The following is a 288,358-nucleotide window of genomic DNA, read 5'->3' as shown; positions in this document are numbered from 1 at the left end:
CAGGATGTTGAGTAAATACTTTTTTTTCAGACTGGGTATTGTGAAAGTCCTTAAAAATGTTCTTCACCTTGCTAAAAAGAAAATGTTTGCTTTTTTGTTGAGTGAATAACTGCGAATATCCTCCTTTAATATACTTTAATGGAATTTCACTAATAAGCTGATAAGTGGCAACTGCCAGGTGAAAATGGCTGATGTGTCTATATGCGCCGAGTTAATCAAGATGAATACATTTGATTATATAACACAAGTCGTGTTTCCTTTTACCGTCTCTTCGCTCTCACTTTATCTGCCTCTGTGCTGCTTTCTTCCTCTACAGCGTACGTCTTCCCACCGTCCTGTCAATCACGGCCCTGCTTCATCTCCTCACCGCACTGCTTCAGCACGTCCCCCACATTTCCATATCTGATCGGCTCTGTGTTCTTCCCCCCTCTTATCTCTGTCCATTCTGCTGCGTACAGATGTGTCGGCGGTGTCGAACCTGTGTTAAATAAGCCCCTGGGCTCAGCGGGACGCTTCTCTGGCGCCGGAAGAACAGATGTAATCCCCTCTCTGTTTGAATATGGCTTACAAAGTCAAAGCTTCCCTGCACACCTGCCTCACAGATAGCCACGTGCAAACAGCTCGAGCCGTGTTTGTTAACAGGGCAGCCCGCGCTTATCTCCTCGCGCACAAAGTGGACATGGGGCAATCGAACACTGCAGCCCACGGGGAAGGCATCCAGGTTGGTTGTAATTGTGAATCAAAAGCTCACATAAAGGAACAAGTCATTTAGATCTTATTACCATATTTGTTTTTTATGGCTCTTTCAGGACTTTTAAAGTCGGTGTAAAGGAAAAAGGCAAGAACATCGTTTCTGAAAACACGTGAAAAGACTTAGAACTATGTTTTACTGAGTTGTGGAGTCCATTTAACTGGTGTTTATGATTTCAGGAATTTTTGGGATCTTAAACATGACTCGGTGATGTAACAGAACCATGGTAAGCCCCATGAACCAACACACGAACGACACCACCTTCCCAACCCCCCACCCTCCTGAACGATCAGTTACACGTGTACCTTCAGTGACTCTCTCAGTCCAGTTCACTCCAGCTCACGTCGGTTCCAACAACCCGACAGAAGAAAAAAAAGACATCCTGTCACCGTCCTCTGACCCTGGTGGCTCAAACATGTTCGGACTTGTCCAATAGAGCTGCTAGATGGAGAATCTGTTTCAGGTCATTTTCAGGTAGAAGAGGTGTTTGGCTCTTGAGACAGTGGACGGTGGAGCAGACACGCTCCCACCATTTCAGAGCATGATTTTTCAGTATTTCTGTGGTGTGACAAACTCAGAACACATATTTATTGTTGGTTTACATGATCTTTAGCAGATTTCCTCTTCCACACTTGTTTATTTATTACATATTTTGTATTCGAACGCCGCCAAGGAGGATGAATGTCTGTTCCTCCATCTGACCGTTGCCATCCATCACTCTAGGATGTTTTTGTGGGCTTCGCTGACACTCTGTTTGTTTGTCTTCTCTCCCTCATTTCACAAAATTTAGGGCCCGAGTTTTTCTTTTTCCACAGACTGATGGTCCTGCATTTGCTCATTTTTGTTCCCCTGCAAACTCAAAATGGGACACTCAAAATTTCATGAACTCACTTTCTATCCAAATGTTTAGTTCTTAGCTGTGTTCACTGACCACCCGCAACCTTGGACATCCCATTTAAGAAGATGAAATAGTAATGACAACAAGAAACCAATAAATGAGAAGAAAAAGTTCGGCTTGAGTGCTGATCTTTGACTCTCAAGCCGTCTTTCGCCTCAAACAGAAGATGTCAGCTCTCTTTCCTACTGTGCATTTCCCATGATGCCAGGAAGACGTTTTTATAGTTTGCGGTAGTAGGGCTTCATAAAAACACCCCAAAATGAAATTCTCATTTTCTCTGAGATATTTGTGCTGACCTGGAGGTCTTTCGATTAGTGTGTGCATTTCTCGGAGCCCTCCTCTCAAACACATTTCCTAAGTCCCGCTGCCCTTTCTTTTTATAATCCGCATTTACTCTGCACTCACAGAAATATTAATATTTGATAGGGACCAGTTGGAGAAATGCAAGGATGGACTCTACACGTGCAATAGTAGGAATGCTCTCCTCTTGATCTCGCTCGAGAATAAATTGGACTTGGTGATGTTTGGAATATGCTTTGAGTGCTGAACCCCCAGCCAGGAGCTGTTCACAAGAGGATGGAGGAGGTTCACTGCCAGAGAAAGTGTAGAATGCCATCTGGCTGTCGGACTGAAGAGGGACGGTTACAGAGGAGGGGACAGGTGTTTCTTCTTAAGCACTAGTTATCCATTTATTGATATGACCTCTGTCTTTACAAGTCTGGTGTACAGGATTTACAGAGATTTATTAGCAGAATATGGCTCAAATAAAATATCATTTTCACGTATGTTTAATGTATGACAAAAATAAGAAATTTATGTTTTTGTTAGCTCAGAATGAGCCATTTACTATTAGCTATTTATTTACAGGAAACTGAAATGTGTTGTCACTATACCAATATTTCATCTTTGATAGTAGTACCAAGTTTAGTACCACAATACTTTATACCAGAAGATATTTGTGACTGAAACAATACTGATTCCATACCTATATAGTTAAGACACAGAATGTCCTGCAGGGACATGACCCTGGACCAAGTCCTCAGACTTCCAAACTGTAGAAAATAAATTTGCATTGCAATTTCATACATATGAGGGCAAATTGTTAATCTGTGGTTATATTTATTGGGTTAAATGCTGATATATAATGTTTTATATATCAGCACATTTTACCAACAGGACATTTACACTTCCATGTTACTCCAGCAACACATCACTTTTTTCTTTTTTTAATCAGGGGCATTATGTTCACTGTGGGCATTGTTGTCTTGCTAAATATAAAGTGGCAGTGTGCCTGTTTTACTATTTCCATTCTGTCTGTAGAGCCACTGAGGTTTAGAAGCAATGTGCAAAAGGAGGAAAACGAAGAAAGGCTGTCAGAAAATAACAGAAAGAAGCAGAGTCTTTGACATGAAATTCACTTCTCTAGAAGTACTGAATGTTGAAATTCTGAATTTTTTTAACAAAAAGGTATCAAAAAAGAACTGAAATTATGGTGCACTGTGCACCACTAGTTTCCACATTAGCCCAGAATGGGCAAACCAAAGACTGGGTCTAGAGAGAGCCTTTCATGTTTTTCAAGAGTTTCATGGACACCATAGGTTCTCCTGTCTGCGCTAAGGTGCTCACTGCTACATGCTATTAAATCCAGTGTGTAGGAACACAAGTCTCCCGCTTCCCCTCATACAAGCTGTGAATTATTCATAAAAATATGTATATATATACTATACATGGAGGAAGCAATCAAGTGCCTTAGCATCAGGATGGAATATGCTAAATTAGTTTAAGTTGTGCGCCATGCATCTAAATGTTTTGAAGGAGTACAGTGTCACGCATCAGCATGGGCTTCATCATGAATATTGTTAATGTGTTAAACTAGAGAAAAAAAAACATATAATATTCATCTGGGTGATGGAAGAACTGTAGACCATGTTTCTTTAGTTTCTATGAATTAAGCTTATTTGCATCAGTCAAATGGAAAGTTTCCTTTCCATTCATTTCATTTCATTCTGTTAGGCCTCCTGCTCTCTGTGAACACTCACACTGTGTTTTAATGCAGCTACATTCACAATGTGGTTGTTCTCATTAATATATTTTCCTGTCCCTGTTGTCAGATAACAGAACAAATATGAAATTTGATGGTGGCTCATAAATATGATGTTGACCAGCAGTCATTACCAGGCAGCTGAACTGCAGCTAAAATCATTATTTTATGATGACATCATCAAAGATAAACAAAAAATACAGACGCTGTGCTGAGATTGGCCATATTGACATTTATAGTGTCAGCAACACAAGGATGTTGTATTCATGTACAGCCTTTTAACTAAATGAGCTGCTGTATTTATGCTTGTGAAATAGTAAAAATATCAGCAAAACAACCCTTAACTTCATATGTGTGGTTTCTGAAGAAGAGACGCTGAACCAGAGCACTGTCGGACTGCAACACAGCCAGATGTGGACTATAAATGCCATGTCAAAAGTTTATTGTAAGCAGCACGCAGAACTTTCATTTTGAGCTGCTTCAACTTAAAAAAGGAAATTAACTGATTATTACATCAACTGTACTGAAGGATACTTAAGCAGCAGCCGTTCACTCACACTGACAAACATTACGAACAAATTTGATTTCTTTAAACATTTTCTCAGCTTGAAGAGTCAGTTTTTCATTTCATGTGAAGAACTTCCAGCTGCAGCTGCTCCTGTTAGTTACAGCATTGACACAAAGACAATATATGAAACTCTTCCCAGTGAATTTATTTAAGTTTAAGGGGAACAGAATTCAATTCTAACCTCCATTGTGGTTTTCAGTGTTTTCATTTTTGTGAAAACAAACCATGACTTATCTTAAAATGTTTTAGAGACATACAGTTTTCATTATGTAGCTTTTCTGCAAACTATAAAAAAGAAGGATCTCAGGAGAGTTTTAACTCTCACACAATGCATGCTGGGAGGTCTGCTAATATGCTGTGCTATTATTTTTTATTGAACAAGAAATCGACTACATGTCATATCAGCATAAAGACACTATGTTTTTTTTTTCATTCATTCCACTATAAAAGCTAAGTCCCCAATATATGTGTTGTTAAATCATCTTGAAGGTTATATCGGCTTTATAAATTATTGTATAATGAGCAAAAACATCAAAAATTGTTGAGGTAACATAAAAGGATTATGTCAATCTCACCAGGGAGGAGTGTGTCAAGTGAACATAAAGTTTAAATGTCATTTTGACAGTGCTGAACATTTGTGTGGGCACTACACTGAACTAATAAGTGGTGCTTGTCACTAACAATGATACTAATGTCAGTTTAACTGCAGCTGACATTATTTATGACGCTCTAGCAACAAATTGTCAAATGAAAAAAGAAAAACACTTTGTATTACGCACTGTGCATAACAACTGCCACTGACAGAGGGGTATCAGGTGCTTGGAAAAGTTTTTGGTTGTAAATGGGGGGACACATGGCACCTTGGTCGTGTGTGAGATTTCACAAGGAAGCATGTGTTTCATTATTTTTACTTTAATGACAAAGTAAAAACCCATTGACATTATGCTGCAACTTAGTGGGATATTTGCTAAGCCTTATGCAACTCACTGTTAGAGGGGCTGTGAAGAGATAAAAATTCTAATAGACCTACTTCATATGTATTTAATTGTCTCCTTTGATCATACTGCCTGCTATGAGCCGTCAATAGTGAGGAGAAATCTAAATTCCAGCAGGAGAAAGCTGAGAAAAACAGACAGGTAGAATAATGTAAAAATAATAAGCTGTTACTGCTGCTCCTTTTGTCTTGTGTTGCTGTGGTGCTGAAGGGACAGCTCCTATAAAGTGACTTCATAGACATCTTTTAATCTGCTTCAATATTCTTTACTGTCACTTAAGTTTTTTGTTCGTCTCAACTATTACTAAAGACAGAGCAAAGTTGCCTCATCTCTCTATAGATACTCAGTTTACATCTGTCTATTAGTTGTGTGTCTCTGTGTCGAAGTATCACTTCTAGCAACAGCAGGCCACTGTTTTCTGCAAACAAAGCTCTGACTAAACCCACTGTCTGCCCGGCACCAAACAGCTGACAAAAAAAGTGAACAAAGTGAAGAATTTAGCAGCTACAGAACCAGATTTTCTCAGGAGCTGATGGGGACCAAGCACAGATTGGACTTAAATTAATCAGGTGGACAGAGAAAAATGAAATAGACACAAACTGGCATGGGATGTGCACGGCCCAGGACAGTAGGACTGTTCACCCTGCTGTTGTCTGGCAAGAGATACAGAAGTATCTGCTGCAGCACCAACAGACTGAAGTGCAGCTTCTTCCCTCGGGCAACTTATTTGATCCTCAGCATCCCTCATTGCAAAATAGCCTGTTTTATATAATTATTTCTATGACTTTAGCTCAATTGTATATAATTATATAACTTCATAGGAATTAATTTTTTTGAGTAGCAAAAAGGGAACTACAACATAACCTATGTTGCTCCATATCTGCTAAATAGGAAACAGTTAACTAGCTCAACGTGTTAACTTTGAATGTTGTAACATGCCAGCGACGTGTTTAAAGCTTGTTTCTGCTGCAGGTAAAAACTATGACCTCAGACTTCTGTTTAAAACTAAGGAGTCAATTTTTGTCCTTAGTGTAGCCTGGGAAGCAATTGACCATAATATCTTAATCAGTCATCTTGAAAAGTTGAGTTGGTTGAACAAGCACCACAGGACGTACTTTTACGTTTATTGGATGTTCCCTTCTAAAAGTAGGCAATTTGCCAATGCAGATGAATTGGATATAAATATTATATGTAGAAGACAAAGTTGCCTGTGAGTTTGTCGATACAGTATGAAAGGTATCCATAGCACACATGTAAAGATTATACCAATTATTACATTCCTGAATACATTCTCTAAATATGCTAATAGTAGCAGAATGCTCAAGAATTAAACTACCATATATTCACTCTGTTTATGTTTGGGGCCTATTTAATATCTGTTTCTAGGGTAATCCTCTGTTAATTCATGTAAAAATGGATATTTATCACAATCTGATTATGCATTAAAACAGATTATCCTCAGTGAGACTTTACCATGGTGTGCAAACATTACTATACTGGAAACATTGCAGTGTTGGCAGCATAGATATGCTGTAGTGCACCAATGAACTGGAGTCCTGTCACAAAATCAATGGAAATTCAGCAGTGTTTCCCTTTAAGTTACACTGGTGATGTCATGTTGAAGTGGGCCCTACTGTAATGGGGAAAACCTGCCAAGTCATTTTAGAAAGCTACAGCTTTGAAAAGATTAAGAGGATTAAAAACAGAACACAGTTTTGTCCAAACAGCAAAGCTTCAAATTGACGACCCTGTTCCAACAGTGTTTGGACAATGTCCCCCAGGGCTAAAATCAGCTCTGCTGTCTCTCCTGCTGCAAACGAGCAGCACAGGCTTTTTACTTTTTCTCCCTCTCGTCTCCAAGCCGCTGCGCTTTGTTGTCGATCTGACTGAAAACGCAGCACCTTGCGGCTGTGTTTGTCACCCTGCGCTTAAAACCACAGCGCTCGCGTTTCACTCTCACACTGATTTTCCAGGACTTCAAGGCCTGAGCTAAGCAGATTTAATCAGAGTGGATATTAAGGCAGAGCATTTAGTGACTCCACTGCTTTATGAAGGCTGGTTCAGGATCCTCAGGGATATAACAGAAAGGCAAAAACGTCCCAGCTTTACATTTGACTGTCTCTCAGTACAAACGATGCATTTATTTGTCTGTATGAGCTTCATGCAGTTTTCATTTCTCACAGATGTGTCTGCACTTAACATGGCAGAGGCTTCATGGAACCCATCACCATAGTGACATGGCAGACGTTTTTCCTCATGTTGTTGCCATGACAACCTTTCAGACACAGAATACTTATTTAAGTGAGAAAAGCTTCCCCAGGATTACTGACTCTATTAGGGAGTTTTACTGTAAATGTCTGTACACACACACACACACACACACACACACACACACACACACACACACACACACACACACACACACACACACTTAAAGGTATAGTTTGGGTATTTGAAATGTGGTTGTATGAGATATTCATCCACTCTCTGTCTGTTATCTACAATAGATGCTGGTTGGCACACTCCCGGTTTGGAGAAGCAGCAGGAGAACTGGTGTTGGAAGCTACACATTGCACAGGGTCGGCAGCCAAATGTATTTTAGCCACATACATGAATCAATGTTAGTTCAAGTGTACAGTATAATTAGGATATTTCCATTGCTCTACATTGCTATCAGACAGACTTTTTCAATAAGAAACCACCATTACATAGTGTTCCCGTGACATGTGATCTATCCAGAGGTTGGTCATGTTGGTGGTACTGACCATAAAGCACACATTGTTGATGAGAAGAGTTCAAATGAACATTCCTCTCTTGTGGTATTTACAACCCCGTAAGTGGCAGTTCGAGATGACTTCCTGTGTCCTATGTTGTAATTACATATTCATAAGTTCAATTTGTAGGCAGCTATTGTTGCTCAAACTGGTTAATTTTGGTCAACCAACTAAAAGCTTGGTTAGTTTCTCATCATTAATTGACTTTGTTAATAAACCGGATTATTACATTTTAACATGTATGGCTCATATGTAAATATAAAAAACAAGGTATTTCAGTATTGTTGGGATAACAAATAGAGGGCAAAATTGTCAATATTCCAAGACGAGGGAGCCAGCTCATACAGCTCGTCACCTAGTTTGTCAAAATATTGTGTCCTTTCCTGTGGACTAAGTTCTTCTCTGCAAGTTCTAGCAACTTCTGCAAATTTATCTGAACCTTTCCATGGTTTGGAAATCCTGAAGTCGGCTTGAATTGAATATTCAGCATGTAATCCATTCTGTAGTTTACAGCCCAGTATCTCATGCATCCAGGTTACTGACCAAACCGTGACATTGGTGCAAACATTCTGTACACCAAATATTCTTCTCTCCAAAGCCACCAGACTCTACGGGCAAAAGATTAATTTTACCTTGCAGAATAAAGAAGTTGCTGGTCTACCGCAGCCACAATCGGTTGAGTTTGTGTTATTGTGCAACTTCAGTGAATCCAAACTAACATTTTAAAACACGAAAGCCATACAAAAATAACTAACTAACCAGTCGAGGCAGAGATGGACCAGCAACTTGTGTCTTTTTTTGCGAGGTAAAATAATGTTCCTGGCAGTGGAGTCTGCTCACTTTGGAAAGAGCGATATTTGGCTTTATAACACCTGTTACCTGCCACAAAAGGCTGTCTGGCTCCAATGTAGTGCAGCGGATATTTTGTAAATATAGCTTATACTTACAGTGATATTGATTTCTTTAAGTGGTTAAATGCCCTATTTGCTGCTGGCCCTGTCCACAGCTGTACATTACTTAGCTTCTTGCACCAGTACTCCCGTCACCTGTAGGTGATACACTGACAATGGAAAAACACCTCATACAACCCCACTTCAAAATATCCCAGCAATCCCTTTAATTACACTGATGGACGTACACAAGCAACCATGTGTACTGTACTTGACAGCTCCACACATGAAAACAAAGATTAATTCAACACATGCTTTTCATAGCACTCCAGCTTCATTAGGACTGCCTCCTCCCTTCTTCTCTCCTGCTCTTTCTCTTTCTGTACCTAAGAACTCCAATCTGCTGCCGTCCTCTGCGGCTAATTGAAGCGTTTGCGTTAAAAGACCTGGGGAAGGTTGTGAGGGCCCCTCTTTAATGAAGTCTGATCTCATTAAAAGATACAGCTGCCAATGCGAGCGCAGAGGAAAAACACGGCGGGACAAAGGAGGAGAGGCCAGCGAGAGCATCAGCAGGTTGTTCTCCACATAATGAAATGCCATTATTAACAATGCGCCAATCACGAGATTAATATGCGCGGAATGGGCATGAACATTCAGATCTGCATTCTTGAGAGCTCCTTTGCTGGTGCGCTCAAGATGGCTGCTGTCGAAGTTTTGATGTAAACAGAGCGGGCATGATGTGTGAATAACAAGCCTTCAGCATTTGTAATGTTGGCATAGGCGTGATGTGATGAGGGAATGTGCCCCCTCAGAAATGATGATATCCTTACATTGTCACTGTCAGTTATTAACTTGCAGTCATAACAGTAAGCTTTAGGAGCAGCACCGAGTGCTTAGGTGACTGTTTTTTGCCCAGAGCTTTGCCTCTCAGGCTACGTACAGTACAGACTGTCATATCTTGTCATTGGTGGAGGTTGTTGGGGTTGTACATGGCCTAATAGCAAAATCTGTAGACACTATTCAAGGCAGAGAAAGTTCTATATATAGAGATTGAAATGTAGATACCTCATTGGCGGCTGCTGTCTGTACCCGCTATGCGTCCACCCATCTGTCATATTGGGAGATGGAAGCCAACAATGCGTACTGATGCAGATTTCACTACAAAATCAACTGTAACTCGCCTCTGAACTGATTCTCATGAAATTTAGTTTGTTATAAATGTCAGAAATTGCTATGACCAACAACAAATGGACATTATTCTGAATTTCAGCTTTTGTGAGTTTCTCCAAAATTGTAGATTTCAATATCTGTTATGTTGTTATAACGCCATCTGGTTTGCTTGTTACTGAATTAATAATTAAAGCTCATCCATACATCCTGGGACAAATATGATAATCCCTGGACAACAATGTCACAAATATTGTAAATCTCAAAAAATATTTATTTATATATATATTCTGTATCCTGCTCAGTGGTCTTAACCGTTGATAAAGACGGGGAAGAAAACTAAATGAAAAGAATTCACTTTTACCAACTTGTTTTTACATGGTAACTATTTGAATATCACTTAGAGAAAGTTGTGAAAGAAAAAAGAAAGGAAAAAAGGAAAGGAAAAGAAAGGTGCTAAATAAGGAAAATAAATTTGTCTTCTTTTTCTGTTCATGCAGGATCCCCATTACTTATTACCACAGTAACAGCTATGCTTCCTAAGGTACTGTTACACTAAAATATTGTCTGAGTTAGCAACAGAAGTATAATCAGTTTTTGTATACAAAATATCATATGTAGCCTAAACTGATTTCTTTCAAAATAATTGCTGTCCTTCATTTCCTTTTAAAACAGATCTTACTGGAAATCAGAGTCAACTGTACTGGTAATGTTTTCCAGTTTGACATTGCTTTGTACATTACAGTTTTTTAGGCAGTGGTTTTAGGTAAAGGTAATGTGTATCATCCCATTAAGGCATCCCATAATAATGTCTATTGCTGGTGTGTGTTGGCTGTGAATATCAGTATGTAGGTTTTTGTCAGTGGTGGACAAAGTACTCAACCCCAGTACTTGAGTCAAAGTATAGATACTCCTGGTCAAATATTACTCAACTACAAGTGAAAGTTGCTCAGTCAAAATTTTACTTGAGTTAAAGTACTAGAGTACTTGGTTTTAAAAATAATTAAGTATTCAAAAGTACATGTTTTTAAAAACACTTAAGTATTCAAAAGTACAAATTACAAAGTACATTTTCTAATATCAATACATGCTGTATTGTTTTCATGATGCATTTACAGAAGCTTGTAACTTCCTGAAACCATCTGATGATGCACTGACCTGCTTGTAGAACCACTCTGCTACACAAAGACTATAGAAACACCTATAAAAACTTCAACATAGACATGCAATCAAAAACAAAAATTGTATTGTTATTCTATTGTAAATATCTGATGTAACTGTATTAAAATCACATCATAAAATTAGATTGAAGATAACTGTGAGGAGTTCTCCAAGTCTGTTAAATAACTGAGATTTCTTTCTGTCTTCAGAGGCAGTATATATACATGAATTATGCTGTATTTTTCACCCCGATAAAAACAATCCAACTTTAAAAGCTACCTGGAATAATGAATAATTATAATGACATCTTGAGATTTAAATGTATCTTTCTCCTGCCGTCACCATTACCGCTTTTTGTTTGAATGAAAGAGGGAGAGCTTGCTTGTTCTTGTTACAGAGAGCACCTGGACGTATTTCTGCTTTTACATCAATCCCATTTGAGAGGAGCTTCTGTGATTGGTTTCTTTCTGTGAGGAACACAGCATGTGACCAATTGCATTTTAGAAAAGAAAAAACAGCAACAGCTGACTTCAACGATGTGCTCAGTCAAAAAGTAACAACCTTCCTAGAAATGTAGTGGAGTCAAAAGTACAATATTTGTCTTTGAAATGTAGTGGAGTGAAAGTCAGAAGTTTCCAAAAAAACAAATACTCAAGTAAAGTACAGATACTCAAAAAATGGACTTAAGTACAGTACTCAAGTAAATGTACTTTGTTACTGTCCACCACTGGTTTTTGTAAGGCACAAATATTTATTTATTCTTATAGGTTGCCCATTTATGGATCAAGAAGTGTGATCTCATATGCTTGGACTTGAAAACTTTTTTTTCTTCCCATGTTGGACAGATATACATCAATCACTTTTGGCTGGTGGAAACTTGTTCAGCTATATTTGCTCAAGGTCAATGTGAAGTTAAAGCTACTAAAAGGAATTTTCAAGGGGTTATAAAACAGCATCAGTTTAATACTGATGCTTCTGTATGACCTGTATAAGCAAACAAGACCATGTGTAGGAAGATACGCTATTTTTATATTGTTATTCTTGATAGCTGGCACTGGGTCAGTTCTCTGTGACATCAGATGAAACAAGCCTGTGTACATTTTCTAGTCCAAAGTAACAGTGAGTAGAATGTCAGCCAGTTACAAGTAAGAATGAGTTTTATTTTAATAATTAGATTTTTGCTGTTACATTTTGTGGAAATGCTACCACAATCAACAGTAGTAGTTAAACGTAGTTTTAATTACTTGTGACAAAGATAATCTGAGACATTATCCAAAATAGCACCCCAACAAGCACAACTCAGAACTCAGCCTATAAATTCAATCAACAAATCAACCAAGAGGGATGGAAGAAAAAGAGAACAGAGGAACAAATAAGACAAAGAAAGCTTGACATGTGTACATTTTCCTGTCAGCTGGAACAGAAGTGAAGGTTTCCGTCTGGTGGCGGACGGGCCATGTGTTTTAAATCCTTCTTCCACATCTGTGACAAAGCCTGTCACCACCGACACTACCTCCCTATCCGTGTTTGACCAACCACTCGCACATTCCGTCCTTCACATGTCAACAGGCTGACACTTAATCCTAATTGGCTTCTACTGCTGCGAGGGTGTCTGGTCTCCCAGGAAGAAGTGTTTAAATTCTGCCTGTGAAACCTGAGCTCCCCCGCAGGGTCATTTCTCCTTGGGTGGGGAATCAAAAACTGACAAACACAAACAACAAGGGTCCCAGTTTTGGCCCAGGCCATCAGGCATCGCGCCTCTACGGCCGACACATCAAACAGGATGGCCTGTCTGTCTTGCTCCAGTTGGACCAGACCCCATTCCTGACAGGTCACGGGAGAAGCTTATTCCACTTCATCAACGCACCCTCATTCCAGCTTGTCAACACACGGAGTGACCAGGGAGCGGTTTGTGTTCCCACATAAATGCTCACACTCACAGAGTAAAGCTGTGTAAATACTAACAAGCTCACCTTATTCTTGATAATCTGTTGATAGTGATTATGACTGGCCTGGGAAATCCAGTAAGCCCCGGCTCTTTGACTGCCACGTGTTAAAAGGCAGTAGCATCAAATATCAAGAACATAAAACTGCTCAGTTTGTTTTCATCCGATTTCCTATACCTTCCTAAAAGTTGACAAAAAAAATGAATTTGGCCAGTATATCAGTTGATATGAGCTTATTGCAGAACAGCGGATTTATCATTATTAATTTTTTTATACTAACGAATGTCAATATCAGTATCAGTCTCATAAACCCAGTATCAGTTTTGCAATACTACCTATAGATCAATCCCCCTGTGTCATGCTCTCTAACAACACAGAACAGTAAGGGCCCTATCTTACACTGATCTAAAGTGCAAGTGAAACGCACACGGCACAGTGGATTTCATTTATTCAAGGTGTGACCAAATCCACCTTTGCCATCTTCGTCATCAAGTGACATTTTGCCCTGCCCCGCCCTTTGCACCAGCTCAAAACGGGATACGCCTATCTGGTGTGTCTAAATGCACTCATTAATTCACAGGCGAGTTTAGGCCGAACACGCAATAAACCAAACAGAAAGTCAGCTCTCATCACCTTTAAGAGGCAAAACAGCTTCATGTGTAAATCATTTATTTTACATTAACGCCTGCAAAAACCAATACAATAAATGAACCGCAAATGTCATGCAGATACGTAACTGGTAATGTTTTAACCTGAGGCACCTTGAAATTGCAGCTCTGCTGACTGAGGAGCATGGGAGAGAGATGGTGCAGTAGGGAGGGGAGGTGAACCGATCCAGTCTTGCCGTGAAGCTGCAAGACTGGATCGGTTCAGTCTTGCAGCTTCACGGCAAGACTGGATCGGTTCAGTCTTGCCGTGAAGCTGCCCGCCCACCTGAGCCAGCAGAACCAAGGATGAAGAAGGCCAGACCAGTGAAACCATTGCATAGTAACTTATAAATAACTTCCAAATTCCTCTTTATTGTAGGAAAAAGAAGTAAAACAATCAGAAAACATTCACAGGATTAGGGTTTACAAAATATATAATCAATAGCCTGAGATGCCTTGAGAAAAATAAGTACAATTTCAACAATATGAATCTGGAATAGCAGTGCATTTTATTGGAAAATTGGAAATGATGACTTCTCTGTGGTTTTCACACTTTGCGAAGTCATCCAGTGGGCCGGGTTGGACCATTTGGCGGGACAGTTTTGGCCTTGGCTGTGTGCTTTACACCCCTGCTCTAAGTGAAGACAGCATGTTTCTCACTGGAAATTATTCACTGGAATCAACTTCCATTTTGCCAGAAATACTATTAATACCTTTTATTAAATTCGTTCAAAGTTACAGGTCAGCATCCAGTTCCATATTAAATTCCCTCAAAGTCTTTACTACATACATTATACAAGTCTGGACAGACATGTATGGAAACTGCCACTTGACCTGTTGACATTCAACTACAAGGCAGTAATTCTAGTTTTTGATTGCTCTGCTGTTATTTATTTATTTTTTTTTGTAAAGTTATGGTTAAAAAAGTTCACTGTCTGGAAAACCTTGGTCTATCACCTTCGACTGTGTTTTTGCACAAAGCATCATCGGTGTAAGCACAGAGTCAGCCTCCCCACACCCTGCTGGAGTCTTGAATGTCGCGTCCTGGCAGCTCAGAACACAGTCTGCTCGTCAAATGCAACACCTTGATCCACGAAGTTGTGGTGGAACAGGTCTCTGTAAGATGTGGGCAAAAGAGTCTCTGATTTCCCGTTGCTTGGCCAGTCTCATTTTCATTTTCTGATCGGATGTTAGCCAGGAGCAGCCTTAAATCAAAGCTGGGTTCGCATAGCTTGGGGTGGTCACACGCACAGCAGAGCTTGGTCCATCTGATCTGGCTGGGTGGTTGAAAGATGCCATGTGCATTGTTGATCGTCTTAAGGTCGCTCTTCTTTAATCCAAACCCCAAACTTCCTTTTCCAATGCCTCTGTTGCGTATTTCTGTTATAGGTGATACATTCAGCACTAGAGCAGAAAAAAATAACACACCATTGACCCTGAATCATTAGCATATATTACAGTTCAACTAACCAAATAAACTGCATTGTGTCTTTAAACCACAACAACCTCAGACACAATGATGCAGCAGTCAGGGCATCGTTCCCAGTGTGATAGGACCTCTTTGTTTAACACCAGAGAAGAATAGCAAGTAAGTGGTACCACAGGAAGTGCTACTGACCTTGTGGCGGCCTACAATAATGTGGGAGCAAATTGCCATATATTACAGGTGGCAGCTGGTAATTTACAACTCACAGAAAAACAGTCTGGATCTGGACATGAGCAGGGGTTGTGTGGATTGCTATGGAGGACAAGATGTCTAACAGCATCCATAGAGCTGCTCAGTCTGTACCCAGGAGCTAACGCACTGTTATTATCGTCTGAATTGTCCAAATAATTATACTTCTTGTCTGTCAGGTTGGAGGAAGAATATCCTGTAAGTACTGTAGGCTTCAGTACAGTACTTCTGTTCTTATGTTTTTTCATCTTGCTTATCCGTAAGTCGTTAATCACCTAGCTTTGTATTCAAACAGTAATAATCTTACATAAGAGGCCCTATGTATATTATCTATCATGCATGATTTAAAGTGGACACTGCAAGTACATTTAGGGTGTGTCCAGTTCCACTTTTGCTAGTTAAATGGTTCATAATCTGGGTGTATGGTGCAAAGGGGTTTAGCCTCTTAATCATATGTTTTGGGTATAACATGAATTAAACCAATCACAGTGTCATCTACCTTTTCCTTTAAAAAGCATTGGTATATAAATGGCGGGTTAAGCTGGAAAGCAGAACAGGGACGCTCAAAGTCTACTTGTAGTGATATCTGAAAAGCAGTTAAAACCACAGGTACTGATAAATAGTGGATGGATGCCCAGTGAGTGAAAAAGGGGTGAATGTCTCCCCATTTAGAGAGATGCTGTGCGCATTTACATGCAAGGAACAGCAGCACAGACATTTAAGATGACTGAAAGCAGTCTGATCTGCTACAGTGCTCTAGATGCAGAGTGTATGTGCGTTCTGAACCCACCTATATAGGTGCATCTTACTATCTAAAAATGTGTCCTTTAAGTAGTGGAGTAACACTGCACCTGTGACTTTGTTGATCAATGGCACAAATTTCTTGAGGCTGCCTCAAGACAGCAATCCATCAACATGGTGCCTGACCACACCTCACTTTAAGACCAACATGCCAGTGGATGCACAGATGGGTGTAAGTAGATTTGCTGCTTCCACAGTGTTGGCACAAAAATGACAATTACGTCAGTTGGGAACTAGCAATGACAGCTGCGCTGTGTGCTGCCTTGCGTCAGGCATAAGATAGGGCCCATAGTGCATATTTCAGAGGGAGCGAGAGTAGAGATGTGAAAGTCCAGCCAACACATTCTCAATCCCAACTCATCAAATACAACAGCTTGCTGTATGGTTCCACACTTCAAACTATGCTGCTGAAGCCCTCTAGCATCAGTTTTGCACATGCGGGGTTCCACAGTCAAGTTAGCAATAATAAATGTGCAAAATCTGGGTAGACTTCCAAAATAAAGGCACAAAAACAACTTGGGCAGTCTCAGGTTTAGGTTTGTTTGACCCACCACCCTGCCTCCCTCTCAAAATGCAGACTTTCTCACTCTTTATACTATGTCACCTGACTTTAAGGGCATATTAAACACTAGATGGCTGCCTCTGGAAATCATGGTAGAGTGGTACCTACAGCGTCTCTGACACTTTGGGAGTGAGAACAGTCAAATGTTTTGTTGAGACCATTATGGACAACCACTGATAACCTTCATCCATTATGTGTTTTGGTTTAGTTTCTATCTGTCTGTTTGTTCATGTAAACAAAAAGAGACAGGTTCTCCATCACATTTGATCCGTCAGTGGAGGTGGCAATTCATTGCCATCTGTGCTAGTTATAAGTGACTGATTTAGTGATGGTGAATGTGTCAAAGTTTGTTTAATTTAGTTAGGTAATGAAGAGAAATCACATCTGTCTATTAAAAAATAATCTTAAGGCTCACTTGGTAGCTTTATCCAGAGCTTTCTGCATGCTCCGTTGTCATGGAGATGCCTGAGTTTTCACCTGTTATCACATGACCACATTTCCTTAGCTTATGTGATGATGATTAAGTGAGCTTTCTCCATGGCAACTGAGCAAACTCCATCCACTGATTAAAAGTATGAGATGCAGTGTGAACTGTCAGTTCAGATGTCATTTTTCCAATGTGTTGAGTACCAAAAATGCTGCTAAAACTCTGAGCCAACCTCAGGAAGTGGCCACACACAGATCTAAGGAACAGGATTCAAGATGCATCACAATATCAAACACGTTTGACCCAATAGGGACTCACTCCAGAGCCAGTTGCATCGCTTGGAAACAGTGGGGACTGACTGACCTTTTAGCAGAAAGGTGGAGACAAGGCCCCAGAACAGAAAGTAGTTCTGGTAGATTCTACTGCATAAAGAATGTACTTCCTGCAAAACCTGCTCTCAATAAGGCCTGTGGATTATCCTGAGTAACTGAGTCACGATATTTCAAAAGAGAAACTGGTTTTGAATTTTTCAAAGGTATTTTCTGGTGGTGACACAAGCAGAGTGCCATTTAGTTCCATTATATTGGAGAGAAGACAGACGTCAGCATGGCAATATCTCCAGCACTCTGCAACTCACACCAAAAAAAACCTAAATGGATAAATAGCACTACAGACCAGGGAAAAGTATTTATTTTTGTTTTTTTGTGTGAACTGTACCTTTGACATGCAGTGACCTTAACAAAAATATAAGCTTTCCCAAGGCAGAACTGTCACCTCACAACAGCCAATCATTTGTCAATCACATGGACAGATGATGAATAAGATCAAAGATTGGCTAAAACTCCCAAAAAGTCCTCCTCTGCACTTCAGACGACCCTCTGATGATGGCGACTGACAGTACAAGTCAGCACATTGACTCTCTCCCTAAAGGCTATTGTGAGCTGAGAGTGCCCACAGTGACAGTCCCTTAGATGTATTCACAGTGACAAGGACGAATTAAACATTTACCCTGATGGAGAAGTAATAAAAGCTGGTTGATGGGTGCCCGTAATGTAAGACACATCCAAGTATGTCTCAGACAGTGCTAAAAGAAAGCAACCATAAAAAGATCATAATGAGAGGAAGTGCAGGAACCAGCTGGGATCTTTGCCTGGATAAAGAGTTCAGAGAAAAAGTTCCATCCGCCCACCTTTGTAATTAGCTCACTTCTTAAGAGCCTGGCGTGCAACATCAAATCACCTGAGAACAGCAGTAGTTACAGTGCAAGACAACAGTATCCATTCAAGAAAATCTACCACTGATGAATAATGTAATGGCATGAATTATTAAATAATGTGTCCTGGTTTTGGGGGCATTTTGAAAGTGTGTTTCCTCACGTGGTGAAACCGCCTGAAGTCAGAATGACTTTCAAGCGCATCTAGAAGCTACTGGTGAGCACATACATGTGTCCTATGATTGTCTGCTCATCTATATTTTATTTCAATGACATTCAAATGTATTAGGCTAGTGCATTTCTGCTGATCTGTGCAAACTACAATGTAAAGGAAAGGACAGCTAAGGTAAGTAGAATGATGCTCACTATCAACTGACTCTCCCTTCTTTTCTCCATTCCACCGTACCATCTCTCACACTCTCTTTAGGGACTGTATGAAAATTATTATAAAAGGAGAGGTTAGAAAGAGGGGAGGAGTTGTACCTTTTCTTTTGGCTAAAGGGAGACTATCTGATAAAATAAAAAGGGCACCACCTGTACGTGGCAGGTCACCAGTGCGCCGAGGGTTAAGGCGAAACAGTTCAAATTCCTGGTTTGGAGATCTGTCCAATTGCATCCAGTCAGCTACTCAGGCGAAACTTAGATCAAATACAGATCAAGATTCTGCTTCTGCATTGCCTATTTCTCAGCTAAGATCTTTTTAAAAACATATTTTATTGAACTATTTAGCTGTAATACAAGAACGATTGTAACCAGCTGCAATTTTGTGCCTTGCTGTGATTGGCTGTAGGTCTGTCCAATTGTGTCTAGGGGCACATTTTGTCTTGGTGTTGCTAACACCCCTTAGAAATCGAAACTTATCTTCCAGGCTGAACTAAAATAAATACAAGCATAGAACCAGCAGGCAGTTAGCATAGCTTAGCATGGCTTAGTTTATTCTACACACTAAGACATGGAACAATTTGTGGTTTCATTTAGCGTTCCGTGCTTTAACATTTTCTTGGCAGGGCCTGTGACCCCCTGGACAGAACCAGCCTGACTTTTACATCTGCTTCCAGTCTGTATGCTAAGCTAAACTAAGCTAAGCATGTCTTAGAATAATAGTCTAACTAATTAATTTAATTAGGGTACATGTAAATTGATCTTCTCATCTTCCTTTTGGCAAGTCAATAAGCATATTTTCCAAAATGTCTGTTTCTAGTTCACTTAGTAGTTCATTTAGTAGTAGGTCTTTATTCAAAATGAGAATGACTTTAATATTAACCATCTTATTACATTTGACATAAATTTATCAACACTTAATCTCAGCTCTAATATGTATATATGTGCCTGTTGTAAAAATGATTTTTCCATTGAGACTGAGGTACACCATCTTCAATTTTTCATGCTTGGCCTCTTTTAGTTTGTGCTGACACAAGTGCCACTAAAACTGTATGATTATTTTGAGATATTGGGGGGGAGGGTGCTGCAGTCTTTCACAAATAAATAAAAGTCACAGAAAAGAAAATATTAATTATACCAGAGGGGGCCGTGCTGTTTTATGATTCAGCCACACCACGCATTTCCATCCAGCTGTTTTTATTAACGTTTTCAATTTGCGCATAAAAACAGCTGGATGGAAAAACAGCCAGTAGTCTAAATGTGATGAGACTGGGGGCCACAGAAGTGGAGCAGTGAATTGGGTCACCTTCTCCTTGCTGGTCCACCTCATGAGTAATTCAGATGAGCTGTGCTGCACACCGCAGACTGACAAGCAAACAGTAGAAATGTTCTCCTCCTCGCAAGACTTGGACACCCAAAATACATGCATTCAAACAGCGCTACTTTCCAAAGCACCATTATTTTGTTGCCTTCACCCGTGGATGACAAATTAGTATTCGGGCTGGGCTACATTTGGACTACATTTGTTGTTAGGGTGAAGCATCGCGTCCATACTAATTGAGCTGGAGAATGTTCAAGTTTCCTGAGTGGGCCTCAGAAAATGCTAAAAAATAAATGTGGTGAATGAGCCCTCAATATCTCCTAGGCACATTTGTACTGCTGTCGTCAAGGATATTATGGGGTGTCGGAGACAGCTCGTGTTTTGACACAGTTGCCAAACATGTTTTAAGGCGAACATCAAAGTGTTCTCTATAGCAACATGGTTAACTGTCACCAGCCTAATTAAAATGCTATGTTTGCTTTGGAGAGAGGAGTGCATATATCAACTGAAATCATTAAGAGCAAGAAAAATACTGAGGTGCCAAGCGGCTTTTTGTAATGGGCTCATATTTGTTCGGTCCCGCCATTTGAATGAGCTCAGCCAAAACAAACTCTCCAAGGCCAACTCTTTTCTCTTTACATCTTTTTAGTTTTTACTCAGGCTGCTGCAGCTGTAATGACATCAGATTACTCAGAGATGTCGAGCAGTGTGCAGTAGCAGGTGTGGTGTTCACATGTGAAATATGCAAAAGAAACATTGGAAAATGTAAAACTCGTTGAATGAATCAGTCTTTACCCATTAACTGAAATTGCTGCATTAAGTGTCTTAAAACGTTAGACATGTGTTTGTTATTTTGTTGAGTTATCTACTTTGATTATCCCAGATGTTTCCAAAAGTGGTCAAACCAGAGATATTCAAGGTAACGATGCATTTCCTGCTAGCTGAGCTAGCTAGTTGCTATAACTTCCAGGGAAACACAAGATATGTCAGAGAGTGAAAAAGGAAGTCTGCAAACATGACTTAATGTGACATGAACACAACAAGTAGTTCCAATCTGATTGGTCCCATTTAAAATGTGCTTAAATCAGCATTGACAGCTAACACACCGTGCTCATCACTAAAATATTACTCCACCATTTCCATGGTAACATTGTAACTGCCAGAGCTGGAGGAAACAAATACAATATTAATACAAAATGAAGTGGTTTATTGTTAATTTTGATTTAACAATAAATGTGATTTGTGAGAAAATCAGAGAGGGGAATTTTAAAAATGTTTTATTTGTGAAAATAAATCATGAACCATAGTGAGCCTGTTCATGACCTCCTATTAGAGGTGCAGACCGCCCTGTTAATACAGGTGCGGCCTCCCTTGTGAACAATAAGATGAAGAGAAAAGCTGGAGTAGTAACCTAGGTTTAATTAGAGGAGAAAGGAGTTCACTGATATGATTGTTTCCAGTTATTTGTCAGTGTCCACGTGTTTCCAGGGAAACAGAGGTAACACTAGCAAAAAGTTAGTTTTTTTTATTATGAAGGTGAATTGCCCCACAATGTCTAGACATTTCAAATACATCTGTCATTACATCCTCCTCCATCAACAGGATTTCTGCCTGAGTCAAGTTAATTAAACTGAAAATTTCTAGTATTTATTTCCAGAACAGAAGTTATGAACATGAGTTCAAGTTCCTCTTGAAGACTTTTGACTTGAAATGATGAGTGAATGTACTGTACACAGTTCAATCAACTCATTAAATGAAGTTGCTAAAGAAACATGATCCATGATCGATGTATTAGACTTCCCAGCATTATTTGAGTGGTAAAATTCTCTGATGACTTTTTTTTTTTATCATTTGAAGAAAACGATGGAAACTTATAAGTAATAAGTAAGTAATATAAGTAATAATGAACCATAATGAAAATTAGTATTGAATTCAGTACATGCCCCCTTACACTTAATATTTTAAACCTGTCCAAAATGTTTTCTCAAGTACATCTAAACTGATATCAAGTTTATTTGAACAGAAACGTTTGTTTGTTTTGAATCATTACAAAATGACCTCAACTTGTCTTTTCAAATTCAGTGATCCTAAAATCTTCAGGCAGCATGGACACTACCTTAAGTGAAAACAAATGGAGTGTTTTTTTGTCATAGACAGCATGATGTAAGCGCCTCAGTTTAATGTGCAATTGTCAGCTGTCTGAAACGTGGGTGATCTATATGAGGTAATGAAATTATTTTCAGGACATAGAATGAAAGTTGTCCACTTTATGTCAGTAATAAGTGTTAGTGTCTATTTGATAGTCGTTAAATCTCAATGATATCAACTCAAAAGTCAGACCATGGACCTGCAGCTAGAACCAAACGCTCACTTTCTTGTGAATGTCATTAGTCTGCCTTCCTTCCTTCCTTGATGTCCCCATTTTATCTTAATGGTGCTTGGCACACTGATACAGAGAGTGTGATTGGATTATTAGCCACAATTAAGGACAGGGTAGCAAATGGCTTTCAATGAGGCATTAACTATCAGAGGAGAGGAGACCGTCTGCGTGAGAAGACCATGTCATATCTCGGAGGGTGGCGACAGATGTGCCCGTCTGGAAAATGTCGACTTTAGCTTCTTGGATATACAGCACATGTCTCCGTATACACCTGGATGAACACACACACGTATTATACATACACACTGACAGTACATGCATATGCTGATGGCTGTAAACAGGCACACACACACTCAAGCTGTCACAGATCCAAGCGAGCGCTCCAAGATGGATGTTTAGGCTTTATGATTAATGCAGACTGCAGATGTCCACGCCAAGGCTTAGAGACTTTTAGAAAAAGACAAGAAAGATACAGTCTGCCTGTTTTTGCTCTTCTCTTGCATCATAACCTTTTATCCATCCCCTGTTTTTCTTCAGGACAACATTCATGATAGCTGTTCATTCGAACTGCATATATCTGATATACAGCACATGTCCAGAGTGACTTACGTGAAGAAATAAAATGTTCCAGGCCATTACCAAGCCAGCGGGCAACCAGAGTAACTTGATCATTAGGTTACACCCTCTATATGGGCTGCTGCAGACTCTTTTTATGGAGCATTAGGGAGGAAACATTCATGCTCTTAATGTATAGGAAGACACAATTGGTCTTTTACTTAAAATGAGAAATCATATTTCAAGGGGAGAATCGACTGCATAAATCCTTGCCAGTGGCGGATCAGACGCATGAAATGTACAAACTGTAAAGATGATCACATAATCATTGACTTTATGTCACACACACACACACACACACACACACACACAGACATGGAGCATGTGTCCTTTCTGCCAGCCTATATAGTATTGTATAACTGATTTACTGTATGTATGAGAGAGTAAATATCTGATGAGAATTTAATCTGCTAATAAAGACATAGTTTGGGAAACATGATTTCATGTAAATGTTTCTATCAAACTGCAGTTTGGTACACTGAGTTATAAGATGCATTAATTCATTCAATTTATCATGCGATTGCTTTCCTGTGTGTGTGTGTGAGTGAGTGCATGTGCGTGTACATGATCAGTGGACCTGCATTTTTTTCTGGAGCTAATCTCGAATGCTACTGGACCAATAAACCTAATTTGTTTTGTGCACATTCATGACTGTATGCTGAAGTACTTCTGTGATTCAGCATTTTGAAGAAAAATCTTCTTTATGGCCCTTTTTTTGTAGCTCCATGTTGGTGACAGACATGGCCACAGGCGTAGTGTTTTCTGGTCATACCATTATTGTGAAGGCAATATTTGAGGGACGCCTTGAGGATATTTCTTCAATTTCTTCAATTTCACTTGGACTTGGACTCAAGGATGAACTGACTAGACTTTGGTGGTTAGAGGTCAAAGGTCAAGGTCATGGTGACCTCATTTCCATCCCGTTCATGTTCTCATGATATGTCAGGAACGCTTGGAGGGAATTTCTTCACTCTTGCTACAAGCGTCCACTTGGACTCAAGGATGAACTGATTCAGTTTTGGTGGTCAAAGGTCAAAGGTCAAGGCGATCCCACTGAACACATTTCGGCCATAACTCAAGAAGTCATATGTTAATTTTGACAAGATCCACACAAATAGCATAAAATGATGAAGTGATGATATTTTTATTCAAAGGTCACCTTCAGCTCTCTATCAGTCTTCTGTACTCTAGACTTTTAATAAATTCCTTGAAAGTTACAGGTCAATATAGTGGTAAGTTCCATATTGACATCCCTTCAAAGTCTGGTTGGTGACACGCAACTCAAGCCAGTAACTGTATTTGTTGACTGCTCAGCTGACTACTCACTGTTCTTAACCGGTTGCTAGAGGCCACAAGTGATCAACAACCACATCAATTTAAACATCTTTTTTCAGCTAGAGACGTACGTATGTGGGAGTCATGGTAATGTTGGCAGAATTCTCCCTGCTGGTTGCTTCTGGCTGTTGTGCTGGCATTGCGGTAGGTACTTCATCTGTTGCCTTTTGGAGATTTGCACTCCACTAATGCACTCTTCTATTTATGTACTGTATATTGTATTTATTATTCATACCTACGCATATAGTTCACACATCAAATTCATAGATTTTTGAAGATACATGTGTGGTGAGTCATCACAGGTAAAGTTGAAATATTTTGGATTTGATTTCTTTTCTCCAGCGTTGTAGCATGTGGCAGTGTGAGGCAGAGACTCAGGCAGCTCCTCAAAATTTAAACACCTTATTGTGAAACACACAATGTGCTCTTTGTGCTGCAGGTGATGTTGAGAGGCAGATAGTGCCGCTGACACATGGATCCCGGCGAAGGTGATGGAAGTGAGTGACACCAGAGCGTTGTGTCCCCTGGGTGCAGTGGGTATGGGGAGTGATGTGCAGGGTGTGGGGGGGGCACTGAAAGCAACTGATTGACAGAATAAAAGGAGGATAAAAACAGAGACAGCATAAGGGTCCAAATACATTAGCAGCTACATTTGCATTTGACATTTCAGGCCTTCCACTGACGCACCTAGGACTAAAAATCATTGCAAACTAAGCTGCACAAGGCAAGATTTATATATTTTTTTAAAGAAATCCCATATTATCAGCCTAACCCACAAATGAATTGGTGCTGCGGCAGAAAAGAGTATCTCACAGCTCCTGACTGAGATGTCACAGATTCATCGTCTTTGCCAAAACTAATTTCAGAAGTCAGGAATCATTGTTGAAGGGAAATTTCTGTGCACAGGGAAAGTGACGCATGAAAGCTTAAGAGCAAAATACAAAACAGTCTTCCTAACAGCGACGAATGAATGCTCCATCCGTCCATCCAGAGAAAGATGGATGCACCAACAATCACACTACCTGCTGAGGAAGCTTTATTTTTCACTATGCCCACACTCTGCAACCACTAACAAGAAAAGATTTGAGTCCATGCAGCGTGCAGTTTGTGTCACAGTACATGAGTGCGGCTAATTAAATCCTTTAAACTTTCAGAAATGAAGTTATCTCTCGCTGACAGTCAGTGCCACCAAATTTGCCAAGTGCAGCCCTGAATCCCCCAACTGCCACAAAACAAGCAAGAGTGAGGAGGATGTTGCAGATCCTCTGCATTAATTTAATCTGCCTGGAGAACATGATGGAGTGGCTGTGAAGGATGCAGTGATAATTGGGAGTTTCATCAGGTTCATTGCTCTGGATCAATTCCTGCATTATTAGCCTGAGATTAATATTTACAATTGAATTGTAGATTTTATTTGAACGTGACTCATTGATTTTTATGAAAAAACTCCTTGAACTCTCAAACTAATGACATGATTTTTAATATAATAAACCCTACTTTTGATACTATTTATCATCTGTTTCTGTCTTTGAGCAAAAGCCACTCAGTGTATTTGCATTCTGAAATGAACTCTCTCTCATTTCACTTAATCACTGTGATTTATTGTTAATATATAGGACATTAGTGTTACCTGGCTTCTTTAGTCATCTTCTTTGGCACCGACATCCACTTGAACTCAAGGATGAACTGGTTAGATTTTGTTGGTCAATTGTCAAGATCACTGTGACCTCATGTCCGTCAAATTGTCATGAATACAATACCTCAAAAATGTCTTTTGGCACAAATGTCCATTCAAACACAAGGATGAACTGATTACACTTTGGAAGTAAAAGGTCAAGGAATGTCAATCTCATTCTTGTGAATGTGATATCTCAGCACTGTGACATCATAATCTTCAGCTCTCTATCAGTCCTCTGTACTCCTTTGTAAAAATAGTCTCTAATGGAAGACAGGATGTTTCTCTCTGGAAATGAATAATTATTAAAGTAAGGCAGGGTCTTTTTTAAGTAACTCTTGCACTCCTGAGGGTCACCATATGTATCCAGAAGAGCTTGTATTTTCTTCAGCCGTTGTTAAGAAACAAGCTAACAAAACTTGTTAGCTAGTGTTTAGGAGATTGTTTTGTCTCCAGCTAAGCCACGCCCACAAAATAATGACATAATGTTTACCACCAGAAATAGGGTATATTGAGCAGGATTGACACCGCACTTGCACCAAGCCTCAAAAATTATCCTTGAAGGTAATCTGTTCTAACGCAGCTCACTGGATGTGGCTCTAGTGATCCTTTTGATTTACCACCTTTTATCCTCACCATGTGCAAGTACAAAAATTATCCAGAGAGGAAAGAGCAGTCACTTTATTGTTTCTTTTCTGTAAACCGTGGAGTGACTTTTGTTCTGAGAGAGAGTAAGAGACAGATTGAACGTCTGTTGAGTTTTCTTTTCTCCTCCTGGCTCTTGGTTGTTCTCCAGCCGCGTGTTGGCAGGAGGATGTGGCAGGAACCATTAGGATGAGAAATGACAGTGAAGTCTGGGCCAACCTTCAGGGCTCACACAGAGGAGAGTCTTAACAACCACATGCACTCAAATGCCACACACATACACACACTCTGTGCAGAATACATGCATATGTACACATATACAACACCAACCAAACGTCGTGTCCTTCCTCTCTTCACCAACATTCTCACCGTGCTGGTGCTCTTCTGAAGCAACCCTCACTGTACCAACGGCAAGCGTATTCAGCCTTGAACAATTAAGAGAAAAGGTTGACCTTTATGTGTCTGGACTTCTATCTGCAGAGTCCGTGTGATCCAGAGAGAGCCAAGTCGTGCAGACAAAAGGAGAGAAGCACTTAGGGATAACAACCACAGCAGCCTTCTCACTTCACAGCTGTTTCACCACTGTGATGAATTATTTCCAGGCCACGGTGATTCACCATAAAGCAGACAATGAATCCACTCTGACAGCCCTCTTACATTCTGTGTACTGTAAGCCTTTATGCTGGCGACTGGAACTCCCGCACTCATTATGGAAATTGAAGGCATCATTGCAAATCAACGTTCAAATTGCAAATGGGTGCTCTGAAAAGAATCATTTGGAATCTGTGACTCAGGGTAAAAGTTAACTCAACATTACATCCTTTATGTTAGAGTCCATTTAAAGGTATAGAAAATATGTATGCGGCCAAAAATATCACATCAGCCCTCCGTATTTACTGGAATATGCATGTGTGGATGTCACAGATGAGCTGAGTTCATGTTAAATTCTCAGAAACCGACATTTTGTTCCAGACCAGTTGGCATAACATCATCAAATGGATGAAGGGTTTCTTAAGAACAGCTCGCAGAGACAGACAACCAACTGAGTTAATATCTATGCAGTCTTTTGCTACGCACTGCTGCCAAAGAGGATGCTGTGGCACATAATATACCCATCAAGACCTTCAAGTACAGCCCGACAGATATGTCGGTCAGCCAATATTGGCCTATCACAGCTATATTGGGTCTATATCGGTGTCAGCGTATACGTATGTTCACTAAGAGAACATAACACAGATTGTTTTTATGCTTCCACGGTGGTGACAGCCATGGCTGGGATGCCTTGAGAAAATTTCTTCAGACTTGCCACCAACATCCATTTGGACTTAAAGGGATAGTTCAACCAAAAATTAGAATTCAGTTATTATCTACTGACCCTCATGCCGATTGAGGGTCGGGTTTATTTAGTTTTGTTTTTTATTTTAAAACAGTGTTGCAGAATTTCCTAAACAAAGTAAATGAATGGTGACCAGTTTTCAAATGTAAAAAACAACTGTAATAAATAAATAAATAAATAATAAATAATAAAAAGTAAATAAAACAAAATGCCTCCGTACTGCTTGTCTGGCATAACCCAAGTCTCTTAAAGGCCTGACATGCTGTCGGTATTCTATCACAACACACACAGCCAGTTCAGACAGTGTGCAAGTATATGTGAACATGGCTCTAAGCTAAGGATCTACAGTGAAGATTCAGGCTAAAAACATGGTGTAATTATCATTTTTTTAAGTCATCTTGGCATGTTGGGGCTTTAGGAGACTGAGATACAGAGGCATTTTATGTTTTTATTCTGTTGTTTTTTACATGTGAAAACTGGTCACCATTCACTTCCATTGTTTATGAGATTCTGTAACACCATTTTCCTGTGAAACTAAACCCAACCTTTAATTGGCATAAGGGTGATAATGGCTGAATTTTCATTTTGGGTGAACTATCCCTTTAATGATGAACTGATTTGATTTTGATGGTCAAAGGTAAAAGATCAGGGTCACTGTAACCTCACAAAACACATTTTTGGCCATAACTAAAGATTTCATAAGCTAATGACAAAATTTCACACAAATGACTAATAGGATAAAATGATGAAGTGATGACATTTTATATCCAAAAAGTCAACAGTCAATGTCACTGTGGCATTGTAAAAAAAATAGTGTCCAAGTGAAGACAGCTTGGGAAAGCATGGGAAAATTGTTCACGAAAATCATACATGCCAATATAGTTATAACTTCAATTATGATTTTTTTTTCATATCGTTTCATAACAGGATAGATACGCAATAGACCAATACTGGATTTTTGAGGCTGATACCAATACTGATATTAGGGAGTACTGGACTCACTGTGATAGCTGTGATAAGCCAGTGTGAGTCCAGTGATATTGGCTGATTGATAGGCTCCATGGACCTCACCTGTCCCAATTTTAATATTTTATATCGAATGTGGAATTATGTATTGCCTGTATTGTTGTGCATGGTGTGTGTTTGCCCAGTCTGCCTCTGTCAGAGACAAATTTCCATTTTATGTGAATTTAATGGACAATAAAGTCATCTGAATCTGAATCTGATATCTGATCTTATTTATTGATATCAGAATTTTTTTACTCCCACCATTAGCCCCAAAAATCCAGTATTGGTTCTGCTTACAAGCACCGTCATTTTCTTCCTCAGAGTTAAGTCTCAACGCAGATACCAGAATCATGGTATCAGGGTACAGATGCATCCCAGCTCCCCTTTGAGAGAATGTGCTACCACTGGCCGTCTGACAGCATGGCGTGCAGGACTTTTGGCTTTCATAGTGAACTTTAAAGCTCACTCATCCTCACATCATGAAAAGGCCTCAGCCCAGAGGCAGAGCTTAGTCCTGCCCTGTCAGCCGTGATCGTGTAATGGCCTCTCCAAGGAGTCTCTGAAGGCCACAGGTGCAGGTAGAGGCAAAGGGTCTCCGGTAGTTCACCCCCCACACATGGTGCCGTGGTCCGTGGGACTCGGGGACACAGGATCAAAGGGCCTTGGCAGCTGTAGTTGAGGGACAGTACGAGGGTGTGATGGAGCTAGTTATGTTCCAGTGGCTCCGTGCCGACGTTGTCCAGGTGGAGTCACGCACCAGTTCACAAGGAGACACAGACACACACAACACTGTGCCACCACCTCTGCACGCTCAGGGTTCATCTGAATTTCATCATCTCACTCTTTCTACTGGAGACATAGATGGAAAAAGTGGGCACACTGCATTTGCATATTATGTATACACAGGATGACTCAAGGCAAATATCCAAGTTTTATTGAACTGCAGAGCGAACCACATGAAATAAGTTTGAACCACTGATGTGCAATACAGTCGTGTTGCTGCTCGAGAGAAGACAGCAAAGATTTATGGTTTCAGCAGAGTAACCTGAGTAAACTGGCACACAGTAAAATAAATGTTGTGAAATATTCATCATCTAACCAATCAGGTAATAACATAGACACTTCATCAAAAACATTTGCTAATATTTTTCCCAGCCTTTTATCTAGCTGGTACCCAAATATTCATTGAAGGGAGTGTGTTTTTGCAACAGGATGAAAACAGTCACATGGCAACAATTCAGCTGTTTGCAGCTAGAAAGAGCAGCAATGTGCAGAGAAGGGTTGGGGTAGACAGTGGTGGAAATTGGTGGGGCAAGGGGATGCTGTCGCCCAAAGTTGACAAAGTGTTGACATAAAGAAAGATTGAGATTAGCCAGCTAACTTGTATTGTTTATGTTAAGACAGGTAAAGCATGTTTGTGCAAGAAAATGTTTACATAATGTTATTCAATATATTCTTTTATCACAAACTCACAGACTATAACCAAGCCATAGCCATGCATGTTAAATGTTAGCTCAATTTTTGTCTTAATAAACTATTCTTAGCTTAATAAACAATATCTTAAAACACTGTAAAATATCTATCTGATCCATAAAGTGTTAGAAAAATTTGACCATCATTTCCCAAAGACCAAGGTGATGTCCTTAAAGGCCTTGTTTTGTCCACAACCCAAAGATATTCAGTTTACTGTCACAGAGGACTAAAGAAACACATAAATCAGAGAATTGACTTTTTTCCCTTTTCCAAAAATTAAATTCGAGGATTTCTCATACAATGATTTTGAGAAACAAATTTTTCCTCTGGGTGACGTGATCAACTCTTTCCAATTTACAGAGTTTCTGATGGACAGGTATCTTTACCTGTTGCTACAGTAGGAAAATGCTACTGCTAGTTAGCTGTGCTCTCCCCTGAGCTTGGGCAGAGTCAGCTACAGGGCTAACTGAGCTAACAAGCAGCTAAACGTCTAGTTGGTCTCTAGTGATTGATTAGTGAAAATCCAGAGAAAAGGGTTAAGTGTGAGGGCAATGTCAGACTGAATATGGAAATGGAGTGTAACAAGTTGACAGTTCAGTCTGATACCAGGCTAGCCTTCAGGGTAAAAGGGAAACACACACAGGAGAATTGTATTTTGTCTCATAAGAACAAATGATCTTTTCTGCTTAGATTTTTGAGGAAAAAAAAACCTACTTAAAAAAACTGTCCTAAAAGTCAGATTTGAACTTTTGTCTGAGCACAGTCACACATACATAGTCCTGGGATGATTAACGGACGAGACCCAACCTCCCATCCATCTTTCTCCCTGTTCTCTCTCTCCATGGCTCATCCGTGTCCTGTTGCCAACCTCTCCTCCCCTTGACCCCGTCTTGAGACCCTGTCCTCTTGTCTTTTCACAGTCCATAGACAGGAAGTCACAATGATTTATGACTTTGTATCTGTGTGAGTGTGTGTGCGTTGTGTATATGTTATAGACTTTTCACTATGACGATATGTGTCAGAGAATAACCCTTGTTGAGTTGCGGCTCCTTTCAAAACGCCTGCCTGACACCAACTGGAGCATAGAAACCTAAAAATGAAGTTTTCAGTGGTGCTTGTACTCAGCTGCACTTTCACTGCGGTGAAGTACTCCCCGGAGAAGTGCCGGATTGAGTCATCACAAACGAGATTCTCTTTGTCTCTCCTGGTGGGTTGGCTGTTGTTTCAGTTATTTTAGGGATGATGCATCGATATGTTTATTTCACCACATAAGTGCCATTGTGGAGTCTTAATTGACCCTGCTTCAATATCTGATAAGACAGTAAAGCAGACTATAGTCGAGCCTGTTTGCATTTTCAAAAAATTGTAATGGGTAAAAGCATATTTCAATCCAACCAACATGGCTTGATAGGGAAAAGGATTAGGGCCAAAGGTGGAGAATGTATAAGTTTAAGTAAGAATTTTTAACCTGGGAACCAAATAAATCTGTCAAGCTCATGTTTTCATGTGCTCTGGCACATCCATTTGCCCTTCAATTCAGATAGAATTCCACCGGCCTTGGATCCAGACAGACCAATCACAACCATTAATTTAATATAGGATGGGTCCTACACGATGTATGACAGAGGAGGTCCAGATTTGAAAAGTCACAAGTTTTGCTGGTCTGATAGTTGGTAGCCCTGTCCAGTTCCATCCAGTCAGCAGATCGGGTTAGCTTTCGGGTTAGGGTTAGGGTTAGGGTCAGGCTCCCAAAATTCAGATGACTAGGCAGTGTTGATCAAACAAGGACGAATATTCTGTTACTGCTTTGCCTATTTCTCCCCTAAAACATTCTCAGAAATATATTTTAGTGCACTGTTTAGCTGTAATATGAGAAAGATCACAAATAGGTGGCTACCATTCTGTGCCCTGCTTGAAAACAGACCAAGCACTGCTACATGTCATGTTTCATGCTCTGGTGGGTTGTTGGTCTATCCATTTGTGTCAAAAGGCATTTTGGCCTGCGCAAGTTGATAGTGCCCCTGAGAAACTGAAAATGAATTGATGGTTCCAGGCTAGCCTGGTGATGATAGGCTTCTTAAAACTTTAATATTTTCATCTGTGAATAAAAACTTGAAACCAGTTATTCTCATTTTTCCTCAGCCAAGACCTCTTACAATACACCAGGGACCAAAGTGAAGGGTGAATACTTTGTTTGCCACATTCCAGTGACCTATAACTGAAACTTATTAGCTGGTAACTGTTTTTAGCTTTAATGCAGTCTCAAATTTGATGTTTCTTCCCTTTAAACCTTTCCATAAGAACCTGAATATTTCTTTCCAGGACTCTTTTCGTACTCTCCACTTCTCTCTTCATCTCTCACTCATGGTCATGTGTAGAATGGAACTGCAGACCTGCAAAAGATCTCATGATCATTTTAATTCCAAGCACAATCTTTCTCTAACCCTAACCGAGTGTTTCCTGTCCCTAAACGTACCCAGCATCGTCACATAACCAAAAAAAAAAAAAGCTCTGTTCCGCATCATGAGATGTTGTTTCATGTATTGTTGTCTGGATCAAAACAGTAGACTTTTAGAATCATTGGGCTTACACACACTGAACATTTGTCATAAATCAGGAGAAACACTGGAGAACTGTGACCCCGGGAGAAAACCATGAAGGGGCAATGAATAACAGGACTCTCCAAGGACAATTGTAAGAGCTGACAAGCATCTATTGCATGTCTGTCCTTCCTGGTAGAAGGATCCTACTTCTGCTCTTCCTGTGGCTTTTTACCAATTTGACTTTACTTGATTGTTTTTTCCCCCGCATGCTCAAACATGTTTGAATTTTCAATAACAGACAGGATTGTGGGCCACATAGCCAGCCCTTCACAGTGACACTTTTCACTATCTTGGCACTAGCAAGTTGTTTTAGCTCCTAGTTGCACTCTCATGTTTTTATTTGGTAGACACTTTGGAATGAAAGAGACGTAAAAATGAGGTACGATCCAATCCACTGTAGATCAAAGAGAAGACACAGAGAGCAAGTGCTTCGACACAGCCTCACACAGATGCCATAAAGTTGCAGGTGCATGATGGAAGAGGTAAATGTACGGGAAACGAGTTTTTTTGTTGTTTTTTTCACTCTGGTCATAACTGTCTTTCACTTTATCTTGCTGTTTGTCTCAGAACTCTTTTTTTTTTCTTATGTCAATATAAAGAAATGACTTCTTTCCTGCATAAGAAAAACACATATGTCAAAGTGTGGGTCATTTTCCATATATAAAAGACAAATAACATAAATGAAAACAGCTGTCTCTCAATGTTTCTTCAACCTTTAGAGAGCCTGGGGGAGTAAGAAATCTCCTGTTACTTCATCTGTGGCATAGAAATTTCATTATTGTCAAACCTTATTAGACTTGATTTCCAGTGATGCTTAGCATCCATTTGTACTTCAGAATAATGTCATTTTTTAATATCCTTGCCGGGAAGCATAAGAAGAGAAAGTACAACGGTAAGTTAATTAAATTTGGAACATTCCTGATTTTAATCATTGACTTGAGAGGTAACAGAAAGGAGGGAAAAGCTAAACAGTGATTTTCTGCCCGTGCCCACCTAAATAGTGTGAGAGAAAACGCATGTATTTCATTTACTGGAAGGTCCTTCTTCCACAGGTTCAAAGGAAAAGCTGAGGCATTTTAAATTAGACATGGGGCCCTGTACTTCTTGACTAGTTTTATCAGTAATTACATTACTCATCTCTAAATCACACTCTCATCATGCTTAATCGAGCAAAAATTGGACACATAAGAAAAAATAATTAAGGTGCCCTTTTCCATCAAAGAACTTCATTTATAAATATGGGAGACATATTCAGAGATTCTTTCTTTTCTTCATGCTGAGAACACTGAGCACTGATCATTTCAAGCAATTTTGGACATTTTCCTTGCAAGGACACTCGCTGATTATACTCAAGACCTAACTTTTGTTGAGATGTAAGAGGCATTTTGGTGGCCATCCACAAGTACAGTCAAACTATTAAATAACATCAATTAAATATTAAAAAGTATTCTGTGATGTAGTTCTTTGATGGACATACTACGCACATTAGGACATTTCAACCTGAATTCACTCAATTTCAATTTTGAAGTCCTTACATTTTGTCCAATACCTTTTCACAAGCACTAGAGCAGAAATTTGTCTCAATCCAGTCTGATTCATGCAGGCCTGAGTCCATTTAATAGTGTTATTAATTAAGCAATAATTTAATACCTTGAATCTGACTTGTGTTAATGTTTCAATACCCCTGGAGGCTCAGCAGAGTCACAGACCTCTACTCCAGAGTGCACACTAAAGCCACATTCAGATTGAAGTAGCATTTGAGCAGAATGACAGTGTGTTCAGACTGCAGATAAGCTGTATGTGTATTGCATATGATGCCAGTGTAAATATGTTATTGCACACAAATAGGCACAAATTTACTGTGCGTCCATATGAAGGCAAGATGAATCTGTGTGAGCAGAAAATGTTTCAGTCACCTCTTTTTCCGAAGTCTCCACTTCATGAATGTAAGGACAAGAGAAAAACTGAGAGGAATGTAACAAAGAACTAGAGTCTGTGGTGACAAACGGATGGGGCATATGTTGCTAGCTAGCTACAGCTAATACAGCCATTTATAAATACAAACTGCAGTAGTCAGAGTCGTAAATAAATATCCAGAGTGTCCTCGCCAGAAAAATAGACATATAGGTCATCAGTACAGGAAACTTTTTACGACCCATGTTTCATTCATTCATTCATGCTTTTTCTGTAACTGCTTATTCTGTAAGGGTCGCAGGCTGCTGGAGTCTATCCCAGCTGACATTGGGCGAGAGGCGGGGTTCACCCTGGACAAGTCACCAGTTCATTGCAGGGTTGACACAAAGAGACAGACAACCACTCACACTCACATTCACACCTACGGGCAATTTAGAGTCACCAATTAACCTAGCATGCATGTCTTTGGACTGGAGGAAGCTGGAGAACCCAGAGAGAACCCACACAGACACGGGGAGAACATGCAAACTCCGCACAGAAAGGCCCTGCCCCAGCAGGGGGATCGAACTCAGGACCTTCTTTCTATGAGGTAGCAGTGCTAACCACTGCACCACCATGCCGCCCCGACCCATGTTTATATTGAGTATTAGGTGACGACCTCTAGTAGCCATAGTAATTATGACTTAAAGAGTTAAGTTACTTAAATTTTGTTATGTATTTCTGTCCTGTGACAGATGTAATGTAATTACTTCAACCCAAACTACCATCTTTAGCTCAGATTAATCAGGTTTGTTGCCTAAACCTCACCAAATTGCTGCCATCTCACAACTATAGGCGTGTTTAATGTCATGTGACATTCGAGGTCCGGTATGGTCATAGATGTAATTTTGGCAGTTAACCCTCTGTCCCTCTGGTATGAGGACGTGTAATGTCAAAGTTTCATTTTGGTTCAGACTGAACGTGCCTAAAGAATGGTAGGTGTTTAGGCTACAAGTTAGTACAAATAAATAATAGTCCTGCACACTGTCAACACTGAGTTAATTTGACGAAAAGTCTCTGACCAAAACTTCTTCAACCAAAACTGTTTTGTAAAAGTATTTGTAAAAATAACAATGCTAACAGTGAGCAGGAATTCAGCTTTTTCTTTTACATGATTTCATTTCTTACTCAGTTGTCTGTACACACTTGCTAAAAAGCTGACAGAAAATTGGAGTACATGTAAAAGGAGAAGTACAGCATGATTGTCATAAAAGCTATTCCATTTATTGTAACAAAACACAGGGACAACCAAAGAAAAAGGTACATTGATGTTTTAGACCTTTTAGAACAACAGAAAGGTGAACTGATTGTTTACTTGTGAACCATGGGCAAGCAGAATGGAGGAGAGAAAGGAGATAGTTGGATGACTTTATTCCATTTCTGAACATTTAGGCCCCAAAAGAAAAATAGTCAAGAAGAACCAAGTCTGCCACTCTGTTTTTGGCTGGATTTACTGGGAAACCATGTATTACTGGGTGAAGTGCTGATCCCTGGAGCTGAATATTTTATCCTCCTCTCCTTCACCACTTGGATCTTGCATTAAACTTTCCTCTTTCAAACAGATTCCCTTTGAACTTGGACGTCAAACCTTTCTCCCCATTCTAACATCATTGCACACACAACGTCCACATCCTACTTTAATCAGTAACTGAGATCACAGTTTCATTTGAAATGTGGTTAATGGACATTGATTACCTGTAAAGATGGTGAAGATGAAACTGGACATTGACTCATTGAAAAAGACCTGAGAGAAGTATTTTTGCTTTTTAGCTTTCTGTGTTTGTTTGGAAAAACATAACTGATACTTAATTTGATTTGATTTATTTGCAGTTTTGTTTGACTATTCTGTTTCTATGAAAAATGATATGGGTGCTGCAAAACCTCAAGAACAAAGTGAAGTTCAGATGTTTTGTGTACTCACCATATTAATAGGGGCTGGCAAATAACTTTGGCCCTGCAGCTGTGTAAGCAGGCCCCCCTGTTGAGAAACACTGAGGACGTTAAAAGAATGAATCGTGTTCATTATTCAAAATGCACCAGTGGCTACATTGCAATATGAGAGTAAAGGAAGGTTTTCAAAGTGGGTTTAACACCAGTATCATCCAGCCATACAGCATCTATACCTGCTCATCCTCTGATAGATCTATGACAGATCACACTGGGTGAGATGCATCCGCTAGCCCTGATCATAACAAGTCACCCTCTTTAATTAAATAAATAAATCTATAGCTAGTTATGGCAGAGATCAGGCGATGGGTTGTGTGTGTGACCAACAGGGCTGGGACTTGTCTACAGTACTGGACCCATCAGTCTAAATTATTTTTCTGTATATTCATCACTGTATGTTCAAGAACCTCACGTGGTTAAGTACTGATTTTGAATATTTGAAAAAGCTAAATAAAATCTGTATATGACCTAAACCGACTGCTGATTCCTCACTCCTCCCCTCCAGTTGGAGCCACAAGACAATGAATCAAAAATGAATGTCTCAGGTCTTTGTCAAGTCTCAAGTCTCTTATGTCTGTAGTGAGCAGACTATCATCTGCTGCATGTGATCTGGTCTACTACACTGCATAGTGACAGAGGAGAGTGGGGTAAGAGGAGCCACATTTAACATTAGGTTTGATATTAACTTACAAAGTGACTCACCTCTCCAGGTGTGTTTTCAGGTCCCAGATAAGTGTGATGTTGTCGATCCAGAATCCTTTATCCCGGCAGATGCAGGTGTTCCTTTTTTTTTGTTTGGGCTTTGTGTGAAGTTATTATGGCTAAATATGATGACGAATGGCACAGCAGTTGCAGGTGTGCCTGTCATGTGCTGCTGCGGCTTACAGTCATCTATGGTAAGATTACGCATGATAATAAGAGGAGGATCATTTCCTGAAGGTCAATGTGCTGAAAAATAAAATGAAGATTGTTCACGAGTCCTAAATCCCAAGTCCAAGTTGAGTCTCAAAACTCTGTGTAGTGCAACTTAAGTGTGACTTAAGTGTCTGAGTCACAGACTTGAGTCCCCATCTCTGTCAAAATTTGCTTATTCACAAGTCCAGCAGTCACAGAGCAACTTTGTGACTATCATGAACTTTGTCTGCCTGTCATTTGATGCTAGACAGAATATAGAGTTTTGTTTTTTTTTTACTTTTTTGCTGCCTGTGGTGTCAAAACAACACTGATGAGACAAAATAAACCAAACCCAAACCAAATAAAACCATATAAGTTAAAATGTGCTATAAAGCTCTAGACAACTCAGAGTAACTGCACTACAGTTGAGTGATAATTGTCTGTCAGAACAACACCTTTCATAATACACATAGTCATTTGATGCATTGTTAATATAACAATATTGAATGCAATTTTAAACAGGCTACTTTACACCTAGAGCTGCTTCAGTTTTCAATTAATTGATTATTAAGTTTATCACACACTATTTTGATAATCAATTAATCATTTCAAATCATTTTTTATGAAAAAAGGTTAAAAAAAACATCTTAAATGTGAATATATTCTGTTTTTTTACTCTGCTTTATACTGATTATCTTTCGGTTGTGGACAAAAGACATTTAAAGGACATCATCTTGGGTTCTGGGAAACACATCAACATTTTCTGATATTTTATGGAACAAACAACTAATCAATCAGTAAAGAAAACAGTCAACAGATTGATCAATAATGAAAATAATTGTTACAGGATGGGAAAATAGTGGGGCACACGTTTGGACCTTTTTTTCAACTGACAAGATTGTGACAGCATTAATTGATTGATTAATTGAGAAAACAATCAACAATGACAATAAACGTTGGTTGCAGCCCTATTTAAAGCACTCACACCACACATCTCCAATAGAGCTAAAGAGATCAACATATGTTTGTTTTCCATAGATTACCAATAAGAGGTGTCAAGCCTTGTCTGTGAAACAAGACTAGGACTCAGCAAACAATGTGTTTAGGATTGCCTGTCTGTAAATAAACCCAAGGACAAGAGCGCAACGCTGTTTCCATGGCAATAGGGAGCAAACTAAAGTCAGTCAGGAGACTGTTGGAGCACACTTCCTGGGCAGAGCGACAATTACAGTGGCTGTTAGAGCATCAAAGGCCATTATAGAACTGTCTGTGTAACCCTTGCAAGCAGAGGGGGGACTTACAGCAACTTTGCTCTTCGTTTCTCTTGAAGAAAAGGTGGTTAAGGTAGGAGGAAAAAGAAAACTGTTTCAATTTAACAGCTTTTCGCTTGTCTAATTGCCTTTCTTTTTACAAGCAGCATTAGTGTCTTTCATCTCACGAACACAGCCTCAACACCAGTTTTTTTTATCATCTTTTCTTTGTTTTGCTTTTAATTAGCAGACCCTCATCCTCATACACTGAGGTTGGAAGAGCACAGTAGTCTATTAATTCAACCCTGACATTAATTCTTCCCCTCGCCTCTGCCCTCAAAGCCACCGAATCCACTTCATTATTCACTTCTCACTTTGAGTAGCAGTGGGCACAGCATTGCTCCAAAGCCAGGCCACAAATGGTACAGTATCCTCTCTAAAAGATGGGGAGTCTGCTATATTCACATAAATTTATGTAACTTGGCTATCAAACCAATCTCAACTTCCCTCATTAAAATTTTTGTAACAGCGATCCTCTGTCACAATGAATTTTTTATGATCCGTGACTGTATTTTCAGATGTAGCCTCACATTTTATCTTCCCTGATTGTCTGGAGGCCCCTCACAGATTCCAATAACTGATGTAAAAGAGACCCCAGCAAGAGAAACAAAAGAGCAATTTGACTAGTCACCTCTCGGCCCCAGGACGACAGGTAATTTCGCAGAGTATTTGCCAGATAAACCTGTGTTGTTTTACGGGGCACATTATCAACAGACAGCCCAGTGCTGCAATCCTCTCTCTCTGTAAATTACATTCGCCGATCATTCCGTATCCTGTGTTCATCTGAGCAAGGTGAGGTTTCAGTTGTGATAGGGCCATGTATGAGCTGGCTTTCTTGCCTGAAGGCAGTCATCTTCTCAACTCTGTGTGCTTGTTAAAGTCCAACTGAAATCACATTTAATCATCCTTTTTGTAGCCAAAAAGAATGTAAACATGCTATTTTAAATGTATTCAAAGTTTATGATTGTTAAAAGGAAGAAAAAAGGTCTTTCAGATCAATTGCTGACCTCATGTGACTGATGGCACAGATATGCTTTTAAACAGTGCAGTTGTCAGGGGACCCATGTCCAGTTTGGGAACCACTGGAGTAGCCTATAGTTTTTACTTTTTATGTTTTTCATTCTACAGCTTTTTATCATGGCTCTGGCATTTAACTTTTCAAATGTAAAGACTAATTTTTTAAAGTAGTAAATGAACGCTTCTCAGTCGCATATGAGCAAACCGTTTTTTAATAGTCGATGTTGTTGGTTGTGTGTTTGCGCACGTTTGTGTTGAGGGGTCGGGGGTGGGGTGCTCACTAACTGGAAACCAACACTATAGTTGGACATATTGAGAAAAGTATTAGGAATGGATTTCAACGGTGACGCGGGCTTTTTGGACAGAGAGTAATTGACGTGCCTCATAATTCATTTTCAGCGAGAGGCAAACAGGCAGGTAGGGAGCAGGTGATCCCGTCAAAGTGTTGTGGTCAGAGTTGAACTTTCTTGAACTTTTTCCCATGCGACACACAACCACAATGGACAATAGGCTGATCTGTTTATGAGTTTCCTGACATCTATACTGACTATAACTGATATAAACATGAGTGCTTTGCATAGCAGTCATCAGGACGAGACTGGATATATATCAGGTGTGTATACCAGTGGCTCTGGGTGACAGTAGCGTATAGATGCCATTTCACTTTTTTTTGTTTTACATTGTCATTATCAACTAGTGGTTATGGTTGTACCGGCATATGCTTTGTCAGTGGGACTGAATTAAACCTACAGATGATGCTGTGGTAAAACTGTTTGAATTCTCAGAAACTGTGGACCTTCAGTCTGACACAGACATAGTTTCTCTCCACCTACAAACTCACATGAATAACTCTGACACATCTTTACATCTTGTACTTTCTTAAACTTCCCCATATGTCTCTGGAACGGCAGGAAGTGTACAGTAACTGACAGCTTGTCAGGTGTCTCCCTAGAGAGCAATTAGGTGATTGGGAACACCTGTGTCACCCAGGGGTTCATGGGGTATTTCAGAACATCTGAAATCTCTCTCTGCTTCTTCACAGGCACCACTCATTTGTCATTTAGTTGTCTTTATATTTTGTTTTGCACCGTACAGCACTTTGACCCACCATGTCCACATGTGCATCATGCACCACTGACTTACACACCCCATAACAGAGTTATTTTGGCCTTTCCATTTGGTTCATTTAATTAAATAAAACATATTTTGTTAAGCGTCAGCATGGTGTGTCTCCCATTTGTTGTAGCCATTTGAGACAGGTCATTACAACTGGGGGCTCGTCCGGTACTTTCGTTAACTTGATTGTTGATTAAGTTTGTTTGATTTGTTGGCAAATTTGTTTTTGTTTAAGAATATAAACAGTAGATAAGATACAGAAATGAACTGTAGTTGTAGTTCTGCTACTTCAAGCTTCATATATCTAATAACTAAACTATGACTATTACTATATCGGAGAACTTCTTAATTTTTCATGTGTGAAAAAACAGGATTTTCTGGTTATTAACATGTGAAGTTCTTGCATAATTGAACCTTTTGTATTAAGCCCCTGTATATTTCTGACCTGGTGTGATTACACACACATTTTCATGAGCCTGCAGAATGTTTAACTTGTGCAGGCTTTATGTTTGTGGCAATGGTGACACATGGTGGTCTCACTCTTGCAGCCACAGTCTGTCCCTGTTAACTGCAGCCTTTCATTGACACAAGCCGTGTAAAAGCATGCAGCCTGCCAGACATTCTGTGTCACCTGTGCTGCTCCCATTTGTCGATGCCTGCAGCCTCCTCTCAACATCACCATTACGATGAAACTCAGTTGTTTGCTGGCGAAACGAGTGATGAGTGAAAGAACTAGAGGAAACCGGGGAGGAGATGACGACAAGAAAAGTCCCAAGCCACATTCTCAATCAGCCCACCCTCCTCTGGGAACCGGCTTCTTGGAGACTTAGCTCTGCACATCTAGAGGCCCCAGACCCCGGCGCTGACGGATATCCAGGTGGTTGACCGTGAGGGAGGAAGGGCCCATTAGCAGATGGACGATGGACCCTGAAGGCGACAGGGTGAGTGTGAGACGCAGCACAGCTGAAGGGGGCAACAGGGGCTGTCATCATCACCATGACGGCCCAAAATGGACTCCCATCCCCATGCTAATTGCTGTGAAACCACAGGCAGAATGACAATGAAAACATGCTGATGACACTGCTGTTCCATTTTATACTGGGCTGTATTGAGTTACATTTCACAGTGTACTTTAATTAAGTTTATTTACATACATAACTAGGATTACCCCCCAAAGTTGTGTGCCTCCACACACCAGTCAAGTTGAAGTTTACATGCATGTGTGTCCAGATATAATACGTGCAGTGAAGTGTATCTTTTTACAAAATATAAGTTATCTCTATATTTACATTTATGATTCTAGAATATAATTCCCAGTGAGAAACATACTGACTTCACTTAGAGACTGTTTTCACAGAGGAGTACAGGGGACTGAGAGTTGAACATTATGATGTCACACTGAAGCTGACCTTGTTTTTTTTGGATATAAAATCATCATCATTTAATCATTTTGTCCTATTAGATATTTATGTGAAATTTTGTCATTATTAGTGTATGAATTCTTGAGTTATGGCCAATTTTATGAAGTCACTGTCGTCTAAATGAGTCCATCCTTGAGTCCGAGTGAACCTTTGAGCCAAATATGAAAGAAGTCCTTCAAAGTGTCCATGCAGTGGTTCGCCCTTTTGCATCACAGCAAGAAGGTTGTAGGTTTGAATTTTGGTTTGAACATTTGCCTTTCAGTGCGGCTTGTAAGATACTATGTGCAGTATGAACCAGATTACTAATACTGAGATGGATAAATACTAGGATAAATGCAGAGACTGAATGTGACTGAATGGTTTTATATGTCACAATAAATATTAACTTAATAGCATTAACAACAGTGGAGAGGATGGACCCGAAAACATAATGCCTCTGGCCATGACTGTTGCCAGTGTGAAGGCATATAAAAACCCCTTAAAGTATGGATTCTCCCTGAAGACACTGGCTCTCTATAGGCCTTCACGTTGAATTAGTAAGCAGTTTCATATCAGAAACATTAGGAAGCAAACTTAAGGTGGCATTTTCTTTTAGAAGGCATTTACAGTGCAATTTAAAGGAGCAGTATGTAGGATTTAGTGGCATCTAATGATGAGGTTGCAGATGGCAAATACCTCATCTCACTCTCCCTCTCCAAGCCTGTAGGAGAACCTAATGTAGCACTAAAACTCATGAAAAGCGAAAGGCTCTATCTAGCGCTAACTTTTGGTTTGTCAGTTCTGGGCTATTTACCAACATGGTGGAGCAACATGGTGGCCTCACTGGAAGAGGATCCACTTGCTCTTATTATATAAAGGGCTTACTCTAAGGTAACGAAAAAACAACAATTCATATTTTCAGGTGATTATACACTAATGAAAATGTACGGATTTAAAAATTCTGATATCGATACATTGGCTGATATTTTTTTGTAGAGTATAATATACAAAATAGGCACAGACACATATTTTTTTAATGGAGGAAGGATATTTTACATTTTAACAATAAATTTTGTCCAACAAAAATGATAAATTCTGATGAAAATGTATGTATATGTTAAGAGCTGCTTAAAGAACAGGACATGAAAGACATATGGAAGGAGTTACACTCACTTGATAGATGCTGTGCTTTTTTCCCCCCATACTCAATCTCTGTACTTAAGACTTGTTTACTTTTTATATTTAATTCAGATAGACAAAGGATTATGAAGTGTGACGCAGGGGTAAGGGATATTTCTGATCATAACGCTGCATTTAGACAGCAAACCCAAGGAGACTTTGGAGAGACTTAACACTAATCTTTTAAATGACCTTCAATGTCTGAAATATGTAAAGGGAGAATTTAAAGAATATATGACTCAAAATGACAATGGAGCACCACATTGTGGAGAGCTGCAAAAGACATTAGAGGGCATTAGAGGTAAACTCATCATGTGGCCAGCTCTGAAAAAAGGGGAAACAGAAACAATTCGGAGGATTTGACTTAAAAGTTGAAGTCTCTGCAGATTAAACTTGGAATATATTGACACCTAAGTTTTAAATCGGATCCTGGATACAAAGCAAACTTTAAATAACCTATATGAAAATCAAATAGAGAGGAGAGCTAAACTAATTACTCAGAATTTCTACAAGAATGATCCTAAATCGAAAAAACTGCTTACATGGAGAATTGGCAAACAACAGGCAGAGAGATTTGTGCATAAAGTGAAAGATGTATCATAAACTGGAATTAAAGGAAACAATGACATATTAGGCATACTGATTGGAAATACACAATACAAGACCTGTCTGTATGAAGATGACATTCTTGTGACACGTACCAATCCTAGTGTAAACTGCCCTAAATTATTGTCTCTGTCTCTGCAAAGGTGACAACAGTATAATACAAATACCTACAGATTTATCACAAAAATCATGGGAAACGTAAGTAAAATAGCAGTGATGGCACTGGATGTTCTATACCCTTCAAAATAAACTGATTTATATCATCCATAATTTGCACAGGTTCCCCAGTGTCAGTGTCATGCAGATGTCTGTCACCCGATTGAGTACAAATGTCTTCAGTAATTTATAAAAACAGATAGAGTCAGCAATCCATGTCCATTTTTTAAGTGTCAGATATTTGTTCCCCACATTGTTTTTTAGTAAACTGTGAAACCCATTTCTTTTTTCAGACAGACTAACACAGACACAGCTGGAACACTGCAGTGTAAGTGCTGTTTAGCAGTAACAGGTCACAGAGGCTTGACTCAATGTAAACATGTTTGACAGCAGCACCTCCCAATAGTAATGTGATACCAGCAACAAGGACCGTCCCCAAAGCCCCTAAATCCCCCCATGGAGAACGTCTTTTCGCACCTGCAGGCCATGAGCACCAACACTGTGGCCGCGATCCATCCACCCCTCTCCAAGGCCAAGGTCAACGATCTGAGGGGGCAGGGGAAGCCATCACTCAGCCCAGGTCAGGTCTTCTGGGATGGGGTAACTTTGGCTGCTCTACCCCCCCCGAAAGATGTTGGGCTCCTCCAGTCTGGCTAATGCTTTGAACACCTGCGCCTACTTTGGGGAGAGATGAGCTAGTTTTAGATTGTTTGGTGGTTTAGCCAATCGCAGGGATACTATGATGTGTCAGGCAATGTTTGCTACCAAGTCTTAGTGTGCACTATAACCAGCTTGGTAAAGCTTTACCTCCTGTCATTTAATGTCAAAAAAATCATTCAGACTACACCCTTAAAAGGCTACCATGTAGTGTTAATGTCTGTGGTTAAATTCTAGTTGAGAACCTTTGTGAACCTCTTTGAATTTGATACCTGCAACATGTTCCAAAAAATTGGGACAGGGGCAACAAAAGTCAAGGAAAGTTGTGAATTGCTGAAACACCTGTTTGGAATATTCCACATGTAAACAGATTAACTGGTCATGATTAGGAATGAAAAGGGCATCCTTGAAAGGCTCAGTCAATCACAAACACAGATCGGGTGAGATTCACTACAAAAACTGCTTTGGCAAACAATCCGAAAACAACAACAATCACACAGAATTAGGGGATTTCACCTTCTACCATCCATAATTTCATTAAACGATTCAGAGAATCCCGAGTAATCCCTGCCTGCACAGTTTGTTGCTCTACATACGCAATACTCATCTAAATATGCAAATTAAGACTCTACCAGACAAAGTGAAAACCAGATATCAACAACATCCAGACACGCTGCTGACTTCTCTGGGGATCTGAGGTCATCTGAGATGGACTGATGCAAAGTCCACATTTCAGGTTGTTTTTGGAAATCATCCTGTCCTCTGGGCTAAAGGGGAAAAGGACCATCCAGATTGTTACCAGCGCTCACTTCAAAAGCCAGCATCTGTGATGGTATGAGGGTGTTTGTGCCCATGGCATCATGGGTAATGGTCACATCTGTGAAGGCCCCATTTATGCTGAAATTTACATACAGGTTTTAGAGCAACATGCTGCCGTCCAGACGACGTCTTCTTCAGAGGTGTTCCTGCTTATTTTAGCAAGACACATTCTGTACATGTTACAACAGCGTGGCTTAATACTAAAAGAGTTCAAGTTCTTGACTGGTCTTCCTGCAGACATTATGAAGCACAAAATACACAAAAAAAGACTGTTGAGCACCTGGAGTTGTATATCAATCAAGAATGAGAAAGAATTTCACTTTCAACAATCAACGTTTAGTGTCCTCTGTTCCTAAATACTTAGTGTTGTGTTTGTACTGTATCACAGTGGTAAACCTGCCCCTGTCCCAACATGTTCAAATTCAGAATGAGTATATGTTTACAAGAATCAATGGCATTAATCAATTCAAACATTGGACATCTTGTTTTTGTACAACTGATAATTATTTTCATTTATGTTTTACACAGTGTCACATCTTTTCTGGAATTGGGGTTGTAAAATGAGGAATATAACTATCACAGTCTAATTTGAAAGAAACATTTTCTTTGTGTTTTGTTGCAACCGACTTGACCTTTTCTGCTTTGTAATCATGTGTATGTATTTAAAACAAAGCAGAGCCAGGACACGTCCAGGGGTTGTCCTGTGTTTGCTTTAAAACGAAGGATGGGTGGGTGGTGCTGCTGAAGTAGGTGTGGATGAGGGGCTCAATTTGGAAAATAAAATAAAATAATTCTGGGTGTTAGTCATCATGGCACAGTGTGGTCCTGGAGATACCTATGATAGCGTTTATATGTCTGTGGATGTCAGTGTGATCACAACCAAGATCTAATCATGAAAGGTGTGTAGTTGAGCTGCTGTGATCCCATCACATGATGTTGTCTAGTTTACTGTCACTTCCATTTGACTATTATAATGATGGCTCTTTTTTGAAAACTGTAGTACTTTTTGTTTAGTAATGTGCCTTGTCATATTTGTTTCAGAAAAACATTTTTATTTAAATAAAAAAGCTCAAAATTATTTCCTGAAACACAATTCAAGCCAAAGTATGCTTCACTGTATCTGAATACATAATTGACCAGCCACAACATTTGTTTTAGAAAACAACATATATTGACTCTGATGCAAGTGTTTTGTGTCATCTCAGATGGTTCTAGTAAAATGCATATATTTATATCCAAGCTAAGCCCTGCATCTAAATCTTAAGAGGTAAGAGGACGTTTTTACAGGACATTTTTTGAGATATAATCTTCCCTCACAAATTACCCCAGAGGTTGGTTGCCATGGGAATAAGATTAACTTATTTTCTTTTACCGTCAACATAAAGGGAAAACAAACAGTAAAAGACCCCTCATCAGATATGGCTCCCCAGCCTTGGGTTATGTTTCATTATCACCCAAGTGCTCAACAAAAGCTAAAAGAATCCAGAGGTCCCTCTATCGCACAAAGCAGACAGACAAAAAACATGCCAAACAACTTATTACAGATACAGAACAAACTGCACTTCATTTTGCCTCTAATTACACTAATGGAAGTCCCTTTGTAGGCCTTAGTGCTTCCAAACCGGGGAGCTAAAAGAGGATAGGCACTCTGCTAAAGGCCCCATTGTGCTGGGTAAGCCCCTGGCTTAGACGGAGAGGGAGACAGGACCAGCTGTAATTAGTTTAGCTCCCTCGCTGCTTCACATCTTGCCAGGAGAGGGCTTTGCCCAGTGAAAGGTGTCTCCACAGGGCTCTCTGGCTAAAATGAGGGTGGATCATCTACTAAGGGTCCTATGGAAGGGGTAGGAGATTCCTAACCTCCCATCTGACATGCTGTGACTAAATTGGGCAAAGGGGAGTCACACAATAAATGTGGTTAGATGAGTGAAGGGAGCTAATTATGAAGGTAGTAAGGGAGGATACTGAGGTATTCACTCAGCCACTGAGACCAACATCCTGCTTGTGTAACTCTTGAAATAAAGGTCAATAATCCGTTAAACAGAGACCTGGCTGGTTCAGGACTCTGTGTATGGTATTTGAAAATAATTCTTAGCATAATGAGCACAGAGGAACAGATGAATGGGATTAGCCACATCAGGACAATTCAGTGTCACACACATTTTCAATCAAGAATGGCGAGCAAAATCGCCTTTAAATACTTCAATGTGATTTTGGGAAGCATGTTACACACGTTGCATTATTCCATGAGGGATTTCCCCCTCATCTGGCGCTTAAATAGGCTAATACAAACCATAAACATATTTGCAATTACTGTTAACATTTACAGTGCTGACTGTAGTCCATGCAGAATGGACAAGCCAAAGGCATTCATGGAAAACGTAAAAAAAAAAATAATAATAAACAGTGCATATAATATAGAATATATAAAATCCAGCCACAGTTTTCCTGCAAAGGCTGGTATTTCCCAGTGTTTATCTTACCCAGAGTTGTTTTCCATATTCATCAAGACTTTTTCCCACTGAATGTTTTTGCACTGAAATGTCACAACAGGCAAGTCCTGTATGAAGTCCTTTGTGTTTCAAGTCGTAACGTAACAGTGAGTTTCCTGCCTTATTGCTTTACAAAGATACTTGCTCATTAAGTTAAGCATTAGATTACTAACTATTTTCATATTAGAGTCTTCTTACCATCATTTGTGCAATTTCAAAATGTTGCACAATGTTGGAAGTTGTTGTGGCTCCATCTGTAATTTTCAACCTCCGCGTTTGTTTCATGTTAATCACATAATTTTTATACACAAAATTATTACAAAATTGTCTTTGGTATAATTTGTTTTTCAATTGGAGCTCAGGAATGTAACAGTTATTTAGATTCTCTCCTGCAACTTGATTTGATGCTGTCAGATTGGTTCAAACAAAGTGGATCTACAGGTATTAAGTGTTGACTCACTGACAATGAATAGTGTTTATTTTGCTGATTTAGGAGCTGAAGGGAAATTAATTGATTTATGGAACTTGAAACTACAAAGGCTACTCTTGAAACCTTTGTGGTAACTTATTGGAAGCATTTTCAAGGTTCAGGTCCAAGTGAAGTGAAGAGTTATTGGCGTTACAGTCCTAGTCATTCTTGTTTTGGTCAAGTTGGGTTGAAAGTCATCCTAAGTCAAGTATATGTCATGTGACTTAAGTCCACTCCTCTGCTAGTTACCAAGGATCCCAAAAACTAGATTTGACTGTCGCCAACTATCATAAATCTTACCTTGCACATTGTAGCAGTTAATATCTATCTATCTTGGGTAGTGTTTGATATAGCTGCCTGTTACTGCCTGACTGCAGTCCATGCACAATGGACAAGGCAAAGACATTCATGGAAAATGTTTAAAAAAAAAAAAACAGTGCATATAATGTGGAATATATAAAATCCTGCCACAGTTTTCTTGGAAGGGCTGGTATTTCCCAATGTTTGTCTTAACCAGAGTTGTTTTCCATTTTCATTTAGATTTTTTTTTTCCCACTGTGGATGTTGTCTTTGGGAGGTGGGTCGTTCACACCTCAGTGAGCAGCCTCAATGGTTCCCAACCCAAAGTCGGCCATTTTTCCCAGCCCTTTGCCCTGTTTGAATGGATACCCTCTCCCCTCATTTACCCTCACCATGAAAGAAAAGGGCCTAAATAATCTCCCCTCGCTTTAATCAGGGCAGCTCAGGAGGATTGTACAGAACCAGGGAGTTCGTGCCTTTGTGCTGGCCTTGACCGTCTTGATTCCGTTGGCATTTTCTGGCAAGGTCCACCACCCGGGGCCTTTTTAATTTGCTCTCTATTGACTCTGTGTTAATTGGGTTGGGGAGAGATGCATCCAGATTTCAACCCCAAGTTTAGTCATCTTAAACCCTTTATTGTGTTTTTCACACATTTCACAAAAGATGCACAGCCTGCTGCGATGCAAGCAGTGTGAGGGAAGGGGAGGAGTGGGAGAATGAAAGTGGGGGGCAATTGGAAAAAAAGGAGGAGTTTTGATTCAGGGTTTGAACGGTATATTTGAGAAAGGGGGAGATAACAGCCAGTTGGATTTCTGAGCCGTTAATCAACACCGTCTTGCTTTTGGCAGTATTGTGATTGGGTGATCTCATAGGTTAACTGGGTCACAAGTAATTTATCTATCTACCTGACTCCATTTCCACTTGGTATTAAAGGTCCTCGGTGCAGATGTTATGGGGATTTATTGGCAAAATATGTCAGAAATGTAATATAATATTCATAAATATGTTTTTATTAGTCTGTAATCACCTTAAAATAAGAATTGCTGTCCTTTCCTTACCTAAGAATGAGCCCTAAGGGAGCAGGTCTGCTTCCACGGTGGCTGCCAATTTGCACTGCCATGTTTCTACAGTAGCCTAGAACAAAACTAAACACGATATGGCTGATCATGTTTTGCAGGAGTTTCACAGCCGCTGTAGGTTCTCCGACACACTTAAAAGGGATGGGTGAGTGAAACGAGGTGCTTGCAGTCTGCAAGCTCACCACTAGATGCCACTAAATCCTACACACTGGTCCTTAAACATGCAGTCTGTATCTGCATATTTCATCTGGATGAGCAAAATATGTTAATGAAAGGTGTAGCCTTAATGCACAGAGATACATTGCAATTGGAATGCAATCTGATTGCCTGTGGAGCTCTTCTGGATGTTGTTACCAATCAAAAAACTCCTGACAACCCCCTTCTCTGCAAATAAAACAATAAGTAGAGTCCATACAGCAACATTCTTTTGGGAGACCTCGCAGGAGCTGCAAGGACGTTCAAAATGTGGCTTATATAACTGACACAAGTAGCTGAGCTAGCACTAGTGTTAGCATGCTTCCCAGCTGGCTCTGATACATGAAGTGTCTTGCAGTGTGCCATAACGACCAGAATATTAGATGATCATGGTTATACGACATCCACCTGTTCCTACACCTATTTTGTACAAAATCAAAAACACTTCCAGACAAAAATATCAAGATATGTAGGGAAAGTTTCTCTGAGGTAGACCAAGCAGTTTTAGAATGACGTAGACTTCATCTTCAAAGCCTTTTTTCTTGTAGAAGTGAAACATGAAAAACTACTATAAAAGCACAATGTAAATCTTTCATTCCTGTAGCCCTTTGAAGTTTTCCAGTCTTTGACATCCTGTGACCCCAGTAATTCTTGTCTTCTTTACAGATGATTTGGTCCCCTGCCCTTTCTTGCAGTAACAACGCCATTTTGTTGGACTCACTTCCACTCTGCCAGAATTTATTTCCTCTGTGGTGGTAAAAAATATTGCATGTCAGAAACTCCTGTCCTCCAAACCGGGCTTGCTATGCTTATTCAGGGCTGGCTATGTTTTATTTTTCCAAATGTAGTATCTGACAAAAGTAATGTTTAAGGTAAAGTTAGCCTAGTTAGCAGAGGTGGTAATCCAACAGTCTTACTGTTTTACAAAATTACTTTGTTTGTAAGCTAACATTAGCTGAGCATTAGCCTGCTAACTATTTTCATATGAGCCTTGCTCCCGTTCTTTGTGCAACTTCATATCTCAAACAAAGCTGGAAGTTGTTGCACATTTTGCATACTGCAACTCGGTTTTTGTTGACCACCTCATAGTTTTTCTACATAAAATCTATCTATCTATCTATCTATCTATCTATCTATCTATCTATCTATTGTTTAGAATAATGCTTGCCATAGCTGTCTATTTGTGCCTTTGTCTCTCTGTAGGTGGTTGTGTAAGGTTATGGGGGGTTGGGGCTTGGGGGCTGACTGATACAAATGAAGTGTCCTGGTACGAGCACCAGGGTGTTTAAGTGTGTAATCATTTGTTGCTTCCCTGTAGACCCACTAGCCAGACGGGAAGAAGTCAACGCTAAAAGAATCATGAAATCCCAGCAATTCGAGAATGCACCCCAAGGAATCTCATTAAGGAGCTCCACACGTCGATGGCGCAGCTTCACACTGCTGTTTTTCTTACAGAGCAGGAGCAGTCCATGGAGGATTTAACTGGATAATGGTATTGGTTTCACATCAGCGCGGGAGCAGGAAGACCACAGTGGATAAGCTGGGAGGACAGCCTCTCTCCCTCTCTCTCTCTCTCCCCCGTCTCCCACTTCTTGACTGAGTAATTATTCCTTAAGCCCACCTACCCAGGCAACAAAAATAGAATTGATTTCCCATTATGTGCAGCATCACTCCTGCTGGGGAGGTCCTGTCAGGGTGACCAGGCAGTGAGCAGACATGTCTAACCTGAGAGCCTGGGACTGGCTGTGAACTGCTGCACAGGGCTATCAATGTGATCCTGTGCTTCATTTCCCAAAACAAAGCAGACACGCTGTTGTTACACCTTTTTGCCCCAGAACAGCCGCTTGACCACAGTCAGAAAAGGCAGAGAGGGAGGGAGCCAGCTCCACTCGACCGCACACTGCTGGCTTTATTGACTTCAAAGTGTGTGAGCTTTAAAAGGTCTGTGATACGATGTCAAAGTTACTATGGACTGGGATGGGGTCAAGTCAAAATTGTTTTCTCTTATGTCACAAGTAAGGATGATACCCAGCTGCTATTTCTTGAGTTGATATTATTAAGTTACATTAATATATTGGGACCTTTTGTGTTTCTTTTCCATGGGTCTGGTATAGCTAGCTTACACCAAACAATGAGCTGCAAAGTTGTATGTATTTCCAATGTGACTTCAGAACTGTGTTCCATCTTGTTACATGTGGCAGCAGTGGATACTTCTGTATCTCTTGCCAGATGGCAGCAGAGTGTACACTGTGACTGGGGTGGGTATTGTCTTTTAATAACCTTTGGGCTTTGTGCAGGCACCTTACCTCACTGATATCACTGATGCTTTATACCAAGGATCATCAACTCATGGCCCACAGGCCACATTCACCCCTCAAAAGTTTCCCATTCGGCATGTAGAAAGTATTGTGATATTTATATATTTGCAGTACTTTGAACTGAGTATATATGCTAAAAATTTGTCTGCATTAAGTCAATGCTCATGCAAACATTTCCTGCTGCTACAGCTTCACATTAGAAACATTTAATTGGCAAAAATAAGACTTTTAGCATTAAGTATGTACAGGGATGCAATGTGTTTGTCAGTAAATTTAGCTCTTCTGCTAATGTCACGGAGTAACAGCACTATCAGGAGCAGCCAGAGTGAGCTGTTAGATGAAGAGCTGGAGGCCGCACACCTCCAACTTCTCAGTATGATAACCAAGTCACTTTAACAGTTCACAGACTTATGCCGTGTATAGTGGAAAAACAGATCATGGTTGCTCATTATTCTCTGACTTCTTTATTAAAACCTCAACAGTTGCTGCCCTCAGAATTCTGTATTAAACCACATTTGCCGTTACCCCCAGTAACTACAGGCATCACATACACAATAATAGTGCAGCTCATTAATAGTGATCATGATGATGGTCAAAACTGGTTAAAGTTGATTCATATTTCCTGTTAGTCAGGACTGCTATTTGCACTCTTAAGTGAACTGTCTGTATAGCAGAGCTCTGAGAGCATTGTCTAGGTAAATATCTAGTTATTATTACTGGCCTAGATTTTTAGTGTTTGTCCATATAAAAATTACCTTAATTTTGTAAAAACTCAAGGCTTAGAGGCTAATTGGGCCTAAATAAATGTTATTTCTTTTATTTGAAAGCCCCACAGTGTTTCCTTTGAAAAACTGTGGGCCTTGGAGAAATGTAGTTGAAGATCTCTGCCGTATGCCCATGCTGCTCGATCAACGCCAAACCAAAGTCACATTTTGTGCTTACTGACTGGCTCAACTCATGCCTGTGGTAGCAGCTAGTATGAAAGCTGAATTTAAAAGTCTCAGTGCATTTGAAGCTTCTGGCATTCTTGTTTGCACTTTCAGATATCAGCCTTATTTCATGAAGATGTGTCACTAATGCAAACAGAAGATTTCCTGCCGTTGCCGCTTCACATTAAAGTTTTCCACAACCGAGTGTGAGGCTGTTATTGTTAAGGTGTTAAGGTATAGGAAATGTGATGGGATTGTCACTGGTTAGCAGTGCTTATGTTTGTGCTGCCACTTTTCCATAAAAATGGGTCATTACAGCAAGGCACGGGCATATTAACAGGCACTAGTAGGATTGCAGATCAGTGTTACATATTGCTGAGATGAAGAGTATAAACAGACACAGTTACAATAAGCTGTTACTTTAAAGGTTACAGGTAAAGACCTTTTACTTTGCTGAGGTGTAGTGGAAAACCATTAGTGCTGTTCCAGCTTGGCTTAAATGATCTCAGTTGGTCATGGCACAGCTCGATGAAAGTATTCCCACTCCAATGGAAAAATGACAAAATGTGTGCAAAGTTATCCACCATGTAATTGGCTGCCAAACAACCAATCTCATTTGGGATGTAGATAAACAACTTGTCACTGCTGTTGAAAAATGGAACTGAAAGGATGGAAACCATTGGGATGTATTGTGCTACTGCTGGTCGTCATTGTTTTTTTTGTTTTTTTTGTGCATTGCCGTCACTGCATTGCCATTACTGGCTTAGCCCAGTTGATGGAAATTACTGGAAAAAAATGTCTGGGACTCCCCACCAGTCAGTCAGAACTGAAGACGCCTTTGAGATGAAAGATTAAAAACATCTTCAAGCTGGACTTCTTGATTGATTTAATTTAATTTAAGACTTAAAGCTATGCATAATTAAAGCTTGGCTGCTTTGAGGGACAGGTGAGTGCCGTCACAGGTGGCCAGCTGCCAGGTAGCTGCTTCTATTGTCTACCTCAGCTCCACCCACGCTCCACCTCTACACATTTTTAGACTAAATGGTAGTTAAGCAGAGTGAGACACTGCCAAGGTGCCGACAGTCGCAGCCACCAGACTGAGCTTCACAATAATTTTTCAGATACCTACTGAGGCTCCATGAAAGGAGTGTGACTGGGGAGGGTTAGGGTAACAGTATAAGGGTGAGCTAATCAAACTGGCCTTCTGTAGGCCTTGGGTGGAGCTAGACAATGGTTTTGTAGTAAGAAGTGACTCCTAAGGCAGACTGATAAGATGTGGGTTTGGGATGAGCACCAAGACTTACACTCACATAACAATATTGTTGGCAGCATGTTGTTGAACACACACAAACACACACAAATATCTGGAGTTTGTAATCAATAACTCCCTGTTTTTCCAGCCTCTTATTATACAGATCATGGAAAAACTAAAGTTAAAACTTTTGTAGGAAAAAGTTGTTTTTTGTTTTTTTGTTTTTTTTTCCATTTGAAGAAATGAAAAACTCGCCCACATTTTTATTGGTTTATGATAATGGTGATGGCATTCACAAGCAATCCTCTTCTGAATACTGACACTGTTCAGACCCTGTTTACCATGATGCTCTGAGGATTATTACTGAAAGCACTGCCAGTACCCATCATTGTGCTCTGTGGAGTAGAGTTGGCTCGCTCTTACTGGCTACGCTTAGACTCGCTCAGGTCCACAGTCATCTACAAAGCTTTTCCCGGAGGTTTTTCCTATATTCAGATGAATCTATTCTTTATGATTTTGCATCATGCATTATGTGGCATCTGTGCATGTTATGGATATATGTCTTTTAACCTCAATTTTACATGTTCTGTTATCATCTTGGCCAGGACAGTTTTATTAAGTATCAGCAATGTGCTTTCCTCACTAAAGAAAAGCACATTGCTCATACTGTGTAAGATTTACAGGAATTTATTAGCAGAATAGATGACAGAAATGGAAAATAATGTTCATAAGTACATCTTTATTAAAGTAAAATGAGTGCCTGGGCTTTTATTATCTTAGAATGGTTGCTTTAAATACAGATTGCACAGGTGCATTTCCACCGTGTCTGGTATATTGCACTGCCATGTTTATGTTAAACTAGAATGGGTTACAAGTTTTGCAGGCGCTTGCAATATGATGACTGCAAGAGGCCACTAAATCGTACACACTGGTCCTTTAAGTGGATGCAGGCACTGCCAAGATGGCCACGCCTGAGCCACCACACTGAGAGCTTCACAGCGGCTCTTCAGAAACCTGTGGGTTACATCACCGACACTACGTCCACGTTTTATACAGTTTGTGGTTGGGAACTCATTTTACTGTGGATTAAAACACATTGTTGCTCTAGTGTGCATTCACAGCAGCAGGACAGTGTACGTGGGACTGAGTCAAAATAAGCTACAGTGTGTTTGTGCAGCCCAGTGTGGCTCAGAGATATGTTGAGAGAACAATGGAGCTCCATGACACAGAGGAATGAGGTTGTAATTCTTGGTTTTGTCTGTCCAATGTGTTTGTGTATGAAGCATCAACAGTACAAAAGCACAGTCCTCCTCCCTTCATCTGGCCCAAGTTTCATTTTCCTGACTGGACAGGTCAGGCTCAGCCTTAAGTCAGAACTGTAGCATGGTTCTCATCCATGCTCACCTCCTCACCTGCAGAGGTGGTCCGGGGTGGTGCATCCACCTGATCTGACTGGTACATGAAAGATACCGACTGCATTGCTCTGCTGCGCTTTAATGGAAATCCAATGCTTTCTTTCTGCAGTTCTCAGAAAGTGTATTTCTGCTATAGGTGTGTGTGTTTCAGCAATAACGACAAAAAGATAACAGTTTAAAAGACAAAGTTTGAAGTTTGAAGGAGTAACCAGCCACCCCATCTACATGAGCAGCTGTTGCCATAGCAATGTAGAATCTATTATTTTGGTAGTAAATTATACCAAACACTGGGGAAAATAGATTCTGTGTGTTGGTACTTCAAGCAGCTTTAAATAATTAAACATTTGTAACATCAAACTTTGCCATAATTTCAGTCAGTCGAATAAGACCTGTTTCTCTCAGTGTTCCCTCAGCTAAATTCTGCTTTCATCCCCTTTCACAGCCACACTGTCCTCCTAAGCAGGTGCCAATCACAGCAGGCTAACTCGCCCGGAGCCCCGAGCGGCTGGAACTCATTAGAAAAAGCTGGGCATGTTTTGGTGCCGGCACAGCCCGTATTCATCCAGAACCCAATGTGAGACATTCCTCGGGGCGGGGAGAGGTTAATCAACAGGGCAAAAACAATGAGCTCAGGTCCTGCAGGTAGGGAGGGGGAGGAGGAGGAGAAGGAGGAAGAGGAGGGCGGAGGATAGTTGGTGTCCGAGGGTGTGCGAAGGACGGCGCGGTGGGTCGACTGTGAAATGAGGAAATGCATCAGGAAATGCACAAGGACATCCAGAATGCTTCATATTTCTGTGTATGCAGCACATTTTTGTAATGCATAGAAAGTCACAGCATATTGGGTCTGTTATAGACATGTAAGTGGTTGAAATTCAACATCTGTTACACGTGAAAGGTCTTGTGTTCTACACTCTTTCACCCTATTTACAGTTGGTATTAAAATGTAATCTGTATTCATACATGCTATCTGAATAGGGAAAGCTTCATTTTGATGGAAGGTGTAAAGCGTCATGATCAGAATTTGATAAGATCTGCCTGACCTCACCTGGAGAAACAGGATCAGAGAAGCAGAGGATCCAGGCAGTTTTCAAAAACAAAATTTCAAAATTTCAAAAGGATCTTGTGCAGACTTGCGCTCATAAAAACAGACAAAGAAGAAAATATTTAACTACAAGGCCCACTTATCCATGGTAGAGTCACAAAAAAAACAAGAAAAGAGAAGCAAATCAATAAAAAGTAAATTTAAGTAAATATAACCAAGCGGGCAAAACACTCGCTGCTGAAGTGCTTTGGAAACACTGCTGGTGTGATTTTCAGCCTTGTGGAGGACGGATCATAACCATGGAGCTGCTGTGCTGTTCCCAGTTGAATTAACAAGTCCGGTAGATGTAAAGTCATTACAAGAAGGTTTAAACTCTATCCTTTTGATGGATCCTCCATAAAAATATTAAATAGCAACAAGTTACACGTATTACGTGACTTTTATTTAGGGATGAGGATATAGTGATATGATTATTTATTATCTGGTTTGCGTAGACCTGCTTTTATTACAGAACTGGTTTGATTTTACCTGATTTTATCATTTAACAGTTTTTTTTTTTTTTATTACCTTTCTCATTTTCAAGTTACTACTGTTGCACACTCAATATGTTTATGTTTATATGTGGTGTGGTTGGCAACAATGTTCTGCTATTTATGCAGCAGTTTGGAGTCCAAAACAAACTTCCCTGCAAGACAATAAGTATACCTTATGATATAGGCTGTTATTCAAATTTAGAGAGCAAGAAGGCTGGAAGAGACAGACCTTTAATTACAGATTATGCATCTATTCTGTGCTGTGAAAGCGCCAAAAGATGAGTTATTCACCAGAACTGCGTGAACAGTAAAGCAAGCAATAAAGCAATACTGGTGGGAAATGATGAATGATGTACAATAACAAATAACTGTTGTGCGACATTGTGTGCTGCACTCATCTGTGCAGCTGATCTGCTGTTAACAAGGCATATAATTTAGTTAGACACATAATGGCCTACATGCTGCTACTGCAACGCACCAGGACAAACTATTTATATGCAAAGAAAGTAATAACTTAATGTGTTACATTTGCCAGGGGACAAATAATTAAAGGAAAAATATGGAATATGTAGAGATGTTCTAAATCCTATACTGACCATAATATGTCATCAGAGATTAAGGAAACATGGTAATTGAAATTCTGGCTTCACAAAAATGCTTTGAAATTTCCATTCCAACACTGCCCACTTCATGTTCATTCACTTTACATGGAGCTAAAATTACAACAAAATGATGTGAAGTGTTTGCCGAATGAGTAAGTGTCAGTTTATGAGTTGTAAGAAATCATTAATAATCTTTTAGAAGGAGTAGATGTTTATAATGGTGAAATTGAGCAATATGTTAATGCAGTCTGGCAGGCAAAAGACAGACAGTGACTGAACTGTGTGTATTTTCAGAGCAGTGGGTTTTTGTTTTCAGGATAACAAGCTTAGCTTTACACTGACAGACAATCGACAGAGTTATAAACAGCCGATCAACTGACACGGCAGGGCTTGCTGTCACGTGTCAGCGTCAAATTATAATGATGTGTTCATCTTGCGCTCATGTAGGTTCACTGTACCCGCAACCTGCAGTAAACCTGCCTGAGCACCAAGTCTCAAACAACTCGATCAGATTGTTTATTATCCAGATACAGATCCCATTTTAATACCAGGTGTAAATGTTTGTCTTGCAGGACTACATGTTTAGAGCAACACTGTGCTTAAAGGGACAGTTTATACCTAATTTTCCACTTTGCTGCCGTGCTTTTTATCCAGCTAGATTTTTTTGGTGTGAGTTTCAGAGTTTTGGAAATATCAGCTGTAGAGATGTATTTCTTTCTACTAGGAAGAAACTTCAAAATGAGGTCTGTGGATTATCTTGAATAATGATCATGATTTTTGTAGGCAACTCTATGGCTGATATCTCCAAAATCCTGCAACTCGCACCAAAAAATCTAGATGGATAAATAGCATGAGATGGCCAGGGGAAAAATACATATTTTGGATTTTGGGGTATTCAGTCCTTTTAACAGTTCAGTGTGGAGCATTTAGTGGCTGGTGATGATTACATTGCAACCAACTGAATACTGATCGTCTCACCCTCCTCTTCTAAGTGCACAGGAGATAAATGCTTTTTTTGGGTTGTAATGAACAAACGAAAACATAATTGTGGATATTATATTCCATTTCTGCCATATTCAGACAATAAATCCTAGTGAATCTTACACATTAGACCTGTTGTTATTGGCTACTGAGTTACAATAGCATAAAACAGAAATGCATAGCTGTCTTTGCCTAGAAATCAATATATATTGAAGAAAATCAGAAATGAAATTGAGTGGAAAAATGTTTTAGGCTTTGGTGTTTTTGTAGACCATTTTTGCTTCACTTTTTCCATTCATGTAACATGGGAGCAGATCTAAAATATAATAGAGAGTGAATAGCTTGCACAGTTGGATATGTACAGCACGGCCCATTTTAACTGCTAATGGTGCAGGCCTAGCGTCGATTCAATGCCAGTCCAGCTGCAAGACTCGCTGCGGTTAGTCTTTTATGAGACGCTCAGTGGACAAGCCTTTGGCCCCAGCCCATACCAGGCTCACCACACGTCCCTAGCACCACCACACAAAAATATTGTCCAGAAAACACAGTTCTGAAAAAAAAAAAAAAAAAAAGATTGAAATGAGACAGCACGGACCGATGCAAATTTGTCCTGATGACTCGAGGGAAGATACTTCAGAGATATCGTTAGAACGTGAGCTGAGGAAATTAAAGATAAGTCAAATGTCAGAACAATCTTGCTCACACTTCACCCTCAAGGATTGTTGATAGCATCCACCTTCCTCTCTCTAGTCGTCTGCCTTCACCTGGTGCCACTTCTGCAGCTGCTGGACACACTCATTAGCATATCTGGTCATTTCCCCTCGTTAACATGCACCAGCCTTATTGGTTTGGGTCTCAGTTATCAGCCCGCAGCATATGCTGTGTAGGTGGTGGCAAAGAGTCTAGACAGATCCTATGGCAGCTCTATCTGCTGCCCTCTGAGATTTCCCTCTTATTTTGACTGCTTCACAACACAAGTTTATTCATCCCCTTCTATGTTTGATAACCCTCCCCTCCTGGGCCCTGTGCGTGTGTGTGAGTGTATGAAGGTGCCTGCATGTGTCTTAAAGGCTAATGATGCACGTTCTCCTCTGCAGGCATTAGTCATTCCTTGGCAAAAGTGTGCATGCGCGATGTCTGAACTACATTCACTTGTGTTCAGGGCTTCTTTTATCTCCCCTCTTGTAAGGCTGAATGAATGTGTGAAACTCTTGCTCCACCTGTACAATTCTATCTTTGTTGCTCTGTGGTTTCAAGTTAATTTGACTCAAGGATTTGTTTTGCATTAAACTCTCTTTGTCTGATTTTATGGCTCTGGTTTGACCTCTTTATTCTGCTTATCTATGGTACAGTCCAGGCAGATGCATACTTCTCCTTTTCTCTGTTTCTGATTCTTCCACAGTTTCAGTGTACTACAAGCTATTTTTCCAATTATAATTGACCTTTCGCCAGTTGTTACTGATGCAATCCCTGTTGGGGTTTCTAGACTGCAGTTCACAAAGATATTGGTGGTAGGCTTACCTTAAAATTTGTGATATTTTTTTAAGGAACTGGGCCCTTTCCTTCAAACAGAACCAGACAAATGTAGGCTTCTAAGTCTGAGTGACTGCTAATTTTACTGGCTGAAATGACAGTTTCTGGGAGAAGCTGACAGTTTTGGATAGCTAACTTAAACTTCATGAGTTGGTTGTTCATGCCCTACACTCATGACTGCAACCCCCGACACAGAAAGAACTTATTATTGGAGATTTCAAACAACAGTGACTTCAACAACGAGAGTCTTGCAAAATGGTGAACACAAAACAACCTACTGCTCAACATCAGCAAAACCAAGGAGATGATTGTTGATTTGACAAAGGAAGACAAAGACACACATACCTTCATTAATAGATGAGGGGAACCGTTTTGAACAATTTTAGGCTCCTAGGAATCAGCATCACAGATGCTTAAGAAGGCAAAACTTCCATGCCGGGTTTTTCTTAACTTCTACAGAGGAACATGAGAAAGCATCCTGACTAGAAACATCACAAACTGGCATGGGATGTGCGAGGCTCAGGGCAGGAGGACTCCGAAGTGGTCGATTAAAACCATCCAGAGCATCAGTGGTACCCATCTACTGACCATCTGAGAGATGAGAGATGAGCTGCCTGTGCAGAGTGCAAAGGATACTGAAAGACAACACCCACCCCATCCACAGCTTGTTCACCCTGCTGCCATCTGCCAAGAGATGCAGAAGTATCCACTGCTGTATCATCAGACTGAAGAGCAGCTTCTTCCCTCAGGCTGTGTGACTACTCCACCATGTAAAATAGTTTCTACTGTATATAATTTTCATATACGACATTGTTTCTGTGAGTAGCAACAAAGGGAACTACAGCTAAATCTTGTTATACGACCCTGTGTTGAATAATGATGAATAAAAGTTTACATCCCAACATAACTTGTACATGATAAAACAGTGAACTAATAATATGCTATCATGTGGACACTACCAATTTTTGGTTTGGAAGGGCAATAATAACACAGAACCATCAAGCCTTTTACAGCGCTGTGAACACTGCTTCGGCATGTTGGGAAATCCAAAGCTTGACAGGCCTGCTGTGCTGCTTGGGGAATGGTCAGTTAGCAAACCGTCAGTTATGTCCTTATAGTCTGTATTGACTGTTTTGGCCAGACATAAAATGAGACGTCCAAACAGGGACTCAGAGGTCATTTTCCCTTATGTTTAGAGGAATAGTTTCATCCAAAAGAAAAACTCTGTCACTCATTCTAATGTCAGTTGGCTCACTGTTGCATTGTAACCCCCTCATAAATCATGGAATTTAATAGACATCATTTTATAGCTAATAAATATGCGTCCAATGATAATTGGATTTCTCCAACAATTCATCTAGCATACGTCATTTTGTTGCCAAATGACCACCCTGCCCTGTGGGTTTCCATAGTGACCTCATTATGTGTTATATTTATTGATATGATTCTTTTCTGTAGTTAGTTCCCATAAAAACCTCAAAAGAGCTTTGACTAACACAGGAATCAATAGTTAATGACTGAATGACAGAATACTCCTTGGAAAGCATATGTCATAAAAATACCAGATGGTGCGTATAAGCTTTATAAACACTTGTGGTCACTTCCACATTCCCATTAATTTGTCAAAATATTGTCCTACAGCTAGTACAAGACTGATTGTTTTAATGCAAAGGGTTGATGGGATTTTACTTAGTTGAAGTATATGGCCACACATGTCTGTTCATCACACCCCTCCCTGGCCTCTAGGGGGGAGGAGTTGGACCTCACCCACCAGCAGCAGAGAAGTTACCAACGTGACATCAGATCTCACCTGCAGGGGCTCCATGATCTCAGCTGAAGCCAGATTTCAAATAGAGGGGACGGGTTGCCCAGACAGGCTGCTTGGACGTGGGCCAGCCGCGCAAGCTGTGAAAAGGTCCTGCGGCCTCCCTCACATTTCGCAAGCGCTACATTTGTTCTAGCTTCTCTTCACTTCCCCCGCCATCTGTGGTCTTAATGAAGCTGTCAAGAAGCTGTCATTCACTCATGAGTGGCTGTGCCTCACAGCACGATGGCTAACATTTAGCCAACAGGGAGTCAGCAAAGCCTTGAGCTGTGGCATAAAGTTCCAGAATTGCCGAGTAAACGACTTTCAAGACATCATCGCTTGTGAGCGACTTTTTACCTGTGATGATGATATAAGCTGGCTAAATTAAAGACCAAAGACAGGCTTTCGTTTGTACTCATTCTTGGGAGAATAAACTCTGAGGGTGTATCAACTGAATGAGTAATGACAAATCACAGCATGCCATAAAGGTTGGACCAGAGTGGGATGGTAGTTGTGAAGAACAAAAGAGAAAGTCTTACTGTTGGTGGCGGAGGAGTCATGGCAACGGCAGACCGCTGGGAAGTTGATGAATGACAGAAGGGATTTTGATTCTTGTTCACATGGTGTCACACATGGCTACAACGGAACCAGAGGCTTTGTGTTGCTCTGTGTGTCCACGCCCTCCTGTTTATTGACTGCCAATGTCTGTTGTTTTACAGGCAAAGTGGCTACTCCCTCCGTCTGAAGGTAGTTCACCAAAGACAGTCTAGAGCCAGTGAGCAGGGGAGGGTGTTGGATCTGGTTTTAATAGACATAAATTAGGTTTTTTTGGTGTTAAAACAACACATAACACATGTACTGAAATGTCATAACCTAAAATAAAACCATTATTTCACTGAGCAAACAAGATTATGCTGATTTTCCAGCTGAGTTTGACTGAAGTAGGATCTGATCTGACTTGAAATCAGTCCATAGAAAACCTGCCCAAACCAGATGTGCATTAGTTTTCTAACTATAGAGGAAGGAATCTCTGTCTGTCTATATGTATTTTTGTCCTACGATTTTATTGACACCTGTTCATCCGATCGATTTCACACTTGACAGGTGTATTACTGAGGGCCAAAGGAAGAGCGGTATCGAATTTGGTGCAATAAAGCCAGATGATGGTACTATAACAACAAACTTTACATCTTACCTGTAACTTTTGATCCAGAAATCCCAGACATGCAGTTTTTTTTTTTGTTTGTTTTGTTTTTTGTTTTTTAGGATTCTGTGGGTCGAGACTTATCTATTTATTTGCCTCCAGCTCAAGTCCAAATTTTTTGCTTAACTAATTTTTTTACATTTTTGCTTGCTTAACCAAGCTGGGAAAATCTGCTCAAATGCTAATAAAGCTGCATCTAACTACATTGACTGTCTCCGTTCTTGACAACGCCACAAGCAGCACTTTCAGGGGGCCGAGCAATCAGCCCACTCCAAAACGCCCATGCCTCGAACGGGCACTTCTCTAATGTTTTAAAAAAAGACCTGATCTGAAGTGTGGGGACAGTCAGTCCAAATCCAAAAGGACCAAATGATAATTAGATGCCATCCAAAATGCTGTCAATCAAAACACAGCCCATTTGGGTCTTGGGCAGTGTCTCGATTCCTTGGAAATACACGGTGTTGTGATTTGCAGTCCAAAGTGTGTGTCGTACAAGAGCCCCAGTTGAACGTGACAAAAAGTGGCAAGTTATATAATGCCTCCTGTATCATGAGTGAAAATTCACAACAGCCTGCATCGTATGTCTGTGCATGTCCTTGGAAAAAAAGCGAAAGTTTAATTACTGTTCTAATTCGGTTTTATCTCTCATGACCATAATTTCCACATTAATGTCATAATCACCCCCAGGCTGTAGCTGCTCTATGAGGAGGAAAAAGAAAAAATGACAAATAGATTTGGATACAAGTTCAATGTCTTTGAGGGGAGACTTTTAACCATGAGAGAGTGTTGCGGGTGTCGCTTTTTCCACAGGAGCTTGTTGGGATTGTGAGAGGTGGAGGGGTTGGAGGCTTTTTGCAAGTTCTGTGGTGCCAAATGGGGATGAGTAAGCAGTCCCAAGAGCCAGGGGTTGTTCTGGGCTATAAGGAGTGTGGCCACACTGACGTTAGCCAGCGCTCTCCTTTTATAGAGGAGAAGGGTAGCAGCGAGCCAAAAGTGGCAGAGTGAGCCAGCCAAAGCTAGCAGCACATCTTAGCGGCTGCGGCCCATTCTCATCCGCAGGCTGCTAAGCCTGGACAGACACCCGCAACCGCAGAGCTTGGAGTGGACCGCCGCTCAGTCCCTTTCATTTAGCCAATCACTCTTTCATTTCTCCAGCTCCAGCCTCTCTCTTTCACTCTCTACACATCTGTCTCTGTCAGTTTCTCCCTCCACCTTTGGCTCCCTCTCTATCTGTCTTTTTCCCTCGCGCTTTTTTTGGCTCCCCCACTTGTCAATCTGCTAAACCTATTAAGTATTACTAAGAGGGCAAAAATGTGGCGTAATGAAATAACATAGGGAATAACACCCTGTCGTGGTTGAAGATGAAACTGCTCTATTTATGAGCGCAGAACAAATAAACTAGCTTTGAGGGTGCGCCTGGACTGTGTCTGCCACAGAGCAGTGACAGGGCCCCAGAAAGCAGCACTTTGCTGTTCAATAAAGCTGGAGGGAAAATCCATTTTACTCCCATAACTGAGGTCTTTATGAACAAAGAACATTATGGTTGGATTTAGCTTAGCAATATTTCTGCCTACTGTGCCTGAGGCACTGATGTTTTTAGACTGAACATGTCCAGGGAAGACTTTTAGTCACAATGTGCAGCCGTGTAAACTTTGACAGCAAACTATTGATCGAGTTTTAGTCTGTCTTTCGACCAAAATACCATTTAGTTTTAGTCATAAATTGTATTTTAGTCAGTGTTTTAGTCTAATTTTAATCAACTAAATCTTCTATAGGTTTAGTCAATTAAGTTCCAGAGTAATGCATTACTTAATGTATTAATGTATTAATTTAATTAATTTTTATTCAAGAATAAAACTACAACAATAAAACAATAAACAATGACTAAAACACCAAGGACACAAAATGAATGGAAAAAACAAAGATTAAAGCTGTAAGACATAGTTTATAACACTACTCCCAAATAAAAATTCTATTTATAGATAGCAAGAGAGCTTGCCACTTAATGTCTGGGGGGCAATGAGTTACATAGTTTAGTGGCATGTACAACATTAAAAAACATATATATACACTTAGAAACATAATCCCTTTCACTCATCACTTATGACCCTGCAGAAGTGTGTGGTATTGGCCGTATCTGCAGAAGACCTGCCCTCTTCCTGTATTTCTCTTTATATCACTGTGCTCAGAACACTTTACCAACCCAAAAAGTCTGTATTTGAGGTCTGGAAATGAGATTCAACAATCAACTATCTTTCTGGTGCGTTTAAGAACAGCTCGGACAAATCCTACCGATTTTACCTTTAAGTATACTACATTTCTTCCAACATAAATTTGTCTTTTGTTACACATTTGTTCTAATTTGAGTGAAATGGTAAACTTGAAAAACAAAAACATTTGTTTGTGCTTATTATTACCTTTGCATGAATTTCAGGACTATTTGTCTGCAAATGTCACTTGATGTTTGTTGTTTTTTCTTGATGCCAACTGTGAAATTTATCCATGTCTGCTTCTCTCCTTCTGCCAGATGTTGATATCTCTGCACAGTTTAGGCATGCATCCTATTTGTCTAGAGCAGTAATATCCAATTTTGTGCATCTGATCTGCCTTCCATACAAAGAGATTGGATCTGTTCCCAGCTCATTCTTCTTAAATTACTTTTTATTTAGTTATCATCTTGTTTTTGTCAATGAAAAAGGTTTGTTGGCAAAAACTACAATGAAAATTATTAGTCAAAAAAATTTACCCTGAATGTCTGATCTCAAGTTTAACAATTTATTAGTTATACTCATTAGCATGTTTGAGCTGCTAAGAGCACACATAATGAACTACTGCCATTAAAGAAAATATGTATCCTCAAAGCCTTTGTTACTAAAAGAAAGCAATTGTGTACAGCACTTTTCATTTCCAGATTCCAGGTTTCCACATTTTGACAATGTGTAAATGTAATTAGATATTGGGCTTCCCTTATATTATATATAATATATTTTACATATATTAACATATTACATATATTAAAACAGAAACAGAAAACAATGATATGATGGAACAAACTGATTTACAAAGAATACACGCATTTAAAATATAATAAAAGTTATACCTCTGGGGTCTGTAGGATTAAGGATAAAAGCAGAAGTGCTCTATAGCATCAACAGTAAATTATGGGTTTTATTGTTAAAATCAAAGCCATCGCAGAGGCAAGGATGTCAGTTTCTCCACCATCAGAAAGCCTTCAGTGGACACGAATGCAGTGCAGCCAGAAGAAATGCTCCTGCTGTTCAGCTTTAAGCACTATCACTGCTGCTCTTTCCACCTGAAAGCAACACCAGCCATGTTTTCTGATGATTGTTGAAAGGCATGATAAGAATAACTGGAGATGTAGTATGAAGTATTGCTGCCATGGTGCCTGTGAACACTGGTGAAGAGCAGTGGTTATAACATAACAACATCCTTTATCACATACTGAGATAGATACTGACCTGCTCTTATGACATGACCCAAGCCTCTCACATAAGTCATGTCAACAAGACTGACAAGTGGTACTTGAGATAAGATTCTTTTGACAAAGTATTATTTCTAAGGTCAAGCATACAATAATCTTAATCTTACAAATGATCTTAATGGACACCTACACCAACCAATCATGAAGTAGTATGTCCACTGGATAAAGTATAAATTGTGTTTACCACATATTCGAAAGAAATACTTTTCTATTCTGGAATTGGATGAAAAGATTAATATCAAGCTCATGTCTGTGAGTTCAGTGTGAAGTCACAAAGTGTTTCGCCTAGCTTAACATGTGCTCAAGGCGCTTTTGATGACTATGCTAACATGCTGGTGATTAGCAGGTATGTTCAACAGCTTAGTTTAGTATGTCATTAAGCAACATTTTGTAATTAGCACTAAACACAAAATAGGTATTTAGTTATAGACTTAAGGACTGGACAAACTGAAATTTGCATCTCTAGATAAGAAATCTGATGATCATCAAAGTCACTATGAGTCATGTACAACAAATTTCATGGCAATCTATCCAAGTTTTTTGATATTTAAGATTGAACCAATATGGTGGCCAACCAAACTTGCTATCACTACAGTTATGTTACACACTAATGCTGCTAAGAACACACCAACACCTCTAAAGCTGTCATATTCAAACAATGTGTCAGTTTTATTAAACTACAGTCTACATGAACATAATTCTTAAAAAAAGACGATGTGTGTTTTTTATCCATCAGCCCAGAACTGATGTGCAGTATCTCCACCGGGAGCGCTGGAACCAGATACAGCCTGGTTTTGGTCTCACCAAAGTAGCCTATCAAATTTGACAACTTCACTGTGAGCACCACCAGCATGTAGCTAACTCCCCCCCCCCCCCCCCCAACTCTTTTTACATTTCTGTTAATGCAGAGGTTAAACAAGCAAGGTAAAACATGTTAATAGGTCTGTATTTCCAGTTTGGACAGGGTGAGACTAGCTGGTTCCCTTCCATCTCCCAGTCTTAAAGCTCCAATGAAACGGCTAGTGGAGTGCTTATTTCTTATGCATATTATAAGTTTCCTGTAAACACAGGCAGCTAGGGAGCATGCATCTGTAATATTAGTGGTCCATGGGTATTAAGGAGAATGGTTCTACTAGCTAACTCTTCCCAGACTGACAGCTCCCTGTGAACCATGCTTGCCAACCCTCCCGATTTTCCTGGAAGACTCCAGTTATTCATTGCCCTCTCCTGGTTTCTTCCGGGGGTCACAATTCTCCTGTATTTCTCCCGATCTATGACAAGCTTCTGGCACTGTTCGTCATGTGTGTAGGGCCTGTTTCCCCTGTTCAACAATACAGCTGCACCAAATGTTGTGAGACGACTGTATCCAGTCCTCCTCAATACATCCATGATTGCATCTCATCCTTCTCCATCTTTGTGAGTGAGAGACAGCCAGAGACAATGGACATTGCTAACAGAGATTAATACTTAACTTTCAGATGGCCTGGAAAGAAGAATTCCTGTGTTTTACAGAAATGTTTAAAGGAAAGGAGCAATTTTTTTTCTAAGAGCAGCTGAACTAACACAGGCATGCTCTTGTGTTTTCCAGCTATTAAGTGTCAGTTATTGGTTGAAAACACCCCAAAATGTGAACACTTCAAAATTTTAATCCCTTAAAAGTCACCAGAAGGAAGGAGACTTTTCTGGGGGAGGACCACTAGACCCCTCACTTTGATTGTTGAAATCCTCCCTATTTTTGAGGTTGCAAGGTTGACTGGAACCAAGACCATAACAGCCTTTTAAAAAAAAAGGAAGGCCAGTTTGATAACAGGGAACTGGCTCTAGTACTGAGATAATGGCAGTTAGTGGTTAGCAAAAACTAAAGCAATCTTTCCATCATGAAACTCCATAATTTACCTCCGTGCTCCCTGTTGGTCTCTAAGGCTGTATTCATTAAAAGGCTGCTGATCCCAGCACTGTTGTTTGCTAACGGCAGCTAACAGTTATGTTAAGCTACTTTAGCAACAAGTGAGCTAAAGCTATCCATCCAACAGGGATTGTAATTAAATGATGAGAGTTGAAGCTAAGCAGCAGGAGAACATCAGAGGGAAAACCCGGTATATTTTCTCCATAAAATATAATCCAATATCACCCAAACTGGTCAATAAAGTTATCCATTTTTTGTATAGTGAGGCCGGCCCCTTGAGTCACTCTGCTGAGGCACAAATTTAGCGTTCGTACCCAAGTGCAGGATGAGTCATCAACATTTTTTCAATTGTTTTCCAGGAAATCTCTAAAATACTATTAAGAATAACTGAGAATGACAAATAAACAAACTTTTTTGTCATTGCTGAGCCAGATACTGCCGTATAGGTGACGTATTGTGCAATGTGATATGAGATGTGTGATGAAATGTGATAAAGACACTTAAACATACATCCTCCCTCCAGCTCTGAACTTGACTCACAGACATACAGTCAATTCAGATCTTCTCACTTATTTTTGGAAGAAAGGCATGTATGTAAAATATCGAACTATTCCTTTACTATAACTCAGTCCTCCATCAGTTTACCTTCCACCCTTCCCTTTACCTTCCAGCTTCCTCTCTCCTGTCTGCATGGCACTGTCCCCGCCTGAGCTGTAGCTCAGTACGCCAGCACAGGGCTCAGGAGATAATGCTTATAGCTACAGGACAGATTTATTCCAACATGGCTGGTCGTGTACACGGCCAAAAGGATCCTCAGCACCTCCCGGAGCACCGCTGTCCTCTGGAGCGATGAGGACAAAGAGGGGGAGTGAAGCACCATGGGCCTCGGCAGCACCAAAGCGTGCACTCAGCGGCACAGCGCACCAGCTCCTTCTTTCTCATTATGCACCTCCCTCACTCTGACTGAGGATTCTCGCCCTCGATCGCTGTCTGTCTGTCTCACACACACACACACACACACACGCATACACACGCACACGATCATACACACACATACAGAGGTCAGTCATCCGTATAGATTACAACACCCACTGAGGGGGTTGAGGATGGGATCTTGCCTGATACTGAGCTCTCACTATTACACAGTTATTTTTGGAGTACCTTTGTTTGATCATCATCAGAATATACGCTTGTAATATTCTCCACTGCAGCCCACAGACAGGCTATAAGCTTGTCTGTTCACAACTACTGTACAGCTGACATGTGACATGCAGAATGTTTAGGACTAAACTATTATAATACAACTGATACAACTCAACAATGCCTGGAGTCCTTTTTGGTAACACTTTATAATAGCCATCATTAATAAATGGTAAATTGATAGTTAATTAAACTTCAGTTATTTCATTTTCACTTTCTGTTGAAACTCTTTCACCAGTACATTTGGGTTAAAGGCATAATATGCTACAATGTCATTTAAAAAAGAATAAAAAGCAAAAAAAAAAGCAACCTTCAGCCTCAGAAACAATTTACACTTATGACCCACTAGAAGTGTGTGGTAGTGGCTGTATCTGCATTATTTTTGCTGTGCTAGGGATGCCTTACTATCCCAAAATGTCAGTATTTGATATCCTGGGACTGAAACAATGACAGTAAATTATCTATCTGGTGCATTTACGAACAAATCCTCCTTTCTACCTTTAATTTTATAGCAAAATAGTTCTGAGTACGATGACATTTGTATTTTTATCATTTTTTTTAACATTCATTTCTACTACCTTGTAAAAAAGAAACAAGCCAGTAAATTACAGCAATATTCAAGGCTACATAGGAAATCTTATAATTATTTTATTTTATTATTTTTTTTTTTTTACCCAGAAACTTGCCTTTGGGTTTTTATCTCTTGTGGGTTAAGCGTAGGTGAAGTACAACTGTAGCTCTGCGGACAGATCTGAAACATCCCTCTTCAGGAAATAGGTCAGCATTAATCCCAGATCGTTACAACTGTTTTTGGCAGGCGAGCACAAATTGAGGTCAGAAAATTCTTGTGGCCACTGTATTTGAAAGACATTAACAGCGTTGTTTGACCTTGTCCTGTAGTTTGTGCTGCTGTCAGCTCATGGAATCAGCACGTTTTCTTTTTAAATGTTGTTTTTCAGGTGAGAAGCTGCTTTTGCTGCAACAGCTTCTCAAAAACAACTCATTGGCAGGTGGGCTGGTTTTGCATTGGCTCGAGTGCAGCTGTTGATTTGGATTTTACTTTTCAGAAATAATGCTAAGCTATCATTAAAATCAATTATGCGTGATGAAGGGTTTTTTTTTTCAAGCGGATTTTATTTTTATTCCACTTTTCTCTTGACCTTAAGGTTGGAGAGGCGCTTAAACCTCAGCCCGCCTCGGGCTCTGGAATTCAAAGTGTAATTTAAAACGTGACCAGGAAAAACAGAGCTGAGAACTGTGGAGATAAATAGTAGAGAAAAAAGAAATAATAAAAACTGGGATGAGGCTGAGTAACAAGCATTAGGTCTACCTCCCGTGTCTGGCATCTCCTGGGAACTCTTGCAGAGCAACAGATGGTAAACTCTGAATGACTCAGCCTCCAGCTCGTTCATCCACGGTCCTCTACTGTCACCTGCTGGCCGCACGCAGGAAGGATAACAATCAAAACCAAAGAGGAAAGTTGCCTTAACAGACTTCATTTGCCATCATGTGAGACGTTTAATGAAAACTACTATTACAAGGCATTCCTCCACCCTCAAACGGCTTCAGGAATGACTTAATGAATCAATTCAGTTCAATTACTGAAGTTTAGACACCCATTGTGAGTGATGATGAAGAGATCTACACACAGCCTCAGGCTCTAATGATAAACACATGTGAATCTTCCCACTATCTGGGCCAATTATAGACAGCAGACTCCAAACAATCTATCACGGCCGTGTAGAAAAATCACCCCCTTGATACAAAAGGAGGATGAAAAATGGCGTGGAATGTGAAGAGGTGAGAGCAGATGGATTATGAACTATAAATGTATAACAAATGAACCGAGCAGGGGGCTCAGGACTGCCAGACCCGCTCAATCAATCACTGCTCTAACAAGACAGTGGGCAGCGTGTCGTCGTTTGGAAGAGAAAGGCTCGCAGGCGGCAAATTCCACGCTCAGAGGAGAGTAGCAAACACAAACACTACGTGTAGTGTATAAAAAAGAGATGTAAGGGTGAGAACACCGCAGAAGTTGTCTCTCTGTGGGCTGTTTGTTGTGTGGCGTTGTGAGGTTATAACCTCGTTAGGAGCCAGACCTAAGACGTGTTTTATTTTTCCTGTCTCGTATCTCTCTTCATTGTTTTGTCTGTCTCCTCTGTCCTCTTTGTAGCTGTCCAAGTGGAATGTCAGTGATCAATGATGGTGCGTGTCCACGACTTTGGTCCAGACTGAAATTTGACTGAAACTTTGTTTCTACTGTTTTTATGTTTTTTTTGTTTTTTTGCATTATTGTCTATTCTCTATTTTTCTATTTATGCTGTTTTAACCGAGGGTACATGCCTTAATCTTTATTTATATTTTTAGTACTATGTGTATTGTTATGCACCAACATGCCAAGCAATTTCCTTGTGTGTGAAAACCTTTCTTTGTTTATAACTAACTGGCGGTATTACATCACTGTGATGAATCTTGTGTCTGTTGCAGCTCTCATGATCCAACTCTCCATTGTCCATTCAGGCGGCTTGTTATTGCTGCCACAAAACGTCAAATATCATAAGATTTACAACATTTAAGCAGGCTGCAGTTTTTAATGTTGAAAATAAAACTTAACTGTTCATGATCACTGTTTTATAACTGGTTTAAATGTGGAAATTAGGGTAGATCATCAGAATTTTGTATGATTTTTGACGTGCTTGACCTGAGCAATTACTTGACTTGCTTGATTCTCACCACAGTAACTTGGGACTTGATGGATGGTGACTTGCACATATGACTAACTCCTACCTCTAAAATGAACATAAATAACATATACATATTTTTACAACTTTGTTCTGTTCATCTTCATTTCAGCTGTGAAAATATATGCCAAATGCACAATTTATCTGCTGTTAATTGGTCGCTCTGCTTTATACATTTTTATTTATTTATGTATTTCAGCCTTTATTTAACCAGGTTGAGATCAATGATCTCTTTTACAAGAGTGATCTGGCCAAGATGGTAGCAACATACATACAGTAAAAATAACTGACAAACAAACAAAAAGAGTAACAACAATTAAAACTTGCTCATATAAAACACTTGCGCACAGACAGACGGATTTTTAGAGCTTTAAACTCGTCCAGAATTACTAGGTTTTGAAGTTGGAGTAAAATTAACATAAAAAATTAACATTAAAAAATGTCAGTCTCACAGGGGACGAGTGTTTTTTGTCAAGTTAACATAAAGTAATTTTCACAGTCCTAATCATTTGTGTGGGTGAACTGATGTTTAGTGCCAGCAGCAGACATTTTTGGTTCTGAGTGAAAGTCTTCATAACTTTTGAATTGATTTCCATGAAATCAGGTCCAGGCATTCAGGTGTCCTCACAGAATGAACTGTACTACTTTGGTTCTCCCCTGACGGTTCCTCCAGCTCAGTTCCTCAGGTCAAATGTATCCACTGCTTCAGTTTGACTTCGTCCTTAATAGTCTGTTTAGTGCTGCTGTGGGGAATAGAGGGATTGGAGGGCAGATGGGAGCGGCAGGATGTGGAATAAAAGGAAAGTCCGAGGGCATCTGGTGGACAGGTAGGTAATTACAACGAACAGGTGTGGAGAAGGAGGCGTTTAGCTGGAGGGAGGCACAGAGAAGCAGACGTGACACATTCAAAGGAAAACTATATTTTTAAAAGTTTTTGTGCAAAGCTGCATTTTCTGATAAGGTAGGTTCAGACTGAAAGCAATTTTATAAAAGGCACAATTGCTCACAGAGTCAACACAAATACTCGACCCAAATTGGCCATGAGCTGCATGAATTAAGGCAAAGACATGGCCAAATGAGTTGAAAATGTTTCACTTGAAGGGAAAACAAATTTCTACTCATTCAGCTGACTCCACTTCATAAATATACACTATAAAACTAAATACGTTAGCAGTACTCAAAAAAAAATTGTGCTACATGTACTCTATTACAAATTATGATGAGGAATGATCACAAATGAAATCAAATTTACTCATTAAGCCAATTCAAATATTTTGAGATTATAGTAACGTGCCCCTCTATTTGCAATACGTTAACATTACTGAATAATTTTAAGAAAAGTGTATGTTTTATGTTGAGTAATTTCAATTTATTAGTTTATTTATTTATTTATTTACTATCACTTTAATAGTTTTATGGTCTAACTCGACAATTCAGTACGACAACCTTTTCACGTTTTCAGCAAGAAAAAAAAAGAATAGCTTGACATTTCAATAATGTAATAAAAATAATGGTATGATGAATTAAAAGGATGAGATTGTCATGGAATATTGATGTCTAGCACAGAACCATGTCCTGTACTTAAGACAGTGGCTCAAATGCCATGCGGAACAATGAATTTAGTTACAAAAGAATAGGGCAATACTTCCCCCTGGAACCTGAATAAGGTTTTATTTTCTGTCTTTACCTTCCCTCACCTCTCGCTCTCTGAACACACCTCTCATCTAATCCTCTTTGCTCCTGCTGATAGACTTTCTTTTCTGCTTTTTTACTCAGTGTCCAAACACAGACAATGTCTTTTAGCCACTCAGTTTGGCCGTCGTCCTCCCGCATGTACCGCCACTCTGCCTCCTCATCATCCCCATAAAGATGACCTCATCGTCCAGCCAGGGCCCCCTGCCTCCCATCAGCACCACACAGACAGAGCTCAGGGGCCCCGGCGACTAGCAGGGGGTGAAGTGCCACATGCAGCCATGTCCAAAAAACACAATGTGAGTGCAGGCTGTGCTGTCAGAGTCCAGCGACTCACAATGAGCCAACAGCGTGTACGCTTGCCACGGTGAAGCCATGGGAGAGGGATGTCCCGTTGTCAGGGCCCGGAGACTTTCTTTAGGGCCAGAGGGAACAGAGGGAGGAGGACGAAGAGTAATGGCGATTTCAAGGACACCGCACCCCTCCTCGCCCCACCCTGCACCCAACTGTCCTCTCAAAGAGTCACAGAGGTGTGGAGGAGTGAACAATGAGCCTGTAAGCACAAGCACACACACAGACATAGAAACATTTTCTTTATTTTCTTTCTTTTTTGAAGCATGAATCCAGTACTTATGTTATTCACTTTTAAATTGGAAAATCTCAGAGAAGTGTTTTTTTGTTCCTGAACATGGAACAGCCATCTGGGACACCAAAAGTCATTAAAACCCAAACTATTACCTTTTTTATGAATTAACAGCTTTCTAAAGCCTGGCGACGCAATACAGAAACTGAATAGTTGACCTTTAAAAGATGATCAACTGTGCATGTACAGTATGTACTGTATCTGTCATGGCAAATGACAAATACATACTTCTCTATATGAAGCGAATATACGATGAATATTTTAGTGTCACTTCAATTTTTCCCAAAAGTTCTGTACTTGAAATGCAAACGCAGGATGAACAGAAGCAGTAAAACCTAATTTTAGCTTCAGTACCTCTAACCACTGTCTTTGCCTTATAAAACGGAAAGACTAAATTATTAAGAAGCCTGTTCCCTTTTTTCATTAAAGATTAGTTTTGATAACTTCAACCTTTAAAAAAAGTAGCATTAGAAGGCCAGTGTGTAGGATTTCCTCCTCCCGTCCGAGCGTGTAGAACAACCCACGATGGCTGCAAAACTGGTGAAACACATGAAGGGCCATATCTTATACATAGAAGGATATAAGAGAAAACTTTAAGTTACGTGCAGGTGATGAAAGCAAGTAAACATCTGTGTCAGCCCAGGACTACAAAACCATCTTATCAGTTCTTAAAGCCCACTTGAAAACATCAAACTTTCTCGTGTTTTTAGTGTCACTGTTTGTTATTTGTTCAAAAATAAAAACAGAATAATTTCCAGTAATTTTAACTCCCTCCCATTCAGAGTGAGAAGGTAACAGTGGGAACAGTGCCGTAACTTTAATGACATTATAACTGAATAGATTTGCAAAGTGAGAAGAGCAATTTCCAGTGTCCCTGATGACAGAATTACCATAGACCAGGGCCATTAAATTTCAATAGCTAGTGGTACAAAAAGGAAAATCCATGGGGGTTTATGCACCGCACAAAATACTTTGTAAGTTAAGGTCTGCAACTAGCTCTTACATTCAAACATTCAAATATGTATTCAGGAAAACTGTCAGAAAACTAGTTTGATTTGTAGTGCCACTTCACATTCTTTCATCAAATCAATGCATTTGTTGCACTTTTCACTTCTGGCAAAGTAAATTTATACTTGATTTGCTCTGGATTTGGTGATTTTCAAAGTCAACTTTGCATCTCTTTAGTGTTGAGAGAGACATTTTGAACCTTGTTGCTGGCTAAGCTAATGTGAGTTCCTCTGTGGCCTGCCAGCCCCAAGTGCAATGTGAGGTGTGACTAAGCGAATGGTAGGTGCAAAGCGAGTGTAATCCGCAGCACATATGTGCTTTGAAAAGACGTAACCAATACCATATTGGTTCAGATCATATAGTCTATGGTTCAGATGTCAAAATAGCTCATATGTACCTTAGTTTTATTCATTATATGACACACATGCCAGCCTGATTTGCAGGCAGCCAGTTGCAGGCCATAGAAAAATTCAAAAGGGCCGTATATGGTCGTTAGTTGAATAGACAACGTTACATGACTCATATTTGGAACACTTCTATGGCTTGGATCAGAACAAAAATATCATGGTTGAATTAAACTAAAACCCAACAGACCGAAAGATGAACAAATTCTTCAAAAAAACATCTGGTTCAGTGTAAAAAATCGGAGGTACAAGCCTGTGTGCATAAAAACTTTGTAGGAAAAGCTGATCTCAACTCCCAAGGTGAATTTTGACCAGATATGTCGAATCATTTAATATGAAGCAAAGATTACCTGCGTTAATTTTAGACGAACCCGGAGATGCTAATATACTGACATATTTACAGGTTTTTCGGATTCATCCTTGCAGCGCTCTCAGACGCTTCAGCAGTCTGTTTCAGCCAAATCAAGTGATTATTTTTCCAAAAGCATAAACATATGACTATTGAAGATAGAAATATGTGAGCCTGTGCTTTAACTTAGATCCCACTCAAATTTTTTTCATTCCTCACTAACAATGCTAATGTTATCTCTTCTCCTTCTATCTTTTTAAAAGATATTCAGTCATTAACATCTAAGTGACAATAAACCTATTAGAGTCTTTGTGTTAGGAAAGGAAAGGATGGGCGTCCCTGTAGCTCAGTTGGAGAAGCATACGCCCCATGTGCTGAAGATGGTTTGATTCCAACCTGTGTCCCTCTGCTGCGTGTCATCCCCTCTCTCTTACCTCTTTCCTGTCTTCACATGAATAAAGGCATGAAAAGCCCAAAATATAAACTTAAAAGAAAATGATGCACTTAAATTCAGACTGTCAAGGTCAGTACCCATACGGACAAAAACTGTGCACTGGCGACAGATCGAGCTAAAGCTAACTTGCACTTGAGCATTTGCAGACTTGCCTGGACATATGCACACGTCTACACGTGCACACGCGTCCCCCCCTCCCTCACAGCTTCCTCCTGGCTCAGCTTTTATGAGGAGAGCAGTGTGAAACTGACACAGCCATTATCTCTCTTGTAGCAGCCCCACCTCCTCCCCTCGTCCACCCTCCTACCCCGCCCTCCCCCCTGCCCATCTCTCACACAACAGGGACAGGAATTTCCTATCACAGTGAAAGGACTGCGGCCGCTTTGTCAAAGATTCTGGTTTAAGGTCACTGGTCGGGTTGTAGTCATGCAAATACCAGCATGGGTTCATAGCAGAACTGGTCTCGGATCGCTGGTTAGGCATGCTGTTCTGGGAGGCTTTGTGAATGTGACCTCCAGAGTCGACTAATTCTCTTGCTATTTTGCCAGTTTTTTTTTTTTTTTCTGTTGCTGTTCTTATTTTTAGATTTGTTATAATAAGATCTTGGATTTTCTGTCTCCATTAACCACAATACCTCATCCTCCCTCCATTCACTTTGGAGCCAAAGCTGACAATGACCTCCTATAGGTGAAAGAGCCATTATTTTTGGTTATGTGAAATGGAGCCCCGGGTTTCATTATTTTTATGTTCAGCTACTTATATTTTTGTCTGGGGTCAACCATGTATCTTCCTTAGACAATTGCAACCAAGTGGAAACCTTCCCGCCTGCGGTCGTGTCACCTCCCAAGGCTCCAGTGTTATAACTCAGAGAGCCTCCGCAGAGGGCCTTGCTTTGCTGCATCACCTTCATTAACCACCGTGCTGGAAGCTTCTCTGTCATCCCTGGTTCGATGGCTCGCCTCTCAACTCCGGCTTAGCTTCCCAAAGTTTATTTTTCCACTTATCTGTTGTGAGGACGGAGGGAGGCAGAGACGGCAGGAGAAAAAGGGGAGATACTAGGGGCTCGGCCTGGGTTTTTTAATCTGTTATTCTCCTGTATTGGCACGGGCGTCTCCAGCGTGGGGATTAAGAATCCAGACAGAGTGATGGAGCTCGGCGCTGACCCCGAGGGCGGCTAAGGACTGGAGGAGGAGAGGGGAGAAACAAAATAAATCATCTCTGTGGAATGAAAGGCAGAAATATGGAAATACAAAAGGAGGGTGGAGGAGTGTGTGTGTGTGTATGAGTATGCTTGGTTAAGTATACTACAGAAATGGTAGTGCACTGTAGTTGTGTTGGACCGACAGCTTTGTGGGGACCCAAATGCTACACCTCACAAGTTTAAAGGGCTGTTTGAGGGTTAAAACTCAGCTTTAGTGTTAGAGTTAAAATTAGGTTTAGTTTAGGGTTAGGCTAAAGATTAGGATAGGACTCTTAATTGTGATGGGTAGGGTTTGGGTAAGGGACTAGGGTTGGGTTTTAGTGGTATGGTCACACTCATGGAAGTAAAGGGGCTATAAAAGTTCCACTTGGAACTCTTTCAGAAGGTTCTACCTGGTACCTAACATAAAAGGTTATGCCTAGAACCATCTGTGAAAGGTTTAACCACGGACCCCTAATGAAAGAGAGCCCTCCACAGAAGAACTAACCTAAGGGTTCTATATATTCCAAGGGTGTTATCTAGAACCCACTCAGGTGGTTCTACCAAGAATCCTTTTATATTGCAAGGATTATCTGTAGAACCCACCCAGGAGCTTCTACCAAGAATCATTTTATTTTCCAAGGGTTTTATCTAGAACCTACCAAGGGGCTTCGCTCAAGAAACCTTTCGTATTCCAGTGGTTTTCATCTAGAACCCACAAAGGGAACCTATTATATTATGGCACAAAGAATGCTTGATGGAAAAGTTCTTCAAGGATTTTAACTATCCTTTTTTCCCCTTTTTATCCTTTTTAACTCTCCGCTTTCATCAAAAAGGGTTCCAACTGATGCCTTATTCTTACAAAAAAAAAAAACCTTGATGAACCCGTTCTTCAAAAAAAAAAAAAAAAGGTTGGTTTAGGGTAGAACCTCAGACCTTTAAGAAGAACCCATTGGAATCCTTATTTCTAAAAGTTCATAATTAGGTTAGGGTTAGGCACTTTTTTGTTATGAGTAGGGTTGGGGTAAGGGGCTAGGGGCACAAAAATAGTAAAACATGGAGGTGTGTGTGTCTGTGGGTGTGTGTGTGTGTGTGCCTATGTGTGTGAGACAGACATAGAAAAGTTATAGAGAGCAGAGCAAGTGAGGTGCTGGCAGTGGTAATGGTCTCGTTGAGGTGGGGAGCAGTCTAAATCGTGAAACATGACCCTAGAGGTTACCTCACAGAGTTGTACCATACAGCACTGCGCCGATAACCAGCCGAGGGTTGGCGTGTAGGAGTACCACTGTGCTTTCACACCTCATTTCCACATGGATGAATGCATCAGATGAATAAACAAGTTCAAGGTTTCGGGGATTCAGAGGAGATGCCACACTCTCCAGCATGTGGCTTACTGTGGTTTACACAGCAGCAGAGAGGGAGTGGTGTCCCCGTGGTTTTTAATTGGTCTTGGATGCATTTTCTGATGACCCATTCAGAAGAAGGTCAAGTTTGCGCATGTTGCTTCAAGTGTAATTTATTGTTGGAGCATGTGAAGGCAGACTTCATCTCCCCTTGACCTGTAATGAGCTGAAGCATCAACAAACTCTCTGAAATAAGCAGATTAGACGTTCTAGTTTCTATTAAACTGTCTCACCCTTAAAGGGACAGTTAATTACAAAAGCATATATATTTTTCTTCTGGCCTGCAGTGCTAATTATCCATCTAGATTTTTTTTTTTTTTGGTGTGAGTTGAAGAGTTTTGGAGATATTGGCCAGAGAGATGTTTAGGCTTGTAGTGCATTTGAAAAATTCATAACCAGTGTGTCTTTCCAAAGATCATGATCCAGTATGTCAAAATCATCCACAGACCTTATTGTGAGCAGTTTCGTGCAAAAACTACTCTCTTTCTGCTGTAGAATCAACCAGAACTACTTTAGAATCTGGTGGAACTACTTTCTTTTCTTTTAGAAAGAAAGTAGGAAAGTGGGATTCTGTAGTTTGCTTGGAGGATGCGTTCCACAAATGTGCTTTAGATTGGCATCTACATGATCGGCACAGGTATAATTTTGTTCTGCCTAGTCCCACCCTATTGTTCAGTGATTGACTACTACTACTATGCTGTGATTGGCTGTGTCAATGAATGGATCAAACATACTCAGAAGTCAGGAGATGTCCTGTGTGAAGCTAAATATCCCTGTCAACTTATTTCAGGCTTACCTGACTTCTCTACAAACATGTCCCCGCAACCTCACAAACAGGTATTCTGTAATACTTTTACAATGTCTGTTCCACTTCCTCTTCATGATGTTTCCTGCACATATTGACATTACTGCATTGTTGGTAAAACATCACAGTACTCCCCAAAAATGGTGGAAACAGTGGGACAACATACCAGCAGCATTTGAACTAATGTGCAGGTGATGACACTCCAGGATAAAAAATATATTACACTTTTAGTCACAGTTTGGTTATGTTTAGGCAAAAAAAACTGCTTGGGTAGGTTTAGGAAAACATCATGGTTTGGGTTAACACAAGCAATTTCACATCATTACAAATGCTTTCTGGCAAGATGTGTCATGAAGGCGACAAGTACTAGCCACAGCACAGTAGGTCAGGACTAGGCGGAACAGTCTTCGGGGGAAAAAAATAACCCTTGGCATAGTGGTGTGGTCACAACAAATTGGGGGTACATGGATGTCTGCACAGAGCTTACATGCAGTTACACCCTCTGATGACAAAATTGACATCTCACGGACCAGCTTAAGGATACCCATTTCACCCTTCTCCGCACAGATACACATGTACAGATACAAAGATACACATTTTGGTGTGTCTTTGTAGGGCTATAATAATTCTAGCCAGGACAGATATTTAGATGTCTTCCCCAGATGGAATACTGCCCTAAATCAATAGTAACTGGAAGAGATGGCTTTGAACATGAAGTATTCAAAATTCTTGATCTGTATTGTTCCCCTTATTGTTTTTCTGTAGACCTGAGAGTGTCACCCCTGCACTCTGACATCTACAGAGTTTTGTTTCCTTGCATTTCCTACTCAGGGCTTTATTTGTCAAGATTGCTTCCCGGCACAAGGTCATTCCTCCTCATTCAACGTCGTCTCCTCGACGTATCAATGCCAGTAGAGCCGTGGTTCTTGGCTGCTAAAGCAAAATCGATATCCCTGAGCGCTCAGTGCCTGTGCTCTAATATCCTCCAAACACCACCTGCCAAAATATTTATGCTGTATTCATGGGAGATACTTCGACAGAGACACAGAGGAACAAGCAAAGACAGCCCATGGCTTGGTGGGATCTTAAATTGAACACTGAGCAGCTCATATCACAACACCTTGTGATTTATACTTTATTTCAATTCGTATTAAATGTTGCAGGGTCAGTACAGCAAACTGAGCCCAGTTTTTCAGTCCAAGCTCGAGTTTGGTGAGGAGTGCGAATATTATTGATGTGCGGGTTATAGCTGGGTGAATCATCTCATGTGGAACATTTCTTTTTCCACAAGAGCGAGGGCAGCCGCTCCTCTGATTGTTCTGTTTACTTACAGCGACAGAGAGAGTAATGGGAGTGGAAACGCTGGAGGGAGAAAGGCTCGGCCATGATTAAATGATACAGCATTTGCTTCTAGAAGCAGAGTTCCTGTTCTCCACATACTGACTAGCAGGCTTTGGGAGTAACAGATTACATTAACAGTAGGATACAAAAAAAGGTATATGTATTCCACTACAGTAAAAGTCAGCAGAAAAATTCAATCAGATTACAGTTACATTTAGTAAAAGTGGGGCTTAGCAGGATTCTAATTAATAAATAATGATATATTACCATGCACAGTGCACACACTGCATGAGTCTCAAAGCACCACTCTGGTCTCAGTGAAACCAGCTAATGTGACAGTTGCCAACTCATTATGTTTTGAAGGAATGGTTCTCTGGGTGGAAATTCCACCAAAATTTTGTCTTTAAATCAGAAAAGAGGAACAACCTCACTGTACAGTGACAGTTCTGCCTTCTACTGTGGAAATGCTGTCAAGAACATCCGATTTCAAGAAACATCACAGACCACCTGCTAACTTTAGCCGCACAGAAGAACTGCTAACATTAGCTACACAGACCAACCGCTAACTTTGGCTCCACAGATCCATGAACCTGTCAATGCTACATCTACTTTTACTGAAAACTGTTTTGGGACTGTAGGTGGTGATGCTGGTGACCAGGATGGTGCGTCCGGAAATAAGTTTAGAGCGAGCTTACTTTGAGTGTGAAGTGTGAATAATATAACATAAAGGAGCAATATGTCAAATTTGCACATTCAAAAATGAGTACAGCAGTTTATACTGCAAGCTCAGGCAGGCTGCAGGAACACTGCAGGAGTGCAAGTGCAACATTGTAAACTGACAAGTAACGACAAGTCCTAAACCATAAATTGACCACCTGTTTATAACTGTCAATTGTCTGTCAATGTAAAGCTAAGCTTGGTATCCTGAAAACAAAAGTTCACTGCTCTGAAAATACACTAATGGCTCCCTGCCTTACTGACTGCCAGACTCCATTAGCATATTGCTCAATTTAACTGTTATAAACATCTACTCCTTATAAAAAATTACTGATGATTTCTTGTGACTCATGAACAGACACTTACTCATTTGGCCAACATTCAGCATTCATTTGAACTCCAATTAACGAGAAATGGGCAAACTGAAACAGTTATTCTGGCCCAGAATGGAAATTTCAAAGGACTCCATGGCTGTAGTGTTGTTTTCAGAGAAGCGAGTATTTAAATTTAGCATGTTTCTTTAATCTCTGATGATTTATCATGGTCATTTTATGATAAATTACAGTAAATAAATTACAGATTTCACCTTTAATAAATTACATTTAAATTTGCATAATTACCACTATTAATCTAAATGTTCATTCTACAGATAGCAAAGGAAGGAATAGCTGGACAACAATTAATGAATGCACTCATGAACTTAAAATATTATATTAGGTTAAACACCACCATCATCACATGTGGTACTGAGGTGATCCAAAAGAAAGTAATTGTATCAGAGTAGATTTTTAAGGTAACTCTCCGAACCAATGGAAGATGGAGGGTGTTTGCCACAGGTGTTCAGCCTGACAGCTTTCAGCCCCACCAGATGGGCAGACAGAACAAATACAGCCCGTGTTAATCTCTAGTTGTCTTTTTGCCCTTGAGGCGAGTGTATGTGGCAGCCGTGTGTGTTTGTATGAGGCGTATTGATGGTTTGACCTCTTGACTGGATAAACTCCTCTGCACTTCATCCTCCTGGACAAACGAAAGCACAGAACAAGGGGGTCTTTGGTATTCTGGCGGCGCATGTCCCATTGTGCCCCCGTCACATCACGGCGGGAGGTATCGGAGGGGCGACTGGGGTAGGCCCCAGTGGTTAACATGCAAATGACCGGTTTAATGGGTCTGAAAAGGTCACTGAGGTCAGGCTCTGTGATAATTCAGTGTCAGATTAAAGCATCATCGGTGTGTATTTGTGGGTGTTTGTGGGTGGCTGGTCAGTGTTGCAGCTGGACTTTTTTCCTCGCGCTACATTGTCAAAAATACCATGAAGTCTCTGAGTGCCGGCTGCGCGGTTCCTTCAAAACCCTGCAAACCTTGTCTGTTGTGCATCAATCAATCTTAAAAGAATTGCAGCAGACAGAGAGGCAAAAAAAAGCCGAGGGATTGAAGAGAGAGCAAACAAAGAGCCATGGAACAAATGATGATGATGGCGAGGGGGCTGGCTTGATGGTGTGGGTGGGCAGGTTGTTTGGGGACAATCCATTCTGTATGATATCTTTTTTTATTTTATTGATATATGCACCCTGGGGAGGTAAATGCCATCACGGCCTGTGTTGTAGATGTCTGCTTGCTGGACGATTGATTGGTCTGGCATTTGATCCTCTGGCTCACAGTGAAGGATGGGGTGATGGAAGTCATGGGAGCACCCGTGGCCGCCCTTCCCTCTGTTCCCCCACCCCCGTATATCCCGCTTATCCCCTCCTCTCGGCTCCTTCCATCATTTATCTATCCCTTCTGCTGCTATATATCCCTCACTGTCTTGTTTTCCACACAAGTGCCTCTTAAAAACCCTGGTGAAGAGTGGTTCTGTGAGCTTTAAAGGCTGCTATTGTGTTAAAAGCCATATAAATGGCTGACGGCAAAAAAACATCCACCTTTTAAGCGCCCCATCAGCTGTATGTGCTGGTGATTCCCTCTGCTCTCATCTCCCTGCGTAATAATGAGATGTTAAAGTGTTGCATGCTCCAGCCTTTAATTTGCTAAGTAATCCAAGGAGCACAGAGCTACTCTCCCTTTCATTCATATTTCTGTTGAAGCTTTTTAATTAACTGCTCAACACATGTGTAACTCTCATTTAATGATGCACAAGACACACAAGCAGTAAAAGAACATGGAAGACGGACAGAGATAATCAATCACGTGTTTAATTTTCTATTTTAATAAGACACTCGCTGCATATGAAATCTATATTCTCCTAAATGGGTGATGAATGAAAAAGGTGCAGGCATTACCACAAGGCACATAAGAATAAAAGACTCCACTGCAAAAGGACAGGGAGAATATGAGAGCTGTAATTGGATATCTGTGAATTAATTTGCTCACTGAACACACTATGAATCACATCAGGTCATAAAAGCCAGATGGAGCAGAGGGAGGATTGGCATAAGGTGGTGAAGGCAGATACTTAACATATCGGCCAGCAGAGCGACGCTTTCAGCAGTCTGTGCTGCCACCGTGTGGAGAGAACGGGGCCAACAAACTGTGAGAGCCATCAGGAAGTAACAGTGCTCAGTTTAAAATGAGATCCCCCAAGGTGTGCCAAATATTCTACTTCTATATTCTTCTATATTTCTTTTAAAACTGTTATAGTTTTTCCCATTCACTTGGATTTGAATGTTTCATTCATTCAAGCAAACTGCATGTGTTTTGCTCATGTAAGCAAAAGAATAATTACAGATATCAAATTAAACACTTAAACATTAGTTAATTGGTTTATTTATTTATTTACTTATTTATTTATGAGGATCCCCATTAGCTAAGGCCATGACATCAGCTAGTCTTCCTGGGGTTCAACACAGATATAAAAGATCTACAGAGGTTTTATACATCAAATACATTCAGCAACAACATGTTAGTTAAAAAGACCACTTTTAAAACTCTACACACTACAGAGAACAAGGAAGTATGCAAGGAAACAAGAAGGGTAACAAGGAAGTAAACAAGGAAAAAAGGAAAGAAACAATGTGGAATGAAGGAAACAAAGAAGGAAGGACACAAGGGAGTAAACAAGGACATAAGGAAGTAAATAAGGAAACAATGAAGGAAGGAAACAAAAAAGGAAATGAGGGAGTAAACAAGGAGACAACAAAGGAAGCAAAGACAATAACAAGGACGATAACAAGGAACCAAAGAAGGAAATAAGGACATAAGGAACCTAGGATGAAAACAGGAAATGAAGGAAACAACGAAGTACACAAGGAAACAAGGAAGTCAACAAGGCAAAAAAAGGAATCAACAAAGGAACCAGGGAAGGAAGGATGGAAGCCTTGTGTGACAATCATCTCATTTACATGAGATTCTCACAGTGTGGTGTTCACTTCATATACTGAAACCTAACATATAAAAGCTGGGTGCTCTATAGCGCCACCTAGTTGTGACAGGAAGTGCCAATGAACTCAATGCAGTGTCCACGACGTGTAAAATTTCAGATTTTGGTTTGTTTTTCTTGCAGGGCCTCCATGGCCCACCAGAGGGCCACAGCCCACACCTTGGGAATCACTAGTTTAGTTTCCCTGCTCCAACACACCCGATCCAAATGAATAGATCATTATCGGGCTTCTGGAGAAACTTGCTGATGAACTGATCATTTTGAATCAGGCGTGGTGAAGCAGAACAGAGCAGCGTGTCCCCGGGACCTGGGTCGGGAACCACTGACTGAGGTCATAGTGTGACGCCATCTATGGTTTCTCCAAATGTCCTGCCCAGACTTCAGTTTTTTTCATCACTGCATACAATATGACTTTACATGAAAGATCAAAGATGAATTTTCTGTTTGTAGTGCATGTAACAAACTGCTGCACAAATAAATATGTTTTTTTCTGTGTATTATAGTATTGTATAGCATGGACTTAGTAAGTATAAACCTTCTGTTGGAATCTAAAACTAAAACACTCAGCTAGACAAAACTGACATTCTTATACAGTACAGTAAGCAGTCAGTGTAAACAAAACAGAGAATTATACAAGAAACATTTCCAGGGTTGACCTCTGTGGTGAAAAAATACTGAAACATTTTGAACAGTACGGCTCATATAACTTTTGATGTTGGTGTCACTGACCAGTTGACTGACACAATAACTTGTCTTTGAAGCATGAATAAAATGTTTTACGTAAGTTACTAACTTTTGCAGACAAGCAATCCCCACAGACACACCATGTCCCTGCAGCGTTGTGATTATGACACTTCATTACATGTTGTAACAACGCTACTGCAACATTACAGTGACAATGTTACCATCAGTTATGTTGCTGCTATGTTGTTGAAATGTTACGATGTAACAGGTAATCTATGGTATTTTTGTAATGCCTGTTCAACATAATCTGTATGGCGTTTCCTGTGCTGTATATTACGATGTTTCTGCAATATTGCTAAAATGTGACAATTTATATGTTATCCCTCCAAACACATTATGACTGAGACATTTAATTTGGCATTATAAAAACATTACTGCAACATTACAGTAACAATGTTACCTTTACTTATGTTGCTGTTACATTGCTGAAACGTTACAACATAACAGGTACTTTGGATTTTTGCAACACCTGTTCAACACCATCTGCATGACATTTCCTGTACTTTATATAATGACATTGCTGCAAAAACATGACAATTTCTAGTGTATCCCTACAAACACAGTATGTCACTGCAAAGTTGTGATATTCATTAATTTATGATGTAACAACATTATGCAACATTATACTTATAACGTACAGCAATGGTCTGACAACAACCCTGTCTTTGTAGGGATGCTGAATGCTGGTGGCATCAAGTGACATTGAGAACATTTCCAAAAAGCAGTGGAAACGTTTGGACAGTATACCAACAATGTTTAAAGTAATGTGTTGGTGACACAAAGCTGCAGGAACGTAGTTGTTGTTAGTAGGGACAGAGTTGTGATGACCCAGTTGCACATACAGTTTAGAGAATGTTAAGACTGTTTCAAGAACGAGCCAAAGCGACTTGGGAAAAGCTGTAATCAAAGTTGATGTCTTCTCCCTGCAGAGAGAAATGTGGAGAGTACTGTCTGGGAGAAACTGGGAGAAGAAGGCTAACCACTGTGTGTGCATGAACATGTGAAACCTGACCACCTATTGATGAAACTCCATTTCCTACTGGGAAGCTCAGTGTAAAAGAATGCAGAGTGGGAGAGAAGCCTGGAGTCGCTCCTATCACTGCCACCTCCTATAACCAAATTTATGAAGACATTTCTCTGGCGTGCTCTACATAAACGTCAGCATCATAATCCTCAATAATCCCCACCAAGAGGGTGATGGAGGACGTATGTGACAGCTCGAACTGTACTTTTCCCTGCGGGTAGGAGACGTTTTTCACCCAAGAGCAGCAACACAAGAATGTTTCTTCATGTTTCACCAGCCATGCATCAATGTGAAGAATGTAGCCGAATCTAAAAGAGGATTCATGTTCATTAATAATGTCCCAATGACCTATGCAATATTAGAATAGCACAGGGCTAGAGATGTAATGGCAACGCCCCTGTTTCAGCCTCCACACAGTCTCATTTCATTGAGACAATTTTGTAATATGATCTGTAGGGAAATTTAAGGATTTGAATTCTTAAAACTGCAAAAATGAAAACAGGGTTTTTTGTGATGTGAGCATGAAACAGTGCACTGCTGTCCTTTATTATTGCTTTGTTTCCCTCTTAAATTCCCTCTTTTAAACTGAAGCAGGAGTGCTATAAATCTGTAATAGCATCATTAGCTGGATTATTGTACAAACCCACTAGTAAGCACACAAGTAAATTTTAATTAAAGGTAGATACAACAGAATGGTATTTACAAGCAGTATAACCAGGAAGTGAAAGTGCTGTTTTATGCAAGTTTTTTCTAATATACACAATAATAAAACATAAAATACAGCTACAGATTCCATTTACCTTGATACGTTGATACTATTTCTATTACCATTATCGTCGTAGAGGTATTCAAATCCTTACAGTTAACTAAATGTAGTAATACAACAAGTCCTACTTACTTAGTAAAAGTAATATCTGTAAAATGTACCTAAATTCTGAAAAGTAATAGTGTGTTTGGGTTCATATTACTGCTGTATTAATGTTGCATTTTCCTCAGAGGTGGGATGTGACAAAGTAGGGTACTACAAGGCTGGACTGTGAAGACTTTATATTATATTATTATACTATAATCAGCTCAGATTACAAGTGTAATAAGATTATAGCTACACTGTCAAAGATTGCTTGATTACATTTTTGATTACTGCTTTAACATATGGCAATTTAAAAATAATGAAACTTTTTTCATAATAACCAAAGCCCTATTAACTCACAAAAAGCACGTCTAACATACAGGTTTATATGGACAACTGCTACACAGAAAAGAGCCAAGTGAAGAAAAACATGAATTTTATTTGCATTGAAAATTATTTGAGATGTTGAAAAAGAAAAAAAAAGTTTGTGGAGCTCAGAGTTTTGTGGCTATACTCCTTTTTTTTTTTTTTTAGTATAAGGTGCAATATTTTCAATGTTAGATTTTAAAGTAATCCAAAAGTATTATACATTAGTATACATTTTTTGTAAATTAGTGGATTTCGTTACTTACAAAAACTGAAATGTAATTTTTATTCAGTCACTGACTATATTTCAGAGATCTGACACGTGATCTGAACTCTAGAAACAGCTGGTACTTTTTACTTTTACACTTTGAGTATATTTCATAGTCTGTACTTTTTCACTTTTACTTGAGTGCAGAAGATGTTTATTTCTTTCTTGTGTATTGTTGTACTTGCATTTTTAAGAGAGCCTTTTTTGCACAAGTATCTGTACTTATACTTTAGTAAAGACTGTGATATTTTGATTTTACTGCTGTAGACTGAGCTCATTACTTTATACACTGTTGGGTAATTTACTGTAATCTACTGCAATACATCATATTATATAAGATCATCATGTTTGTAATGTTGCTGTGCTTTAGAACCACATATTTTTAAAAAGCCAACTTTCACAATGACATAAAAGCTTTGTGACAATGCATGCATGCATAATACTAATATTTCCCATTTTTAGACTACAAGTATATGTAATGTGATTATGTCTTAGCTTGTAGTCAAAGACTCTTGCAGACCTCATACCATATTTTGATGATCAAAATAGGTCCTCTGGGTCCATTTGTAAATGAAATCATCAGGCATTTTCTCTTATCAGAGAGGGTTTTAAGGAGTTATTCATCCTAAAAAGGAAGATACGTCATACTTTTAGTTTATCAGAAACAAAAAAATCAACACATATGGAGTCGTGTAATAAGGCTGTCAGATGAGACAATCTTTGCCTCTAATCTACATCTACTTTGAGTGAAGAAGAAGGCTTGAATTAATTAAGTACAGTACTTGAGTAAATTTACTTGGTTACATTCCACCACAGAAAAAGCGCATAACTGAAAACAGTGTTTTGGAGATGCACATTAAAAAGTACACTGCTTTCCCTTATCATTGCTTTCCTTCTCTCCTAAATTTCTTATTGTCATAAGTGGTTCTATCAATTTGTAATAACATTATTAGCTGGAATTATTTTTAAAACCACTAGTTTGCAACTGAATTGAGAGAAATGAGAGAAGAAGGTAGGAAAGCGTACTTTCAATTCATTTTTTCACTCTGTTATTTTAAACACACCGTCCTGAAATACACACATACACAAACAAGACCTATACACACACATCAATGTATGGAGAGATGTCAGAGCCTAAATAATATACACAATAATACTTCCCGAAAAAATAACTCGTTGAAGCGGAACCCTTAGCGGAGTTAAATTGTTTCAGTCGGACTCACTTGAGCGCTGCACAATATGGAGGACAGTGACAACTTGCAGAGAAGGCAGGCATGAGAACAGTGACTAACGCTTCATTTTAGCCAAACTAGGCTTCATTATTATATCATTAAGTAGTGAAAATGTTGAACTTAAGGTAAGTCGTTAAATGAACCCGCAGTTCTACATGTTTGACGTTACTTTGTTCACATTATGCTAATGTTATGCTAACTAGCTAGCCTTATATGTCCACTTGACCATGTCTGTTTAGGAACAACATCAGGTTGATAACGAAATATCATACATTTATCGACGCATATTATGTTAGGCCCTTAATACTAAAATTCCTCCAAAATGATGTTACACTTCTATTCATTAATTTAGCAGGCTTTAAGTGATTTCCACGTGTTTTGGTTTTAGTGTTACTTTGAAAACTAAGTTTACATTTCGTTTTACTGCTAAAAATTGTAGTTAGTCAAAGTTATATTTTTGTCTTTTGTTTTAGTCGAGATTTAGTCAGTGAAACTTTATCTTTAGTGTAATATTAGTCAGTGTTTTAGCTATAATCCAGTCAATGTTTAATCATTTAAGTGCATGAGTATGGCTGACTAGATGAGTATTTATGTTGTGGCCAATAATAGTTATGAGGGTGGTGATAACACAGCAACATGTGCGCACATAATGCATATAGCTGAAAAACACGCAAAACACAATGCATCCTGGTATATGCAGGCTATGTTGCAAGGCTTCATGAGCAAGAAACCTCAGCTGCTTTCATTTGGCTTTTTAAATTAAGTAGATTTACTTTTTTTTTGAGATACTGATTACTGTGTTGTAACTTGGGTTGTCTGCGTGTGTAGAGCCAACTATTTCATCTCGTTTTTACTCATCAGGACAAAAAGTGAATTTTGTTGTCATTTTTGTTATCAATATTGTTTTAATGTACATCATTGTCACACTTTAGTAATGAAATAAAGGAACATCAAGGAATAGGCTTACTAATCATCAGATTATTTGTTGACAAAATTGACAACCATGAAAACATTCAGATCAGATACTAATGTAATGAACTTATGGCTGAGTGTGGCTGACTGCAGAGCACCGCATGAAGAATTTGTTTCATGAGGCTGCACTTGTGAGTAATGATCACACTGTCCTTTTATCAGCTGCAGGCAGGTCTGAAGTCTACAGGGGAAGATGTTTTGTCTCCGGTTGAGCCTGTGGCTTCAGCCTGGGGTTCAAGTTTGCGCTGTTTCCCGGCAGAGTGTCCATAAACTGGCTTCGCTTCAGAAAGCCACAATGCTTCCCCCAATGAAAGTCCAAAGCTTACTTTACCCCTTCAGTAAGCTGGAGGGTTACCTGGACAGGTACTGTGTTTTGTGTCTTTATCTGTAGTGTCTGACTGGATTGTAAGGGGCACATGTTTTTGTACTGTCTGAAGACATGTATTCTCATAGCCTGAACTGGATATTTTTCTTAATTGGAATGACATTTTCAGGTCTGTGGACAGGACACAGTTCCAGCTCTTTCACCCCAGTTTGGAGGACATGGTTAAAGCAGAGAAGCTCTTCTACTGTTCACCGTCTCATAAGATTGATTATTACATCTCTGCAGAGAGGATGGACCATGTGCCTGCACTGAAACAGCCAGAGGTTAGTGGGCAGTCAGACTGCTGACAACTGTGTCATGTTCACTGCTATGGAAATGTATGACCTTTTAATTTTTTTTTCTTTTTTTATTCTGAATGTGGCTCAATGTGAGAGCCACAGCTTTCATCAGAGATGATTAGCAACTTACCCAAGTGACATTTATTATCAGGCATTGCTTGTCACTGATTAGGCAAGTTTTCATTGATAAAAGCACAGACAAAATGGACAGTGCTCAGCCATTTTCATCAGGGGTGTTATTGTAATGATCAATTCACAGTAACAGAAGGGTTGCTGGGTTTGCGTCCAATGCATGGCTAACTAATATATAAAAATGTATAGACACTGATGTTTGCATTGAACATTGAAGTGTCCACCCTACAATATGGCAGTTGATAATGTGCAATAAATATCAGGCCTGATAAATTATTGGCTGATGTTGGCCTATCCAGCTATATAAGTCTTTATCAGTATCAGCAAATATCAGCTATACTAATATGTGATTTGCCAGGTGGTGAAAGCATTTAATTTGAATTCTTGGCAAAATGCTCTAGAAAAGCCAAAGTATATTTGTGAAGTTTTTCTGATGTGTTTTACCAGAAGAAGAGTCAGAAACCTTCTTTGTTTTTGTTGTTATAGTGATGTCAGTTACATTTGGTTCTGTCCGAGCTACAGAACATTAAATCATCCATCTTTGCTTACTACATCTGTACCTTTCTTACTCTCAGGTGTGCAGAAACCACAGGTAGTATCAACTTCTTTTTAAAATACAAAAAGTAGGAAATTATTCGTTGGCGTTATTGGTGTAAAAAAAAACAAAAAACTTATTGATTGTGCATCCCTAATGACAGACCTCTGTTGTATGGGTTAGCCATTCTGTGGCAGGTATGGGGGCACAGATGGTATTTTGCGGAGAAATGAAGCCAGTGGAAGACAGTGACTCACATATTTTCCACATTCATCTGATACAGTTCACTGAACATGTTAACCACTCTGCTTCAAATTCATTTCTGCAAATCAAATTGTGTAGCAACTTAAAATGGAATTGATGATCTGAAAATCTATGATTATTTTTTTAATCAAGTACATCTCTCTCTCTCTCTCTCTCTCTCTCTCTCTCTCTCTCTCTCTCCCTCTCTCTCTCATTATTATTATTATTATTATTATTACTATTATTATTATCTCCGTCAGGCTTAAGCCAAGCAGAAATCATCTAATTTTAAACCTGGGCATCTGCAGATTATTCCATACCCGTTATGATATGATCTACTAAAGTTAGACACCTTAAGAGTTCACTTTGCCCCCATCTCTGCTATGTGTCTGCATGTCACTATATTAAAGCACTTAAGGTCAGCTAGTAAACAAATGGGAGATGCAGACTTCACCACCAAATTGACTATAACTCGTTTAATTCTAAACCAGTTGTCATGAAATTTGATTTGCAAAAAAGTGGCACATTGAACATGATTGGAATTTAATTCAGTTACTTTCTGAATAGCCACAGTTTCCAATGGGACATGTAGGCAACATCAAGTCTAAATTATTTAGAACATTAGCTTTCGTTTCTTAAAAAAAAAGTCCCATTACATTGGAGAGAAGGCAGACATCTCTATAGCCGATATCTCCAAAACTCTGCAACTCACACCAAAACAATCTACATGGATAAACAGCACTGCAGACCAAAGGAAAAATACAGATTTTTTATTTTGGAATGAGCTAAGAAACTCAGGCTATACTTTACAAAAACATTTTACAAAAAGTTTGGTGTTTATGTATATAAGAAAACATACACTGTACTATATATTAAAAAAAACTTTGTTCAGAATGTATTCAAAGCTTTGTAAATCTTTGTTGGTTGCATCTAGAAGTTGTTGGGTAGTTATTGCAGTTGGTGCTTCACCATCTGTTGCCTGCTAACGTCTGGTTAGCTAGCATAACCAATTTTTGAAAATATGAACTACAACTGTAAAAGAAAGAGAAGTTGTTCACATTGACCTTCCTTGACCCAAAATATGGACATGTCAATGAAAAATGTAGCATAATGTCTTTTTACCCTCTGCAGCCTCTTCCATAATTAAGCATGAGTTGACAGTTGATAATAAATGATCAGATTTATAACCTTATAGACAGTAGTGTTCACCGGAGGCTTCAGAATGGGACATTGTGTTGATTGGCCAGTGGGGTCTCTTTGGCATGCCAAGTTAGTTCCCGCTCTGCCCCTCTGCTCTGTCAGAGGATGATGTATTCGTAGCTTACTGGCAGCATCAGCCTCCATCCATCTGTCTTGTGTCGGAGAGATGGATGAGCCCGAGCCGTGTCCTGTGGGACTTGGCGGTCGTCGGGACTGCAGTAGCAAAAATGGTAGCAGCCAATCGGAGCAGCCTGTGACAGTGAGAGCAGGTGTGCTGGCTAAAATGTTCACAGTGAAGAAGTGAAACCTGAAAAGACCTTTTCAAGGAAAATGTTCCAGCATAAATAAGTCATACAGATCAATGAATTGCTATCAGAAGGTTTGAGCATTAAGACAGTAACATAGTAAATGACATACTGCGACTTGTTTGTATTCTCAGGTGTGTTTCATCGGCAGAAGCAATGTGGGCAAGTCGTCTCTCATCAAAGCTCTGTTCTCTTTGACTCCTGAGGTAGAAGTCAGAGTCTCCAAAACTCCAGTGAGTATTCTCAACTGATTTACCGTGTGTCTCCTTCAAAATCAAGGTTTAGCATTATAGTTCACACAAAGTTATCTCATATAGAGTTGAATTTATGATGCTTTGCTTGTTATTTTGAAGATAAACGTGGTTTATACACATTGGTTGGACTGGGTGTCGAATAATGGTTTCACAATTGATTTGACTTTTGATTTAAAGGTGACAACATGATTCCATTTAAATTTTCAGCACTGACTAGATAACGGTAGTGATGGTGTAGTGGAAGCGTCAATCAAAGAATTGCACTAAAAATAACTGGGAGAATTGAATTCCTGTTTCTGATTTTGATTATTGAAATCAACCGCTATTTTCTATTGATTTTCAATTTACAGTTGAAATCCTGACACCCCTAGTATCAAACCTCAATACTTAGAGTTTGAAGTGGGTCCTTAGTGTCAATCAAAAATGTTATTGATGGGAAATATTATTGTCTTGTGTACCAGGGGCCATATTACAGAAACTTTCCATCATAAGTAAAGTCACGAAGAGTCTAAGATAAGCAGAAGCAAATCCTAACTAACTTAAGGAATCCTATCTTATCTTATTTCATCCCTGCTTATCTTAAATTAGGAAATCATAAATACTAAATTCAACTCACCTATCAACTCATCTCATTGAGCTAAACAACTTTATAACCCTTGTATTTTTTGTCATTGAACCATACTGGACATGGAAACATACAAAAGATGGAGAAAATGACAGCCACTTAACATAAAGACATTTGAGTTTAAGGTTTTATGGTTCAAAAAACATCATCATAAATAATCATAAAACAATTTTCTGATTATTTACACTGCATTATTTCCACATATTTCCATATGATTTATCTTGTTCACTCATTGTTTCTCTTCAGAGTGTGAGTTTTTCTCTCTGTATTTCCCCCACAGGGTCACACAAAAAAGATGAACTTCTTCCGAGTGGGCAAAGCTTTCACCATTGTCGACATGCCGGGATATGGACACAGAGCACCCAAAGACTTTGTGGATATGGTGGAGCCGTACCTGTACACAAGGAAGAAGTGAGATATTTACTTTAATTAGCTGCACTACAGTCACTTAGTGTCAGCACAAACAGGGAGAATAAAAGAGGAAGAAATCAGAGTAAAACTCTCATAAAAAATCGGGCTTGTGATAAAGAGAAGAAGTTGAAGTAACCTCCTGATCATGAGTCAGACTTCTACTACATCATGTCTGGTCTGTATAATGTCTCTTCAGGCACCAGGTGTGATCAAATATGGCCTAAAAGATTATTATTAATACATTTTCAGTATCAGTGCGATTAGGTTGATCCCTTGTAGTGATTACCAGGCATTTTGAGATGATCGTCATCAGCCAGTGCCCATGCTTACAAACAAGGCTTGTGAGTTTTGGGAAGGTGGTGAAAAATTTCGTTGGGAGCCCTGCGCTATAACTAATGAATCCTGCTGTAAACGTTTGTCTAAATGTTCTCAGTCACCATCGTCTTTTCTAGAGGTTAAACACCAGTCATGTTCTGAAATGTACAGCATAACCCAGTCAATCATAATTAATCAATAAAAGTGCTACTAAACATGCTACAGGCTAAGATAATCATGTATATTAAATTCCAATGTGCATGAAATAATGGAATTATACATGAATTTTCTTTGTCAGTAACTGAGAAACCCATATCCATCTACCACTCACCCCTGTTGTGTTAGTAATATCGTCCTGTGTTTGGCCTTTTCTTACCTGTTAATAATACATATATGCATTTAAAAATACCTTCCACCCTCTAGAGCAGTGTTTCTCAAACCTTTTACACTGCAAACATTGAGCTCTCCTACATGTGTGATCGTCAGTATGTAGCTGGTTAATACTGAAAAAAGATATGGGAGGACAAAACTTATTTTTAATCACATTTCAGGGATCCTGTATCGTCTAATTTTCATTCAAAATTTTGCAGCATTTTGATAGTGTTCTAATTTTTAATACATTTTTTTTTACTTTTTTCACAAAAATCTGATATTCCTCTGCATACCACTAGAGGGAGCTTTAGTACCACCAGTAGTACACGTACTGCAATTTGAAAATCTGAACTCATAAGCAAAGGTCTCAACCTGAACTTACCTGGAGTCCACCATCCAGGTGAGACGATACACAGCTGCGAACACTTAGGGTGATGTTCCCAGGTCAACAAGGATACACGCTGTATTTTCACTGATAGTGCTGCACTCAACAACAAACCTATGTTAAATCATAAAATAATTTTCTAGTTTGAATTAATACAGCAAATTACCATATGGTCATTTGAGTTTCAGTGTTTCCTGCTGAGGGGTCATGTTACTGTAGTCAGCCTTAAGGGGTATAGATAAGCTTAGACTGTGTTATATTGCCACAGAAAAGAAATGAAATGTTTTTGTTTCACGTAATGTTACTACAGCATCTTCTTTGAGCATGTCCAGACTGTGAGAAGCTTCTTAGTAGAATTACTAGCTGCCAACTACCTCACTTTGACAAAAAAAAAAACACTAATATTAGATGCCATCACACACTCAGATTACCCACAAAGCCACTTCCTTAAGGTTAACGACACGGCTGGTAACACACAGGTGCAGCAAGTACTAATATCAAACCCACTTTTTAAATAATCCACTACAAGTAAAAGTTCTATATTCTAATCCTTATTACGGTAAAGTTAAGCATTTATTATTGCAAAATGTGTGTCAGTCAAAAGTCATTGTGCAGTAAAATGGTCCCTGTCCGTGTTTTACTGCATTTTATTGTTGTAGATGTGCAAAGTTGTATAATAAAGAAATATAACCATAATTTTGACCATATAACATCAAAGACAAAGTTAATATTGCAATATGCCTCATTAAATTGAAAACCAATCAACATCACTTCGCTCAGGTGCTGAAGTACTTGTCTTCCTCCTCCTCTCCTCTCTAAATTAATTTCCTCTAGAGAGGATATTCCTGGACAACTGCAGCCACCCTCTCAAGAGAAATGATCTGTGTATACTGTGCTGTTTTTGTTTGTGACAGGACTCTGACAAAGTTGCACACTGCACTGACATGGACTAGTTTCGTTCTGGATTGCACTACCTGTGGATTGTGGCCTGGTCCACCAGGTGGTGCTGTATAATCACCGCACTGTCAATGAGAATTAATTTGTTTTACAACCATTTAAATGTTGGATAAAACACTTACAGAGCCTCTCTGGAAAGACAACGACTCATCTTTTATTCAAAGGGACCTGTGTTCCATGTCTAATGTGGTTCATGTTTCTTTGTAATCTTTCAGTCTGGCGAGGACGTTCCTGTTGGTCGATGGCAGTGTCGGCCTTCAGAAGGCTGACCTGATCGCCCTGGAGATGTGCGAGGAGCTCAGACGTCCATATGTGGTAGGACACACACAGACAGACATTTTTGCCTGTTTAGTTGGAAAAGATTTCCAGTTGAAGAATTATTTAAGTTCTCAGCTCAAAAACAAGACATATGGAAAAAAAATACTGGAAACTCCTCCATATCCTAAACAAAAATTATATTTCCTTTGTTCTTGTAATCAGTCATGATTCTAAAAATTATTCTAAAATATTCTAAAATTACTGTTTGACAGCAAGACGTTCTTTGGCTAATTGACCACCAACCTATAAACTGTGTTTTGGGTGAGTCACCATTTCATATCCCCAAATGAGCTTTGAGTTCTGATTGATGATTTCTGTCAACATTTTAAAGCTCGATTAATTAATCAAGAGGTAAAATGACAGAAAATGAATCAGCAGCTAAATGCCAAAATTCTCTGACTCCAGCTTCTCAACTGGGAATGTTTTCTGGTTTCCTTCATCAACGAGGAAACAAATATAAACTAATAAACTAATGATGCTGATATTTATTGGAGATGCTGTGAGATATATGCACAAGCAAACTCTCTCAGGCAGATGGTGTGAAGATGTGCTTTTCCAAAGCATATTGTACACCACTGTATTTGTTTTGCTTTTCTTTGTTTATTTCACAGTTCAATTAAAAGGACAGTTACATGGTTGCAACACCAGTATATGTACAACATCAAGGAAAACACAAAAAAGTCATGAGACTTGTTTCCAATTGTGGTCCTTTTTGTAATTAGATGTCATAGAGGTGTGTGCATGTGCTTGGATAATGGAGCGTGTCTTTAGCAATATATCAAAGTAAATGTCAACATCAGAAATTTTCACATTAGACATAAACTTGAATAGACTGCACATTTTTGGTCAAACTACAAAAGAAAACAAATTTACAGAGACTTATAATGATGCCATGAGAATAGAAGGTGCAGTGCAACTAAAAAGTTTGTTTGTGCAGGAGTCAGTACTTTCCAGTGTTTCCCTGTAGTTGACAGCTTGGGTTGGCGGCCTCTGGCTGGCGGGTCTGGGGGTGGGTGTCACACGGGGCTGCGATGCTTCATGTAGAATCAGCATCTCGCCTATTTTTTCTCTGTGATGCGTGTGTTTCTCAGCAAAAGTAGACAGCGATGATGATCTGCTGATGGTCATATGAACATCGTACCAACAAGGCATCTTTCACTACAGTTTCAACATCTAAATCTGTAGAATATTCCACAGACATTCTCACCTTTCTTTTTCTCTCTCTGAAAAGAGGGGGGTAATCACACTGCTCTCAGCTTACAACAGTTTTCTTCTATTCACAACTCTAATGTACACTCAATATAGAAATATAGGGCAGCAACCCTGTCTGTGTGGACACCACACACATGCGAGCTGCAGAAGTTCAGCAAATGTAATGTCATCTACCTTACATGAGAAGAGGAGAGAGACTAGCACGACTGTCCAGACTGCCTCCCCAAGGCAATGGGAGGGGAAACACTGCTTCAGTTTCAAATTTTAGCATTATTTTTTTGTGTAAAAAGCTTTATTTGGCTGCAGACATCAGCCATGATTTAAAAACTCTTGCCAAATAGCAGTTTGGTGTGTGTGTGTGTTAGGCTTGCAAATTAGAAGCTCTACTGCCCACATTGTACCAGTGACTTACAGCACACAGAACCTGCTTGTGAAAACAAAGTTGCACCACCAACATCCAAATTCCAAACAAGTTAAAACAATAAATAAAGTAAATATCTAACAAGTTGTGAGAGCTGTGGGGAAAACAAGCCAATAAAACAGGTTTACAGGCATCAGTGAGAATATTTGGTCGATACGCAGTTAGCTGAAAGTAAATCATTGCACATGTTTGAAACACAGCATGGAGGATGTGTAACCAGCTTTTACCCCCTCCTTCTCACATTTAATTCATGCTTCTTACAAATCCTCATCATTAAGTCCACACTAAATTAATGCTGAACGCTCTCACTCAGCTATTTAAAAACTGCTGTCCCCTCTGAAATGCCACCGCTGAGACATTATAATGAAGCAGCCCCACTCTGTACGCACTCTGCGGTCAATTATTCATGCTCTCAGGTTATTAAACACTTTGATCATTATTAAGGCTGTGACAGCACAGCTTTTAACAAAGATGAACTCTCACTGCCGAAAGGCAAAGGAAGCCACGAGATGAAAGGGTCAGTTTCAAACCTGAAACGCACTTTAAAAAAGGTTGTTGCCTTGCTGTTATGAAGGTTATGATACAGTTTAAGATTAAAGGCCCAGTGTGTAAGATTTACAGGGATCTATTAGCACAGTGGTGCTCAAACTGAGAGGCAGGTTTAGAGCCACTGCAGGGGAAGTGACGGATGACAAGAGGTGGAAAAAACAAACAAATCTGAATGACTATGATACATATAGAGGAAGTAAACAAACAAGAGCTTGCTGATGCTATCACGCTAATCATGCTATCATGCAAGAGTCATTTTACTTAAATTCAATCCTTTGTTTCCTCAATTATTGTTAATGATTGATAACAAAACTTTGGCTTCTGAAGCATGCCAGAAAAACCTTTAAGAACTTCTGTATTAGCCGATTATGGTAGAAACGGAATATAACATTCATGTTTTTGTTACTTTTGTTTGTTAGAATGAGCCCTTTATACCTACAGAGTAGAGCTGAGTGAGTCGTGATCTTTCTGAGATCACAGTTCTCTCACACAATTCTTATTTTTTCAGCAAAAATATTTATTGCACTTTTAGACGCAAAAGTTAAAAAAAAAAAAACGTATATGATATGCTTTCCGTCTAGACAGAGCTTTAAACAGACACAGACAACCAGTTTTTCTCCTACCAAAAAAGACAGATTTTTTTTTTATAATTAATTAATTTATTTTATGTTTGTTTTATGTTATATTCTTCACCTTCTGATGTTTATGTTCAGAGACTTTTATTTTGATATTTTATTTTGAAATGATGTTTTTGTTTCCGCTCATTCTCATCCATTGTTACAGTGCAGAAGTCACAGACAATGTGCTGTCAGGTTCATGCTGCAAAATAATGTGATTCTCTCTGTATTTCATGATGTTGAACTGTTATACTGATGTTAAGTGTTTTTATTGTATCTATTTAATGTCATTAGAGACTTGTTTCAGTAATTAGCCTGCTCCAGAATTAACCTTGTTAACTGGCTAGCCCACTTAGCTTGCCCTGTCTCACTGTGGGCACACAGTAAAACATGGTTGCAGCAACAGTTGTTTAATAATCACACAGTTACACAGAGAGTTTGCTGATCTCATTTTACCGCCCAGAAATGCATTTTGTTAATTCTTTCTGTGACCAACAAGTCACATATGTGCTTTTAAAGAGCTGAAATCCAACTGATGACTCTGTTCTCGAACTGGAGCGATGTAATGGTCACTTTTCCATTAATGGGGACTGACGGCAGAGTGCTGTGAATGAGGAAAAGAAATGAGAGAACACAGATTGAGCTGTATGCATATTTGCTTTATATTGTGTAAGTGTGACTGAAATTGCAATTGTGATTGTATTCTGAAGCAAGTCAACACATGAACACAGCGTGACATGAATAGAGAAATAGTAGCGTGTGAATCATTGTCATTTAGAAATGAGTTTGCACAGTGTATGAATTGAGATTGCAGTTTTTGTGTAGTTAATTGTGCAGCCCTACGACAGAAGGAGCGTGTCCTTAGCTTTTGCAGTGACCAGAGGTTTTCCTACACACTTGCTGCATTTACAATATTTTCCCGCTTTACTTTGCCATCAGACGGCCTTTTCAGATGGGAAAGTGACGTTATATAAGTCAAATATTGCTGTCTCCAAACCAACAAGACTCCTTTGGCAAAAACATTTTACCTCACAGAACACGTCTATCACTGCCTCAGTCAGTTAGTTTGTGTTGTTGTGTGTGTTCTGTGTTTTAAAGGGTTAGTTTGAATTAATCTATTCATTCATTTTCAGCTTTCAGCAATATCTTCTGACAAAACAATTAAGTGCAGTTCCTGCACTGCAATTTTAAAATATTTGGGAATTTACAAGCTTCAACGAGTTTGAAAATGAAAAACACTTGATAACAAACACATTACATTCCAGTCTGAATATGAATCTTGTACATGAAGGTAGAATTTCAATGTACTAAACATTTTGTTGTGCAGATGGTGGTGACTAAGATTGACAAATGTGGGCACGGAACGCTGCTGACAAACTTACTGAATCTTCAGGATGTGGTTAAAACACACACCACAAGCTGCTTCCCCCAGCCTTTCCTGCTCAGGTGAGAGTCACTCTTCGATGTGTATTGTATGAATCTTATCATCAACAAATCCCTTTTACACAGTTTGATAAATTGCATCCATTTTTTCTGACTCTTTCTTTCTCTTTGCAACAGCTCGCTCCAGTTTTGGGGGATCTACCTCCTAAGATGCTTCATTGCCCACGTAACAGGGAGCATCAAGTTAACAGACACCTCACAAAGCTGACCGGAGGCCGGCCTCGCTTAACTAAGTAGAACTGGGACTTGCCAAGCTCCACATACATCCACATTGCAAGGTCTGCATATATCTAGACTGGATTGCCTCAGAGGCTTTTATTTTCTAATAAAATGTAAAACACTATTGTTGTTTTGACTGGTTGTCCTTTTAGTTTGTTATACACTGAATCCACCACATCACTCATCGGTATGCGGACTACTGTTTTTAAGGCTCAAGTTTGGCCTCAAGGCCGTCACCATCTTGTTTATTTCACTTTATTCTGACATAGCCTGCTGTACATACAACCTTATTTTCATTTTCTAGATAAAAGTACTGCCAAACCAAAGTGGTTTTACAAGATGTCATCCCACTTTCCACCTGGCTGGATTACAAAATTTTGCCATTATTGCAGGGAGAGGGGGGCTGCCGTCTGCTAGGGCTGCAGCCCTGGCTAGTGGCGGGTGGCTGAGTAACATCTTACAGGCAACAGATAACCTGCATTGTATATTGATAAAATATTGATATATAGTTTAGCCAACTAATAATTCTGTTGCTGAATAGCAGTGATTGCAATGTTTAATCGTTCAGTCAACTAATTGCGAACATCCGTAGATTACACTGTGGACGCCAAAAGGTGCAACGTTTGCAGGCTGAATTCAGTGTAATGCAGTGAAGTCTCCTGATATTGTGAGTATTCAGGTTCTTTTGTGCTCAAGGGGTACTCATGTATTGTTTTGATGACTAATTAAAGATAGCAACCTGTGCAACTGACCACTGAAAACCATACTGCCCCCCTTAAAACCCATACAGAGTCAAGAACTGCATTAAATGGGTACCAATAAGTTCTTTTTAACTATAACTTCATAAAACACATCCATTGTTCTTTTAACTGGCATATCAATTCACATATCTTATCATATATCATATTTATCTTAATGGCTTTCACTCTTATCATTTTATCATGTTGTATAATCACTTACTTACAGTACAAAAGTTAATTTTTGTCTGCACAAGGCTAGGTATTAGCATCGTTTTGGACTTATTTGAAAGCCTGTTCAAGTCTGTTCACTGTCAACGCTTTCACCAACATCGTTTCACATGCACCACGTAGCTGTTTATAGCAAAAAGAAAATCTCAAGAATCCACAAGACCAGCCCTATCTCCTAGAAATTGCATTTACATACAACAAATCTGCAATGGCAACGACATTCTGAGGGAAATGTAACTGTGACAGAATTTATTAATGTAATGAGGAAATGTTGTTAACACACCTGGCAAGTGGCAGAAATGTTGATAGCATTTAACCAAAATCATGAGCTTTCCCTAACCTTAACCAAAGTGCTTTTATTGCCTAAACCTACCCCAAAGTCACTATATTTCCCTACCATAACCAAAGTGCAGGAGTCTGGACATGAACCCTGGACTGTGGCATTAACATCCTGCACTTTGTATGGTTGTCATCCACCCCAACCACCTTCTTACAACGGCACCACGTTATATAAACTGTTTCACTAAGTCAAAGAAACATCTGACCATTATCCAGACAGGAATAACATTGTCACCACAACATATTTCTGAAAATAATTTAGTAATATACAGTACCAATGTAATTTCTGGGAGACGGGGTTGACTGGTTTTTGATGGTGATGTAGGTGGTGACAGTGTTTCATGATTCTGCCCACTGTACAGATTTTCTTTATTTCGATGCTAAGTCTGAGGTTGTTTTTTAAATCAAGGCTGTTAAACTGCAGTGTAAAATCTGTGGTTTTCTATTAGTGATATTTATTAATACTGGTGTTATTGATCATGATTGATTATTATTCTGAAATTCAGCACTTTATTGTTGTTTTTACTGGGGTTGTAAGGTAGACCTAGAGCCACTTCTCGTTTCTCAAGCCCACAACATTCAGTGCCTATATCTCCGCCTTTGAGGTACCCTATGTAAGCTTTTTGTGTGTCTTTTGTTTTTATCTGTCTTGCTGTAAAACTAATTGGCCTTCAGGGACAGTTAAAGTTTAAAGTTGATATTTTACCAGCATGTGGCTGGTGGCATATAAAAAGTCATGTTGTCGTAGGACATGTGAGGCAAATTGAAAAAGATGGCCTTGAACGTGCTGAAGAGAAGGACTGTGCTGTGGAGACCTGTGGCCTTGAGTGTGATGACAATGGCAACACCCAGCTGTGAGATGACACTCCTGGACGTGTCTAATCAAAGGAACTCAGCTGTGAATGCTCACTGCAGGCCACAGGTGTGTTGTTGATAGAAGAGTGTTTGTGATACAACAGTATCTGAAGGCGGTTCTTTCGATCTGACAGTTGTGTTCAGTGGAGCATATTGATGTCAAGACTTGTTCAAAACTGTCAAGTGTTTCATTGCTTGAAACCTGAGAGCCCTTTTGACAATCTCTTGGTTTTTTTTAGACTACCTCACCTGTTGGGTGGAGCTATATCAACTATGTAAAGCAACAGCAGAAACTTCATCAAGAGTACTCACCCAGGAAATCCTCACCAGATCAGGAGTCCCCAACTAAATTGTGTTGGACCAGGGAAGGTAGTTCATCTCCTCAGTCTCCAAAGCCACCTGTGAAAACTAGAGGCCGAAACAAAAACTGACTTCAGCCTACCACCCACAAGCCAACATGGCAGAGAGAATGTGCTGAACATTAAAAGCATTGAATTGCATTTAATCTTGAATTGAATGGACATGCCAGGAAGTTTGCAATTGACATACGGAAAAACCCCAATAAATACAAATGAGGACAGCAGAGTCAAGTGCCACACACAGCTGACATCAGACAGGTGAGGTTAAACTCAGGAAAAAGAAAGAAATGAAATGAAATGACACTGAATGACAGCAAAAAGAAAAAAAATAAACTTTTAACAGACATGGAGGAGCACATTAGAGCTTCATTATAGTGATTTCAAGAGGTTTCTCTGTCACTGTCCAGCAGTTTATTTAATTATATGGACATTTATTCGATGGATTTTTACATTTTGAGGAAAGACACTGGATGTGGAGATGGAGCCTTTATGTGCACACAAGTACAGTGGTTTTATCTTGTCTGCTAAGCAATGGTATGTAAACTGAATGGACTGTGGTGTTCATTGGAGAAGTTTGGGGATCGTGCAGTGTATCCTTGTCTGCAGCTGCCCGCTTACACGTGTGTTTGGGAGTGATCCAGACTTAATACTGGTTTAACAGTGGAGTGGGACATGCCAGACCTATCATGAAACACTCTCTGGATGGCCAGGAAATCGACACAGATGAGGTGCATTATTTCAATTTGTCTGTGATCTAAGTTGAGGCTCCAGAACGGCACACAGGTTTTGTAGAATCTGTCTCCGTAATACATTTAAAATTATTTAGTGAATAAATAGTTTTATAATGTGTGTTTTCATGAAGCAAATTACTTTTTCTTCATTATTAATATTTCACAGCACAAAATGCATGTTGACTTCTATGCATGCCAGCTTACAAGTGGTCTGGAGCACTCTTAAATTGTGTTCTTACCTAAGAAATTCTTAAGTATTGATGAATGCCACAAATGTTCTTAAATTATTCACACAAACAATTTAAGATCAAATCTGTTTGTAAGAACTATTCATGCATGAGGCCCAATCATTGCCTACTATGTAGGAGAGACCCACAAACACCGGGATAAACACCTATCACAGAGTTCAGTTTTGCTCTCAACTCAGCTATTCACAAAAGAACCAGTGAACCAGTAGTTCAAGAGGTTGATATCTGTACTGGTTAGTTTTAGGGATTTGCTGGCTGTAAAAAAACAAATTTTATTTTCTCAGAATGAGACTCGGTTTGGCCCTCTGGCTTAACTGCTAGCAACCACTACACAATATGGCTCATGGGGCCACTCAGATCTGAGGGGTTTAATTGAACAGTTGCCTCCATTGGCTAGAGGAGCTATTACATGGATCACTATGTTTTAATGCCTTGCCTCAGTTACATCATTTTGACTGGGAGATATTAAAGCAATCCTAGCCTAGGGTCCTATTGAAATGATCTACGTATATGGTGCATATCCAGTCCAGTATCCAACTCCATTTTTGGTTGTTAGTAAGACACAAAGGGTCTGTATTTAGTCTCTTAATCATTGGTGTGTCCTGTGCATCACTGCAAATTGCAGTTTAAATGATGCATTTGGCAAGTTGGAGGGGCGATTGGGATGCTGAAATGACCCACTTGTATTGATTGGTGGATCACAGTTAAAACTGCAGAGACTGCAGTTAATCCAAGGGTTGGGTGGGCCGAACACAAAAATAAAGATTCTCTTTAATAGTGGATGGCTTGCAGGCAGGTGAAATGGAGTGAAGCATCTCCCCATTGAGAGAGACACTGCGCATTTACGCACATGGCACAGCCACAAAATTTGTTACTGCAAGCATAAAAATGTTTTAAAATGACTAAAAACAGCCTCTCCAGTAAATTTTTAAAGAATAGATTTATTGATTAGAGAGGTTGCTTTCAGCCAGTAACGTCACAGTGAGAAATTCTGTTAATAGTTAAGTGGCAAAACTAAAAACAGTGTACGTGCAAACTCCCCTATGTATGCACATTTTACTACCTGAATAATGCATCCTTTAAATAGCTGGAAAATACTGGGTCATTGACTTTGGACCAGATTTTTGTTGGATCATGTCACAGTCTCTTTCTGCTGTCTCTAGATAGCAATGCGCCAGCAATGTGCCTGACCACACCTCATTTTAGGACCAACACAGCCATGGGGGCACAGAGGGCGCAGGCACATTTACTACTTACACAGTGTGAGCGCTGAGCATGCAAATGGCAACTGCATTGGTCAGAAACTGGCAATGACAGTTGCCCTGCACTGTGCGCCACTTTGCGCTGGAGTAAGACAGGACCCCTCATATTTTTTTTGGGTAAACTGTTTTATGCAGACACAGAATTCTGCTGAGCAGCAAACTGTGGATCTTTTTGTAGTTTAGTAATATTTTTAGCAAAGTGACAATATAGAACATTATGAAGATGAAGGGAAAACATCTAGTCTGGTGCAAAGAATAATGAGTGTAGAAGGTTAAAAATGCATGGCAGATTAGCAGACATGCAGTCATAAACTGCATAAACTTGCTTTATAGAAGCTCGTGGGGTTCAAGGTCACTGAAAATCCTATTGCATCCTCTTTCTCTCAGTCCTCTCATTAGCCAGTGACACGGTTTTTCAAAAGTGTCTTATCTTCATTTCCTCAATTTACACTTGAACAGAGTGAAATAAAACATGGGTATATCAGATTAGATTGTTATCTGCAATCAGACCACCTAAGATAATGGCCATGACATAACACAAACTCTACCACACTCGCTCTCACATCGAGTGCCGAAAGATACATAAATTTTACTGCAACCTGAATGAAGGACGAGTCAGATGGAGAGAAAAAGATAAAGGTTGATGGGACAGATAAAGACTGATAAGACTCACTCTGAAGAGCTACCATGAGTATTTCACCGTCGCCCTCCTCATTTACTGTACTGATTGACATATACAGTGACAGCGAGTCTGCACACACCTTCATGGTTTATGAGATGCAAACAGGAGCATGAATCACTGCACAACAATTTAGATTTTTTTTTTTTTTTAAAGTGTGGCTTTTGTTTCATTAATATCACTTTCAATACTTAAGTATGACAGAAAAAAGTACTTTCTGCTGCTGCAGAGTGTAGGCTATGAATGGCTACGGAAATCTTTATTGATTTCTCTAGGATTTCTTTTTTTAATAACACCTTTAAAAATGCATGAGATTTTAAAATGTAAAATGCAAAAATATACATGTTTAGAGTTAATCAACATTAAATAACATTAATAACAGGTCATTTATCATTTTTTAAAATGAAAATTGCTGAAATATTTTCAAAAGCTTTCAATACAAGAAACTGAACAGACTGACTGGAATGTAACTGCTGGTTACATCAGCAACTTGTTGCTACAGAACGTTCATTAAGAATTTAAGTGAAAGAAAAAAAAACAAACAAGACTTGTTTTCAGGTGCACTGCTGCTTGTACTTCAAATGCTACTTCTTGAATGTTTGACCTTCGCTGTGCGTGTTCATCTACTGAAAGAGGACATTTCTGTACTCGCTTTAAACCTCAGTTAAATACGTGTGCGTCCAAAATGATTTTATGACATCACAGCTATCTCGGCATGGCCCAATAAAAAATGTTAATGAGATAGTTCAACTTTTTATGTGGAAGAAACATATTCACAAATTATTATTCAGTGCAGAGTATTTCTCAGTCTCTTTAGTGTTCCTAATGTCTGACACCAGACCAAACGCTCTGAATTAGTCAACAAAATGCATTATGCAGGTTCGTTAACATCTTTCTCCTGCACCATGTTGGATCATGAAAAAAATCTTTGCATAGTTATATCTTATAAATGTCTATTGCGCAAATAAAACTGATAAAAATTAAACTTTTCCCAAAATGCCAGAATTAAACACAAAAGATTGCTAACAGATTTTCGTGCTGTGCTAACGATGAACTAAAGAACAGTATAGTAGTCAATCATGAGGGATGGCAAGCATGGGAGGTGCTATGGTAGCATGTAGTGATGCATGGACCCTGCAGGTTGTGGGCCAACTTACTAGATAATAAATAAAAGAGTTTGCGTGGGCAGGTCAAGTAACAAAGCAGTGGCCCAACAAAGTTATTATAACTTACAAAAACATGCATGCAGTAGTCCATCTCCCACTGTCTCCCTCTCTCAAACATACACACGGTGCTGCAGAGATTCAAACAGCAGCCTGCACATCCAGTGTGCTCTCAGCTCAGCTGATCCGGGCTCACAGCGCATCTAAGCAGGTTAAACCCTGGAACTGCAGACTACTCAGCGCAGCCAAGCAAAAAGCAAGACAGATGCCTCATGAAGGCTACTATTCTATTCTAAATTCTTTGTCAAGGTGTGAAAGGTGAATCATAACCCCCCCCCCCCCCCCCCCCCAACCTTAAAGTTCAAGCTGTGCCAAACAACCACAACAGTTGACATGAGGGTGAGTTGATGATGACTGAATTTTTGATTTTTGGGTGAAGTACCCCTTTAAAGTCACAAACTTTACCCACAAAATATGACTGATGAGTGGAGAGCTATGCTCAGATTGCAGTTACATAGAAGCTTGAACAGCTTTGATATTTGAACAAAATATGTAACCTATTCTTCACGCCGTTGACTGTCCTTTTACTTATAGTCAAGCATTACCTCTTCCATACGGAGCCAGACACTGTCTTTTCAGTGGGACTGTGGAACGATACGAACAGCCAAAGTTAACTGCAAAAAAAACAGAAGAATTCATATGATTACAGAATAATCCATACTCTGCTCAACAGACAGATTTTTGTACAAACAAACCTTTTGTAGTTATTCGTATCTCTCATGCACTCATCGACTTGGGTAAGTACATCAAAGCCAGAAAGAATGAGCGTCAGCTGTAGAACATTATGGTGCAACTGTATAAAGAAGTTTTTTATCACACTTTTTTTATTGTTTCCACTTGGAACATGCAACGTGTCAACCCAAAGTGCCTATAAAAATATGCAATCCCACTTGTACATTTTTATGTTTTATTGCTTTACAGCATTGATTAGGGTGTATATAATTACAATATTATGACATTTGACACAAAACCATAAAGACTTAAATTCAAAATGTCATATTGGAGACAGACCTTTATTAAATGATTTAAATTAAATGTGAATGTATAAAAAATACAACTATATAAAATACAAAAGAAAAAATTGCATGCAAGTATTCACTCCCTTCAAGTCAATATTTAACACACGTACCTTTATCAGAAATGACAGCTTCAACATTATATGCATGAGTCTTGCACATTTGGATACTTTTTAAATATTTTTCTTCACAAAAATTATCAAGTTTCTGTTAAATTCAACCACAAATTTAGGACTGCTTTGGCTTAGTCTGGACTAACCCATTCCAGGATATTTGGATTGTTTTACAGCAACTTTCAATAAGAATTTTTAAAAATCAGTTTCAAAATACATGTAATTGGATTTGACGGAGGAATCACCAGGGCCTTCTGTCCTGACTGACCTCTCTGTTCTGGGCGTGCCTCAGCAATTTTCATCTATCTTTCTCATTATATGGGATTATATATGCAGGGTTTGTTCGAGTGCTGGAAATCCTTGAAGACACTTGAATTTAGATGAAGTGCTTCAAACTGCTTGAAATGCTTTCATAACAAAATGCTATCTGACTGATTCGTTTTAGGTGAGGTTTGGAGAGAGCCGCACTGCTTTTGACCTTTTTGCCTTTTTATTGAAATTGAAGTTATTTTTCTAGTGGTTGTTTGAGTGATCAGTTTATGGCTCAGCCAGGTTACAGAGGATGCCAAGTCTGCTCACAGACTGGTCACGCATTTTGAAACTTTGACAGGTTTTCCTGTAATTTGTTATTTAGAATGCTTTTATGAAACATAGTTCTGGTTGTTTGTTGCAGGGCTTCCAAACCTTTCCAAAAAACCATTGACAATACTACAGCAAATCTAATAAATATCTTTATTAAAAGTATAGTTTACAATGCTACACATAATAATGAAAGTATTTTTTTCTAACGGCATTTTCACTCATCTTCCCTTCAATTTGCTGAGGCTCCTCTTGGAACAAATGGCAGCCTCCACTTTTTAAAATCATGGCACAGTAACATCTGATCTGGTAATTTGCCACAGCTGTAAGGTGCTGGAAAAGCTTAAAAATGTTTGAAAAGATGTAGGAACCTATAAAAGTTTCTATAATCAAGTTGCAAATGTTCTGCAATGTTCCTTTCATTTCGTTTTGTCTACAAACCAGCTGTCAGAGTATACTTTATCAATCATTTATTTTGTGCCTCATGTCTAACTTTAAATCAACTACAGACAGATAGTCCATAGTCATTACATTCACTAAGTGATTTGCTGTTTAAAAAAAGGATCAAAAGAGGCCAAAGGGGGTGATTTTTATAGGTATTGTGCAAAGTATGCCCTGTACGTACAGGGTGTGTCCTGTATTTGACAACTGCAAGCATCTTCCCTCCTTACTGGCATTCAAGGGTGATGATGCTGCATGGCGTAGCTGTCCAATAAAGTTTTAAGAGGACAAAGGGCAATAAAAGTTGGCACTGTGGTCCAATCACAGTTTGCATTTCAGAATGATTCTCTTTTTATAAGTGTGCTGCTGAACACTGACCCCATAAAACACTAAGTATTGGTTAATTTTTGATCTCTTTTTTTGCTTCCTACTTTCCCTCCCTATTTTATTTGGCTGCGGCAGAGCAGGCATAAAGAGCGGTGAGCCGGACGGTTCTCAGTGTCGCTGTCGTCTTTCTTGGATATCAGAGAAGGACAGACTGGAGTAGCCTTGTGGAATCTAAGAACTCTTCTCCAGTCTTCTCTCACATTGGGAGCCACTGATTATCCTCTTCCTCCCTCGTTACAATCTCTACAATGGCGACGACTGCGGTGCCCATTACGTGTGACTCTTTTGCCACGGTCTGCTCAGGCTCAAACTGCCTTGTTCCTCCGAGTAACTTCAATGAAATTCTGGGCCTGGTGTTGAGCACAGTGCTCACCATAATGCTTGCTATGGTCATGTTCTCCATGGGTTGCACCGTGGATATCATGAAGCTGTGGGGCCACATCAAGAAACCCTGGGGCATCATCATTGGCTTCCTCTGCCAGTTTGGCATCATGCCGTTCACAGCCTTTGCCTTGGCACTGGTCTTCAATGTGCTTCCTGTGCAGGCTGTTGTCATCATCATCATGGGCTGCTGTCCCGGAGGCACCGGCTCAAACATTATCTGCTACTGGCTGGATGGAGACATGGACCTTAGGTAAGAATGCAGCTGGGCCGAGCGTCAGACTTGTTTGGTTGATCTAATGTTAGTTAATGATGTGCTGTTTGTTTGACAGCATCTGGCAGAGGAAACGCATTCTTGAGCTCAGTTTAAAAGGACCCTACTAGTCTTAGGGTTAGCAGCATAAAACAGAAAATCAATATGATTTTTTTTTCGCTGATCACTAATTTAAATGATTTCATTAACTTAAATAATTTAAAGTGTATTAGAGACACACACAGCAAGCTTTCATCTATAAATTTAATGTGTTGATGGAATCCTGTACAGTACATTCAGTCAATTTATCATTTCAAGTCAAATGATTTCAAGTTAGAAGAACTCACGTTTATAAGTTTGGCAGTGGTCTGAAAATCAATACTAGAAGTTTTAAGTTTAATTAAAGTGAATATATAAAACGTGTACATTTATGTTACGCTGATGAGAAAAGTTCATTCCACTAAATTGCTGCATGGTGAGGCAACTCAGGTGAAATATTTGATAAATGGCTTCGTATAGAACCCAAATTTGTCCATATGGGTTGCAAATGAGACGATCATAGTGTACAAATGGTGACAAAGCTTGTTTGACCAACACTGTCCATCTTCACCTCGTCCTCAGTATCAGTATGACAGCCTGTTCCTCTATCTTGGCCCTGGGGATGATGCCGCTCTGTCTGCTCATTTACACCGCGACCTGGACTTCCAGCGACACCATCCAGATCCCATACGACAGCATCGGTAAGTAGACAACTAGTGGTTACAGCGATTGCAGCTAAATTGTACCCCCATTCCACTCCTATCTTCAGCATTCCACCATTAAAATGAGGATAATGGGGTGCCACTTGGGGTGGCCAATTAGATTTCAGGAGTGGCTACTGTTCTTCCAGACCCCAGTCTAGAAACAGCCCTGAACATGACATTGAGACGTTGTGCAATGAACAGCAGCAGCAGCCTCTTTTTAATTTCTCTCCCACATTTCAAAAAAAAAAAAAAAATGGAACTGAGGCAACAATATATGGATGGCTTCTTTTAAGGGCTTGCATGCTGCTTGTTTTAATGCACATATGATCACTGTGTAGTTTTGCACCAAAAGCATTATCTGGTGTGTTTTATAATCCTGCTGCATGAGATAATATGAAATGTGTGTCTCCACAGGTATCACTCTTGTGTCCCTTCTCGTACCAATTGCAGTGGGGATTTATGTGAAACGAAGGTGGCCCCATGTGGCAAAAAAGATCCTTAAGGTAAGAAAGTTCTGCAGTTTATTGCATCCATGTGAATGTTAATGCTTCTTAACCTAACTCAGATGATTTTTTGGTGAATCTGACAACATTTACATGCTACTGTCTGTGTATCTGCTGTGCACAGGTGGGCTCCATTGCAGGCTTTGGTCTCATTATCATCATAGCTGTGGTTGGAGGAATTCTCTACCAGTCCTCCTGGACCATTGCTCCCTCCCTTTGGATTATTGGAACTATCTACCCCTTCATTGGTTTTGGCCTGGGGTTCTTCATGGCCCGCTTTGCAGGTCAACCCTGGCACAGGTAGGGCTGTAATGATGTCTGCACTACAACCTGACACATAATGGACAAAACCATAATTTTAGGGGGGTAGGGGATTTTTTATTCTACAATTGTGCTGGGAAAATATATTTTAAAAGGTCAAAATCCTGACTATGACACCTTGAAATGGCCAATCTCCTAATGATTAAATTTTTTATTATATAGCATTTTTTTTTTTTTTTTGCAGCTGCGGACTTAAATCTTTAGGTGTACAGAGGTATAGAACTGTGAGTTATGACAAGTGACACAAATCTTGGACATAATGTTAAAAGGTTTTCATTAAAAAAAAGAAAAGAAAACAATTTTTACATCTATTTTATAGGTAGGTATTGCTAGTTTTTAGATTTTGAGATGGTGAGTTTAGAAATTAAATGAATAAAGCAGACTAAAACATTTCATTCTCAAGAAGATTTAATCTATATTAGTAACTTCAATGTAGAAAAAGGATCAAATCTGCATTATGTTCTGAAATAAAAAGAAAAGACAAAAATTATATTGGCATATACCAGACAACATATAAACTGATACCATATAAACTGATTTAGTTCTGACAGACCAATATCAAGCTGATAATACCTGGCTGACTCTAGTTTGCATATAAAACTTTTTATATAAGGTCTGTATCTTGATTGTTTTTTTTATATACTGCCAAAGGTATATTATAGTTTATTCAGTTTTATAAATCATGAAACCACTACACACACATCTACTAATAAACTGACTTTTCACTGCTTTGTTCAGATGTCGAACCATTGCACTGGAGACGGGTTTCCAGAACTCCCAGCTGTGCAGCACCATTGTCCAGCTGTCCTTCAGTCCTGCTGAGCTGGAGGTCATGTTTGCGTTCCCCCTCATCTACAGCATCTTCCAGCTCGTGGTGGCAGTTTTATCTGTGGGAGGTGAGAGTTTAGCATACACACATATACAGAGTTAAGGATGGCCATTTTTTTGTGAAAATTGCATGTTGTAATTAATTGTACTGTAACTAAACACTAATTTGAGGCTCTTGTGCTTTACTTGAATATTTCCATTTCATGTGACTTTCTACTTTGCAAATTACATTATTTCTTAATATAAAACATGTGAAGAGCTTATAAAATATGCTAAATATGTTAATAGGTTAAACTGTGACTAAACTCTAATCTGAAATCATTAGTTGCCCTCAAACATCTAAAAGAGTAAAATCAGCTTTTCCATTAATGCATGCAGGAGTAATAATAATTGGATGACATCATAATAGTATAACACTCAAAGGAGTCATTTTTCTTTTCATACTTAAAGTACATTTGCCAGATTATACTTTTATTTAAGTGACATTTTTAATGCTGGTCATTTGCTTTTAGTATTTTATACAGTGTGTTATTAGGTAGAAGTGGGAGAAAAAACACAATTCTCTTTATAACATTTCCTGGATCTGCTTTTTGAGTACAGAATTTTTTATCTAGGCTGTGTAGAACTCAACAGCGAGATCCTGGAAGTGAAAATCCCATTCATATTCTGCACAGAGGATTTAGATTGTCAAACGTCCAAGTACTGTGATAGTATCAGGAGATAAATGCATCTTCTCAGGCCTAGTATTATATTTTATAGTCAGAAATCAAAGGGGTTTATTCCTGACTTTCACCTATTTAGATTTGATTGTTACAATCTGTGTCTATAACTGCGAGTAAAAATCATAGATGCACTGCTTGGGTGCAGCGAGTTCAAGGACAATGATCAGAGTAAATGACAATAAAGCAAGTGATAAGAAGTTGTATAATTTAGACATCGTGCAATGCTTTTGTTAGCCCCTGGCTATAGCTGCAAGTTTATGTTCACAACCCTGCCCATGCTATTTCCTGTTCCTGTAGCTTTTTGCCATATCTCGGAAGTAAACAAGGCTTGACCCTGACACAATTAAAATGAGAGGGCGATAGTATAACTTGTTGCATTGTTCATCAGTTTCTAATTTTCCCAAACGGGCAATTGACTAGCAGAATAAGAAAAGCCTTAGATGACAGAAAAACTGTTGAGAGACAAGGCTTCTTCATTGAAGCCTGGTTAGTTTCACTGCTGTTTTAGAAGAAACATGTCAAGATGACTGATCTGAGCTCTAAATCCATGTTTCTTTTTTTCTCCTTTACAGGCTACCAAATATATAAGAGGCATTGTGCCCGTGGTTCAGCTGATGCAGACAGCGAGGCTCCGTCTCTGGAAGCTGGCAGTGGTGAGAAAGAAAAAGAGAAGGACATTGCTGTGGAGAATAGTGCCTTTGAGTTTGACGAGTATGGCAGAAGCGGCGAGAAAGAGAAGGGCTTTGACAGGAACACCCAGCTGTGAGGCGACAGACCTGCAAATCACAGACTTTGGACTGTCAGTGTGACCATCGACAGCCTCGCTCAACTGTGAACACACACTGCACTCTGCAGGCCGGAGGTGTGCAACTTACTATGGCCAAAAATTAACATCAGGGTTGTGACTTACACACTGCATTGTAGTATGCTGAACTGTATTAGTAGTAAGATATAAGGCCCTCATTTCCTTAATTTATTCATACATGATAATTTAAAATATTGCTCTGTTCTTTGTCAGAAATCCCATGCCTTGATCAACACTTTTACTTCTTCTTTACATGTCCTCATAATTATAACTGACTATTTAATGTTATTTAAGTGGATTAACCATATGTCCACACATATATTTTGAGTTTACACTGAATACAACTGAATACAAATATACTATAGTAATGTGACATTTATAATGTATCTAATATGACACAGTTGTGTCACATGAGGAAAATTCCATGCACATCTGACAGCCAGTGTTTTACAGTTGTCTAACCAAGTGGTTCTCAACCCTTCAAAGGGGGTCACAAGACCATTTCAGGTGGTCAGATGGTTATGGAGAATAAAATATCATGGCAAGCAAGCAGGAGGCGGCTGTCAATGGCATCAGCATCTTTATTACATTCAACATAAGAAACAAGCACTCGAAAAAATGCAAAATACTGCTGGACTCAAAATACAACAGCCACCTCACAAATAAAAACTATGAACCATTTCATAACATAAAATAGTAAACTTAATATACTACTCAGTCCAGCAAGCATGATGGAGAAATGAGCAGATGCATCAAAAGTATACACAGTCTTTACTTAAGTAGCAGTACAGATACTTGTAAAAAAAAATAGCCTCTGGTAAGAGCACAAGCACTGATTCAACTTCTGTGTTCACATAAAAGAGTAAATAAGAAGTGCAGGCTCTGAAACATATTCAAAAGCAAAAAAGTAAAAAGTCACCCTCCAGTTGTTAATGTGCAAACCTCACTGAATATCATCTTTTCTTGTAGTCGAGTCTCTCTGTGCGTTTCATCTTGTTACATCCTTTACGTTGTTTCATCTTATGTCTTTTATGTCTTCTTGCATCTTTTCCATCGTTGTCATCTTGTTATGTTATTATGTTGTTTTGTCTTGTTACGTCTTATACCATTTTCATTGTCACGTCTTGTATGTTGATTTCGGCTTGTTATTTCTTTTACGTCATTTTTGTCTTGTTACGTCTTTTACGTCATTTTCATCTTCGATCTCTTAAGTCTTTTTCGCCCGGTGAGTCTTTTAGATCGTTTTCATCTTGTTAGCCTTTTTTCGTCATTTTCATCTTCTTACGTCTTTCAGGACATTTTCATTTTGTTATGTCTTTTACATTGTTGTTACATCTTGTGCGTCTTTCATGTTGTTTGCGTCTTATTACATCTTTTACGTTGTTTTCGTCTGACTCTTGCCTTGCCACATTTTCTACATCGTTTTCATCTTGTTATGTCTGTCGTGTGTAATATGCACTGATGGATACATCAAGGAATCATCTTTTCTATGTGTTATTGTTCCATCACTTTAGGCTGAAAATCTTGATGTTGGGAAGGTGGCGCACCACGACCCAAAATAAAAACAACTGGTAATTCTCCTCAAATGCATTAAAACTAAAGTTATGAGCCTATTTTGAAAATAAGGAATCGAAAGTACAGATATTTGTGTTAAAATATAGGGAGTAAAAGTATCTGAAAAAACTACTTAAGTACAGTAGCCAAGTGTTTGTACTTTCTTACTGCTGATCTCTAGAAATGACGGTCGTATATAGACAGAGGAAGGTTTTTATATTGCATTTGCCTTAGACTTTATGTAATGTGTTTGTGAGAGTCAAAGTGTGTGTTTCCAGCACAGCCTAGACGTCACCCTGATTTTTGGGAGGGTCATCAACACCAACTTTGGAGTGTTGCAACTTAAAAAGGTTGAGAACCACTGGTCTAACCCACTGACAGAGGATCATACTTTTATGTATTTTGTATCCTTTTCTCTCTTCTGATGTAGCAGATGAAGTGGTTCCTTGGGCCTCTGATGCAAACCTCTGTTGTATGTTCTCTGCTCTTTGAGTCCCTTTCAGTTCTTCTATACCTCATTTATACTGGTGGGTAAATATGAGTAAGGGTCTTAAGAAAGGATAGAGCTTATGACGTTTTGAGACTCGTAAAATGTTTTGTTTTTCTGAGCACAGCTGATTTTTAACATTTTGAAAGATGTAAGCTGGTGTCTTTACAACCAAACTGAAGACACAATGGCACAGTGATAATCACAGTTTATTTATGATACATATTCACACTTTACCTAATTTATTAGTTTACTGTATTGTGCAAATGTGACAAACAGAATTCAATGGCTTGTTTCATTATAAGTAATTGTTATTCTGTTTTATTCTATTTACGTTCAGTTTTTCATGAATGTACTGAAACAAAAAAACAACTGTGCTTTCTTATTTACAGCTGTTTAGAAATGTGGCTTCTGAAATAATGTATTTTTCTCAAAAACTTTTACATTTTTATAATAATTCATGTTTTGTTATGAATATGAGTACTAGTGTTCAACTCAATAAACATTTTAATATTAAACAGTGCCTCATGTATATGTATCTAGTCTGATCATCGGGAGTTTTCAGAATATAAGAATACTTAAATGATTCAACTGTCTATGAACCCTGTGCCCTTATGCAGCCTGACACATGCAGAATTTCATCTTCTTTGGTAATGTAGTAAAGTTTTAACACTCACAGAACACATAGTCCTGATTCAAGGTCAGAAACATATTGCTTACATATCCATAAAATAAGCACATGTAATTCTTACAATTGTGCAAAGTCCGAACTGGAAGAGCAAAAGCATGTCGACTGTCACAAACAGACAATATAAGTTCTGTCATGTCACCATAAATTTCTCCAGCTGTCCGTGACATGGGTACTGAGTCAAAGATGCACTTCAGCACACTCAACCAACACCCTTCCTTCTACATTCTTGCCCCTCCTCCTATAAGGCACACTTAAGCTGCCTTCACTTACCATGGGAAATAATGGGAATTTCTTTCCATTGGGCATGACCAGGTTTGCAAAAATAAATATATATCCCCCATTTTCATACTAATTAGGAAATCTTTTTTTAAAACAAACAAAAAAAACCTATGGATTTGTCATTGTGCTTTTAACATCAGCCATGGCACGTTTTCTTAGGCCCCGCCATTCAGCTAGCAATTTCACTCTGGCCAGACTGGGAACGCGGCTTGCAAACACAGCTTTCAGTACCGATGGTGGCTAGTTTGATGTCAGTAAATACCAATATGGTTTTCCTGCTGGGCTGTCAGTTAATTAAGTGGCTATCTCCATGGTTGACTGAGCTAACTGGCTAAAACGCTAGTTACGGATAATAACAGCAGACAGCAGTTAGTCTACTTTAGAAACAAGTAAACTAGCCAACATCAGCTAACTGCGTAAGCTAAATCACCTTTGTGCTGCGCTGTCTCGTTAAACTGGCCTTGTAACATTTAATGACATCTTTATAAGTCCAAATGTTACCACTTTAGTTGAGTTCATGGAAATTATTCATGACACTGTTACAAAAGCATTTGACAGTGTAGTAAAGTTAATGACATCTTTATGACAACGGTCAAAGTGTGTCACTTCACTTGAGGCCAAGGAAAATGGTCTCATGACGGCCAGTGTCAAAACCAAAAACTGTCATATGGTCAGAATAATGTAACATTAAAACATGAAACTAAACAGTTTTTTTTTTTTACATTTTTATCTTGGTTAATGTCAAGTTATCATAACCAAGGTAAATCAGACATGTCAACTTTTAAAATTAAAAGAGATATAATTGACTGACTGACAATGACATTAGTTCTAAACATTCTTATTATATGGCTTTGTTAAATGCTAATTTCTCATTGGTCAATTACAGAATTCTATTTCTTATTAACAGACTGTTCCTATGTATAACAAACTATTGCTATGAAGAACAAGCCATTGCGTTGGCACAGTTAAGATCGTTGACTCAAGAGGCACAATAAAATCATTTTTAAAGCAACACAAATATTTTTAAAATCAATATTTTGTCTCTATTTATTTTGTTAGATTATTTTTGGGCTTCTTCTTCCTTTATTTGATAGGGACAGGTGAAGAGATGACAGAGAGAGGGGATGACGCACAGCAAATGGGACTAATACTAATAGTCTCAGTACATGGGGTTCAAGCTCTATGAACTGAGGAGCACCCTTTGTGTCAATTCATTGATTTATTTTGGTAAATAATGTAATCAGCAGAATAATGAACAGTGAGCAGATAATTATTGTGAAATAAACTCCTTCAGGGTGATTCAAGACCTGCATTCTGCATCACCATGCTGGGGTTTATTTCACAATAATGACCTGCTCACTGTACATTATCCCTTACATAAAGACCCCTTCATTTCTTGATATGATAGTCTTATGGACACCCCTTCAAATGAAGTGTTTCAGAAAGCCCACAAAGGGGTGCTCCTATCTGATAATTGGAGACCTATCTGTCTACTCAATAATGTTTTAAAAAAGCATTGCTGTGATGTTTGCCAGGAGAATTAAAGCAGTCCTAGCAATGCTACAACTACTCAGTGTCTCCATCAGCTCAGGGTTTGATGCCCTAAAAACCCTGGATCCCTGGTTTATGAGAGATAAACTTTTTTTTTTTAATGTAGACACTTTAATGTTATAATTGTCTTGGACATGCTTGAGTAGTTGGAAATGTTATCTGGAATAATTATACAGTTGAACATCAGTTTATCTTCTACCTGCTTGCTTGTATGCTAATGGCTGATGACTTTTCCCTACCTGCTTTTCAGATGGGTGGGGCAGGAGATCATCAGTGCCAACTGGGAACACATGGGCTCAGTGTTCCTCTATAAAGCCTGGTTGTTACTGAAAGTCTCTGTCCCTGCATCCCTCCAGGCATCTGTTTGGTTATGTTGCAGCTTTAGTTCCTCTTCAGTCCTTCCCACCCCCTTCATATGCATTTCACAACACTCACACACTATCTCTATTCTCATGCATACAATATGCTACAGCCCAGTCTAATGCCAAAGGTCAGGACACAGGAGACGAGGGTTCTGTGAGACCAAGAAGTAGCTATTGTAAAAAAATGAAGAATTTAAAAAATATATAACACACACATTTTTTTCTATATCATTATTATATTTTCTGTATATCATATACAGATACATTGTATATTTATGCAAATAATTTTAACAATATTTTTTTTTTATTTGGAGACAAAAACAAATACTGTATATTTCCTGTGGTCAGCAAACACATCTTGTTCAGTATAATTAGAATTGGTCAATATACCATTCAGATTATGGTAGCCAAGGAATTGGTTTTAGTGAAAATAAATTAAAGTGCTCACGTGGTTGGTCACTTGATGTCACTAATATTATTTGGCGAAAGTTTCCCCTTGTAATGACTTAAAAAAAATTATTACTTTTGTCATATTGGCAGAAATGGGCGTCCACCACACACTTTCCAATACAGTCTGTTTTCCAACTGAGAAGCCGCAGTTTACGAGGAGACCCTGAAGGGAGCAGGGGCTCGTTTACAGGGAGATAACAGTTAGACGAAGAGGATCGCTGTCGTAAGTAATAAATCATTGTTTGCATAAAGTTTTTTTCATACTAGAACTGCCTGTCACAATGTTTTACAGTACACAAACATTTTGGCACTGAAACATAAGCGAGCTTCTGTCTTATCTGCTCTAAATAATGTAGCGTTAACAGTCGGCAAAGAAGCTCCCAAAAGTTCCTCTCCTCATTTCCTCTTCTTCTTCAACTTTACTGTTATTTGCCTGTTTGCACTTTAATTTGACTGGGGCACCGACCGACGTGACTTTTAAATTACAACTGAATTATCTGCTAGTTACATTTATTTTAGCAAGTAACGCTAACTAGACAAACAGTTAAATACATGTCGCTGATGTTCATGGAAACTGGACCGTAAAAAAAACGGGTCGCATTCCTCTTCAAGTGGTTGTCATGCCATTCTCAAATTAACGTAAGTAGCAGCTAGCTAGCTAAGGTTAACGTATATTAGCTACAAGGATAACTAGCTATGTGTCTGATGCTTCTCGTACAGACTTCGCCACACGAGGAAGATGTTTAGAACTGTTGAACCAATCAAAATCATCACAATCATCTCATATAACGGTAGTTATATAGTTACAGGCTATAGTTAGCTCAAATAAGAGAAAGTCACGTTGATTTAACTTCAGCTTTAACTTAGTCACCATTAGAAAATAACGAAAGGGAATCATTTAACATAAGTTGCGTTAAGCTTTAGGGGCATAGTGGGGGATAAAACCAAGTAAACTCACTTCCACCTCTTTGAAACGAGGCTGAGAGGCTATATCATCTGTTTTCAGATCAGCTCTATCAGTGAGGGGAAACAAGGTGGGTTAACGCTGTGTTTTCCGCTACACCCTTGGGTCCCCCCCGTCTATCTGGGATAACCACTGTATTGATGACTGTTAGGGCTGCAACTGATTATTTTCATAGCCGATTAACTGGTTGATAAAATGTCCAGAGATGGTGAAAAATGTCAGTCAGTGTTTCCCAAAGCCTAAGATGACGTACTCAAATGTCGCAACGCTCAATCAAAATAGTAGGTGATTAATTTAATAATCATTTAATAGTCGATCAGTCATTGTAGCTTTGGTGGTATTTGGTCGGTTGATGTGACAGTATGTGTCTAAAAGTAGCTCAGCCTGAATGTTTATGAAAGGAAAGTTGGGATGGGAGATACCAAACTTTTACAATTCAGTAACATGCTTGGCAATATAGTGATATATCACATCAATATCATTAAATGAGATTAAATATCATCTTAGGCTTTGGATATCGTTATATTGTATATACGTGTTGTCTTTTCCTGGTTTTAAAGGCTGCATTACAGTAAAGTGATGACATTTTCTGAACTTACCAGACTGATCTAGCTGTTTTGTTATTTGTCTTTACCAACTTAGTCATCATATCCACATTGTTGATGATTATTGAACAAATAATGTGGTATCTGGGATTATATTTGGTTTACTACATATGGATTTCATATCACCCAGGCCTATTCTATAAGATCGTTATATGTTTGCAGGGTATGAGAATTTGTCATGTTAGAGAAAATATGTATATTGAGATATATTTTACATAGTACAGAGTAGCCTACAAATATCATGATCTTATTTATAAACCATCTCATCCAGCCCTATATGATTCTATACTACACATACCATATATATACTCTATATTTTACCAATACATATACTGATACTGATCATTCCTTAAGTGGGTATGTGACTTTCCAAAATCCCATGACACAGATTGATAATTAATGGCATGCATTAACAGATTACACAAATAAGTGTAAAAAATAGTCTATTTTACAGAAATACTATGATAAAATGATTTTTTTTTTCATTATGTCTTCGTTTTTGCTGAGCCTCATGATAATTTTGTTAGTTTGAAATGTTTGAAGAAGTTACTTGTTTTGTTGCTGAGTGCCACTTTCTTGTCACAAAAAGTGCATGTTGCAGTATTTTTATCTTCAGGTGAAAAGTAGCACCACACTTTTCTGCCATCTCTCAAAAGTTTGGTGTGGAAGAGTGTGACTGTCTGCATCTGCAAGGCACTTGTTTTGTTTCATGGTGTTTCTTTGGTATACCATAGTACTTCATCTTGGTACGCTAACAGGAGATTAACTTGAATCCACATTTAAATTATGGTGTTGCCGCGACATCGATTTTCTATGACTAATCTTAATTATTGCCTAAGAGTAAGATGATGACATATGGTGTTACAGTCACTGACATTTGAAACCTTCCTTCATCATTTACAGTGTGTAAAACCAGGTGCAGTCTTGGCCAACACTGAACGAGCTGGGAAAAATACAAGTGGAAGAATAAAAACAGCCATGAAGCAAGAGAAGTTTTAGTGAGTAGCATAGACAAAATAAAAGACCCAGGGGTTGTGACATAGGAGCGTGGGCGAATATCATAATGTTTCAAAAAGGTAACACTGACTTGCATACAAACACATCCAGCTTCTCTTCCCCAATCATCTATACCTCAAAGTGCTCACTTAGTCTGAGCAACGTTATAGCCTGTCTTTGTAGCCGTGCTATCTAAATGAACCAACCTGTGTTAGGTATTCAGTGCAACTTGAAAATACAAACTCTCTGAAAGATCAACTGTGATCACTGGCATGTCAGGGCACGAAAAGCTTCTCCTGAATCAGTGTTATTGCACAAACGTGTATTTAATAGAGTTAAGTGCCAGGTTTTATACAGAAACACAGCAACTTACTAAAATATATTACAAATACAGAGTGCCCAGAAACAACAAACAAACTAACATCCCTCTTTATACAAATAGCAATGAAGTGTTTGGACAACGCATAGTTGGGAGTTTTACTACAGTATCATGACCTCAGAGCTCGTTTGCTCATGTGACAGTTCGATAAGATAGGTCCGTGTGGCGTCAAGGTGAAGAGAGAAGAAAACTTTGCAGCAGCTTATGGTTAGTGTGTCACTGTGGAAAAGTGGACAGTGTTCCCTGTCAATAATAGATATTGCCATTCGGAAAATTACTGTACTGAAACAGTAAGAGAAGACTGTTAAACCCCTCCTAACATGCATTGTATCCTCATGATTATTGTAGGTTTTTGAAGTGAGTCATCTGTTTTCTCGATAAATGTTTCCATTCCTCTTTCAGATTGCTAAGTCAACTCTCATAAATCACTTATGACTTCCTCTTTGTTAACAAGATAGATCACCTACCTGGACTGTATTTTATCATTATAGTTAGACTTGGGTAGTTAAAGGGTAAAACAATTTTTTTTCAACCTAGACCCTCCCTTGTTTTTGTGTCTAAGTGACAAATGGTGACAGTTTTTGAAATTGATCCAGTATTCAGGATCGGAGCTGCGGAGCTGTCAGACAGCAGCCCCTCTCGCCCAGTGCGTATGTCCCGATCGCCCTGGCAACTCCGGATGTTTATATCAGCAAAGTCGGACAGATGAATGTAGACTGTGACAGAATAAGGTGATATATATTCACTCGACTGGAGAAACATCTGACCACATTAAGCACAGACACAGACATAAACCTGCAAGCAGAGCTGCTGCTGCCACTAGTACTGCTAACGTTAGCCACACTGTGTGTCAGTCTGGCAGCTAACGTTAGCTCTGGGACCTTTATCTGCAGACACTGTGACCCTCTTCAGTCTGAAAAGGTGAAGCGTTTATTGAGTTGTTGTCATGTTTTGTACATTCATGTGTAAGGCTTGTATTGCACAGCGCAAAGCAGTGCACATTTCCACAGCATTTAAAGTACGATTTGGCGATTGTAGACTCACTAACGGCTTCAAATGGCTCTTAATACTCACAGTATTTTTTCAGACAGTGTTTAACATTATGAATTAATAAATTCAGCTAAATTTTAACTGCTTTCTGAATGTTTTCTTAATGTTAGACTAGTCGCCTAGTCTATATTAAATTTTGCATTTAATCGACAGGGAAATTAGTCGCCAGGAACATCCCTAGTGCACACGCTTAAGCAAGCACGCCTGTGGTGTTGGTGTGTAGCAGTGAAATGGGTCCCCGCTGAAACACTTTCCAGCCGCGCATGTTCTGGACGTTGTTTGGGCTATTCACCGGTACGGCGGTATATGAAAAATTCATATCATAACGAAAATAAGGACCAGTTTTTGGTACGAAATACCGCACAGGCCTAGTTCTAAGAGTATGACAACATTATGGAAAGGATCCCCATGTTCATTAAAGAATAAGATCTTCTTGTCTTACCAGAAACAGCTGCTATATCACTCTGTTCAAAGCCACCAGACTCCATTTACAGAAATTTTATCATTGTCATCCCCATCTTCATTCAAACCTGACAGAAACAAAATTGAACCTTAAAATTGTCTTTCCACTGTTCCAAAAATGACCAACTCTGGTTTGGTTCCAATAAACCTTTAATGCACAGCATTAGATGTCAAAATATTCTGGCTTTACACACACCACTTTCAACCTGTTGTATCTCTGATATCTGACTTCCTTCTCACTCCTCTCCCAGTATTTTCACATCTAACTGGCTGAACTGGATGAAAGGTTTATTTGAACCAAACCAGAGTTGGTGATTGTTGAAAAGACGAACCATGAGGTTGACAATGACTGTTTCTGTAAATGGAGTCTAGATGGTTTGGTGCCAGCAATATAACAGCTGTTTCAAGTTAAACAAGACATGTCTTACTCCTTAACACAAGGTCTCTGAAGTGATTCTTCCCTAATGTTGTCTGACACTTTGAATAACAATCTGAGCCTGTCAGTGCCAAAAACAAGCACTTTTAGTGTATGAACTTGGATGGCCACAGTGGTCTTGCTCAGTATTGGACTAGGTTAATAAATTGTTGTTCCCATAAGTCACATAGACACAAAAACATGTTGTGCTTGCGAAAGACGTATCTAATCAGCCAAATGCATTTATCAGATCAAGCTCCCTTACAAATTATGCTAAAGAGTAGTAAGGAAAAAGGGGTGGGTATTTAATAACTCTCTCCTGTTACAAAATGACTTCAAAATAAAACTAAAAAGAGCATTACAGGAATATATCATGTATAATGACACAGAAGAAAAGAATCCAGTATTACTATGGGAAGGGGCAAAGGTGGTTTTAAGGGGGGAAATAATAGCCTATGCTTCTTTCAGGAAATAACAGAAAATGCAAGAAAGTCACTTGAAAGGAAAATTAAGGACTTAGAAAAAGTCTCTGTATTGAAGAACCTAAAAAAGGCAAAGGTAGCTATGAATGAGTTTTTAAATATGGAAGTAGATAAATGACTCTCCATTGTATGTCAGAGAACATATGATGGAGGTCCCAAAACTGCTAAGGTGTTGGCATATAAACTTAACAGACAGCAAAAGAAGGTATTAGTTGTGCAGCTAATTCACAGAAGGTTCTTAGGATACGTAATGGAAGGTTTTAACTTGATATTTTAGGACACCACAAATTCAAAGTAAGTATAAAGAAAACACAACGTGGAGATGTTGGAGAGAATGTGGCGAGCAGACAGCAAACCACAGTCACATATTTTGGTCATGTAACGTGATCAATGACTTCTGGGAAAATTCTATTAGAGAAGTGTCCAATTTTGTGGGGATTGCTTTAAATCCCACCAGTCTTGTTACTTTGGAAAATACCAGAAGTGATTGACAAGATTCTCACTATCTTTTTCGTTCTCTATGTATGTTAAATAATCTTCAAAAAATGCTAATTTAAAAAAAAGACATAAAAACGTGAATATATGGGTCCAGGCTGAAAATGCTGAGGTCATCTTATAAGCATTTTAGAGTTTCTGCAAAAATCAGTTGATAAAACAGTCAGATTGACAGAAAATTAACCAGCAACTGTTCTGATAATCAATTAATTGTTCAAGTTATCTATCAAGGGCAAAAATGCCACCGGAGGGTTCCAGCTTCTCAAATGTGAAGATTTGTTGCTTGTCCTTGTCTTAGCAACTTTGTAAACTGAATAACTTTGACTTTTGAACAGTTGGTCGGGCAGAACAAGACATCCTCTGACATTTCTGGCACTTTTCACTGTTTTATGACATTTTATAGATCAAACAACTAATCAAAAATTTATGAAATACTTGTTAGTTGCTGCCTGTAAATATTTTCCCCTGGATCATATCAAGTCTACATGTGGAGTTGGGCACCCCTATGCCATGGACCAACTCTCTCTGTAGGCCTATCCCAAAATGTGTAATCTAGTTTTCTTATCACTGTGTGGGGATGTCCCAATACAACTTTTTCACTTCCGATACGATACCAATATTGCAGCCTTGAGTACTGGCCGATACCGATATCAATCCAATACGATATCTGCACGAATCATACATACTTTATTACTTATTTTGTAGTGTGGAATGTTAGAAAAGGCTTGATCAAGTGATGTTACTCAAACAGAGAACAATAGTCAGCAACCAGAGTCACCTTTGGATAGAAGTGCTGGAGCAGAAAACGGGCTGCTTATCGGAGCGTTTATATCGGAGATTTTAGATGCAGTCCGATAAAATCCGATACTCCGGTTTTTTGACCGATATCCGATATCAATATCGGATCGGGACACCCCTATCACTGTGAACTACATTTTTATCGTTGTCTCTCTTAAAATTGCCTATTATTAAAGAAACAAAGTTATTAAAAAAACACAAAGTGATGTTATTAGTGCTGCACAATCAGTTATTAAAAAATTTAACTTTTCTACTAGACCATTGTATCCACAAATAATTGTTACATCATATTATATTTAATCTAAAATTCCTACTGGAGTTGAGATCAGTCTCAGTGTTGATCTAAGAGTCTGTCAAAAGTGTTGTAACATTATTTTGTCACCCAGGTGATCAGATAAAAACTAAGAAATCAGTAATCATGACTGTAGTTAGAGGGATTGCCACCCGTACAAGATCATTTTGTGACCACAGAGTTTCTCCCAAGAGCCATGCTTCACACTCTTTATGGCGCTGTTTCCCTTGACACCAGGGCCCATAGCAGCAGTCAGGTGCTCTGTGAATCACAGTCCCAGCTGAACACCCACAGGAGCCAACCTCTCCACAAGCATAACAACTGACACGGTCCTGCTATTGTAGGCTAAAGCTGCTGGAGAGATGCAGAGGGTATCAGGTATCATCAGATGTAGATAATTCATTTTCCGTAAGCTTTCTGCTCCCGTTCTCAACAGTCCTGTCGTCACAAAGCACCTGACTGTCATTGTCTCAGCATGACTGTGGTTCATAGTGCTGCAGCAGGTTTTCCCCCTGGAAGATGTTACATGATGGCTTTCAGCCACAGGATGTTTGGAAGGAAATCTTTCAAATAACTCCCTTATCAGAGTCACAGATGCACACAACACAGATCAAATAATGCTATTACAGGAGTGTAGCTGGTCAATATTTAATTTTAACTTCAAACTCTATGCAGAGTAGGTGGTGATTATCAGACTAACTTTAGAATATTTCCCTGCTCTGAATGCGATTTTCTGTTTTGTTTTGTTTTTTGTTTGTTTGTTTTGTTTTTTTGTTTGTTTGTTTTGTTTTTTTGCCACACAAATCCCATTGGAAGATGAGTGCTAGGGCTGTGTGACACTACTTTTCCCAAGTTGTAAAATTCAAACTCAGTGTTTTGTCCTTTTTTTTAAATAAACATTGTTGTGATTAATCCAAAACCAATGTACAGTCTCCTTCTGAGCTGAATCAGGCAAATCCTAATAGACAGCCAGACAACGTTGTACAATTAATGTTGCTCCACTCATTTGCCTCCACTGCTATTTGGGTGGAAGGTCAGTCCTCTGATTTGTCTTTGTTGTAGAGTAAGGCAGCTGCTTTTAATAATGTCGGCAAACTTTTGCCATTTAAGTTGTATAACCCAAAAATACTTCCACACACTGCTTCTCAGATTCTTTGACGTTGTGATTATCCTATCAACATGGCTTCGATTGCTAGCATCCTCCTTCATTTTTATTCATTAGCTTAGTTTACTCTATGGGTACATTTCATACGATATTAACTTACTCTTCTCAACATTTTGATGTTGCTTCTTTTAGGAAATGGTCCAGTGAGAGTAGACGATGCCAGTTATGAGTCAAAGTAGCCCCTGTCTGTGGACTCGGCTACCTCAGAGCAGCCGGTCCCCGTGTGACCGCTTCAAGCATGCCTGCTGCAGCTATGGTGGATATGTCTATATTCTGGGAGGAAGAGACAACAGCTGTCTGAGGGACTTCTGGAGGTACAACGTGGGTAAGGCCCAGATACACAACTGTTGTTCAGTTTATTTTAGTGCCAACCAGAGGTGTGGATGGTTTTTATAGTTCTTTTTTTTTTTATAGTTTCAGCATACACACTCCCTTTCCCTCCTCGTTCTCTTCTCTCAGTTGTCTGTCTCTCATTCGTCACAATTTTAATTAATCAGGATGCAGTTATTAATGTTTAAAAGAACAGAAGTCAGAAAAAAAAAATCACACACCACAGAACTGTACAATAACATGCTGATTCATAATCATGAAGTTTTTATATTATTTTGGCACATTTTTCCATATTCGCATCCTTTCACTCCTTCCCTCTCTGCTGCGGATCTGCTTTTTTTTCTTTTACCTGGTTTCAGCTGCAGCTCCATCAGCACTCACTCCTCACATCCATATCTTTTTTATTCTATTTAACTATTTTAACTAACCAAACATGCACTGCAGCTGCAGAAAAAAAAGCTCCTCATTTGCCACTCCAAAACCGAAACATGTTCAGAGTGGGAGCGTCAAGGCAGTTTGATGCAAGTCAAGATCCGTTCAGTGCAGGTTCTGCCATTCAAAACAACGGGTGTACTTTAAAACCCAAGTGTCCAATGCTTTTAGTGCATTTTGGTCTTAAGTTGGTGTAGACACTCGTAGACAAAATATTCTTAACTTTAATAATTTGCCTTTACTTGGCAGATCTGGAGCACATAGTGTTTTTTCAATGGGGAAGTAGCAGATATGTGATTTCACTTTGTTTACAGTACAGTGCTATTGTAATGTCTCTCTAATTACCCTCTGAGAAAGTCTAAGGGTCTGACAGTGGGAAGTAATACATTTTAGTTTACATTTCTGTTATGCTGTAATGTTTCACTTATAACTGTGTAATGAGGCTCCAATAAAGGGTCTATTACTGCCTAATTAAGAACAAATTTCTGGCTTTTGTCTGATTTATTAAAAAGTACAGTTTGTTATGTATTATAAGTATACTATAAAATAAGTTACTGTGTGTAACTGTAACAGGTTTAGGACATGGGAGTTGATAGTCTTGACTTAGGACTTCACTTCCACCTCTGGTGCTGGCAAATAGGATTTTTACTACTGTGTGACAAAAATTAAGAATTTGTTTAATTCAGAACAACAAAATAAATAGCATATTGGCATATACATATATATATATATATATATATATATATATATATATATATATATATATATATATATATATATATATATATATATATATATATACGTGTGTGTGTGTGTGTGTGTGTGTGTGTGTGTGTGTGTGTGTGTGTGTTGTGGTGGTTGTTGTGGTTTGATCCAGCTAATCAAGCATAATTGTGTGCAATTTTTATAGTCTGTAATGAGTGGACAGAGTTGAATTGCACCAGTGAAACTGCACCAGAAGAACTAGAGGAACATTCTATGGTGGCTCATGAGGTATAAACTCATTAACTTTTGTCTGCTAAAATTACACTTCTTGGTGTGTCAGTGTGTCAAGAATATATTTCACAGCTTTGACCTCTTCAGGGCTTCCTGTTCGTGTTTGGAGGCATGTTGGATTCTGCATACACAAAGTGGAGATGTCCCCTCTGGGTGTTTGACATAGGTGAGTTTAACTGTGGAGATGATATTGGCAGCCAGTGAGTTTTTTTTGTTTTTTTGCTGCAAATGCTCAGGCTTGACAGACAAAACTTGTCATTACATGTCGACTGCAGTCTCACACCTTCTGCCACAAGCCCCTATGAAAATGTTCAGTGCCATAGTTCAGCTATGTGTGAAACCGGTGAAGGATTTCATGAACTTATAATGAAAATGTGTTTCTCAGACCTTAGATTTTTATGAAAACACCATTTTTTAATGTTTGAACAGAAAGGAAAAGTCCCAAATGGTGTGTTAAAGTGAGCTATTCAACAAAACGGCGTAAGAAAATGTAATTTATGTTGACAAATAATATTCATGTAGAAACTCGCTGTGTCAGTGAAGAGGTTCTAGTTTTTGTGATCTCAAATGGCCTGGAGTTGTGACATACAAAATAAGAGCATCTATATTTGGAATTAACATGCTTGCATTTTGCCTCTCATCAATAAAACAATATACACATTTTAAATGCTTTAGTAGACGTGTACTGCAGATATAAATCTCAAATTTGCATAATTTCCTTAATGGTCTTATTTATTTGGCAACCCAAATAAAATCTTGTGTGACCCACCTGTGTGTGAGTCACAATCCAGCCTCTGGAAATGACTGATCTAAATCTTATTACATTTGTAATATCAGTCAAAAAAAAAAAAAGATATTCTTTCAAAATTGTTCAATCTTAGCTGTGAAATGCTTGCATGTCTATTGTCAAATATTTGTTACAGGTATATTCTAACAAGTATCCAAACCATTCATTTGACAACTTTTCCTTTTTCTATTTTTGGGGTAAGGCTGAGAGAAGTTGATTATATTGAAGTGACCTGTCCATACATCTTAACTTGCCATCACCAGTTTCATATATATATTTTTTTATTTTATCTAAGCTCTGCTTGATTTTCATTTCCATTTGTTGTGTGTTTCAGCAAAGCAGAAGTGGGTGCACTGCCAGGGAAAGATGAGCTCTCCTCAGGTACAGAGCGCCTTTCATATGATAATGATAACAGACATTCTTGTCTCCTCTTGTTGTGCCAAAGCTTTTTTGTCAATATTTTTGCCGACAATAATTGTAAAGAATAAGATCCTGTTTAAAATTGATAATACATAACATTTTCAGGCAAATCATCACATATGAAGTCATAAGACATCAGTGCATTATTAAAGATATTGTACTGAAGTTAGCTGGTAAACAAAAATGAAAACAAATAACAGCAGAACAACTGACAGTTTTTTATTGGATTAAAAGACATTTTGACTTCTGTAACTAAAGTTGTAGATGCTACACATATAAGTAGGCACTGAATGATACATCGAAAAAGAATTACAAGTTTGGAAACATCCACATGCAAGTCAGAAGCTTCTTAGGTCCTAATTGTCTCGGACACAGCAGCACCTGTTCACGTGTACCCTGAGGTGCACACACTGACAACCCCCCACCGAGGCAGACGTCACATCTGGAATTCTGTCACCTTCATGGAACCTAAACAAGACAAATATAGAAACATTAAAAGACTGAGTAAAATATGAAAAGCAAAGCTGAGGATAGTTCTGAGTTGCTTGTGATGCTAGAGTCCTGGGTTTTGTTATTAACTAGTCTGACAGTTGTTGCAGGTGTGTTTATGTGTGTTTGTGTGTGTGTGTAGACCCATATGCCAACCAACAGAAAAGGACACAGTGCTGTGGTGGTTGGCTCTGCCATGCTGGTGTATGGAGGTTTCATAGACATTAAAGGATCATCGCAGGACTTCTGGAGTTTGGATTTTGGTGAGTTTAATATTGTTTTTATTTTCATGTAGTGTGTTCAGTCTTGTTAAAGCTACCCATGGTTGCTCACAAAAGTTAAAAGTCAACTTGAGTTGGCAGACAAATTGTAACATTTTTAAGTTTGCACAGTTTATCTTTGTATATTATACCGATGCCAAATGGACAAGAAGAATGTCTACATATCATGCCCTTTATCTTGTGTTTCTAGAGTGGCATATTTTTACAGTCCTGTAAGGAATTATTAATATGACATATTTCTTAAAGGTAGTTTGGTGCAATATGTTCCTCAGAAAGCACATAAAGCTTTAGTTCAATTCAAACTGCTGATGTGTATATTTTTAATGTTTTGTCACCACTAGAGACACTAAGCAACTGCTAAAGTATAAGGTTGACTTGAGTTAGTTTTTGATTTGATTAATGGTTTAATAATGATTTAATGATTACTGATGGTGGTTGCTCAAGCTAATTATCAGCTAACTGTACTCACTTTTGAATAGCATTGTGCAGTAAATGGTTGCCCTTTCTGTGTGTGTTCTTTCTGATTATAGAGCAAAGAGCAGAGTAGGAGAGAAAACAGCTCTGTACGTGCCAAGAGGCATGAGGGAGAGTGCACAATTAAAACACCCCAGATGACAATTACTCTGACAGAACACTCAATTCAGAGTGACTCTTAAAAAAACGAGAGACAGCTGCAGATAGAAAGTTGGACACAGGGCAGCACACCCTGTATTGTATAAGTAACAAGTGGGGATTGTGCCCTATTGAATTGTCAAAGGCACACATTTCTGCAGAGAATGTCCCACAGTGCCAGTATGTGTATTAATTGTACATGTCTGTTTATGTGCATGACAGACACCATGGCTTGGTCCCTGCTGAATGGTTCTCAGCAGGGCTCATTAGGCCCAGGCCCCAGACACAGCCACTCAGCCATGGCCTACCAGAGCTGCATGTACCTGTTTGGGGGCTTGAAAGGCTTGCGAGAGCAGAGAGACTTCTGGAAGTGGAATTCCAGCAGCCACACGTGGAGTTCCCTCAGAAACAAGTGAGTAATGATTTCATCTGTCAGTTTGTCTCTTTGGGTGTTGGCTTGGCTCCACAGATAAATATAGCATTGGTAGTGCAATACGCTCTATTTCTAATGTTCCTCAAGGACTTGTACTGTGATCTCAAAATAATCTGGACTGTTGTTCCTGACTAGATTTTAAAGTAATTTCCAATCTGTGATGCAAGGAGTGCAGTGTTAAAGGGACTCTTACTTGTAGAGCTATGTATCAGTCTAGATAGTTTTGGTGTGCCTTGCAGAGTTTTGGAGATATCGGCTGTAGAGATGTCTGCCTTCTCTACAGTATATTTCAGAAATCATAACCCCAGCTAATAACCCACAGACCTTGTTGTGAACAGTTTCATGTAGGAACTATTTTCTGTATATCGTAGAAACTACCACAACTACTTACTGCTCACAAAAAGGTCTATGGATTCTCTTGAATAAACAGGTCATGATTTCTGGAAAGACATCACTCTTTAGTTTTCCAAAAGTATTTGAGCACCACAAGCAGAGTGCCATTTAGTTCCACAGGAGAGAAGGCAGACATCTCTACAGCTGATATCTCAAAACCTCACACCAAAACAATTAAGATTGACAATTAGCACTACAGGTAAGAGGAAAAATATGTTTCTTTGTTTTGGGGGTGAACTGTCCCTTTAAAGGTAAAACACTGGTAGGGTGTGAACATCTGCAACCTTTGTATTCCATGTGAACCTGTGCAGCTACAGCATCCTGAGGCATGTTGTTGCAGGTGGACATGTGTCAACTTGTCAGTGCTTTTCTCAAGAAATGCAGCAATTTTTGTAAATATAATAAAACAACTTTTTTTTTTATCACATTAAGATTCATACTGGTATTATTGTGAATGAAATGGCACGGCTCTAAGGTAAATGTAAGTTTGATCCAGGTCAGAATCAGCTGTCCATGGAGCAAACTTCACAAGCAGCGCTTCATCAGGCCATGACCACATCTAACTGGTAGCAAAGGAACTTGATCCTGTCAGGATAATACAGAATACTGAATAACTCAACACCTGCTCACCAGCCAGGGTCAGTTTTCAACAGACTGTGCAGTGCTAACGGAGGGTGACATGAAGAGGCTGCCAGGCTGTGTAATAGAGGAAACGCCTATCGCAGTATGTATATGATAGAGAGTAAAGGAAATATGGAAAATGAAAGTATGTCAGTGTATTAGTTGGACATAATCCATTGCCATGGCAACCAGATTAGTCAACATCATAAGCATGGAGAGTGATAGCATGGATATTAGCATTGATAACTTAAGTTACGAGGTGGAGAATTCTTTAGACTGACTGTCAGATTGAGATTTGGTAAAAGAAGTAACTCAACAGGAAAGAATAATTCAGGTGTATTGTGACTTTGTCTTACTTGTGTAGCTTTGGCCATGTTATTGAAATAACTGGTGTACTCAACATCGCTCAGATCTGGGAACATGAAGTCAGACAGGGCAAAAGACACAAACACTCAGATGATCAGATGGGTTGTGTCTGAGCCAAGGAAGCCAAGGAAACTGAGTGCATCCAACTACAAGTACAGATTCTCCTGTTAGGCTCTTGAAGGAAGTGTTTGAAATGATTTCCTCTGACAGTTCGCCTTTTTACAGACTCTGAACTCATCATCTGTGACAGCAATGATTCTTGGCTGTTTGACAGATGAGTCTGTTTCTGCTTTCGACATCAGGAGAGGGTTTCCGCTGGTTTCTCTCATCATGCTCACAGATAATAAAGAAAAAAAAAACATCAGTCAGGTGGTGTACTCATTTAGTTATCAATTGCTCCTTCTCATTTCTACTCTCCACCCTCTTCTAATTAAGTTTGGCTAGAAGTTGATAACCTGTACAATTGTCTGCTTGTGTTTCTTGCCCCATCTACAGGGCACTGACTTGATGATTAATCCTTACGTTCAGTGCTTGAAATCATTGATGTCCCATTGTCGCAGGGACAGTAAAAATAGAACCTGAGATGCAAAGATTTGGTGTCTGGAACAATTCTGGGACAGGAGAGACATTTATTATTACAGAAACATTGGAACAAATTTCAAAATAAGCATTATTTGGCTAAAAATAAATTTACATTAAATTCATATAAAAGCTGCTACTAGCTACTACTAAACTACTAGCTTTTCAGTCATTTATGTTCAGTCACAAAAACACTATAGGGACATCATACATTTCAAGTGAAAAAAGTTTACGGAAAAAAGTAAAATATTACACTCCATGTCCTCGTCAACAGTGGCTTGGCTTTCCTCTAGGTTGTGACCATAAATCACTATAAAGAGTCACTGATCAGCGGTTCATTTCCAGGCATCAACAATCATGAAGTGCTTTGCATTGAACATTTCTGGTGTGAGCTTTATCCATGTGCACATATTTTACAGGTGGACTCATTTATAAAGAACATTTCCTGCTGGTTTGTGCGCGCTCAGTTTTATAAATCACATTCTTTTTTTTTGGTGCACCTCATGTTTGGAATCGAACCCATGGCCGCTGCAGAGGACTCACAGCCTCAGTACATGGGGTGAGCGCGTTATCATGAACTGCACCGTTTTATAAATGAGACTCCAGAGGAGGACATATTGTACATCTACTAAAGTATGCAGAATTTTCATTCCTTTCAGTTCTCTCTTCAGCTATTCTATTTACTGTATGTATTCAGCATAATTTGAGGATTTCCACCCCGTCACTGTCACAGCTGGAGGTTCCATACATACACAGACAAAATGCCTTTGCACACAATACACATTGTTTTGTGTGTTCCTTCCTGCTGACACCCAGTCTGACTGTTTCCCTCAGGTCCGGTCCCTCCAGACTGATGGGCCACTCTGCTGTGGCCTACAAAGACAGCATGCTTCTTTTCGGGGGAGGTGAGAGCCAGAACTCTCCAAAGAACTGCCTGTGGAGGTACAGCTTCACCACTCAGACCTGGGTGCAGGTTGCCACGCTTCCAGGCTCCAACGCCCCCGACAGGATCCACCATTGCTGCGCTGGCCTGGGTCCCAGCTACAAGTCCAGCAGCAGCAGCCCCTGCTCCAGCGCAGGACTCCAGCCCAGGCTGCTGGACAGGAGAATAAGACACTTCAAGAACAAGTGCGTCCCTGCCCCGCTCACTTTTCTCGGATCAGAGGGAGCGATAGAGCTGGAGACGTTCAGCCCAGACAGGTGCTACGGCAGCAAAACACTCACACAGTCCTCAGAACTGGTCAGCAGCCAAGACACACAACTGATCGGAAACTGTTTGACCTTTGAAAACAAGGCATTCAGAACACAGTGCACAGATGACGACCTGCTTGATGACGATGATGGGGATATGAACCAGCACCTGCCGGATCTGCTGCTGGTGCTGGGTGGAAGACCGTGCACCACACACAGTCCAATCTCCACATGGCAGATGACTCTGACCGAGACATGACAGCCTCTGAAGAATGAACTTTTTCTCTGTGTGAGAAGTGTGAAAAACATATCAGTGTTACATTATCACTTCACGTTCAGTTGTATATGTTTAAAGAGTGTACTGACATTTTATTAACAAGAAAATAACTTGAAATATTTTTATAATACTGTTACTTTTGTTATGCATTTATTACACATTTCCTTTTTGCAGAAATAAATCAGAAAATGCCATAAAGAAAGTTAGAAAATTATCAGAGTCATTAACAATTTTTAAGTAGTTGTGTCATTGTGAAAAAGATAGAAATGTTCCGGTACCATTTTTTCCTTCCTAATTGTGTAACGGCCACTCTGAGTACCGCCATCTAGCAGTGCTGCCATTACTGTGGTGGCACATAGCAGCAGTCGCTCTCTGTGTCTGCTGGTCGTGTCTACAAAGGAACTCAAGATCTGTGAAATTCTCAAGAGATTTTCTCATGATTTTGGTTAAAATGATCGCTCTCACAAGATCTTTTGGCAGTTTGGGTTTCCCTTCCAGATACCGTGTCTGCTGCTGCCTGCTGTCAGTGACAACATGGATAATTGGACCAGTGATTTAAGACTGTGGCCCTCAGTAACAGAGGTGATCCATTTTCCTCTTTTTTATTATCTATTTCTTGTTATTGTCACAACCAATGCTTAACTATACTAAAAAAGAAAACTGCAAACTTCTTGTGACAGCTCACACTCAAGCACACACATACCACACTCTCAGAAGGAATTAGAGCAATACTCATGTGGTGAGATTTTACAAATATCTACATATATATACTGAGTTAGTCATCACAAACACTCACATATACTAATATTTGCTTGGAAAAGCTCTTAAGTGAAGATATTTTAACTCAAAAACATTGTGGCACATGAGTAAAGAACTGAATAGGAATATCTAAAGTTGAAATTTGAAATAAAGACATTTTATTTCCAAAATTTGCAACACTTTTCCAAATACATATCTCTTTAACATAAGCCAGTTATTTATCCTTAAAAGAGTAGAAAAGATCATGAAATTATGTGCATTAATTTATATTTTTCATGCATCATTTTAAGACAAATCAAAGTTAATGCATTCTGTTTGACAGCTCTGATAAACTCTTAGGTGCTAAGCTTTGAATGACATGATAACTGTCAATGCATTGCAGACTGATGTGGCTTTTGTTTGCCAGAGATTTTAGTACTATTTAAACTGGCTGTTTTTTTTTTTTATTATTATTATTGCACCTGTACGACTAATCTGGAATTTGCATATTTGTCTGCTGAATGAGTAGTTTCACAGATGTCAAGAAAACAATCACCACCCATTTCAAGTTGATGACCTTACGCACACATTTACCAGGAACAAAAGCCATCAGTATTGTGTTCCCGGGACCTGTAGAGGCTGCACAGAAAGCCACAGGGACGGAAACCTAGGAGTCTACAAGGAGCGTCATCTCTTGCTGCATTCACTTGCACTCGGGCATTGGAGTTTCTTGTACATTTCTGCCAGCCACAACTTTTCATATTTTATATTAGATTGTTCAAAATTTGGACAGCAGCCGGGGGGGGGGGGGGCAAGCCATCTTTTACAATAGCTTCACTTGTATTAACTTCACTGTTGTGACACTTTTGTCTGAATTTGTACTGAAACTCTGTAACATATTGCAGCCACACAACCTACCTTATCTGGTGAAGACACATTGCACAATTACTGTCATTTACTTTAAACTGCCTACATGGAAATGTTGTAATGCCTCTGATGTATCATAAATGACACATGATGGCGCCAGAGTTCAATGTTTAGTGATCTGTAATGCTAATGTAGAACTGCAGGAGTAAGGCTCATTTGCAGACCTGCTACAGGGCATATAGGATGCATGGTGCCACATTAGCTTGTGGCAGGCCAAGTGAAAAGTACAAGCACACCACCATGTTATGTTACATTTCTCATCATGCAATCCAGAAAAGAACTGTTTCTGGTTTTGCACAACAGTGGTCTTATCTTTTCAGAGCATAGAAATACCTCATACTCCCAGCAGTCTGTCAAGTAGACAGACTGGTAAACCAAACTCCATTCTAAAAGCAGATGTTTTATGGCACAGCTCTGTTTATTCACAGTAAAAACCTTGGTTACACGATCACAAGACTCCTTTCTGATTTGTCTTGATCTGCAGGCACAATCAGCAAAAAGTGTTTGTGTTTATGTGAGACTTATTTCAAAACTTGAGCTGGCTTCTATTTAATTGTGTTTTCAATTGCAAAATTTATTTTGAAATAATTTAGCTATTCAAGGTCTACAAGTCTAATGTTGGTTGGCACTGTTCTGTACACATGACTCAGTCAAGATTAACAAGTGAAAAGATTAATGAAGAAATATAATAAAACAAATATAAATAAAATAATGAGCATAAATTTAGATATTTTGTATATGATATCTTCTGTATTTAGTTCTTTAGGAAAAAATATTGACTTTTTATGTGTTTATATGAATTAATGAAATTTCCATGACTAAAATGTTCAGCTTTCTATACTTATTTCTTATTTTCCATACACACTAATAGGCCTTGGTATAGCATGTCTCCTCTATCTATCTATCTATCTATCTATCTATCTGTCTGTCTGTCTGTCTGTCTGTCTGTCTGTCTGTCTGTCTGTCTATCTATCTATCTGTCTGTCTGTCTCTCTGTCTGTCTGTCAGTCTGTCTGTCTATCTATGTCTGTCTGTCTATCTGTCTGTCTGTCTGTATGTCTTTGTCTGTCTGTCTGTTTGTCTACCTGTCTGTTTATCTATCTGTCTGTCTATCTGTCTGCTTCTCTATCTGCCTGTCTGTCTGTCTATCTGTCTGTTTATCTGTCTGTCTGTCTATCTGTCTGTCTATCTGTCTGTCTATCTATCTATCTGTCTATCTGTCTGTTTATCTATCTGCCTGTCTGTCTATCTATCTGTCTATCTATCTATCTATCTGTCTATCTGTCTGTTTATCTATCTGCCTGTCTGTCTATCTGTCTGTCTGTTTTTTCTATCTGCAGCGTGTAATGAGCTGTTGTTGCCGGTAGATGACGCTGTTTCATTGTTAATCAGCATTACATCGAGCCATGAACTCACTTGACTTGTCAGTTACAACTTTCATTGCTTCGTTTATTCGTCTTTTATTTTCTTAAAAATGTTACTGTTATATCGTATTTATACATTTAATCTTAAGTATGCTGTTTAGAATTTTAAACCTGCAATATCTGGTTGAAAGAGACTGAAAGGGTCTTGTGGATTTTGAAAAAAAAAAAAAATTGTGTAGATCACGATTTGCATGGGAATATATGTCTGATTTTTTTTTTGATCAGCACACAAAAAAAGAAAAAAAGAAAAGAAAAAAAGAATTGAGCAAACTCATGATTCGAAGGCTAAACTGAACTAAAAACTAACCAAAGTTCTCAGTCAAACTCTCAGTTTTGAAATAAACTTTTTAAAAAGTTCCCCAACCTGTAATCTTTTGTTGATATGATTTACTGTTCTTAAAACCGAAGAAAAACAAAAAAAAAACTATTTCAAAAGTCCTTGAGTACGTTAATTAGAGTGAAATTATAAAGGTTTATAATTTTAAGTTTTCAGTTAGAACCAAACAAATCAGGTTCACAACTCATACTTCTGAAATGCAGATTTCTTTTATTTCCTAAAACTCAAAAATGTAACTTCATCTAAAGAAGAAAAGTATATTATCTTAACAAAAGATCATAGGTCGGCAAAACTTGTTTGGGTTTATTTCAAAACATAAAAATTGGCTGATAACTCAAAATTTTAGTGAAGACAGTTGCCTTGAAATAATGAGCTCCCTCAACTTTTCATGTATTTATTTTCAGTCCACAGAAACATCACTCAGTGGCACAGCCTGCTTTTAGCAGACTTGCCTGCAAACTGAGTGATGTGTAAGTCTGATGATCACATCATGTTTCATTGTGTACGTCAAAAAACGCACGCCTTTTTTAGGGGAAAAATTACGCAACCTGTCCGTGTTACCATAATAAAACCTGCCTCCAGAGGAGTCGTGGCTCTGGAGACGTAGTAGACTTAATCCCTCGCGTCCAGTTGGTGGAAATCCCCACGTGGTTTGGTGTCGTGTATAAAAAGTTTGGGTGTGCGGAGCCCCTGTTGTCGTGATTGCACAGGGAGGAGAGGGTCTCAGTGAGCGGCAGCATCCTGCAGGACGCACGGAGCTGCTCCATCCATTCATCCATCCATCCATCCATCCATCCATCCACAGTCACTCACAGCGGACAAGAGGACACGGCACCCCGGGCCGGACACACACACATACACAAACACACACGCACGAAAGACGCGGGACTGGTCGAGAAGGTGGAGACTGCGGCTTCTGCGGGCTGTTTGAATGGGACAGAGCGGAGTGGACGCGTCTGGACACCGGAGTGGCTTTTATTCAGGCTTGTCCTCGTTTGTTTTGGTGGACTGCGCGTCTGAAGTGACAGCAGCGCGTCAACAATCAGAACTCCTGAGTCACAGATGAACTTTTCTTTTGTGTTGCTGGATAACGAGCTGCACGAGAATGAGTGGAGTTCACCAGCAGCACTCTTTATGATTTGGGAATACAAACATTTTATTGGATATCTGAGGCGTCTCACGTTTGAGCACCGGTGGATGTTCTCCAGGAATCTGTACGTTAAAACTCAGCTTTAACCTCAGAGTGCGTGTTTGATACATTCACCCTCATCTCCCTTAGCATTTGGACTGTAACCTTTAAAAAATGAGCATCTACACTTTGGCTCTGCCTTGGTTAGTGGCGTGCGTTATTATTCTCTCCGTGCGCTGCAGCTCGGTGACCGGGACGGAGGCGCAAGGCTCTCCGCAGGAATCGTGCGCGTCGTGCGGCCTGAGGGCGCCCGATCAGTCGGAGCGGCTGAACATCGACTTCTTGGAGGCGGTGAAGAGGCACATACTGAACCGGCTGCAGATGAGAGACAGACCCAACATCACGCATCCCATCCCCAAGGCTGCGATGGTGACGGCGCTGCGGAGGCTGCACGCCGGGAAGGTGCGGGAGGACGGCCGGGTGGAGATCCCAAGCTTTGACGGACAGGCTGCGTTCAGCAACGAGGTTCAAGCGGAGACCTCTGAGATCATAAGCTTCGCTGAATCAGGTAAATGATCAATAATTCATCACACACATCTGAATCGACCTCTCCGTGAACCCATTCACCTTTTGACTTTATGTAAGAGGCAGCTCAGGTGGGTTAATAACTTCATCCACAGGTGGAAATTCATCCTGTAAAGCTTTTAATGCAGCAGAGACAGAATAGATGAGTTTTTAAAATAATTGGATGCAGCGCAGTCATCATTTCATCATCGTATTACATCACAGCTCCAGCCTGGAGCCAGTGGTTGCTGTTCAATCCTCCTGTTTGGGAAAATTAAAAAGAAATGAAAGCAAAGACAGAGTCCTTAAATTACCCTCGTGTGTTGTCTAGGGGATAAAAAGAACCTCTGAATCCAATTTCATCACTAAAGCTGAGCTCACACTCAATACTCCAATGTATAAAGCCCTCTTTTAAATACGGACAAAGTCCCTCAATTGGCCATTTATCCCTTCCTCTAAGAATGTGTATCTAACTAATTCTCACAAGTCCAAAGAGAACACCCTTTCCTCTCTCTCTGCCTCTCACACACACCCCCTCTTTCCTACACACTCACACACACCTAAATCATCTGACAGAATCCAATAATTGTCAGTTAGCACGGTGAGAACCACTCTGTGACACACACTGTTAGTTTAACAAAAAGAAAGCGTACAATTAAAGACACCAAAATAGGATGTCTTAAACACACACACATACACACACCAGCCTGTATTTTCCCATTGGCCCTGCCGCTACAATTAGCCTGAATGGGCTGCGAGGTCCCGCCTTCCAACGGGAATGATCTGAGCAGCCTCATGACAAGGGAACAAAAGCCGGGCAATTATTATAAGAGCACGATGTGTTCGCGCTGAGGCTGACATGTCAACGTTAGGCAGGGAAAAAAGCGGAGAAAACAAAAGAAATCAGAATAATGCATGAGACATTTGAGTTGGTACAGGGTCGGATGGGGGGGAGAGTGTGGGTGGAGGGGTATGGTGTTGGTGATGCTCTGTGTGTGTGTGTGTGTGTGTGTGCCCATATTGCAGTTTTGTAAAGAATGTTTTTGTCTCTCTAAAGGTTCGCTGGGCTCCTTTGCTTCTTCTTCTTCTTCTACTTCTGTTTTTTTCTCCACTTCTATTCTTCCTCACACCTTTGAGCCTTTGTGTGGCATTGTACCATGGAGCTGGCTCGGGTCCCTGCTCCCTAGACCCCCGTCTGCCTCCTGGCCAGCTGGCTCACGCCCCCCAGATCGAATGCTGCCAGCCGGGGCACGGCTCAGAGGCAAGGTCTCCAGAAAGCTCCGAAGCCAGGGGAGCATGAGGGAGCCTGAATTGTTGTTGTCACAGTTTAGGACAGGGCGGGCTGGGGGGTGAGGTTGGCATATGTTTAGCCAACAGCGAGCCAGCAGATGGATGCGGAGAGGTGTTTCCGTGCATGTGTGGAGCGGTTCAGCACAGGGTTAACTGCTGCTTGTCAGCCAGGGAGCCCGCTCCTTATCTCTGGTTGCGGTAGCGCAGAGGTAAGAGGTCTGCCAAGCGGCCCCGGGCAGGTGAGCGAGATGATGCCAATCTCCCGTCTCCTCTGACATGGTCCCGTGGGTCCTCACTGAGGGATTTGGTGTCCCGTATCCACAGGAGCGGAGCGGGGAACACAAGCAGGGGGAAAGAGAGAGGGGTCGACGGACGGAGAAGTTTAGATCGGGGCTTCTTGATTGCTCGCTGTAGCCGTTCGGACCCAGTGAACTCGCAGCGAGTGGTCCAAGACACGGAATTAAGACTTCATTATGGGAGGTCATTAACTCCGGCCCGGTTCCTCCACAGGATCGGGTTGGCGGGTTCACTTCAGGACACAACTCTTTCATGAGGAGCTGTCAGTCAGGGCCATCCTGGACCTGGTCCAGACATTTTCCACATTCACTCACAAGTGTGTGTTTCAGTCCTCAAAGGTCCAGGCTGCCTCTGTAGAGCTGTGATCCTTTAAATGATTTATGCAACATTTTTTAACATGACCCACTCCAGTATACGTTGGCATTTTTTGGCATATTTCATAGTTGTCTTATTGTGCCATGTCATGTCGTTAAGTTGTTCTAATATCTTTTCATGACAAAGAAAATTCATATCGCGATGATAATATGAATGTTACTACAACAAGCGTGGCTAAAAACGAAAGTAACATGGCCTCCAGCTCCACAGTGGAGGAGCTAATTCCAAAAAGGGGAGTGACTTCAGTAGTGTAGAAGTGGTTTGGTTACAAAAGATCAACAACGCAATACAACAAACACATTTCACCACCTCAAGCAGAAGCACCCAGTTAAGTACGAGGAGAGACAAAAATCCCAAACCAAGAGCTCAGCAGGTATTGTGAGCTCTAAGCCAGTATTTGGTCATATTGTTACAGCAGAATACCCTCAAATATCACGATGTTATTTTAGGGCCATATCACCCACCCCTAATTGTTATGAGTCATTGCCTGACAAAGTTGATTGAACATTCTGTTTTTGATTAACAACTACATTTTAGGCTTAGTGTTAAAATATCCCTGCAGGGATGCAGTGTTAACTAGTTACCTGAGGATGTACAGTAGCTTGTTAGCTGTAGAGCATCCAGCCTGGCAGCTGACAGCTAGCTGCTTATTCTGTGGCTGTCTTTAGAGACATGTGGAGGAGGCTCATCGGCGAGGAGTAGAGGGAGCTCACCCCCTCCGAGCGCCCAGTTCAGCAGCTAGCAGCGGGAGAAGAGGGAAGTAACAGCTCGGCTGCTTTCTCTCTGGTGGGGTAACTTGATTGGCATGATCTGTACAGTGAATGCTGCATGCGGAATCGCTGTCCTGGCCCATGGTGGCAGGACAGCATTGTTGATGAGGGGTCCCAGAGTGCGCTACAAACAGAGCAAGAGAGGGCAGCGTTAACTGCCAACACTGGGACAATAACAGCTGATTAGCAGAGGGACATGGTGGAGCCTGAGGATGAGTGGGTGCTCATTCACCATCAGCAGACCCTTGACTTGTTGGTGTCTTCCTGAAGGAGGCGGTGAAAAATTCTCTACCTTCTGTACCTCATGTAAGAGTGACCGCTGTCATTACCCATGCTAATATTCACGCTATAGCTGTCACAATTCTCCACATCCATAATTCAATAGGACTTGGAGGTCACAATTCGATGCAATTTTTCATTTTAGAGATTTTTTTCTGCACTGACAGCTATGCAACTGCTAAAATTTCGAGTCTTAACTTGTAAAGATCAACAAATCATTGGGTTTAAGCCCTGACAACTGTCCTTTCCATTTTCCAATTTTGGTCTATATGGAGTCAAGTGTGATTTAATGGCCAGTAAGTTGCACTCTGTTATCCTTGTTGTGTTCTGGTGGAGAGAAAAATACTGGAAGAACTTCTGATTCTACCTTTTGATGTGGTTCTTGAAACTGAAAGCTTATTTTGATCAATTTTCAATTAATTTTGAAATTGTAACACTGCTGCTATAACCCACACGTCCATTCTCTGTTTAAGAAAGAATGTTCACCTAAAAATGTCGCACTGGTTGCAGTGGGGCTTTAAAAATGCCCCTGCGGTAAAACTTTCATAACAACAACAACGGAGCCGGTGCAACAGCCACTTTAACCTCTGGCCAAAAAGTCTAGCAACTCAGCCCTACCTCTCCATCCTCTCTACTTCCCTCCCTCACCTCCTCACCCCATGTGGAATTCCTGGAGTGCTGAGTCGGGCCTGAGGGATAGCTGCTTTATGCACGGACAGACGCACGCACGCACACATGCACACACGCACGCCTCTGCTCATGTCAGAGCCGCGAACGCTCCGCACCGCGCCCCTGTCCCTCCACGGCGTGTGGTCTTGTCGACAGCAGCTTTGAGTAATGAGCTCTGGAGCTGCCTGCCTGTTTCCCCGGCCTCTTCCCTGACTTGGTGGCGCAGGTGGGGACACGCTGAAGTAGCTCTTTATCCACACAAGCCCACCCAGGTGTCCTGCCTGCCTGCCTGCCTGCCTGCTGATACTCACTAGCAGCTTTTCCACTGTGGGGTCAGGCTAGGCGTGTCGGGGCCAGCTCCGAACTGTTTGTAACACTGGATGAAAAGAACAATTTGTTCCTTAAAAGGAGTGAAGTGGAAATCGGGCATGTTGCATGCTGGGTGTGTGATCTCACTATGATCAAACATGTCAAACACAGACTGTAAAAGCGATGCTGAGGGTGACTAAAACACATCTACATAATGATCCTTAGTGTCCTGCTCCTCACTGACCTCATATCCCCCAGTAACTGCTGGGTAAAATATTGTAGGTTTTGCATTTATTTAATCATTCAAAATACACTTTTCTTGAAAGTGTAGACAAGGTTCACAGTTTTTTTTATTCACCTTGAAAACAGTAGTTTCCTCAAGATCCATTTAGTAGCTGTTGTGCAACTTTCATCCGTATCATATGATCCTCTTCAGGGTGTGGATAAAGATTTAAAATTGTCATGGAATTGGAGATGCTCTGATTAGGCCAATTTCTACAGTATTAGTAGATTAGTAGATTTCAAGCCAACATAGACAAGACCTTAATGTATTTAGGAAAAGTATAGTATTGGACATTTGCAGTGTCCTAATGAGCACCATGCAGTATGACTGAAAGCCCCTGAGCACCTACTGAAGTGACTCTGAGGTGAGACTAGTGAAGTGATGGCAATGTTTTAATAAGTTTATTTCTAGCTTCATATGGAGCTGTAATAATTTGTCTATTAGTGGATCAACAGAAAATTAACTGCCAATTATTTTGATATTTGATTAATATTGTCCATCATTTTCCAAGCAAAAATATCTGCTGCTTCCAGCTTCTTAAAGGTGATGATTTGCTACTTTTCTTCTTTTGGACTGTTGTTGGTTGAACAAAAGAAAAAACAAAAATTGAAGATTTCACTTTGGGCTCTGGGAGATTTTAATGAGCATTTTGCCAGACTAAATAATTAATCAATTAATTATGAAAATAATTGTTAAATTTATCCATGATTAAAATAATTGTTAGTTGCAGCCCTAGTTTCTGTTAAAAAAAACGTATAACCACTGCATCTTGAAATACTTTTCAAAACTGCGTGATGGGCTGTTAAATAAAAAACACTTGACCGAAAAATTATTTTAATAGTGGAGCTGTGTCATTTTCTCAGCAAAAATCAGTTGTGCAGATTGTTGTTTTCTCTTAGTCTTAAGTGATAGAAAACTAAACGTCTTGAGGTTTTAAGGTGTTGGATTATTGGTTGAACAGATCAAGTCATTTGATGAGTGAGGCCTCTGTGATGGACGTCACACTATTTCATACATTAAAGTGGTGATAGACAACTATTTTGCCTTAACTTATCATTATGAAGCAAATGTAGATTTAACAGTCTAATGGCTATAGAATAATGACACCATTCACATTGACACTGGTTCCCTGTAAGCTTCTCTTTCATCTGTCTGCCACCGAGCTCAATTTTTTTTCCCACCAAGAGCAAGCACGAAGGCAGCAGTGGCGAGTAATAACATCAGAGGTGTTACTGAGACATCAACACAGTGCCAAAACTGTCAACCCTGCATCAGTTTTATCTCTCAGCTCTTCACAGGACGGCTTTGAACTGCACATGATTTAAGTATCCTACTGTGTCCCGAAGGCTAATGCACATTTCTTGAATAGGAACCAATCACCTTGAGGTGTTAGCTTCATGATCAGTTTTATTTCCAGGCTCCCTGTCTGTTTATCACGCTGTCATTGTGCGCTCGTTGCTGCGCGATCCCCTGCTTTCTAAGCTCAGAGCTGTCGAGGCAAGTAAGAACGCCCAGCGCTGACTGAGGTGAGGTGAGGGGAGTTACTTGTAGCCCTGAGGGGCATTTAGAGCAGTCGCAGGCAAGAGCTGCTGTTCAGCTGATTCCTTTCTGTCGTTCACTTCAGATGGATTTCAGTATGTACTCACTGTGCACTTGATACTTTACCCACAGGCTCTGGTATTGAGAAGGCTGATAGTTGGCGTATTGCTTACAATGGGGTTGTGTGTGTGTGTGTGTGTGTGTGTGTGTGTGTGTGTGTGTGCATGGATGGATGCAAATGTGTGTGTGTGAAGTGCTTGAGCTCCCAGCTGACATGCTACAGAGTGGAAAGCTGGTCTGAACAGGTTTCTGTGTGAATGTAAAGCCGTGCTTTACAGGAGGAAGAGGCGTGAGGCGCCTTAAAGAGGGGGGCCCATCTTTGGTGGCCACCTGTTGACACTGACACACACTAATCAGTCGGCAAACAAAGTAATTTAGCCGCTTTCAAAGGCGCTGCTCTGCTTGAGCACATTGTACCAAATCTCCTGAAATAGAAACCTTTCAAGTTACCTCGGGGTAATTTGGAAGACATCATTAGGCTTAGAAAAAAAAACAGTGCCAGGGAGAGCCCATCGCCACCTTTAGACTCCCGGGATCTCTTCATTGTGCGGCTGTAGAAAGTGGCCAGTGTCATGTAAATGGCTTTTATTTTTGCCTCATCATGCTTTTTGCTGGAAAGCCACGCGTTTGAATGGCGGGCTGCAGCGCGGCTGTCTCCCACTGCCTCACAGGGGGCTTTGTGCTGTCACTCTCAGGGTGCTCACACTGCAAGGAGGGGGGGAGGGGTGGAGTAGGGTGGGGGCGGGGTTCAGGATGGGGGGGCACCAACAGCGAACTCAGTGAACCCCCTGGGAGCCTTGGCGGCATCCGCCACCCTCCCCACCTTTTCCACTTGCATCCTTCCTCCTTCCCTTGGTCTTCCTCTTCTCTGTCCTCCTCCCTGTCCCTCCCTCTCTCTTTTTGGCCCTGTCACTTACAAAGCTGGACCAGAGGCCAACTGGGCCTGATCCCAGAACTGGATTGTCACAGCTGGCCTATCAGGAGCTGCCACAGAGGTCACCTGACACAGTGATTGAGGGTGAACAGAGAAAACAAGGCCCTTAAAAGACAGAGCTGTGCCCTTTTGGGGAGGCTTTCTGCTTTCTCTGTGGGCACATGTATGTGTGTTTGTGTGTCTATGTGTGTGTGTGCGGAAGTGTATTACTCATGTTGTGGATACACAAACTTGTTTACAAAGTCACTTGTGGGTACTTAAAATGCAAGTCCCAATAATGTAAATCTGAATTTCAGGGTGAAGACTTGGTTTGCGGTTAGATTAAGGTTAGGGTTAGGTTAAGGTTAGGGTTAGGATTAGGCAGTAGTGATTATGGGTAATGTTAAGGTATGTCTCTACGACATGAATATGAATGTTTTATCCCCAAAACCCAAAACATGATTTTTTTCCTGAACTTACCCAAACTGCAACCATGTCACATATTAGAAAGGGTATCATTTCATACAGCTACTAAAGGGTTGGTCAGTCTTGTGCATCAGTACGAGGACTGTGACATTGCAGCATCCGTAGTTGTCAAGCCGGGATGAGAAGGTGTTGATATACATCACATATCTTGGCCTTCAACAGCCGATGCAGATGAGAGCAGAGTTGTCTCTGCAATTGTTCAGCTATCGCATGATATAAGTAAGAGTTTTGGTCACGTGGTGACAATTGTGTGTGTGTGGCAGCAGATGTGTCATCATGTTACTGAAATTCCATACTTAGGTCATGTGATGACCAGTTTCTCAAAATACATGCCTACATACAAACTATAAAAGTGCACAGGCTTTCCAAATCAAACAGACTCACCCAACCAGTGTTTTTTGTAGTTTACTTCTTTGAAACGTAGGATATGTTTTTAAAAATGTGTTGGTAAAATAGTCATCTGATGAGACTTCTGAGGCTAATGTGCCTCTCTACAGGCACAAAGAGGGATTTGATAATGGGGAATTTGTGATATATCCATCTTGAGACCTGTCTTGAGATACTCCACAATTTCAGAGTCTGCAAAGACCACAAAACTTATAGATAACACAGCAGAGCTTACCAGCTGTTATATTATGCTAAATACCATATAGATTATCTTTTTGAAGAATTAAAAAAAATGTAAATGGCAGTTGTCATGGCATAAAACCAATGAACTGCTGATCTTCACAAATTAAGACTCGATAGTTCAACAATGACCCAGCTGTCAGTGCTAAAAATGTTTAACTAAAAAAAGAAAATCAATCAAATTATGGGCTTAAAATCATAAATATTAATCTTCAACTTTAAGAATGGTGACACCTCTACCCAACGCTGATGAGGGTTCTGTCAATAATGAACCCTCCAACTCAACATAAACATGAACTGACTATTTCAACATTTTGAGACATGCTACCTAATAAACTGACCAATCTGTCATGTTTTTCTACATTTATGTTGAAACATATAAATGGCAGACTAAGAATAATCCATTCTTTTTTTTTCTGTCTCCCACAGATGAGCACACATCCTCCAAGTCTGGTCTGTACTTCCTCATCTCTAATGAGGGCAATCAGAACCTGTATGTGTCTCAGGCCAACCTGTGGCTCTACTTCCGCGTGCTGCCAGCCGGTCCTGAGAAAGGCCTCCGGAGGAAGGTGACTGTCAAGATCCACTACCAGGAGGCTGGGGCTGCCGGCGGTGCAGAGGGAGGCCCAGGAGGCGGTGGTGGAGGGGGAACTGGCCGCTGGGCGCTGGTGGAGAAGCGGGTGGATCTGAAACGCAGTGGCTGGCACACTTTCCCCCTGTCAGAGGCGGTGCGAGCCGTGTTTGGGAAGGGCAGCCGGCGGCAGGACCTGGAGGTCCACTGCGACGGCTGTGAGACAGCTGGTGTGGCTCCGGTGCTGGTGGACCCGGGCGACCCGTCCCACCGGCCCTTCCTGGTGGTGCGTGCGAGGCAGGTGGATGGAAAGCACCGCATTCGCAAGCGGGGGCTGGAGTGTGACGGCACGAGTGGGGGCCTTTGCTGCCGGCAGCAGTTTTACATAGACTTCCGCCTGATCGGCTGGAACGACTGGATCATTGCACCGGCTGGTTATTACGGCAACTACTGCGAGGGCAGCTGCCCGGCCTACATGGCAGGCGTGCCGGGCTCAGCTTCATCCTTCCACACTGCAGTAGTGAACCAGTACCGCATGAGAGGGATGAGCCCGGGCTCTGTTAATTCCTGCTGCATCCCCACCAAGCTCAGTACTATGTCCATGCTCTACTTTGACGATGAATACAACATCGTAAAGAGGGATGTGCCCAACATGATCGTGGAGGAGTGTGGCTGTGCCTGAGTGCACGCTGCCCCTTCATCACCGTTGAACTTGGAACAGTCAGAAAGGCCTTTTGTACAAACAGGACGTTATTGTACGGTACACATATACAATATATCTATACCTACTGTATGTGCAAGCAACATGCACACTGCTACAATCTAGCAAGTATCAGTGTTGTGTCCATGTGTGCGTGCGAGTGTGTGTATTTATCAGAGTGACATGCCTGCTGTCCGAGTTCGTCCACTGGGCGACGACTGGTCAGCGACGGGACGAGAAGGGAATGATTATCACCAAATGATATTTTGCTCTAGTTTGCCATTTCTAGTCAAAAAATAATGGCTCATCATCTCCTCTTGAATGAAGATAACAAGCGCTTAAGGAAAGTGACAGGATCAGCCGATGACTTTATTGGCTTCACCCCGACGCTCCCGACCCCACTCCTCCAACCCTCTTAAGTACTTTAAGCACATGACAGACTTTTGTTTTTATAAAGCACTGACAATTCATCAGCTTATACAATTCAGAACACCAGCACTTCAATATTATGCCCACAGACACAGTCTGACTGTCTGTCCTCTCTGGTGGAATTAGACCGCCGGCAGCGCTTAATGCCTTGCAGGATTATACCTTCCGCAGAAAGGCGGCTGCCGCTGCTGTTGTCATTCTCGCTGTTGACTACGGGCCTCAACCTCAACTTCCTGCCTAAGAGTGCTGCAGGCCCTGCTACCATGACAACCAGGTGAAGACAGATCTCATAAGTGCACTTCACTCGTGCACTGGGAGCGACAGAGTGAACTGCTTCCTCCTGCCCCCTAAGGCCCAACAGAAGTGGGCCTGCGGATGTGGAGAGTCTAGTTTTTGGCCCAGTGGGTCGCCACAGTGCAGTGCAGCACTTGCAGAAACTGAAATGCACACCCTGAATAGCACTTGTATAAAGAAATGCCTTCCAAGGGGTACTGAGTGTCCTGTCCTATCGCTAAATAAGTGCCACATGAGCTATGCAATGTATAGTAACCTATACCCATACTCAACATGCTCTATTAGACTGAATCCTCTTTCCATCTTTGTCTTTCTCTCTCTTCCTCCTCTCTGTCTTCAGCCCTCGACTCTTTATCAATACTTGAAATGTAATCTTTCGCCTCCTTTCCAAAGCGAATGATTGTTGTGACGTTTGCACTGAAAAGTTGCGGGATTAGTGAAACAAAAACTGCCATTGAAAAGTTATTTTTATAGAAGTAAATTGAATTTTGTTTCAAATGTATTTTACCTAATTAATGGAACCAAAGAGGCCAAGATTTTAGCTATTGTACTGAGATGGCGAGGCCATTGAGTTACTGTGTACAATACTGTTTTTGATCATTTGCAATAGGCCTACCACTGTATCAGGGTACGATATATGATTTCATTTCTTAGCTCTATTTTCATTCTCTGTTTTGTACAATAAGCAACACTTCATTTTTTCATCTTTAATTCTATTTTTGTTTCAGTTTTCTATTTAATAAGAACGTTATTTTTAGTTCCTGTCTAAGAATCATTTAGTCAAATAAATGTCATCTGTACAGTTTATGTAAAATAAAATGTTTTCTTAAATATTTTCTAACTTTAAGGTCTTTTCTGTGTCATGTTGCCTAGACATTTACACATTATTATTATTATTATACAGATAAGGAAAAATACTTGCTAATGAATGTGTAAAGGGCTTTTCACACTGCACTTCACTCCAGGCTAAGGGAGCTGTTAGCACTGGCAGATTCCAAAGTAGGTTAACCCTGAATTTATCGTAGGGCTTGCTAGCCCTACTCCAGAGCAGGATTAGCCCCGAATTGTGTGTGTGTGTGTGTGTGTGTGTGTGTGTGTGTGTGTGTGTGTGTGTGAAACGGGGCTAAGTTAGACCAGGGCTATGCAGTTTGAAAAGCCCTTAAATTTGCTGTGATCAGAATGTGATCAGATCTGCCTGACCACATCTGGAGGTCTTTTGGCTTGCTTTGTGTTCAGATGTTAGGTAGGCGTAAGCCGAACCCATGCAATGTACTGCCTCCGTACAATTATTATTATACATCTATTCTGTGTCAGGGATGCACCAAAATATGAATTATTCAACCAAACTGTGTGAAAAATGAAAGCAACACGAATGGGAAGTTAATGATAAACAGTAAAAAATAACTGTGTGTGATGGTGTGTTAACGAGGCATTAAATTTATGTAGTCACAGAATTACCTGCACACCAGTACTACAATACACCAGGACAAAAAGACAATATTTTTACACAAAGTAATGAATAACTTCATGTATTACATTTGCCAAATTTCCAAGATGGGACTAATAGTAAAGAATATGTTGTAGACAACATGTCACAACATTTATAAAGTTTCCCTGAACTCAACAACTAGCAAAACTGTATGATTTTTTAAGGGAGTCTGGGACTGATTTTCCCCACCTCAAATTAGGAAAGAAAAATGGCAAATAGAGTCTGCAGACTGGATAATATTCCTATATTCAGCGTCCAAGACATCACATGATGAAAATAAATGTTCATATCCAATGTGCAGACTTTTTTGTCCAGCACCTGGCATTTATCACATTTGGATGTGCATACTTTTGGAAACTTTTCGTCACCTCAAATTACTCACACACAGGTGTTGCTCTGGAGGACAGAGATCTGATCTCAATGAGAATAATGAGAACACATTAAAAATACCAGGTGTCAATGCAGAGGCAAGATTGGGTCATTTATTATCCAGATAACGTATGTGGATACAGATCCCATTAAAGGGATAGTTTGGATTATTTAATGTGGGGTTGTATGAGGCACTTATCCGTAGTCAGTGTATTACCTACAGTAGATGATGGTTGGCACACCCCCAGTTTGGAGGCCAGGACAAAGTCAGGAACAAAATACAAAATGTATTTTAGCCACCTAAAAATAAAAAAAAATCAATATCAGTTTAAGTGTGTGCTGTCAGACAGCCGTCTCTTACAGGAAACCACCACTGTTATACTGAAACCAAACAAACCAAACTCTTTGTGAAATCAGTCATTTTACCTTGCAGAACATGGGAGCTACTGCTGCCTTGATCTGATAGTTTGTGTTATTTTGTGACTTTGGTGAATTCGAACTAACTTTGTAAAACACTAAAGTGACACAAAACCACAAACAACCTAACCATTCAAAGCTGCAGTAGACCAGCAACTCCCATGTTTTGTGAGGTAAAATCACTGATTTCACCCATGGAGTTTGATTGGTTTGGAGAAATAGAAGTATTTGGCTTAGGCAAGGTGAAGCACTGAAAATATTCTAAATATGGCGTACACTTAAACCGGTACTGACTTTTGTAACTCCCTGTTTTGCTGCTGACCCTGTTCACAGCAGTACATTGCTTAGCATCTGTGCAGGTACTCTAGTCTTCTCCTAATTGGGGACGTGTCTACTGTATGAAATACAGTTACTGGATAATTATCTCTTACAACCCTACTTTTAGTAATCTGAACTATCCCTTTAATACCAGCTGAAAATGTGTGTGTTTATCCTGATGAAAAATGGGTTGGGCCTACATTTGAATCTGCTACTGCCCTCTGATAGAAGGTGCTTTAGGCTGATACCTCATTAAAATCAAAAAGGTGGGGTTGAAATAGCTGAGTACTACAAGAAAAACACGCACACTTCAGTCTTGAAACATAAAACATTTCTTTCTCGCTGTCAGTCAACATTCACTGTCTCTCATGAGCTGGATCTGCAGAACAGTAATTACAACTATGATTAACAGCTTCACAACTATGATTAATGCTTCACATACCTGCTTTTTGATATGTGTTTTCATGTGCATACACATAATTTTGTACTGGCACTGCGTGTGTTAGGTAACTTGTAGCCACATCTGTTGCACCAGAGCGGTTTCCCCCCTGCAACACCTCTCCCAGTGTTTCTGTTTCTCAAGATAGGTTTACAGTTGCCATAATGTCAGTGTGTCAACACTTTGTGCAACAGCACAAGGCTTGCCCGACTGAATGTCTGCCTGTGCCGACACCTACCAACGGCTACATTTCATGTAATGTTTCTGCGAGGCTCCATCAAAACACATCACGTGTCCCTGTAAAATATCAGTCACATAATTGCTCTAAATGTATCTATTAGGATCTGCCAAGGAGTGCAATGAGATTTGTTTGCCTGCGGGGCAAATAGCATGTTAGGGAGGGATCAGTGTAAATAACTCTTTACCTGTAGCTGCATGGATGAGTCAGCAGGAGCAGCAGAACGTCTCTCTGAGAAAGGAAAAAACGGAGAAAACAAATCAGCATTGTGGTCCTTGTGACTGACAGCATGCAGACAAGTGGAGAAATGATCTGTCAAAAACGATCTCCTCGGAGGAGCCTGCACCTCTCGAGACAAATGACAGTCTGTGCTGGGAGCAGGCAGAGAGATGTGTAGCTGTCTTGTCATGCTTCCATGCATGCCAAAATCTCCACAGCTGGAATGTTAATGACGCTGAGCAAGAGCTGTAGGCCATTAAGCATGCTGCGTCTCATGGCTGCACTCAGGGCCACACACTCACTCGTGCACAAACGCATTATAAGTGTGTGTGTTTGCAGTGCATGTGCATCCATGCTGTCTGAATAATCACTGAGGAAAACAGGTACAAATCCATGGCTTGTGTATATAATCATGCTCTCCCACACGTTCCCAAAGTCACACATATGCACTATAAACAAGACACTAAATATGTATGTGCACACACACACACAACCTCTACAACCCCTAGTTATCAGCTTAAACAAATATTGTCCCTCTGCCCTCCCTCATCTAATACTGCCACAGGTTGAGGTCATGACAGCTGCCAAGTTGACGGGGTCAGCTGGTTTATCGCCGCAATAGCGTTCATTCTTCCAAATCAGCCACATCCACTAATGAATTTATGACTATTCATCACCTGGGGCCAGGCATTCCTCTGCTTCACCTGGCTTGTGTTTGCCTCTGCGGCCTAGAGGAATGCACCGCACGCGTTGATGATGGTTTTTCTGATCATTCACGGATCCTCCACTAGTGGAATCCAAGAGATTTATTTTTCATTTTCTTAAGAGCATCTGAGTCTGTCTTTTGCCCAACCTCTGATCCCGAGCCTTTGCTAGTTCACTGAGCTAACACAACAGGATTTCTATTACCAGCGATTAAAGCCTGACCCTTTGTTTCAGCTGCTAGAAACCATGTAGAGGCACTCTTATTTTAAGGATTTATGGCATGGGCCCCCTAAGACAGGAGGCTTATTCCATCCCTGTTTACTTCTCCCTACAACCCAAAGTGACATTTTGACCTTTGGAGCAACGCGGACTGTGGTCTCTGCAAGCTCTCTCTCACGGGCGGATTACTGGAGTAAAAAGGCTTTGCAACTTGAAAGCATATTTGTGAGCACTAATGAGCAAAGAACTTCATTAATCCTATCATTCTTAATGGCTGCATTCTGAATCACTGCATTTTTCTTTCCTTCTACATCTGTGCAATTCTGTTTTTTTTTTTTAATTTTTTTAAAATATGGCAAGAACATCACTGTAAACCCCAGTTCATTCATGACACTAAATGTTAGTGTAGACTCCATACAAATATTCAGAACTTTCAAAATGACATGAAAACTTCACACAAACCCTGTGTTAAGTCAAGAAGTTTTGATTTTTAAGTTCATTTAACTAAAATTTATAAAGCAATATAGCGTAATTACCTCATGATCAATTGACAACATAAACATTTACCATATATTTGATGTTTGTTTTGATAGCTGAATTAACTGAATACATGGTTGTAAAACATGTAGTCAGTGTTATGCTTAATAAAAACAAATAGTGTTATGCTGAACACAAAAATGTTTTTCTGTCTAAACATAAAACTGCAGCAAATTCCTGTGTTCTTACCAGATTATTATTTTCTTTTACATACAATTTAGAAAAAAAAAAAAAAAAAAATGAGTCAAAGCATTTGAATTGACTCAAATCAGTTTTTTTGTAATGTTCATCAGTGTAACAGTTGTTGAACAGTTGTTGGTTCGACTTAATATTTTAAACTTATTAAAAATCTTTTCTTAAGTTAAGTTAACTGGTTTTACTTTAAGACGTTCTACATAAATCCTAGCAAACTGACTCCTGATCAGCATGTATGCACACAGACCTGGCACACATCACATCCACATGCACACACAAATATGATGTGCTTCTGCTCACTGCCTGCTAGTGCCAGTTTCATTGGCCGTCGGGCTGATTTTGGGCTGGTTTTGATCTGCCACTGAGCTGTTTTTTTTAAACACAGACCTGGCAACCCTGCTACTAAGTGCCTTTTGTAAACATGAGAACAATCCTTGTCAGTATGCACAATTTCACTCAAACGATGTGGTACCAGGGAACATTTACACGCTAGGATTACAGGGAATTGAAAGACAACTCAAGTTGACTGACAGCACCAACACTGACTTTTGGTTTTACAGATGTCCAGCACAAGAAAACTGTATTAACACTGCCTCTAAATGCTGTTACCAGATTTTCCCTCTCCTAAATGTGATGGAGGTGACGGGGTCAACATGGCACACTGCCTGGTGTGTGTGTGTGTCTATTTTTCTGAGTCCACAATGTCATAATGTCAGGGTTGTTCCTACCCATTTTAGCAAAACAACTGAAGCCTTGTCACCTCCCCCCCTCCGCCCTCCTCCCCTCCAAACTATGTCTCCCCATCAGCCCCTAAACCGTGTCACCTCCTCACCCCACCTTCCAGCATCCTGACCTCCTGACTCCCACTGAAGGCGCACTCAGGGGCCACAAAGCTCTCGTTTGTGTTGTCTACGGTGGCTTGTGCCGGCCTAAGGATCGTCTCTACGCACCTCCAGTCAGTGAGTGGAGCAATGTAACCCTGGGAATGGGAGGAGGCAGTGAAGGTAGTGCCTGGTTGGAAAGTAAGGGTGCAAGCACAAGCAAACCATATTGTAAACATTGCCTTTCTGCTATTTTGTATTTCGTTAGTTATTTTACTTGTTAAACTCCAGATTGATAAAACCCTAATAACGCTGTTCTTATTAATTTATCTGTAACCCTTTATCCCTGAAGGGTTGCAGGGGGCTGGATCCTATCCTTGCTGACATTGGGCAAGAAGCAGGGCTCACCCTGGACAGGTCACCAGCTCATCATCAGGTTGACTCACTGACTGACTGAGACAATCAACAAATGCACTCTGCATCTTATAACCACTCAGTCAGATCAGCTGGACGCACTGCCACGGATCGCGCCAGGAGGAGTGGAGGTGAGCGGAGACCATGCTAACCCAGCTTGGACTTAAGGCTGCCCCTGACCGGTCAGGAAAATTAAACTAACAAAATGGGACTCAGAGTGGGCTAGCAATGGGAAACCAGTGCCTGCATCTTACAGAGACACGTTCCACCACAACATCCTAGATCATGCTGTTGCATTTAATGGGTGGACCAGTTCTTAGCTGACAGGACAAAACATGCAGGACCGAGGAGACAGACTTTGTTTGCATCCATGATGCTTTGTGCACAAATGCAGTCAAGTTGATGGACAACATTTCCCAGATGTTGAACTTTTAATGTCAAGATGTACATCATATTATCATCAGTATCTTGTTGCTGCTGTTGACATTCAACCTATTGCGAATTCAAACTTGAAGAGGTCACTCAGTAGAGAGCAGATCTCCAGGCAACCTGAAAAAGAATATTTGGATGTAACCCTTTTGTATTCACTAGGGCTGGGTATCGCTACTCAATACCTTTAAGGTTTTGACTGAAGTAACGCAGTACCAAGTAGTATCAAAACTCCTTCAGTCAAATGACACCTCCATTCAATTCTTCTGGCACCCAGATCTGGAAAATCAATCACCATAAAGAACTTTTGAAAAAAGGTACTGAATTAAGTACTGGTATCATCATTTTCATCATCAACCAACAATTTGATTAGTAATTGTAATTTAATTACATGCTTTTACTCAGTAACTCTAACAGGTAACAATTTTATGTGAACATTTAATTTGCAATTGAATTACATGTAACTAAGTAGTTCATTTCCAGCACTTTGTGTGAAATTTTGTGATGATCAGCGTATGAATTCTTGAAAACATGTTTTGTGAGGTCATCACCAAAATCAAATCAGTTCGTCCTTGAGTCCAAGTGGAGGTTTGTACCAAATTAAAAAAAATTCCCTCCAAGCAATCCTGAGATGCATGATTTAGACAATATCAGGTCACAGTGTCCTTGACCATTGACCAGCAAAATCTATCAGTTTATTCGAGTCCAAGTGGACATTTGTGCCAAACTTGAGGAAATCTCCTCAAGGTATTCTTGAGAAATCGCAGTTATGAGAATGGGATATAGGCCTATGTGGCATTTATGTGTCGCATGAGGGAAATGGTAATTGGACTGTATTTATAGAGTGCTTTTCTAGTCTTCCAACCACTCAAAGTGCTTTACGACACATGTCATATTCACCCACCCACACACACATTCACACACTAATGACAGAGGCTGCCATGCGAGGCAGAGGCACCTTGCCATGCCGTGCCCCATTAGTGGCTGTCTCATACAGCCACTAATGGGTACCATGCACTGGTACAAAATGTTGCTATTTGACAAGTTGGGAACAGGCTGGATCTACACTTAAGTGCTCCTATTGCCATGAAAAACAGGGACAAGAATTCCTTCAGCCCTGTCTGCCTCCAAGCTCTGAATGCTCATGACAGGAAGAGATAACTGCTGCTGTTGTTGTCCATTATTTAGTGATGATGATGGTGATGGTGATGGTAATAGGGTAATGATGGTGATGATAATGATGACATGTTAACAACAGTGACAATTATCCTCGTTTTAAAAATTGAAGTGCAGCATATAACATTTGTAGTGTTGACTTTCGTGCTGATGCTGATGTCTAGAATTATGGATGTGTCATATCATATCATGTTCTATTGGTGGTGATCTGTATTACACTGATAGTGGTGATGTTGCTTAGTAATGCTGACAATATTTAATGTTCATTAGATTATTATAGGCCCTGTGGGGTTATGGTGAATACTTATTAGCCTGCTCCAGACAAGCTTGAATGACTCACTGTGCATAGGCGTATGTCACCCTGTGCATGATTTATGTCAACTCGTTTGTTTCTACGTTTCAATATTATATTGTATATACTTTTTTTTTTACATTTGCTGTAGCACAAATTGCATACTGGGACAACTACCTATACTGAATTGCTGATTTTTGTTGTTGACTAATTAATGAATTAAATGACTATATAACTAATAATGTGCACTCAGGCAAAACATGGAGAAGCACCTACTGCAATGTCACCGCAATTGCCAGACTCAAGCAGGGGAGATTTGTAAAGTTCTGCTATCCTTAATATGATCCCCCACATACATTGTCCCTCGCTGAAACATGATTTGAAACTGAGGCAGTTTGCGCCCTTGCGGCCGGTTAAAGCCTCTCAGACTGGATCCGTGTGAACACACCTGAAGTGAGTACACAAGCTCTCGCCCAAGCAGCACGGCTGCAGCAAAGAAATGATGTTCCTCTTCTATGTCGAAGTACTCTGACATTTTCTTCTTTGTTGAAAGTTTGCAAAGTCAGCTCTGCACATAACCAGTCACTATTTCTGAGCAGATCTCTCTCTGTTGACTGAGTTGCTTCCAGGTAGCATGTAAACACAGATGTGAAGGTATCGCAAGATCTCGTGTCGCCCCGCTTGGGCTTCAATTGTACTGGATTTGGCTGCAATGCTGTTTTCCGCTGAAGCTCTGGGAGTATTTTGTGAACTGAAGATCTTAACCCATCCTCACATCAGCACAGGGGTGAGTAGATATTGAGTGAAATTTCATTTTTGGGTGAACTATTGCTTCAAGAAAAGTGAAAGGTCTGCTGTAATTGGTTGTATAAAAGCTGTCAAAATTAGAATTACTGCTGTGCAGTTGCATGTCTCCACCAACCATTCAATTTACAGTTTACATCAGAGCTGAACATTATGATGTCACAGTGAAGTTGACCTTTTACCTTTTGGATATAAAACATCATCAGCTAATCATTTGATCCTTTTAGCAAATGTCTAAAAGGATAATTTAATGCAGTGGCCAAAAATGTGTTTAGTGAGGTCACGGTGATGTTTGACCTTAAACCACCAAAATATAACCAGTTCATCCTTGACTCCAAGTGGACCCATGTGCCAAGTTTTGAAGGAATTCCTTCAACGTCAAGGTCAAGATCCTGAACAATGACCTGAAAACCTCTCCGGCAGTAAAAGCATAAAGGCATAAAATAACAATAAAAATAATACTAAACAGTTTAATAATATATATGTTTTTCCAGGTTTTTCAAGAACTGTGAATCACAGAGGTCCTTCAGCATACATTTATTTGAATTTGCAAAAAAAAATTTGTCTGATCGATCGAGTAGTATTTGAGATTAGCTGTCCAGTGATAACACACTCACTCACTCACTCACACACACAGAAGCAATTGCATGATCACATGATCACCTCCAGGCTTCATAAGTAATAACTGTAATTAAACTCATTACCATTTGCACCTTCCTGTATATCTTCACATTGGTTTGCTGGCGTTATTCAGGCAGAGTGTGAATGGCTTTATTCTCATCAGTGTGAATGTGGCTCTGTAACAGCACTCCCCTCAGTCTCATCCACCTGTGTCATTACTCCACATCATTCATTCATTGCCTTGGACATCTTGCTGTTGTTTTGTCCCCTCGGACCTGTTGACCAGCTAAATTTAGCTCACTGATGGTATTTTGAACTGATGAGGGAATTTTTTTACACCCTTAAAAAGGGAAAGGAATCCGGGTGACTAATGTCCCGTGTGCTCTTGGGAGTTAAATGTAGAACCAGTATGTAAACAGTCTGGCTTTTGTTTCCGAGGAGCATAGTTTCTGTCCACATTCAAGTGACGTAGTGTATGTGATAGCGAGTTAACTGATTGGCTGGCAACGATGGTTGCAGTGTGTGTGAATGAACCTACTCACACACTCTGAAGGTAGACAAACACCAATACTATTCTCCTTTGTGTCAAACATGACACGAGGAAAAAAAACCAAACTAAATATAAACTAACATTGTTTCCTTGTCCAGGGGGAGTGAGTGCATCTTGTGTATGTGTGTGTGCTTGTATGTGAGCATGACTGCTTTGTGTGTGTGTCAGAGGGGAAATTCCAGCCAGGGGGATATAAGGTGTGGCTGAGGATCATCTCTGACCACTTTAAAGCGGGGCCATCATCAGCGTTCCTGTATGACTCTCGGCCCCAGCTGCATTTCTCTCTGAGGGCTCATTATTCTGGCAGGTGCCCTATTGTCCCATCTTTGTGGGCCTTTTCATGAGCATACCAAAAACACAACACCAAAATATGCAGGGAGGAGGAGGGCACAGAGGAGAGGGGGTGGTGGTGGCCTGAGTCAAAGTGAAGAAGACTCAGAAAAACTGTGGCATCAAAAGAAGAGAAAAAGCTTTGTTAAGAGAGACGGCATATCTGACGAAGAAGAAGAATAGGAGCCGCTTAGATGTTTGGTGGTTAGAGCGGTGGGATGTGGTGATTGTGGCCACTATAAAAGAGAAAAATTCTGATGTGAGGATGATTGTTTTTTGTGAATGAAAGCATGATGGGACAAACTGCCACAGTTCATGGAGCTGTTGCCCTTTACTTGACTTTTTTGTTCACTGTAAGGGTCATTTCTAGTGAATTTCACCTTGTACTGTCAGATGCTTGTGGTTGCAGAAATGACTATGTTGTCAGGACACTAACATCCCCTGCTGTGTGAGAGACCTTGCGTGTCTTTGTATGACCTCATGGGAAAGTCCTTTTGCTCTGGAATAAATATAACAAAGGAGCTGTTGACAGATGTTTCAATAATAGAAGAACAAATGATGCTCTTGTGTTTTAATCTGCCAATGCATGAGTGTTTGTGAGTCTTACTTATGTCTAGCTAACATCTTAAAGATACATGCACACACTGTGTGTGGCCCACTTTGGATTATGCACCAGCGGAGGTGACCCCACTTCGGTGTCATCATGTTAACATCTGAGGTTTCAAGAAAGAAGTTGTAAAAATTTTGAGAAAATGAGCGGTCATGTCAGGAAAGTAGAGTCGCCATTTTGAGAAAAACGTCAAAAGTTGTGTTGAACAAGAAGAAAGTTGTATTGTCTAAGAGTGAAATTGTAATTTTGAGAAAAAATGAATAAGTACAGGAATGCTGCAAATACAAGAACAAAAAATAATTCATAGAACATAATCAAATATAGAAAGTATATTCCTGTATTTGGTTGTGTTTTCTGTTTTGCAGCATGTCTCTGCATTTGGTTTTGTTTTCTATGAAATTTTCTTAATATAGTTAAACATTTTTTTTCAAAGTCTCTGTTTTTTTTCCTCAAATTTTATTTCCAGCTTTGTGGGGACCAGAATGAAGGGTTTTGACTTGTTGAAGACAGCCTGTGATGATCTGGATCACTTGACACATGTCATTAGTGTTGTTGGTGTTGAGGTGTCTCTCGACTCTCCTGATGTCTCTGCTTGACCATCACCTTTCTCTTCATCCAAGCTGGATGGAATGATTTCACTGTTGTCACAATAACCATATCATCAACAAATGTGTTTATATATTCTGTCAGTGTTTATGTATCTTCCTCGAGATATATTCCTCGAGTTAGGGTTAGGGTTAGGCACGTAGTTATGATGGATAGGGTTAGGGTTAGGGGCTAGGGCTGCACTGTAGGAATGAGTCCTAAAACCCTGAAATTAATTAGCATATTAACACTTTCGCTTCACTTGTCTCAAAGTCAATGTATTTTTTTAATGGGTTTTTGTTAAGATGCCTGAAATAAGGTATGTTTAACACCATCTTAAGAGAGTTTTACATTTTGTACTGCAACATAAAATACATTATACCACACTCCTGAATTTTAAAGCTTTTATGTGTCTTTAAAAAGTGTTCATCAACTAGTCGCTAAATGAGACTACAGTGGTTGTCGGGGACATTAAACTTCATCACACCAAAAGTCACTACATAGTGGCCGTGATATGTGACCGTCATATATAGTTCATCTAAAGTGGAAAGTTAGTTTTTTACTCCATGGGATGCATTTACGTTTCAAAAATCATAAAAGAGGTGTTCATTTCTGAAACATATCTTGCTAAAAAAAATGCAAGTATCATAAACTTTCATTCACCAAAGAGCTTATTTTCTGCACTAGCCCAAAATCCAATGGAAAAATTCTATTGGCTTTTTTGGGGAATACCAGAATGATGCCAGCTTCTGAGTTAGCTTAAAAAAATACGTCATCCCTGCAATACTCTATGTATTATGTCCATGACAGGTCCCCACGAATATAGCAACACCAGTCTGACTGTGTGTGTGTGCGGCACCACCTTCATACGTAATGCTGAAATACTTCAGGTTTAAACAGCCTCCCTGACAGTGTGAAGGAAAACAATGCTCCACTCTTCCAAGCACATGCCTGGCGCCAGCTGCCAAGAGAGATAAGAGCGAGAGGTGAGGAAGAAACAAAAACGCAAACAACAAATCCCTCATATCTCTGGGTGATGAATGCTGAAAGAGAAACGCTTACTTTGCTTGCTATCAGATGGGACAAGTTCACATAGGTTCACAGGCCTAGCACATTAGATAGTCTGATATACAGACATTCCTGTAGATTTAGCTGCCCTGTGACCGAGCTACTGCACAGGGCACAGAGTCAAAAACATCAGAGGCAAAGGGACTCGGATCTGCTGGGGTGTGGGGTCTTCTTTGGGCGTGGGCACACGGCTTGGGCTTGTGGATATCACGTAGATCAAAATTAATTTTGCCGCGCCTTGGCTCAGGATCATGGTGAGTGAGTGTGCCACACACAGTCTTTGATTGTCTCTGATGGCTCAGATGATGCAGAGGAGGAGATAGCATCTGAAGTTACCCACCCTCTAAAGTCTTTTCCCCCTACACTTCTTCTTTTTTTTTTATCTCAGATTACAGCAGTGGAATAGGATCCCTGCCTGTGCTGTAGCTCTGTGGTGAGCTGCAACTACACACAACAAAGGCGTCTGTTGTACTAGTCAGTCATTGTGTGCAATTTAATGTCTCCTAAATAGTTATATTGTTGACCTTTTCAGGTGCATTCTGAACATTCCTTGTGGCCATGCCAGAAAGCAGCACAGGTTATTGTTAAAGAAGAAAAAAGATTATTGCTTTTGACGGAATAACAAGACAAGACAAGGACTCAAAAGATACTAATTTGGCCTACTTTACATGTGTCTAAACAGGGTTCGAAATATGGGGGACCTACAGGGAGCATGGCTCCCCTGAAAGACACGTGAGCTTCCCAGATTAGGGGGTACTGGGAAATAATCTAACATTTGGTGCCACTGCTTTGATTCCTCATTAATATACAATATATGTTCCTGTATGTTTAGGTTCCTTAAAGGGACAGTTCACCTCAAATTCAAAAATGCACCGGCCTATTTTTCCCCTGGTCTGTAGCACTGTTTGTCCATCTGGGTTTTTTTGGTGTGAATTCCAGAGTTTTGGTGATACCGGCTGTAGAGACGTCTGCCTTCTCTCCAGTACAGTGGGACTAAATGTCACTTGTCTTGCAGCGCTCAAAACACCAAAATATACATTTGAAAAAATTAAATCTTGTTGTGAACAGTTTTATGTAGGAACTACTTTCTTCCTGTAGTAGAATCTCAAGGAACTACGTCAGACCTCTTTCTTTTCTACTAAGATGAAAGTAGTTCACACGTTACACCATACGTTGTCTTTCAAGTGAACATCTTCTGGCTAACAAGTGTTAGTGTTCACTGTTTGTTGACATCTTTATTGTTTCCTGGTGGAGAGTGAATATTTTATCTTTGTTCCAAGCTAAATAGTCTCTGTACAAACTGAAACGTATTGCTGATGTTCCTAGTGACCTAGCAGGCATTAGTTCAAGTCATTAGTTAACTAATTGCTGCACCTTTATGATATTAATGTAATTATTGAAATATATACTTCTGCAGCAGAATATACTTTCTATATTTGATTAACATATAATATACATATTCATTTAATTCAACACAGTATAACATCACATGAGTCTCGTTATCCAAAACATGGGAATAAATAACTTCCAACTAAAAAATACACTTGTGTTTTTTTATCAACACAATGTAGACTTACAAATTAACTTGCTAAGTTAAAGTTAAAGTCCCTGCCCTACTGCTTCACGCCTCCTGTGCCTGCCTGAACCTGCTATGTCTTCATCATCCCCAAAGTCAGACCTGGTCTGAGCCACTGTGAATCACCTCAGTGCTGTATTCCCTGTCGTCAAACTGATCTCAGTGGGTCTCTGAGACTGTGTCCCAGTCTAATAGGACCGCTAACTGAGCTAACCAGCGAATGGCTGGCCGCAGTGCGCCTGCTACTGCTGAGTCCGCCTGGTTCTGGTGCTCATTATGATTACGCTCCCTGCCAGCATTCTCCACTGGATACCCCCTGCCCCAAGCCTGAAAACATCTTCCTCCTGACAGTCCAAAACTCCTTTGTTGGCAACACAAAGGTCCTTTCTGTCAACAATCCCAATACTTCTGTCCTAGTCAAATTTGAGGTGTTTTTTGTGTTTGTTTGTTTAGCCGACTGTTAGAGGTAGCCCTCACAAGCACATTTGTACATACGTGTACATGACCCTCCCACCCCCCGAGAATAGAGCTCCCCTGAAAGCTACATGCTACTGTTTCTCAGCCTGCAACACCCCCACCCCCCAAAAATCTTCTCCTTATTTCAGCTTTAAGGAAAACTATGTGTGAAATCACTTAACAAATTGACACACTCTGCGCTTGAACAAGAGCAGGCACAGCCTTTAATTGCATGCACACCTAGCCAAGTTCATGATAAGAAATTATGAGTCACAGTGTTTTCCCCTACCCCAGCAGACAAATCATGATGACAATGAAGCACGGCCTGGTGCCTAAAATAGGTACCACCTCCAGGGTGTGTTTTTGTTATTTTTTTTTGTTTTTTCTAGACAGTCACCGCAGCAGCCGCTTGTAGGCCTGCAGACTGAGGTAATGCCCTGTGAGAGATTCCTGATGCTTTACCTCATGCCTGTCTGACTGAGAAACGCCTCAGTTATCTCAGCCACTTCCTTCTCTTGACCACATGCATATCAGCTGAGGTAAGGATGGAGTGGCCTGGTCCCGGAGCAGCAAGCTGGCTCTAGTGACCTGATTAGATTGGGCCTCTAGAGTCAGGTGGGTAAAGTGGATCACATGTACACGGTCAACATTCTATTTTAATAAGAATATGCTCATTTGGTCCTTATCTCAAAGACCTTATATAAGATTGTAAAGGTGAAGACAAGCAGTGCGAACATGTGGTGTTTTTGTGTGTGCAGGAAAGGTTGAGTACACTGCTATTGTTTTTGGCCAAAATTGCACGCCTGTGTCCAATCTTTCAGTTTAACAACACGCATCCCATCCTCATCGTTCGTGATTTGTTCATTGCAAAGTTAAAATAACACAAAGTAAACTTTCCCATTGAGTGTTGACTCAGAAATCACAGAACCAAAACATACAGAAGGCCAAGTACTCCATCCTATCAAAACTCACCTCCTTTCCTTTCCCTTCTGTCTTTCATCTCCTCTCCTTTTCCCTCACCTTTTGCTCTCTCTGGCCTCACCTTTCCACATCCCTCCACACGTCCCCCAGTGTCCTTTTGTCTCATTTCTTCCCCTCTGTTTTCTGGGTGTGTTTCATCTGAATGTTCCTTATAGGACCAGCAGGATTATCGACCATGAGTAATAGGGCTCTCGCCGGGACAGACACAGATGCTTTGCATGCTTTCCCAACACCAGCGGGATCAGTGGTAACTGTAGCTCTATCTGGGTTGGCTTTATTGACAATCCCTTGCAATAACAGGGAAGGGTTGTGTTTAAGTCTAACCAAGCGGTAGTAAAGCCATGGGGATTTAACAGAAAATCCACATAAGGGGTATCATCGACATATTAAGCAGCAGCAGTAAGTTAACACCCACTCTTTTGTGAATCACAGTGTACCTGCTTGGAATGTGTCGTCTTGGTCCCGAGGGTTTCCTTTAAGTACCAGCACCCCGTCCTCTGACGTGTTTGCTTGTAACCCCTTCTTATGTGTTATTATGATGACACAATCAACATGTGAGCATCAAATTTTGTGTTTCCCATTCTCAATAATGGGAAATGTGGCTGTAAAGAGTTTTCTAAATAGCTGTCTGTTTATTAGTTATGATGCTTTAGCAAACTGTACGTACTATTTGAACCTTGACCCCATGAAGTCAAGAATGTTGGTGATATACTTTGTTTTGAATAAAACTTAAGTATAGGTTACTTTGAGTAGATTGTTTTCAAATTCATAATAATCTGTTGTAAATCTTAAAGCCATAATATAATACGTTGTTTTTTTTTAATTAGTTATTGTTATTATTCTCTTAACTCCTAGTTTTTGGTGGTACTTTAGGTGAGGTAATTACCCCGATCTCAATCTGATTGAGTATCTGTGAGATCTGTTGGAACAACAATTGCTATTTTGGCAGCAGGGGGATCTACACAGTATGACAATATTAATAGTGTAGCTGATCAGTGTATATCAAACAAATCTTCAGTTCCAAACAGATAATTGAAAAAAGAGAATGTTCAATACATATATATTTCATGTTAATAATAGACTTTTAGAAGCTGAGATATGGAGGAGTACAAAAGTTTTATCCTAGCCTAAGGCTTATGTCTACCTGGACAAATCTCAAGACTACTCATTGAGGGCAAGTTCCAGTCAAGTCATTTAGGTCTAAAGTCAAGTCTAAAGTCAACTGATCTACAAGTCATTCAAGGCCTCTCTTAAGTTATTTGAGACAAGTGTAAGTCAAGACTTGAGCCATTTGAGCTTTAAGTAATTCAAGTCACGTCTAAAGGCATCTGAGTTGCAAGTAATCCAAATCATCTGTGAAAAAATTTGATACAAGTTCAAGTCAGTGCCAGTGTCCTTGGGGCAAGTCTAACTCAAGTGAATACAAGTTAATTCTGAAGTCATTCAAGTTTCAAGTCCTTGAGGGCACGTTCAAATGAATTCAAGTCACGGGTTATTCAAGCAGTAAGTCATACAAGTCAAGTATCACAAGGTTTGAGTCACATGTCATACAAGTCAAGTTTCATGCCATCTGAGTTAAAAAATCATCCAAGTCATGTCTGCAGTAACATAAGACAACTTTCAGTCATCTCTGAAGTCTGCCAGCTCAGTCTGAAGTCGTTTGAGTTCACAAGTCATCCAAGTACCATGTCTTTGACTGCTAAATTAAGTCTCAAGTCTTCATAAGCAAATAGCAAGTCAAGGTGCAAGTCTTTCAGGTCACTGAATGCTGACCAAGAAAATTACATGAAATTTGAACCTCTTCATGTCAGAGCTGTTTTAACAGTGATGGTAATGCAGCTGAGGCCCAGTCCTTTCACTACATAGGTCAGATAATTATAGATTCAAGGCCTTGCTGTCACTGTCTTGTTGATTGTTTATATTGTTTCCAGATTTTACCATCTTGAATTCACAAGTGACAGGTGAGTATAATAAGGCATGATGAAAGAGAGGGAGTGCAGTAGACTTCAGGTTGTCTCCAACAGAATGTTAATTATTTGGAATATTATGAATGTCTCAAACACACCGTGTGACTCAGATGATTGGAAGAAGACAGCCAGTCGTAATCCTAAAGCCAGACAATCTAGAATGTGTGTAGGCCTATATATGTGAGTCCTTGTGTGTGTGAATGAGTAAGTCAGTGTACAGGTGCTCCACCTCAACCTTGGGAGCAACTGGCTGAGGCAAGGGCCCAGACATTAGTCTGGCAACAACACACACACACACCCACGCACACACTGAGCGGATTAGGTTGCAATGTGGAAACTACTTACTGACTTGAGCAAAAAGTAAGCAGAGGAGAAAGGGAGGGGTTTGAAACAATTAAACCCATGCTGACAACTCACAGACAGTCATTTCATAACTCATACGTGCAGGAGGTCGGCTGGACCTGGCGTCTCAAGGGAAGCAGCCCTTATAAGGTTATAAGACAAACCACACACAGGACTGACACACGCCTGACACAAGACTCAGGTATGCCCCATTTGGCATTTGTTGAAAGTTCTTAACCCAGACAGCTGTGCCTTACTCACACCTGAATACTAATAATAGCTTCATCAATGATTTTTCATTGTTTTGACTGTATATTGTCTGTGATTTCACTCACTATAACAACCCACTGATGTAATTTTCCATGAGCAGTGGAAACTTTGATTTCAGTTGTGGCAGCACACTTGTATTGCCACAATGTTTACAGATAAATTCTGAAGTATTGACGAGCAGATTGGGTTTAAAGGGACCAACCCTTACCTGAGGGACTGGATTCATGTCAAAGTGTCCTTGGCCAAGACATCTAACCTCTCCTGGGGGTCAGTTGGATGGTTGTCCCAATGCTTCAATCTGTGGGAGAAAAAGATAAAGAAAAATGTTCACTTTGGATCAACACTATCAGGATTTTCCACCATTTATGGCACAATGCTTCCCTGTCTAAGATGGCAGCAAAATATGTTTTGAAGTCATACGGTAGGGGGTGCTGTTATGGATCTTGTTTAGTAGTTCCACCAGAAAGGATTGAGGTTATGCACAAGAAGCAGCATCATGTGAACAGCACAACAATAAGAAAAAAAAGACTCCAATAATGCATATTTTGTCCAATCTTCTCATCTGGCATGATCATACAACATATGAAAGAACCTAAAATAAAATGTTTTTTATATAAAAACTGAAGCGCTGTTCTTTTCATATATTCACTGTTAACATATTCATAGAGCAAAATATTCTGGGAGTTTTGAAATGCTGGCAGTGGCTTGCAGCCTGAAAATAATAGGGACAGGCAGGGAAAGACTTGAATAAGACTCACATTATTATTAAGAGCTGCATGGGCCAACTTCTCGCTTACACAGTAACATCAGAAACGTATCTGTAACTGACAGTATGCAAAATGTGTGGGTCGAAAATTACAGATGGAGAAACAATCTCAAACTCTGTTCAACATTTGAAGTTAGACGAAGACCAGTAAGTCAAGGCTCTGTTGTTAAAATGGCATTACATTTGGCAAAGAGCCCATTATACTATGTTTAGGACCTAAACTTAAAGTTTAGGACGTGGGATTGACTTGGAACTTGTCAGTCTTGACTCAGGAGTTGACTCAGGACTTGCCTGTCTTGACCTGGGATTGACTTGAGACTTACTTATTACTTGCAAAACAATGACTTAGTCTCATACGTTATGGGTTCCTGCTGTAGCCCTCTTGTATGACCAAACACTAAGAGCAGAGATTTGGACAGGATTTGCCCTGGGTGGTCCATTAGAGTTCAGCTTCTAAGGTTTGTTTTCCATCTTTGCTCATCCCTCACAAATTTTTTGGTGTTTCTATGATTTGAACCTGCAGCCACTAATCAAATGTTCCATGACAAAATACACTGTCATTGCCATCAAAACTGACCTATATCAATTCTAACTGCTTTGCAACCATTATAGTTAAGTTTGCTTACCTTTAGGCACAAAAACTACTTACGTTAAATTTTCACTAATCAATATTTTATATTAAGAAAGGATCACATTACTTAATGTGAAAGGAGTTGCTTTTAACGTCTTTTAGCTCATTATTTTGGTTTTATGGATGTTTTTATGATGTTTCAGGAATAAAGGCAGGTGTCCAGACAAACAGACAAATTTAGCCAGCTGGTGGCTGGAGAGCACGATATTTCCCTCAGGAGTTGGAGCAGGCCAAAACAGTCCAAAAACAAAAAATCATATAAACAACAACAAAATCAGTGCCACTTTACATTATAGTTCATGCTTATCTTTTTGATTTAAGGCAGGCAAAGGAAAGATCATTGTTTGGGTTCAAAAATATCTACTTGATCAGGGAATCTTTGTGGTCATGGTACAAAGACAGAAAAAAAACAACAATATTCTTGCAGGGAAAGAGTTAAGAGACTCATGATTATTGGCCAACTTCTCTTTCACACAGTACAGTCAGAAACTTTTCTGTTGAAAGTAATTTGATATCAAAAGAACAGAGGCTTATTTGTGTCAGTAGGATTAATCTACAGTTTCATTTTCTTTTAATGGGAATGGAAGATTGATAAGATTTGATGAGACAACACAGGTAGATTTTTAGATAAAGATCAATCTGAGTATCAAGGCAGTTTATCATTATACGGCCCAGGATTGCACAATGAAAACAAAGTGATGATAGTGACGAAAATATGAATGACATCTTCACATACAAAGTTCAACATCTGGAAAACATTGTCCGCCTTCCCACGCCTTGCCAGAGCCTTGTGATCTGACAGCTCAGAACACAGTCCGCCTGTCAAGTGCTTGATCTGGGATGTTATGGTGGAGAAGGGCTCTGTAAGATGTGGCACTGATTTCCCATTGCTTGGCCAGCCTGAGTTCCATTTCGGACATTAGCCAGGAGCAGCCTTAAGTCCATGCTGGGTTAGCATGGCTCTCATCCTGGCTCTCTTGTCCTCCCCATGGGGTGGTCAAACAACTCACAGCGGTGTGTCTGGCTGATTTGGCTGGGTGGTCAGAAGATGCCGTCTGCAGTGTTGATTGCTTCAAGATCTGCTCCTCTTTAATCCAAACCCCATGCTTCCTTTTCCAATGGGTGTATTTCTGTCATAGATGTTAAATGTTTCAGCAATTACAGCTGAAAAATAATAGATCAAGGAAACAAATTTGCTCTGATTTGGTCTCTACAGACTGCAATTAAGTGTCACTATAGTCATCACCTTTTGCCAACTTTGTGTTTCAGCTGTTTGTTGCTGGTCGGGGGATTGACATATAAGTACAGGAAGCAATCTAAAATGCAGGGATGCTTGTCCTGACTGTCATGTCCTGACATCAACAAAGACTGGCTAAGGGCATCACCTTCACTAGCCCCACTTAGACAGACATATCTCCATGGACAGCACCCCTAAAATGACTTAATCGTTGGAAAAGAGCTTCTGGCTTGTTCGCATTCATACTTTAGCAACCAATTACTAATTTGCCATTTTCAGCAAGTAGGTTGCTAGCTCAAAGGTTGTTGTTGTTTCCTGTAGCAAAGAGGGGCGTTGAAAATGGATGTGGCGAATGCCACTTGAAACAGTCCAATGGCAGGTACATCTGGTGAGTCAGATAACACATTTGCTTAGTTTAAAAAGCTTTCAAAATGAAACTTTAACGGGCAATTTAATCTTAGAAAATCTTACAAAAGCTTTGTTCTAGTTCATTTATTCTTTTTTTTATAAGCATTCAAATGTTGGTTGGTTGCATCAGAAAATCCACTTTTCAGACAAAAAAAGAGAAAACAGTGTTTTTGTGAAAGAGGCATTTTTATGCCAAATATCCACTATGTTTTTATTTTTGCTTTTTTATCACTTCATATTATGTGTGTGACATCACTGTGACCAGTGTGGTTAGCACTAGGTGTGTGTGTCCCCCGTCCCCTACCCGAAATATTGTATGAGTGCCCTAGGGCCTGTAGCGCTGTCTGCCCCGGTGTGGGTCATGATCCTCTCTGACCCATGGATCTGCAGCTGAGCACTGATGTTTTCCTGTTAGATAGCACCATCTTCTTCTACTGCTGCTCAATTCCAGTGGTTCCCTTCCAGTGTCAGATGATGTGTCACAGCATCCTACCGCCTTGCGGTGAAAACAGCAATTGACGAGGTATCTTGTCAGTGTTGTGGCTTGAACAACAAGAAAGCCCATCAATGGCTTAAATGTAGTTGAGTCTCTGTTTAAAACTCTCCTCCATGAAGTAAATATCCAGCCTCTTACTCCCTCCCTCAAATGGAGACTTTTCAGCCCGAACTCAGCAACACCTTTTGAACAGCTCAAGAAAAAGGGTAAAATAAAAAGAAAATGCAACATGAAAGTGAAAGTGATCTGTTGTGAAACAATACATGATGAAAAAAGCTCACCCTCCACACTCTCAATGTCTTTCTTTACACATGATACAGTAAGCATGCAATTCACAAGCGGTGTTCCATTTCATGGGAATAATTATACCCGTAGCGCTGTTAACATTTAGCTCAGAGCACCATTCAAAGCAAGGCTGGCTCCAAAACAAGGAGAAGGGTTAGCTGGGCAAAGCCTTAGTTCTGTGTTTATATGCAGTTGGAATGCATGTAAGCAGCAGGGCTTGTTTGTACCTTCGCAGTGGGGTGCACTAAACAGCCTGCAAGTTTTTCAAGGGTAGTATTATGTTTCCTCGGGAGCTGTGTTTTCCTACCCTTGTATGCATTAGCTGGAGAGGTCAGCAATCAGCCCTGGGAATAAGCCGGTGTGTGTACCAGCCACCTGAAGATTATCTTGACATTCTTGTTGTTGCAGGGGGAGGATAGGCCTCCCACCTGATTCATACTACTCAACACAGATGTAGCAACTAGGAGGAGGAGGGAACAGGTAAAGAATAGATGGAGGGAGAGATGGTAGAAGGCATGAAAGGGACAGAGAGGTGGAGGGTGGAACTAGCTGCTGCTGCATGTCGCAGCACGTCCATCATGGGCACATTACAGACAACTTCTGCCATTTAGAGGTGAAGGGCCCCCGTGCAGCCTGCTAATCTGCTGGTGTGATTGACTTTGTCAGTCAAGGAAGCAAGTGTGGGGGCCAGACTGTACGGCGCATTATCAGTAAGGGGCTTAAACAAACCCGTGGTGGTGGGAATGGGAATGCTGTCGCGAGGCTTACAATGACCCCCTTCCATTCCCTGATTCCACTCCAGCTCATTTCAATGTGTGTTTTTAAAACTTCCTGTAAGTCACCAGCTGAAGCCAGGCCCTTAAGAGACCTTTTAGATAAGGTTGTCAAGGTCCGCTCCTCAGAAAAGCGCACCGCCACATCTTGTAAAAAGTTAGCAGTGAGAGTAACATGTCCTGACACCCGTGGCTTTAAAGGAGCTGGTAGAGAATGTGGTGAATGCCAAGTTTGCGTTGTGTCCTTAAAGAGAGTGTGCTTTATGTTCCTTGGACAGAGGTTTCCTCATGGTTGTTGGTCTCAAGACTGCCAAGCACGATGTCTGGGCCTGGATCCTGTTGTCCTTTCACACTGTCATTTCACGCTTGGCTGTGAGATATAATGCTATACTATAATGCTTAAAAAAAACATATATAATCGCAAGATTTTTAAGGTTCATTAAAGGATTTCATGTCTATTTGTCTAAAAGTTCTTTATGAAAATGTCTGGTTTGAAAATCTATCCTTTTCAGATATTTGGAGATTGTGTCCCTTTTTAAAAACATGCTAGTTTCAGATCTCTGGATCAAAGTTTACATATGTGTTATTACATGGGTTTGCTAAGTGTTTGAATCTGATTAGTCAATTACAGCTGCAGCAAGGTCTGTTATTTCTGTATATCAGACCATTGTTATGAAGAACAAGCCATTGTGATAGACATGGCTCTGATCTGATGAATATTTTGTGTCATATTATTGATTTTTTTGGTACATAACCATGTAATAAGTAGGATGGTGAGTGATAGTTATCACTTTCAGCAGGCTAATTCATCTCTCCTAACTGTAGCTTTCTGACACTGAAAATCATCAAAACTGATTCTTGGGTCAATGTTATAGTTGAGAAAGACCTGAAGCTTGAAGTGTGACTTGCCTGGAATAAGTTCAGACAGACAAATCCAAAGCCTTGTGGCCTGAGCAAGACTGGCTGTCACAGAGGAAGTAAAACAATTAAAGGTGTCTCCTGTAATCTTTGGTGTGGCTGGTCTCATTAGAAGAAGACAGCCAGTGAAAGTCAGTGGACTTGGACATGTTTTTTTAAAGCATGGGCTCCTGCTGACACAAACCAGTTCCAGCCTCAGGTCACGATGCCAAATAAACAAACACTTGAACTGCACAGACAGAACTAATGTCGCCTGAATCTCAAAAAAAACAGTATACAATAGATTCACAACAGGCAGATGTGTGGACTCAAGTCACATGACTTAGACTCAAGTCAGACTTGAGTCACAAATTTGATGACTTGTGACTTCACTTGGACTTGAGCCCCCTGACCGGAAAATACTTGATACCTCCCAAGACTAAAGTTTAAAAAGTGTGAATGCATGTATCAATTCATTTCCATTAATTTCCTGAATTAATTACCATAAGTGATATTCATTCTCAGCAAGTCGATACTTCATTCTCCAGATCCGCATTGTTTGAACCAGTCCAACAGCATCCAATCAAGTTGCAGGAGAGTACCATGAAAAAGTGACATTTAATCCAGTAGGAAAAAGGGAAATTTTGTACAAAACTATGCAGTGGTCAACAAAACATGACTTGAGTATGTAAAATGTGTGGGTCAAAAATTACAGATGGAGACACAACAACTTCCAACTTTATTTGACATTTAAAATTGCACAAAGAACGGTAAGCCAAGGGTAATATTAATATAGTTAGCGAGTTAATGCTCGGCTAACGTTAGTTTAACAGCTGAGTAACTTTGTGAATCAATGAGGCTGAAAACTCACTGTTACATTATGACTTGTGAAGGACTCAAAACTCTGAGTTTAGGACTTGAGAATTATCTTGAGAGTTGTGTGCAAAGACTTGACTTATTTGTATTTAAAATATGTAGGCTACAGGTTCATGCTGTTGCCCTCTTCAAGCAAAGGAGCAGAGGCACAGGATCTGGCCTATGCGCTTTGCTTATAGTTAAGTATTCTTAGCTTTACTTGGGTATTATTAGAGACAAAATCAAGGTCATGCTTAAGTGAAACCAAGTTGACTGTTGATCACAAATGTTCAGCAGCCTCCTGCTGAAGCAACATCCAACTTCACTCCAACTTTCCTCTTCAGGAGGTTTTGCAGTAAAACAGCAATATCGTGACTCCTTCACCTTTGATTCTGAGACACATCATCTGACCAATCCAATGACCAATTCTGCCGCTTTTAGCACCGACTCTGCTTTGGTTTGCTTTTGACTTTGCTGCATCTCCCCTTGTTCTTGGACTTGTATACTTGGTCCTGACTCTGTACTGTAGACCTTGTATGAACTTAACTTGTGCTCAAGTAATGCTGCCTTGACCACAAATGTGGATAATACAGTCCAAGACAATCACAGCTTTGTTTTGTAATATGCCCGTTCCTTGAAATGTGAGTTTAGCGTATGGGCCCTCACGGCTGCAAGACACTAGAAAGTTTCCTGGCAATGTGCGTATTTGTGTGTGTGTATTTGTGTGTGGTCATCTGGACATAAAGAACAGCTCTATTGTCTCCATTCAAAGGTGAGGGGGACGGGGACGTGAAAAGCACCTCTCATCCAAACCCTTCCTTCTAATGGCTACACTTGACATGCAGGGGACAATTCCCCAGGCAAAGAGTGAAAAGGTGCTGGCCAGCTGAGCGGGACACTCAGCAAAAAAGAAGGAGAGACAGAGAGGGAGGCCTGAGAGAGGAAGGATGAAAGAGAGAGGGATATATAGAGAAGGTGGCGCTGGGGGTGTTATTAAAATACAAATAATCACTGAGGTCTTTTGTCAGTTTTGTTGCTACATTGCTTCTGCAAATAAACTCACCTTCAATTATGAGGTGAAAGATAAAGAAATTAAGTTCAAGGGGTGTGTTTATTAAAACGTGTGAGTTGGGGAGGTGAGTGGGGCCATTAGGAGGGCCTGAGATCTTTAAAAGCATATCCTCTAGAGCCCGGGGCATGCTATGAGAGGAATACCAAGCTCTGGGAACAATAAGGAGAGGGCCGAGTCACCCCTGCCCACCAGCCTTTCACCGCAGTGGCCACTCAGAGGGCAACTACCAACACTGCACTGCTCTGCAAGCTAGCCATGACAGAGCTGTCTCTCTGTCTTTTTCACTCTGCGCAACCAACAGTTCAGTTCCTCCGTAAATGCAGCAACTTTTGTCACTCTGAGAAGAAAGTTAAACCTGCATTAATCTATATTTTGACTGAATGAATTGACTTTATGATGTTGGAATGTTGATGCTTGTACCAAAATCTCAACAGTGCAAGGTGGTGGTATTTCAGCCTCTTTTAGCTTATTATTGTAGTTTTAGGACTCAGATTTGCTTTACAGCAGAAAACATCTGATAAATGTACTGCATGCTACCTGGCCAGCAACAGCATGCAAAGCTAGGTAGCAGCTAGCTAATGAAGAAAGCAATTTAGCAGCCAAAGTGTCAAATAATTACGTCTTGAGTTGGTGGAGACCAAAACTGAGCCAAAAGGAGAAAAGCTTTTGTACTTTTGTCAGCATGTCAGTAAACAGCTATTTGCAATGTAAATATATAGTAAAGTCGAGTGAGGAGTGACATCACATTCTCTGTGTTTTTGTTTTTATTCGGCCATCTCTGTTTAACTGGGACAGTTGCTTGTGCATTCTTCCCTCTTGGCCTTCCCTGCGTTTGTTTTCAGACATGGTGGACTGGTGACTAATTTTATTACATTACTAATAAAGACTCACTAAAATGTTGACTGTTTAATCTGAGTTTCAGGAGTCTTGGAAATGGTTATGTCTAGAAGAGAACCCTAGATTTGTCAAACTCCTATGTGATTTGTACATATTGTTTGTTTATTGTGCACACTGTACAAACTAATTATGTTTTCTGACATGACGACTCTTTCTTTAAGATCTGGGTAGGTTTAGGGACAGAAAAAAACTGCGAAAATGAAGCATGCATTTGCTTTGCTCTGAGATGCTGGTGCTCTACTGCAGCCTCGAGGGTAAATGTAATTTACACCACCTTTAATGTAAACGCAAGAGTTCCCTGAGCAAACTCTGGATGATCCATAACGTCATATTTAAATAAGACCCAATTCCAGTATCAGTCTTTGAAAGAAAAGTCATGTGGATGAGTGACTAGGGGAAGGGTGGGAGATGTGAACACATTTTAAAAAGTTCCTGTTTCTGAAAGTCATTCTGAAAGTCTCAAACTGTTTCTTGACATTTGCAATGAGTGTAGATGGATGTGACTGAGACTATTCCAATAATTACAATCAAGCACTCATTTGCATTTTTTTTTTATGTTTAAATCTCTCCTATTTAGCTCTCCTGCTTACATTTTCATCATTATATTCTTCCCCCCTTCCTCTTTTCCCTTGATTCTAAACCAAAGAAACCATCTCTTTAAATATCATCAGTCCCACGCTGCTTGGAACGATAAGAGACACCGCAGACAAGCTTTTTGCACTGCTCACCAGTACAAAGGGATCATATTTACATACAAGCCTCTTTATCTCAGCTACAGGCTTGTTTTTTTTTGATTTGTGGTTAACTCCTCAAAGCCTCCGTCAAGATCCAAGGCTTGTACAGCTTGTACTTAATGACTGTAATTTCCAACATTAAAAGCTTATGGGTTGCCACTGCAATAATAAAAAGCGTGCTTTGTCAGTCAAGCCTTTTGATCTTGACACTTTTAAATACCAGTCCCCTAGGATGTTGACAATGAGGCCAATTGACAGGCCTGTTTGTAGGCCACGGAGAAAAGAAGATTATTGCTCTTTGTAGACATGACCCCATTCGTCTTTTCGAGAGGTTTGAGCCGTCTTAGAGGAATTTGGGGATGCAAAGTTCTGCTCATGTTTTAGATGGAAAAGAACAAGCTTTTAAGAGGGAGTAAAGCCACACAAAACAACGTGGTTTCTTTATTCTGATGTGATAAAATGAGGCACGGAGTGGAAACAAAGCAAAAATGTCATTGTAGTGTCATACATTTCACAAGCATGATGAAGATCTTAAAAGGAAAGAATTATAAACATATTTGAACTACATTTTTAAGATTTAATCAAGAGGTTTTTTTTTACACAACTTAGAATTGTTTTAAGAGGTCATACATTTCCTTTTCACGAGAAGACGAGCAGAATTTGTGAAGCCTGCTGCATGGAATTTCTGGACTGAGCAGCTGTCATTTTGCTCATTGACATTATGCATGCTCGATATCTGCCATGCTGTTTTTTCCCCTCTCCACGGGGGTAATTTGGGGCACAATAAAGCACTCTAGTGGGTAACAGAGCTCTCTTTGTGGCACGGGCCCCTGGGGGCCGCTAATCTCTGCCAAGGAAAACAATGGCTCACTGCTGCACCAGGGCTCGCTCCTGTCAGTAATGCATCAGGTTCAAACACATGCATACATGCACATGCAGACACACACACACACACACAGCTGATGTGGTTACCGCCCATCCTCATCCTGACAACCACAAAAAGCACCTGGTTCACAACCGGACTGTCTGGCACATCATCAAGACACTGACACACACAAAAAAAGTAGCAGATATGACAACATACTGTACTCACCTCTGTACAGACAGAGGGTGTTCCCTGTCAGAGCAAATGATTAATCATGGTTGCTATATAGGAAACTCTGCTCAGTTCATCAATCAGGCATTTAACGTTCCATCAATAAATCAAACAGACAGTGTTGAAAACCCAGTTCACAGCACCACAACTCAAGTCAATAATGCAACATGAATATCTGTGGCATTATTTTCAGAATGACCTAAATGACTGAAATAAATATCTGTAAATGAATATCCATTCAAATGTTTTTTTGAAATATATGGGAGAGGACTGATGCCACATGTGAAACATTTTTTTGGGTTCTGAGAAAAATGTCAAAATTTTGACTTCAAATGTTTTCCTCACAAATCATGACTTTCCCCCAAGAATTCTGACTATTTTCTTTTTCTTGGAATTTTGCCTTTTTTCTCAGAAATCTGACTTTTTGATATATTTTTTCCCAGAATTGACTTAAATTGGAATTCTGGGTGAATTCTGACTTAAAGTCTCAAAATTCTGACTTTATTTTTAGAATTTTAAATGTAAACTCAGCATTCCGACTTTTCTCAGAATTCTGGCTTTTTGTTTCTTATAATAATTACTTGAAACTTAGAATTCCAACTTAAAGTAAGAGAAATCAGCTTTTTTCCCTCGCAAATCATTACCTTTTTCTCAGATGTTTTTAATTATTTTTTTTAGAAAACTCAGAGTGTAAAGTGTAAAATCTCATAATTCTTACTTGTAACTCAGAACTGAAATATGTTTCATATGTGGCCCAAATGCAAATTAAGTTTTCACATGTAGCCCTAATCCTCTTGACTTTTTGCTATGCAATAATGTGTCATTTATTTGTAATGGGGAAAATTATTCACCAATCTTTTCACTTTCAAGCCTATAGAAAAAAATCTCTCAAAGCATCAGTCATCCAGACATCTATTACAAATTAGTCAGGAAAGACCATAGCAACAGCAGGCTGCAGCAGCTGAGTCATGACTGTACAGGCCTTGTGGATTCAGAGACTTTTCCCTCATTCCTCATCAGCAGACAGACACTTCCAAACCTGTGACTTGAGTTATCATTTTATGGGTTTCTGCAGTCAGCAGCCAGCAGAGTCAAGCTTCCTCCGAGCTTCCTCCAGACTAAAGCTCTTTTCTACCTTAGTGCACAAGGCTTTTTTCGGTTAACCTCTCATTTCTCTTGCTCAAGGACACTTGGACATGTGGTCAGGAGGAGTGAAGGACGTATCTGTCAACCACTGTGATAAGTGGGTATCCTGCTTTACCTCCTTGTTTTATCATCTCCATCAATGCCACTGAACATGGTCCTGGGCCCTGGGCATCCGACTGAGCATCAGCAATCTCAGGAGACATTACCTTTAACGCAGCTAAATGCATGCATGCTGACTCAGAGTAATCTGAGTCCTCTGGCAGCAATGTCTATCCCTATGGTTACAGGGACAGTATAGGTTAATATGACTATACAAAGTCATGTAATGGTACCCCAGTACTGAAATCAAGAATAAAACAAAACTTTTAAAATAAGAGGAACTGTCATGCATCTTCTTAATTATCCAGTCCAAGCCCTTTTTATTATTTTTTATATATATAACTTGATTATTGTATGTCATTGTTGTAGTTATATGGGGGGTAAGGTTAATCTGCCTAAAGCCAACCTTCCAACAACTCAAACCTCTGCATTGTTGGCCAGATCTTTTCTGTTTTTGTGACTGATTCAAAAAGATCTTGTGTGGTGCTGAATGTCAACTGTTTCTTTGATTGCAAAAACTACCGACCAAATCAGAGCAAGAAATAGTGCCAGACAAATGTGGATGAGTATTAAATTCCTGTATTTCATTGAAAGGGGTGAAAAAAATGTTAACTACTCATAATAAACCCCTACTGTAGCTTGTGCATTAATTAAAAATGATCTTTCTACTAATTAGTTTGGGCAGGGCAAAATAACTACCCCTCTTAACATAAAATAGTGAATATCTAAGTAGACAAAGACAAAGCAAGCAAGCAAAGCCTTCCTCAACACATAAGGGAGCGATAAACAGGATCAAAGCCAAGGACTGGCCTGTGCCAGCACAATAAGTCAATAAACACTACTGGGTTACTCCCACTTAGAGTTGAAAACCTACATGCCATTGCATTGAGACAGACGTGTAGAAGAGTTTTATTTGGCTGGAACCTTTGAATGAACTGCCTCTAAACAAGCAGTAGCAGTATCGCTGAGCCAGGTCCCTTCTCAAATGACCTCCATGTGATTCCTAGTTTATTACCTGGCAGGTCATTTGCCAATTTAACAGATATCACAAAAGTTATATACGTCAAAGGTATTTATGGAATACACATGGATATCTGACAGATTTTGATAACTGAATGGATCTTTTTGCATGTGATGGCTCAAACGGTAAAATAATGTTTAGAAGTCGTGAAGAGTTTGACGATTTCACGGAGAATCAGCCACATCAGTTTTCATCAGCAGGCCATGTGCAAGTGGTTATTGTGCAAACTCTAGACAATTGAATTTTCTCTTTTGCACACATGCCAAGACGTGTGCAATTTGCTTGGATGAATGAGAAATCCCTCTCTGTTGTGAACAACAAACTGTTCTGCAACTTGAATTTACTGTTTTGAAAAATGCAATTTTCATTTGAGAACTGGGCCAGTGCGAATAGGAAAAACTGTAATGTTGTAAAATACACCTGTGCTGTTCCTCCTCATACACGGCAAAACATCTGCTGTGAAAAAAAGTCTATTAACTTGGTTTTATTGCTCATTATTTTATGCTTTAACAAAACCAACTTTTTTGTGCACACTTGCTGTATGCCATGAGAAAACACACTTAGCTCCTGCTATTGGGAACACAGAGCATGACGGAAAACCTATTTAAAACAATAATGACAGGTTGAAATATATAACATGTCCTTTGGAGTCAGTTCACCAGCCAATGACAATGTAGTGAGTTGAATTAGAACAGGAACCAAAGCCTGTAATCTGCATGTCCTCTTCGCATCCAGCTAGATCTGTTCTTTATTGGTTAACCACATGTGCTACAATGGCCAAACCACATGTGAGGGACTGTATCAATAAGAACAGGTCATCAATCAAGTCGGAGCCCTCAGCATCGTGTTTGCTGAGGTTTGCCTTCCTTCAAATGAAAGGCAGGACCACTGCCTGTCACTGCCAGTGATAGCCTGAAAACATCAGAGCTTTTCTACAAGCCTGAAAGGGCTGGATGAGCAGCCAACCGTGACATGCTACGCCAAACAATACGGCTAATATTAAGTCGAATTTCTGGACTCATCCAAAAAAATCCTTCAAGCTGAAAACTGAATTAGATGCATTTGTATTTCAGTGCAAGCTCTCTCTTCATATCTGTTGAAATCTAAGCTGACAGATATGACGAGACATATAGAATGTCATTCTCAAAGGGAATCTAAAGAAAGGACAGCTGTGGAAGTTAGAGACGGTGAGAAAAGAAAAAAGAGAAAGTGACAGACATTAAACTAAAATATTGACAAACTTAACAGTTTGTGTAAAAACTTTGTTTCTTTAAGTTTTTTAATTGGGACGCTGAATATAATTTATAATTTATAATTTCATTCCTTGTTGAAAGACTTGTGCCAGGTAAGCAGCAGAATCCAGAATGTTTTGTACTTGTATGAGATGTGTCATCACTCTCTTCCAGTTCAGAGAATGGTTTATCATGGTAACCCTAACCCTGACCCAGGATGGTGTCATCTTTCCTTCACCTTATTCTCCATTCCTCAACCTCATAGAGGTTTCATCCTGGAGGTGAAAAATTCATGAAGCCCTTCCACAGCTCTTGGATGAAATCATAGACTGTCTAAACCTGTATTCTTTCTGATGTCCAGCAGGGGAAATTACACTTCTTGCAAAAAGATTGGTTTGTGCATTTTGAATGTGAGATTACTGGGTAACTGATATGCTGAGTTGCATGTTGGTTAAGAGAACTGTGTGAAGAGTTTTGAAAAAGTAAACTCTTACAGAAAAATAATCGTTATCAATCATAGAAAACTGGGACAAAAGCTAACTGCATAATGAAAACCTTATTATAAACAAAGTAACAGCCAAAAGGGATGAAAACAACCATAATGACAAAAAATGAACACAAAAAATCACTCTAAAAAGACAAAGATTAACCACAAAGATGAAAAATCATCACAAAGAGATTGAAAATAGCCACAAATAAATTAAAAAATATCTACAAAGAGAAAGAAAGATGAAAAATGACACCAATGAGAATAAAAATAATCTTAAAGAGACAAAAAATCACCAGAGAAATAATGAAAGATGTGAAACCAAGATGTTTTGTAGTGTGTGTCTTGCACTTAGGGAGGGGAAAGGGGGTTTTTTTTGTCCAAGAGCCTATTGTCTCATCATTTGTCCTCGGCTCTATTGTCATTTTTGGGTTAAATACCAGCTACTCTGTTAAGTCTGACTAAGTGGAGGACCCAAATGCAGACAAAGGAGGCAGGGGGTAGACTTCAAAAGGTATTTAATGAACAAAAAACCAAACATAAGCTTACATGAATGACGAGGGTGAATCCAAAAACAGGTAGGGAGGAACAAAACCAAAAATCCAAAAATCCGAAAACACTGGGAAACACTGACCAAGACGGAGACGAGACGCGAGAGTGACAGAAACAATGAACCGACCAAGGAAGAGGACAAGACACAGGATTAAATACACTAGGAAGGGGAAGGAAAACAAGACACAGGTGAGGGCAATCAGGAACAGGTGAAAACAATCAGAGATCACAAGGGGAGGGAACACAGACAAAGACAGGAAGTAAAACCAAAACACATGAGGGAGGAACAGAAACTATCAAAATAAAACAGGAAACAACCAACCAGAATCCCCAACCATGACAGTACCCCCCCCTTAAGGGACGGATCCCAGACGTCCCTTCATAAACTAAATCAAAACTCAGTCCAAAAAAAAAAAAAAAAAAAAAAAAAAAAAAGAGTCCAAGAGGAGCAGGGTGGGCGGAGGGGGTCCGGAGGAGGGCAAAACAAAAATCAGTCACGATCTCAGGCACCCAGCCTGGCAACAAGGATCAGAAGTCCGAGTTCATAGGCCCCGGGGACTGGACAGGGGTCAGACATGAAGGCTTGAGGGCCAGGCCGAAGCGAAGGCGAGAAGCAGAAGACCTCAGGCGGACGGCCTGAGTGCGGGGCAGAGGCGAAGCAGGAGACCTCAGGCGGACGGCCCGAGTGCGGGGCAGGGGTAGGGACCTCAGGCGGACGGCCCGGGTGCAGGGCAGAGCAGGAGCAGAGCCCTTCTTGAGGCCGGCGACGAAGGCGAAGGCAGAGCCCCTCTGGAGACGGGCGACGAGCAGGAGGCCGACGGCGAGGGCTAGACCACTCTGGAGACGGGCGACGAACAGGAGGCCGACGGCGAGGGCAAGACCTCTCTGGAGACGGGCGACGAGCAGGAGGCCGGCGGCGAAGGCGGGACCCCTCTGGCGGACGAGCAGGAGGCCGGCGGCGAAGGCGGGACCCCTCTGGCGGACGAGCAGGAGGCCGGCGGCGAAGGCGGGACCCCTCTGGCGGACGAGCAGAAGGCCGGCGGCGAAGGCGGGACCCCTCTAGCGGACGAGCAGGCGGCCGGCTGTGCTGGCAAAGACGGAGGTGGAACTCCTGTGGCAGTTGAGGCGACAACTCCAACGGCAGCCCAGCCACAGCAGGAACTGGAGGCTGTGGCGATGGCTGTGGCGATGGCTCAGCCGGAGCAGGAGGAGGTGAAGATGGAGGTGGCGGCTGCGGCAGTGGAGGCGACAACTCCAACGGCAGCCCAGCCACAGCAGGAACTGGAGGCTGTGGCGATGGCTGTGGCGATGGCTCAGCCGGAGCAGGAGGAGGTGAAGATGGAGGTGGCGGCTGCGGCAGTGGCAGCGGCCCAGCCGCAGCAGGAGCAGGGACTGGCGAAAACTGCAGTGGAGGCTGCGGCGGCCGCCCAGCCGGAGCAGGAACTGGAGACGGCGGCTGCGGCGGTGGCCCAGCCGGAGCAGGAACTGGAGACGGCTGCGGCAGCAGTGGTGGCTGCGGCCCAGCCGGAGCAGGAACTGGAGACGGCTGCGGCCCAGCCGGAGCAGGAACTGGAGACGGCTGCGGCAGCAGCAGTGGCTGCGGCCCAGCCGGAGCAGGAACTGGAGACGGCTGCGGCCCAGCCGGAGCAGGAACCGGAGACGGCTGCGGCCCAGCCGGAGCAGGAACCGGAGACGGCTGCGGCCCAGCCGGAGCAGGAACTGGAGATGGCTGCGGCTGCAGCGGCGGCGGCCCAGCCGGAGCAGGAACCGGAGACGGCGGCTGCGGCGGTGGCCCGGCCGGAGCAAGAACCGGAGACGGCTGCGGTTGCCGCGGCAGCGGCCCAGCCGGAGCAGGAACTGGAGACGACCCAGCCAGAACAGGAACTGGAAATGGCTGCGGCAGCGGCGGTGGCTGCGGCCCAGCCTGAGCAGGAACTGGAGATGGCTGCGGCAGCGGCGGTGGCTGCGGCCCAGCCGGAGCAGGAACTGGAGATGGCTGCGGCAGCGGCGGTGGCTGCGGCCCAGCCGGAACACGAGGAGATGATGGCGGCGACCCAGCCGGAACCCGAGGAGATGATGGTGGCGACCCAGCCAGAAGAGGAGAAGGCTGCGGCGGCCCCATCGGGACACGAGGAGATGATGGCGGCGGCCCCATCGGGACACGAGGAGATGATGGCGGCGGCCCCATCGGAACACGAGGAGATGATGGCGGCGGCCCCATCGGAACACGAGGAGATGATGGCGGCGACCCAGCCAGAAGAGGAGAAGGCTGCGGCGGCCCCATCGGGACACGAGGAGATGATGGCGGCGGCCCCATCGGAACACGAGGAGATGATGGCAGCGGCCCCATCGGAACACGAGGAGATGATGGCGGCGGCCCCATCGGAACACGAGGAGATGATGGCGGCGACCCCATCGGAACACGAGGAGATGATGGCGGCGACCCCATCGGAACACAAGGAGATGATGGCGGCGACCCCACCGGGACACGAGGAGATGGTGGCGGCGGCCCCACCGGGACACGAGGAGATGGTGACGGCGGCCCCACCGGGACACGAGAAGATGGTGGCGGCAACCCAGCTGGAAGAGAAGATAGCTGCGGCGGCCCCACCGGGACAGGAGGCAATGGTGGCGGCGGCCCCACCGGAAGAGGAGGCGATGGTGGCGACGGCCCCACCGGGACAGGAGAGATGAAGGCTGGGTTACAGGACAGTGGAGGCTCAGGAAAGCTGGGCAGCTGAGGCTCGGGAACGCTGGGCAGCTGAGGCTCGGGTACGCTGGGCAGCTGAGGCTCGGGAACACTGGGCAGCAGAGGCTCGGGTACGCTGGGCAGCTGAGGCTCGGGAACGCTGGGCAGCTGAGGCTCGGGAACGCTGGGCAGCTGAGGCTCGGGTACGCTGGGCAGCTGAGGCTCGGGAACGCTGGGCAGCAGAGGCTCGGGTACGCTGGGCAGCTGTTCTTGGCTCGCAGAGTCCAATAGATCAAGGTATATCTGTAATTCCCTCTTCATGTCACCCAGTCCAATTAGGAGCTGAGCAACTGGGGGGAAAATCCAAAGTCTGGGTCTAGCCGACACGGTCTTTTCAATTAATGAATAAACAAAAAGCTTACGTCTGGGATCTGTGCATCCCTGGATGGCTGAGAGGAGCTGGCCACTTTCCTCAACAGTCTTCTTAAGATCCTCTGCCAGTTCCACTGACACAAAAAAATCTGCTGGGTCCATGTCTGGTCGGTTCATTCTGTTAAGTCTGACTAAGTGGAGGACCCAAATGCAGACAAAGGAGGCAGGGGGTAGACTTCAAAAGGTATTTAATGAACAAAAAACCAAACATAAGCTTACATGAATGACGAGGGTGAATCCAAAAACAGGTAGGGAGGAACAAAACCAAAAATCCAAAAATCCGAAAACACTGGGAAACACTGACCAAGACGGAGACGAGACGCGAGAGTGACAGAAACAATGAACCGACCAAGGAAGAGGACAAGACACAGGATTAAATACACTAGGAAGGGGAAGGAAAACAAGACACAGGTGAGGGCAATCAGGAACAGGTGAAAACAATCAGAGATCACAAGGGGAGGGAACACAGACAAAGACAGGAAGTAAAACCAAAACACATGAGGGAGGAACAGAAACTATCAAAATAAAACAGGAAACAACCAACCAGAATCCCCAACCATGACATACTCATTGATATTCTTTCTCAACAGAATATTAAATTTGTTTATTTGGCATTCACAGACAATATTATACTGAATACCTTCCCCTGACTCAAAAGTGTATAACCTCGTCCCTGCTCAAACATTTTTAAAAGGGAAATGTGTATTGTGTTTTTCATTAATAATCTTTAGCTATTTTACAGAACAGTTTTTATAAATGGCTCCTGCCAACATCATGCCCCATCCACTGAGCCTCTTCTTCTTCTTTCATACCCGTATCCTCTCCATCTTTTGCTATTCTGATCCTAACGGAGAGCTCTGAAGTGTATGAACAATGTTTGCGTATGAAGAACTACCCTGGTCGGGGGCAAAATAATAACCTACCCCCATTACCCACATCTAACACACACTTTAGACCCTCGTATGAGTTGTCAGCGAACATTCAATGGAAGGGATTAAACCCCTCTTTCATCCCCTTCTTACAGGTTTTGTGTTGATTCTATGGGTCGTCGGATCCAGCTGGGAGTCTTCATTTTGCCCTGAACGCCTCCCTGTGTTGTGACACAGGCAGAGTACAGAGTGAGGAATCAAACTGTTGAGCTACTTTGAAGATCAGTGGCTATTATTCCTCAAGTACCCTCATTGTTCTACGCTTGAATTAGTGCACCTGAATCCACTAATCGATGGCTGTTAGTTCTGTGTGCACATGAATGGCATGTGAGGGCTGTTAAGTGATGTCTGAGTGTTTCACAAGGAATGGCTGCCTGTGGTTCAGTGTACCAAGATGCCTGTCTGAGGTTGTGAGTTCATCATGACCTATTTTGTAACACATCCCTTCTTGCTCTTTTCTTCGTCTCTTGACTTAAAAATATCCAAAGCTGTTCAATGTAGGAGAAACTTGAAAAATGTTCTCAAGAAAAATATAAACTCTTTTGTTTTTGCTCTCATTTTTCAGGAGTTGAAGTAGAAGATCTAAGATTTTTTCTGTGCACACAAAAGGTTTATTTCTTCTACCAAGCTAGTGCTTGTTGCCTTCCTTGGTTGGGTTGGTTAGGTTTATTGGGCACTGAACTATGGCTATTTCACATTTGGCTACAGATAACCACATTTTTCACCAGGAGAGCAAAGTCATGACCAGCCCTACTCTGTCTCTGACCAGCTAGTGCTCATTGCCTTTGTTGGTTGGGTTGGTTCAGTTTGGGCATGAAAAGTGATTGGTTAGGGTTAGGGTAAATACAGAGTGGAGCAGGTCATGACTTTGCCTTTCTGGGAAAACAAACACTGGTATCTGTAGCCCCATGCAAAATAGCCATAGTTCAGTGCCTAATAAATGTACAATAATCCATTCTAGTCTCATTGCCAATTTGTCACAAACTGACAACCTGTCACCGACCCTCTGCAACTCATATTGCTTTTCATGTGACTTCAGTGTAAACCCATCCATGGCTGTATGAGACCCCCGAGGCTGTTGACATATAATGAGGGAGAAAGTGCATGTGGATGGATGGGGGTGGATGGGGTGGATGGATGGCTCAAACAAACACAGGACTCTCAACCTGAAGACTGATGTTCATGATGTGTGAAACCAAAATGTTATTAAAAGTTGAAAGGCACATAATGTTATGTGTGTCACGGGGCTTCAGTGACACATGATTTTTGTCATGCGAGAGTCATTTTTCCGTCACTTCAGTGACATACGTAATACAGCAATGGCAACCATTTTAACCTAAAACTTTTCATGCCTTTTATTTTGATAGAGACGGCTTAAGTAAAGACAGAAAATGAGGGAAAGAGGGGACATGCAGCAAAGGGCTGGCATCCAACCCATGGCGGCTGCGGAGAACTGAAAGTCTCAGTACATGGGGGGTATGTTCTCCCAGCTGAGCCACGGGGGCACCCAGTGTCTACACTTCAACCGAGTAGTTTTTATGGTGTCTAAACTGAACCAAACTGGGACTGTTTCACAGTGTTAATCACATGTTAAGGCTTTCTAGCAGATGCATCAGATACAGCAGCCAAAGCGTACCTTGTGCTTCAGTATCAGATGCCAAGGGGCAGTGACAAATCGTTAATATGTGAGGAGCTTGGATGAGAAAGCACTGAATAATCCTGTTGTTTAATCAGCATCTGGATATGCTACACCAGTCAAGTGGGTGGATTATCTTGACAAAGGAGAAGTGTTCACTAACACTGATGTTCACAAATTTGTGAGCAAAAAATGAGAAAAATAAACCTTATAAACATGTATTGTACAATGTATTGTTATAATGGGAATTAGATTAAGAAAGTGTTGCATGAAGGATTGTTCATAGCCTTAAGGTTGCTAGCAGGTTTACAGTGTTTAGAGCGTGTCCTTTACGGTTTATGGTGTGTCGTATAGATTCTTTTTGAGCTGATGTCATGATTACGTCACAGTGTTAGCTTGAGGCAAAACAAAGACAGAAACCGGATGTAAACATGAATCACGTCAGAGTAGTAGGCCACATAACCAAGCAAAAATGCAATCTTGTTATGTTGTTGTATGCCAGAATTGAAGTACTTTTGTTGAATCGCACACCAACAGCCACTGCCAGTCAAAAAATACAGACAAAGGTTATGGTTGCGATATGACTAACTATGGTTAAATGAGAGAAGAGAGCTTGTGACAAAATGTCAAAGGAAGGAAATATTCTCACAGCTATTTTTACTTATTAAACAGAGAAATACAACTAATCACCTTCTGAATTCAAGTTTCTCATTGCCTCCCCATACTTCATTTAAACTCGACAGACAGAAACAAAATGAAACTCACCAAAACCATCATGGTCAGTCTTGTTCCAAGCTCATCCATCCATCGAGTGACCAGTCTGGTCTCACTGCCTAATGTGAACTTATTCAAGTTAACACTTGTGGACCTGGAGAGTGTGAGTGACCATACATATTCAGAAAAGCTCATATTTCCTTCAGCCATTGTTAAGAATCAAGTCAACAAAACCTGCAAGCTAGTGTTAACTAATGTCTTTACAGAAAAGGAGTGTATACAGCTAGTTAGGCTAGTTTAATCTACAGGGGTTTCTGTGTCTTATGTGTATTCCTGCCAGGAGGAAATAAATTCCCTATATATGACAACAACTTTAAAGAGCCTCTTAATGTATCCACTGCAGAAACAAGAGAATTACTGGTATCACAGAATGTCTCGAGGAGCTCATATAGACAGTCTGAAAAAATGCTAACAGTCAGAGAAAATCACTCTGACCATCTCCACAAGCTTGATAGGGGAGTGTGTGAGTATGTGACTGATAAACAGGATGAGGAGTATTTGCCGTCCTTGAGAACATAAGTGGGGAAAATACACACGTTGGATTTTTGTTCTGCTTTAATTTAAGTATTTTGTCTCACTCTTATGTGAGAGAAAGGGCTTCAAAGACGAGGACTTTCTTGTCCTTCCGGGAAAACTTTCCTGACAGGAGTGGTCTGATAAAGTGTTCCTCGCATTTGAAGTCAGCACGTGTTGGAAAAGCTTTGTGCTCAGGCCAGTTTGTTACTTTCAGTTTCTCAGCCCAGCTCAGTCAAAGGTGCCTTCAAACAACTGAACAACTGCAAAGCTGTCACACCCACATCACATCTTCTGTATATGTAGAAATAGAAGAAATGATCTCAGTTTAGTCCAACTTTGATTATGTAAACTGGAAGAAAATAGAGTTGAATCAGTAGGTAGATGCTTGCATATCCGAATTTAAATTTAAAAAAATCTATAAATGTGAGTGCTGTGGGGAGGGGGGGGGGGGTCTTAACTTTTGACCGCTCTGTATTCCATAATAAAACATTACATTGGTCACTTGCTATTTAAAAAGTTAACAAAACTTTCCATGGTTTTCTAGCTAGTTTAAAGGTTAATAAAACATTACTGTGTTAAATAACTAGCTAAAAAGTCAACAAAACGTTACATTGTTTGCTAGCTCACTAAAAAGTCAACAAAACATTACATTATTTGCTAGCTAGCTAAGTTTACAAAATGTTACATTGTTTGATAGCTAGCAAGGAAGTGAGTTAACTTAGTTAGCCTACTCACGATAGCTCAGCAGAGAGGCTCTTATTTGTGGGGAAAAAAATGGCCTAATTAATAGAGCAATAATAAAAGAAGAAGAAAAAGAGAAGATTGAAAATCACACAACAGCTCATTAAGGAAAAAAGTAACTACTTGGCAGCAGCTGGTAGACTTTTGTTAGATCAACTGTAGTGAAAGAAATGCATCATAAAACTCAGTTGGGTTGAGTCTGTCCCTTAACTTATCTTTTAGGAACTTCATTTTTGCTCAATCCATCACAAAAAAGCAGCTAAAGTTAAATCTCCTCAAGTGCAAGTTTAAAGTCAATTGTCCCACTATCCCATTTTAAATGGGCGTTTAAAGTTTAGGTGTAACAAAAGTAAAATAAATAGTTTTAGAGTGAAAATTAAAGAGAGGTTTCAGTTTCATCTTTCTTAATTTTAAGCTAAAAATATTAATTATTGGTGCAACCAAGCCTAAATCTTAAAATATACACAATGTTTGGGTTCTTTTGTGACAGCACACATCTGTACAGGCAACCAGCTCACGTTGCTCCATACATCCCATTAACTGCAGTAAATCATCCACATTCATGCTAATATGGCTGAAATCAAATCAGCATGGGAGGGTAGAATGACACATTTCCCTGAGCCGTTGATCAATGTTGTGACAGCTGTCCCCTCGAAGCAACATACTGAGGTGTCTGCAGCCCGACAGCGGGCAGCGGCCAGCAAAGGCTTTACAAGGATCAGCAAGCAGGACCCCGAGGTCTCGCTGAGTTACAAATCGGTTCCATGGGGCTCTGGCGAGGAAGGGAGAGAGACAGACGCACGTCGGGGGAAGCATGGAGGGATGACGTGTCCGGCCTGCGATGCTGGTCACACACACCTGCAGCAGGGCCGGGTTGGGGTTAAGTTAGGGGGCTGCATTTATGTGATCCCTCCTGAGGGGACAATGAATTAACCAGCTACAGAGAGACACACTCTGTCCATGGCAGGTCCCAATGGGAGGCTTGGAGTGGTGGCATAAATGACAAACTGTGTCATGCTATTATACAATGACACGGGGAGTTAGGAGGTTTCGGCTGCACACTGTGAGAAAGGTCAGATGAGCTACCTTAAGTTTAGCATTTCCTTTAACACTCCTTTCTCATTTAAGACACCCTTTGATGCAATAATACATTATATTTTCACCTAAATACTTTTTGCTTTTGCTGATGCACGTCATTGCACATTTCAAGCAGCTGCAACAGATGTTTTTATGAGCTTATTGACCTTACGTACATACGTACATACGTACTTAGTATACGCATGTTACACACTGCACAGTATATGCAATGTTGCATGGTTTTCTTGGATAATCAGTCACAAAGGGTTATATGTAGTAAATGAATGTTAAAAAAAAGGACTCCACCAGTAATACTAATACTTATTAGTATTACTGGTGGAGTATTAGCTGTTTTAGTTACTTTTAACTGTTGATGTCACCATAACCTCTGCAAACTATTGACGCACATTTTGCATGTTTTCCAGAACCAGTAGCTGATAACAACTGATTAATTATAAATAATTCATAAGATACAAAACATGTCTTTTTTTTTTTTCATTTTAAGTTTAATTTTCCTTTCAACAAATGGCTCCACCAGACAAAAAAAATGTCAAAATATAATATGAATATCCATGACTACATTTTAAACTGGTTAAATTCTTAACGGCTGTTAATTGATTAATGATTAATCATTAACGTCCTTACTCCAACTGTGTGCTACTGGAGCATTTTGTTTTGTTTTTTGTGTGTATGTCCTGGTTTTCATCGGCCCGTTTGTGATCAGATCATCTTATTGGCCACTAAAATGCAGACGAAAGGCTTGGATATTAACTCAAACTCAGTTATGGTTTTAAAGGTAACCAAGTAGATTATGATGTGTATAGCATACATAAGTACAAGTAAAAGTACAGACTTTAAAATCTACTTTTAAAAGTACCCATAAAACCACTGAATTACAGTAATTTGAGCATTTGTAATTAGTTACATCCATCCCTTCTTATCCATAGTCAGTGTATTACCTACAGTAGATGTGGTTTACCGCTGCCCTGATTTGTTGGTTTGTTTGTCTTTCTGTGTGACTTTGTTGAATCTGTACTAACCTTTTAAAACACTGCATTCATCTCAGGATGTGTCTCTGGGTCTAGATTACTCTGGATGATAGATTACTCTGGATGATAGAGCAGGTTACATTTAATGATGGGTGATTTCTTTTCTGTGTTTCAAGAGATGAAATCATTATATAGAGGTAACACATGTATTAGACATTTCTGAGTTAGTGTAGGTTGTTGTGTGTCTTTATTATTTATATTTTGTATTGAGTCTTAATGTGAATATGAAAGTTATGAATGTGTATTGATTTATTTTTCTGTTATTAGAGTACTGTTAAAATATTAATGAAGACCACAGGAAGAGTAGCTACTGTTACAATGCAGTAGCTAATGGGGATCTAATGAACAAGCAAACATCACTTAACAAAGTACATGTAGTAGAAGTGGAGCACTATTTGGCCAGTCAAATCGAAACTCAAGGGAGCATCAGACCTCTAAATTTTGTCAAAATCAGAGCAAAGTTGCCTCAGCTCTCACAATGGACAATAATAGATTAACTGACAAACCCCAGTGCCCCACCCCCATCTCATTTCATTGTGTAACAGACAAAAAAATTAGAGGCGTAAAGATGATTAGTCACAGAGTGCCAGTTTAATCAATAAAATGTGAATGTGACACATTTCTGTGGGGTGTGTGTGTGTGTGTGTGTTTCCTTCAGACAAGATGATGACTGATTGTTTTCTAAAATTCCTGCAATAATCCTCCAAAATAAGACCAAACCCTACATTAACAAAAATAATAAATTAAGTTTCTCACAAAACCAACCACACAAAATATTTGGCAATTAAAAATAATGAAATCAGCCAGTGTTTGTTGAAGTCAGAAGTAAAGCCTGAATCATTTTTCCAGTCTGGTGATGACATGTTGCAAATGAGCTCATGTTTAGAATCATCAACTGTTTCCCCAAGAATGAAACATGAGACACAATCATCTCTTTTCTAAATACAGCTGTCTTGATTATGTCTGACAAAACAGCCATTGTGAGCTACCTGCTGGACCCAGAGTAAACAGCCAGCAGAGGTAAACCGGATAAAAGAATAGATTGTTTATTCATTTCTTGTGGGATGATGTAGCAGAGGGAGAAGTGCACGACAGGCTCCTTGAAAGGGTAATCTCAAGAAATAACATTTAGGGATTAGCTTTAATTTGAGGTTGTGCCCAGCACACAGCAGCGTCTGTCATCACAGGCTTGTCTTGCATTGCCCTGAAAGCAGCTTCTCATGATCCACACTGTCATTAGATGATGATAGCATGTCTGATTTTAGAAACTTCTAAACTGACCGGGACTCTTTTATACATGGTGTTTTTTACTTTCTGTCACTTATGTCTGTTTTTAGATGTTTATTTCCATATCTCACCTGCACAAACTTAATGCTTGTCTACTTTCTGGATGTTGTCGCAATCTTTTGAAGGGATAGTTCACCCAAAAATGAAAATTCAGTCATTATGTACTCATCTTCATGCCGACTGAAGGTTTCCCAAACAATTTAACTGAATGTTGACCAGTTTTCAGACAACCGGAAGAAAACATAAAATGCCTCCATACTGCTCGTCTGGTATAATCCAAGTCTCCTAAAGCCCCCAAATACCAAGTTAACTTGAAAGACATAATTTACGCCATGTTTTTAGCCATAATCTTCACTGTAGACCTTCAGCTTGGAGCCATGTTCATGTGCGTGTGCGCACAATCTGAACTGGGTGTGTGTGGTGTGACAATGTGCACATGCAAGTGAACAGCATGCTGAGGCTTTAAGAGACTTGGAATATACCAGACTAGCAGTATGGGGGCATTTTATGTTTTTTTTGTTTTTTTTGTTTTTTTGTTTTTTTGCATTTAAAAACTGGTCCAGAAGTGTTCTGTGGAATAAAAAAACTAAACCTGGTCTTCAATCATCATGAGGGTAGGAAGATAATGACATTTTCTGGTGAACTATCTCTTTAGCTTGTGACTGACTGAACATTAAAAATTATTTATTTAAAAAATTCTATCTTTTGTAGCAAGTGTTACATTCATCTTTCTGTCAGCATTCATTGAAACTGCAACAAATATTTGCTCACTTTTCACCAAAAAACAATATAAGTTAGCACTTTATATAGCTAGCTGGAGGTTAAGTAGAGGCTGTTTTGGTGCACGATGGTCTTGCATGTATCAGTGGTGCTGTATGTGGTAATACTTTGGTAACAAAATGATGTAATCATTTTATTAGCGTTTTGTTAGCAGGTTACCATGTTATTACCAAAATATTACTATACTATTACTAAAAAGATCTGACCTATTTCTATCTTCAAATGTGGTTATTATAGAGCAAATCACAATGTTTGTAACTTTCATGTAGAAAACCTTGCGTCACATATATAATTTAATAGCAGCAACATGTTGAATGTTTCACTAACATTAGGCTGGAGGCCTCATTAACTGACAACAACTGACAACAATCAGAAGATAATGTTTTATGTCTCTGATTCATCGGCTTTCTTGCTACCTAATCTTCCTTTTCAGCGTCTGCATTCACACTGCTGCACTCTCTCTCAAAGGAAGTGTCTTGCTGTGCAGCATAATCTGCAGTCAGATCCAGACGCCAAAGCTGGGTGCACGAAATAGACCAAGCGAGGACACAACTGGGAGAGTATCATCATTTGGTCCATGAACTCCACCTGGATAGCGCCCTGGTTTCTGAGATATTTCAGGCAGAGTTACTCCGACCGGCGGGGTTGGGGCATTGTCAAAGCAACACAGTGCTTAAAATATGCTCAGCAGGAACGTCAGGTAGGTCAGACTAACATGTTTAACTATATATCTTTAAACTTTACAGTTACAGCTAAAAATAACAGCAGAAATGAACAGGTTTGCAGATTTCACTGCAATTCAAATCAACAGACAGTTTTCTATTGATGTTCTTGCGACATTACAGGGATTTGGTCCCTTTGCTTTTGTCCATTGTTAATATCAAGCTATTACCTAGTTATTACTTTGACATTACTTAATTATTACCACACTATCACCATGTTATTACCAAGCTGTAATATAGTAAAATGGTGCTGCTCAATAATCAAATAGAAGGAGAGAATGATAAGAGTCTTTGCAGACCAGTCAGCACCTCGGTGCAGGATTTTCCCTGATTGATTCAACAGTCCAAAGCAGTTAAAACTGTACTGTGTTATGCTCTCATCCTGCTCTGTGTACTTCAGCAATTCATTGGGTCCATTACAAAGTGTTTAACATAGTGATCTCACAGTAATACCCCCACAATATTGGTGTACATGACACCTCTTTTTCTTTACTAAAACTTTGTACTAGAACATGGACACTAAGAGATGCTCTTCACTGTGTGGGATGGTGTCATGGTAAAAATCTGTCTTGGGACTGGCACATATTTCTTTTCTGTCCAGTTAGTTCAGGTTCATTGTTTGAGCAAAGTCAATTTCACAGCACATTTTTCTCCACTTGAAATGTGAGAATAACTGAGACACTTTGTGTGCAACAGAGGAAAATCCCTGAAAGACACGCAGCACTTTGTCAAAACATGTCCAGTGTAATAAAGCAACAGTAACAATAATTTACAATATCAGCACAAACACTTGAAATACCTTCTGTTATGAATGTATAGATGACTGTGTACACTGTTCCATCCAGTTAAAACGTGAGGCACTCTCAACTTGTTCTCACTGTCTGTGTGCCAGCACTAAAGCTATGTAAACAGCCATTAGAAAATTACGATCTATAACCCAAACATTAGAGCTGTGATTTAAACAGAGAAATTAACTGGAACATGCTCAAGCCACACATTGTTTCTCTTGTGATGGCGTGAGAGTGAGAATCCTTCAACTATTAACTACAAACATTGTTTGTATGAGCATGTTCAAAGTAATGTCGCAATACAGAAACAATAACTTGTGTGTCATTCAAGGCCCATGAGAAATCTCAAGCTTTAACATTTGACACCCAAACTTACACAAGGCAGTGGATATTGGATATATTGGAACAATGGACTCTATTTTGCTTTAAAATGGTTGTTAGATAACAATAGTAAATAACCGATGGATAAGTAAATCATCTGGAGTATCATTTTCTAAAATTATTTTGCCATCACTCAAAGTTCCATTGAATTCTGTCAGTGTTGTGACCAAACCAGCCAACAGTGACGTAAGGCTAATGATATTGTGTTGTACAGGAAATGTCTTTAATTTAGTCTTTGTTAATTTGGTCAGATGAGTCACAATAAGCATTATAAAGCTTTGGTGCATCTGTTTAGTGAGACTGTGATGTCTACGTGACTGGAAGGCTGTTCAGATCTGGTGTTAACTTGTTTTTGGTGATCCGATCACAAGTGGATTGCTCTGAGTACGTCACTTCACATCTGGCATTGCAATGTGTCACCACATGCATCTCAAAATTGTGATCGGATCTCACTTCCCCACACTACATGCATATACTTACTTTTTCTGTTTTGTTTTAGTTCAGCACCACACTGAACTCCTCTATCAGCCTACATGAGACTCATGTTTTACCTGCCCTTCCCTGGCAAGAGAGACGCATCTGTGGTGTACTTGGATTTTATAACTGAACTATGAGCGGGACACATACTTACACTTTTTCTGACTGTGTGTAAATCTGATGTTTTCACATCACACATGAAGAGCGGAGGCATTTAGGGCAGAGTCAGAGAAATTAAAAGTGTGCATTCCAGTGTACCACAGAGCATCTCTCCTGTTTGCACTTGACAGCAACACAATGTTTTTTACAAGGAAAGAAGTATCTTACTGTGTGCAATGCCGAATTTACAAGAAGACACAAATGATTCACCATAGCCATTTAATTTCCCCACTTTCTATAAAAAATAAACATTTTTGCAAGATGCGTTGATTGCTTTTAATGTCCGGCCCAACAGAAGTAGCCATGACCACGCTGGGACAAACAAACATTGAATTTACAAAAAGGCACAAATAATTAACAATGTCTCACAGACAGCGTTTCACAAAATTATTCAAGTTTCTTCTAACTTAACAACTCACAAAACCACGCAATTTTTAAGGGAATCTGGGGATGCGGAGGTTACTAGCATGTTCACACACATCCGCTGCAGATAATAGAACCCAAAATCCTAATTTGCACGACAGTGAACCAAATAAACTTAGTAGGCGGTCGTGCAGTGTGGCCCAGGATTTTATTACTGAACAATAGTTTGCCTTTTTATTTGGGGTATTTGTGCATAGTACCATCGCTCATGCAAAGATAAGACTTTTGCAGAAGGTTTTTCAATCATGTATAGAAGAGGTGTTTGAGAGGAGTTTTCAAGTGCCCCTGAATCAAAATCACTCAAGAAGACACAAGTCAGTCTCCAGCAGAGCCCCGATGGGAAAGAAACACAAGTTCAATCCAGCCACACACATACAGTGGCTAATTGGCAGAAGGGAGGTCTACAGTCACATAGGGTAGCTCTATCATTAATGCTGCTGCTGTGCAGTAATCCTCTATAGGCCCTGTAGGCGTGGTGATGTGGTTTTAGTTCTTTTTTTATGATATAGACCCAGATGTGAGGTTATAGGTTTTTTAAGGCTGTATTCTAATTGCACTGTGTTTGTATGAACTTCAGTGACCTTTTCACTCTCTTTTTTTACCTTGTGTCTTTGTCCTCCAATTATTTTGAAAAATATGTATTGCTCAACTTTGCTTTCTATTTAGTTAAATGTTCTGAAATTGATGCACAACATTGGTAATAGTTCTTAGAATTGTCATAGTGATTTAAATTGTCATTGCTCATCATTTATAGTACATCCAACTTCGATTGCCTTCCTGGCATATCTTTTTTGTTTTTTGTGATAATTCTGCACAGAGGTGAGAAATAACAAAGTACTTTTTTCAGTTTTAAGGTATCTTTATTTCTTTTTTAGTAGTATTTATTTATTTTTTTGACAATGTTTTACTTTTACTCCCTACATTTTAACGCACTGCCTTCCCAACATCAAGAACCTGGTTGCCATCCATCAGTGCATATTACACCTGACAGATGTTACAGAAATTACATAACAAGATCTAAAACAGGTATCAAGATGTAAAAAGACTTGAGATATAAAAAACAAAAAAAAGAAGTAACAAGATGAAAAAGAGATAACAAGATATAAAACCGTGTCATGACAAAAAGCAACAAAACAAGACAACAAAGATGTACAAGAGTTAACAAGACAAAAAACAAGACATTAAATATGTATTGAGAAATAAAACAAGACAAGAATGAAACAAGACCTATAGTATGTAACAAGATGTGAAAGACCCCACCCGACGGAAATAACGTACAAAATGTAACAAGACGAAACAGAGAGGGAGACTCAACCGTGGAAAAGTCAGTAGAGTTGGTCGTTGGTAGAAATGTCTTTCAGAGGGTGACATTTTGCTTTTATACTTCAATTACATTTCAGAATCTGTCCTTTTTCACTTTTATGTGAGTGAAGACGTTGTCAGTCAATTAGTACTTCTACTAGTTTTCACATCTGTACTTCTACCCGAGCAATGACAGTGTGTATACTTTTGCCACCTCGGACTAACCATCCACCACATTACAAGGAAACAACATCTACCTTTGATGACATGTTTATTTGCATGCCAACATTTTGCATAGTGGCAACAAATACATGTAGGCAACGGCTGGCTTGCCCTAAAGCTCAGTTGCTGGTCAGAAGCAGTTTTAAGGGGTTTTCACATCAGGGACCCGGGCCTGGAATCTGAGTGCACTTGGCCCCAACAGTCCAGTTCATTTGATTAGTACGAACACTGTGTACTGCACCGGCACACGGTTCATTGATCCTTTCCTGGGTCCACTTGAAAAGGAGGTCTTGAGTATGGTTTATGTACACTGTGCAAATTAACCGTACAAAAACAAGGAAGTGGACTGCGGTTGGGATCTTGTGATTGGCAGGCTTTCTTTAGCATAGCAACAATATAAACAAATGTTGTGTAGGTGATGACCAGGGATGCCTCAGTGAGGACGTTTTCCCATTGGTTAATATACTTGAGACAAGACTGGTATTACCAATTACACTGTATAATGATGATTGATGTCCCTTGTTTGAACACTTATTTTTATCTTTAACATTAGGTCTTTAGCCCTTACCCTTACTTTGACCAAAACTACAGCTGTAGCTGATGTCCATAAACAAGTTGTAAAGTAACAAACATTAAGGACACACTAGTTGTCAAGTTAGCTCCTTGTCAAGACTATGTTGGCTTAGCCAAATTAGCCTTAGTTTTGACACAGTATCACCAGGCAACACCTTCATGGTAATGTACCAAACAACAGAACAATCACTTTCATGTCTGCCCACACCTCATGACTGTTTCATCATGCTGGGGCTCCACATAATTTCCCCTCAGTGGATTTCAGTCTCTACAACCATATCAAGGTGACAATATAAAACCTTTGTGATTAGCCTACAGTGTACTGCAGTTTTTAGGTTGGCTATTAGACTCCTTCTACTGGCATGAATGCTGTCAAATGTTCAACTTAGACCTAACTTCACCACAGTCTTCAGTTAGAAATCTGACTCTTGCTACTCTGAGCTGGTTTATAATTGTAGAGGCAGTCGTCCAACTCAACATTGAAATTATGCTCAGAGGGTGGGGGCAATGGGCGAGTAATGTAATCGTGTAAGTCTAAAACTGTGTAACATTGGCAACAGATACCGCAACAAGTCTAGTAAACAACAGATCATTACTAATGTGAAACCTGACCGGCAGGGGAGTGGAGAGGAGGGACTGTCATACTTACAGTACAAAGTAATTGTACCTAATGTGAAACCAGCCAAACCATTGCTGTATTGACAAAATTGGAATGTCTAAGTACTCAGCACTCCATAAGTACAAAAAATGCCAATCTTTCAGCACTGTCATAGGCACAACGAGGTGTTTTTCTGTTGTAAACACTGACCAAAAGAAAAGCAGTTGTTAGAGATTCAGAGCGGACATTCAGCTTGAGGGATTCCCTCATTTGGCAGGAACAGCGCTGCCTGGGAGACTGTCCACAGGGAGACATAAACCACACTGAGGAGAACAAAGGTCACGACTCAGAGACCAAGGTCTAAGCCCCCCACACTATTCAGCCATGGTCATCGTCTTGCTCACCCTTTGGCACCCACTGATCCCAACAAGCTCCCGGCTACAAGGTTGACAAGCTAGAAACAGCTCCCCGTCCCATTGCGCTGTTCCTGCCTGCCTGCGTAACTAAAAACTCCCAACGTAGGCTACGCCCTTCACATGTCACTGCCTGGTCCCTGAGTGCTATAACAATGCCAAATGTATGCCAAATGTTCCTCTTTAATGGTGGGTAATTTATAGACACTGGCAGGAGCAAATTTGGACTTGTGGCCAGAGGTGTTGATTACCCTTTTTATCTGGCCGTTTGTTTGGGAGCATGATCAAAGCCATCACCCGTTAGCGATCATGTGCTTTCCTTCCCCCCTTTGCCCCCTGCTAGAACTCTGGCACACAGCCATGCATCGGCCTACTTTTCTTTGTTTTATTACTTCAAAAGGCTTGCGCCTCACCCCATTCATCACAGAACACTGCTCCCGTCAAAGCTGTAACAGAGTCAAATTGTTCAGGCATTTGGGCATCCAACAAAGCACGGTGAGCATCTCCACATCTGATGTAATTCAAGGAGGGATAATTCAACACTCGGAGTCATCTTTGATCTGTGATCTGTGCCATATCTGCACCCACACTCACCCGTGGCTCAACTTATCATGCTTTATTACGCTTTTGATATTTCATCTCACCCAGCCCATTTGAACACATCACCACAAATTAGCAACGTGATGGGGAATATTCCCTGTAATGCCTTTGTTTTTCACTCTGTCTGAGAAGTCACTTTGATATGGGTGCGTGTTTGTTTAGTGTTTATGCTCCTCAGTTTTTGAAGAGCATGCATTATCATAGAGAAGACAAAGAATGGAACAGATCCAGAAGGGCTCAGGGCAGGGTGGAGAGTTTAGTTTTAATGTGTTAAATAACAGCCAGGTTTGTGAACTTTCAAAGACATGTCCTCGACCTTTAGATGACTCTGTTTGTGAAATATCATCATGCAGTGTGTCCTGTGGCCGGATCTGAGCTCCTTTATCTTCCTGCCCTGCCCGGGTTTGTGCAAATGTTGGCTGTGAAGCAGAGGCACATGAGGAAGCCACCCTGACTCTTTCGGAGGCGCCCTGCCCCTATCTTGAAGCCTAATCCGATGAGCTCACACTCAGCATGTTCCTCTCGTGAGTTCTGCATGACTTACGCTGCCCCCAGAGATAAAGGACGGATGGGGTGCTGCTGTCCTCATGGAGAGGCGGGTGGGGAAGGAGGGGAGTGGGGGTGTTACAAGAAGGTGGGAGGGAACGGGTGGAGAGTTTGGGTATGGTTGTGGGGAAAGGGGCGGAGAGGGGACATACTGAGGCCTCTGTGTGCATGTGTGGGGGAGTCTCATCATCCAGCACCTCTCCCGCCCTCGGACACTGACCTCTTTGTAGGATTCATATTAAAAACTCCGGCCCTGTGAAGATGACCCCCCGAGACTAATCCTGTGACCTCCAGCGCATTAAAGTGACCGTTAGTGGACATGGCAAGGACAGTCTGTCATTTTGGACTCCCACTGGAAGGATGGCGATGTGAGCGTGTGGTCAATATTCATATGTGAGCGGGTGCAAGGTGGGGTGTGGGGTGGCAGTGTGGTATTGCGTGCAGCGTAGGGCCCACAGCAGGTCAAATGTGGTTGAAGCCTGATGTTAGAGTCATGGGGAAGGTTTTGAACACATGTTGCAAGCACGATACATGTGTCACATTTTGTATTTTCAGCCTCATCTCCGCTGAGTTTGTTGGTTTTGGAAAATAGTAGGGCAGGACCTCCAATTTGTCCACAATGTCATCACTTTTTTGTTCTCTGAGTGCCCTACACTGCTTTCACACACAAGCATTTGAAATAAAAGAAAATCTTCTCCAACCAATCCAAATTGTTGTGGCAGATGACTGCCAACCATAGTGTTGTTCCGCCAAAGGTTTCTGCCTGAAAGGAGTTTTTTTTTTGCCACTGTCACCTAGTGCTTGCTCTTGGCGGGGACTATTAGGCTACTGTAAATAAAATTATGAAGACCACACTATAAATCATTTTAAGCTGGTTCAACTTAAAAATGTAAGTTCCCCTGCTGCCTTAAAAATGTAAGTTAACTGAACATGTGTTGAATAATTGGTTCAAAGTAGTCTTGTGAGTTTTCAAAATGTAAAATCAATTGAGTGAAGAGAAAACAGTCAAGTCCAATAAGCTTAAGAGATTAGGTTGAATCAACTTGAATAACGTTAATCTTAACATGTATTAAAGATGCACAGCAAGTTTCCATCATGTATGTTTTCTTCACATTACAAAAGAAGGGTCTGAAGAGAGCTTTAACTCAGACAACTGCATGCTGGGAAGTTTGCTAATATGCTGTTGAAGTTTTTTCTTTTGAAACTTGATTTGATTGGTTGAGTGAACTCACGACATTACATTAATTCGACTCAGAAGGCTTCAGGTCTGATCAACTTGTGTTGTGAAGTTCTGAGGTGGTCTAGAGATAAAAACTAGGAATTTCACATTTATTTAATTTGGGAGTATTATATATTCATTATGTTAACAAGAAAACTTTAGTTTATTTCACAAAAATCCTGTGGGATGTTTTCCACTGTAAAAATGAAAAAAAAAATTAGATAATTCAAAACTTCAAGGCAACCTACTTCAATTTTAAATTTTGAGAAAAATGTTTGTTTTTTTTAGCTCATTTCAATACTTACTTTTAATACTTTGAGTTGGGTTCAAAATTCAATCTATGGCTGTGAGTTGCTTTTCTTACAGTGTATAGTATACAATCTAAACCTGCTGTATGTGAAAAGTGCCCTGAGATTACCTTATGATTAGACCCCATATAAATAACACTGACTTGATTTGAACCTCAAAAAGGACAATAAGTGTACTTCATAGGTTTCAAGAACTTCCTAAAACAATCTGAACATCCATAAGTGTGACTTCCTTTTTCAAGCAAGATCAGCCATGGAAAAAAACCTCTGTATCTGGAGAGGTAACATTCTCAGTAGGTTGCTTACAAGCTTTTTAAAAGTGCTCAGACCTGAGGGAATCCTTTATAGCTTCCAAAGTCTGTAACCAGCCGCCCATTTGGTCGGTAATGTTCAATGACAGCTCAAAGCACCGACTTGTTGTCTCTGGGACCTGTGGACATCTTCTGAAGCTCTTGCACGCCACTTTATGTGGTGATAAAAAAAAGGGCCCAATAAAGCCTTCTCACCAGCGGCAGATCCTCCCAGCGCAGCAGTCCTTGTTAATCACAGCAAACAGTTGGAGATCCTTTCAAAGGGGATTATATCAGGGTCAGGAGCATTTGGACCTTAATTACCCTTGACATAATGTTTGACCATTCTGTTACCACCGGGGAGGGCAACACTTATTAAGGGGACATGGGCCTAGGGGTCACTGGGGTTACCCAGGTCAACAGTACAAGCACAGACCACCACACCCCAACCCCCAACTTCTTCCACATTTTGTCATCAAGCTACGGATCTCGGCGCCTCCTTCCAACAACAGCAACAACCCTAAAGAAGGAATCCGGGCAGTTTAGGAGCGGAAGGATTTGGGTGGTGATGTTGGTTGCTGTCATCGGACAGCAGGGATGAGCCACGACATACAGACACATGTTCTGAGGGCAAGTGCAGCCAACAGGTTAGAGGTCACTGGTTCTAATTTCAGACTAGCAGAATACATCTGCACTTGAGAGCAGGGCATCTTCTTTTCATTTATTCAAACCCAAGAACCCAAACTATGATGTAATTTCAATGTACAGACAACTGGAGAATCACTTTTTTATATACAAAAGAATTATGTACCAATAATATTATGCGTATCTTCGTTTGGCCCAGTGTTGATAAATGTATCCAGTGATCTCTCAATTCCTCTTCACTGTCACTTAAAGTCATCCTTCATGTAGCTGTGCATCAGTGCAACACCATTTATTGCAATGATCGTCAGTAGAAAACAGTTGCTATGAGAATTTAGCATGAACATTTCATGGTCAGAAAATGGTGGCTTTTTTAGGTGCTGCTGACGCTGTCCACAGCAGCACATTGCTTAGCTTCCAAAACCAGTTCTCCTGCTGCTTCTCCAAACTGACCCTTTGACTTAGGAGCACCACTATAAAATCAATGGGAGAGAAAGGTGCACAACATCCAAACGAGAAAGGTTGGTTGTGAGCCAAAGGACAATTAACTAACTGTTCACACCAACTGGCAAAAAGGGGGCGTGACAGTGGGAGTGACCTGTAACTTCTAAACAGATTGACGTACCATGGCCAAACTCATTAACCATCTTGTGGGAGGCGTTATTGCACTCAGCACAGTTCCTGTATCATCACTGAATTATGACCTGCACCCTACATTTTAGCCATGACACAGTCATAACTCAGCAACCATTTATCGTAGACTCTTGTGGGTGGCATCATTAGTCTCAGAAAGTTTGCTACGCCCCTCTCATAACTCATTATCTGCTTGCTTGAGGCATTTGTGGGAGTCATTATCGGGATCAGCTGAGTTCATTCTTAATTGTTGACGGTTTGCCTTGCTCCCCATACTTTAGCCATGCCCCCTTTCATAACTCATGAACTAAATTCAAAGCTTGTTTATAATAATGTTCAGTGCACATCATTTATGTACAGGACAGAGTGAGAGGTGGATAAAGTGGAATGCAATCAACCAATGGGAGGCATAAGCCCCCTCCATAGCCTGGAAAAACGTTTTCTCTCCTTTCACTGTTTTATAAGATGCCATCATTTTGGCAAACATCTGAAAGAGTCTCTGTTCTGAATATCCTTATATCTTTCCTTGTAAACCCTCAGAAGTATGTAACATATAACTCTGTGTGGGTCTAATCCCCCAACAACACACAAGACCAGCTCTCAGTCTATTATCTCCACATGCACAACAGATAACACAAAAACAGAAAGCTAATACAAATGCAAGCTTATATCTTTCAGAATGTGGCTGTACAGTATGTACATGTGGGTAGATGCAGCCAAAATGTGAAGGAGATAATATATAACAAGAGGATACATGGTATGCAGTCAAAACATCCAGTATCTGGGTGGCTACTAACTGTATACATTATGTCATGGTCGTCTACAGAACAGAGCACGTTCTCATGTAAACATACAATTCTGTGCTGTGAATCATGGGAGTTTTTTAACCATTCTGTTGCGGTTTTTGGAAAAAATGTAAATGTCTGTGGTCAACTGAAATGAAACTATGATGGTCCCACTTTCCCTCTGCATTCCAGTACAACTGGACATGAAAATAAATGTTGCATACATGATCAGTTTTCCCCATCAGAACTCATCTAATCTGTACCGACCTGCATGAGCTCTTGTTACTTGAAATGATGAGTTGATTAAATGCACTTTTCGGAGTTCAATTAACTCAGTAAATTAAGTTTCTAAACACACATTATCAGCAGATTAACAGACTTCCCAGCATATATTGTTTGAGAGTTAAAATTCTCCAGAGACCCTTCTTTTTTATATAGTTTGAAGAAACCATATATAATTGAAATTTGCTGTGTGTCTCCAACATATACAAAATTACAAAATTAAGTTAGCTAGTCTTCAAATTCGGTCAGCTTAAAGGGACAGTTCTCTTCAGAATCAAAAATACATATTTTCCCCTGGTCTGTAGTGATGGTTTTTTGTGTGAGTTGCAGAGTTTTGGAGATATTAGCTGTAGAGATGTCTGTCTTCTCTCCAATATAATGAGACTAAATGGGAGAAGTTCTGTGGTGCTCAAAGTGCCCAAAAATACATTTTAAAAATTTGAAACCAGCCAGTCTTTTCACAAATCATGACCCAGTTACTCAAGATACACCACACACTTCATTGTAAGCTGTTTCAAGTAGGAACTACTTTCTTCCTGCAGTAAAATCTACCAGAACTTTCTATGAACTTGAAAGAAAATCACTCCTACATTAAACTGCTCACAACAAGGTCTGAGGATTATCTTGGGCAACTGCTTCATGATTTTTGGAAAGACAGACTGGTTTTGAATTTCGCAAATGTATTATTTTTTTTGGTTCTTTGAGCGCCACAAGCTGAGAGCCATTTGGTCCAATTATACTGGAGAGTAGGAAGCTGGTATCTCCCAAAGCTCAACAACTCACACTAGAAGAATGTAGATGGATAAATAGCACTGCTGGCCAGTGGAAGAATATGTATTTTTGATTTGGGGATGAAATGTCCCTTTAAAATTTCAAGTCAGCCCTAACTTTTTAAGTTAAAACCTTTTTTTTTTTACAGTGTATATACACTTATGATGTCCTGCTGTTTGCCTCCCAGTGTAGAGTGTCTTCAATGATCTTATGGGGTTGAATAGCATTTGCACATGCTCAATAATTCACCCAGAGTAAACAGTCTTTTGTTCAGTGTCATGCTTGACTAGGCAAGCACATTATCTCCATCAACACATGCACACAACACAAAATCCCCAGCACCACAAAAAGTAGCCCTCCCGTCATCGTCATATACTCATCTGTCAGACTAAAAGTGTATGACAACGTGTGTCTCCAAATAGAAAATAAAAACAACCCTTTAGTTGACATGAGTGGGAGCAGATAATTGGAGGAGTTAGTGTAGCTGTAGGGGAGGATTGAGAAAGGATTATAGAAAGGTAAGGAGGCTGGGAGGAGGAGGAGGCAGGGAGGGGGTAATCTGTAATTAGTTTGTAATTGCATCTTAGATGGTTCAAATTGCCATTGTGCTATGATCCGTGACTGACAGAGGACATGAAGCAATTTTGTGAGATATGGTTTTCACATAAACATGAAAAAAACTATGACATGACATGATTAAAGACTCATCATTTTACAGCTGCTTTTCGGTCTCTACAATTATTAATATTACTACATGGTTGTGTTTTTTATTTCTTCTGTTAACTGAGACATAAAAGTCTTAAATGAAAGAAGGTCACTGTGTGAACAGTACCAGCAATATGATGATGTATATGTATGTTTCTCTTTAAAGATCCACTGTGTGTTAGCAGAACATGTAAAGTATGTAGATTTTCATCAGTGTATAATCACCTGAGAATAAGAAATGTTGTGTTTTTGCTACTTTAGAATGAGTCCTTTATATCCACAGAGGGAGCAGGCCCTCTTCCACAGAGTCCGCCGTGTTGAAACGCCATGTTTCTACAGTAGCCCAGAACGGACAAAACCAAACACTAATCTAGATATAGCTGAGTTTTGCGGCCACTGTAAACTCTTCTACATGCATGGAAGGGGAGGTTGAGGCGAGGTGTTTGTAATCTGCAAGCTCACTGCTTGCCACTAAACCCTGAACACAATCTTTTAACTTAATTTATTGTAGGGAACAGTAGTGGTAGGAAAACTTTGACTTTAATTTTGTAACTTTGGCCATTGATTCTATCAGTTATGAGAACGTCCATGTCAACATAGGGCCAGTGGAGCCACAAATCATGGCCTGACCCACATTGGATATTTGATTTGATTTCTTTGATGCAGATAATTATACTGATATTTAGCTGATAGTATTTTATTAAATAAACAGCAACTGCAAATTCACAGCTACGTATGTACAAGCATGCATCCACATGTGCATACATTCACTCACACACAACCACTTGACCTCTGTGGCAATAGTCCAGTTACACCTGCTGCAAGGCTCTATTATGGCTCTGTTCAGAGTATTTAAGGGGGCAGGGCTAAGGTATAGCGGTTGTGGCTAAATCGCACCATTGAGATAGGAACTCTCTGTTGAGACCAATGATGCTTCTCACAACAGTCTACAACAGACAGTTCATGAGATATAAAAGGGGTGTGGCTGAAGTGTAGGGGACGGGGCATACATCATGCAAGAAACACTGCTTTGTGCAATCACTAATTATTAATTAGTAATAATTTTAACCTGAACCTGAACCACCATGTTTCTCTTTCTTCAGGTCACGTTTACATGTGTAAAGCACAGGTACAGACAGCTGGATTAATTAAAATAGAGGAGTATCTGTTCTGTCAGACAAATGTGATGGATGACTGCAAAAAGTAGCTGCCTCCTGTGTAGGCACGTTGTAAGGTGTAAACCATGAGGTGAAGATTCCTTCAATACGGTTGGAATTCCTAGGATAGGATACTGGGCTAATCTATTAGACCTCCTCTCTATGAAGTTTTGTGGCTCTATAGAGATGTCTTATTACTTCCACCTTTGCCCCAGACAGGCAGTAGTCATAATTCACAGGGCTGCTATAGGTCCTTGTCAGTTAAGTGTTTAACATAGCTCATACAAATGATTGATGCAGTCATTTTTCTTGGGAACAGTCTCCATAAGTATCTCTGAAGGAAGGCTTTAGGCCATGTTCAGTGTGAACCCACCCTGACATCACCCGTTGGCTTGTGGGGTACCATTTTCTAGCCTTGGGTTGAGTTTTGAGAGGCTCCATTGGAAACTGGACACAAAATGGTGTACACCTTGTCACAATCTTTCTTGCATTACAGCTAAATAGCACACTAATATATCTTTCTGAAAACATTTGAGGCAAGTAATAGGCAATGTAGTTATAGAATCTTAATCAATGCTTGATCAGCATGAACTCATCTGACCATTTGAACTGAGGTCTGAGTTCCTGTGTGTTGTGCTGGATGGACAGAGAGTGACTTGTCAATCACACAGTAGTACTCCCTAAAGCATACCCTGCTTTATTGTCTAGTTTACTTTAAATGGGACCATAATTTACAAAATGAGCATCATCTTGTATTGAAAAAGGCTTGGAACTTGCAACTGAGACCATAAACTCATTGGGTAACTATTTGCTGAGGTCATAAATCAAGTAAGAAATAGGTAATTTTCTCATACACTGACATACAATCAGACTTCTTTTTTAAAATGAGTGAAGTCGCCCCCTGCTGGCCTTTAGAAAAAAAGGAAGTTCAAGGCACGTCAGCATAATCTGCAAGCCAGACAAAGATGTGATTGGCCACCGCAGCATGGACTTGGGTTGCGTTTCTCTTTTTCTACTTTTCGCTGCAGGACCACAACATATATTTCAGCAACCCCTTTAGTCCCTACAACTGCACTACCTATTCTGCTTAAACCAGGGGGCAGCAACCTTTACTTATATATGTTATTTTAAACATTATCATTATGTTGTCGGAACATAGTTGCAACATAACTTTTGTGACATGTTATGTTGTAGCAGTATGTTGTCTAAAAGTTTCAACCACTTTTGGAGATTTTGAAATGTTTTAGCAATGCTGCAGCAATGTCATTATATAAAGTACTTGTAATATTGTCATGTTTCAAAAATGTAGCAACAATGTACCTAATGGTAATGTTTCCACAGGGAGCCACCAGTGAGGTTGCAGATTGCAGACCCCTGACCCAAATGCACTACCCCCATTCAAATGAATGAGAGGACTCACATTTTCACTGCAACGCCTGATTTAGTCTGAATGCAGCCTTAGTGTGGCCTCACAATCCATACCTGAACAAGCTTCCCTTAATCCCAACTTCATAAAGTCTGTCTCTTTCCAACAAAGAGAGGTTTTAAAAATTATTATCATGAGCTGATTTATAATAATGATTCTTGTGGTGCAGTACACGTTTGTAACTCTACACTGTACTCACAACTAGCTAATTTATTGATAGTACTGAATTTGACCTTGAGTGACACAATGTATGTCCAGTCTCGCTCATTCCTGAGTAAGAGTCAGTCTGGCTGGAGCAGCCTGCATCCAAGATTAATATGTTTGCTGTAACACACTGTGAACAGCGCACTTCAGTGTAACAGATAGATTACTGTAGTTAAAGGTAGGTAGAATAGCGGCGTGAAGATAGAATGTCCTTTCAGACATTTGTCAGTGAATCAAAATGAATAAAGGTTTTTATTAAGCGAGCAATCAGAGACAGAAAAACACTTGTAACTTTTATGACAGTGCCACATGGGACATCGCCAACAAACATGGCATTCAGCAGAGTCTCATGAGCAGTTGCAGAAAAACATTTTCCCCTAATGAAAATGACAAAAGTGCTAAATGCGTACAGTGAGGTGCTGTTTTAGAAGCTGCTTTATGGCCTCCCTTGAGTTTTACATGAGACATGGTGGCGAGGGTGCACAATGAAATAATGAACAGATACTGGGGGCTGCATTTACACTGAAGCCTTTTTTCCACACACTGCCAAGACAAGAAGAGTGGAGCTTTGACTCTAGTCCTCATAAATCTGTCACTGGATCTGTTAAGTGATCCTAAAACAGGCACGGGGCTTTTGTTTGTTTTTTGTGCTTTACAGTAGTTGATGATGCTGGCAAGTGGCAATTTGAGAGCGAGGTAAATGCAGGATTTTATGGACTCTGGTCTGCATGGTTTTATTGCAACAGTGGAAATAAGCATGCTCATGTTTCCAGTGCCACATTCTTTACCGGTTCACAATGGAACAAACCACGTTACAAATATTAATCTGTGTATTAATGAATTCCTAATGGGTTTTGGGAGAGCCAGAGAGGAGGGGGGCAAAATCACGTTTTGTCATCAGGTTTTCCTTGTAAGTTCACGGGCCAAGAAAAATTAACAGTACAAGGGAGAATGAACACATTGTCTGCCTGCCTGGCACCAGTAGCTGCTAATTATGTTTTTTTTTTTTTTTTTCGGGGAAATCCCTCTTATGGTAAACTTCCACACTTTTTATAAGTCAGACATTATAAAGGTACTCTAAGGTAGATGTACTGGGTGCTATACAGGCAGAACTTTGTAAGGAACAAAGACCTGAGCATAATGCAATGCTGTAAGATCACATCAACACATTATCCTGCTATTGTACTGTACAGAATCAATATACAATACCTGACATACTTTCATCTGGTCTATTTAAATGCATGTCAGAGGTAAAAGAACAATAATGACTCTTTCATGCATGCACACGCAAGCACACACATTCAAGCCTCTTACAAAATACAGTATATTAAAATACATATGAAGTGAATACCATGTGTTTATCTATGGCCCAATATATAATGATTATCCAGCTGCTGCATGTCGGATCAGAACTCTATTGCCATATTATTATACCTATCAATGCACACTTTATTTAAAGGTCCAGTGTGCAAGATTTACGTGGATTTATTGGCAGAATATTGCAGGAATGGAATCTAATATATAATCTTCTTTTTTGTTACCTTAGAATGCATAGAATATAGAGGGCAGGGGTCCTCTTCACCATGTTGCTACAGTAGCCCCGAACAGACAAACCAAAAATTGGCTTGAGATGCAGCCTTACCCATTTTTCACAAGTTTCATGGCCTCTCCTACATGCTTGGACGGGGAGTGAAACAAGGTGTTGTCAGTCTGCAAGCTCACCACTAGATGCCACTAAATCCTACACACTGGTCCTATAATATATTGGTCAATTGTTAAAACTAATTCCTTAAACTGTAGATACTGTAGGTTTCCATAGCAGCGAACCCACACAAATTTAGTTCCTCTCTAAGGTTGGGTACTGAAAAACTATTTTTAAGGGTAACAACCAAATTACATCAGGACTACAGGGTACCAATTAATGTTAAACCAACTTGTGCCAAAGTTTGGTAAGTGAGAGTGCATCCAGGTGAGTAAAAGTGAAAATAAGAGTACAAATATATATATAGAGAGAGTGACTTAGTACCTGCAGCTTGTTAAGTCACAGAGTCAAGGAAATGGCGAGCCGAAGACAGTCACAAGTGTGGTTACACTTTTCAAAACCTGACACAAACAACACTCGCCGCAATATTTGTAATGTGAACTGAAAAGTTGTTGAGGGCAACACCTCCAACCCAAGGAACCACCTGGTTGAACACAGTATGTCTAAAATCTGAAGAATGTACCATGTTTGAAAGCCTCTCAGGTAAGACCTGCAGCTCACGTTAGCACGCCTGCAGCCAGTGCCAAATAAGTTGAACCCTCCATGGAAGAAACACGGAGTGAGGCGTCAGTAAGTTCACACTTTCAGGTGATAAATTAGCTTGTTGGATAAGTTGTTGCTGGAGATAACTGGGCTTTTTTTACTGTCTTGGTTGATGTTGACTCAGCATTTTTACTAGCATTGGCCTACACTAGCCACAGGCTACAATCTGAAATTCTGTCCCAACATGCCATTTAGTACACCCCAACAGTATGTCAGATTTTTATTGTCTGAAGCCAGTAGCACCTGAATTGCTTACTATTTTGATGGAAATATTACAGTATCCAAGTACTGTGGTAGTAACAACAACAACATAACAGAAATATTATCACATTGCTTCCTCCAAGAAATACAAGACGCTACAAGAGTCCAACAATTTGTCGAATGTTTTGGATTTTATTTTGTGTGGTGTGTAAAATGCTCTAAATAAATAATGATAGTTTTTTTTTATTAAATGGCAGTGTTGAAATTGAGAAATTTTGACTTATTTTTACAATTGAAATTGTATTTTTGTTATTACATGTGAGAAAAATACTAAAAAAAAGGTTATGAGGGGTGCCAGTACTGAATTCCAGGTACCAGTATGGGGTCTACCTTATTGCTTTCACAGTGATAAAACACACAAACATCATTGTTTGAAAGATGTCACTCTTTATGCAGACAGAAATGTAACTCTTTGGGCTTCCAAGATCCATCTTGATCCACAATCTGTCTTGAAGTGTACAGCCTCTGTTTGGACTTTTTGTCTTAGTCATGTCCTAGAATGTCCTAGAAGCTGTTGGCTCAGACTGGGATGTGCATTTTTTTTCTGTCAGCAAACACAGCAAACCACACCTGTGTGCTGTGGTTCTCTCCTGTTATTCACTGCTGTTACTGACATAATTTCCAGGGATCATTAAGTGCTGAGAGATATAAAGTGTCATTTATGGTGTGATTTTTCTAAATTCTCCCATTTTCACCTTTCCCTGCTGACAAACATCTGGAAAAAAGTGGAAAAAATCACAGACAGTAACAATGTATTGTATTACATTAATGCAAGGTGAGGATGAGACAGTTGCGTACATGTTTGGTCAAACTGTTTTTGACTCCTGTTGGATCAAATCAAACATTTGTATTTATATACATCTGAGGCCCATGACAAGAAGAGGATCTGCTGAATATCTGTGGTAGATTTGGACTTAGGAGTTTATTTAACTGAAGGACACTGTCTTTTATCCAACAGCAGTGAAGAAAGCAGGAAAGGCTGTTGTCATGGGGGTGTGTTTGATGTCAATCAAACTGTGCACATACGGGTCAAGTGTAGGTCACCTCCTACCATTTTTGCTAACTTATGCCTTCTTGCTACCTAACTGGGTAAATTGTGAGTCATCACAAAGTCACAAGCTATGCAGATTCAGGCAGCATATGATGGAAACTACCACAAAGGAAAGTACATGCAGCTACAACAACTGCTGAGAAACAACTTATCTATTGTCTGATGCTATGAGCTTCGGGCAGAATAAAAATATTTATCTTTTAATATCAAAATTTTAAGCTACCTCTTAGCACTGATAGCGTGTCCCACATTGTCCCAAACAAACATGCTCTTTGTCCAACATTTGGTTTGTTGGGATCTAGTCACCTTAACTGCAGCATGACAAACATAGAAACAACAGTTGCATCTTTAGTGTGTGTTTTTGAAAAAGACAGTTTTCCTTATATGTCAAAGGACAACATGGCAACACCTGCTGAAGCACACATCCAGACCATCTGGTCTGCATCAGGGAGAAACGTGTTCTGAGACATAAAACTACATCCGGAGTGTGCAGTTTGAGCATGAGAAAGAAGTCTTATCAGACAATTTATCAAATGTTACGAGATAGGATTGTTCAGCTAAAAAAGTTATCCCACGTGTCAGTGATCACAAGGTAAATGGATTCACCCAAGTAACTCAACCTCGACACTCTGATTTTTATGCATGCAAACTTGCCGCCTCCATGCAGGGTGTATGTGTGTGTGTGTGTGTGTGTGTGTGTGTGTGTGTGTGTGTGTGTGTGTGTGTGTGTTGGGGGGGTCGGCTGGCAAGTTAATTTAATTAATAAGTTAAGTTAATAAGTCAGTTAATTTGAAAATAAAGAATTTCTGAGAATGATGAATTCTGGCTTTTTAGTATTTATTTATTTTATCCGATAAATAACCTTATTTACCTTATATACCCTTATTATTAACCTTATTGTTTATTAAGTGCCTCCTGTCATTTTGCAAAAGTGGCCCCTGGGTAAAACAAGTTGAGTATCCCTGACATATTGTATATAGTATTAGTGTTGTCACAATACTGGAATTTCTACTATTTATACTATACCTTGAAAAATATTTAAATTTAATACCATTTTCGATACCATAGGGAAAGAGTGACTCAACACTGAGGACATCAATTTTTTTTATTTTTGTTAAAAGATAAATATAACAGGCTAAAACATAACAACTGATATTCAATGAAAGTAAATGAGATGAGTGAAGAGAGGAACACAGCACTGTAAATACGTTAGAGGAGGCGGGACTATGTGGGTACTGTAGCAGTGTGTGTGTCAGTTCACTGTATGAGAGAATAAAGAGTGAGAAAGTTTATTTGTAACTGAGGATCAGTACTGTGAAAAATTAGTATTAATAGCATTTCAAATATTCAGTATCGATATTTATCAATATTCTGATATTTGTCACAACACTAGTTTACATTTTTTATATTTATTTCCCACTATCTGGAAAACACTTCAACATCTTTTTAACTTATGCACAGACAAAGATCTCAGAGAAGCCTTTACATCATTAACAACATATACTGTGTCATAAAATGTCTGTGCATACAGTTGCTAACTTCAGTCAGTGCGAAACTGCACCATCCTGCTGCTCCCAACTGGAGAGGTCACTCAGGTCCTGACCTCTAACCGTCTGACAGTCTTCAGCATGTCACATCAGGCACAGGTGAGCCAGGAGACAAAAGGCTAGGGAGGAATTTAGAATCGGAAAGGAGGCAGGAAAGAGGGAGAGACTGAGAGAAAGGCCCATTTTTCTCTCTATGGTTTTCATAAAGGCAAGCTCTCTGATTGCCAGTGTCAAAGTGACAGGGTCTTTTATGAGCACTTGGCGGGTCCCCGCCCTGGTTTGTGTAGCCAAGCAGTGATAGCGGTGCCCATTGTTGGGCTACGGGGAGAGGAGCGGCCCTGTGCTATTGAGAGGGGAGGGGCCCGGCCCTGCTTGCCCGCCCTGTGCAGTGTGTTGCCTGAATAGGCAGCTAAGGTGTCCATGCCCTCCAGTGCCCTTCAGTGTGGGAAAGCCGGTGCAGAAAGCACCTGCAGCATTTTGACAGTGGCTGACACAGGATCGCGTGCTAGCTTTGGACGCGCAGGCCACGGAGAGGTGACACTCCGCGCTGACGGGTACAGTAGGAGTGTCACACTCCCATGCTGTGTTAACATCTCCTGTCAGAGATCAAACAGATCAGGTTCACATACTCCGTAATGTACAGTACATGCTGCATTGTGCATGCTCGCGCTGTACACACAGAAAGATGCTATTAAGCACACTGACAGTGTAATATAACACTCTATACAGTACAATAAGTATACAATCGCCACACATGCACTTACACAATCATATCAGTGCACATGTATACATGTTATACAACAACAAATTACAGCACATAATGCAACATGCCTCCAATGCTTTTGGAAACTAACATACACATAAATCAGATAAGATGCTACCTGTTTCAAAGGCTCCTGGGAACAATATCAACTATAATTATACTGCAAAAAAAATGAAAATGGCTACTTTCAGGATTATCCTTAAAGACCCCTCCAAAATTATAATAAGACATATATACAGATAGTCTGCCTGGAACAAAAATGTGTGTCTGACATTTTTCTGGAAAAAAAAGTAAAATTTTAACATCAAAATCCTTAAAAAGGCGACCTTATCTTTAACCATATTAAAAAATTCCAGAATCTTTAAATGGAGTGTCTGATGTCACTTTCCCACCAGAACATGCCCCCTTAGTTGGAATGAGTGGCGATACATCCTGCAACATGGCTGCCTTTAGTGACACAGTCAATTATCTGTGTAAATTAAAGGCAATTTGACTCAACAGCATCCCCTAACATTTGTATGTACCTGATTTGGACACCAGTAATAACATACAAATTGAAGATGGTATACATTAGTCAGTACAGTATATGATTAAAGGTGTGGTTTTTCCTAAAAATCTAACATACCTGACACAAAATGAGAACTTTGAATCTATGTTTTGGTGCCTGGATTCTGCAGTTCTGTGAATTACATTGATCTGTTTGCTTCTCTTTTCTTTGGCTTTTTGACGGTTAAACAATCACTCAATCATTCCTCATTGAATCTATTTGCTCAGTCAATCGCACAGCAGCTCTTTCTCATTTTAGTTTAGTAGATGTCTTTTTTGTGTTTTCGTGGAACTCAAGCTGAAAACTAATGCTGCCACCCAGTAGTCTTTTTGCCACTCAGTAGGTGTAACTGTTGTGACTCCGCCTACTGTGACATCATGCCATCTATACACAAATTAGGTTCATTTCTAAAGATTTCCTGCTGGACACAAGATGTCTCATACTTCACCGTAAAGTCCATTCTTAGTGTATGTGCACTATATGTGCACTGGCAGGTTAAAGTTGGTTGTATAAGAGCACGATTGACCTCTAAATTATTTGTGATGTCACAAATCATGGTTGTAGCAGATGAATATGAAAACAGCCTTCTAGTGTCGACCTCTGCACATACATCGTTCTGCACAGTTAAGATGAAGCATTCAACTTTGGGAAAAGAAGAAAAACATTTTTCAGAGTGATGGGGGACTTTGATTTTACCAATATTTGTTAATAATGTCATCTTTAGTGATTTTCTCAGCACGTACATCTGCTACCTGGAGCAGCTAAACAAAATGCCATCAGCACTCTTTAATATTGACTTTGGTGCATCAGTCAGTGTCTCATTTATTGCCCGGCATGTCCCATGTGATGTGTCTGTTGCAATGCTGCCATTCCTGGCATTCCTCTGTGGAACGCACAAATAGGACCCCACAGAATGGGACCAAGAGTGCAAAACAAGACAACATTCCTGAGGCAAGTTTTAACAAAAAAAACTCTGCTGCCTTATATACTGTAAGCAGCACATGGATGGGAGACTTAGAATATACATAGAGTTTAGAGGTACAAGAACGTCATGTTCTTGGTTACCTTTAAAGGATTACTACCTGTTACAGATGTACTTTGCTTTTTATTTGAGGGTGAAAGTTACCTTGGTTTTCTTTTTGTTAAGCTTTTTTTTTAAAACCAGCATCCATCTCATTTTTCTCACATTCACTCGCCAATTAATCTGCTATAGTTTACTGCACCTATTACATGTATGCCTGTCATAGTGGGCTGACAGCCATACATGAGGGTTGACAGCCCACTATGACACTTTGACTAAACTAAGTGGGCTGGGTAACATGGCTTATAAACAATACCTTGATATTTTTAGACTCTGAAATATATAATATATATCTTGATAAATGCATTTTCTCTAAAATAACGTACCATAAATTCTCAAATAGTGCAAACAAATGATGGTCTTGTAGTATATGATGCATCACTGTAAATTAAACTACCCAGGGACTGCAGATGGAAACTAGCTAACAGGTAAATCAGGTGAGATTAATGTTTTTGTGCATGGCCCTTGTTTCAATAAAAACTAATAAACTGTATGAAGTAGTTTAACACAAAATATCAAACATCTACAGCAGTAAATACAACATATGGAACAGTAATATTAATGCAAAAACATTGTATATATAACAGTAAATCACTGACACTAGAACAGTTCCATATGTAAAAAATAAAATATTAAAATATTTTTGACCAAATACATTGATGTTGATATTGCAATAACATTGTAGGGAAGACTATTTGTGCTTTTATAAAATATTAAAACAATGAGATTTTTTTTAATGTATTATCATCAGTAAGGGACTGCATTCATTTTTTTTTTTTTTTTTTTTTTGTTCCCAATGAGGAGAGAGTGTTTGTGGCAGCACTATTTTTTCCCCCTGATTTGTGCTAGAGAACCAGTACTCAATGCATGTCCATGCAGGAGCTGAGTGAGAAAGTTGCTGTGTTCAGTTCTCAGTACTCTTGTAGCTTCTAACTGAATCTCTGTATTTTGAATTTCAGTTTCTCTCCTGCATTGCTGTTTGTACTTTCATGTATCTGCCTTATTTTACTGTTTCATGTTCACTTTTCAGCTGGATGGAATGCCAAGTTACTGCTGATGAAAATACTAAAAGCTTTTAGATAACAAAATGTCAGGTTACTTTTATTGTGAATAATGTATAGGAGATGAAATGTGGTTAATCAGAGCTTTATAGCCACTCAACTCAAGACGAGCGTGTATTAAGACACACCTTTAAATGGGTAGTGCAGATGCAAATCCCAAACATTGAACCAAGCCAGGGCATGTGTATGGAAAAGGACCATATAAGAGCAAGTGGTTGATGATCATAGTGAAAAAATGTCTAACAAATAGATACAAACATAATAAAAAACAAAGGGACAATGCAAGAATGTGTAATAACAGTAGTCATAGATGTTGTTGTCATAGAAACAAAACCCACCGCAGACACATTTCATCCCATACATACTGACTAAGTGGATAAAGGCAAATAACAGAGCAGCTAAAACAGTCTGGTAAGTTCAGAAAAATACGTCACACAGCATATGTTATATCATGATATAATGCTCTTATGACAATATTGATATACTATCAAAAAAATTCCTCAGCCCTATAAAGCATAGAGGCTAACACCTTGACCAACAGGTGTGTTAAAAAAACCCTTCATATTACATTTACAAATGTCAGTCTCTCAGGTAAGACTATTAATGCTATCTATCTCTCTCCTGATTAGCACTGATTGGTCGCTGCTGTTTTCCCGGGACAACAAGTGAGCGGCAAAGCAACTCGACACATGACAAGCAGCTTGAACTAACTTGTTTTCTGAGGGGTTGGGGGGGGTGGGGTGCTCGACTGGGTTCACCACAGTGTGGCTGTTGTTCCAGCGCCCAAGGATTACAATTAACCAGCCACTCCTGTTGGGGCTTAATGACCGAACACTGCAAAAGCCAGCAGCAGGGACACTTCCTGAACAGCGCCGGGTTAGCCCTAATTGGTTCTGGCACAGCAATCCTTACTGCTTATCTCATAGCCAGCTGAGAAAAATCACCAGTGAAGTGTGAATCAAAACATGTTGATTGCTGAAAATTCAGATTGAGCAGCACACCTGATGAAAAGGCTTATTTTCATGCTATCATGTTCAGTAATAATGCCTTGATATTGTATTGTCTTGTTCTTCATGAGGTCAAAATGTCTGATTATTGTTGTGATTATATATGATTAGATTAGATTATAGAAATTATAGAGATTATATTCACATAAAGTCAAATCCAGGATTCCTTGGATTTGGATTCTCTCTGGAAAGGCTTTGGAAATAAATACATAAATAACATTTGGGGGGAATCATGGAATCTCCTTTTTATAATAGGACCCTGCCAACACATGTCCAAGCTCAGAGTCAAATGGGGCGGGGGGAGGGAGGGTTTGATGGGAGGTCCAGGGGATTTGGGTAAACCATCTGTTGACCAAAGCTTTTGGGAAAGAGCACTAATATGGATTTAGGATATTATTCTCTCTGCAGGTGGGATGGTCAAAACCCCTGTGGATTTCTCTGCAAGGAGGGGGTGAGCCTTAGGAGTAAAAAAAAAAAAAAAAAGATCTCAAAAGAAGGACAGGGCAAAATACGCAGAACAAAGATTCTGCATTATTGAGCTTTTCCCTAATCTCCACAACCCATTTGTAACTCAGTGAACTCAGGTATGAGGGTTCAACAATGAAGAGCAAAGGAAAAACTCACCAGAGGATCAATACAATTTCTCACCGCCAACATCCACTTATATGTTTGAGGTGGCATTTCCCTCCTTCCACATTCCAAGCACAGTTAGAACAGCGACAACAAGAGCCGTAGGACCTGGGTGGCTCTCCACATGAACCCTGACACCATGCAGGGTGTGCTAGGGTAAGCCCAGACACTGACTCTTGTATAGGTTAGAGCGCTATTTGGTTCTCTAGCCGCCGGGGGTTATTCCAGGAGCAGCCGTCTTTACTGGGCTTAACACTGATTTGCCCCCTTTTGCTTACTTGTTTGTTTATCAGGATTGTACAACAGAGCTCTAAGCTGCCAGGTGCTTTCACTGTATGACTGGGGGTGGGGGGGTGCACAGCTGCTTGCATCTGCACCAAGAACAGTGAGAGGACGATCCGCTCTGTGGCCACAAATAGGCAGGATGGCTGTTACAAGTTTTTAATGAAATTGTAATCTGCTTAAACTCCCAGACTAAACTGACTTCCCTGTGACTGTCTAAACATCACTTCAATCTGGTATCTGCGGCACGTATGCCAAAACAAACCATTAAAGGTATTTGTGAAAACTGCTTGGCTCGCGACTCTGATTTTTTTTTCAAGCCCTAATCTAAGCCTTCAGAGAATCCTGCATTTCTACTGAGGCAGGTTTGCAGTCTTTCAGAAGAAGTTGCCCAACAAAAGCAACTGGACTTTGTCATTGGACTATGTATTCAGGTGAGGAGTATCTCGTTGCTTTTTTTTTTAACCTAAGACAGATGTTCAGTCACTGTGAATGCATAAAGACTCATAAAACTTTTACCTGTCATCAAAGTACTCAACATTAACTGTGAAGCACAGACATTTCACAAATTCCAAAAATAAAAAGAATACCAGGGTTTGATGGCCTGAGGGTGATGACTGGAGAAAGAGGTGGTGATGATGGGAAGCTCTTTCCCAGCTCCTGGTCAGTAAATTACAGCTTCCCCCTAATCCAGCTCTGATCCCACCTCCCCCCTCCCAGCATACCCCACCCCTCCTAAAACTCCATTTCCCAATCTGAGATACTGAGTGAATTGATTCCAGGAAATGTCTATTTTTTGAGGAACAGACTGTGGGATTGCAGCATGGCAGTGGGAATAGGAATGGATAACCTATTGTAATACATTATCTACATCAGAGAGGAAAGTGTGTCTGTCATGTTGCCTTTAATATTCTGGCACAAATTCTGGCATGAATTTAGTTCATTCACAGTTGCACAGAAACAGATGTCAAAACAAACAAGTCTACAGCCTTGCTCTATGAGGTTTCACATAGGAAGCTGTGCTTTAAGCTAAAGGCTAGCATCTGCATGCTAAAATGCTCACAACAAAAATGCTTACATGCTGTTGTTAAAGTTCCAAAATCTGTTTACATGTTTTTATCACATATGCCTGGTGCAATTCGTGACCTATACGTCAGTACCTGGCCTAGCACAGACAAAAAATGTGTAGGTGTTCTTGGGTAGAAAATATTGAAAAATGTTGATAACTCCTCCTGAACTTCAGGGGTGTACACTAAACTTGCATCCAGTGAAACTTTCTTTCTTTGGATGCTGCTAGAGTGGAGTGTTTCTCAGGGGACAGGCCTTGATGTCTGATGTCCTCCAGCTGCTTAGCCATCCATGGACTACTATCATTATAGCTGCATGGCTAGCACTACACAGACGTACAGATGGCAAAGTACTGGAAAAATTGTGGTTTTGACAATGATGGCACTAGGGGATTGCCAAAGTAATTACAATTCACCCTGAGGGGAAAATAAATGTCCGCACCAAATTTTACGTCAATCCATCTCATAGTTCTTGAGACATTTCGCTCATACACACCAGTCAGCCTCGTTGTGGCACTACAGTTAAAGTCAGGGGTCACCATTCATTAGGATTTCTCATATGATAAATCCTGACTGTACCAAACTTGTACCAAACTTGGTGCCAATCTATCCAGTAAATTTTGAGATGTTTTACTAGATAGGTGAAAAAATTGACCTGCTGGTGGTGCTAGAGAAAAGGTTGGGGAACCTCAATAGTCTGTAGTATTCATCCTCTGGGACACTGAACATCTACACAAAAATTGCTTTCCCTTGAGCCAAACTGCTACCATGACTACAAATACAGAAATTCAACGCTGTGGCCCAATGTGGGTTACATTCAGAATTGGAGAAGGAAAGCTCTTAGGAAGATTAATTGTCCCATCATTAAGCCATTAAACGTCCATCTCGGTCAAGTTATTTGTGGGAGGTCTTTGGAATTAATTCATGGTCAATAAAGATGACTTAAAGCCCGATTAGTGGACTTTGCCCCTATTAGATACAGGATCTGGCTGGGGTGATCCCATGCATAAGGATATGTGAATCCGGCCACTTAAGGGGCTCTGCGGTTTTGGGTTGATTAGTTTCGCGGATGTCCTTCCTGATGCTGTTGGGATATCCTGCTGCTTTCCGGTAAACTACACATCTCTGGTCATATGCTGCAAGACAAAAAAAAAAAAAATCAACCTTTCCCAGCAAGCAATTTAATCAGAACTGTATATGATTTAAAAGACTTTGCAGCTTAACACATGATGACATAACCTCGAAATATGATTTCTGTAATCTCTTAGTCTACCCCGTTTTGTATTGCACAGTAGGTTCATTTGGATCTTTGGCAAATGAGCAGATTGAATGTTAGCCATTAAAGAAGGAAAATCACGTCAAAGTAGAATGTGAGCTTGATTAACCCAGAGAGGCGTGTTGATCAGGGACACATGGGACATAAGTCCTCCTGAGCATGCAGCTCTCAATGAAACAAGACAAGGAAATACAATCTCTCAAACTGTAATTCAGAATAATAGGCTGGCTTCCTCCAGGAATGGTTCTTTTTGATTGCTTAATTGTTTGCAGACATGTGGGTGAACTAACTGGAATCTGGTTGGATTTTTCTCCAGGGAATTAATGAGGAGCACGTTGGGAGGAAACCCAAGACGAGTTTCACAGTGTGGATGGAGGAAAAGCTTTGCAACATAAAAAATGATTGACATTTTGTTGAACTGAAGAATAACGGCTCTCTATTGGTTACTAATTGACTGATATTTTTCCATTTTTAATGATCAAATGTTTTAGGTAAGTTGAATAATATAATGTAATGTAGTCATAGGCTCCATCTACAGGTGGTCATTGGGTTTCATGTTCCCCCAAAGTTAAAGATGGGGGTGTGATGCCCCTGAATGCAGGAAAACGGCTGTTTTAAACTAACTTAAAAGGAGCATGAATAAATAACAGCATGTGCTATTTATTCTTAATATTTAATTTACATTATGAGGCATAGTATGTATTTTGTTGCTCCTATGTGTTACTGGCTGGGCACGCAGAGTGCTTTAACTGATTAACAAGCACTATGCACCATAAATTCAAACACTTCTGAACCATTAACATAGTGCAGTAACTTCTGGCTCACCTATCTAAATTAGATTAATGCAACACAATGCTTGTCTCCAGCTTTGTGTGGAAATACTTCAAAATTAAAAAAAAAAAACAATGAGAATGCAAAGTGTGCACTTCACTCAAAGGAGGCATAAAATGTGCTGGAGCCATGTTTCCTGTAACATTTTCAATCTCAGAAAAAATTCAGAATGAAAGCCCAAAGCATGCAAGAACACTGGATTCATACTTTTGCCAAAACCCTTCTGGGCTGACAGATGAGAGATGGCAGCATGTAATGGATTTACCTTCAACAACTGTCTGCGAAAGATGATCAAAATCTCCTGAAGAATCCATCTGAAATCTCACACCAAGTGAGTGAATGCTTCTTTTAGAGCTTTGCTTTTTAACATTGAGTGATCTCTTATTTTATTAGAACTAATATATCTAACATTGTGGTGCACACAGTGCCAGCTTTCTGCTGCAATCGTGCAGCAGCCTCAGTTTGAATGCAAACAGAATATGAACTTTGTCTCAGCTTATAACTTTTAAAACACAAAATGCCTTGTTTTAACAAATTTTTATTAGTTTACAATATGAAGAATTGTAAACTATCACTTGCATGGGACTGTTCACTCAGACAAAAAACACGGCAAAAGTGTCTTCTTGGATGGCGCTATAGTAGATAAATCATGATAAATGCTCTCTAGGGTGGCCCAGCATCCAAGGCAAAGTGATAAAATGCTCTCCAGGGTGTCTTTCCAGTGTAGTGCTGCACTGAAATGGTGGTGAAGTGCTCTGTAGGTGCCTTTCTAGCAGACAAAATATGATAAAAGTGCCCACTAGGGTGTCCTTCCCATAGAAAATGTGATAAAGCACATCACAACTTTTAGCACGCTGGTGCCCCACTACATACCTTTTTATTTTTTTTGCCCCAGCCCTCCAGACAGCCTGAGTCCGCCACTGGCAGTCGCCATATTTCAGAGGTCCACTAGCACTAGATCTGCTGGTAAACAAATGCAATGTGTTCTGCAGATACAGATATCATTACAAAGTTGACTGTAACTCACTAAATTCTTAACAGATTTTCATGATATTTGGTTTGTACTAAATTTAGAATTTGAACATGATAGTGGTTACTTGCAAAACACTTAAATAAAAACTACTATTAAATACCTCTAGGTAAGGAAACTTACACAAGACTATACAAGAACTTGCTTTGTTGCATAAACTCATGGGTTTTGCTGCAGCAGTGTAACTTTTTTTTGGTATGACCATGGGCATGGTGGATAACACTTTCGATTATGTTGCAGCTGCCTGTGAGGGAAGTGCCATCACAAGCCAGTGTTCTTGCATTTGTTTCTTACAAGCTGCCATTGCTGTTTTGTAGACAGAGAGTCTCTCTTTTCCTTTCTTTTTCTCCCTGCCTTGAATTTAGAACATCAAACAAAACTTTTCTGAAATGAGAACAGGTTGAATCACTGTGCAACATTAGTCAAAAACAGTAGTGACATTTGGATGTATTCAAACAACATGTCAAAGGTTATTACTTGAAACAGACTTTTCAGAACTTGATTTGTGACGTTGCAGCTGGTTTAGCTACAGCCGCTCATGCTCGTGAATCTACCTTCCTCTTGGATCTGCTCCTGGTCCTGGAGCTAATTCAGCTCATGGAAAAGCCCTGCAGAGTGACATCATTGTGCCGATTCAACTCAGGACCAGCATGTGAACAGCACCTGTGATGAGGCTATCCTCCTCCGAGTCATAAAGAAAACACCTGGACTGCCTCTGTCCTAAATAACATCACACTGTGAATGTTATTTTACCGCATCTGGTCAAACTAGACTTTAAACATCATGGTTAACATATGAGAAGTAGTGGGGTTTTTATTGCTAAGAAAATACTGATCACAAACATCTGCACAGTTACAGTGAATTATTTACTCATTTGTTTTAATTATTATTTTTACATTGTCACAGGGACACTTATCACATGGACTTGAGTGAGTCATGTGTTTGTCCATGAGGACATCACCTGGGATCTCAGTGTTCTCTGACAAGACGTGTTCACACACGTCAGCTATCCCCTGAGTTTTGGTTACGCCCATACAGCTCTATCTGGAAGGGTTTCCTTTCTTTGAGCTCTGTGGGAGTAAACAGCCCAATGTACAGAGGACACCAAAACACAGAGCCGGGAGCTTCTTTAGTCATATGATGAAAGTGAGAGAAGTCAGCCCGGAGGCCCTGCATTCTGGTCGGAGAAATATTCCAAAACAGTAAATGCTGCTGCTTGACTACAGACGACTACACTTCCAAATAGAACATGCTTCCACCTAGCAACATGGAAAGATAAGCATTTTGCTATGCTAAAGGTATTTTGTGTATGTGTCATATACATACTGCTAGACTTAGGCCAACCAAAATAGTAAGGCCTTAAGCAGCAAATATGGGACTTTTTGACATTTGTAGTCAGCTGTTCCATTATTTTCTCTCATCACATGCCATCACAACACAAACAGTCAAATAACTCACAACATACCTGCAGCCTAAATGGGTGCTAATCAAAGTTACACAGTGCTGCGAATCAAATTAAATCCTGCTGTTTGACCACTTCTTTCCCACAAGTAGCTATATTGTTACCTTCAGGGCATGTCTGTCTGACAGATTATTGGATACATTTCTGGTTAGTTTTGGTCTCTTTGTGGGATATGTAATATAGAATACAGCCAGTTTGCTTTCTGCACTTCAAAAATGAGGAAAATGAACAAACAAGGTAAACACTCCAAAATGTAAATGAACAACTCAAACCATGCTTGGTAGCCTATAAACATGACAATACTTCAGGTCACACTAGCTATTTTTGTTTTCACTCATACACACACAAACAAAACATTATTTTCTCTGAGTGTCTTGTCGCCACCTGAGCAGATTATCTCACATTATCCTTGCTGATCTCAGGCTTTCCTACAGTTCACACCTGGAGAGTGTTCCAGTCCAGAGCCCAAACGTAATTCAGCACATAACATATTTCAGGTAAAAGCCAACAGATTACATCACCTTTTCATTATATTATATCTGTTACACTAAATCTGTCACATTGTCATAATAGCAGATGTTATGGTTGAATACTAGGAATTATGATCCCAGGAATTCTCACTAAATCGAAACCCATTTCCAGGGAAATCTGTGGCAACAGTGGATTTTTAGCATGTGTGTGCTTGCAGGCCTCCATCCAAATCAAGGTCAATTAGGGTCCATATCAACGTGTAGCACAGCATTCTGCAGGCGTGTAAAGTCTGTAAGGGGCTGTTCAGATGCTGCATCTAAAAATACATGGAAAAGTCCAGCTGCGCCACTTTCATCTGTTTATCCAAGGTGCTTGAGAGGTTGTGCTAGAGTCACGCCTGCCGTCACTGAACAATCAGCTGCACAGGACATGGAAGAGCAGCTGATTATGGTCATTCTGGGATATCTTGGTAAACAGTGGTGGGCATGATGATGTGCTAACTAGCACAAGGGTAAACTGTCACAAATGGTAATAGCATATTATTATGCTCACCAAAGTTCTGAGCTGATATATCTGCAGGCATTGTTCCTTCTTTTACTGGCAAAACAGTAAGAACTTGACAGTTCATACAGCTCCCGGTGTCACTGAATGATTATAATTAGTTGCTCTTCTATCTTCAGTTTGGCCGACCTTTCACTGTTCTTTCAGATGTTGTTATGTCCTTGGACGGAAAGGATGGAGCTAATTAGTGCATTGTCACATGATTTGCAGTGCGCTTGCTGCCTTTGAAAAGGTTGAAATTTTTCCATCTCTGTGTGCCTTGGACGTGGCTACGGTGATCAGATCCCAACAAACCAAATGAGGAACAAAGAGTATATTTGTGTGGGATTATCATTGCTGAAAGGTATTCTAACATTTTGATATTAAAAAATAAACATTTCTATTCTACCCTAAGCTTGTAACATCTTTATTTTTGCTCTCTGGATATTTCAGTAGCACACAAAAGCAAATAGATAAGTGATTTTCCAGTCTTTGATGTAGCTGTATTTCCTTTTTTGGGTGGTAATTTCAGTCATATTCCGCCTACAGCAAGCATAGCTTGTGACTTTCTGGTGACTCAGAATTTTTCCCAGCTGGACGCTGGGTAGCAAATACCAGCACCTGACCTACGAGTGTAGCTGGATTGACATCAAACACAGCTCTGTAATATCAGAAAGAGTTCTTCACAGCCACTGGATAAAATTTTAGAGAAGCTGTCCAGCAGCAGTTTGATTTCCGTAAACTAGAGCTAATCAATATGTAGGACATGGTCTGAATACCTGGGATAAGGAATAAAATTCTGTCCAGTCCCACACAAAGTGGGACACCTGGTCATCCTAGATAGTGACAGCATCACTATCAGATTGAGGTGCACCTTGGCTTGTCATGTATCTCTATTTAAAATAATACATGTGCACGCACAAAAGATGCAGATGTCTTAACAGCCCCAAATGCAGCCCTGATGTTCCATAATGCCACAAACCACTGAAATGACACATGCACATAATTTAATATATATGAAAGAATATCATATGAATAAACAACATTTTGTGAAAGATTTCATACTTCAGGCTGGACAGTGGTACTGGGAGCTTGCTAACTTTGCTGATTAGCACTCACACGAACTATAGCTAAAGCAGGTGGGAGTGTGATTTGTTCACAAGGTCACAAGGTCAGCATGCGCAGTCATTTTGGCAAATACTTTCAGCACAATCAACAGTCCAGGAGGCACATAAGTAAGGTAATAGGGTTTTCTTTTCATTCCCACACTGAAGCTTCTTATTTTTTAAACAGGCAAACTCATAAACAAAAAGCAGCTCATAACTCATAAGCATAAGTAGCTCTGTTGCTGTTATACTCACTCAGAGCTTACATCTATGACTATGCAATTAATTTCCTCAGGGCAGCTTTTCCCTCCGCTTTGAAGTGGGGAAACAATATAATTTTTTGTACATTCTTAATACCATCACTTCTAGTTTGGTGACTTTACATAAAAGGCGTTTGTGTAAACAGCGCCGTGCGGCAGGAGGCCCTTTTTTACGGTGGAATAAAACAGCTTTGGCCTTCATGTTTTTTTACAGCTGAGGAGGCTGATCCTGAACCCCTGTGTTTCAAAGCTTCTTGAGCCCTGCACAATCCTCTACCCCCACCCCCGCTCCTCTGCAGAGCTGCTTACAATAGGCCCTCATTCACCCTATCTTCTTTTAAACACCAATAAAATCTTTTACATTTCCTCAGCAGGCAGTTAAAATTCGGCTGACTACCGTGCATTCCCCCTGTACTCTGCACAGTCTCTCCATGTCATGTTTGGTCGTTCTGTCCGTCGTCAGTCCCTGCTTTATCGTGTCGTTGCTTAATTCTAGCTAACCTTGAGGAGATAACACAAGAGAAGAAGAAGCTTATTTTACGACCAGAGCTTTGGGTGCTTTGTTTGTTTTCCCAGGTCACCTTTTGGCGCTAGAGGGATTCTTTTTGACATATGAGAAGCGTCCCAGGCCTGAAATATTTCACAGCTTAGCGGCCATTTGTAAAAGCTGTTAGGTGCACACTTCCCGACTGCCTGAAAGTGTGCTCATCTCATCCTTCCTCTCTCCCAGTCTCAGGTCTTTTCATCGTTATTTTTCCCTCATCTTTTGTCATGACCATCTTCCCCATCTGCCTGCTCCTTCTCACCCTCTATCCTTCATGCTTTCCACCCTTGATTGTGTCTTTGTTGTCCCATCTGCCTTGCTTCCTTTTTCTAGTGACTTCTCCCCTTCTTTTCCTACCTTTCTTGTTTCCTTGCCTCCATCCTACCCGCCCCTTGTCAAACTTTCTTGTCCCTTTCCATCTCTGTCCATCATTCCCTTTCTTGGTTCTGTCCCATTCTTGCAGAGAGATATAGGACGGGTTGACCCCTGAGGGCCCCGTCCCTGAATCAAACAAATGCAGTGATAAAACACCGTTTCAGTTTTCATTTGGCCTGGTTTGCGTTCACAGAGGGTAAACTTTTTTAAACACAAGTTATGTCGTATTCTCAGTACCTTTGTAGCTTCTAACTGAATATCTGTGGTTTGCAGTTTAGTTTCTCTCTTGTGTCCCTGCTTGTACTTTCATGTATGTATAGTATTTTACTGTTTCATGTTCAGCTGTATAGGAGTTGTGTTAAGTTACTGCTGATGAAAACATTTCCTGATATTAGCTCCTTCATAATAAAAGCATTTAAATAAGATAATAGCAGGGCAGTTTTATTGTGAAGAATTTATATGAAATAAAGTGTTTATTCAGGGGTAGCCTTGTTGTAACGCAGATGCAAATCCTTCCCATGCTGGGCTTAAGTGCTGACTCAAACCAAGTCAAGCCAAGCCAGCACGTGTATGGAAAAAATAGTCATATGTGTCTGTGGTCTCTGCTCCTTCTTTCTTTGTCTTCCAGCCTTCTTCCTTTGCTCATTTCCATAATTCCTCCCTCCTGTCTCTCTCTTCTCCTTATTCCCACCCTATATCCATGAGTTCAGTCTTCACCTCTGCCATCATTACACTGCTCCTGTCTTTCCTATGTCCTCCTCTGCCCTCTTTCCATCTTTCTTTTGCTGTGTACTTTCATTCCAGTCTCCACATCCACATGATCAAAATCATGAGAAAGCCCTCATGACAGCGTGACATTGTGCCAGCTCTGCCATGCGGACAGTTACAGCCCAGGGACACCGAACTGTTTTGGCACAGAACTCCTCAGGCAGGCATTGTCCCCAAACCTTAGGGAATTCTGAAAATTCCTAGCCCATGGCAGAAAGTTTTTCCATGGAAAGTTTTCAGGGACCTTTGTTGTACTTTGACCAGAGGGACAGCGGTCTAAATTTAGTTCCTCATAGTTTGTGGACCCCAAAAGTATTTGCGGTTATCACACTTAAGACAGAATAAATCACTGTGAAACAACTGCTGTCCCCATGTTTTCACCTTCTGTGTCTCTTTTTGTAACACCTCAAGCAACGCTTGCTTTTTAATTTTCTAACCCTAACCCTAACTATTTTTTTTTTAACAGTCATTGTTCTTTAGTTCAAGTAGGTGTGGAACATACACTGAAATGCTTTAACAGAACTTTTAGTTTGTCAATGAAGAAAGGAGTATTCATATTCTTTACTTCAGGAAAAAGATAAGTACTACTTAAAGGCACAATAAGTAAGTTCTGCCACAAGGTATCTCTTACTTAAAACTAGAACAAAGACATAGTTTGACAATGTGGTCATGAAGTAGTGTGTGATCATCAAAGTTGTTCTCTTCATTGTTAAACAGACAACACAGCTGGTGAAAATTTGACATGACTCAGACAGGAATCATGTTCACGACAGAGGTAGTATTAAAGTTTATTCACAATACATGCGCAGTTGCTGACTTTCCCCCTCACTCTCAGACACGTATCCAACATATCCTGTAGTTATAGGAAATGCACCATTCAACAAAATATATAGGTCAAGGAAATGTTACATATTACAATTTTAAATAAAAGCACATAAGTGTTAGCAGCAAAGTGTAGTTGAAGTGAAAAAAGTGGTTTCGCACCTGTGACTGATATATTATACATGGCATTATTATTATGTGTCATCAGCATGTTACTGTTAGCTGCTGGAGGTTGAGCTAGTTAGAACTGCTTTACAGTCAGCAGATAAATCTGAGGCGCTGTGAGATGATGAACGGGAGAGGACAGAAGAAAAAACAGGCTCTGTTACACAAATCTGTTTTCAGTTTTTGGATTGTTTCTCTTGCTTTTGATTTTTGGAGAAATATTGTCTCATTTGAGAATTTATTGAAAAGGAAAAATGTATGACGTTTTGCGTGAAAAATCACTATTTGGCAGAGCTTTTAACAACTCATAGACATCTTAAATGTGACCCTAATTACATACTGCTTTTTGTAAGATGTCAAAAACCGAAACTGTCGTAAAACTCTGGTTTAGTCTTTAACATTGTGCCGTATTTTAAAAGCTTTGTATATTGTGTAAACTCTTCATCTGAAGCATAAAGCTGTCAAATAAATTTAGTGTATTGCAAATTACAATATTTCTCTCTGAATTGTAGTGGACTAGAAAAAAAATAGAGCCAGAGCTAATTGATTTATCAATTAGTTGTCAACTAATAAATTAATCACTAACTATTCTGATAATTGATTAATCATGTAGAGTCATTCTTTAAGTAAGAAATATCCAAATTCTCTTATTTCAGCTTCTCAAATGTGAATATTTTCTGGTTTCTTTCTATCTTTGGATTGTGGACAAAACAGGCCTTTTGAGGACATAATATTGGGCTTTGGGAAAATGTTTTTTGGCATTTTATGGCCCAAACACCTAGAGTTGTAATCGATTAATTACAGAAATAATCAACAGATTAATCAATAATGACAATATTTTGTTAGCATAGTAGCGGCCCTGCTTTCATTACTGCAAAACCAGACAGTGTTCAGTGACTTTATCTGTGTCAGCACTGAGTGCAGGTTATTCATTTAAAAAATGAAAAGTTTGTTTTATACTGTTATTGTACCAAAGTTTAAAATATTGATATCTTTTTTTTTTACATTATCCATCTTAATAATTCATGAATAGTAGTGATTTTTGAGCCTACAGTACAATCAATAGTAGTTTTAAGGGTGTCAGGAGTACAAGTGTGGACAACAGTTTCCTCAGTGTTCTGGCAGAATTTGATACAGCCCTGCTCCAAGGTGTGAGTGTTAACCACTGCACACCGTGAGGCATTTCTAACTTGAGTGCAGCCTACCATTAGCCTCGCAGTGAAGATAATACAACTTCCTCTTTCCACATGTTAGAACCTGACAGCCAATTGGAGCCATAAAAGTCCAGAAGGTTCCCATAGCCAGCAGTTCACACCAGGCAGACTGTTGTTAATGTTAATGAGGTGTGATGGCAGGCTGCTTGGTTGTCAAGGTCAAGGCTAGCACAGCTTGCAACACGAAGAAGTAGCAAAGCAAGGTCTGGAGACAAGTGGCTGAGCACCTCAGTCCTGCTGGGACAAAGCAACAAGGACGGTTTTTTTTTTTTTGTCCTTTTGTTTTGCCTTGATGAAAATGTGGGTGGAGATAAGAGTTTTCTTAAATTAAATATGTAAGTTATACTTTTTATCATTATTGAAATGCTATTTGTTTTAACAATGATAACAATTTAAAAATGAAAATGAAAGTAAAGTTACTTCAGATCTTAAAGGACCGGTATATAGGATTTAGTGGCATCTAGCTGTAAGCTTTCAGATTACAAATACCTCGTCTCACCCTCCCCTTCCAAATGTGTAGGAGAACCTATGGTGACTCACACAAAAAGCAAAAAAACCTTGTCTTGAGCCAGTGTTTGGTTTGTCCGCTATAGGTTACTGTAGAAACATGGTGGTGCAACATGGCGGCCTCCATGGAGGACTCATGCCCTCTGTAGATATTAAAGGTCTCATACTAAGGTAATAAAAAATGCCACAAATCTTATTTTTCTACTAATTGAAGACTAATGAAAACTTGACAAGGCGGTGTCCTTTAACTAGAGTTCAAACTATGCCGAATGTTCACTGAATGAGTATCTGTTTATAAGTTGCAACAAATTATTAGTTATCTTTTTGAAGGAGCAGGTCCATTAGTAAATGGAGCCTGGCAGAAAAAGCAGGCAGTCACAGAACTCCAACTCCAGAAACCACTCACTCACCATAGACTGTATTTTATATAGGAATACATCCTATTCAATATGGTAAATATTAGATAGGTTGAAACAGTATTGGACCAGAAAATAGGATTTCAACCTATTTAATACGCAGTCTATGGCTCCAACTCATTATCTGGACTGCTGTATTCATTTCTGAATGTGCAATTGTTACATGTTGCTCCTTTAAATAGACTTCAAGACATTTGGCAGCTGCATTCATTCTTCATTTATTCTGTCAAAACAAAAACCAACTCTCCTCAACTTCATCACCTTTTTTTTTTTCTTACACTTGTCAGCTGCACATCATGTTTCTCTACCCGAACCATATGTGATGAAATCACATGGGTCAGGAAACAATGATGGAGTAATCTGTAAGAGGGGCACGCACATTTTCAATTCATTCCCTGGGTAGTAATTATCTGCAATAAAACATGAAAATGCTGCATGCATGCCTCCCATTGTGGCCTTGCTTTTATTGTGGCATAGTGATTTATGTGTTTTTATGTATGTGTAGCTTTTATGTCTGTGTGTAAGGTTTGCTTCTCTGTTACTTGTTTAAATAAGTGATTGCATAATGTAGTGCACTGCTGTCTTGTTTAGGGTCTCTCAGTATCAAAAGTTCCAATTTTATTGCTTTTGTGTGCTTTGATTGTTTTACAAGAATGTAGCATAGTAATGTTGTGCATTAGAGCTTTGCTAAAACATTATTCTAATTTTATAGCTTTGCATTCTTTTTGTCCTCTATTCTACAACTGTATTTTAGGGTAAGGTAACATGTCCAAGGACTACAGATGCAAAAATAACCCTTTAACTAACTCATTTACACATTTTCAGCAATGCTTATTAACATGTACTGTCGATTTTAAATAAAATAACTGAAATACATAACTAAATGTAACATAAATGATAGAAATCATATATTAAGAGTAATAAACATTGAATGAACTTATAAGCACCACTTAGATCACTGCAGTGAAACAGAGAGAAAGAGGTTTGCTCACATTCTTACATGGTGAAGGTCATGTGTCATGTTTACATGAAGAAGAATTGGAAATAATTTCAAGAGTGAAAGGCTGCAGCTAACGATAATTTTCATTATTCATTCATTCATTATTGATTAATCTGTAAAGATGCACCAATTCACTTGTTTTCAGTTCTAATCTGTCCAATCCTGATACCCGAACTCAGACATCTGCTGGTACTGATATCACAAGTTGCTTTTCTGTGTTTTGTATTTCAAGGGTCTTTAACAAGGAGTCTTTTTCTAAAATTTAAATCATATCTAAAAATGCATACAACACTGATAAGAAGCTACCTAGGAATCCTTGTTCAATCATGTGAGTCTACTTACTAAATAACTGTGTGGCTCCTATCCATAACAGTGAACTACTGAGCTATGTATCATTAAAACATGTTGGCCAATTAGCTGTTTTATTGTCCCAACTGTACAGATACTCTGTGAGACACAGTGGATCATTTTGTACCTTCACAATCAAGAGACTCTGACTTACCTCCACCTCAGAAACCACCAGCGAAAGTGCAGAGCGTGAGGCTTACAGAGCTAACATTATCCATGCTACAACTGCTGCTGACTGCAGCAGATCTGCATGATTAGATTACATTAGGTGGCATTAGGCTACTATAATTAATACCTGTGATATGCTGTCTGGAGAATGCCACTGTGCAAGCCCTGGAGGTTTTTTTTTTTATTTTCTATATTCGCAATTAAACAAACAAGCAAAATGTCCAATATCTGATAAACTGGTCACTTTAGAATCAAGGGTTGGGAGGATTATTTTAAAAATGTATTCTGATAGAGTTACTAATTACCTGTTAAAAATGTAGTCGCTAACCTCATCCAAGTATCACAATATTAAAGTAACATAACTTGATTACTTTCCACTACTTTTGGATTACTTTTGGATTGAATGTTTAGTTCAGTATGGTTTATGTTCACTGTGAGGCTTATTTCTCATATAAATGACTTGAGGCCATGATAATGAATTGTTAACTGTGAGATGATTTACGGTTTCACTCAAGACCTCATGATGTTGTTAAATATAATTTGTCTGTCACTTTGCATGGCAGTACATTATTATTTATTTTAAAATGTATTTTAAAAACACAATCATTTACTAAGAATATCTGTAATCCCAATATCTCTTTTGCTTTAACTATAATGGAATGTAGTCAGCTTTGTTTTTAATCCTAATTACCTAATTCTGTTACATGTAATCCTGTAACAGGTCACAGCAGCTTTAAAACATATCAGTGATTAAAAATAAAAATGGAAGTAAAATTACATTAAGGGACAAATCTGTAATATATTTACTGTTATAACTTCCTAAAATGACTATGATATGAAATCACAGACTGAGGAAACATGCTAAGGTCCATTCCAGGTGTTTTTGTTTGCCCATTTCATGTTGATAAGAAATCAAATTAAAGCAAAATTTTTGCCAAATGACTAAGTGTGTGTTTATGAGTCATAAGAAACCTTTAATAGTCTTTTAGAAGGAGTAGATATTTATAATGATTAAATTGAGCAATATGTTAATAGAGTCTGGCAGGCAGTAAGGCAGGTAGTCACTGAACTCAAACAGAGTCTATATCCAGAGTGTATATTTGTTTTCAGGATAACAGGCATAGGTTTACGTTGACACACAATTCAGAGATTAACTCAGAAAATATTAGCTCAAAAAATAAAAGAAACAATCAAATTTCAAAATTGTTCTAAAAGAGTGTGAGGGTATTTTGTAATATCTCAGGAGACAATAAATTAAAGAAACTTGACTGGCTGCCAGTAGACAATGACTTACAGTCATAGTATGGAGGCTGACCAAAGCAAGGACAAACACACGAAGAGACATGGGGCTATGAACCATATAGGGGAGGCATTTCAAGTGTTGTTTACACATATTCACATACACCACCTCATCCTGTGAGGACACTCACACACTTTCAGTTACACACTCATCTGAACAATCTATACATACACAATACACATGGACAGTATGGGATTTTCAAAGCTGACAGATTATATGTATATAATAAATTCTCACAAAACCAACACAGTCCAGCTTCTGTCCATGATGGCTGAGTTTAAAAAAAATTTAGAGGCCCCCAGCAGCAGGGCCAAGTCTTATCTTTAGTCATGATGAACCCAGAGCAGATCCTGACAAGGCCAGGTCACATATTTAACCTTCGACCCCTGCACCGGCACTGAGAGGCCTGCCAGGAGAAGCCACCGTGAGGGCTCCAGAGGAGAAGGAGAGAAGGAGGGGAGAACGTGGAGAGGGAGAGTGTGTGTGTGTGTTTATGTCAGACTGGGTCCAATGTAAACAGCTTGGATGCTGTCTGTCACCACAGCCCAGTAACACGGTTGTCCTGTTTTCACTGTCCCATTTACAGCTGTTATGAAACTGCTTTTAGGAGCTGGGTTATGGAAGCATACCATGTACTGAAGCTGCACCCAGCAGTTTTATAGTGCTCTGAGGAGAGGGAGCTAGTTTGCTGCATTACCTCTGTTTGTACAAAGGAACAAACTGTGCATGTCTATGCTAAGGTTTGCCAGAGGTCAGAGAATCTGCAGACTGATGGGATATGTTCTCATGTTTTACGCCCTTGAGCAAGGCACTTCGTGTAATCCCCGGTTCTTCTCGTCACTATTCAAACGTCAAAACTCCTTTGAGTCTTAATACTATGCACTGTATACAAGCATGAAGGGTAAAGGTATTCTGTACCAGTTACAGTTGAAAAGCACAAAGAAAATTGAGTGGCAGTGTAGGTGTTCAGTTTATGTGCCGCGAAAACAAAACCAATAAAATGATAAAGAGCGGTTGTCTGATTGGGGACCCACGAAAAACTTTTCGCCCAACGGGGTACCTCACATCCTTCGTTCTTGTCAGCTTGCTTTGACTTTTCTGTCACTTTCTGAATAATCTAAGAAAACTCTGACCTAAAAAGATGTTTATTTACTTAATCTTTGCCCTAACCCCAAGATTTAACCTACAGATGACCTCATCAATCAATGATAATGTTTTATTTTTTGTGATCATCAATTTTTGAAGATAGATTTTAGCTCCTTGTACTGCTGACATGGCTGCAACCGCAACTAAAATTACACTTCCCTGCAGATTTTCAAGTGACTTTTACCTAACTGTAGATGAATTCCTAAACTGACGTTTTACTGGAAAATAGAACTAAATCAAAGGTGTAGTGGTAAATTCAGAGGTGGGTAAACTGTAGTTTACTCTTGTTCCCTTTCATTGATTGATATAGTTGATTTGAAAATAGATGAGTAAAGTCTCAGCCAAATTTCAAAGAAGTGGATGAACTGACTTTATGGGGGTGTACATTCTACTACGACCCTGAACTAAGAAAAGCTAAAATAAATTAAAGAGAAAGATCCAAAAAGATCCAAACTTTACTCTCACCATCAGCACACTAAAGCATGCCCTGCTATGTCTTACTAAACCACCATCTGGGTGAAATACCAAGTTTTTAGGGTGTCTCTATCCGATTGACTGTACACCTGTGTGGGGGGGGGGGGGGGGGGACATATTATATTATAACATTATAGATGTAGTGTCACATTTACTACAGTCAAATCTGACACAGCTGGATCAACAATGTGTACACCTGCAACAACCTCATCTGCTGAGTTGTCTACATGTTATTAATCATTCATCATGGCTTCCAGACTCAGAACCTGTTGGTTTTCTTTGTACAGCGCGTTTGTTTTCATGTCTTTACCTTTGTAAGTCAATAGTGGATTAGTACAAGAGGTGCACAAGATGACACCAAACGTTCTATTTTCATGAACCCAGCAGCACGGCCAGATTACAGCCTAATGCACCCTTCCCTGTCCGTCAGGACTGTACCAAACACACTGGTATTCATTTAATGGCCAGGCTGCCTTGGCACACCTAGAACACACTTGGGCACAGGGTGGGATCAGAAATAATACATTACTTTAAATGACAGGTGGGTGCGTCAGAGGCTGATACAATCACATGCACTACTTTCACTACTGTCACCATCTAGGGCTCTCTGCCATCATGCACTGACAGATCATGGGCAGATCAACTATCCTGCCACGAGCAGATGATTTAATTATTTTTTTCTTGACAGGTTGAAGATCTCACGATCACCATGCATGTTGTTTTTCTTTTCTTAATTCAATTAAGTTTGACCATTGCAAAAATAACACCTCACAATCTGGGGATGATATTGTTGCCTTTTTAACCTTAATATTGGAATGTAAAGGTGTAATTGAACCTGATCAATCTTTCCGTCTATCTATTGTGTTTTGAGCTGTTGGTAGCTTTCCAGTGCACTGTTTATGTTGAAATGAACTGAAAACTCTAAGAGAGTGGCATGTGATGATTGACATGTTCACTTGACTTAAATACCCTTCACTAGTGCAACTAAAATTGGAGTTCTGTACATGTCTTATTGTGTTTAAATTTACTATGAACATAATGCATTTCACAATAACAGTATGGTATTGACATGGTCTCCATCTTACTCCAATACCTGCCCTCACAGCCCCCTTGTTTCCCCGAGTGGTTCATCATTGGTTGAATGCACTCTCTTGATTTATTGCCCCTGCCTTTATATCCACTGAAAACTTCAAACAGATGTTTTATAAACCACACTATACAAGATTAAGATGAAGTGGAATTAAATGCAGAGAAATGTCTGGCTATAGAAGGCCAGTGCCCATATGTCATTCATCTGAAGTTGAATTACATGGTGTGAAAAAAAGGCTCTGCATCTCTCTTCATCATCTCAAATCTCACTCTGGTCACGTTGCCAAAGAATGTTCTCTCGTTTACATGATCCATCATTTCTAAGTGATGAAACGTGTAAACTGAAACACATTCTTTGGCAACATGGTCAGTTTCAGAGGTAATATTATGAGAAGAGATATATAAGCAGATGCATTAGTTGCGTGAGATATAATAAAGTACCGCAGAAGCAGATTACTGTAACTGTGTAAGAAATATACTTACCTTCAAATCCTTGAATACCAGAAATAGTCTGTGTTTGCAAGCAATGTATCTTTTTAGGAGCAACTATGGTTTAATGATGTGCTGCTTGACAAATAAAATCCCTTTGGTATGCCTCATCTTTAAAGCTTTTCTGTTTTCAGTATTTTATTATTTTTTCAGTATTGTGTAATTTCTGTAGAGGATATAAATGTTTAACAGACTGTTTGAGACCCGTGGTTCCCCTCAACCTCACTAAAGCAACTACTTGACTTTTCCTGGGTCCCGACACTTGTTTCTCTGTTCAGTAACAGTTGAGAAAGCTCGGTAGGCTACTCAAAAGTACCAACTTTGTCCTCTCCTGTTTCCTGTGCTTAGATATGCTATGTGCTAGGTCTATGTGGAAAAGAACACCAAATTTTGGATTACATTAATGGATGTTGCAGGGGGACCTGTAAAAGTGGCATGTACTCATACCTTAAGGTAGCTAGCTAACTGGCAAGTTAATGATTGATATAGCAAGCTAGTTATTTATAGTGTTTTTCTGTCAATATGACACTTTAATAGCAACATTTTAACCATCTTCATATTTGGTTTCTTTTTCAGCATAGATAAGCCCAGCCATAGCATATCTAAGTACAGGAATCAGGAAAGGAGAAAGGTGACGAGGTTCCAAAAGGGGCGGGACTTAGGAAGGGTCAGTTATTTGATTCTTGCCCCAGCTCTTCCTTCCCAGTAAAAATGATTACTAGAAATCATAAACTAGACTTTATGCAGTTGATTTGTTTTTCTTTCATTTCTTACAGCACATCATGTAAATGTCTTTATTGTATGCTGCAGCCAAGAAATTGAAGACAGATTCAGGAAGCATTCAAAAGCAATACATTATGAGACGACTATGCATCATCACAAAAAAAAATGTTATTACAATACTTTTAAAAACTCCTTTATGTGGAGGTAAAAACTGCATGACCCTGAAATACTGTAGGTCAAAAATCAACAAAGAAGTCAGTCTGTAAAGTGTAATGCAGTCTAACCATGGCCAAGGCACATTGGTGCACTGTGAGGCGATTCCATACATTTGTAATGATCATACATAATTATTGTCATCTGCACAAAAATAAATTAAAATAATTGGATTGAAAACAATTACTTCAAAAACTTTCTGTAAAGCAAACCCCAGTTGTTTGCAAGATGGTAAATATTATTACTGTGTCACACAATGGATCTGATTGATTGACACCTAACCTTCTCTGTCCCATCCACAGTCCAGGATCTCTACCTCTGACTAGCTAGTAGGCTACTTGTTGCCTTTGTTGGTTATTGAGGCTATTTTGCACAGATATGAACACAGGTGTGCCTTTGAGAATTTGGCTTGTCCTGTGGTGTGCCTTGGGAACAAAAAGTCTGAAAACCACTGAGAGAATATGCCACTGAACAACTTATGAATGGATGCCTACCTCCAAAGCTGTATCCAGTTTTCCTTAGTGCATCCATGGCCAATGCCAGTTACACGGTACTAACAAATAAAAGTTGTTAGCAGACTAGCAGACTCCTCATCCGAATCTGGGTCTAACTGAGGCTCAAATGAGTGTCAGAGACTGGCCACCAGCCATCTTGATGCACACTGCTCTTTCACCGTTCAACCTAGCGCTGATGGCTTACTCATCTATTTTCAGATCAACTGTATCCATCAATGAAGGTAGTAGTGTTACTGAGTAACAGCTATAAGAAAACATTTGTCATCCTATTATTTAGAAAAAATATGTTATTGTTATTGGTCGTAGCTGTGGACTAAAGACATAACAAAAGAACAACTAAATACAGTATGAAACCATTTAATAAGTTAATGTATCCATCATTCGATTAATGAATGAGCTAATCAAACCAACCAAAACCTCTAGGGAACTAGACCAGGGTGGCATGCAGACTCTGCAGCCAGGCCAGGCTTAATGTCAACACAGTTCTTCCCCACTGCACATTCCAGCTTAAAGTCCAGGCAACAGTCAAAGGAACCAGGCAATTACAGTGCGGCCGCCTGCGTCACTTTTTTGTTTACTTCCTAAATGTTCAGAAGTCTCAGAGCCTTTTGAAGTCATTTCCTTGTGTTAGGGGCTCCTCTTTCTCTCCGAGGGTACGAAACCAGCCGCAAGCAATGTGCACAGTTCCAGCTGTGAGCCATAAGAATCAACTCAGTTCCAACTGGGTTACACTCTCCATTTTGTCACCTTAACAGAAGGACCACACAATGGTCAGGCATGCTGGGTGTACACCAATGTTGTACACTGATGTGTGTGTGCGTGTGTGTGTGTGTGTGTGTGTGTGTGTGTGTGTGTGTGTGTGTGTGTGTGTGCGTGTGCGTGCGTGCGTGAGTTTCCTCAAGCAAGAGGTCACAGAGGTTTATCATAACTGACACAAATGCAACTGAGCTGACAGCTGCTGATTGTGCACCAGAGTGATTTAAAGTACTACAAAAACATGGTCATGGTTAAATTAGAGCGTCCATGCTCTACAAATGGTACTCTCCTGCACACTTATACATGTGTCCTCAGGTCTTCTGTTTGTCCTTTTCTCAGTTCACCATAAGAAGATGGTCAGAATGTGATCGGTTCCTCTTGGCTGATAACGAGGCATTCCCAGTGCAGGCAGCATGTAATCCCTTTAGCATATTTTGGGTCTACCCTGGGCTTCCACCCAGGTGGGCATGCCTGGGATACCTCCTCAAGGAGCCTGCCAGCCTCCTGATTAGATGCCCAAACTCGCTCAACTGGTTCCTTCCAACGTAAGGGTGCACCTTCTCCAAACTTCTTCCTGATGTCTGAGCTTGTCATCTTTTCACCTCTCAGGGTGAATCAAGACTCCTTTTCTCTTCTATGTAACTTACTTCTATTGTTACTACCTGGAGGTGATAACCATAAATAAATCAATCCAACCCATTCTCATCCGAGTTCAACAGATAGAGACGTCTTTGTCCCACTTTGTAGGGTCTTATACTGATGCACAAGGTACCCCTTAGTGTCTGTATGAGATACTGGCAGAAAGCTGTTTTGACACATGCCCAGCATTGTGAAATGGTTACAGTTTGGTTAGGTTTAGGCAGCAAAAGTGCGTGGTTAGGTTTAGTACAAGAGTATGGTTTGGGTTAGAAATATCTTAATCTAAGTGAGGTTAGTGACTCACATGATGAATGTAATGTTTTGTGACTTAGAACTTTAGATAACAGACTTTTGGTTTCACACAAACATGAATCCCAATCTCCGGGGTGAAAGTCCATCCAGCCCACCTCCTTTCCCACTTTCTCAGTCTTTATACTACAGCACCTGACGCAGACGGGATTACACTGAAGTAACTTAAAAGCCCAGCGTGTCACAGAGGAGTGTGACAAAATGTCTGTATTTGACAACTTGGGACTTACAATGGGCTAGTGGATCTTAAGTTCCATCTTAAACCCAAATGATTCTTTCCAGCTGAAGTATAGAGAGACACTGTGATGGAGCTGATACATTGTCTCGCCTGGTCGCATCTGTGTAAACTGGCAGGTTTTCAAACTTTGGAGAATGATGCATTGCAAGTAGTTTTGAGTTTTAAATTGTCTTGTCGCAAATCTTTGGTCTGAACTGGGCTGAAGAGATCCTGAGGCATTCCCAGGCCAGATGGGATATGTAATCTCACCAGCGTGATTTGGTTTTGCCCCAAGGTCTCTTTCCAGTCGGATGTACCCAGGATACATCCAAAGGTAGGTATCCAGGAAGAATCCTAAAAAGTTGCCTGAACCACCTCAGCTGTATTCTTTTGATGCAAAGATGTACAATGAAAGTTTTCATACAAATGTGATGTCATAAATTGCCTAGATAAATGCCCCTTGAAATCAGAAGAGCTGCACTCAGAAAGATTTTCCTACAGATGAGCGACACAGTAACTGAAAAAGAAGGGGCACCATTGAAGGTTATGTTACTAAAGCAAACACAAAAAAGCCTTTCTCTGTTTACGGATATCTGCTTCAGGAAATATTCTCTGCCATGATAATTCCCCTTCTTTCTCTGTGGATCGACTGAAACTGCTTGTGTCATAAAGGCTTTGTTGAGTTTAGGGCCTATAGGAAGCCTGGGCCCCTGGCCAATTCAAGCAAGCTGCTCTCAGCAAGTGAAACCAGAGAAATGGCAATGCTTATGGGAGTGGGGATAGTGACTCAAAGACACCCATTCACCGGGCAAACATTCTTCCCAGGGGTGTAAGCTATACAAGCACCACTATACAAGGATCACACATTCTCTGTTATTAGCTAAAATGTTGTTATTGATCCACATTTTTTATTGATAATTTTAGCATGCTGAGTACATGGTTGACAGGATCTCTGACCTTATCAACTTTTGAGAGGTTGAAGTTTGTTCTAAAACAGCGTTTGCACCAATCAACAACACTATCATTAACCTTTCACTCACAAATATATTCATCACTTTGTTTTGGGGTCAAAAAACAAATTATAAATGAATGTTTCAGTTGCCACAAAATCATGTTTCCCATCTAAAATAGTGCTTCTGAGAGATTGTGGGTGTTTGCCAGCAGCTGTTAAGTTACACCAGGAAGGTCAAATCAGGACATGACAGTCAAGAAAAAAAGAAAATGTATTTGCAAAGATTCTAATCTCTTTGATACTTACTTCCTCCCCATGAGTGTATTTATATGGAAGTAATTTAATCATGATAGGGCAATATTCTGATTATTGCTGTCAAATAAAGACCTCAACGGTATTAAATAATCAGTGAGTATGATAAGTTTACCTCGATTAAAAGATCTTTTGATGTACATATGTATCACATATTTACGTATTTAGCATAATCTGATAGGAGTCAGACGTATTCTTAGTTTAGGTCAGAGATGGTAAAAGTACACACAATCTTTATTCAAGTAGAAGTGCAGAAACTGGCATAAAAAAGACTGTAAAAGTTGAAATACTGGTTCAACTTCTTTACTCAAGTAGAGGATACGAAATGTACTCAAAGTTTAAAAGTAAAAAGTAGCCTGCTGAAAGACATCTTGTTACTCTGTTGTCATCTTGTTAAGTCTTTTACGTCATTTTCGTCTTGTTGCATCTTTTTCGTCTTGTTATGTCTTTTCTGTTGTTTTTGTCTTCATATCAGATGTCCGAAACACCTCTGCTGGAACAGCGGCTCTACTCCAAGCTCCCCCTGGATGCCTGAGCTCCTCATTCTGTCTCTAAAGCTGAGCCCAGCCACCCTACAGAGAAAACTGATGTCAGCCACTTGGATCTGCAACCTCATTTTTTCAGTCACTACCCAATGCTCATGACTGTAGGTGAGGGTTGAAATGTAGATCAACTGGTAAATCGAAGGTTTTCCTTTCTGGCTCAGCTCCCTTTTCACTACCAAGGTCCAGCAGTAATGCTGGCATTACTGCCGAAGCTGCACCAAGCCACCTGTCGATCTCACACTCCGTTTTACAGTCACTTGTGAATAAGACCCTGAAATACTTAAACTCCTTTGTTTGGGGCAGTAAATCACTCCTCACCCAGAGGGAGAAATTCATCATTTTCCATCAGAGAATCATGGCCTCAGACTTGGAGGATCTCAACCTCATACTGGCTACTTCACACTTGGCTGCAAACCACCCAGTTTGTGCTGAAAATCACAGTCTGAAGAAGCCAACAGAGCCACATCATCTGCAAAAAGCAAAGACGCAATTCTGGGGCTCCCAGTCCGGACACTCCCTCCACCCCGGCCGCACCTTGATATTCTGTCCATGAATATCACAAACAGTATCAGAGACAAGGAGCAGCCCTGGTAGTGTCAAGTCAACAGCTGTCTGAACTCATGATCATATATCTTCTGCATCACATTCAGTATGAGCACGCATTGTTCTCTGAATTCTTTGTGCTTGGTATCCACAATATGAAACACCACAAGGGGCTATTCCTGAAAAAAAAAAATACCAGCCATGAAAAGAATGAAAAAAAAGGTTTAATAAAACAAAACTTGTCAAGATTCTAAATTTAAGGTGTGAATTTTGTTCATTCTTGAACCCAAAATGTTCCTGTTACAATCCTATTTCTTGCCTCTATGTATCCTTCTGGATAATAACTGAACTACTGTTGGGGTTACAGCAAATCATGTAAAGACCTTAATCTAACTATTACCATAATCTGGATTTTCACAGATCAAGTTGTTTGTGAATGTTCTGCTTTCAAGTATTATATGACTCACATTTGATTGAAATAGCCCCATCGCCTGCTGCCTGTCCCCTGCTGCCCCCCCAACACATCACACACAAATCAATATAAATACTAAGACATCATAATCTGTGTGTATGTGTGCTTTCTCTCCAACTGCCAGGTCTCAGTGCCCTGCACCTCACACAGACTTTGTGAGTCATTTAGCACACATTTAGACTATTAAACAATTAGGCTCTGAAAGGGGCAACCCCCCCCCCCTCCTCCTCTGTATCCACCCATGTTCAACAATGGGAGTACACATATGTCAGTGTGCACACAGGCTGGCAATATGCTGAACAAGTAAAAATGAATAGATCATCCGTACTTTACACGCCAAGAGACACTCACGCGGCACACAACTTGTGACTAAGTGTGCTGATCTAATGCGAAATGTGTCGAGTGGGTAAAGTGGGAACAAGCAGCGATGAGGGGGGTGATGACGGGTGGGGAGTTTTGGTGGGGGCAAAGCAGCAGAGAGGGTTTAGCGGCAGCTGCCCAGAGAGTGACGACTGTACGGGAAGAGAGACGAGGGAAATAAAGAGCGAGAGAAGGAGGACCGGAGGGAGGGAAGGAGGGAGGGAGATGGGAGGGAGATAGGGAAGATGGAGAGAGGGAAAACCTAGGGCGTCAGGAGGTAGGAAGGGGACAAGACTTCAATCGAGGAGAGTGAATAAAGGAAGAGGAGGAGGCAGTGTTACACTCCAAAACATGCAAAAAATCATTGTTTAATCATCATTTAGCTTCATGCAAGTCTTTGTGGTCTTAATATTCAAGTGTATTGAGTTGATTTAAGGGACAGTTCATCTCAGAATCAATTTTTTTTCCTGGCCTATGGTGTTATTTATCCATTTAAATGTTTTTGAGTCGTAGAGACATCTGCCTTAGCTCCAGTATAATGGGACTAGATGGCACTTGGCTTGTGCAGCTCAACATTCAAAAAAATACAAAAATTCAAAAATTATGACCCAGTTACTCAAGATAATCTACAGACAATCTTTTCTGAATTTCCTTTTTAATGTCTTTCTTTTAGAAAAGAAGTAGTTCCGGTTGTTTCCAACTTATTTCCAGTTGATTTGACTGCAGAAAGAAAGTAGTTCCTACATGAAACGTCTCACCACAAAGTTTGTGGATTATCTTGAGTAACCGGGTCATGATTTCTAGAAACATAAATTGGTTTTAGATTTTTTTTTTTTTTTTAGATGCTTTGAGTAGCACAAGCCAAGTGCCATTTAGTCCCATTATATTATATGTACACTATATATCTCCAAAACTCTGCAAAAAAAATCTAGATGGATACACTACAGGCCAGGGGAAAAATACTTTTTGATTTTGGGATGAACTTTCCCTTTAAGTAGAAAAAAGGGGTACTCCATTTCAAAAATGTAATAATTATTTATTTTAGTATTGAGCATTTGTTCTACACTGTAAGTTAGTGGCTATTTTTGTTTACTTATATAGTTTTATTTTTTCACGTTCAAAATAAATCTATTCTAATCTAATCTATTTATTGTAAAATCCTGGCTTATTTCGAATAAAAAATATAGTATCTAAATGTTATTTGACAAAATTACCAATTAATATGCCTCTTTTTTTTCCCAGTGCGGATGGCTTCTGAGCTCGCAGTCCCACCAGCTGCCAGGAGTGTCACAGGGTTAGTGGGGCCTTGAGCCACACAGATAATCAGCTTTATTAGTGCTGCCGCTAAAACCAATTTAAGAGCAGACTAGAGGGATCAGACGGGCCAGCTGTCCACACCAGCGCCTCGGCAGGCACCCTGGCCCCAGCCCGCACAAAACACCAAAACAACAACGAGCCAACTGTGTGCGCTGCCAATTCAACTGTGTGAGCAGGCTTATTACCATATCTCAAACACTGGCTCGCAGGATGTAAATAAATCACAGCGATTACAAAATCTGCTTTCATTGATACGTTTGAGATGATTCATTTAAAGATTATGAAAATAGTCAAATGTCCAAAGGTTTTTGTTCATTTAAAGGAGGATTTGTTGGAGGATTTTTAAGGGGATTTTTGTTCGCTCCAAGTTGCCATATCGTTGACCCATGATTTTTTTTTTTTCTTCAGCACTGAGTCCAAATCGCTTCCAGTTCTTTCCACAGGCCAACTAACTCATCAGCGCAGTCAAAACATCCTCGCCTCATTAACAAGTCCCTGACCCTGACAGTGACCCGCCACCAGCCTCGTGACCTCACGGTGTTTCCTCCCTACCTACAGTCCATCTCCTAACCGGCCTCCACTGCTAATTACAGAGCGGCGAAAGGAGGCTAACTCCATATTAGACTGGGCAAGCGTGCAACACTCTCCAGCTCCAGGCATGACTTGAACCTTACGTCACGTTTCTGTCTGGGTTGACAACGAGACAGTGGAAAGGATGGGCAAAGATAATCTGGTCTCAGTTCCCATGCTTTCCAGAGGGGCCAGGTCTCGTCCTCGCAGACAGAGGTTTCAAGGCCAGATTAGCCAGGAAAAGGGCAAGTGAAAACTAGGACACTGTAATAGATTGGCCCTCTGATATCAGGTTACCAGGGCAGTGGAAATACTGTTTGAATACCCAATCACAAACAAAGGACTTTACATTTTTTTGTTGTTTTTTTTTACTTTATGCATTGAGGAGTTATCACCAAGCTCTCACTTGTGGCTATAAAAGTGTTGTCCCATTACCAAAAATTATGCAATTTACCTCAACAACAACTCACACTCTCTGGTCTCAAGTGAAACCATTGCTAATCTTACAGTCAATTCATTATAATGGCCTCTTGTGTCTTTGTTGTTTTTTTAATATATTTTGACTCTGTCAATGCCAAATTTCATATACAGCATTGTGAACCTGGGATACACATTTTTTTTTTACCAAAAATTAACTAAATCAGTTCAGTATCAGTTCAGTCATTTTAAATATTATAACAACAGAATTTTAAATATTATAACAATAACAATAAAAAAAGAAGAAAATGAACTGACTGGTGGCTCTCAGTCGATGACCTGTGTGTCAAGCAGAAATACCCAGTGGGCAGGCCAACCTGCGCTGGTATTTGGTGATGATTACACCAGACCGACACTGTTTTAGCAATAATTCTAATGTATCTCACCTCATATATGCTCATGTAGATTAGAAGTTCATGTTAGACAACACAGTTTGGAGAGGTTATGATGAGCCCTGGAAACCGGACGTTACTATAAAAAAAAGCATTAAAATGAGATATAACCAACCAGTCTGGTTTATATAGAGTCTGTATAGTTACACTGTAGCAGCCTGGTGTTGTTTTCAGGCAATTTAATGATGGTAAACATAGTGAGCAGCCGTGCATGATAGTATCACACTCCTGCTTGGCACTCAAAGTCTCTACATTTATCACTAGTGGCGCTCTGACTCATAAAGCAAACTGTTTCTGCAAAGGAACCACACACTGTACTCACTTACTGCCATTTGCAACCTTTTCCATTTCTCATTCAGCATATTCTATTCATTAGGGACCATACTTGGACGTGTAACAGCAACTATTTTTCATTGCCTGTCTACACTGTAGATACCTCTGCCCCCTCACTAATTTCAGATGCACCTCCAGTCTCCAGTTTGTTCTGGAACCGGGCCCATCAATCCAGTCTTTTACCTCTGATACTTTTCTGCTTTCTCTGCAACTCGAATTTATTGTTTTCCTACTTTGTTGGGATAACATGCAAGATATTTTTACCTATGAGGTGGAAAAAAAAGTCTGATCCTAAATATGTTCACACCTATTAGATACATTAACAATCCATCAGGGAACCATTAGAGTCCAAAATTTTAGTTCCACATGAGAGCCTCAAACTCCAGCAGCAATACCCCAGAGGAGAGCAGGACATGAATGATTTGTGTGTGTGTGTGTGTGTGTGTGTGTGTGTGTGTGTGTGTGTGTGTGTGTATCTGTGCACACACATAACAGCTTGTTTTGTAGACGATTACATGTGTACAGGCCATGGTTTCATTCATGTATCTGTGTGTGTACATGCATGCTGTCTTGTATTTCCGTGTGCAAGTTTGTGTGTGTGTGCTTGTTCTCGCACACTTGCATGCTTGAATTTGTATGTGTGTGTGAACTGCAGATTCTTCCAAACCAGGAGCGCAGATCTCACTTAATCTGCAGTTAACGGCTGTTTAAACAACCTCCATAAATGTTTAACGTTGCTGCCCATGCTCTATTGAATGGGAGGCATTTTACTTCATGCAAAAACAGGCCGCCAAGGGCCTCAAGGGCCCCCCGACTTGCATTTAATGTGTGTAAGAAGGCGACCATTATCAGCCTTACAATGACACAATTCACTGTGGCTGTGTGTCTGCTATCCCATTTGGTTTGTATCAGGGCCCCAGTGCTCCTGATGGCTATCTAATTGGAAGAGTTAGTCAAGAGCTAATGTCTAAAGAAGTGATGAGTTCACATTAAGACAGGGCACAACATGTTTCCTCCAGTGATGCTACATAGAAAAGACTGGATGGAGCACAGTCAGATGGTGGGGTTATGGACAGACTGGGCCAAGACACAAAAGAGGAGGTGATTGGTCCTGGTCACAACCAAGAAGAGATTTTATGGTTTTATCTTTAGTAGGGCTCTTTATTTGGTCTATGTTGAATTCACGTTTATTGTTTCCTTTGTCTTGTCTTACTCCATCATAACTCAACAACAATGAAGTTCTGCCCTCTTTAGTTACTGTTGCTCCACCTGTCAGCAGCGGGGTGGAGGTGAATATAGACCAACTTGGTGTCTGAAATCACATCCTAAACACTACATACCCAAAATGTGAGTTCTTGTAATTCTTAGAGCCCTGTGCACGCTGTTTCAACATGCAGAGATCCACAAAGGCTTGACAGGCCTGCTGTACCTAGTTATAGTTGCTAATCTATCTATGGACAGGTGCAGTTTGAAAAACTAAACAAACCTTTTGCAGGATTACAATTATATAAAAAATTTTACTGAAGCTGTGATTATCCTTTTACAAAATCATCAGTTGTTCATTTTCAATTTTAAAGGCTTAAAAAAACATGATGGGTTTTGAAGAGCAATACTGCAGCCTAACAGGACTAAAACAAATCTGAAATTGTTCATATTTAGATAGACTTTGTCCATGATTCTGTTTGGGCTAGTGACTGGTGCCAGGCTAGCTGTACTGATCCCCTTGCAACAAAGCATCTACACACATATGTTAAACTCATACGCACATACAATTTTACTTGCATCCCATTCACAATTTGGTACCCCTGGTCTTTGGAGACCTCGAAACATAAAAACATTAAGTATACACTGCTGAGCAAACCCACACACACAGAGTCAGTGGTGTGTGCAGAATGATGACCAGTGCATTTCACAGGGCAGGACTCCCTGCACTCAGCGCTCCAGGGGAGCACAGTGATTTACTGTTCCTCTCAGCAGTGTTATAAACGCTGCTCCCTTCCTTAATGAGCCTCTGACATGCTGCATGTTTCTAGCATGTTTTCCTTCGGCTCAGTGGCGACGGCTGCCTGATTGCTGCCCCCATTAAGAGGGCATTCCCACTGACACCGGCGCACGCCTTCAGCCATACGCACTCAGGCATTACAAGTAATCAACCAAGGCCAGGTAATAAGGGGGGTGTGCAGCACCTGACATGCCACTCAGTGAAAACATCATCCCAGAGCCAAGATGATATACATGATAAAGTGGTAACACTTTATGATAACAATCATTATAAATGGTAAATTGATAGTTAATTAAAATTTACATTCAAATAATGTTTATATATGCATTTTAAACCATAATAAGCAATTAATGTATTACACATCAGTAAAGCTTAAACATCGATTACAACTTTACAATAACCATCCAGGTAATGTTTATACAACACATTCTCACTCCCAATTCGTCAAATACAGCAGCTCTATGCTCAAACTATGATGCTGTAGATACCCCTCTAGTGTCCAGGTAAGTCTAACTGTGGGTGCAGGACACAGTTATTACAAGACACCCCTGGAACAAATCTGCAACTTTAGTTTTTGGCAGAAAAATAACTTGGGTCGGTTTAGGAAACGTTTTTGGTTTGGGTTCAAATACGTACATTAATCCTGGAAGTTACCTCATGGGGGTGTGTCACCTAGTGACGTGGTTGTGTCTTGTAATAAAGCTGTCTTGTACGCTGTGAGGACACAGGAGAGAGACGCTTCTCCTTGCATATTTTTTGCACGCGCAGGGCTCTGCAGTCACATTAGCAATAGTAAATATGCACCATCTGTTTAAACGTTCAAAATACAGGCACAAAATACTGGTTTAGGGGGAAAAATATACCCAAGTACAGAAAGTATTATAACCATTAGTTGCAGCTTTGTAAAAGCCATCCATATATGCTTAAAAATAGCTTATACATTTCTGAAAGCAGTGGTTTTCAAACTAGGGACCAACAGGGGTCCTTCAGTGGGCTGTAGGGGGTCCCCCTACAGGAGTAGAATATTTTAACTTTGACCACTAATTCAATCATAATATAACTGTGATTAATCACCTCTTATCAGCTTTGATACAATATAAAATTTTTAAAGTATTTTTTTATATTACACAAACTAATGATAGAATAACATACATCACAGCATTCCTAATCAATAGTAAATATAATTATCATTCCATTGCTTACCAACAGTGAAATGACTATTCAGTAAAGTTCAATTAACTATCAATCTACCATTTATTAATAATGGTTGATATAAAATGTTAGCATTTTTTTATTTAAAAAAGGCCATTACTATGAAAAGAACATTCCTTTTTAGTTTCTTCTTTCTTTCAGTTCTTTTATTCAATAGCATCACAATCTGTGTTCCAGTGACATACGAGGCCAGAAGATATAAGCAGGTTACTGTTGTGAAACACTAACCTGCTTATATATCCTGCAGCATAATGTGATTATTGGCCTCTCATTCCTGTGTGTACTCTGCAGTATGACAGTGGTGGCTGTATGAGCACTTACCTATGGAAGTATATTGAAATGGTAAAGCCTGAGTATCAAAGCATGTTGTTATATTTAGTGCCATAGCGGTACTGACAACAAATAGAAGCAAATCCTCAGTCTGACTAATAGACTGTTAAAGGATCTTCTAGGATACTTCCATATTGAGCCTTGTACTATTTGTGTACACATCAAACAAACACTTTGCTCAGACTGGACATGCTGTTGGCAAATGAATCACACTCACCACAGGTATGCAGGTTGGACATGAACATGCTGGTACTCCAATGGTTCTCCTAATCCATGGAAGTTGGAAAAATACTTAAACAAAAATCATCCTGGTGAAATCTGGAGTCCCAGTCATGCACTGCCCCCATATGCCCACAAACAGTCCATAGACCTGCCACACAGCCAGTCAGGAAGCCAATCCAGCGCAAAAGCAGGTGGTGACTGACTGACAGCTGCCGGCACAGCAGCTGATACCCAATATCTGCACGCCACCAGTTGCAGCTGGACCAATGGGACGTGGCTGCAACTGTCTCTGAGTCGACCCAGGACTCTACTCTGAGGACCACAGATCCCAGTGTGCCCCAGTTTCCCACTCCTACGTGACCAAATCCCCTCTGCAGGTCTGTCTGGACCTGCCGTGCAGAGCCGTCAGTCCCAAGGATGCTGTCCAGACGCCATACGACACTCACACTCTCTCTCCTCACAAGGCTGGATTATTCTTTAACCACCTGGACCTCAGAACTAAGGCACGACAAGAGACTTTGGAAACACTTAGAATTGCTTTTAATTCATTCAGGAAGTACTTTTTTCTCAAACTTGACTGCTGCAGATCTTAGCATACTTTTGTGCAGGATCTTTAGTGTGTGCATTAGCATGTTCTGAGCTGTGTGCAAATATGAGAGCATATAAATTGTTTACTACTTTGCATTCTCTGTGCATTATATATGCATATTCCAGGTTATTACATTGCATTTGCTATTTGCAGGACACTTTTAATTTAAGTGTGAAGCTCTTTCTATTCTACACTAATGAAACACTTTATTAACTTAAGCAAATAAAACACAGTCACTCTAAAATGACATAGGACACATGACAAAAGTTTCTGTCATAACCGTACTGATGCATGTTTCTGTGTGTGCGTGTGTGTGTGTGTGTGTCTGTGTGTGTGCAGAGCCTGCTTAATAAGCATTAAGGAGTGGACAGTAGAGGGTTCTTTGCCTTAGCCTGCACAGCACAAGACTTAATCACCCCTTCTGCAGACTGACTGCTGCTTTGGTTCATTTGACCTCTGTTATTTGGATGGGAACAACAAGCTACACAGGATGAATTATGCTCATAAAAAATTTAAACACATGTTTCTTGAAGGGGACGCCCCCCAGCAAAAATTTTTTTTATTTTACTGGGGGGCGGTGCTTTATGTCCTGCGTCACATAGAGTGTTGTGTGCCTGATGCACAAACTTGTGGGTTTGCTCTGAATTGTCTCATCACTTTCTGAATAGACCAGCAAAACCATAACCTTAAAAATGTTTCTTGATCTAATCTTTGCTTAATCCCCAGATACAAAACATATAAGAGACCTCACATCTGATTGTAATGTCAAACAGACTTACTCAGATTTAGGCTCTTTACACACCTGGCATGACAGCAACCACATTAACATTGGACTCTTAACTTGACCATCATAACATTATACTGGAAAATACAACAAAATCAGGGGTGTAGTGGAAAATGCAGTAATACAATACCTGTTTTCCGTCCATGATTGAAGCAGTTGAATTAAAATTAGTCTGACTCACCAGATGCACACTGTGAGTATAAAGCCTGCCATAAGTTGAAGTCATGGCGTCCACTATCTACATTTACAAAGTCCCCAGGAAACAACAGCAACCTCCGAGCTGCAACCTTAACACTGAAAATGGCAAATTAGTGCCTGCGTTGTTAATGGTACAAGTGCAAACATGCCAGCTGCAGCTCGACCTTTTCTTTTGCAGGGATATAGTCATTTTAATGCCAGAGCTCACCTCCCGTGGTGCATTTGTTCCACCAAAACAAGTTTCCCCTTGACACCATTTTGCAACAGCACCACTGCAGCATCCTGGGCCTGGCGCCGCCCAAGACGTTTATGATTGGTTTAAAGAAATAAATCAGACAGAGTATTTTTTTTTTCCCATATAGCAGGACCTTTCTCCAGCACTGCAGAGAGGTCTAGCTATGCAAGACTAACTTAAAATCAATAAGTAAACTCTCAGCCTTATTTCAAAGAAGTGGATAAACTGAGTTTACTGCTACATCCAGCAAAACCACGCCCATCCAGGCAAAATATCAAGTTTTTAGGGAGTCCCCTTCTTGATGACCTCATGAGATCACAACATCACATAAAAACAATACCAGATAAGACACAAACACAGGGCACAAATCCTGGTCTCCTAGATGGACTCTCCAGACCACTGACACTCCTCTGTCAATCATTGTATAGAGCATCCAGTTGTGATGGGACCAACCGGATCCGGATATCCCTGTCTGATTGGAATTGACATATCTGCAAAAACAAATGAAAACGTGAGCTCAGCAGATCATCTGGTTCCAAGGTTGGGGTTTTTGTGGGGGTTTTCCTGATCTGAATACAAGGGTCTAAGGGGACAGGGTGTTGTGTGCATAACAGATTGTAAAGCTTCTTGAGGCAAATTTTGGTATCATATATTGGGCAAATTAAAATGAAAATAAGATCAATAAATAAGATTAGAGGATATATATGCCTATCTTTTAGATTTTAATGGAGATGAATGGAATTGTGTTGTCGTGCTCAAAATATTGAAAAATGACACTAAAATAAAATGAAAAACAACTCTTTTCAGGGACAGTCTCTTGTTACTCTAGTTGATCCACAAAACATGTTGTCAGCTGTTTTCCTGGGAACTGTTTTTACAGTAGAAAGTAGTTTCAGTGAAAACCGTAACTGGGACACTGTTCCTGGAAAGACATGTTGCTTTTCAAACGATGAAAACACAGTATTGTCACAGCCATGTAGGTTTGACAGTTAAGAAAACAGACCATAGTCCCAGCCTATGATCCATAGAAAGGGAGAAAGAAATGCTTTAGTGAGTGTGTGTGTGCGTGCATGTGCTCATGCATACATGTAGGTATACAGTAGATGTGTGTATGCATGAGTGTCTGTGTGTGTAAATCTATCCCTGCCTGTCCTCAGGGGGGTAACACACACTACCATGACACGTCTCTCTGAGGAGTTGCTGTATATTGAAATCTGAAATATGTGTCGCATCATGACCAAAACACAGAACAATGCCTTTATAATTCACATGTTATTGATACTACAGGGAGACACAAAGGAACAAGAAGCCAAATAATAACATTATAGAAGGTGTAAGCTGGGCACTGTTTCACAACAGAGACCTTTGTGGCCTCTCACACGATTGGAAACAAAGACACAAACTGTAACGCTACCGGATAAAAAACTCTGCACCTTAAGTTGGCATACATTTTGAAATTTATTACAGCTTTTATTGGCTCTTGGAAGATGAAAATTTTATCTATAAGGAGTTATCACAGTCACTTGAATAATCAGAACTAGGTATTCTGTAACACTGGCGGTACTAGGAGGCCCCCCACACTAATTTTCAACCAGACTTCTCAGGGTCCCAAACAGTGAAACTAGCCCCGAGGCAAAAATGACTCAAGTGGAGAAACAATGTAGAGTTGCCCCAGTATCAGCAGCACAGAGCTAATAGATAGCAGGTGAAGGATGAGAGAGAGCAATGTCAACACTGCAATCGGAGCTCCCCTTTGGCAGGCCTCCAGACCTGCTTAGCTCTTCAAATCAAGTGGTACTTTAGTGCTCTGCGATGCCAACATGTGCAAGCTGGGAGGGACCACTGAGAGATGTCCAAACCCATCATCGAGCTCTCAGTCAGCCCGCCCGTGTGGAACGCATTATTATGTGAATGTAGAATGTGTGATGATGTTCTGACCTGGTCGTTCCCTGCAAGCACACACCAAAGTCAGTATAAGAAAGACTGTGGAGGTGGCATATGAGATACCACTTATTTCACAGGTTTGGTTCAAATCCTTTTTTGACCAATTAAGGATTGATAAAAATCATCAAAATTTCCTCCAAAATGTCACATTAGGACAGTAAAACCTAATGGAACACCACAGAAAACATCTTGCTGTGATGTGGTATCAAAAACTTTTAACATTTAGAGATTTTTGTAAGAACTGCATAGGATAGTGATAGGATAGTGAACACTTTTGTTCTGGGAATTGCTAAGAAAAAACATTCTGAATAAACATCCCCTGAATGCCCCTGGTCTGTAGTTTGTGTTTGTGAAGTTGCATGAGGCTGTGATTATCCTTGAGGTCACATTAGGTCATTTTATACAATGACGGCAAATTTTAAAAAATGATATCCCATGCCAGTTCTTACCACGTCAAAATTTAGCCTAACTTTGCAGTGTTATTTAGCACCTAACTCTTTCAAACTGAGTCCTCCACAGCCTCTGAAAGGCAGTAATGTTGTCTGAGGACATGTCCCCATGGAGTTTGTTTAATGCAATAGAGCTGTCAGAGGCTGTTTTGGTGCCCTACGCACAGCGTGTTATGCGCATATACCTTAATTCCATGACTAAACTGTAAAACTGTCTCAGTTCTCTCCCTGGCAATAAAGTGTTTAGCCTGAAGTGAACATAAACCACCTTTTCTTATTTGCATCTGACAGTCTTAAGTATGTAAGAGCAGTCTGGAGATAAATAGCCAAGAGTAGACAACCTAATAAAGGCGATATCAGATACAATTTGACCTTTTCCAGATTTGTTTTTTATTTTGGGGGCAGCTCCAAAGGCAGTGGAGTAATGTGCTTTCATCTCTAGGCCACATTTAATACGTAAATCAGGATTACTATTATCAAAGCAATGTAACAGGGAGAGAGTTGTGTATGTATGTGTGATCCACTTACAGTCAACTGTATCAGATTAAATCTGATGTCCATAGTCTGGTTTTGTGTGTCTTGGCAAACTTTTTTCCAGTAATCCTCAGAGATTTATACATCTAATTCACTTGAACAAGCCAGACTGATGTTGTTCTAGGATTCTTTAGATTTATCTATAATGATTTTATACAAGAGGGGAACCTGGTCACAGCCTTGAAGATGATGTATGGCCTTTTCAAGGCTAGATAAAGGACTATAAGGAGACTGCTGAAATGTAACTTCTAACCTCTGGTTATTTGAAGACGTGTTATGAAGGAACATTGTCAATTCTTTGCAAATCATCCAAACTACATTCATCTTCTCTTCTGAATAAGTTTGGCTTAAGTTTATTTTTTGTTTTTTTTTGTTTTGTTTTTTTGTTCACGTTTCTTACCATGTTATTGTACCTGATTTTTCTGTGATGTTGCTGTGTTCCAAGATCTCAGCAACATCTTTGATCTTTGGTGAGAAAAATCTTTATAATAACCAATGGAACCATTGTTTGCTCACTTAACAGCTTGTACGCAAAACTTAATGTGCTTTTTTTGATGACAATTTATTAGAGACATGCAGCAAGTTTTCATCATGTTTTCTTGAAACTATAAAGTAAAGAAGAGTATCAGGAGAGAGGCAGATTTAGGGGGTGGCTACTGAGGCTCAAGCCCCGGATGTTTTCTCAAAAGCCCCGAATCTTTCACATTTAGAAAATGACATTGTACAAGTAATTTCTCTCAGTCTCTTTCACTGCACTGCATGTGTCAATGTGCAGTACTGGAGTCTAACAGAGAGGTAGTAATACGCTGCCAACGGGCACATGGCCTTCATGTCCTGCCCTGAAGAAGAAGTCATTTTTAAAAAAGCCACTGGCAGCACCGTCCACAGAAAGCCATACATCAGCAGCAGCAGGATCCACTAGTAAACCACAGACAGGGGATATTTAAGGTGAAACTGCAGGTGTAACATTTAATATAACACATAATCAGAGCCGGTCAGCCCTGTACGCACACTGTGCAAGTCGCTTAGGGCCCTGTGAGGTACACAAGGGCTCCGCCTCCCCCTCGTGCCAAAGCATGTGTCGATGTTTGCACCTTTAATGAGAGGATGAAGCAGACCTAAACACAAAATAACATCCCAAGAGTGAACAGTAAACAGGTAAACTTGTGTTTCCTCCTCTCCAAGTTTGATATCATTAATTTACAGTACAGTCTGTCTGAGGTCCGCTGAGCTGCAGTCTGTCTCTGTCCTGCTTACAGACACATGCAGAGCTGCTCTGTGACTTTGTGTTTGACATAAAGGAGTGAGAAAATGAAATAAAACTGTTTATCACGTTGGATCAGCGCCAACGTGCAGCAGCGTTTATAATCTGTAGCTCAGAAAAGATAACCGTGTCGCGCGTGAACATGTGTTCACATGCGCATGCACACTTTCCTGCAGCAGCCTCTGTGGAGACCAGTCTGTCTGTCTGGCTGTCTGCCGAGACAATATATGGACATGATTTTACTCCTCTGAGGTGACCAGAAGCCTAAAAAGTATTTGGATCCTTTACTGAAGTGAAAGTACTAATACCACACTGTAAAAATACTTAAATAAAAGTAAAAGTCCTGCATTCACAAAACCTTACTAAAGTAAAAAGTATGGAAATATTATCAGATAAATATACTTAAAGTAAAAGTAGTCATGTTGCAGTAAAATGTTCCCTGTCAGCGTTATTATGTCTGATGTTTCTGGATTAATATTATTGCATTAATGTTACTGCTGTTTACTGCTGTAGATGTTTAAGGTTGAGCTCATTTTAGCTACTTAAGGCCACTGTGGCCAGTTTAATCTACAGCAATGCATCATGGTCTATAAGACCATTTAATGTCTGGCATCACTGTCCTGTGAGAACCATGTATCTCGAAAATGTCAGAAAACAGCCTTTTTTCAGATTTGTGGATTAAAAAGTTCAGTATTTTCCTCTGGGATGTAGTGTAGAAACATAATGTTGGATAATTTGGAATTAAATTACAAATTAAGTACAGTATTTGATGTAAATGTACTTGGTTTGCATCACTAACAGGTGTGAATTTATGTGCATTAATATGTGTTCTCTAGTGCCTTCTGTCCACTTTAAGTTCTTAAGACATTTCAGCAGAGGCGCAAAAACATTTTGGTGGGTGCTAAAGAAAAAAAGAAAAACATTTCATGGCACATGATGCAAAAAAAAAAAAAAAAAAAAAAAAAAAAAAGGCTGCAGTCTCTGGACTTAGACCCAGATCTCCTCAACTCATAGATCCTGCCCTGACTCACACAGCTGTGACCAGAGGCATTATGTGTTTTGGTCTATTTGGTATATCTCAAGAACAGTTTCTTCAAACTTGGTACACATGTTCACTTTGACTCAAGAATGAACTGCTTAGATTTTGGTGGTCAGAAAACACAAAATATCCAGAATCAGTACGCTAAATATGACTAATTCCACACAAGCAATGCTGGAAAGTAACATGTAACTAGTAATATTTAAGGATGTTACAAAATAAACCTGACCTGATGGTGTTCTTATATGAATCATCCTCTGTGGACAGTGGATACACAGACAAGGTGTCATCTTCACCATCAGTGATTGACCAGCAGATGAACCTACAAACATCCCAATCCTCCCACCAGCTGCAGGGCAGCGCTGCAGAAATACATCCACTCTATAAACAATTACCTGAGGCCTGGAATGGATTGAATGGTTTACATCAGACATCTGAACTTCCCTCTGAGGACAATGTCATTGTTTTCACATGTCCTACATTTGTCGTCGTCAGGGCACTGATGCCGCCCGTTTAAGGACAGCCGCATCATCAACACCAGTGAACACACAAAGAGACATGTGAACTCATGAGGACACTTTTAACTTCAGCTTGGCAGAGGAAATCCAGAACAATTTCATCTGCCTATGCTCGGGTTACAATGTGTCCCTGTGCTCTCTCTAATCCACGTGTTTGTCTGGAACATGTCCTGCCTCACAAAGCAGACTATTAAGCACAATCAATCTACTTTGCTGAGAAACCAGAGAACATACTGATAGGAGATAGAGGGTGAAAGTTAAAAAACAAAACGGAGTTGGTAAATGAACACAAAGCGTGTGCATATACAAATGTATAATACAGCTTAGTGCAACGGATTCCACTCATTCACCTCTTATGCTGTATTTTTAGAAAGACCGCAAATCCTCTATCCCCTCTGTCTGACATCATGCGGGGTTATGCTGCCCTTTGATTTAGGTGGATTATTCGATGGGGGTTGGTTCTGTGTGTGTGTGTATTTTGGAAGCAACCTCTGGGCTTTTGTTTGTATGCGTGGGAGAAATATAATGGTATAAAAGTCACTGATGTCATTTGTGAGTAAAGAGGTTGGAGCACTGCAGAGATCACGCTGTCTAGACTCTGGTAGTGCTATAATGGGATTCTGCCAGATTACTGTGATTACACTACTAGTTGTAATACAGGGCAGCTCTGTTGGTAGCCAGAAGGCTTTGGTTTCATTCACCCATGCGCCAGGTTGACTTCCTCAATGGCTAAGAACCATACAACATATCTGGAGGATTTGTCCTTTTCACCTCCTAACATCTCAATTGTGCAGCGTCAAAGTACATCCACTAAAAGAGCTTGTTTTTGCCACTGAAAGGCTCAGAGATACAGAAACTTTTTTGTTAAAGCGTGAGATACATTTTGTTAAACTAGTAACAGCTGTTTAATTGCTCTGGCCAAACTCGCTAGACTCCATTTGCAGAAATGTATATCTATCATCGTCATCGTCATCTTCATTCAGACTCGACAGAAACAAAATAAAAGTCAACAAAAGCGCCTTGGCTCATCTCTTCACTGTTTCAACAATCACAGACTCTGGTTTGGTTCAAATAAACCCTTCATTTACTGAGTTAGATGTGAGGAGAAATAGCACGTACCTGTCCATCCAGAATATTTTAACATCTAACACAGTGAATTAAAGGTTTATTTCAACCAGACAACCAGGGCCGGTGATTGTTGGAACAGTGGAAAGATGAACTAAAGCACCATTTGCACGTGACCAGTACTACCTGGTAATTTGTAATAAATGCCAGGGTAGTCTGTGAGTTTAACCCTTTCAAATTTGCCATGTCCATAATTTGTAAAGTGTGTTTCACCATACACAGATGTCCTGTGATAATATTAATCACATGCAAATGTGATTTGGGGTCAGAATTTTTGATTTCTGTTGTCGGACAACTGAACATGAATGAAGTTTGATGACGTTTAACTTTTTTCATGGGATGTTAAAAAAAGCCTGGATTTTATTGATATTTAAAATGAGTGATAATGACAGAGAAAGTTTGCCGCAAATGTGTATTTATGCTTGTAACCCATGCAGAGAGTAGGCTAAACAATTCTGAACTATATCATTAGAAACAGTGGTTAATTGATCATTTTCATTATGTTTTCAGGTATTTAGAAAAACAATCTCAGCGAACTCAATTACTTAACATAGACACTCTGTATTGATGATGTGTTGTGCAAGATAAGATAATTCACAGAGCGGAGCAACTAAACTAAAACATGACAAACTGCAACTTTTTTGTATTGTAAAATCAATTGACAAACATCTTATGTTAATAATTTGTGGCAAAAAAAAAAAAAAAAAACAGGAACAAAGAGCTATTTGTCCCTCACCACTGACTACCATTTATATTTCTTCCAAGGTCCCATGGGGCACTCTGGAAAGGGCCTGACTTCACCTCTCTATGGAGTCTGATTGAACAGGAGGAAGTGATATTATTTGGCTGACATAACTGCGGTTTCCTGTCAGAAAAGGCTGTTTGACAGCAAGGTAAGGTGGTGAAAATGTTCAATTGCGTACACTTAAACTGATATTGATTTTTTTTCGTCTTTTTTTGTGGCTAAAACACATTTTGCTGCTGCCACAGAAGTACATTGCTTAGCTTCCTAGCCCAGTACAGCTGCTGCTTCACTAAGGCATGCTGACCGCCATTTATACTGACCATGGATAAGTACCTAATACAATCCCACTATCCCTTTAAAGCTAAAGAAAGCATTGAGCTAAAGGTGGCATCGAGCCATTACACCAACACACATGACACTCAGGTGAGTGACAAAGCTTGTATCCTGCCAAGCAAAGGTCTTAAGATTCTTAAATGAGGGCGTCCAACTTCCCAAGTGTCTTGTCCATGCAGACTGGGTTGTCTACCACTGCTGAGATCAGGTAAAAGGGGTTAAGACAGTCGAGACAGTCACTTGGGGAATAACATGCAGTCCCAGACAGTGCCCCAGTCTGGCTGATTCGCCGTAGAGATGTCTATGACCTACATGTTGTGGTGTGAGAGCTGCTTTCTCAGTTTCAATGCACTACGACTCCTTAGCTTTCCAAAGCAACTGCTTCAGGACTATAAAAGATTTTTTGTTCTCAGTTTGTCCTTAAAATACCCAGTTACACACAACACGGCATATGTGGGCTCTGGTAATGTGATACGAGGCTTGTGTTTGTACTGTGTGTATATGTGTCAGATACCAATAGGGACTGCTTTGGTTGCTGCAGTGTGATCTCTCTCAGCCATCAATCACAACGGGCCCTCAAGATGTTTTTTCTACCTACATACTTTGAATGTAAAAGTTCCTGAAAGAACACTAGTTGAGTAGCGTGTCTATACAGGCATAGAGGCTTGATACATCAGACAGTGAGTGACATAAAGTGTGGTCATTTGGGACTTAGGTTTTGAGTGCACTCTTGAAGCAAATCCCCTTTGCAACTGGCTCAGATACTAAAAGGTGTTTTTACAGTAGGACTGACACTGTTGACAACACAATGGCTGTTGTCTTTCATCATCACCCACCTGTCTGAGAGCATCACTCACCTGTCTGAGAGAGATACCCCCCCACACACACCCACACTCCTGCCACTTGCGAGCTTGTCTAATGGTACATCAAAGCACCTAAACTTAATCACCAAAGCTGCAACGAGAGACCACAACAAAAGCAAAAAAACAGTGGGGGAAACTCCCCAACCCCTGACCTTTTCCCTCATGAGACTTCCCATGAGGAATCAAAGTGCTCAGATGTGGCACATATGAACCTCTTATTTCAATCTTCTGCCCCCCTGCCCCCCTTGAGCTTTGATGAGCTGTAGCCACCCTTACGATGGGGGGGCTGTAGCATGAACCAAGGTGGGGTCAGTTATGGCGACTGGATCATATCTGAAAGAGAGCAAGTGGATCCTCTGGAGATTACAACGTGAAGCAGGAGGCAGAGAATTGAAGTCCAACTTCCTTGTCTGTCTCAACGCTTGAGGTTCCCAGACGGTTTGGTCATGTGGAAAAAAAGCAGCCAGGTTTCAGGTTGAGAGGAAGCGTCAAGCTGGCCAGTCATCGAGGTTACTATGTAATATATCACAGGCCGACTATAATAAAAACAGAGGGAGGAAGGCATGTCAAAAAAGAATGGCCTTGATCTCATACATCTGCACAGCGTTTAGGCAACACCATTTGGACAGGTGTTTGAAAGCTCTCAGATGAAGCTCTGATAGTAGAGAAACGGGAATGCAATGCTGAAAGAGTACACTTTATTGTCAGTGGTTAGAGGGACACTTGGGTATTCTTCAGCATGGCCCCTCTTTTCAGGTGTTTCTGTGTCTGAGTGACTAATGGGGCAACAATTTTTGAAAGTGGTCCATTATAGAGATTTTTTTCGGTCAGCCATCATGATTACATCACAGTGTTAGCTGGAGGCAAAAGGAAAGAAAAACTGGAGGCAAACAAAGAGTAGCAGGTCACATAACCAAACTAAAATGTTGTCTTGTTGTGTTGTTGGTGCCAGAATCAAAGTATGAATGACTCAAAATGGAAGTTTTAACCCATGGCAGCTGCCACTGCCGGTCAAAAAAAAAGATGATAAGTATGGTTAAATGAAATAAGATGAATGTTCGGAGATGTGTGCAAGCTGTGACAAAATAGACCTAACCACACCAATTTCCCTTCTTAAACAAACAAAAAATATAACTAATCACCTTTCGAATTAAAGTTTCTCTCTTTTACGGAACTGAGACAAATTTAAATTGCTATGTTAACTCCACAAATGTAATAAGTATTTGTTAGATTTTTCCTCTTAGATGCGGGTCTTTCCTATATTTCTGTGTATGTGTATTTGAGAATTGAGACTTTGGAGTTTGGATTGTTGGTTGGATCAAACAATCAATTTGCACATCATCAACGTCATCTTTGGCTGTGGAAACTTTTAATATGACAGCTTTTTACTTTTTACTTATGCCTTCCATGGAATAGACAGAAAGTCATCACTTCTTCAATTGCACCCAAGCCAAAGTCCATGGTCAGTGTCAGAGTAAAGCCTGAGACCATCAAGACCTCCTGGTCATGAGTGAGTGACTGAGGGCCTCTGTGAAGGACCTATATACTTCAGAACTCTTGAAAAACGTTATTCATGACATTCAGTGCCTTTGTGTTTTTATGTCTGGAGGCATTAGGTTTCTTTTCGTCCCATTCCTGTGAACATGTTCGCTCTAGAATGTCTTAAGGGATTTTCTTCCAACTTGACACAAATGCTCTCTTGGATTAAAAGATGAACTGACCAGATTTTGTTCAAAGGTCAAGGCCACTGTGACCTAATGTCCATTCCATTCTCATGAAGACAATATCCCAGTAGCACCTGTAGGGAATTTCTTCAATCTTGGTACAAGCATCCACTGGAACTCATGGATGAACTGATTAGATGTTTGTGGTCAAAGGTTAAATTCTGCAGTCAGTGTGACCACACTTAACACATTTTTGGCCATAATTATGACAAATTACACATAACAGTTTATCCAAAGGGTCAAAGGTCAACTTCACTGTGACATCATAATGTTCAGCTCACTATCAGCCCTCTGTACTCCTCTGTATAATATAGTCTTCAAGTGAAAACAGCATGTTTCTAACTGGAAGTAATTCACTGGAATCATGCGTAATGATTGTGACAACTTCCATTTTTGCCATAAAATAAACTCAATACCTTTTATTAAATTCCTTCAAAGTTACAGGTCAGTGTTTTAATAATTCTGGACAGACTAGTTGGCAGAAGCATACAACTGCAAGATAGTAATTCTATTTTTTGACCGCTCTTTTATACAACCATTGACAGCTGATTTCTCACTCTTAACCAGCCACTAAGGGCCACAAGTGACCAACAGCTACTTCAGTTTTAAATCTTGTTTCAGGTTGGGATAATGTATGTGGGGGTCATGTTAATGTTGGCGGAACTTTGCAACTCTCCACTGGTTGCATCTGGCAGTTGTGGTGGCATTGCGGTAGGTGCTTCAGTCTGATCTACACTCTCATGTGCATGCTTCTAGTTTCAATTTTTTTTTTATTTTCTTTACTTTAAACAATGAATTAATTCATTGAAAACTGATCTAGTGTTCAGTAATGAAAATATTTTATTAGTTGCAGGCCTAAAATAAATGTGTTGCACACTTTGGGTCTTGTGAAGGATGATGCATCAAGACAGGCAGCTGGAGAGGCAGAAAAGTCACAGGGTAAACAGAAGAAAACCAAAAGAGTTACAAAAAGGAGGACTGAGCGCAGGCGATGTGGGAGAGAGATGGAGAGATGAGGGAGAGTTTATTCCTTTCCCATCATCTGCTGTCCTTTTATTCTCCGAAACTTAGACCAGTGATGTGTATCTTGATCTGGCCTGCATATTTTGGACTGATCCCTCCCCGGGGTTCCTCAAACTGCCCCTCTGTGTTTGGGCAAGCTTGAAAGAGAGCTGATGGTATTCAAAGTACCATGACAAGAGAGTGACGCACACGGTCGCTGAGTTTTATCTCGACATCAGCAGCTGGGAGCGCGGCTTCAACGCATGCCCAGCGTCTCACGTTTCTGCAGCAGCGCTCCCAGATGCAAAACGGGCCATGAAAGGTGCTTCATAGGTCAATGGCTAGGTGATTTATGAGACAGTGAAGTACCACACAATAACAATACACTGCACAGTGCGCCGGTGTCGCCTGAAGAGATGCATTGAAGGTCTTGAAATTTCATCAGCTGCATCTTTGTTAAGGCCCCCCTAAGCCACGGATAGATAAAAAAGACTAACTATAAATCACTAACTCTTGCAGAACGCCTCAAGGACCAGTCAGCTGATAAGTTCATTATGTTAATGTGCCAAAGCGGTTGGTCTAATTTCGAACAGATTTTCCTGGTCAGAGAACAACAGGATGCATGTTGTAATTTAGACCAACCATTACTGTCAGGAAAACTGGCAAATAAACCACCGCAAAAATCGAAATCTGCTCAGCGGATGTCACTGAGCGGATGTTACTGAAATGGCCTTAGGTGAAGATGTGTGTCTAGCTCTTCCTTGCTCCTATCAGCACTACAGATCACTGAAGACTGCTGGGAGGTCTTTCACATACGAGACAGGTCACTGCTCCATTTGCTTCAGTCTTGATAAACATCGACTGTTTGATATGCTCCTCTGCAGTTTAAATATAGTAATACAGCTCTTTATCTCTCAGAATATTTCAGTAATCTTGTTAAAGAAGGTCAGAAATAGAATCTTTAATCATATTTGTTCTATTGAATGTGACCAGTGAGGTGGTTTTACAGATTCAGAGGGTCTCAAGGACAGTGTGGTGTAGCTTTTGGAGAGCGCTGGTTTGGTGTATGAGTGCACATGTTGGCTGTGCTTCCCAAACGAAAGCAGGCATATACTGTACAGTGTGTTTGTAAACCTGATGATGTAATTATGTAACAAGGCTTGATAACCAACCCAGCTAAGTGGAAAATTGCCCCAAAGGCCCTAGACTCCCAGGGGCCCCAGGTTTTCTGAGTGCCAATTCTTTTTTGGCAGCTGATTAATAGCTAAGTTGTCTGGCATACGCACCACTAAAGTCATGGACGAATTAAAGACATGACTCTGGGCACTGACATGTAAAAGACCCCCCACAAGTTTTCTTTCCTACATAGGGGCAATTTATATATATGTATATATTTATATCTTTCTGTGGCTTTTTTGTGGTTGTTTTGTGCTGCTTTGTTGTCATTTTGTGTCGTTTGTCCTAGTTTTGAATTTTTTTTGTAGTGTTTTTGTGTCTCTGTGGTTATTTTGGATCTTCTTGATGTGGTTTTGCATCTATTTTAGTCATTTTGCACCTTTTTGTGTTTCTTTGCAGTCATTTTGTGTCATTTGTTATTGTTTTGGATTTTTGTAGCCATGTTGTATTTCTTTTGTAGTGCTTTTTTCATTTTGTATCTTCTTTCTAAGTTGTTTTGCAGCTACTTTCAGTTGTTTTGTGTTGTTTTATAGACATTTTGTGTCATTTGTTGCTTTTTGATTATCTGTAGTGATTTTTTGTCTTTTTGTGCTTCTACTTTTTGCATCTACCTTTATTTTGTCTCTGAGTGTTTTTTCTTTCTTTGCAATGATTTTGTGTTGTTTGGTGTTTGTTTTTGAAGTCATTTTGCATGTCTTTGTGATTGTTTTGTAGTTCTTTGTAGTCATTTTCTGTCATTTGTTGTTGTTTAGTATTTCTATACTCATTTTGTATCTCTTTCTGGTCATCAGGGGTCCACTCTCTAATTATGGCCATTTTGCATCTCTTTGTGGGCTTTTGTGTTTCTTCATAGTCATCGTGTGACATATGCTGTACAGTAGTTTTGCATCTGTTGTCAGTTTGCATGTCTTTGTAGTCACTTTGTGTCTCTTTGTGGTCATTTTGTATCTTTTGTCATCTTGTTATTGTTTTGAATTCCTATTGCCATTTGCTTCACATTGTATTCATTTGTGTTATTTGTTGTTTTGCGTTCATGTAGTTCTGTGTCTCTTTATGTTCATTGTTGTGTGTCTGTTAGTGGTTTTGTGTGTGTGCGCGCGCGCGCGCGTGTGTGTGTGTGTGTGTGTGTGTGTGTGTGTGTGTGTGTGTGTGTGTTGGGAAAGGCATACTCTAAATTTGCAGTTTGACACTAGAAAGCTGGCACTACAAGATTGTGAGAGTTCAAACCAGCCTTCCTCCTCCTCCTCCTCCTCCTCCTCCTCCTCCTCGTCTCTTGCTGTCTCTCATGCTCTTCCCCTCTGTTGTCTGTTTTTCCCCAACACAGAAGAGGTCACCTGAGGTCTTATTTATTCTCTGACAGCTGATCGAGGTATTTTTTAAAGTTTGAACAGGTGAGAAGTGAGTGAGACCAGTCTGTAATAAGGGTGTGTCATTTTCACAGCAAATGTTTTCCAGGTGAGCAAAGTGTGCTAAATTAGCTATTTGTGATTGAATGTGATTTTAGCAGAGTGAGTTTAGGAGTCTGGAGTCTAGTTGTTGATACATGAGCTTTGAGTTTTCAGAATTATGTACTTTGGTCCATTTTTGTGTAAATAAGATAGAGGAAAAACTATAATATTCTTTCACTTTTTTAAATTTTATTAGGTTATTGTAATTATTGCTCTTCACATTATTTTGTTATATAATAACAATTGTATGCTTAGTAAATATAATTGTGTTCAATATCAGAGGGGGGCAGCAGTTGCTCAGTTCATAATGAAAACAATCTGGTGCCAGTTGGTCTCCTGGACACTGTTGAGGTGCCCCTGAGCAAGTGGCAGCCCTTTCTCTCTGACAGCTCTCCATTGATAAATGTCTATGGGTCCTGTTTGTGCATGTGTGTGTATAAAAAATAACAACAGAGTGAAAACATGTTATTTCCCCAAGAGGGATTTATAAAGTATGCCTTCTACTTCTTCATAATTGTGCTTTGGCAGCACACATGATTGCCATGCCAATAAAGCAGGGATACTCATCTGGCTTAGCCCTAGGGGCCACTTTTGCAAAATGGCAGGAGGCCAGGGGCCTGTTAATAAACAAACATTAATAATGTTACTTCAGATCAGATAAAATCAATGAACATTTAAAAGCCCATGACTCATCTTTTTTTCTCAACTTAACTCATTAACCAAATGATTTTATGGTGCGTGTCTGTGTAGTGTGGCATATGTATTTACAGATAAATCAGGTATTTTACTGTATTCTGTAACTGCATGTGCATAGTTGTGCGTGCTTTTGTAACATTTGAAAGTGTTTATAGAACATTAAACATACCTGGAACCTCTTCAATCATGCAATAACTGACATGTTGGAAACATAAAATGCTCCTACCAGAATAAATAGCATGTTTAAGCTCCTTTACTATAAAGTACACATCATTTCTGTGTAACTTCAGCTCTTTTCCAGTGAATAGTTGCCTTCCCCTGCATATCTCACTGTCTGATCCTACTGCTCTTTGCACAGCCATCAATACAAAGATCAACCCTCTCTGTTAGACCAGAGATAAATTTGCTGTTTAGCCACATGCAGAATACGTGACGCAGCCATGATATGTAGGGATGTGTTAGGGTGCATATGCAAATACATAGTTTAAAAACAAGTATATCTCTGACCTTAGTAACAACCTAATTCATCCCATTATACAAAACTGGCATAATGTGTACCCCCTAACAGGGAAAAACACTGAATGATTTTAGTTCAGTATCACAGCGATAAAACCTATAAATCTAAAAATTTAATTCTTGGTCTGTGGAATTCCGATGGAAGTAATGTTTTTAATGTCTGTGTTTTACGCTGCCACTGGGGCAAAAAAAGAAAGAATTTGTGACAACAAATATGTCTGAAAAGAATTTGAAGTCATGGTTAAAAAGCTGCTGTTCCACAGAGCCACTGGCAAAAACAGATCACTGGTTCTTCCTAGTGGCCAGAGGAGGTAGTGCACCTGACACTTGCACACATACTCTGAGTGAGAATCTAAACTCAGCACAAACAGTAAAAACACATTTATGACTTCTATAAAAATGACTGGCTCCAGCTGTAAACCTTTCTCTAATGTGTGATTTTGTTGCTCCTCTTTACCGTAACAGCGGGGAAACATTTTACTGGATCATTTGGAGACATCACACAACTCGCTCACTGATTCCTCCCCCGAGAGAGACTGTTAATGTGTGATTAGTGGTTGGGGTGTGTGTTGACGTCTGATGCGCTTCCATGGGCCCTGCGCCGCACGCTACCGTGACTCGGAGAGCCAGACTGGGCCGTGAGTCAGAAAAGACGGGGCACTTGTGGCCTGTTGCACTGCCAGCTCATTCAGCCAGCTGTGACTGCTGCGGTGCACAGAGCCTGACAGCTACTGTATCTGCAGCAGTCTGTGGCCGCCAGTCTGGACCTCAAGTGACCAGAGCTGCGTTCTCATGGTCCTCAGAGAGGAGATGAAGGAAAGTCCCAGGCCAAGTCATATCCGAGAGAGGCAGCCTTGTAATGCTTCCGGTAGATGAAAGTCTAATTAGACGTCTGAGGTCTTAAAACATAGAAATGCCTTTAATCACTTTATTTTACTAATAAGACATAACAAGCTGTAGAAATAATATTTTCTTTATTAAACAGTATTACTTTTTACTAGACCCTTATTAGACTTTATTAGAGGGTAACGTTTCAACAGAACTGTACTGACAACTAAAATAAAATCACATATCTGCCACCTCCCCATCGAAAAACACTATGTGAACTACCAAGTAAAGGCCAAAATTATAGAGGTAGAATATAGTTAGTCCGTCATTTTATGGAACCAGTCAAAGGCAGTGTGTCTCATGTAGCAAATATGCGATTTTAGTTTAGTTTACAGTACAGTTCTGTTGTAATGTGTCTCAAATTACCCTCTAGTTGAGTCCAAAAAGGATCTAGCAGTGGGAAATAATACACTTAAGTTTACAGTACAGTTTTGTTGTAATGTATCCTAAATTACCCTTTTGAGGAAGTCTAATAAGGGAAATAATATAGTTTACAGTTCAGTCGTGTAATCTGTCCCTTATTGCCCCCTAGTGAAGTCTAATCAGGACCTAAGAGTGGGAAATAACACGCTTGACTTTACAGTACAGTTTTGTCGTATTGTCTCCCTAATTACTCTCAAAAGAAAGTTGACATTGGGTCTATCAGTGAGAAATAATACATTTTACTTTACAGCACAGTTCTGTTGTAATGTCGCCCTAATTACCCTTGAAGAAACTCCATATAGGTTCTAATCAATGCACTTTAGTTTGCAGTACATTTCTGCAGTAATGTGGCCATGATTACCCTTAAAACCGGTCTAACAGTGCAAAATAAGACACTTTAGTTTACAGTGCACTTCTGTTATAATGAGTCCCTAATTATGCTCTAATTAAGTCTTATAATGAGGGTCAAATAAAGGGTCTAATACAGTCTAATAAAGAACATTATTTTCTAGTTTTTGTCTAATGTCATGCAGTGTATGGATTGTTACATCTTGTAGTTTACCGTTAGGTGTATAGCATCTAATTACAGTATAGCTACTATCTAAAAAAGAACATAATATTTATAGTTTTTGTTTAATTTCATACAAAGTATGGCTTGTGATGTCTTATAAGTGTACTGTACCATAAAGTACAACCATGACTTGTTCCCACCTGCTGGATTTTTCAAACCTCAAACAATGACAACCTCCTAACCAATTCTCCCAGTTAAGCCAACAAAATGCCTGGACCGGATGTTACAGGCCGGCTCCTTTGAGGTTGACCATGAGTCACTGAAAGGGGACAACACCCTCCCTCCCCCCCTCTTTCTGTCCCCTCCCACAGCTTTGAAGTGGTGGCAGATTGTGCACAAACAACATAAACCTCCCTGCGACAAACGCTGTGATTTACCACCCAAGGCAAGGAAATGGCCACTAAGACCGTTCTATTCAGTTTATAGGGCTGTTTTGTAGCTTTTCGTACCTCCGGACGGACGCTCTTTTGTCATGGCCACTTTGAGAATGCTGGAAATGAGGATTCCCAAAGCAGAGCCAGAACAAATGCCTGGCCGTGCAGGCACCTAACTGAGGCTTACAAGCTCAGGACAGTTTTGTCACAAAAAAAAACTCACACTCTCACTGCTGTGGTCAGGAGATCCAAAGGCCAAATGTCACTGAATTCAGAGATTAGATGCTCCAGGATTCACACATCACTGGTAATCCAACCTGGACATTGTAATTCTATCATTTTTCTATTCTGTAACTGTAAAACATGTACAACTTATTGGTTATTTGACATATTTTGGACATTTTGTCACTCCACTACAGCTGGAAGTGATTTACTCTGTTGTGTATATATAGACTAAAGTATATTTACAACTTAACTATGCTACTTACACTGTCACTACCTTTATAATTCAGACTTGTCACATGCTGTCTTTTTGGGATATCCATGATACAAGTAGGAGCATCACTCAGTGATGCAATGTAATAAGGTACTATACTTTTTTTTTTAGGTTAGTGCACTTTCCATGAGTACTTTTCTATGCTGTTACATTTCAGAGGAAAATATTGTACTTTTACATTTATTTGCCAGCTGTAGTTACTACTTACTTTGCAGATTTTATATACTAAGCATATGATACATTACAAAATATCATGCAGTGTTAAAGATTAAGTAACAAATAAAAGTAACTCTCTGTCAATCATCAACATTAAAAATTCAGCTTATACTCTACAGTTTTGCTCATTTGCTTGAACACATTTGTCCATTCAGAGGTTACATTTTCAAAACAGTTGACACACAGGTCTAAAGTGAAAGCTGCTGGCCAAAATGAATGATTTTTTTTTCTTTTTTGCAAAATGCTTGAATACTAACAAAACATCAGTGACATGTAACAAAAGGAAATCTTTCTGTCACACAACATGACTTGTAGTCAAATAAATATATTATTTCAATCAATCATCAATACAAATGACATATGAACTGAATCAGCCTCATTTTGTGCTGTATGTTTGCTGATAGTTTACACAGATATAATATCTGCCAAAAAGGCAAACAAGCAAATCATAGCATGAATTGTATTCTTTTCTCCAAAGGTAATTTTACTGGAGATAAACAAATCCTGTTGCTGCACTACCCTTTTTAAAAGATTTCCTGTTGAAATACTGTTTTTCAAAAAAAGATATTTTTAAGAGAGTTTTCTTCATTTTACATATTTGTGTGCAGGTCCTTCCATGTCCATGAACTGTCACTGACATAACTATAAGTAAGCAACTAAACTAGACAAATTTGAACATTCATTATGGGACAGTTTTTGTACTGCATTTGTTCTTCATCAAGGAACCAATAAAGAATTTCACCCAAACTCAGAAATAGTCAGGCACATTGTTTTTTTTTTCAGTACATACTGCGTAAGATCATTCCATCAGCAGCCAACATGAGCTCCTCTTCCTCAGGTCCCTCTTACTCTCTTTATGTGCCTTTGGTCTCTTTGATCCATATGTGCAAACAGCAACACACAGGTGGCATCTTATCACTAATAACAGAGGTGGTAAGTAAAGAATTACAAATACTATGTTGCAAATACTTAGAAGAACAAAAACAGAAACTCCTTCCCATTAAATGCTGCTTAAGAGTTTGGCTTGCTAATGAAGATCAAGCAGTGTTCGAATGTTTTCCTCCAATTTACATAATGAAGGAGAGGAAATATTAGAAACAGCAGCACTGCAAACTACAATCTCAGTGAGCAACATGTAGTTAAATGACTATATAAGTTGTCAGTGAGAGTTTTAATCAAAACTAAACATTATTATCTTTACAACAGTCAATGTTGTAATGGATAAGTGCCTTCCAGTTCAGAAAACCTGATAAACTGCCCTTCCAGTGGAGAACACATAAATTGCAATGGTGCCCCACCATTTACAGCTGGTGCTCTTTATAGTTATTTTGCCCCTGGCCCTCAGACAGTCTGAGTCCACCACTGGAAACATCTGCGTTTACTCTACTATTTCATGTCGAAAAGGATGCTGTGTGTGATGTGAAAAAGTTCTTTTTTTTTCAACATTCAAACATAAAGAACAGCGTCACCTCAGCTCCAAAATTCAAACAGGATATTAATCTGCTATTACTCACAAATTGACTGACAGGTCTTTACGTCCAAGAGTTAAGGTCCCACACATCCACACAGGTGTTTTCAATCAATCTGGCTGATTAAACCTCAGGGTGAAGGTGGGTGGAGCTATGCTGAAATTACATTCAGTCATCAAACTTGAGGAACCAATTAGAATGATTTAAAAAATGAACAGGGCAGCACCATGTTACCCACACAGTTCTGAGATGGAGTCTTTTAGACCTTTTTCACAGCAGCCGTGTTAATATGAAGTACTTTGGCATACACAGGTGTTATCAATGATACTAATTCAGGTTTTGTTCCACTCAGGTCAAACAGAGTCAGCTGTGCATGTTGGCTCACTGGAAAGGCTCTGCTACATTAAATGGAACTGGACCTTAATTCTTTTCATTAATTAAAACTGTGTTTTCTTGCTAATTGACATCAATATGACTGCTGTGAAAAAGTTCCATTAAAAATAAGTGGAAATATCTGTGTGAGTGGACTGAGAGAGTATTGGGCCTTAAACCTAAATCTAAGTTCCACTGCTGTTAAAGTGAAGAGAAGTGGAGAATTTTATTTTTTTTTATCTAAAAGTAAAACACTTCAAATATTTATGCTGTGATTAAACTTGTAATTTATATAGACAAACATCTAATGATTGAGCCTTTAGCATCCAAGAACCTGCAATATTTCAAAAATTCATTAGAGGGCAGCATTTTCCAAGAAATGCATGTTACTGCTGCCTTTAACACATCAGGACCAACAGACTGACTGAACGCATTTCTTTTCTACTGAAGGAGTTATTTGTTCAAGGTGGTTCTTAAAGTGATAAGAAGATGCAAAATAATATTCTAATTGTAGCTTTTTGGGAGAGTAAAATACTGAATATTTTCACCTTTTCAAGCCTCTAAATGCCTTGAATGACAATCTGAGAAGAAAAAAAAATCTATATTTAGTTGAACTGCTCAAAACTAAATGTCCACACTAATGCCATGACCTGTGCTGAGAGGTCACAAGTAAACATGACTTTATTTTGATGATTTACTGGCCAACATTTGGGAAACACTGGTATAATATATAGTATTGTATCCCAGTATAATATAAAAGGAGTATAACAGTCAGTCATGAGTAATCCCATGTGGGTTCAATTAAAAAATGAATGACATAGTTACTTCTTTATTTACTTAAATTATTTAGGACATGTCAAATAAAATGTTTAATATACCTTTAATTTAATCAAAATTCCTGTCCTGACTGGGTGATACAGCTGGTTATCATGATAAAATACAACACTTCAATCAAAATAATTTTTAATGATCTATTTTTAAGAAAGACCAGACCAATTTATATAAATATATATAGATATGATCTCGCTCACACGCTCAATTATCAAGAGATATGATAGGATGTTTATGAGTCAGGTCATGTTTGTTATGGTGGTTTGCATTTAATACATTTAAGTGAAATTACTGATCATTCTGTTGAACAAGTTTTATAGGATGAAGTGTGTATTACCAATATACATATATCCCTGTCATTTTATCACCCAGGCCTAAGCTGAACTTTCCTACCGTACCTGAAGACACAGGGACAAGTTGACACAGAGACAACACTGCAGCACTATGAAGGCCACAGAGACTCTGGTGAATAGTGAGTCAGGAGCCCACTGATGGGCAGATAAGAGAACAAAGTCACTACTGTACTCCAGCAGAGGGCCTCACTTACCTCACTCACCTCATCCAGTCCTCAGGGATGTGAGTGAAGTCAACCTCCCTTTATGGAGTCTAAAGACAGAAAGCGTTGTATGTTTTACCTCTGAGGCACATTTGTGATTATATGAATAAAACTGACTTTATAAACTAATTTGACCCTGGGAAGACCACATTTAAATTTGTTTAAGATTGTTTTACTTCTGTGATTATGAGTATTCTACAGTAAAGCAATTCTCCAAGGTACAAACGTTTGTCAGCTATACTGGAGTTTAAACTGCTGCACCAAATGCATGTATGCTAACACCATGAGAAAATTTACACAGTGAAAAAAGTTTTGAATCAAACTCTTAAGACTCTTAAGTTTTGAAATAAACCAGACAAAGAGTTGCTGATCTATAATCTTTTGTTGCAATAACTTGCCTTTCTTCTTTAGACAAACTTGAATGTTTGAGTTTTATAAACCTCCAAAAAAAACTGTATTTCAAAACAAAGTGAGCTGTGAATCTGACTTCTCATTATTTGGGTGCTTTAAAAGTAAGTGGTTGCAGTAAAAACATTTAATTAACTTTAAGTTCTATGAGTTTACTCAACAGGTAAAAACTCAAACAAAACATTATTAGTTGGTGAAACTTTTTCGAAACTTAAGAGTATGAGTTGGACTTTACTTTAAAGTTACTTTTTTCTTAGCCTTTTCATTTTTACAGTGTATGAACCAGCCCACCAAAACAACAGATTGAGGCCAGCCAGCAATCTTGTTTCTGACTCCAGCCACATCCTGAACAACAAACTGTCACCATCAAACTGGAGATACAGGGTTCCACAGTTTAATAAGATGAGACTCAAACACTCTTTTGTCCACCAGTCAGTCCTAAAATTAAATATGGAGCTTAATCCCAGATCAAATGTGTGTTGACAGGCCTTAAATACTGTGTGATCGCTATGTTAAATGTATGTATTTGTGTGTGTTTTCTTGATTTTTTGTGGTCTTTCTGAGATGTTGCAAATAGAGCTTTTAGACAATAAAGTATCATCATCATCATGATCATACTCCACAGAAAAGCTGTCATTCAGATCAGTGCTTTCTGAGCATTTGGTCCACGTGTGTCAAACGCACATTGTAACAAAATAATCACCACAGATTTTATGTATTGTACATGTCACTTTTGTCAACACTGTGTTGCAGTAATAGAGGAGAAAACAGCACATTAAATGTTTTGACATCTGATAGTAATATATCATGTTTAGCTGTAGTTATTTTAAGCTAATATCCTTTACTTTGGTGTGAACAATTTCACTGACCCAAGTTTCTGTGCACATCAAAAAATGTGTTAAAGAAGCAACATTTTATAGACCTTGATTAGACATTATACCATTTTACATTTAGGATGGAAAAACCTGAGGAAGCACCTGGATCATCAAACTCAAATCCAAACACTGGCCCTTAAAAGTAGGATCAATTTTAAACAGAAAAATTGTGATGATTCAACCTGGTACATTGTAAGTATGATGAGGGTAGGGACTGAATTCAGTATTTACCTTCATCATATATACATTTAAAAAACTCAATCACAATCCACACTGGGTAGTCTGCTAATATGCTGTAGCTGCACTCTAAAAATAGAAGTTGCTTCGACTATGCTTGTCTTGCGCTCCTGCAATGTTCCTGCTGCCTGCCTGAGCTTCCTCAAGTCTGGGGAGGAGGGGCCAGGGGGAAACAACTGGCTTCACACAGATCATATATTAAGTAGGGATTCAAGCTATCTGATGCACTGTCTGTGGCTCCAAGTCGCTCTTTGGACTGCAGTACTGATTTTTGGATGTGCACTTGCTACATATTGCCCCTATAACCCACCAATACAGTCAAAACAACACACATCATAATATAGTGTGTATAACTGAGATCTTGACCTCATCATAATCTTAAAATTTGTTTCAGGTTATTCACTAACATGAGCGATGAGTTCACTTCAATGACATGTAGCCCATAAACATTTGTTGCACCATCTCGGGCTGCACACGTTATGACAGAAGAATGCATGAGGTAATATGATCAAACCATAATCTTATGGCCTCCCTATCAAACTTCAAATCTTTGGCATCTCTTGTCCTCGCCTCCTCACCTCCTCTTCCCTCTGTGATCCTCCATCCAACAGCTTTACTGTCAGTGCTCTGCACTTTCATTCTTCTATTCCAATCAGAAAAGCTCATTAAAATTCCTGCTTGTAAGACCATACGAGCACAGGAGAGAAGGCCAGTGGGCCTGACACTGGCATTCACCCTCTTTTGAGGACGTGCACAGGCACAGAGGCACAGGGAGCCACAGAGGTCGCTCATGTGCACAGGCTTGTTTTCAGAGTGGGCACTCAGGCATGATGCAAAGCACAGAGAGAGACAATAGGTGGCAGCACCTCGAGCCCTGAAACCAACCAGGCCTGACAATCCCTCTGTGAGCCAATCTCTTTTCATCCTCTCTCCATCTATCCACCTCTTTTTGTCTCTTCTGCAGGCCTGAACAGTGGCTCAGGAGTTTAAACTGCCATGGACCGGTCTGTGAGGAATTCACATGTGATTCTCTGTTTTAAAAGTTTCTCCTGCATGTAAAAGATGAGGAAGATGACGTACCGATGCTAAACCGCCTCCAAGACTCTTTCTGTGCAGGTGTGTACAAAGAATGACATGAGAGCCTAAATAAAGGGATAACTAAGTAATGGGGAAAGAAAGTAACTAGTATATGGAAAAGTATATTTCCTCAAGCAGTGTACCATTGTAAGAGTACTTTACTTATGTTTTTTTAGGGACAGCTCACCCCAAAGTCAAAAATACATATCTTTACTCATCTGGATAGTTTTGGTGTGAGCTGCACAGTTTTGAAGATATCGGCCATCAGTTGGTTAAAGGAACTACTTCATTTCTACTGAACTGCATCCACCGACAGTATCACCATGCAGAATGAAGCACATATGGAAACAAAAAAAAATGCTTCATTAGAGACATTGCGGTTGAGTTGTATGTTCCATGTAGTTCCAATGAATTGGAGAGAAGGCAGACATATCTACAGCTCCAGAAGTTTTTTTGCTCCACAACATTTGTCAAGCAAAAGTTAGAATCAGTTAATAATGATACACTGCGATGAACTGGCCAGCAGTACATGCTTTTTTCACATTAGCTCCACCTTGACCAGTGTCCAGTGACATAAAACATAGAAATAACTGTTATGAAAAAGTAGAAATAAACAAGACAACATGTTTCTGAAGGTGTTAAGCTGTTACTTTCACAGTGTCAGAATATACTGAATGGTCTGTAAGAAAATTTTATAAAAGCAATTAAGAACATAAGAGGTGCTGGATTATTTACAAAATATCATATGTGTGTCATTAACATGATATCAGTGTTTCATTATTTAAATATCACAGTTATAATCAGTTCAAGTATCTTTTGTATGTTGAGTGTAAGGCCTTTGCCAAAAACAAGACAAAAACAAAATCAACAGTTAAATATGAATTTAAGTGATAGCATTTTTTTTTAATTTTTGTAGATATGCCAATAATATCATTGTCATTAATTCTTTTGACAATACAAGAAAAGTATGTACTGAAAATCTGATATAGTGACGGCCCTATTTTCAAGGTTCGGTTACCCAACAAAATAAACAGCTGCTCCTGTGTCCTGAAAGCTTCAGTCTCAGTGTGAGTCAACTGTTTTGTGCTTAAAAAAACAAATGACAAAGATATTCAGGTGGGGTCCTGGGCTGCCCTTTGTCCAAATCTTGATTAAACACTTTCATCATTTCACCTTTGGGCATTTTCCTAAATTAATATTTTAAAATGATAAAATCATGAGGGTTGGGTCAGATTACTTTGAAATGTAGCCAGTTACTGAATGCAAATTACATCACATTTTTTGTAATTAGTAATCTATTGAATTATATAAAAAAAAGTCCAATCTAATCTAATCTTCTGGATTACTTCCAAATCAAACACTCAAAAAAATTGCACTTTATACAAAAAAATTGGATGACGTCACAAAAATTGGAGTTTAACAGATATCCTTTTCTCTTTTTAAACATCTCAAAACATAAATAAATTCCAAATAAAATGTATTTTTGCACAGGGTTATTTTTTGTGGAGCACTTGTCTGAAAAAAAACAATATGTCAGATGGGCTTTTTATGCCTGTATAATATATTAAAGATGTAATCCATGACAATGTAACTGTAATGGAATTACACATTTTTCAAATCTAATCTGGGTTGATTATAGTTGTTATAATTAGTTGTTATAGTTTGTATAGATTGTAGTAGTATAGTTGTTTTCTAGCATATGAAAAGTGTACACGTTGCACAGAGTGTGTGAAGAACAGGGGGATTCATTTTCCCTCTTCTCTTTACTTCCACATCTCCACTTTCCTTAAAAATAACGATGAATTAAAGCACATTAAATGAGCGTTTAGATGCACTGGCACGGACAGGGTTACACTAGGTGAAAGCTACATGAGTCACATAATAAATGCTGTTTGTCCAACATATCACTGCCTGCTGCACCGCTGCACCGCTGAATAAAAGGTTCCAACTAAGATGAAAAAGCCTGGATGGGAATAAACAAAGCATGAATTATGAAGACTGTTGACTTTTTCAGTCAATAAGCTGTAACTATAGGCTCTGGATGTATCTGTTGATAAATGTGAGTTTGGTTTGTTCAAGATCTGGTGCACCCACTGAGGGAATCACTGCTCCTGAAGAAAAACAATGACACTTTATTGAAAGTGAATTATCATGAATGATTCCATGCATGAAAAAGTACGAATTAATTCATGTAGTTCTTCATGAGCCATCAAGACTGAATGAAGAATCATGCATGACTTAATAAAAGAACAATGCGTCAATCAGTGTAACAACTGAGGCATTTCAATCATCATGATTTCTGAGGTTGTTAATGATGTTCATGTCTTCATCACAGGTCAGTCTGCAGTTAAAGGGACGGGCCCAAAACCTGACCAGTCACGACACTGCAAATATATTCTGTTGAATTCTATGTGTTGTAATCATGATTAAAGTTAGTGTCAGTAGGATTAGTCTGATTTATACCAACATTTTGGGTTGGTGAAATGTGTTGAGCACAGTGAACCACTTAGAAAAAAGGAAGCACAGTCAGAGGACAGGGTATCTATACATTGTTTTTTTTTTGTTTGTTTGTTTGTTTTGAAAATGTTGCAGATTATACCTTTAACTAACTTTGGAAAATGTACAAATGCAAATTAAATCATAATCGTGGACTCAATTTCAATGATCAGTTATTTACATGGGAAAAGAAAATGTGTATGGACACGTAATGCGTAGTTCAGGAGTCCCAAACCTGCGAGTCCAGGGCTGTATGCAACTTTTTTACCCCTGTTTCTTTGACAAAAAATGAGATGAAAATTAATATATGTATTGCTTTTACATTTTAATTTTCATTTATCATTGCTGTAAGCCTTAAGTGATTCTTACATTACTGAATTGTGAAAACGTGCAGTCTCAACACTGAATAGAAAAAAAAAAACATTTAATATTTTGTCAGCGCAAATGTGTGCCACAGCCTTACTTTAATCAAGGCATTTTGTGGGGGCACTTGTACTTTTATGAGTGTGTAATTTCACTTATACTTAAGTCTGCATGACAATATAATCAACTTAGTTACTTTTAAAGTCACAACGAGTACTAACTACAATTTTAATTAATATCATCTGCATTTTTGTTGCTAAGAAGGATAAACTGCTCATTTAGAACTAGGACATACGGACAAAAAAACACAACAGCAAGTATAAATTTGAAGAGAGATGAGATTGTTATCACAGAGCAGAAGAACTCATTTAGACTGAAACTTAAAGAAACAGAAACCTCTTCCCATTGAACGCTTAACACTGATAACACCAACAGTTAAAAAGTAACTAGCATTCTGCAGAAGAACACTTTGTAAGTATTTTTAACATCAGTGGTTTTACTTGCAATTGAGTAATATTTCAGTAATGTAGCAGTACTTATATGGCCTGACGCTTTTTTCTCCAAATGTTGCTGGTGAGTCTCACGAGGCTTGCCGGGGATGCCAAATCCAAAAAAAGAAGTCTCCATGGAAAATAGAGAATCTAATAGTTGAGGCTGCAGACAGATTATTATTCTTATTTGGTCTATAATGGATCTTTTGATAGTAGAGGTTGCTGACCTCCGGTTTAGTTCATCATGATAACATAACTTTGAATTCATCAGAATACATGAACACTGCTGCAGACTGGCCTGTGAAGAAGACATGAACAACTCATTAATGAATGCAACAATTAAGGTATTTCATTCATCAAGTTTTTTGAGTCACTAATAATGTTCATGACTTCATTGTTGAGTCTGCAGTTGAAGGCACAGGACAAAAAAGTCTCATGCATTCTGTAGAATTCCAAGTGTTGTAATCATGATCAACTAAGCACTGCTTTTCCATGACTTCATCATGTTTGTGGCCCCTGAAATAAAGGTATGACCTGTCTGTCTTTAAAGGGACAGCTCAGCACAAAATCAAAAATATGCAGGCTGTCTGCTGCTATCAAGAAGCTTCTAGGAGATTGTTTTTTGCAAGAGGTTCTTGATGTAAAATAATGAAATTATGCTTCTTGTTGTAGCCTGACACTGATGCGCAAGTAGTTAGGTCTATTGCTTTGACTATTTTGAAGGTATATGCACCTGGTTGATTTTTCCCCATCATTTTCTCCTGGTGAATGCAAGACTAATGATATTCTGTGATCAAATGATTCACCTGAACCATAAACTCACTGAACAAAACCCACTGTTGTTCAGTCAGGCTAACATCAGCAGTTATATTTATTATATTTAACAAACTGAAATAACAGACTAAGGTTACTATAAAATATACTTTTCCTGAAACTAGACTGTAAGGTTGTTAAGAAGCAGTATCTTACTGTTAGGTAAAGCAAGTAATTTGGAGTTGGAAGTTGGAAAATTACTTTTTCTTAAACTTAGGTTACATTAATGCAAACTGCTGATTTGAAAGCAATCAGACTATCAAACACATCTGACAATTGTGCTCATATAACTTGTTAATTTAGAAATTGATTCATTTGTGTTACCAGTTGAAGTAATTTTTTAAAGTTGGTCCAACAATTCTTTTTTTTCAACATCTTTGCAAAAGGGCAGTTCACCCCCAAAATCAAAAATACATATTTTTCTTCTGGACTGTAGTGCTATTTGCTACCTTGTTGTGA

At 40.0% G+C, this 288,358-nt stretch overlaps 5 protein-coding genes and 2 long non-coding RNA genes across 8 annotated transcripts; 5 read left to right on the top strand and 2 right to left on the bottom strand.

The window, feature by feature from the left end:
• The first annotated feature begins 92,803 nt into the window (after window positions 1-92,803).
• On the top strand, window positions 92,804-103,964 carry gtpbp8 (GTP binding protein 8). The gene is made up of 7 exons (XM_084723983.1): window positions 92,804-93,027; window positions 93,159-93,312; window positions 95,877-95,975; window positions 96,902-97,032; window positions 99,277-99,376; window positions 103,506-103,624; window positions 103,739-103,964. The coding sequence occupies exons 1-7, from the start codon at window positions 92,858-92,860 to the stop codon at window positions 103,827-103,829; spliced, it is 864 nt and encodes a 287-aa protein (XP_084580109.1). The 5' UTR covers window positions 92,804-92,857; the 3' UTR covers window positions 103,830-103,964.
• A 9,132-nt stretch (window positions 103,965-113,096) lies between these two features.
• slc10a2 (solute carrier family 10 member 2) lies at window positions 113,097-117,949 on the top strand. Its single transcript, XM_084723982.1, has 6 exons — window positions 113,097-113,674; window positions 114,296-114,414; window positions 114,832-114,920; window positions 115,045-115,220; window positions 115,980-116,137; window positions 117,364-117,949. Exons 1-6 carry the CDS (start codon window positions 113,289-113,291, stop codon window positions 117,555-117,557), a joined length of 1,122 nt encoding a protein of 373 aa, XP_084580108.1. The 5' UTR covers window positions 113,097-113,288; the 3' UTR covers window positions 117,558-117,949.
• A 5,115-nt stretch (window positions 117,950-123,064) lies between these two features.
• klhdc3l (kelch domain containing 3-like) lies at window positions 123,065-139,533 on the top strand. 2 transcript variants are annotated; one of them, XM_084724529.1, is made up of 8 exons: window positions 123,065-123,193; window positions 131,206-131,398; window positions 132,746-132,828; window positions 132,919-132,997; window positions 133,953-133,999; window positions 134,670-134,790; window positions 135,643-135,832; window positions 138,647-139,533. In XM_084724529.1, exons 2-8 carry the CDS (start codon window positions 131,230-131,232, stop codon window positions 139,260-139,262), a joined length of 1,305 nt encoding a protein of 434 aa, XP_084580655.1. In that variant the 5' UTR covers window positions 123,065-123,193; window positions 131,206-131,229; the 3' UTR covers window positions 139,263-139,533. The 2 variants fall into 2 exon arrangements, with proteins under 2 accessions (XP_084580655.1, XP_084580656.1); XM_084724530.1 differs by lacking the exon at window positions 123,065-123,193 and adding an exon at window positions 130,132-130,286.
• On the bottom strand, window positions 134,012-258,078 carry LOC146322527 (uncharacterized). Its single transcript, XR_014771300.1, has 4 exons — window positions 257,757-258,078; window positions 172,936-173,025; window positions 157,748-157,791; window positions 134,012-134,506 (listed from the first exon to the last, which is right to left on the bottom strand). It is a non-coding gene; the product is annotated as an uncharacterized LOC146322527 (long non-coding RNA).
• inhbb (inhibin subunit beta B) lies at window positions 143,342-155,116 on the top strand. The gene is made up of 2 exons (XM_084724528.1): window positions 143,342-144,403; window positions 152,726-155,116. The coding sequence occupies exons 1-2, from the start codon at window positions 144,010-144,012 to the stop codon at window positions 153,547-153,549; spliced, it is 1,218 nt and encodes a 405-aa protein (XP_084580654.1). The 5' UTR covers window positions 143,342-144,009; the 3' UTR covers window positions 153,550-155,116.
• On the bottom strand, window positions 187,856-189,533 carry LOC146322528 (uncharacterized). The gene is made up of 4 exons (XM_084724999.1): window positions 189,477-189,533; window positions 189,066-189,268; window positions 188,730-188,924; window positions 187,856-188,493 (listed from the first exon to the last, which is right to left on the bottom strand). The coding sequence occupies exons 1-4, from the start codon at window positions 189,531-189,533 to the stop codon at window positions 187,914-187,916; spliced, it is 1,035 nt and encodes a 344-aa protein (XP_084581125.1). The 3' UTR covers window positions 187,856-187,913.
• Window positions 258,079-263,387: 5,309 nt separating the features above from the next.
• On the top strand, window positions 263,388-282,080 carry LOC146322526 (uncharacterized). The gene is made up of 3 exons (XR_014771269.1): window positions 263,388-263,652; window positions 267,206-267,333; window positions 280,956-282,080. It is a non-coding gene; the product is annotated as an uncharacterized LOC146322526 (long non-coding RNA).
• Window positions 282,081-288,358: the final 6,278 nt, after the last annotated feature.

Source organism: Lutjanus erythropterus, chromosome 8 (genome assembly GCF_056507025.1).
Source record: "Lutjanus erythropterus isolate fLutEry1 chromosome 8, fLutEry1.hap2, whole genome shotgun sequence".
Taxonomy (NCBI): domain Eukaryota; kingdom Metazoa; phylum Chordata; class Actinopteri; order Lutjaniformes; family Lutjanidae; genus Lutjanus; species Lutjanus erythropterus.
This window is presented reverse-complemented; position numbering and strand designations above follow the sequence as displayed.

Excerpts from the sequence above, each read along its gene's own strand:
- gtpbp8 (XM_084723983.1), top strand. The coding sequence starts at position 92,858 with ATGTTTTGTCTCCGGTTGAGCCTGTGGCTTCAGCCTGGGGTTCAAGTT. Across the intron at positions 97,033-99,276 it reads TACCTGTACACAAGGAAGAA|TCTGGCGAGGACGTTCCTGT; the intron begins GTGAGATATTTA and ends GTAATCTTTCAG. Across the intron at positions 103,625-103,738 it reads CCCCAGCCTTTCCTGCTCAG|CTCGCTCCAGTTTTGGGGGA; the intron begins GTGAGAGTCACT and ends TCTTTGCAACAG.
- LOC146322528 (XM_084724999.1), bottom strand. The coding sequence starts at position 189,533 with ATGGGGCCGCCGCAGCCTTCTCCTCTTCTGGCTGGGTCGCCACCATCA. Across the intron at positions 189,269-189,476 it reads CGCCACCATCATCTCCTCGG|TTCCTGCTCCGGCTGGGCCG; the intron begins GTTCCGGCTGGG and ends GGTCGTCTCCAG. Across the intron at positions 188,494-188,729 it reads CTTCACCTCCTCCTGCTCCG|CCGGCCGCCTGCTCGTCCGC; the intron begins GCTGAGCCATCG and ends TTGCCAGCACAG.
- inhbb (XM_084724528.1), top strand. The coding sequence starts at position 144,010 with ATGAGCATCTACACTTTGGCTCTGCCTTGGTTAGTGGCGTGCGTTATT. Across the intron at positions 144,404-152,725 it reads CATAAGCTTCGCTGAATCAG|ATGAGCACACATCCTCCAAG; the intron begins GTAAATGATCAA and ends TGTCTCCCACAG.
- klhdc3l (XM_084724529.1), top strand. The coding sequence starts at position 131,230 with ATGCCAGTTATGAGTCAAAGTAGCCCCTGTCTGTGGACTCGGCTACCT. Across the intron at positions 134,000-134,669 it reads GAAAGATGAGCTCTCCTCAG|ACCCATATGCCAACCAACAG; the intron begins GTACAGAGCGCC and ends GTGTGTGTGTAG. Across the intron at positions 135,833-138,646 it reads TGGAGTTCCCTCAGAAACAA|GTCCGGTCCCTCCAGACTGA; the intron begins GTGAGTAATGAT and ends TGTTTCCCTCAG.
- slc10a2 (XM_084723982.1), top strand. The coding sequence starts at position 113,289 with ATGGCGACGACTGCGGTGCCCATTACGTGTGACTCTTTTGCCACGGTC. Across the intron at positions 114,921-115,044 it reads TGGCAAAAAAGATCCTTAAG|GTGGGCTCCATTGCAGGCTT; the intron begins GTAAGAAAGTTC and ends TGCTGTGCACAG. Across the intron at positions 116,138-117,363 it reads GGCAGTTTTATCTGTGGGAG|GCTACCAAATATATAAGAGG; the intron begins GTGAGAGTTTAG and ends TCTCCTTTACAG.